At 38.5% G+C, this 288,358-nt stretch overlaps 1 pseudogene; it reads left to right on the top strand.

Annotated features, from left to right (window-relative positions):
- Positions 1-120,311: 120,311 nt before the first annotated feature.
- LOC149246110 (uncharacterized) lies at positions 120,312-121,685 on the top strand (annotated as a pseudogene).
- The last annotated feature ends 166,673 nt before the right edge of the window (positions 121,686-288,358 follow it).

Genomic DNA, 288,358 nt, shown 5'->3' with positions numbered 1-288,358 from the left:
CCTCTTCAAATATTATGCCAAGAGTTGTGTGCACCAAATTAAATATTACACCTCGAAAATCTGCAGTACACATAGTTCAATTAGACAGGACAAAAGTAGAGGTACTTGGAGAAATAACATCAGTTTCAATTAGGCTTTCCTCTAATCCAAAATTTTCCCAAATAATTGATATTTTAGTGGCTGATATCCCTGAATTTTATGGTTTAATCTTAAGTAGGGATTGGTCTGAAATTTTTCATGGTTATTTCACAACTGATTCTCACATGTGGTTGCCATATAATGGTAAACCAAACCAAATCAGGGTAGACCGAGAAAATTTCATGAAATATACAGTCACTGACCTTGAGGGAAGCAATGAACCTGTTTCCTTCACCAATAACATCATTGGAAATTACTCGGCTGAGTCATTTTTGGGATCCTTTAATGCTCAGAGGTCTCCCTTTCCAGATAACGCCGTAGTGTCTCAAATAGAAATTTTTTCACAAACAGATGCTTCCAAGTGTGTAAATTTACTAGATAAAATTTCAAATAATTCTTTGTTCTGGACTCTCTATTTTGATGGTTCCAAATTTGAAGATGGTGTAGGTGCAGGATGCATTTTGATCAATCCACAAGGAGAGAAAACCATGTTAGCCTACAGACTTGAATTTCAGTGCACCAATAATATCGTTGAATATGAAGCATTGATCCAAGGATTGTATAAAGCCATTGGCCTTAATGTCAAATATCTGCAAGTCTATGGTGATTCTGAAATAATTGTGAAGCAGGTAAGAAATACAATTCATTGTGTCTCTGGGCACCTTAAACATTATCAATCATTAGCCCAGAATCTGACTTCTCACTTCTCTGCTTTTAACATTTCTTCAGTTCCTAGACTGCAAAACGCAAGTGCTAACTTACTTGCTAATGTGGCATCCAAGCTTATACCCTCGGAAGATTTCAGTCTAGACAAATTTTCAATAGAGTTAATATTTAGGCCATCTATTCTCGATAATGTAACAAATTGGAGAGTATTCAATAACGATGTGGATATAGTTAATTTCCTTACATCAGAAGGGTCCTATGAGGAACAGATCATAGATGAACAAGAGCATGATCTACAAATTAAAAATGATCAGAATCAAAACCCAATCCCGAAGTCTGTAGTTAAGATGGAAGATCTCTATGATCTAAAGGATAGATTCAAGAAAGTTACTAACTCCAAAACTCAAAGTTCTACTTTGAGATTTGAAGTAGTAAACTTAGGGTCAACTGAAAAACCTCAAAATGTCAACCTAGGTCTTGGCCTATCATTAGAAGAAAGAATATCATTCATTAGGTTGTTGAAAACATACAAAAATGTCTTTTCCTGGGATTACGTAGATCTCAAAACCTATGATACCTTTGTGATTCAACATACCATACCTATGACTTCGAATGAAAAGCCAATTCAATAGAAGCTTCGCAAAATTCACCCAAACCTTGAGAGTCAAATTAAATTCGAATTGAACAAGCTTCTGAAAGCCAAAATAATCTTCCATGTTAGACACTCTAAGTGGGTATCAAATATGGTGCCTGTAAGGAAAAATAATGGTGATATTAGGATTTGTATTGATTTTAGGAACTTGAATAAAGCTTGTCAAAAAGATAACTTTCCTTTGCCTACCATGGAGCAGATATTGCAATCAGTTGCAGGTTCCAAATTAATGTCTTTTCTAGATGGATTCTCAGGATATAATCAAATTCTTGTGCATCCAGATGATAGATTAAAAACAACATTCAGGACCAAGTGGGGAACATACGCCTATTAGAAGATGCCTTTCGGACTCATTAACGTAGGTGCTACATTTCAATGTGCTATGGATATTGCTTTTAAAGGTTTGATTAATAAATCAGTTGTTATTTACTTAGATGACATCACAGTCTATTCTAAGGATAGGAACAATCATTTAAGTGACTTGAAGCACATTTTTGAAAGATGCAAGAAATATGGCATTTCCTTAAATCCCAAAAAATCTTATTTTGCTTTACCAGAAGGAAAACTCCTTGGGTTTATAGTGTCCAAAAAAGGGATTTACATTGACCCTGATAGAGTCCAAGAGATCGAAAAGATTCCTCTCCCACATAACAAAAACACTATGCAATCGTTCCTAGGCCAAATTAATTCTATAAAAGATTTGTTCTAGATTTTTCTCAGATCGTCTTACCCCTTTAGACAATGATACGAAAAAATGCAGTTTTCAAATGGGGAAAACATGAAAGGGATTCATTTGAGTTGATTAAAAAAGCCATTATTAATGCTCCTTTGCTGACAACTCCCAAATTTCTCAAACATCTTGTATTATATACTTTTTCATCTGATACATCATATGCAGCAGTTTTAACACAGCTGAACAATGAAAATATCAAGGCACCCATCTCTTTTTTCAGTTCTAATTTGCAAGGTGCCAAGTTAAATTATTCAGCGGCCGAGAAACAAGCATTTGTTGTAATTAAAACCTTGAAACATTTCAGACCTTAGTAGTACCCATACCCTGAAAGCCCATACAAAGATAGTAGTACCCTACCCTGCAGTATGACAGTTATTAATCCAAAGAGAAGTAGGGGAGAAAATAGTCAATTGGGTTACTGCGCTTCAAGAATATGATGTAGAAATCCAGCCAGCTAAATTAGTTAGGGGCCAAGGTTTTTGCAGGATGTTAACAGGAGCTTCCCAGTTGTCAGCAGAAGAAGATCAAGGTAATGAAGTGCAAATATCAGAGGTAATCCTCAATGATACACAATCACAATATGCTGATTTGAAATTTTATTTGAAGAACCCATATGCTCCTATGCATATTAATTATAAAACAAAGCACGCCTTAAGGTTGAAATCAAATTAGTATGAATTAGTCAATAATGTATTGTTTAGAAAAAATTATGATTCAGTTTTGCTAATATGCTTGGAGAAACTTGAAGTTGAAAAGGTCATGTAGGAATTACATGATGGACTAGCTGGAGGACATTTCGGAGGAAATATCACAGCTCAAAAAATCCTACATGCAGGATATTATTGGCCAATGATATTTAAGGATGCACATGAATATGCAAGAAAGTGTAAAACTTGTCAAACCATAGTCGGAAGAGAAAGGAAGCCAACATTCCCTTTGCAACCAGTAAACATCCAACAACCATTCGAACAATGGGGATTAGACATAATTGGTGAGATTGTTCCTAACTCTTCCAAACAACATAGATTCATCCTTACAGCTACTGATTATTTTACAAAATGGGTAGAAGCTATCCCCCTAAAGATAGCTAATACAGAAAGCATTACAGACTTCATTGATCAGTACATAATTACCAAGTTTGGCTTACCCTCAGCTTTAATGTTTGACAATGCATCTTACTTTTCTGGAAATGCAATGGTAGAATTTGCTTTAAAGCGAGGTTTTAAATTAAAATATCCAGCCAAATATTATCCACAAGGTAATCAATTAGCAGAATCAACAAACAAAAACCTCATCAGAATTATCAAAAGGACTATTGACCAAAATCATAGGAATTAGCACAAAGCATTGACATTTGCTCTATGGGCAGACAAAATTACACAGAAGTCCTCGATTGGTTCTTCTCCTTTTGCTTTAGTTTATGGAAAATAAGTTGTTCCTCCCACAAAAATAGCAATCCCATCTCTTGCCCTAGTGCAATTCATCGATGAAAACCCTTCTTCTTCTCTCCAAGCTAGACAATTTCAGATTCTTAAGCTTGAAGAAGAACAAGAAAAGGCCAAAGCAACCCACTTCCATCATCAACAATTAGTCAAAGCCTCTTTTGATACAACCTCTGCCAGTTAAATTTTTTTTCAAGTAGGTGATTTGGTTTTGAAATGGGACAAAGCACACGAGGAAAAAGGTAAACATACCAAATTACAAAGACTATGGCTTGGCCCTTTTCAAATCATTGAGAAAATTGGACAATCACCATTTCTTCTACAAGACTTGTTCGGTAAGAAGGATTCTTTGCCTGTTAATGGGCAAATCTTGAAAAAATACTTTTCTTAGAAGATAGCCTCTTCCAATTTTGTATCATATCGCCTTTAAGATTCTTAGGAAAATAAAGGTTAAGTAGTATTTACTTTTGGCTTTTCAAAATAAAATCTTTGATAATATTTCTGATTTTTCACTTCTGTAAGTAAAGGTTGAAAGAAATAATTAGGACATTTGAGTACCAAAGTAAACCGGATCTCTTTGGAAAAACTTGATCTTGTTAAAAAACATTTATTCTATGAATAAACTCTTATCTTTTTAGAGTATGAATGTTTTGTCATCAGTCAAGAAAAGAATCTTTAACCTAGTACGGACTTTCTACAGATGAGTATCTTAAAACTCCATCATTATCATCCAAAACTCTTAAAAGAGCCAATGATTCACCCCATCTAATAAAATTTTCCTTTTTTTTCAGAGTGTAATTCTAAATATGCAAAACTTAGAAGACAAAAAGTCTCATTACGAGCTTGTTTACCATGGTCATAGGAAAATAATTAAATTGATATTACCAATATTGCATATCAAAACAGGGTAATAGCCAATGATCTCATCGATTAGAAGACAAGGGGTCTCATCAAGAGCTAGCTTGTTCAGTTTAGTTACAACTAGTGAATGGCATTGTCATTATTAGGTTACCAAGCCTAGACGATGTCTTTTAAGAAACCTAAAAGAAAAAATTATATTAAAAAGGAAAAAGGGACAAGATCCAAGTGAGATTCAAAGCAAGTGAATATCATTTTGAAATTTGAAAATTGCTTCAGATGGGACAATGAATCATTGTTGGTTAAAAGATAACCCTGTCGAGGCTATGAACGCCTGCTGGCAGCAGAGGCTCTATCTATGATAAATGAGTAAACACCAAAAACTAATCTGTAGAAAACACCTGCTATATCACTTTAAATCTTATTATTGACTGATGTAAACATTTGTATTTTTATCATTACAAGAGTAAAGTAGTTCAATAAATAGATTGAGTAAGTGATTACGATTCTAAAGAAATGTTGTTTACTTTATAACTCATGTAATTATTATTTCTATAACTCTAATTACTTTGAAAGTTTTAGAAATTTCAGAAAACTACTCAGAGATAACTGGTTCTCCCAAGTGAATCGCCAATTGTTGTACTATGAAACAACCCCCCCATTTATGAATAAAAATAGCTAAGGTTAGAGATATAAATGGGGACCCTTTTTAAATTTTTAGTCTTAGGATAATAAAACCTAACTCTAAGAAATTGCCTTAAGAAATATTGCAAAACAACCCAAGGATGTGATCCTCATCGCAAATCGCAAATTGCGCTTTTCCATGTGATGATCATAAAACACCTTTAAAAAATTGCAATGTGCGATCAAACCTCCCGCTACGATATCTCGATCAAAAGCACCTTGTTATTTTGCAAATCGCACTTCACAAAAATCACGAGTAATTAAAATATGCCACTACGACATCCATTAACGATTTGTGAAATGCGATATTGCGACAATCGTAATCGCATTCCGCCTTATTGAGCAGGCAATGCTATATTGCATCCTTTTAAAGATTGCGATGTGTGAATAAGAGTGGTAAGCATGTGAAATAATTGCGTTTTAATATAAAAACAAACGGATTGACAGGTTAATAAATGTTTAGCAGCCCAAGGAGAGGTAATGATTTTCCAAGTTATGGGTAGTTAACATTGAGTATCTCATTTAAACCTTTCTCACGATCCAAAGTCATTTCAAAAAAGCTTTCACTATTAATTTCCTGACACCATCTGTGCTGATATATCTTTTCCATTTTAGGCAAGCTACAAAAGTCATGTCATTGAGGAAGGTGATGTTGAAATAGAAAAAAGCAGAGCATCGCTGAATCCGAGTTTATAGAGATGGCTCCTATATTCTCTGATACAGTCTGCAGCGCTGACGGAGGAGCAACAACTTGGGAGGTCATATACAATAGACTTGAGGACGAGCGTCCCAAGATTACTGTCACAAGAGAAAAAACTGACTCAACAAGACCTTCGAGACTTCAATTCAAGGATGCTGCCTGTTATTTCCTTCATAGGATAGGAGCAAGGGCTAAAATCCTCCCATACACTGATATGATCAGGTGGGTGGTCGAAAACCTCACCATTGAAGATAGGCAATTCAAGAATTCAAGAATGGAACTCATGGGGTCATTCAGAGTAGAGGACCTGAAGAAAATGTACCATATACCTGACCCTCAAGATATATATGACAAGACATACGTGGCCAACTTCACAAAGAAGAACCCAGACCCCTTCAAGCTGATTTAGGGCTAGAGAGTATTGGAGAACAAATTCAAATTTGACAAATTGGGTATGTATGCTATAGCCTCTTTGGCAAACCCCTACAACTATGCAACTGTTATGTTATGTAGATTATATGGGTTACCCAATAATTCTAAGTTTTCCATAGAATGGATTCCTCTGATTGATGCCTGCATTAATTCCCACATCATGAATTGGGCCACCATCCTATCTAATAACCTAGCCACCATCATTACTGGATATCAACAGAAGAGATCCTCCTCTCCAGAGAACCTTTCTCTGTTCTATTTTAGTGCCTACATTATGGATGCCATCTGTTTCTGCACTATATTTTCGACCATGGGTTGGAAATGGACCTTACAGGACCCCTACCCTATCCATCTCAGTCATAAGAAAATATGGGAATCTCATTATATACCTCATTTCTATAAAATACGTCATGTTGTTATTTTGCCCTTGCATCAAATAATTTTCAATAAGAAAGCCCCCAGGTTTTCCCAAGAAGCCACTACAGACCTTCTAGCTCTCGACAAATATTTTATTGAAGAACGGTTCACCTATATTAGGGTTTTTGGTAGCACAAACGACCCACATGTCCTTCCTTTGTATGTTTCTGATAAATTGTTGGCAAGGGAAATCACTCACCAGACCGTGGGAAAAGGCCTAACTAAATTTATTAAAGAAAACAAGAAGTTATTATGGCCCTCTTTTCCTATCAAGTGTGGTTCTTTTTCTTTAGAAAATTTTAATCATGTGATTAAGGAGTTAGCAAGCATGGAAGCCCTCAGGCTTCATACTTTGCCAAAAAAGAAATTTGATCCGGACTAGGTAGCATATAACATCACTACTGCAGTAAAGCTCAAGCCATACAACCATGAGGATAATTGATGCATTATTGTGTTCTTGGGAGATAATTTGATTTGTAGAAAGGAGTTGATCCATGTCATTAGTCAAATGAGCAGAACTTTGCACATATGGTACTATCATCTTGTATGATTGATTATGTTTTTGTTTAATTAGTGGCAACACTTTACTTTCATGAAGTTTATGTGAGATTAATCCTTTCTGTTAAGCGTTAATTGCACTATTGTATGATGCCTAGCCGAAATGGTTGATTTTCATTTATAACTCATCATATATGTGATATATTTTATAAATTTCTTTGACTAACTATTTAGTCAAAGAAATTATCTTTATATGTTATCATCTCTTTTTATGCGTGATTGATCTTTATTATCACATGTTAAGCAGATATCTTTGTAGATCGCATACAACATAGAAATACTCGGGTTTATATTAGAATAAGTTAGTTTAGAGATTTGCACGATAGAATAGGTCATTTAGATTATCATTATTCTATTGCAATCACTCATGAACCACTCACTCTCATCTTAAAACCCACACTGGGAAACTGGTCCCACTTTCCCAGTCAAAGCCACCAATTTAAACGGAAAAGGAGCTGTCTTAAGGTATAGACTGGGTGGTTATCCCCCATGTCAGGGAAATAGAATTTTGAGGCCGCAACACAGTCATAGAGTAGACGAAGAGTCATGAGGGTAGATGAATGATCACAAAGGGGAATGTTAAGGGTCACCCCACCCTTTACTATAAATAGAACCTCGTAACTCACTGTATTGGCTTTTGGTTAGCCATGATTCTGATAAGACTATCTTGGAGAGAGCTTGGATAGTATTGTAATGCACCTTGGCTTCTCCACTGCATGTAGCTAGTACATCTATTTGGAGGAGCAGGCGGATGTGGTTGTAACATTCCACTATTGGGGCTAGTAGGTTTACATGGATGTATTGTACGATTGGAACTTACACTTCTTTATATAATAAGAGCCAGCACGTTTTCATGCATATGTTGTTATTGTAGTTGGACTGTTCTGGTTGCTGTAGCAATGTATTGTTTTTAACTTATGTAGTTGTTTATGAACTATTTTGTATGATATTATATCAATCTTGTTGCAGATGTGTTGTTGGTTTAACCATCACTTTGGATTGTCAGCTGACCTACTTTCCAGCTTGTGATGCATCTTCGCTCGTGTGTTCCCTTCCCAGCTGAGTATTGTTACAGGTTGCCAAGGGGTGCACTCATCTCAACCCCCATGTGTTAGAACCTCTCATACACCTTCCTTGACTCACTGCAGCGGTCACACCCTTGCTACTGATAGAGTTATCTTACTTGCCTCTATGCGACATCGCGGTCAAGGCATTGCTTTACGACCCACTGCTGGGACTCCTACACCAAATGGTCTGAGGTCTAATTGGGACTTCTTACTAGGGAGATCCCCTTACATGTTGGCGGGTCTAACACTGTCAACAGGACAAAATTGCGTAGTTTCTAGAGACAATGGGTTTCGCTGAGGGAAGGATACTAGAGGAAATCATTGCACAATTTTGGATGCCAAGGGAGGCTAGGCTTTCTTCACATTGCACAGTTCCAACAGGCAAGGGAAAAACTTGAGGGTTGCAGATGCAAAGTGCACAATTCAAGAAAGTTGGATGAGGCTAGGTTGCTAGGGAAACTTCCGGATTGGCTAAGTGTGAGATCAGTGGAACTGATGTGAACAGTGATAGAACTTGACTATGATCACACACTTGAACACTTAGTGATGCATCATAGACCATCCAGAACATACTTTGCTTAATGCAAAAACCTTTGTGGTAGCTCAGGACAAGTGCGGGTTTGATGATAGTCTTTGGGAGGGTAAAGGAGACACTTGTGCAAGAGTTCATGAAATGAGTGAGAAACATGTCAATGTGATGAGAACAAACCATTCTCACAAATATTTCCCCTTGAAGCAAAACAAACTTCCCTTTGCATGACAAGCGATAATCCCCATGCCCAAAGATGACACATACCATATAAAGATAAAAGAGTGAACAACTCTTAGGATCGAAGAAGGGAGCTTGAGATCACCAACTTACCAATAAGTGACTAAGGAATGCTCGATCACATGATCCATAGTAGGCTCCAAAATTCAAGTACAGGCCAAAATTTTGGAGGGTGTTGCAGCCACTACAACACTTGACAACACACTGGTTGAATACCAGCTTATCTGTCTTGGTTCATTTTAGTGCAGGGCCTTGGTCCTTCAAGGAGTATTGATTCATCGTGTAGGTTACTTTGGCTTCCCCACTTACCCCATGGGCAGACATGGTCCCCTTTGTACCTTCTTGGTTGAACACAACATAAGATTCAACAAGATCATAGTGTTTCGAATTGGGAAGGGTAGTTTAGCTCATGCGCTTAAGATTTTTAGAGTATAGTTTTAATGTTTCTCCTCTTCCAGCAGGCCTAGACAGTACCTTGATGGAGTCACGCAGGAACAAAAGCATTGCTCCACTGCCAACAAGCCTGGGCAGTACCCCGGTGGAGTTGCCTGCTTCACATTTCTATGCAGGAAGCCTTTCTTTTCTTTTGCCTTTATTTATTTTTGAAAGATAATTGTGCATCAACACTTATTTATTTTGGGGCGGAAGAGGGATCCCAACTTATTAAGAGTAGGAGAGGTTGTTCCTTTAGAGAAGAAAATAAAGACCTCTAATTTAGATTTTCTCGTTTCGATTTTCCCCTTCTCCATTTCTACTAGTTGGATAAACTTGAAAACACCAAAACAAAAAAATTGAGTATAAGCATGAGGTTTCCAGACTGGACACAGGTTCATGGTTGGACCAAAGCTCTCCTTACAGATGGATCGTATTTTCCGTTAGAAATTCATCGGCCAAAAGATACAACCAATTACAAGGAAGCTAAACATAGGATTGACCAAATGTTGAAGTGTCACAAGACTCTTTGAAATTCAACCACATACACACTTGGAAGCCAAACAGGTCCAGGCACAACACTTATTCGTGTAATGGAACAAAAGGAAAACTCAACAAGGAAGAAAACAAAGAAAAAATAAAGAAGACACAGAACCAGGAAACAAAATCAAAAGACAAGAGAACAAAATGACTAAAGCAAACATGGTGTAGAATTAGGACAAAGAAACAAGGACATACTATGAAAAATGAGTGTAGAATGAGTGCACGAAAGGGAAAGCTAATGATGCAGCTAATCCTAATCCTAACCTAACAATTAGAAGGTCAGGGTCACGTAAAATGAAATTTCCAGTGAAGTCACCGTGATTGTTGTTGACTTGCATCCATAAAGACATGAACGATTAAAACATATATAACGTAATATGCAACATAAGATATAAAAACTTGAAAAAATTGCGCAGGAAAAGGAAGGTGTTTCCTGTGGGAGGAAAGGTGTGTCAAAACCACTACTTTCATCCAATTCACATGCTTACCTTTTCGATGAATACCATTTTTAAACAAACATCAGAAGACTCTTGCAGATATGTATTCATCTACACTGAGCTCCTTAGTAAGCGCGATGAAGGATTGAAACTTGTTGTCTACAATAGATCTTGCCAGGTAAGATTGTTCCAACCATTTAGATATAGGATCATAAAATTCATGATGATCCTCTTGAAAGCCTCACAATCTTGGGTAAGATGAATTTTCGATTCAAGAAGCGAGATCACGATGGGAATCTTGTATGGGAAAATAGATCTAAGCATTATCGGCAGTCATTCCAAGATAATGAGGACCTGCCATAACCATCAGCAAAGGCTGAAGTGCCTCACTTGCTTGACAGAAATATGAATAGAGAGATGTTGAACAATGAAGATCACAAAGTGTGAAACAACTATCATTGAACGTGCTGATGGGAAAATAATAAGTTGAATGACAGTCACCCAGGATAGGGAAATGATCAGATGAGCTAATTGAAGCATCATATTCCTAGTTTGCAGTAAATGAAGAAAAATCAATTTGAACAATCTTACGAATTCTCTAAACAATTGAACCAAGTTCCTTACGAGCCAGATATGACAGAACAACTTCTTGCAACTGGTTACCAATTGAACAAGCATCATAGTCATCAAAAGAGTTTAAAAAGGATGCTAGCACTGTAAATGCATGAAACCAGTTGAGACATGGTAGATGGAGAAGAACTTGATTCGTGTGACAACTTGTGCATTCATCATCACATAGGGAGATTTCTAGTGTGATGAGAGGACATATTTGCAATATAATATTCGCAAGAAGACTAAGGAGCTGACCATTAAGGGAAAAATTCGATAAGTATGATTCTTACGGGAAAAGATAGTCCTTGAGATGATCAACTTCACAATTCCATGACTTCATGAGAGATGGCCATTCCCAACCCGAGTTTGATGTGAGAGATTTGCATGAAGAAAAATGAACTGTAACAGATTCTTGGATTCGGTCAAAAGTAAAATATTGAAAATTCAAAAGGTCACATTCGGAATACTAAACATTTTTTATGCGGAAATCAACATCGAGTGAAACCATGCAGATAGACAGATTGTGTGAGAGAAACCAAATCTGATTTAGTTCGGGGGGCTTACCAGAGTTGTGAGATCCTGACATAACCATCAATGGAAGTTGAAGTGCCTCGACTCCCTGGTAGGTCCCAAAAATTTCCAGGGCTAGAATCAAATTTTTAAGCTTGAACTAGATCATGCATGGTTTGAGGCTGGCTGCTGTTGTTGATTTCAAAACTGATCTCTGGATGGCAGCCATCTCTGTCACAGGTTTCACCAATTTTTTCAGCTTCAACAACAATCAGATTACTCAATTGAAGAGGCTCTTCTGATAGTGCATTCAAAGATAAATGAATTGGTGGGATCTCATGAGCAAGCTAATTTGAAGAATTGTCTTCATGCAAAACCAATTATGATGAGGGGTGGTGAGAGTTTTCTATGCTTTGACTATTTTAGTTTCATCATGGACAAGCTCACCACCTTGTGTCAATCGAGGAGATAACTCATCGAATGAAGAAACAAAATAACATGGAGTATCTTCGTCGCAAGTGGATGTGTTGCGAATGGTAGGACACAAAGGATAGTGAGGTGAAGGGGAAGTTTCGGTATGAACACCTTCTTTGATTGAAACAGATTCTAGATCTAAATTAAAATCTTCATGAGGAACCGAAAGATCATACGATGTGCTTGGGCATTCCTCACAACATGTGAAAGTATTGGAATGATTACTGCCCAAGTCTAGGGGAACTTGATTGAAAGAGTTGATTGTACTCGATTTTCCATTGAGATTAGAAGATTTTGAATCGTTCAAAAATGGAAACTCATTGTTTTGACGTAGACAATTTTGAAACAAAGCGAAAAAATTGATAGTGTCCTCACCTTTCTGCTCCTTTACCCGCATAATGTGACTGCCTTGTACCTGATCACAATTTGAGCCAACAACTTGAGAATCAAGAGAATGTGAAAAACTAGATGGTGAAGTGGATTGATCAAGCAAGTCATGGTACATGGAATCATAGCCTATAGATGATAGAGGATAACAGAAATTTGGATCAGCCTTGGGATTAGAGTTGTGAATGGTGAAATCCTCTTGTAGAATGAAGGAGTGAGTCTTCATTGTAGGCTTTATGAGCCATTCTAGAATTTCCTCCATTGAAGTGAGAGAAGAATGAGAAGATGGGCTAGAGACTTGTTTTGCAGATTTCCTAGTTTTACAATCACCACAAGGAGGCACCCACATTGGAACTAAAAAAGGAGGAGGACAAGGAACAAAAGGGGTAGTAGGCTCCTCCTCTGTGATGTGAGGTGCCTCATGATTCACAAGAGTTGGGGAAGCAAAAAAATCGGGAGGTTCAGGTTCACTGTATGAAGAGGCAAGAACCAAGTGCTCAAACTCTTGTTTCAAGAAATTTTAGTTCAAATCTTCTTCCAAAATTTCATAGCAAAGGTGAAGGAATCAATCAGAAAAATTCTCAACTGATTCATTAGGCTCCATTCTTAAGAGATTGATCCTTCCACAAACATCTCAGTAGTTATAATTACCAAAGGATTGACAGATCTCTCTGAGGAAAGGACGAAGGGAATGGATGAAAGAAGGTTGCAAGGTATGACACCACTAATTAACACGACCTTCAAGGGTGAGGAAGAAAATCACGCAAGCAAACTCTTCATCATCTATTTCGTAAGATTCACAAAATTAAATAAAATCACAAATGTGCTCAGTTATGGACATTCCATCCTCACCATCAAACTTTAACTGGGAAAAGTGATCGAGAAGCTCATCGGGGAGTGAAAATTAATAAAGGGAAAAATTAGAGAAACACCCCGGGAGTACGATTTGTGTATGAGCCATTTTAGATAATAGATTCAAACCAGATGCAACAGGCTCAACTTTTCATATGGCCCTCCTTCTAGTGCCATTTTATTGACAGTGTTGGAAATCCGTCAACCAAGGGGATCTCCCCGATGTGAAGTCCCAACTAAATCGTTTGGTGTAGGAGTCCCATCTGGTATAAAGGCCCAGTTGCCATATACTTAGAGATATGCCTTGGCTCTAGATGTCAGCATGGGAGAGTCATGCAACGATATCTTCGAACATCAAGGTAAGTGTGCCTAGTGAGTGTGCAACGCAACTGTGTCAAGGTTATTTTGCTGCAAAACGGGGAATAAAAGTGAGCCTCTAAGTGAGAGGTAATAATACCACCCACAAAGAGACACACATGAAATAGGAAGGTATGTTCAACATCCAGTAGAATATTCCACGTTGGATGTGACAGTCATTAAAACCAAAGTACAGGCAAAGGTCCATCCACCATCTAGTGGAATAGTCCACAATGGATGTGACGGTCGTTATAACCAATAAGCGAGAAAGGTCTGTCTAGTATCCTACGGAGTAGGCCACAAGGATGAGACAATAGTGATAACCAATACAACACATTCCCAACAAGGTAAGCACTAAAACAATTGAAATAGTTCAACTATCTTAGTACATGTGAAACAAACATGAATTACAAATGCCCAAAGAATAGTCTGAAAAACATCCATAAGTCATGCATGGAAACATGCTGACCTAAATAGGCTTTTGTATCAAGTAAAAGTTCCAAGACATATATTTACATCATACATCACTATCCGTAGTAGTGGGATATTGGAGCCACTCCTCGCTCCTCAAAGAACTGACTAAAACTCTCTATGCTTTGTGGGAGGAGCCAAGGTGGAAGTCCTTTGCTCATACAATGAGGGAGTATATATAACCAAGGGTGATGTTTGACCCTTATGACTCTTTGACTATCCTCGTGACTATTTAGCTTCCTATGACTTTTCAAATGACATGACTCTTCATATTCATGTGTGTCCATTGGAATTCCACTTTAAATTACATTCGATTTACAATAGACATGGTTCATAATAATGATGACAAGACTTGACATGACACTTCTGACATGAACTAGATTGCTGAGGTGGAAATGTCAAGCCGTTTTTTTTGTTGAGTGATAGATGTGTTCTTGGATGCACTTATTTTCTCCTCTGCATAGCTTGATGATGCGAGGTCTTCAATGATCTTTGGTCTTGAGAGGTGGTTTCATGCATGTGTCCCCTTTGCTTGTACTCGATAAGCTTCTTTGTATGTATATCTGTAAGTGAGTCTTTTAGCATGTTCACTCCTTATCCTTCTTCATCATCTCAACTTGATCTAACAGTATACCTATTCCTGCAATTCACTCATGACGGGATGACATCAAATCCAAAAAACCCCTAGTCTAAGATGATACACTGTTATCCATGGAATGAGCCCAAGACATGTGACAGGCTGGGAAAGAGGGCGCAGTGACTACACATTGTGCAGTTTCAGGTGACAGGGAGGGACACTGGTCACTGAGACTATGCAGAGCGTAGCTTAGGCTTCGTTGAGGAACTCCTGAGCACAATCTTCACTACCAGGAAAAATTGCACAGAGGCCACTGGGAGATAAGATTGCACAGTTGAGACCATCAGTGGCTACTGCAAGATGGGACCTTAGGAGGTAGGTCTTTGCAGTTTTCAGAGGCAAGGCAGGACTGGGTAGTAGAGGGGCTGGGAGGATAGATCTGCATAGTTCTTGAGATCAGTGAATCTCGGTTGAGGGAGGACACTAGGGAGACACTTCTATGCAGTTTTGGGAGGCAAGGAAGGCTTGGTTCTCTATGCATTGCGGGGTTCCAGTAGGTAGGGAGGAAGCTTGATGACTGATCTTGCAAAATGCATAGTTTAGGTTAGGCTAGGAGAAGCTACTACGCAATTCTGGGGATGAAGGTAGTCTGTTCCACGCTAAAATTGCGTAATGCAACTACGCTGGGGGACAGTGACTATGCACTGCGCAATTCCAAGCAACAGGTTTGCATCACTAAGGGCTGAGATTGCGCAATGTGCAGTTCAGGTACGGTCCGGTGACAGAAAGTTGCAGAGTCAGGAGGATTTTCGGAAAAATGGCTAAGTGTGGGAGGCAGGTGAACTTGTGAGGAACTTGAGATTTTTATCACACACTTAACATAACTTGACGACATGAAAACATATACCATTGAAACAACAAGATAAAGCATTACCCTCTGTGAGATTGTCTAGAACAAAAAGTGACAAGTGTGACACTTGAGATATGCCTTAGGATGACCGTGACGACACTTGTGCGACAATGCTTAAAAATTTGTGTATGAGCGCGATAGGTGTTTACATAGCTAGGACAACTTGTATACACAAATAAAAACCTTCGAGGTCACCAGAAAGGTTCACAACATGACATAAAAACAAAACATGCCAAAAGACGACAATTGATCTAACAAGCGAAAGGGAGCAAGACACTTAGAGGAAACACATGGAATGGCTCTCAATGCTTGCAACCATGCATGTCAGTGAAGACAAAATGGTATGACAATGATAAGCAGTCCTTCATGCTACACGAAGAGGTGTATTTCAAAAATATGTTCTTTGTTTTCCATACCTACCCTCCAAAGGGTTCTGCATCAAGTGGAATCTTCATGCGGTCCCGATCTTCTACCATACCCTGAGTTCCTTGGTCTCCTTATCTTTCCTCCTTAGCTCCTTGAGAGTCATCTAGCATGTCATCCATCTTTGTGGCCACTGAGAGACAAAATTGTGCAGTTTAAGCAGGCAGTGACTCCTATGGGATGAGGCCCTGGGAGGACACATCTGCGCAGTTTCAAGAGGCATGGTGGACTGGGTAGCTGATATGCCTGAGGGACAAAACTGCACAATTTCTGGAGACAGTGGGTTCCAACCGAGGGAAGGACATTGGAGGAAACCACTGCATAGTTTTGGATGCTAAGGGAGGTTGGGATTTCTGCACATTACACAGTTACAATAGGCAAGGGAAAGGCTTGAGGCTTGTAGATGCAAAGTGCGCAGTTCAAGGAAGCTGGATGAGGCTAGGTTGCTAGGGAAACTCCGTAATTGGCTAAGTGTGGGATCAGTGGAACCGATGCGAACAATGACATAAATTGACTACAATCACACACTTGAACACTCAGTGATACAACATAGACCATCCAAAACATATAAAAATATACTTCGCTTAATGCAACAACCTTTGTGGAAAATTATGACAAGTGCGGGTCTGATGATAGACTTTGGGAGGATAAAGGTGACACTTATTCAAGAGTGTGTGAAATGAGTGTGAAACATGTCTATGTGATGAGAACAACCCATTCTCACAAATATTTCCCTTTGAAGCAAAACAAACTTCCCTTTGCATGACAAGCGATAATCCCCATGCCCAAAGATGACACATACTATATACAGATAAAAGCATGAACGAATCTTAGGATTGAAGAAGGGAGCTTGAGATCATCAACTTACCAATAAGTGACTAAGGAACGATCGATCAGATGACCCATTGTAGGCTCCAAAATTCAAGTATAAGCCAAAATTTTGGAGGGTGTTGCAGTCGCTACAAAAGGTACTCATGCTTTTTGGTGGATGGTTATTCCTTTATATGGACATCAACAATTTGATGATGTCTACATGATCGAGGTACAAGGTGAAAGTTCCAGGTCAGACCAGAGTTAGATGTTACTAAATGTTGAGAAACCAATAGGCTAGGAATTTAGGGTTGATTTCTCTTACTTGATAATTACTTGTGAATTCTTGTTGGCTTCTTATTCATCTTATTATGCTCTCTTCATCAAACAATTACCAAAACATAAACCAAGAAGATCACAAAAGACAATGAATGCAATATATAGGCTCCAAGACAAGGCAACACCCACAAGGGGGAAAACCCAACTAACTTCTCCTCTTATAGCATCAGTTCAAAGTGAGAAATCCAAGACCCAAAAACCAATACCAAGCCCTCCCATAAGACTCAAGTCATCCCTCCTTCAAACCTTCCACAACCAAGTCAATGATGGTCAAAGATCTTTAAATCTAGTCAAACTCTTATTTTAGGCCCCTCTAATAGTATGCAATTTCACGTGTGACAGAAATTATGGCAGAAATCTCACACATGTGGCAAAATTCTCTCTCCTTTGACTTTTTTCTTTTCTTCCTTAACTTTTCATTAGTTTTCTCTCTCTTCTTGGCACATAAATTGAAGTTGTGAGTGAGTTAATAAATGAGCTTGAGTTTCACTGTATAAATACACATCCAGGAGGTCAAATAGGTCCCTTCTAGGGCCGACTTGTCCAGGCAAGGTCGAATTGGTTTTGTGGGGACAAAACTGAATTTTTCACTCAAAGATTTTTTTTTCCTTTTTCTTCTAAGAAGTTCAAATGGAAGTTGACTCAAATACATTCTTTTGAATCAAGAATAAATTCTTTTGACTCAAGAATAAATTCTTTTTAACTCAAACAACCCTAGAAGCATGGAGAACATGGTTGACCAATGAAATAACAATAATAATAATATTTTTTTTTCTTCTTTTTGTTTTTTAATGAAATACATAATGATATAAGTATAATGATAATTATGAAGAGTGAACCTAGTTACATTTTTAACACTCCCTCTTAACTAGGGGGGTATTCATAATTACACAACATGATACAAGGATACTCTCAAAATTGAAATATTATCATAAGAAGAGTTCGAATTAATAAGAATCATCAAGCAACATCATCATAACCAACATTTTCAATTACAAAATAGTAAGGTCTTGACTGACAAGTTCTAACTCTCCACTAGATTATAACACAATGCTAGGGGGCATACATTTGGACACGACCATTGCCTCTCAATACACATACCCCATCTGGATGTTCACTAGGTATGTCCTTGCAGTACTATTCTTATCTTTGATTCCAAATCCTCAAAGAATATTGTCCCCCCTTAATATTACTCTTATCTTGGATACAATGTCCTATCCTCAAAGAGTATTGGTCCTCGAGACTACTCCTACTTTGGATTCCCAATCCTCAAGGAGTACGGTCCCAGATGCTTATCCAATCCTCCATTCTCCCTATCAATGCTTTCACTAGAATTACGATTGCTAGTCTTGTCCTAGTGCATGACACATGGATAATACATTGTCCACCATCACTCCCTCTCAACCATGGAGGAAATCCTTACTCCCTCTCAAACTAGGGAGACATAACCACAAGCCTTGGCTTATCTTAATCATTAGTTACTTGTTCTTCCAGTGGAGATATAGTTGTAGTTGTAGGGATCCTATCACAACATACTTAGCTTCAATCTTCCTGGATGTCAATATTCACATAACTCTTATCATGTCATCAAGTCAAACATCTCATGGAGACAAACTCTATCATGATGGGGTTTTTTCCTTCACCCATTTAAGAAATTATAACACTTTCCACTAACCATTAGTGGTATCTCTATTAGAAATAATATCTGTCAAACCAATCAATGTAGATCCAATTATAGCTCCATCTATCCAGCCAGGGAAAGTGAACTTCTTCTGGATCAATATCGAATCCATCATATTATCAAGTGACCAACAAACTATATCATGACTTCCTGTATCAATTTGTTTCCTTTCTTGTCTTTACATTGTACACATTTCACCTATATATTCTTTCTGGAAGTCATATCATATGCAAAACATCTTTCCTCATCACCAGAATTGCCAAATAAGTGATGCTATTATGAATTTCAAACTGTAATATTCTTCAAACCAATTCGTGCTTCTAGCTCATTCTGAAGTTGTCATTACTATCTTCCTTACGTTCTTTAAGAGACCATATCAAATGTTGATCAACATCAACATGTGTTCTACCATCTATCATTATATATCAAACAACCATATGGAAGTGTCCTGACTTTCTAGTTTAACCAAGACATATCATGCTCATGTTCCCAAGTCTATTTATGTATCCAACTCTTCCTTCAATACTTTCTAAAGATATAAATATTCCAATGAAGAGCTTTTTCTAAGATACACATACTTCTTCTTTTATGTTGACTACCTTTGAATGAACTGCTACTTTAACCCTCTTTGAAGATGGTGTCCATGAATGATGAGATTCCTTCCTTAAGATGAGATATGCTTTCATGTTGTTTCTAACTATCTTCATACCTTCAAATTTCTAGAGTGCTTTGATGTTGCTTCCATGATATACTTCTTGCCATGTTACTATGATTTTTCCATTCTTATGATTGAAACAGAATAAAAACTTCTATGACATCAACTTTGCTAATGGATCCTTATAGTCCTTCTTTGTTAAATCACTGATTCTGGATTAACATGATGCAAATGTAGTTGTTTCATGAACTTGTAAGATGCTTGATGGTCCAAATCCTTCTATCCTTGCTTTGCTAGATGTTTAGATAACAAATTTTGACAAGATGCAACTGATAATGTAGACTTTAACTCTTCCAATGCTGTATTATTATTTCCACGGTGCCATAATTTGTAAACCCAAGATTATTCTATAGATGTAACTGCAATTTCTACTCTAATTGCCATCTACTAATAAAAGATAAAAACAAACTATTTGTAGATATGGTAAAAACACAATCCTTTAATAGTAGAGGTCCTTATGATCTTCAGTCTTCAGTTTCTTCTCCAATGTGGGCTCCACTCCTTTCTTTCATTTTGGTGTTCTTCTTGTTCTTAGGATCCTTGGGATAATCCCTTTTAAAATGTCCATATTCATTTCACCTAAAGCATTGTACTTGGACATGTATCGACCTCCACGTGGTTGTTTATTATTGTTGTTGTATTTTTGATGAGGTTCAAATGTTCTAATTTTCCCAACTTCTTCTTTGATCTAGCAACAAAAGCTTGAGATTGTTCATTATTGGGTTCAGTTTCATCTTTGGCTTTCAATCTTGATTCTTCTAGAATACATATAGCCCATAACTCATCGAAGTTTGGAGTGTCTTTTCTTGAATAGATACTAGTCACAAAACGAATCCAATATGAAGATAGAGAATCAAAGTATTTGACTAAAATAGATCTAAAGAGTGGATATCATCAAATAAGAATTAGAGAAGGAGATGAATGGAAGACTGCATTTAAAACAAATAGTGGGTTGTATGAGTGGTTAATGATGCCTTTTGGACTCACTAATGCACCTAGCACATTCATGATATTGATGAATGAAGCCTTGAAGGTGTAGGTTTTAATCCTATACAGAAATTACCTGCATATGAATTATAAAACACAGAAAATAAACAATGTGAGAGCATAACACATAAAACACATATACACAGAGATTTTCCCATGGAACCCAAAACCGGGACTACCAGCTTGATTTTTCATTATGTTCCTTTCAATGTTACAATACATATCTATACATGCTGAAGCATCCAATACCATGGACCAAAAACCATCACGTCCAAAACCATGGACCGAAAACCATCGTGTCCAAATAAAACATGTGCGAAAATCGTGCACAAAACCATAGGTGGGTCCGCCCAACCTAACATAGGGTCCAAAACCAAAATTTTCCAGGGTGCTGCCCCGGACCCCATAAAGTGGGGTTACGGGTATGCTTCATACCTCATGTGACCTCCCCCCCTCTAACTCCCGGTTAAATATGTGGGCTAGTCATGGAAAGAATATAACACAACCCAACATTCTCCCACTTGTTGTTTTCTTTCCATAGGGGGCCACATCATAGATTAGTCATTTATATAGCCCTGTAACGCCCATTATTTCTCTACACCAAGAGAACTTCTCAGAGCTCACAGATTTAGTCAATGCATCTGCAGTATTCTTCAAAGTGTCCACCTTTACCAGCAAAACCTTTTTGTCTTCTATCATATCCCTCACAAAGTGATACTGAACATCAATGTGCTTTGTCTTTGAATGATATGCAGGGTTCTTTGCCAAGAAAATTGCACTTTGGCTGTCATAGTCTATCCTTATAGCTTCATGTACTAACCCCATACTTGAACACAATCTCTGCAACCAAACTGCTTCTTTGCTTGCATGAGTGGCTGCCATGTATTCTGCCTCTGTAGTTGATAGTGCCACTACATATTGTTTATTACTCATCCAACTGACTACACCTCCAAATAGGTTAAACACATACCCACTTGTAAATCTTCTCTAATCTATATCTCCAGCGCAGTCTACATCAACAAAGCCATGAATATCCAACATTCTGTCCAATCCTGATCTTCCTTGGTAGCACAAACCATAATCACTAGTGCCACACAAATACCTGAAAATCCACTTCACTGTTGTCCAATGCTCCTTCCCTGGTTTTGACATAAACCTGCTCAATACTCCCACTACATGTGCAATGTTTGGTCTAGTACAGACCATTGCATACATCAGTCTATCGACTGCCCTTTCATATGGAACACGGGACATATACTCTTCCTCTTCCTGTGTCTTGGGACACTGTTCAACAGATAACTTTACACCTACAGGAATAGGAACCTTCACCAGTTTACTATCTTGCATATTAAACCTCTGTAGTATTGTTTCAACATACTTCCTCAGGTTTAACCAGAGCTTCCTCTTTGCCCGATCTCTTTTAATTTCCATGCCCAAAATATAGTTTGCAGCACCAAGATCCTTCATGTCAAATTTGGAGGACAATTGGGTCTTCAAATCCTGGATAATTTCTTTGTCATTTCCAACCAGCAACATATCATCCACATACAAGACCAGATAAATAACACGGTCACCAATTAGTTTAAAATACACACAGTGATCTGCTTTGCTTCTGGTGAAGCAAAGTCCCCATATAAATGTATCAAATTTCTGATAGCACATCCTTGGTGACTTTTTTAACCCATACAGAGACTTCTTTAACTTACATACCAGTTCTTTCTTACCCTTCACCGCAAAGCCTTCAGGTTGATTCATGTAGATTTCTGCTTCCAAATCCCTGTGAAGAAATGCTGTCTTCACATCCATATGTTCTACCTCAAAATCAAAAGCAACAACAACAGATAAAAGTAATCTAATATAAGTTACGTTGGCAATAGGAAAAAATATATCACCGAAATCAATTCCCGGCACCTGGGAATAACCTTTTGCTACCAACCAAGCTTTGTATTTCTCCACTTTTCCTTCTGCATTTGTCTTCTTTTTGAACACCCGTTCGCTGCCATTGGGTTTCCTTCCGGTCGGCAACTCCATCAGATCCCAAGCCTCATTTTTGTGCAAAGATTCCATTTCATCAACCATGGCCTCTTTCCAGAGTTTTCCATCCTCTAAATCCATTACTTCCTTCACAGTTCTAGGATCATCATCAATAACAAACAAAGAAAAATTTGAACAGAAAGCAGATGAACTATACCTTTCTAGCTGCCTTCTTTCTCGAAGTGATCTTCTCACAGCCGGAGTTTGTGGCTCTTCATCTTCTAATTCCCCCTCTACTGTAGAGTCGGATTCTTCCTCCTTTAGCTCAAACTCTATCTTCTCAGGTTCCTTTGGTTGGACTTCATGTTTAATAACATCTTTCACCTCTCTGAACACCACATCTCAGTTGTACACAACTTTCCTTGTTGTTGGGTTCCAAAGCTTATAATCCTTTAAACCATCCTTATACCCAATAAAGATGCACTTTTCAGATTTACTATCCAACTTGGTTCATTTCTCCTTTGGAACATGTACATATGCATCACATCCAAATACCCTCAGATGTGAAAGAGAGGGTTTCTTACCAGTCCATACCTCTTGTGGAGTCTTATCCTCCAACGCTGATGAAGGAGACTTGTGACCAGGTAACATGCAGTATCCACCACCTCTGCCCAGAATTCCTGTCCTAACCTGACACCACTGAGCATGCTTCTTGCCCTTTCCATCAGCGTCTTATTCATTCTTTTTGCAACTCCATTTTGCTGAGGTGTATATGGAGTAGTCTTCTGTCGTGCTATACCACACTTCTTACAGAATTCTTCAAATTCCTTGCTGCAAAACTCTCCACCATTATCTGTCCTCAACACCTTTATCTTCTTCTCTGTCTAATTTTCTACGAGAGCCTTAAATTCTTTAAACCTGTCAAAGGCTTCAGATTTCTTCTTAAGGAAATATATCCATGTATTCCTTGAGAAATCATCTATAAATGGTACATAGTACACAGACTTACCCAGTGATGGAACCTTCACAGGTCCAAACACATCACTGTGCACAAGTTCTAATATCTGTTTCGCCCTCTTACTGCCAGAGGGGAAACTCACCCGATTCTGCTTCCCATATACATAATTTTCACAGAAATCAAAATCTAGAGAGCTATTACTCATAACTTCTACCATACCTTTACCATGAAGTATTCGAAGGCCCTTCTCTCCAATATTTCCAAGCCTTTAATTCCACAACATGGTCTTCTCTCCAGAGACCACTAGATTTTCTGCTCCACTTTCAGGAACCACAGAACTGTTGCACCCATTAATAACAATGCTACCTTGCAGCTTGTACAGAGTTCCAATTCGAACTCCCCACATCAATAGCAGTGCTCCCCGAACCATTTTGCAGGTATCCTTCTCGAACACTGTCTTTACACCTGCATCATCCAGCTTTCTTATAGAAATCAGATTTCTAGCCAATGCAGGAATATGTAGAACAGCCAGAAGTGTTCTAATCCTTCCACCTTGCAACTTCAACTTTACTTTTCTGTGACCAATGATTCTAGCCTTCCTATCATCCCCCAAGAAGACATCACCACCATCGTATTTCTCATACTTGCAAAACCACTCTCTATGGGGAGTGAAGTGAAAGGATGCACCTGAGTCAATCAACCATGCCTCATGATCTACATCTGTACTTGAAGAAGGAAAGTACACATCCCCACCTTCATCTGAGATGGTTTTCCCCTCTATAGAAGGAGCATCATCAGATCCCTTTCCTTTATCAGGAGCTTTAGATTTATAGTCTCTTTTGAAGTGCCCTTCCTTTCCACATTTCCAGCACACCACCTTTACAGGTTTTCCTGGAGATTTAGATCTCCCTCTAGATTTAGATCTCCCACTCGATTAAATATTTTTGTTTCTGTTCTGCGACCGTCCTCGTACAGACAAGGCATCACCATTCTGGCTCTCCATATTTTTCCGTCTCATCTCCTCCGTCAGCTAGGATGAGACTATTTCATCAAACTGCAAGGCAGTTGCATTGCTACCTATTGCAATAACCAGACTATCCCATGAATCTGGTAGAGAACACAACAAACTGATGCATTTATCTTCATTTGAAATTTTAATATCAACAGATGCTAATTGAATTACCACAGTATTAAATGCATTCAGATGCTTTGTCACCGAGTCTCCATCTTTCATCCTCAGGTTATACAACGTTTTCCGTAGGAACAGTTTATTCACCAGAGACTTAGATTGGTACAAAGTCCCTAACTTGTCCCACAAAGCCTTTGTCGTAGCTTCCCTTGATACATTCAGCAATACTGAATCTGAGACACACAATCGTATTGTGCTCTTTGCCTTCCGTTCCAACTTCTTCCATTCTTCATTGGACACTCTTGTTGGTTTAGTACCCGGATCTACCGTGATCCACTGATCTTTATCCACCAACAGATCCTCCATCTTGAGTTTCCACAACTCAAAACTCTTACCATTAAATTTCTCGATCTTTATCTTTCCACTGCTCGCCATCTTCTTTCACCAACAAAATCGATCTTGCAGATCTCCCACTGAACAGGGTCTACCACAGGCCCGAGAAAAACCCCTCAGCAACAAAGGCGTCCCCTTGAAGCCAAAACAACTTTGATACCAAATGTAGGTTTTAACCCTATACAAAAATTACCTGCATACGAATTCTAAAACACAGAAAATAAACAATGCGAGAGCATAACAGATAAAACACATATACACAGAGATTTTCCCCTGGATCCCAAAACCGGGACTACCAGCTTGATTTTTCATTATGTTCCTTTCAATGTATACATATTTATACATGCTGAAGCATCCAATACCATGTACCAAAAACCATCACGTCCAAAACCATGGACCAAAAACCATCGCGTCCAAAAGAACATGTGCGAAAATCATGCACAAAACCATAGGTGGGTCCACCCAACCTAACATAGGGTCCAAAACAAAATTTTCCCCATAAAGTGGGGTTACGGGTATGCCTCATACCTCATGTGATCTCCCCCCCTCTAAACCCCGATTAACTACGTGGGCTAGTCATGGAAATAATATAACACAACCCAACAAGACGAATATGTAGGCAAGTTTATTATTATTTATCTTGATGATATTCTAGTCTTTAGTAGAAGTAAAGAAGAACATCTAGAGCATCTTAAGTTGGTTCTAAGAACTCTGCAGAAAGAGAAACTATTGATCAATCTGAAGAAACGTAGTTTCATGAAGGAAGAATTAATTTACTTGGGATGTGTAGTTTCTAAAGAAGGATTGAAAATGGATCCAGAGAAAGTCCAAGCAGTTTGGAACTGGCCTATTCCAAGGAATATATTCGAGGTAAGAAGCTTTCATGGTCTTGCGAGTTTTTATAGGAAATTTATCAGAGGATTTAGTCAGATTTGTGCACCAATTCTTGAAACAATCAAGGAGACTAATCAACCATTCAAGTGGATAGAAGCAATAGACAAGAATTTTAAGTTGCTGAAGGGGAAAATCACAAAGAAACCAGTTTTGGCTTTACCTGATTTTGAAAAGGTATTTCAAGTTGAAATAGATGCTAGTGGAGTTGCAATTGGAGCAGTTTTGAGTCAGGAACAGAGACCAATAGCATACTTTAGTGAGAAACTAAATGAAGCTAAGAAGAAGTATTCTTCTTATGATAAAGAATTTTATGCTATTGTACAAGCCTTAAAGAAATGGAGACATTATTTGCTAGCAAAGGAGTTTATATTGTATTTTGACAATCATGCATTGCAGTTCATAAACAACCAGCCAAAATTGAACCAGAAACATGCCAAGTGGGTAGAGTTTTTGCAGAGCTTTACTTTTGTGATAAAGCACACAAGTGGTAAGTTGAACAAAGTTTCTGATGCTTTAAGCAGGGTAAGTTTTATTGTGCAAGAATTCAAAGTTGGTGTTGTAGGATTTGAAGAAATGGTTGAAATGTATAAAGATGATGTAGATTTCAAAGATATCTATATAGCAGTTCAAAATCCAATAGTTCATAACATAAGTTAGTGGTTAGATTATCTTATCCAAGGAAGTTTATTGTTTAAATGTAACAAGTTGTGATTTCCCAAATGTTCTATGAGGGAAAACATAATAAAGGAGAAACATAGTGGAGGATTATCTGGTCACTTTGGACAAGACAAAACCTTTGCATAGGTGAATGATTTTTACTATTGGTCAAAGATGCAGACTGATGTTAAGAGATTTGTTGAGAAGTGCAGGATATGTCAACATGCTAAAGGGAGAAGCTAGAATACAGGATTGTATCGGCCATTGCCAATACCAAACCAACCATGGGATGCAGTTAGCATGGATTTTGTTTTGGGCTTACCTAAAACTCAAAGGGGGAATGATTCTATTTATGTTGTGGTAGATAGATTTTCTAAGATGGAACATTTCATTGCATGTAAGAAGACTAGTGATGCAACACATATTGTTAATCTATTTTTTTCAGAAATTGTAAGATTACATGGATTTCCTGTAAGTATTGTGTCTGATAGAGATACAAAGTTTGTAGGGCATTTTTGGAGAACTCTTTGGAAGAAACTAGGAGCTAACCTTAGTTTCAGTTCAGCATACCATCCTCAAACAGATGGACAAACCGAGGTAGTAAACAGAAGCTTGGGGAACATATTGAGAAGTTTAGTGTATCAAAGTCCTAAACAATGGGATTTAGCACTAGCTCAGGCTGAGTTTTCTTATAATGACACTCCAAACTGAAGTACTAGAATGAGTCCATTTCATATTATTTTTGGGATGAATCCAAGAGGTGTGTATGAGCTCAGAGATTTGGGTAAATAGGATATCAGAAGTGCAAAAGGTGAAGAGTTTGCAGAGCAGATGCAGAGACTACAAGAAGATGTCAAGGTCAGATTGTAGGAAAGCAATGGAAAATACAAACAGAAAACAAATATGAGAAGAAGAGAGAAGGAATTCCAAGTGGGAGAATTAGTGATGGTGTATTTGAGAAAAGAAAGATTTCTTGCTAAGACTTACAACAAACTAAAAATGAAAAAGATAGGACCATGTAGAATTATAAGAAAGTTTTCAAGTGATGCTTATGAAATTGAATTGCCAGAAGGGATTGGGATATCACCTATCTTCAATATCGCAGATTTGTATCGATACAAGGAGATAGAGACATAGCTACAGGAGGAGACTACAGAAGATGAAGTTCAAACTTTGAACTGGGAAGAACAAATGCCAAAGACAATTAAGAAAGAGGTGGAAGCTATTTTGGAAAAAAGAGTAACCAAAAGAACCAGAGGACAGGTCTATTTTCAATATCTAGTCAAATGGAAAGGACAGCTAGTGGAGGATGCTAGCTGGTTGACAGCAGCAGAGTTATAGAAGTATGGAGTAAACCCTGAAAGTCTGAGGGATGATTCTTTTCTTCCCCAGGAGTCTGATGCAGGAGCATCTGGACTTAGCCAACAATGTGATTGTTTGTTCACATGTTGTGGTTAAAAGAGTTGAATTTCATGGCCTGAGTGGTCAAAAAGTCAGTTTTAGTAGAGAGGGTTGGACCTCTCGAAGATGAGTTTTACTTCATTATTGAAATATTTATGAAATTACATTATTTTAGACTAAGGCTAAGTTGTTAGCATATATGTGTAACAGAGCTTAAAGATAGAGATTTGACTATTAGATTGATCAAAATAGAGATCGAGTTGTTAGTGTAGTTAGAATAGAGTATGGCTCATAAAAGAAAGAAAATGCAATCGAAAAAGGAGAGCCAAGCTGAGATGATTGAGGTTTGAGTGAGAGGCAAGAGTTTGAGTATTAGAGAGGGTTTGAGATTGAGACAAAGGTCAATATATTGCTATAATTGAGATGAGAGGGCCAAGACTCTGTAACAGATATTATATTAATGAAATTGATTCAGTGTGTATTTGTAGTATTCCTAGTGTGGATTCTCGTTTACTCTGTGTATTCGCGTTCAGACAGTTAACCAGGTATTTCCTTTATTTTCATGCCTTAAATGAAAATCTCAGTGTTTAACGTATTTTCTCATAAATTGTGGTTATTTTGTGTTAAGGGTTAATTTTGCGATTAAATGCTAAAACCCTTGATTAAGCACTTTGTTAAGTATTGAGTTAATGTACGTGGTTATATCCGAAAGGCGGGTTTTAAATAGTAAAGGTGGTTATTGGGCGGACAAAGAATTGTAAGTGGTATTTCGGGGAAGTCACCCAATTCCACTAACCAAGTGACACGTAGCACTCGGTGGAGAGAGAAAACCACCTTATCGGGCGGGTATTCTTCGTGCTAGTGGTAAACCTGATATCCTTGCAAATCATCAGATCTAGTGCATGGTTGATCGACGATGGAGGATCAAAGGACTGTTTTGTTGATCAGCTTGAGTGTTGACCATTGGATTTGATAGTGAAGAGATCTACGGTGTGGATTGAAGCGATGTTTATAAAGCAAAAGTCAATGTGGGACCTATGGTTTAAATAAAAAGTGGGGATCCTTTGTGTAAAGCTAGCCACAAATAGAATTTGCTAAGAACATTGGATTGGTTCTAAAGTAACCAATATTCTATCTAAAGAAATAACCTTGTTTTCACCAATCTGCTGCGTCACATCCCATGTGAAATATCAATCCTTGTGCAGACCATTGCGTACATTAAGCTTTAAACTGCTAATTCATATGGAGCTTTAGACATGTAATCCATCTCTTCTTAGGTCTTGGGACACATCTCCTTACTTAGTTTGAAATGGCTAGCCAAAGGTGTACTAATTGGACTTCATTCTGCATATTAAATATTTCCAACACCTTTTGTATGTACTCACTCTAAGACAACATTAATTTGTGATTTTTCCTGTCTCTAGTTATTCCCATACCAAGGATTTTTTTTGCAACACCCAAAGCCTTCATTGCAAATGAATTAGGCAATTTTCCTTTGAGCACATTTATTTCCTTCATGTTAGACCCTGCAACAAGTATGTCATATACATACAATAACAATATAATATAGTTGTCATCATTTTGATTTTTAAGATAGGCATAATGGTCAGAGTGATATCTAGTATAACCTTGTTTAGACATGAACCTGTCAAATTTTAAATACCGCTGACTTGGAGATTGTTTTATGCCATACAAGCTCTTCTTCAACCTGCATACTAATTTCTCCTTACCTTTGACATCGTACCCTTGTGGCTGCTGCATATAGATCTCTTCCTCCAAATCCCGATGGAGAAAGGTTGTCTTTACATCTCACTGCTCAAGATGCAAATATTTTGTTGCCATAATACTTAAAATAGTTTTGATTGAAGTCATTTTAACACAAGGAGAAAATATTTCATCAAATTTTATACCTTTCTTCTATGCAAATCCCTTCACAACAAGTCTAACCTTGTACCTCTATTTACCTCCATCTTCTTCCTTCAACTTGTAAACTCATTTATTCTGCAATGTTGTTTTACCTACAGACAACTTGACTAAGTCCCAAGTCTAGTTATGTATCAAGGAGTCCATCTCTTCTTTCATGGTTATCTCCCTCTTCTTCTTGGTTTCTACTTTAATTGCTTCTTCATAACATTCAAGTTCACCATAATCAGTCAAAAATACATAATATAATGAAGGAGAGTATCCTTCAGGGGGTCTACTTATCCCAGTAGATATTCTAACACCAGTTTCAGGTGTTTGAGGTGCTTTTTGTTGTTGTGGTTGCTGATCATTCTGATTTTTAGGCACCTTTACTTTTTCTGTGATCTCATCAAGCACTATGTATTCTTTGTTTTCCTTCATCTAGTCCTTATATAAGGCATTTTATTGAATATGACATCTCTTCTCCTAATGATTTTTTGATTTTCATAATCATAAAAGTGATAACCAAAATCATTAACACCATATCCAATAAAGGTACATTTCTCTGATTTTACCTCAAGCTTTGTTCTATTTTCTTCGTTAATGTGGTCAAAGGCTTCACAACTGAAAGAAATGAGTAGTTTGCCTTTTTACTTATCCATTCCTCCTCTGGAATACCACCATACAAGGAACTTGAAGGCCCTTTGTTTATTAGATAAACAACAATATCTACAACATCTACCCAAAATTGTAAGGGAAATCCTGCATGCAATCTCATGCACCTTGCATGCTCCATGATTGTCCTATTCATCCTTTCTGACACACCATTTTCCCATGGTGTTCTTGGAACTGTCTTCTCTGTGTGAATTTCATGCTCTGAACAATAGTTATCAAACTCTTTGTTGCAGTATTCACCTCCATTGTCTGATCTGAGACACTTCAACTTCTTTCCTGTCTCATTCTCAACCAAAGCTTTCCATTTCTTGAAAGTATCAAATACATCATATTTATTTCGAATACAATAAATATAAGTTTTCCTAGTTGCATCATCAATAAAACTAACATAATAGCGAGAGCCACCAAGAGTTGATACCTGAGCAGGTCCCCATACATCTGTATGCACAAGCTCTAATTTTTCTCTCTTCTTTTCTTTCCCAACTATGATAAATCTGACTCTCTTTTGCTTTCCATAAACACAATTTTCACAGAAATCCAAATCAATATGCTTAAAATCGGGCAACAAATGTCTTAACTGAAGAATTTGCATCCCCTTCTCACTCATGTGCCTGAGCCTATAATGCCACAATGTTGTATCTTCTCCTGTCGAGGCTAATTCATTAACATAATTAGAAATACCATTACATAAATACAACGTACCAACATTTTCTCCTTTTTCTATTACCAAGACTCCTTTAGTGACCTTCTAGGTTTTGTCTGTGAATGTAGTTACACAACCTTCACCATGTAACTACATTGTTGAAATTATATTTTTCTTTAGATATGGAGCATGCCTTACCTCCTTCAATAGCCATTGGTTTCCATTTTGTTGCTTTATAAAAGCCTTACCCATTCCAATGATTTTACATGGTTTATCATCACCCAAATGAACCTGTTCAAAATCTCCTTGAACATAGTCATGAAAATGTTTCCTATCAGGTATGGCATGGAATGAGGCCCTTGAATCTACCACGCATACATCAATAATATTATCTAATGAAAGAATCAAAGCATCTTGCAACACATCACCTGTCACATTTGCTTCATGATTGTTCTCTTGTTGTCCATCTCCTTCTTTTCCCTTCCGAGATTTGTAGTCTTTCTTCAGGTTTCCTTTCCTCCCACATTTCCAGCACACTATCCCTGATTTGGATTTGGATATGTCTTTTCTTGACTTACTACAATTTCCTTGGCTCCTACCTCTTTCCATTTTTCTTCCCCTAGTCTCTATAGTTAGAGAAAAACCTGATGTCTCACTGGAGGTTTTCTGTTGCATTTTCTCGCTAAGGATGGCACGAACAACATCATCAAACTTTAAAGTACTAGATCCAGAGATATAGTTATTGATAACCATAACTAAGCCATTCCAAATTTTTGGCAATGAGCACAAAAATAATAGAGCCCTAACTTCATCATAAAAAATTTCCACTACAGAACTTAATTGACCGGTAATCGTGTTAAATTCATTTAAATGATTAGCAATAGATCCACCTTCTGACATCTTCATATTAAATAGACACTTCATAGGAAATACCTTATTTGAGGCCGAGGGTCTTTCATATAGTTTCACCAATGCCATCACTAAACCTTTTGTTGTCATTTCCTTTGAAATGTTAAATGCCACTGACGCTTCTAGACATTCATAGTGCCTCTCTATCGAGAATATCCCATTCAACATTTGTCATACTTGTCGGCTTCTTTGATTTTCCGCTCAATGGAAGGTACATATATTTCTGATACATATAATATTCCATCTGCATTTTCCATAGCTGGTAGTTTTGACCGTTAAATTTCTTGACCCTAAACCTACCATCTTCCACCGTTGCTCCCACTCGAACCAGGAACCCTTCTCTCTTGTGATTTTATCAGCTAAATAGACCTTCGGCTCTGATACCAGTTGTTATAAAATTATATATTACAGAGCAATGGAACACATAAAATATTGTAGAAACATAAACACAGAAATGCATAAAACAAGAGAGACATAAATATACGTGGTTCACCAAATTTGGGCTACATCCACAGAGAAATTTCCAGTCCTTTTTATATTATCCAGGAAAATGAAGAGATACAATCTACAATAGATCTAATGTAATTTCCTCTTCGCTCTCACACAATTTCACCTCTCTTTCTCGCTCAGAATAATAATACACAATCGTAATACAATTCCCTCATATAAACTGAGGGGGTGCCTTCTAGGGAAAAAAAACCGTAAATTAACATAAATTCTTCCATCATATCATCCACCTAATGAACGACCTAGATTGACTACGAAATTACAATATTTTAGAAGGAAAATTTTCATCTATTTTTAGCTTCAGGGGCATTTCCCTTGAACACTCGCTGGCTCCCAGACCCCCCAGCTGGGGCGGATTGTCCCCTCCGCACCCCCTTCGCATGGAGGGGTGTACAATCTTCTTGGGGTATATATTCGACTGAAACAAATATCTCTGAATCAGGAAGATAATTAGGCTCCACACTCAACACTATCAATGGATCAATCTTTTACAACTTTGACTTTGTCTTTACATTTATTGAATCATCACTCAATTAGAAACATATTATAATAGCAAATCTAAGCATAAGAAGATAACACACGTAAACCATGAGCATCATATAATCATAAATATGCATATGAACCATAAGAGGAGCAACACATTAATCAAGAGATCAACACATCAAAACACTGGATGTAAGGTGGAAACCCTTCCTAGAGAAAAACCACCAACTATTTTTCTCTACTTCATCTTCTTATTTTTATAAAATTTTATTGTTACATCATATCACTAGCCACCACCAATGTGCAAGCCCCAACTTGTAATCATGCAAGCAACCACTCGTTCCAGGAAACTACCTGATGAAAGGCACCACTTCCTGAATTTTGTAGGATACCACCTATTGGAAGCCACCACTCCCTCAACTATGCAGGTCAACACCTACTACAAGCCACTACCCATTGAATGCCTCACTACCTAATAGTTTTTCCAGCCACCACTGGACGCGCTATCTCTTAGAGAAAACCCTGGCTGTGGAAAAAATTCTAAGGTAACCTTGAACATCTTTGAGGTTGAAAGTTGACCCTTCAACTTGGAGAGGGATCTCTCCCTAAAACTCAACTACTCAAGGTCACTGTAGTATAAGGTTTTCAATTGATTCCTATGGCCATATTTATCAAATAATGATTGAGTTTGGTTGGACTGTATGAGAATACTACCATTGGAAATGGAGTCTAACCCAATCAGGTTTTATACGAACATGGTTTCGATGAGCAAAACACAAAAGCAGAGTAGCAGTAATTCCTTTGACACTTAAGTGATTTAGATGAAGATGAAGGAAATTAGTCTAAGGATTGAGTGAACAAAAATTATTAATGCCTGAGAAACAAAGAAACAAGAGCATAAAATATCATTCTCAATCTCACATACTCAGTTTTTCAGACATGAGGAAATATAAAACAAAGAAAAAGACAGATAGGGAATTACAACACAAGAATTTCTATAAATGCTCATGAAGACTATTTTCATTAAAATCTGCTCAAAAATACACAAGGATACTATATCTCAAATAAACACCAACCCTTTCTTCTTCTACTGTCTTCTCTTATATAGATAATACAATAACTGAAACAGGTTTGGAGCTCACAAATAATTACAATAATCCAACAATGGAAGTATAAATCTCTTAGGTACATTCATATGAAACTTTCCAAGGCTATATGCATCTAAAGATCACATTATTTTTGGAGTCATGGCTGGAGATAAGGATCAACAAGTCGAAATTGATGAGGTGGCATCCAAGTCAACAACTATCCATGAGATTTTTCCTCACGAAATCCTGAAAAATAGGGTTGAGTGATCCATTCAAAAATCCAAAACCATGATATATGTTAGAAAATGGAGAGAGTTTTTTTTAATGGGTCTGTTGTGGACGAAAACCTCTTTCGGTTTTGATTTTTTTTTTCTCATTTGTTTGGAAAGCGTGCCTGAAATTACTGTTTTGTATAAGAAAAAACAGAGTTTTAACTGTGCATTTTTACATAAATGCGTTGTTACTCCCGTTTTCAATGCATTTTTCTTTTTTTATTTTCAAATACACGATAATGTTGACACTCCCATTTTCAACACATTTTTAAATTTACTGAACTCACAAAAGCATTGATAGTCCCATTATCAGCATTGATTCCTATTTATTACAAATATTTCGCTGACACTGTAGTTGTCAGCATTAAAAAAATTCAAACTTAATTAAAGGTGATAACAGTTGGCTTCACGGGGATGTTTTCGATCATGGATGGTAGCAAGAACCCCATAGACTAGAGGCCTGATCCATTGGGCTATTTCCAGCTTCTTACCTGAAACCTGTATCCTACTCCGTGAACTTCTCTCTAACTTAGTCCAATCATCAACTGAAACTGAACCAAACCAACTGAAAACTATACTGCAATGTGAAAGCTGAAAATTGTTTATTACAATCGAATCCACACTCAAACTTTGGCTTCAACTTGAACACCAATTGCTAAAAACTAAAAATTGAAATGCCAAAATGAAAGGATGCTCTGTCTTGTGAGCTTATTTATGTACATTGTTCATATTCTAACTAGCTGACTTTATCTTTTTTCAAGTTATATGAAACTTTCAATGCAACCTATAACATTTGATTTGAAAACCAAACTCCTTGATTATAGTTGATTAAAATAAAAACTTGACAATATAATGATAACTCAGAATAAACTTGATCTTCACAGTGAAACCATGGTTGAAAATTTGAACTAAAAAAATCTTCAATATAAATGGCTACAGGATCATCAAAGTCATAGATGCCATATCTTGCTTGATCTTCAATGTATTATGTAATTTGATTATCATGGTTGAACTTTTCATGCATGTTTTCTATTTCAAATTCATAATCCAAAACAGAAAATTCCCCACTCTCAATAACAGAGGGAAGAAATATGTCTTTTCGTTGTTGTTGAGAAGAAATTCCAAAAGAATGATCTTGATATGGAAAAATTTGTTGATCCTCTAAGATTACAAGCTCTATCTGAATTTCCTTGGAATACTCTTCTAAGAAATGAATCTTTTCTTTTAAGCTACATTTGCATGACTTTAAATAAGAGGACAAAAATGTAGAAAAGAAGAAAAAATAAATAAATAAAAATTTATGCACTTCACCATCAGTATACCCATCATTCCATTCTCTAAAACCTTGAATGGAAACATGATCTACTACAAATTCTTTTTTCTCCATCCATGTTTCCAAGAAGATAACCCAAAAGCTTGTTATGGATGTTATGGACTTTGTAGATAAACATTCAATCCAATTTTTGCACTTTCCTTGGAATGAATCATAAAATAATCTCATGTATACATCTTCACACTTGACTTTAAGAAGACTAGTAAAGTCACAAAATTTGAAATATGTTTCAAAGTAAAGCTCAAATCCTCTCTACTAAATTTTGGTCCATTTCTCAGAAGATATTCATCCTTGGGTAGATGATTAGGAAAACCAGGAATAAATGTAAAATCTAAACTTGCATACCTTAAAACAATATTAGTAGCGTCTGAGTTCTTCATTAGCCTAGTGAAATAACCGTTGAATCATTTGAGCTATGAAACCTTCTGACAATGGAGTCACCATGGAAGCCTCTAACTCTAGATTCTTGAAAATGGAGTCGCCAGAGCAAACACCTTGTAGCTAAAACTGATATCCAAATATTTGTTTGCCCTCAGAGATCTTATCTTAAACAATGAAATTGTTTGGGGAAAATATGTCTTTCTCTCCGACCCTTCAACTTGGAGAGGGATATCTCCCTAAAATTCAACTACTCAAGGTCATTGTAGTATAAGGTTTTCAACTGATTCCTATGGCCATATTTATCAAATAATGATTGAGTTTGGTTGGACTGTGTGAGAATACTACCATTGGAAATGGAGTCTAACCCAATTAGGTTTTATACAAACATGGTTTCGATGAGCAAAACACAAAAGCAGAGTAGCAGTAATTCCTTTGACACTTAAGTGATTTAGATGAAGATGAAGGAAATTAGTGTAAGGATATTGAGTGAACAAAAATTATTAATGCCTGAGAAATAAAGAAACAGGAGCATAAAATATGAATCCCAATCTCACACACTCAGTTTTTCAGACATGAGGAAATATAAAACAAAGCAAAAGACAGATAGGGAAATACAACACAAGAATTTCTATAAATGCTCATGAAGACTATTTTCATTAAAATCTACTCAAAAATACATAAGGATGCTATATCTCAAATAAACACCAACCCTTTCTTCTTCTATAGTCTTCACTTATATAGATAATACAATAACTGAAACGGGTTTGTAGCTCAAAAATAATTACAATAATCCAACAATGGAAGTATAAATCTCTTAGGTACATGCATGATCCGAATTGGATCCATGAAAATTATTAGAGTTCTATGACTGTATTAAATCAGGAAAGACTTCAAAAAATTGTGAATGAAGAGCTATCAGGAAGACCTCTGGACAGTGGTAGTTTGTAGCCAGTAGGAACGACGAGGACCTCGGTCAAAGCATGCTGACCGAGGCCCATGGAGACCGCGCAGGATGCAAACTAGCAATTAGGAAGTCCGGATCAGAAAACGTAGGCTGTTCCTGATGCGCATTGCTGGGCAAAACCCCTCAAAATGGAAAGGGCCCGAGCGCTTGGTCACAAGGAAAACCTAAAAACCATGGGAAATGCGCTAAAGCAAAAGGCAGGCCTTGCGCTCCAAAACTAGTGGAATATCGGAGGCATATTGGGCAGTAAGCAGATTTGGTAGAAAACAAGCGATTCCATACATTGCACAATGCATGTCCGGCGGATGAGAGAGAAAACCGTCTCTCATCGCGGGCTAACATCTAAGCAAGTCAACCACGCGATATGAGCGAACACCATAGGATCTGGGGGCTCCAGATCTGACGGCAGAGATTGCGCTCGATGGGAAACCTGATTTGACGGGGGAATTAAGTCGCGACATATAAAAGTCTGAAGTCCGATCTGATCGCTGAGTTGGCGGATGAATCATTACAAAGAGTAACCGAAATACCGAACCGTTGAGGAAGATCTGGTGCAGTTCGTGAGAGGACAAGTGGCCACTTCCCGGTGGGACGTTGGTGATGACGCAGAGGCAGAGAACTCCAAACGAATAGTAGCAGGTGATCCGAAGGGGCGGAAGAGGAAGCGAATAGTCAAGAACAGATTGGCTTTAAGCCATGAACAGACAGAAAATAGAACAAGGAAGAATCAAAGAAGAGAACAGTGGAAAAAAAGACGAGAGAGACAGTAAAGCAAGAGGCAGAAAAGAAATAGAGAGCCGAGCTGACCTGCAGCGTAAGGCAACATCGAGCAGACAAAAGGCTTGAGAGGTTCAAGTGATCCCTATGAGGACATCTGTCGGGAATTGAGCACCACATTGGACTCATCCCATTGAAGACCAGAGAGGTCGAGACTTGGTAAGGAAAGAGTCTGTGCACTCTAGTGGCTTGGGGAATCCAAGAACCACCCTACCAAGCATTATCTGTTTCAGGAGACTCAAGTTGAGCTCCTCATTGTAAATCTCTACTTTAAAGACACAATAAAAGAAGGCCACCACTGAAAGCTGGACCAGAGACGTAGCCCTGGAGAATAGGGTGAACTCCTTATTAATGTGTTGTGTTCTTGTATTTGCTTACTGTGTTTCCCTTACTATTTTCCATTTTCCAGTGTTTGTGTATTTTGCAATTTGATTGATCTGTTGCCTAAGATAACATAGACACACACCAACACATGAGTTTGTAATACCTTCATTCATTAATTATTTAACTGAGATCACTCACGAGTGATTTTTAGATTAAGTGGTATCAGAACTCAAGGTTGTTAAGGTTAGACAAGCTTGTGTTCGGTTTAGCTGTTGAATGCTAACTAGATCAAAGCTCAAATTAGGAGAAGGAGAGTTGGTCGAAACTAATCCTGAAATTGGGAGAATCTATCCTCGGAAGACAATGTGAGAGGAAGGTTCTATGGGACCAGACCCTCAATTCATAGATAGTTTCCTAGCCATAAAGTCCATGGTAGAGGAAATGTATAGGGATTTTAGAAAACACAAAGATGAAGATTCATCAGGCTCTAAATAAGATAAAGGAGAAGATAAGTCTCAATTCCATGACCACTCAAAAGGCAAGGGGAAAGAAGAAATCTTTCTCCCACCTCCTAATAGCCTTGAACATAAAAAGAAGGCATCTTTGATTAAACTGGATGTTAAATTTGATTTACCTATATATGATGGAGAGTTGAATGCAGAAAAGCTGGACAATTGGATTAGACAAATTGATGTTTATTGCAGAGTGCAGAATATCGATTCAGACAAGATCAAGATTCAGCTGGCAAGCCTACGCCTTGGAGGAACTGCCTTGGTTTGGTGGGAAGGCAAGACCCAATCTGATATGAAAAGACATGGTAAGACTATCTCTGTCTGGAGTGAATTTGTTTCTGCAATCAAAAAGCAGTTCTATCCATTGGCCTACATGCAGAAAGCCATGATGAGCTGGCAAACTCTTTGATAGTTGAAAGGGAAAAGTGTACATGGATACACTCAAGAATTTAGAAATAGAGCATTGATTCTAGGAATCTCATTAGACTCACCTGAGACTCTGTTGAAGTACATTGGTGGTTTACACAGCTACATGAGGCACACTATCCTCATGTTTAATCCCACTAGTATAGATGAGGTATCTGTTCAAGCTACTCATCTAGAAGCTAGAGGAAAGAATGGAAGTCCAAAAGTTGGGGGATCATCCCAACCCACTGCAAGCAAGAATAAGGAGAAAAGTAAGCAGAAATGGAAAGCAAGGAAGGCTAACGCTGCACAGAAAAGCAAGGCTTCATGCAGTCACTGTAAAAAGGATGGGCATGATGATGAGCACTGTTGGATTCTGCATCTAGAGTTGAGACCTAATAATTTTGAGGGCAAGAAGAAGAAGACTTTTGTAGCTATTCATAAAGATTTGGGGTCAGACTCAGGAGATGAAACAACTATTGCAGCCATAGGTATAAGAGGTAAGAATTCTGAAGCATCTACTAGTAATTCTGCACAATCTACTATTGATGAAGAAAATGAGAGAAAAAGACATGAGCTTTTCCATATTCGAGTTATTTCCAAACATCAAAATATTGATACTTTGTTTGATAGTGGCTCACAAGTAAATTTAATTTCTGAAGCAATTGTAAATAAATTGGGATTAGTGACTACACCTCACAAGAAACCATACCCCTTAGGATGGTTGAATGATAAAGCACAACTACAAGTGACTAGACAATGCAAACTCAAGTGTTCTTTTGGGTCAGAATTTGTAGATGAGGTTGAGTTAGACATAATTCCTTTGGATATATGTGGAATTGTTTTAGGAAGTCCTTACTTGTATGACAGAAAAGCTATTTTCTATAGAGTTGAGAATAAGTATCTACTTGTTAAAGATGGAATCGAATACTTTGTAAGAGCTCATAAGCTCAAGAATAATTATACTCTCATAAACTCAGGCAGATGAAAAGAATGATAAATTCATGCAAACAATTCTTATTGACGGTTGTAAAGGAAAAGAAACCTAATAAAACCAATGTATTTGAGGGCTGTGATGCTGAACAACACGCTGATTTATAAAAGGTTGTTTCAGAGTATGATATCTTGTTTCAGGAACCTAAAGGTCTGCCACCCAAAAAGGAAATAGTGCATGATATTATTTTGTAGCAAGATGCTCCATTGCCTAACATTGGAATGTACAGGTTGTCCGCTTTAGAGAACGCAAAAATCAAGAAGCAGTTGTAGGAGTTGCTCGAGAAGGGGTTCATCAGACCTAGCACATCACCATGTGGGTCACCAATCATTTTGGTGAGAAAGAAAGATGGCTCATGGAGAATGTGCGTTGATTAACAAGCACTGAATAAGATAACAATAAAAAATCGTTATCCCCTTCCTTGCATCAATGATCTTTTAGATCAATTGAAAGAAGATGTTTATTTCTCCAAGCTAGACTTGCATAGTGGATACCATTAGGTCAGAGTTGCAGAACAAGATGCATGGAAGACTGCTTTCAAAACAAAGCAGGGATTGTATGAGTGGCTGGTTATGCCTTTTGGCTTAACTAATGCTCCTGCTACTTTCATGAGATTAATGAATGATGTACTCAGACCTTTTCTTGATGATTTTGTTATTGTGTATCTGGATGACATTATGATATTTAGCAAAACATGGGAAGAACACTTAAAGCATGTTAAGCAGACACTAGATGTTTTGAAAAGAGAAAAACTTTATGTTAAACTCTCAAAATGTGAATTTGGCAAAACATCTCTAAATTATTTGGGTCATATAGTAGGGGGTGGTGAATTGAAGATAGATCCCTCTAAAGTGGCAGTCATTGTGAACTGGCCTAAACCCAAATCTGCTACAGAAGTTAGAAGCTTCTTAGGAGCAGCACAATATTGGAGAAAGTTCATTTCTAACTTTTCCTCAATTGCAACTCCCTTACATGCTTTAACAGGATTGAACAAGGTGTTTCAGTGGGGAGGCAGACAGCAGAAAGCCTTCAACACCTTGAAAGAAAAGATTAGTACAACACCTGTACTAGCACTACCTGATCTTCAAAAACCATTTGAGATCCAAATGGATGCTAGTGACTATGCCATGGGAGCAATGTTGACACAACATAGTAAACCCATATGTTATCATTCTGAGACATTTAATTTTGCAATAGTTAACTATCCTACATATGATAAAGAATTGTACGCATTAGTACACAGTGTGAAAAAGTGGAAACATTACTTGATGGGCAAAGAGATAGTAATACATACTGATCATCTATACACTCCCAAACTAAGTTGCAGCAATCAAGACACTATAGATGGATGGGTTTTCTACAACAGTTTCATTTAGTCATCAGATATAAAAAGGGCATACATAATAAAGTTGCAGATATGTTATCTAGACCTAGTATAAATGCATTTACTATACTTAAGCATAATTCTGTGTTACATGAGAGTTACATTGAACAATATGCTCAAGATATAGACTTTAAGGATGTATATGCAACTTTAAGTCAAGGAAAACGAGTAGAAGAATTGGATTATCATGTAAAGGACTGACTCTTGTATCATTATGGGAAGTTATGAATTCCACAAACTGAAAGAGTAAAGATAATTCGAGAAGCACACACTTCTCTAATATCAGGTCACTTTGGGGTAAGTAAAATAGATGCACAACTGCAAACGTTTTGTTATTGGCCAAAAATGAACGAGACAGTTTCTAGATATGTAAGAGGGTGTACTATGTGTGTAAAAAGCAATCCCAACAATAGAAAACTAGGCTTGTACACTCCATTACCAGTTCCTTCTCATCCTTGGGAAAGTGTTTCCATGGAATTTGTTGGAGGACTGCCTAAATCTAGGAAAGGTCATGATTATCTGTATGTTTTTGTGGATAGGTTCAACAAAATGTGTATTTTTATACCTTGTAATAAACAGATTACAGCTGAACAAACTACAAAACTATTTTTTGAACATGTATGGGTTCATTTTGGATTACCCACTTCCATTGTATCTGGTTGAGACACCCAATTTGTGGGGAAGTTTTGGTCAAGTATGTGGGAACTGATGGACACCAAACTGAAGAAAAGCACAGATTTTCATCCACAAACTGATGGCCAGACAGAAGTAGTTAATAGGACAGTGATCCAGTTACTCAGGGGATATTGCAGCAAGCATCCTAAGCTTTGGGATGAACATTTATGTTATGTGCAGCATGCTTACAATAGAGCAAAACATTCTTCTACACAGAGATCTCCTTTTGAGACCTGTTTTGGTTTCACACCAAGGTCTCCTTTGGATTTTTTCTTTGGTAAAGACACCATAGTTGAGGGACACAGTGATGTGGATAGGGAAACTAGGTTCATTGAACAAATCCAAGAGATCCACCAGGCAGTACAAGAACAGCTGGAAAAGAGCCAAGCCAAATACAAGGCAAGGCATGACAAGCATCGGATGGAGCATAGTTTCCAAGTTGGTGACCAAGTCTGGCTGTAAATCATCAAAGACAAGATGCAAGGTGAATGTAAAAAGCTAAAGCCTATCAGGTATGGACCCTTCAAGATCCTTGAGAAGATTGGTGAGAATGCTTTTCACCTTGATCTACCAGCTTACATGCACATCTACTCAGTCGTAAATGCATATTGCTTGAGATTGTTTGAACCTTCACTAATTGAAGATCCCAAAGAGTAGAGTCAATTGCCTTCTATTGATGACTTGTTACCTGAATATCTTAATGAATTGCAGGAAGACACAGTTCTAGATAGGAAGGTGAGGACGATGTGCATGGGAGATGTTGAGTACCTTAGAGTTGGGCTCAAGGGTTCAAAGCCGAGTAGTGCAAAGTGGACAGAGATTGGACAAGTGAGACAATTGTACCCTCACTTAGTCGATGCTTGAAAACCAACTTTTGGTGGTCCAAAAGCTTTTTTCAGTGAGAAGGCCGTGATCTGAATTGGATCCATGAAAATTATTAGAGTTCTATGACTGTATTAAATCAGGACAAACTTCAAAAACTTGTGAACGAAGAGCTATCAGGAAGACCTCTAGACAGTGGCAGTTTGTAGCCAGCAAGGAATGACGAGGACCTCGGTCAAAGCGCGCTGACCGAGGCCCATGGAGACCGCGCAGGACACAAACTAGCAGTTAGGAAGTACAGATTAGAAAATGAAGGCCATTTCGCTTGGCAAAACCCCTTGAAATGGAAAGGCCCCGAGTGCTCGGTCACAAGGAAAAGCTGAAAACCGTGGGAAAAGCGCTAAAGCAAAAGGCGGGCCCCGCGCTCCAAAACCGGCGGAATATCGGAGGCATATTGGGCGGTAAGCAGATTTGGCAGAAAACAAGCGATTCCATACATTGCACGACATGTGTCCAGTGGATGAGAGAGAAAACTGCCTCTCATCGTGGGCTAATGTTCGAGCAAGTCAACTGCGCGATATGAGCGAACACCGTAGGATCTGGGGGCTCTAGATCTGACGGCGAAGATTGCACTCAATGGGAAACCGAATTTGATGGGTGAATTAAGCTGCGACATATAAAAGTCTGAAGTCTGATTTGACTGCTGAGTTGGTGGATGAATCATTACATAGCGTAACCGAAATACTAAACCGTTGAGGAAGAGCTGGCGTAGTTCGTGAGAGGACAAGTGGCCACTTCCCTGTGGGACGTTGGTGATGACGCAGAGGCAGGGAACTCCAAACGAATAGCAGCAGGTGATCCAAAGGGGCGGAAGAGGAAGTGAATAGTCAAGAACAGATTGGCTTTAAGCCATGAACAGACAGAAAACAGAACAAGGAAGAATCAGAGAAGAGAACAGTGGAAAAAAAGATGAGAGAGACAGTAAAGCAAGAGGCAGAAAAGAAATAGATAGTTGAGCTGACCTGCAGCGTAAGGCAAAATCAAGCAGACAGAAGGCTTGAGAGGTTCAAGTGATCCCTGTGAGGACATCTGTCAGGAATTGAGCACCACATTGGACTCATCCCATTGAAGACCAAAGAGGTCAAGACTTGGTAAGGAAAGAGTTTGTGCACTCTAGTGGCTTGGGGAATCCAAGAACCACCCTACCAAGCATTATCTATTTCAGGAGACTCAAGTTGAGCTCCTCATTGTAAAATCTCTGCTTTAAAGACACAATAAAAGAAGGCCACCACTAAAAGCTAGACTGGAGACGTAGCCCTAGAGAATAGGGTGAACTCCTTATTAATGTGTTGTGTTCTTGTGTTTGCTTACTGTGTTTCCCTTACTGTTTTCCATTTTCCAAAGTCTGTGTATTTTGCAATATGATTGATCCGTTGCCTAAGATAACATAGACACATACTAGCACATGAGTCTGTAATACCTTCATTCATTAATTATTTAACTGAGATCACTCACGAGTGATTTTTAGATCAATGCATATGAAACTTTCCAAGGCTATATGCATCTAAAGATCACATTATTTTTGGATTCATGGTTGGAGATAAGGATCAACAATTCGAAATTGATGAGGTGGCATCCAAGTCAACAACTGTCCATGAGATTTTTCCTCACGAAATCCTGAAAAATAGGGTCGAGTGATCCATTCAAAAATCCAAAACCATGATATATGTTATAAAATAGAGAGAGTTTTTTTTAATGGGTATGTTGTGGATGAAAACCTCTTTCAGTTTTGAATTTTTTTTTCTCATTTGTTTGGAAAGTGTGCCTGAAATTACTATTTTTTATAAGAAAAAACAGAGTTTTAACTGCCCATTTTTACATAAATGTGTTGTTACTCCCATTTTCAATGCATTTTTCTTTTTTTTTATTTTCGAATACATGACAACGTTGACACTCCCATTTTTAACACATTTTCAAATTTACTGAACTCACAAAAGCGTTGATAGTCTCATTATCAACATTGATTCCTATTTATTACAAATATTTCACTGACACTGTAGTTGTCAACATTAAAAAAATTCAAACATAATTAAAGGTGATAACAGTTGGCTTCATGGGGATGTTGTCGATCATGGATGGTAGCAAGAACCCCATAGACTAGAGGCCTGATCCATTGGGTTATTTCCAGCTTCTTACGTGAAACCTGTATCCTACTCCGTGAACTTCTCTCTAACTTAGTCCAATCATCAACTAAAACTGAACCAAACGAACTGAAAACTATACTGCAATCTGAACGTTGAAAATTGTTTATTACAATTGAATCCACACTCTTACTTTGGCTTCAACTTGAACACCAATCGCTGAAAACTAAAAATTGAAATGCCAAAATGAAAAGATGCTCTGTCTTGTGAGCTTATTTATGTACATTGTTCATATTCTAACTAGCTGACTTTATCTTTTTTCAAGTTATATGAAACTTCCAATGCAACCAATATAACATCTGATTTGAAAACCAGACTCCTTGATTATAGTTGATTAAAATAAAAACTTGACAATATAATGATAACTCAGAATAAACTAGAGCTTCACAGTGAAACATGGTTGAAAATTTGAACTAAAAAAATCTTCAATATAAATGGCTACAGGATCATCAAAGTCATAGATGCCATATCTTGCTTGATCTTCAATGTATTATGTAATTTGATTTGCATGGTTGAACTTTTCATGCATGTTTTCTATTTCAAATTCATAATCCAAAAGAGAAAATTCCCCATTCTCAATAACAGAGGGAAGCAATATGTCTTTTCGTTGTTGTTGAGAAGAAATTCCAAAAGAATGATCTTGATATGGAAAAATTTGTTGATCCTCTAAGATTACAAGCTCTATCTGAATTTCCTTGGAATACTCTTCTAAGAAATGAATATTTTATTTTAAGCTACATTTGCATGACTTTAAATAAGAGGACAAAAATGTAGAAAATAAGAAAAAATAAATAAATAAAAATTTATCCACTTCACCATCAGTATACCCATCATTCCATTCTCTAAAACCTAGAATGGAAACATGATCTACTACAATTTTTTTTTTTTTCCATCCATGTTTCCAAGAAGATAACCCAAAATCTTGTTATGGATGTTATGGACTTTGCAGACAAACATTCAATCCAATTTTTGCACTTTCCTTGGAATGAATCATAAAATAATCTCATGTATACATCTTCACACTTGACTTTAAGAAGACCGATAAAGTCACAAAATTTGAAATATGTTTCAAAGTAAAGTTCAAGTCCTCTCTACTAAATTTTGGTCCATTTCTTAGAAAATATTCATCTTTGGGTAGATGATTAGGAAAACTAGGAATAACTGTAAAATCTAAACTTGCATACCTTAAAACAATATTAGTAGCGTCTAAATTCTTCATTGGCCTAGTGAAATAATCGTTGAATAATTTGAGTTATGAATCCTTCTGACAATGGAGTCACCATGGAAGCCTCTAACTCTGGATTCTTGAAAATGGAGTCGCCAAAGCAAACACCTTGTAGCCAAAACTGATATCCAAATATTTGTTTTCCCTCAGAGATCTTATCTTAAACAATGAAATTATTTGGGAAAATATGTCTTTCTCTCTGACCCTTCAACGTGGAGAGGGATCTCTCCCTAAAACTCAACTACTCAAGTTCACTGGAGTAGAATGTTTGCTATTGAGTCCTATGGCTAGATTTGTCGAGGAATGATTGATTTTGATTGGACTATGTAGAATACTACCATTGGGCATGGAGCCTAACCCAATAAGGTTTTATACAAACACAATTTTGATGAGCAAAGCACAAAAGCAAGGTAGCAGTAATTCCTTTGACACTTAAGTGATTTAGAGGAAGATGAAGGAAGTTAGTGTAAGGATTAAGTGAACAAAAATTATTAATGCCTAAGAAATAAAGAAACATGAGCATAAAATATGAATCCCAATCTCACACACTTAGTTTTTCAGACATGAGGAAATATAAAACAAAGTGAAAGACAAATAGGGAAATAGAGCACAAGAATTTCTGTAAATGCTCATGAAGATTGTTTTCATTAAGATCTGCTAAAAAATACACAATGATGCTATATCTCAAATAAACACCAAAGCTTTCTTCTTCTACAGTTGTCACTTATATAGATAATACAATAACTGAAACAAGTTTGTAGCTCAAAATTCATTACAGTAATCCAACAATAGAAATATAAATCTCTTGGGTACATGCATATGAAACTTTCCAAGCCTAAATGCATCTAAAAATAATGTTGTTGCTGGAGTCATGGCTAGAGATAAGGATCATCAAGTTGAATTTGCTGAGGTGACATCCAAGTCAACAATTGTCCATAACATAGTTACCAGTCAATTGAGAACTATTACCTCAAAACGGGTACTCTAGCCCAAAAACAACAAAAAAACATGAAAAAATAGCCTGAAAACGAAAAGTGTTGATGCTAGAATAACCTTCTTTTTTTTCAGGGTGAATTTTTTACATTTTTTAAAAATGGAAGTAAAAGCCAATTTTTTTTGTGTAAAAAACATCCTAAAAATGAAAAGTGTTGACGAAGGAATAACGTCTTTTTCTTTTCGAGGTAAATTGTCAACACCTTTTAATAATGACGTTAAAGATAAAACATCATGCCTCTGAAAAGCCTTAAAATTCCAACGATAGACATGACATTAAAGATAAAATATCAAAAGTCTTAAAATTCCAACGATTTATAGGCATGGTATTAAAGATAAAATATCATGTCTCTAAAAAGCCTTTAAATTTCTAGGCAGACATTAAAGATAAAATATCACCTCTATGAAAAGCCTTAAAATTCCAACAATTTTCAGCCATGGTGCTAACATTATTTTAAAAAATGATTACCAATTAATTTATTTTAATTTTAAGTTTATCATATTAATAACAATTTATTAAATATAATGTATTTTTTATATAATGTATTGAAGTTACTGGATAGGAAACACTTCAGTTATGATGGATGAACAACTTTACAAAACAAATGAATTTATATGTGATTCTTGAGTTTTTGGTACTCTCTGCATTAAAACATTTGTTTTTTTTGGGAAATTTGTGTCAATATTTTATTTTTAAATAATTTTAAGATTGCAAATTGTTTTTTAAAAACTATATTTCATTATTGAGAAATATATATATATATATATATATATATATATAATAATTTTATTTTCATATATTTTTTCCCCTTGGAAAAATCATAATTTTCATTATTAAAGGAAAATTACATGTTGTAGATGTTGTTCGCATATGCAGTATGTGAGGTTGTGTGCCTGTCAAGTAGAGAAATACAAAAAATAAGCTCTTTGCGCAGGGAGGCTCTGCCTTCAGTAGTGTTCATATAAAGTTATCAAAAAAATACTCTACGCAAAGAGTATGTATGTCTGTAAATACAACTGGTAATATATAAACATGAAAATATTAACATAAAGCAAAAATAGGCTCCTGCTGAGCCTAAACTGTATGGTCCATGAAAGGGCGATGGTAAAACTGGTAGTGTGCTCCATCCCTCTGCTCCTGTATCAACCATGAGTCACGAGGCCTGACCGCTGCCTCCTTGGATAGCTGATCGACAAGTGAGTTGCGTTCCCTATATATATGACGACAAGAAAAGTTGTCAAATAAAGAGATGAGTCTATGGGCCTCGTCTAGGATGGGCCTCAGAGTGTAAGCATAATAGTTTGATGTTTTATTAATCCAATTGCATACAATTTTTGAGTCCCCAAATAGTTGTAGATTTCTGCAATGTTTTTCTAATGCAAATTGAATGAGATGTTTGGCAGTAATGAGCTCTGCAAAATTGTTTGTGCCCCCTCCCAACCCCATTTGGATTTGGAAGTGATGGGAATCTGAAAGATATAGGATGGCACCACCCCCACACCCTGCTTCTTGTGCAGATCCATCAAAATATGCCCATGGTTGGGAGTGGTCAATGTTTTCCAGGACAATATGCCTGGGGGAGGATTGTCATCATCTTTAGGAATGTTACTATAGTCTGCCAGAAGTCGGGTAGAGATGGAGGGCCAGTGAGGAACAATATCCTAAAAAATGAGATGGTTACGAGCAATCCAGATTTCCCAGCATATAAGGAGGGGAAGGTTCCTAGCCTTTGTCGGGGTTGCGGATGTCCACCATGTAGTCCAAGCTTCTCTGGCAGACAGGCCCCGCCATGTGCACTGGGTGGGGATGTTCGAGAGGACAGAAATCCAGAGGTCTATAGTGATAGGGCAGGTGAGGAAGAGGTGATCCACAGATTCTGAGCTGTCTTTACATAAACTACACCAAAAAGGTCCATGCTGACCTCTCTTGATAAGATTGTCTCCTGTGGGAGTCTTGTTTTTCAGAATTGACCACATGAGTAATCTGGTTCTAGGGGGCGCTTTAAGTTTCCACATGATTTTCCACCATAGTTCTATAGACTGTGGTCTATGATCGCTTGCTAAACAAAGATATCCCTCTTTGGGGGAGTACCACCCGTTTTTTGCATGCACCTAAATAATCTCATCCTCCCCTTCTACTATTCTGATGTGTGATTCAATTAAGGAAGTTGTGTAGTCCACCCAATATTGATGCCACTGTTGAGGAATGTGCACACTGCGTGCAGATTTCCAAGCCTGGTGAAGAAAGGTGGATCGATCCATATCTGCAATGTGGCTGATATGAGTGATGCCAGAGTTGGCAAGGAGGATCTTGAGTTCTTCTGGTAGCTTATGGGCATTACCACACCCAATCTATGGATCCAACCCAATGCGGACAAATGTGTCTGCTTGTATTCTCCAAGTGAGTCCATCTTGGATGAGTGGCAAAGAGTTAAGCACTGCTTTCTAGATGACTGAGATCCCTATTTTATTCCAGCTTGTCTGTCTGAGCCAATCCATCAGATTTAGGGGAGATATGTATTTAGAGGAAGCCACCATAGTCCAAAGGCTGTTTGATGTGATCAATTGCCATCCTAACTTGGCTGCCATAGAAGAGGAGAAATCTTCCAATTTTTTTATACCCCACCCTCCCCATTTCTTTGGGAGGGTAAGTAGTTCCCATTTTGCCCATGCAAAAATTCTCCCTGTTTGTTTGCCTTTCCATAGGAACCTGCAACAAAGGTTTTTTATTCTAGTAAGGATTCCTCTAGGTATCCATGCCAGGGACATCCAATACATCGGGGTGGCTTCAAGAACAACTTTGATGAGTACTAGTCTTCCGGCCCTGGAGAGATACTTATGGTACCAGATATTGAGTCTTCTTTCCAACTTTGAGATTAACCATGTCCAGTCAGCTATTTTGTAGCCATGGGGCTTCAGCCTGTAACCCAGATATCTGAGTCCGTCCTCCAACTGTAGAAGGGTGAAGGGGAACCAATGAAGAGCAAATTGGATCTCATGAGGGGTGCAACCAGTAGCTGTAATGGTGGATTTAGAATTATTGATGACCATGCCTGTAGCAGTTTGAAAAAGGGAGATGGTGTTCTGTAAGGTAGTTAAGTCCCCAATTCCACCATTGAGGAAGATCAACACATCATCCACAAAGAGTAAATGAGTTATTATGCATCTGTCAGTGATCCTGATTCCCATGAGTCTTCCCCTGCAATGCATATATTTTATAAGTCTACTAAGCCCCTCCATAACCAGCAAAAAAAGTAAGGGGGATAGGGGGCACCCTTGCCTGAGGCCTCTTTCAGAGTGAAAGAAAGGTGTTTCTGCTCCATTGACCAAGACACTAAAGGATATATTTGTAATGCAACACATGATCCATTTTATAAACTCATATGGGAACCCTAAATGAGTTAGGAGCATTCAGAGGTATAACCAACTTACCCAATCAAAGGCCTTTGAGAGGTCTACCTTTAGGATCATACCTTTAATCTTCTTCATCTGAATGGAGTGCATCACTTCTTGTGTAGTACCAACCGCTTCATGAATCTGACAATCCTGGAGGAAGGAAAATTGTTCAGAGGAGATGTGGGTGGAAAGAATGGGTCAGAGGCGGTTTGCTATGATTTTAGCAATGATTTTATAAATGCAGTTGCACAGGGAGATGGGGCGAAAGTCATCAAAGGAGGTCGGGTTGTCTGATTTGGGGATGAGGGCAATGAAAGTGGAATTGATGGCCCCATACATTCGACCAGTGGTTTGGCAGTCTTCAATGACCTTAAGTAGATCGTCTCCAAGGATGTCAAAAAAAACTATATAGAACTACACCGACAAACCATCTGGTCCACGACTCTTATTGCACTTAAACCATTTCAATGTAGCCTGTAGTTCCCTCATAGAGACTGCCCTTTTCAGCTGTATAACATTCTCTTGATCTACAAACCGAGGGAAGAGTTGAGCTACTCTTATGAATTCAACAACAGTGGCATTGGGAGGTGCCTGGTAGATCTATTTGAAGTGTGTTGTGGCCAGAGAGGCCAGTTGTTGGAAGGTATGCACAACATTCCCATGCTCATTTCTCAGTTGCCATATGGTATTGATTGCTTTTCGGCCATTTGCAAAATTGTGGAAATTTTTTGTGTCGTCATCTCCCTCCATCAACCATATTGATCTACTTTTCAATCTCCAGGATTCTTCCTGATCTTTTAGGATTTTGCCTCTCTTCAATATTAATTCAGTGAGCTTATCCTTTTGATCGCTTGAGGTGAAAACCCCTCCTTGCTCGTCCTCCAAAGCAACAATCTATAATTCAATTTCCCTTAGGGTTTGTTCTTCTTGTTCTCTCTTATTATGTTCCCAAATTTTAGATAGCCTTTTCATCTCTTTTAAGTTGTTGACAAAGCCTTCTGTTATGTTCCCACCAGCAGCAGGGGGTGGGTCTTCCAGAAGTCAATTACCAATCGAGTATAGGCGACATCCTTCAACCAAGTGGTATTGAATTTGAAAGGGGCTCTAGGTTTGCTGAGTCCTCCCCCTATGTCAAGGAATATTGACGAATGGTCAGATATACCTGTTACACAGTAATTTGTCACCATTGGTCACCGTCTCTATTACCCCTGTTTCTGTACTTTGGAGGACTCATTCCGAGACCTATGAGCAGTGACATAACCTAAAAACACTTGCATTATGTTCCCCTAAGTATGTACTTCATGTTCCCTGAAGACACCTCCTGCAAAATATCCCTGAAAAGTGCCCTTTTTCCATTAGCGCGGGTCCACAATGTACTACCCACGCCAATCAATGAGATCCTCAAAAGAGGGTGCGACCATTGGCACTCTGTCTTAGAACAACACCCGCGCCAACCAAGTTTGGTAAAGATTTTTGACAAACGCGCGCCTAGATGTTTTTTCCCTTCAAGTCATGAAGTCTTTTGAGGATAAAGCTCATCTTCTAGATGTCGAGAGTCATCATCTATCCTTGACATCTATCCATAGCGGCTTTTTGGAGATAATGCCAATCCATAATGGGTGTCCTGATGCATTGTATCTTCCTCCCCTTCTCCATCTATAAAAGTCTGTCCTCATGCATTTGACAAGCTAGTTTTTGAGTAATGCTAGTTGTGATAACGCTTGTCTTGAGTGATAGTAAGAGTCTTGAAGCATAGGGAGGTTATGCTGCCGGAAGTCTGAGAGAGAGAAGGTCTATTGCAAGACATACATAGCTGCTCGCCCAGCCAGAGGAGAGGTTCAACGTCAGAACCTTGGTTGTATCTTTCTCTGTTTATTATTCATTAATAAACGACTATCATTATGGTTCCGATCTTATTGTTCATTATGATAATGTTTGATCTATTTCCTTTCTGACTGAAATATAGTTGTATTTTAGTGGATTTTATGCTTGTATTCGCTTCGTTCTTTGCATGTGTAGGTATCCATTCGCGGAGATCGTGAGGATTGTGACCTGCCGAAGCAAGGGAACGGGAGTATCAACTCTTCTACGACATTAGCGTTGGACTCCAGGTTGGTTCTCATAATCCACTTTCAGTATGCAACTAGGAACTTGCATGGTAGCGTGAATTGATTGTTGCTAGACCCATTTTGGGCTAGTGGGATCGCCTTTGTCCGCAGAGGGGATTTACCTCTCCAACAATTTGGCGACTCCACTGGGGAGGAGCTATTTGTTGTTTGATTCATAAACCTTGGACGGAGCCTGAAGCATGGCTAGGCAACCTTTGAAACGCTATTGCTTTGCATTAGCGGAGTAGATCAACGCCACTTCAGTCAATCTTCGATTTGGTTTATGAACCAAACAACTTGGAGTTTGTCTTGCATGTTGGTTTTCTCTTGCTTGTTTGTGTAAATGAGCTTTCTGGGTCAGTTTTAAAGTTGTTATTTGCTGTCTGATCTGTCTGAGTACTGTCGACTAGACCCTGGATTGCCTAATTTATTTTTTAGGCCAGCAAACTTTGTTGGCGCGTTTTTCTACCTGACAGTCGCGCCAGTTGGCTGTTGTTGCACAACAGCAACTCGCGCCAATTCCTTAATAGCACAAGTTACAGGCTGACAGTCGCGCCAGTCCTGTGAACTTTGCCAGTGTGTTTGTTGGAAGCTTTTCAAACTCAGATTTCTGTCTTTTTACATCCTTTTCAGCTGCTGGAGTGTGTCAGAACTCTGTTTGACTGGTTTTTTACCTTTATCCTTTGGGTGTTTGCCTATTTCCATCGATTTTATATCCCAGCCCTAGAGCATCTAGTGGCTTTGTATATCGAGCCTTCTGTGGGAGTTTTGGTTCTGTGATTGTCCAGTCAACTTTTTGGTGGTTTTCCGCACTTGTCTAGTGGTTGTTAAAGCTTGTTATTCTGTGCTTCGAGCAATTCACCTCTAGCTCGTTTGGATTTTGTTTGACTTCGTTTGAGCTTAGATCACATGGTTCATTGAGGTCTTTGTAATTCTCCTTATTTTGACAGTTTATCTTAGTGTTTTAGACTTGGTTCTATTTGCATCGAGTGAACTTTGCTTGTTTATGCTTGTTAATACCTCTCGAGATTTGTTAAGTGCATTATGCCATTTAAAAAAAAAAACAAATGATCTTTTTGCATTATATTAGTTAGCATTTATTGTTATTGGCAATTAGTCACTTTTAAAAGAAAAAGAAAAAGTTTCATTTCTTGCTATTAGCTGCATTAGGATCTTTATTGATTGTTTAATGTTCATTTTGTTTGTTTGAAAATCTCAACTCTCCTGTAGTTAGCATTCATTGAACGAAATGATATAATTTTGGCATATAGTTTGCATTTAGGAAGTTTTGAGAGATCACATATGGTAGGACCTAAAAACTGAAACCTAATTGAAGATCAACTGTAAAATAAACCAAATGAATCTAACAACGCATTGGAACGTAACGCATATATTCTAGAGGTCTAGGCTAGAGACGTGTTCCGGCGTCGTTAAACCTATTCACTATTGTTTCACATTACGGTTGGGTGATTCCTCCTCTTGTGACTCGATAGTGGTCTAGCACGGACTGAGCTCCCACGTACCGTCACGTATATAAGGGAGACCCCACTAGGTTATCATCCTTTATCCACAGGAAGCCGTGTCTGCCGCCTTATAAGCCGTAATGCACTGAACATAGCATTCGGGAAGATTGACTGCCGTACGGGAAGTCCTTGGTTTTCATCTGATTGCCAAGGTGTTTAAGCAGTTTTACGGATTGTTTGGTAAACCATTTGCCTAGAGTCTCCAGAGTAGTCACTTTTGATCCTTTTCGGACTCCTTAAAAGAAAAGGTGCCAGTGAGCGTCTTGTCACTTCGTGCTCATTAAACATTCGAAGGAGACTAGAGTCATCTTTTTGTCCTTTTCTCGACTCTTAAAACATGAAAAGGTCAAGTTGTGTCTTTGCGTCTTAAAATTTATTCGGCCACGATACACATTTACCCGGTTAGATTTTGTTTGCGTTAGTTTGAGTAGGGTTTTGTCTCGTTAGATTCCCTAGGATTTTGTGAAGTTTCATCCTGGCGGAATTACCAATTTCGTCTTCTTCCGAGATACCGGTTGTGAGTGAAACTCTTCCTGTGGTTCCGAGTATACAACCGATTAGTTCTCGTGCTCCAGGCGACGAGACTTACGAGTTTCATTGGAACCCTGTTTGGGAACCTTCTGAGGACAGTGTCCCTTTTTGGGACTACACTTCTCCTCGTGTTTCAGTCCCACCTTTTTCCTCTGACATGGAGGACGTGTCCCCTACTTCGACTGATGAGTCCGTTGCGACGAGCGGTGAAATTCCCACCGCAACGGAACCTACACTTGTCAGTAGCACTCCCACTACTGCAAACCTACCACTAGGCTATAAAGCATTAAGGGATACTATGCCCTCTGGAACTCCTTTCACGGGTTCTATTTGGTCACCACTTGCTTTTCCTACCACGGAGCCTTTTACTCCACAAAGTCGCAGTACGTCTGTTACCTCAATCACAACCGCTCCAACGGTATGTGCAGCTCCTTCGACTCCTATTTTTAGTCGTCCTTCAGCTTCTTTATTCGGAGTCTTTGATCCTACGTCAAACGTCCCAGCAGAGGGGCCATACGATCGATATTTGCCGTCTCAACCGATGGTTGAGATTTCAGTTCCGTTGTCAATTGATTGGGGCTCCACCTCTTTTCATGGTGGCCAAGTATCGTCTGCGCAATCTCCAAGACAACCTCCTCAAGACCAACAAGGGCAATCCTTCCATGGAAACCCTTTTGCCTCTGGTGGTCCGTTTTTCCCCTCTTATGTTCAACCTTCTGGTAACTCAGGTCAATCTTCTGTTCAACAAGCCCAACCTGGTATCCAGCAAGGTTATCCTACTGGACAAATTGGTCAATCATATGTTAACCCAAACCAATCCAATGTCTAGTATGGTTCAATATCTGGACAAGCTGCTCAACCACATGGTTAGCCCACCGTCCAGTATAGTCAACCTTCTGGGCAAGTCGGTCAACCTCAAATCCAATCAGGCCAACCAACTGCCCAGCCCACTCAGCCATCTGGTCCGTTAGGGCAACCTTCAGTTGTGTAACAACAACTCCATTCCCAGCAGGTACAACCTTCTGGGCAGGGAGGCCAACCTCAATATCAACAAGGTTATCCTTCCGGCCAGATAGCCCAACCTACAGGACATCCTTCTGGCACTGCTCAACCTGGTTTTTTGCCCCAGGCTGGACCCCAGACCCCATCCGGTCTTCAAATGCAAGCTGGGGTTCAATCCCAACCAGTCTATCAACCTCAGCCTGTTTCTCAAACTCAGTTTGGAGTCCAGCCACCATATGGTTACCAGCAACCTCAAGGGAAACCTTTGTTTGCCCCATATCAAAATTATCAACAACTGCAGGCGAATCCTTATCAGAATTATCCGCAACCATATGGTGCTCCTGCAGGACCGTTTGGTAATCCATGGAACGCTGGGGGGCAGAACCCAAATCCCTACGGACAAAACCCTATGGGGCCAAATCCGTCCGGACCAAGCCCTTGGGGGCAACCGCCAGTTGGTTGGAACCCTGGTGCTCCATCCCATCAGCAGCCCCAGATGTCCTTTAATCCTAAATTACCTTTCTTAGCGACTTTAGAATTACCGGATGTGTCTAAATTAACCAATGATCCTATTCTCCATAACCCATATTGGCCTCTGGTTCCAACGAAAATTCCCGGTGATTGTCCAAAATTCGATGGTAAAGCTAATGAAGATCCACAAGCCCATGTCATGACTTATCACTTGTGGTGTTCATCCAATTCATGGCTTGATGATTCAATTCGGCTTCGCCTTTTTCAAAGGACTCTCACTGGCTCTGCAGCTAAGTGGTATATCGAGCTCAATCGCAGATCCTTTCAGGATTTCAACTCGTTGGCTATGGCATTTCTCACACATTTTCAGTTACCCATTCGATATGAAACGGGTACACACCTCCTCACATCCTTAAGACAAACAACGGCTACGCATATCTCTGATCATATCCATGAATGGAGACGGCGTAGACGTATGATTAAATTTTGGATTCCCGACCAGCTTCTTACCGATTGGTTTACGACTTCGTTCATTCCTCCAATAGCTCGGGACATTGCCATGGGGGCGTGTGTCACTGAAGAGCAATCTATCACGCATGCTCAGTACCTTGACTTAGTTTATTCTCAGTCAGGTACATTGTATGATTATCTGCCTGACGCCCCGAGACCAGGGACATCCAAAGCCCCGCCAACACCAACTGTTGACGGCATTATTGGTTCTGTTAATTCATCCTCGAAGAAAAATTCCGCGAACCCTGGGAAGCAAAAATCAACTGCTTCGAATGAACAGACTTCTCAGGTAACACCCATTTCGAATGTTACTTCCGAGGTCAATGCCGTCCAATCCACCACGGCAGACAAAGCCTCGAAAGGAAAGAAGAAAGGGAAAGCGAAGAATAAACCAGATCAACCTAAACAGGACTCCCCTAAACCTCCGCCCGAGGACGGTGCCAAGCGCAAACCCAAGTATCCTTGTCTTATCTGTGATGAAGATCACTATACCAAGGACTGCCCGAGGCGGTCCGAAGTTAGTCGTTTGTTGAAAGGCGCTCCCGGGACTCCTGCGGTGCTCAAAGAACCCTTTCCCTCACAACAAACTCAAAAAACTCAAATGGTGGCTGACCCTTCTCAGCCTCCCTCTTCCTTCGGTTCTCAAGTGTTTATGGCTGGAACGATACCTGTCAATATCAGTACTCGAACAAAAGATTATCCGCCATCTGCCGGGAAAGAGCCTGAGATCCCCTCTAGTGCTCCACCATTCCGTTCTGGTCCGCTCCACATTGAGAGACCTACCACTGAGACGCCTCTTCGACCCCCTCCAAAACAAGTACTCCGGAAATCTTCTTACAACCCAAATGCTTGTGCTGCACAGCACTACAATATCGTTGAGGACTTAGCGCAGACTCCATCGGCTATGTCTGCTTTAGAAGTTCTCCAGAGCTGCCCTTCTCAGAGGAAGTCCTTGCTATCCGCTATTGGTGGCATAGACCCGGCCGACTCGGATTTAATTACTTTTGACTTAGAACGCCATACGTAGAGACTGCCTCCCCAAATCGCATTCCTCATACAGGTTATTATTGATTCCAAAACAATTCATCGTATAGTCATTGATGAAGGTGCTTCAACTTGCATCATGTCTGTCGCCTGTTGGAAAGCTATTGGATCTCCTACGCTGAGCCAGTCTCCCACAACCTTGGAAGCTTTTGATGGAAGAGCATCTCGTCCTTATGGTATACTCCAATGTTTTCCCATCTCTTTGGAAGGGAAGACGGTCGAAATGGAAGTTGAAGTCGTTGATGCTACTCTTACCTACAACCTCCTTCTCGGACGTAGCTGGATCTACGCGATGAAAGTTGTAGCTTCATCTTTGTTTCGTATCATCCGTTTCCCTCATCAAGGGAAGATTATTACTGTAGACCAGCTATCATTCTTCGCTTCCTCTTCTGAAGGCAACATCCGTTTTGTGGAGCATACCTCAAAATTATCTGAGAGTCTGGGAGCCGAACTTTTCAAAGATCCCGCCCTTATGGGTGTTTTTCCGCTCCCACCTCCTAACATCGCTTCTGTTAATATGATTACTACTTTTTCTGATCCGTGGATCATTCCTCCCACCGACCTAGTAGATTCTTGGGGCGACCAGATGCCGTTGAGTCCTGCCGAACTCAACTATGTTGAAATTATTGCTGCATCGGCTCCCTCTTCTGAACTTGCTCCTTCGAGCAAGATTCTTCACTCATTCGCTCCATCCTCAGGGCTGCTATATGAGACTTCTTCGGATCCCTTAAAAGAAACATTCTCTTCCGACGAAGCCATTATTGAGACTATGTCTCTCGAGGAACTTCCTTGGCATGATTCTCACCATCGTTCCTCGTTTCTCCCGGCCCCTCAGGATATTCTCACTTGCCTTGAGCGGTTTGCTCCTTGCCTCCCATTACAAACACCTATTGAGATTTATCAGGTGTCCTCTGAAGGGAATATGGCAAACATTACACAAACCCAGCCCATCGACATCTCTGTGAAACCAGGGATTGTCGAGCATCTTCACATTGGAGTCACTTGTACTCCAGAGGAGATTCAACTTTATTCCAATCTTTTTCGCGAATTTCGTGATGTCTTCGCGTGGTCCTATGAAGAAATGCCCGGCATTGATCCTAGCATAGTGGTGCATGAGATAATCATGTACCCAGGTGCTAAGCCTGTTCGTCAACGTTTACGCCCCGTACACCCCCGAAAGGCTGCAGCTATTAAGGCCGAGGTCGAGAAGCTTCTTAAAGCCGGTTTTATTTATCCTATCCCGCTCACAGATTGGGTTTCTAATATCGTACCTGTGAATAAAAAACAGGGTACAATTCGTGTTTGTGTCGATTATCGTGATATAAATCGAGCCTGTCCTAAAGATAATTTTCCCACACCATTCATTGATCAAATTATTGACGAGTGTGCCGGAAGTGAAATGTATTCTTTTATGGACGGTTTTTCTGGCTATAACCAGATCAATATTGCTCCCGCTGATCAACACAAAACTGCCTTTATCTGTCCATGGGGCACTTTTGCCTATAAGAAGCTCCCTTTCGGTCTTAAAAATGCCGGTGCTACCTTCCAGCGTGCAATGTCCTATGCGTTCCATGACATTCGACACATTGTACAGCCTTACCTGGATGATCTCCCTGCTCATTCAGCCAAACGTCAGGACCACCCTAAACACCTTCGCGAAATCTTTCTTCGCTGTCGATACTACCGAATCAGGCTTAATCCTCACAAATGTGTCTTCTGCGTTGAATCTGGCCGACTTCTCAGGTTTGTCGTTTCCCGAGAGGGCATCCGTTTGGATCCCCTTAAAGTCGAGGCTATAGTGAATCTTCCTCCCCCTGCTTCTTTACAGCAATTGCAGAGCTTGCAGGGTAAAGCAAATTTTCTACGTCGTTTCGTTCCAAACTATGCCGAGGTGGCCAAAGGTTTTACACGATTACTAAAGCGCGATGTCCCTTTTCATTGGGATACCATTGCTCAGGAATCTTTTGAGCGTCTCAAGGGTCTCCTTGTTTCTGCTCCATTGCTTCGTCCTCCGAATTATTATCGTGACTACACTCTGTATTTGGCCGCCGCTGACACCACTATCGGCATGGTTCTTGTTCAAACTGACGATGATGACACTAAGCATGTTATCTATTATCTCAGCCGCAACCTTTTAGACACGGAAACTCGATATGCTTATGTCGAGAAGTTGGCTTTGGCCGTCGTTTGTGCTGTCCAACATTTCCGTCATTACATTCTGCTGCGTACTACTACTGTGATTTCTGATTGCAACCCCATGACGTATATTTTGTCACGCCAGTTGCTGGGGGGCAAGTACTCAAAGTGGATTGTCATCCTCCAAGAGTTTGACTTGGAATTTACTACTGCCAAGTCTAAGAAATCCCTTGTATTTGCTGAGTTAATTTGCTCTTTGCCATCTTCTTCCCCGACCTCTCACGTAGAGGATCAAATTCTGGATGAGACTTTATTTCTCATTAGCACCCTCGATCCCTGGTATGGAGATATCATTATATATCTGCAAACGTCCTCCTTTCGCCCTGGCGTGTCCAAAGACGCTCGGTGAAGGATTCGTCATCAGTCTCAACCATACCGTATCATTGGGGATACGCTATATCGCCTCGGCGCTGACTCTGTTCTCCGCCGATGTTTAACTCTCGAGGAAGCTGAGCGTGTCTTGAATGACTGCCACTCAGGTGCCTGTGGTGGTCACATGTCCGGATATGCTACTGCCCAAAAAATCCTCCGCGCTGGCTACTTTTGGCCCTCTATCTTCAAGGATTGCATTCTTGCCGTCCGCTCTTGTCATGAGTGCCAGATATACCAACGGAAGATGCGAGCGCCTCCTGCTCCATTGCACCCTGTTGTCACCGTCGGCCCTTTTGCAAAATGGGGCATTGATTATATGACCTGTAACCCTCGCTCGGCCGGGGGGCATGGGTTTATTATCGTTGCCGTCGATTACTTTACTAAATGGGTCGAGGCGATGCCTACATTAACTGAAGACGGTCACACAGCGGCGCAATTTTTATTCAACCATGTTATCTCGCGGTTCGGCGTCCCTCAAGCCATCGTTACTGATCACGGGAAGCATTTCTGTAATCATATGATGTCAGAATTAACAACCCAGCTAGGCTTGCAGCACGATAGTTCAACTCCATACTACCCTCAGTCCAATGGCCAAGTTGAAGCTATCAATAAGGTTTTGGTTACAATGCTTCAACGTACCGTTGGCATGCATAAGTCTAACTGGCATTTGATGTTGTTCCCTGCCTTGTGGGCCTACCGAACCTCTGTGAAGGATGCCACTGGTTTCACTCCATTTCAACTAGTTTATGGACTAGAGGCTACCCTTCCAATTGAATGTGAAATCCCTTCATTAAAATTGGCTATCGAGCTACTTCCCAACACTACTCCGTTAGAAGAACGCCTTCTTTACCTGGAACGGCTAGATGAGACTCGTCGCTTGGCCTCTTTGGCCATCGAAACACAAAAGAAGCGAGTCAAGACTCACTTCGATTAGATCGTACGTCCACGTTCTTTTGTTGAGGGAGATTTAGTCCTGCTCTACGATCAGGCAAAAGATAAGCTAGGAGCAGGAAAGCTCGAGTCTATGTGGCTAGGCCCTTACATTGTCAAGAAAGTTTTGTAGAAAGGGGCCTACGAGCTAATTGATTATGAAGGGAACCCTCTTGGGAAGCCCCGGAACGGGCTGTATTTGAAAAAGTACTATGCGTGATGCTGGTACATTTTATTTTGTACATACATGTACTCTAGCAAGTGTGTTGTGTGTATGTGTGTCAATTTTAAAGGCGTAACTGCCACTTATTGTGTTTTTGCTTCTTGTGCAGATGTCTGATGCACCTTATGTTGGTTTCGCTGATGGTGCCTGCCGCAGTACTCACAACTTGTCCTCTGCGGTGTGGGTGATCTATGATCCTCATGGCGAGCTGATAGATTTTCAGGGTGTGTTTTTGGGTCGTACCACTAACAATGTCGCCGAATATTGTGCTGTAATCGAGCTACTTGCTGAAGCAATTAATCTCGGCATTCGTGCATTGGTAGTGAACCTGGACTCTCAACTTGTCGTCCACCAGCTCAACGGGCAATATTCTGTCAGAGACCATCGCATTCTAAGGTTGTATTTACGTGTGAGATTGTTAGAAAGGAACTTTGATTTTATCACATATCAACATATTCCACGACAATTAAACACATTATCTGATGCATTGGCTAATCATGTATTAGATAGACAATTGCGTAATTTGTAACCAAAACATTATACAAGCAAGCACATGAAAACACAATAATAAACCATAGGCATATGTATATATATACGTGTGTGTCATAATGTTTGCGCCACGCGCATTACATAATCCAAAAAATAATACATGTCCGAATCTCATATGGCCGCAGACAATATGTCTCTCAAAAATATGCAAAAATGAAACCTAGGCGTCTAATCACGGTGATGCTCATGATAGCATGTCACCGCTCGCACCAAACGTCTCAGTAGATGATGAACGCGAGTAGGTACTCCCACTGTGTGCCTCTGGTACGCAAAGGGCACATCTGCCAATCTGGCATAGTCTGGAATCCCTCGAGTGAGTGCCTCAAGGTTCTGTACTAGTTCATCACCCGCACCACCCTCTACCCGAGGGTCGGCTGCAGGTTGTGCCCTCCGTGCTATGTGAGATAGATCAGCTGGTCGCTCTGCCCCAACATCTGCATAGATATATATAGCTATTTTCAAAGACAGACATGTATTACAAAAAAAACTTAAATACATAAAAAACATCAAAAACACAAAGAGTTCTTACCAAGCTCCTCATCCCAGTCTTCTCCCGCAGGCAATGGGAGATCTGGGTGTCTAGTAAAATCAATGCCCGTATAGGGCCAGTCCTCTATAACGATCATCTGGTGACGGAGCCATATGAAGAACTCGGGCCTCCAGGGCATCTGCTGGCCCCCTCCTCCTCTGGGCATGAGTGCTGCCCATCGAGTCAACCTCGGCTCCCATGGCACTGGATCTACCACTATACCTCCCTGAATCCGGAATATTGGCAGTCGCTCCAGGAAGAAAGATACCATGATGGATCCATACCCGAACTGTTTGTTGCCATCACGCTTACACTTCGTAAGCTGCCTCTTGATGTTTGTAGTCACTGCCGTGGCCCAGTCAAACAGTGTAGGTTGGAGACACTCGGTTGCCAGCAGTAAATGATTCTTGCTGGCCTCGTGGGGCACCTGTACCCCAGCCGTCCGTGTGATAGTGAATAGTATCACTCGTAGCACTAGGTCTGGGACTGTGATAATATCTACCTTGGCACTGTTTGATCCAAACTGTGCCCCAGGACAAACCCGTTCCATCACCTCCCCCATCTTTTCCCCGGAAGGCCTACTACCAGTCAAGATGGGTCGTGCACCTCTCCGCGATAGTCTAGTGATAAAGTAGACATCGGAAACATCTAGCTCCAATGTCTGATCTTTCAGGCGGAATACCTGATCCTCTGTGTCCCAGGCATCCATGATAAATCGTAGTAGCTCTGGTTGTGCACGCAAATAGGAGGTGAGGAAAAATTTCTTCAAGCCGCAGTCCCTCAAAGCATCCATGTAGGCTTCGTCCTCCAATGCCATGGCATCTATGGCATCATGCTCTCTTTCTCTCCATTCTACATCCATTTTGACGAATCCCTGCAACCATAAAGTCGAAAATATCATCATTAGATCACTGGTGAAACCAAAATTAAAGGAAAATTTCAAAATTAACGGTTAAATTCATGGGAAAAATAAGGTCGCGCGATTGGTGCGACTGTTTTCAAAACAGCCGCGCCAAGGTCGCGCCCCCTTTGGGTAAATAATCCCATTGGCGCGATCCCGAGCGGGAAACCCGTGCCAATGGCGCAACCCTAATTTTTGCAAATCCTCTTGCAGGGGATTCATCTGTGGATGAAAAACTAAAAAAATGGAATGAAAATGAAGCTAAGGACAAGGCCTATTACCTGCTTCAGACGGCGGCTCGATTTCTCTCCTGGATTGATCACGATCAGCAGTTGAAGTTTGCACCCAAAACCCTCCAATGGTAAACTCACAAGGTGAAAAGTAAAAAGTAAATTTGTTTTTTACCATTTCACTATTTTATAACATTTTTTGACCTAAAATGCCTTTAAAATATTATTTTTTGGGTATTTTTTGAATATCAAAGTGGGTTTTACGCTGCTTTTTGTATGATAACAGGTGTTGGTGCAACTCAAGCAATGAAATGAGCTCCTTTTTTCTACTTTTTCAAGCTCAGTAAAACATGTGAAAAGGTTACTTTAAGGTCCGCTTTCAGCTCTTTTTTGACCGTTTAAAGAAGAAAAGATTGCCGAGTTACTCCTCTTGACTCGTTAAAACGTTAATAAGGGGCGGTCGTTTTAAGTTCTTTTTGTCGACCGTTAAAACATAAAAATATTACCAGGTTTTTGTCGTTTCAGACTCGTTAATGGTTACAAAACGACGTGGTTTTGATCGCTTTTTTACTTTTTCAGGTCGAAATCACTATTTATGAAAAGTACTCGATCGTAATGGTCGGGCGGTTCCTTCAAGCATTGTTTTATACTTTTTCAGGCTCGCGAGACACAACTTTACGAAAAAGGACATCCTGGAGTTTCCTTTTTTGCTGTCTTTTCAAACTCTCTAAACATGAAAAGACGCCGAGTTCTTCCTTTGTCAGACACGTTAAAACCTGATGACATCGGATTTTGTCGAAATGATGCACCATAAGCATATGTTATCCCCATCAAACTTGTTAAAAATAATTGGGGTACTCGCCAGAAAGGGCGGGGGAAAAAAAGGAACCATAATTATCGTCGTGTCGGCAGTATGTCGCTCTTGAACATGGCACTTGTCTGCTTTCGTGTCTGGGTGGGGATATCTCATCTCATTTTTCACTTGCCTCCGTGGACTTGGGTAATCCTGTTTGACCTCTCATCTGCTCATTTCCTTGTCACCATGACCTCTGATCCATTGATGTCAAATACTGCCAATTCCACTATCGTGCCGCCGATATGTTCAAGAGAAGTTGACCTCTACAAAGAAACAACCTCCCTCTGATAGCTCACATAATCTTGATTCACAACATTATCTCTCTGTCTCGTGTCGATGATGTGGGAAACATTATGGCCCACCTTCGATCCAGGTCACTTCCTGTCGACTTCAACTCATTATCCAGGAAGCTGATCTAGAGACTCCCTTCCGGTGCCTTGGAGCTTGCATGCCTCAATGGAAGGTTCTTCGTGTTCGACGTGAGGTTTTCATCATTGGCCTCCGATCGAATGATTCTACGGGTGTTCGACGTCAGATCACTAATTCGCACGCCGTAGATTGTACCTGTAGTACCTTGAGGGCCATTGTCATTATTGGTGGTACCTCTCGCATCTGTTAACAATTTTCAATATTGACTGGTAATCAGACGATGTTGATGCATGTTCGACTTCAGCTCATATATTCGCATGCTTGAACTTGTACTTTTGTTCGGGTCAAGATGGAGCGCAAGACCCTGGATTTTGTCTATTGTAATCCAGGCGTGATTCTTGATACATGACTCATTCACTGGATGGCTGCGACCATACCTGAGTCGATTCATTGATCCTAACCAGATGGCTGCGTCCATACTATGGATCTAGATTATTATGTACTCTCTTATGGATGGCTGCGACCATACCACATATATCATGTACTTGAGCTATCAGTTGTATCTCTCAATGCAGATTCTCGGTGGTAGCTATGTGTGTTCTTGTAAAGCATTTCACCCCTCTCTCTCTCTCGGGCCTCATGCTTTAGGGGGCATCTGTTACACAGTAATTTGTCACCATTGGTCACCGTCCCTATTACCCCTGTTTCCGTACTTTGGAGGACTCATTCTGGGACCTGTGAGCAGTGACATAACCTAAAAACACTTGCATTATGTTCCCCTAAGTATGTACTTCATGTTCCCTGAAGAAACCTCCTGCAAAATATGCCTGAAAAGTGCCCTTTTTCCATTAGCGCGGGTCCACAATTTACTACCTGCGCCAATCAATGAGATCCTCAAAAGAGGGTGCGACCATTGGCGCTCTGTCTTAGAATAACACCCGCGCCAACCAAGTTTGGTAAAGATTTTTGGCAAACACGCGCCTAGATGTTTTTTCCCTTCAAGTCATGAAGTCTTTTGAGGATAAAGCTCATCTTCTAGATGTCGAGAGTCATCATCTATCCTTGACATCTATCCATAGCGGCTTTTTGGAGATAATGCCAATCCATAATGGGTGTCCTGATGCATTGTATCTTCCTCCCCTTCTCCATCTATAAAAGTCTGTCCTCATGCATTTGACAAGCTAGTTTTTGAGTAATGCTAGTTGTGATAACGCTTGTCTTGAGTGATAGTAAGAGTCTTGAAGCATAGGGAGGTTATGCTGCCGGAAGTCTGAGAGAGAGAAGGTCTATTGCAAGACATACATAGCTGCTCGCCTAGCCAGAGGAGAGGTTCAACGTCAGAACCTTGGTTGTATCTTTCTCTATTTATTATTTATTAATAAACGACTATCATTATGGTTCCGATCTTATTGTTCATTATGATAATGTTTGATCTATTTCCTTTCTGACTGAAATATAGTTGTATTTTAGTGGATTTTATGTTTGTATTCGCTTCGTTCTTTGCATGTGCAGGTATCCATTCGCGGAGATCGTGAGGATTGTGACCTGCCAAAGCAAGGGAACGGGAGTATCAACCCTTCTACGACATTAGCGTTGGACTCCAGGTTGGTTCTCATAATCCACTTTCAGTATGCAACTAGGAACTTGCATGGTAGCGTGAATTGATTGTTGCTAGACCCATTTTGGGCTAGTGGGATCGCCTCTGTCCGCAGAGGGGATTTACCTCTCCAACAATACCACCTGATCCAACCCACTATCTGAAGATCAAGCCCAAACCCAGTAATCATTCTTTGATGAGAAATCGATCAAGCCTCTTTGCGAGGATGTCCTCTCCAATCCTTTTTTTCCTCCATGTAGGTAGGATTTTTATAGAGGGGATATCAATAAAGTTGTGGTTCTCTAGGATATTTTCAAAGAATGCAGATAGGGGATCGACCTGGGCATGATGTCCCCAAGATTCCGAGAAACCCATAGAGAAGTTTAGGTCCCCTCCTAGGGTGATGTTATCTGATTGCAGGAGATTAGAGGTCAATAATTGTTCCCAGAATACATCACGGTGATGACAAGGCCCATATACATTAACCAGTATGATATTTGTGCCCAGTTTAGATGAGAAAATGTCTACCCCTATGTGTCTAATGCCTCCCCAAATGTTACACATCTTGATAGAGCGAGGGTTGTAACCCAAGGCTATGCCACCTGAATGACCATTTACATCAAGGGCTTGGAAGGACCAACTGGGGAGCATGGATTCGAGGAGGTGAGAAATAGCTTCAGCAAGGCCCAAGGTTTCTTGTAAGAAAACAACATCAATATGTTCAGTCTTAAGAAGTCTTCGCAAAGCTAGTTTTTTTTAGGGCTAGCTATCCCTCGACAGTTGAATGAGAGTAGCTTCATGGGGGGGATGAGCCCAGGGTATTCTATGCTCTAAGAACCTGGTCTATTGTAAGTTGTCACCCCGCGACAATCTCCTCCCCTGCCTGTAGCTTGGCTTTGGATAGGGAGGATGGTCGACCTCTAGGGGGTTTTTGGGGGATGGGGGAAGATACCAGACCAATACCTATGGAGTCAGGGGCTTGTGATCGGGATAGGGATCGAAGCGGGTATCTGTGGGGAAGGGAACCTTGATCAAAGTCAGAGGATGCAGATGGTTTCGCCTCCGGGAAGGATGGGGGGGTACAGGAGTAAATAGGGGGAGGGGGAAGCAGAGAGCAAGCCAGGGTAATGGGCGGTTCTGGCATGAAAGCAGAGCTCTGATGTAACCCTAATGAGACATCTATGCATTCAAATAAAAAAGTGAATTGAACAAAGTAGGGTTCAGAAGAGGACATACCCGAAGATAGCGCGGCTTCTGCAGTCTCCTTTGATCTAGTCAGTGGAGGAGAGGGTGGTCGATATGATTCTTTACCACGCTTCTTCGGAGTCTCCAAGACTAGGGAATTCTCTGTTGCTTCAGGGGTGGAGTGTTCCATTGCTGCATCCGAAGAGGTGTGTCTTGTTGGTGCCAGAGGATCCTTTGTAGGTATTTTCTTCCCCTTATTCTCGTTCCTCGCTTTACCTATCAGGGGGCAATCCTTGTAGAGGTGACCAACTTTATGGTAGTGCCTGCACCTAAATGGAACCCCCTCATAATCAAGGATCTGCATTCGCGTGAAGTTCCTCCAACGCAGAGTAATTTGTTCCTGTAGGTTTTAACCCCGTACAGAAATTACCTGCATATGAATTCTAAAACACAGAAAATAAACAATGCGAGATCATAACACATAAAACACATATACATAGAGATTCTCCCCCGGATCCCAAAACTGGGACTACCAACTTGATTTTTTATTATTTTCCTTTCAATGTTACAATACATATTTATACATGCTGAAGCATCCAATACCACGGACCGAAAACCATCGCGTCCAATACCATGGACTGAAAACCATCACGTCCAATACCATGGACTGAAAACCATCGCGTCCAAAAAACATGTGTGAAAATCATGCACAAAACCATAGGTGGGTCCGCCCAACCTAACATAGGGTCCAAAACCAAAATTTTCCAGGGCGTTGCCCTAGACCCCATAAAGTGGGGTTACGGGTGCCCTTCAAACCCCCTGTTAACTACATGGAAAGAATATAACACAACCCAACATTCTCCCACTTGTTGTTTTCTTTCCATAGGGGGCCACAAGAGAGCTTAGTCATTTTCCCAGCCCTGAAATGCCCATTGTCTCTCTACACCAAGAGAACTTCTCAGAGCTCACAGATTTTGTCAATGCATCTGTAGTATTCTTCAAAGTGTCCACCTTTACCAGCAACACCTTTTTGTCTTCTATCATATCCCTCACAAAGTGATACTGAACATCAATGTGCTTTGTCTTTGAGTGATATGCAGGGTTCTTTTCCAAGAAAATTGCACTTTGGCTATCACAGTCTATTCTTATAGCTTCTTGTACTAACCCCATGCTTGAACACAATCTCTGCAACCAAACTTCTTCCTTGCTTGCATGAGTGGCTGCCATGTATTCTACGTCTATAGTTGATAGTGCCACTACAGATTGTTTCTTACTCATCCAACTGACTGCACCTCCAAATAGGTTAAACACATACCCACTTGTAGATCTTCTCTGATCTAGATCTCCAGCCCAGTCTGCATCAACAAAGCCACGAATATCCAACACTCTGTCCAATCTTGGTCTTCCTTGGTAGCACAGACCATAATCACTAGTGCCACGCAAATACCTGAAAACCCGCTTCACTGTTGTCCAATGCTCCTTTCCTGGTTTTGACATAAACCTGCTCAATACTCCCACTACATGTGCAATGTCTGGTCTAGTACATACCATTGCATACATCAAGCTACCGACTGCACTTTCATATGGAACACGGGACATGTCCTCTTCCTCTTCTTGTGTCTTGGGACATTGTTCAGTAGATAACCTCACACCTATAGGAATAGGAACCTTCACCAGTTTACTATCCTGCATATTAAACCTCTGCAGTATTGTCTCGACATACTTCCTCTGGTTTAACTAGAGCTTCCTCTTTGCTCGATCTCTTTTAATTTCCATGCCCAAAATATAGTTTGTAGCACCAAGATCTTTCATGTCGAATTTGGAGGACAATTGGGTCTTCAAATCCTGGATAATTTCTTTGTCATTTCCAACCAACAACATATCATCCACATACAAGACCAGATAAATAACACAGTCACCATTTAATTTAAAATACACACAGTGATCTGCTTTGCTTCTGGTGAAGCCAAGTCCCCATATAAATGTATCAAATTTCTGATACCACATCCTTGGTGATTGTTTTAACCCATACAGAGACTTCTTTAACTTGTATACCAGCTCTTTCTTACCCTTCGCTGCAAAGCCTTCAGGTTTCTTCATGTAGATTTCCTATTCTAGATCCCCGTGAAGAAATGCTATCTTCACATCCATCTATTCTACCTCAAAATCAAAAGCAGCAGCAACAGATAAAAGTAATCTAATAGAAGTTACCTTGGCAACAGGAGAAAAAATATCACCAAAATCAATACCTAACACCTGGGAATAAAATTTTGCTACCAACCGAGCTTTGTATTTCTCCACTTTCCTTCTGCATTTGTCTTCTTTTTGAACACCCATTTGCTGCCAATGGGTTTCCTTCCAACCAGCAACTCCACCAGATCCCAAGCCTCATTTTTGTGCAAAGATGCCATTTCATCAACCATGGCCTCTTTCCAGAGTTTTCCATCCTCTGAATCTATTGCTTCCTTCACAGTTCTGGGATCATCATTAGTAATAGATAAAGCAAAATTTGAACAGAAAGCAAATGGACTATACCTTTCAGGCTACCTTCTTTCTTGAACTAATCTTCTCACAGTCGGAGTTTGTGGCTCTTCATCTTCTGATTCCTCCTCTGCTATAGAGTTTGATTCTTCCTCCTTTAGCTCAAACTCTATCTTCTCAGGTTCCTTTTGTTGGACTTCATGTTTAATAACATCTTTCACCTCTCTGAACACCACATCTCGGCTGTACACAACCTTTCGTGTGACTAGGTTCCAAAGCTTATAACCCTTTAAACCATCCTTATACCCAATAAAGATGCACTTTTAAGATTTACTATCCAACTTGGTTCGTTTCTCCTTTGGAATATGTACATATGCATCACATCCAAATACCCTCATTTGTGAAAGAGAGGGTTTCTTACCAGTACATACCTCTTGTGGAGTCTTATCCTCCAACGCTGATGAAGGTGACCTGTTGACCAGGTAACATGCAGTATCCACCGCCTCTGCCCAGAATTCCTGTCCTAACCCGGCACCACTGAGCATGATTCTTGCCCTTTCCATCAACGTCTTATTCATTCTTTTTGCAACTCCATTTTTCTGAGGTGTATATGGAGTAGTCTTCTGCCGTGCTATACCACACTTCTTACAGAATTCTTCAAATTCCTTACTGCAAAACTCTCCACCGTTATCTGTCCTTAGCACCTTTATCTTCTTCTCTGTCTAGTTTTCCACTAGAGCCTTAAATTCTTTAAACCTGTCAAAGACTTCAGATTTCTTCTTAAGGAAATATATCCATGTATTCCTTGAGAAGTCATCTATAAATGATACATAGTACACAGACTTACCCAGTGATGAAACCTTCACAGGTCCAAACACATTACTGTGCACAATTTCTAATATCTGTTTCGCCCTCTTACTACCAGAGGGGAAACTCACCCGATTCTGCTTCCCATATACACAATTTTCACAAAAATCAAAAATCTAGAGAGCTATTACTCATACCTTCTACCATACTTTTACCATGAAGTATCCGAAGGCCCTTTTCTCCAATATGTCCAAGCCTTTGATGCCACAGCATGGTCTTCTCTCCAAAGACCACTAGATTTTCTACTCCACTTTCAGGAACCACATAACTATTGCACCGATCAATAACAGTGCTACCTTGCAGCTTGTACAGAGTTCCAATCCGAACTCCCCACATCAATACCAGTTCTCCCCATACCATCTTGCAGGTATCCTTCTCGAACACTATTTTTACACCTGCATCATCCAGCTTGCTAACAAAAATCAGATTTCTGGCTAATGCAAGAATATGTAGAACACCTGGAAGCATTCTAACCCTTCCACCTTGCAACTTCAACTTTACTTTTCCACGACCAATGATTCTAGCCTTCCTGTCATCCCCCAAGAAGACATCACCACCATCATATTTTTGATACTCACAGAACCACTCTCTACGGGGAGTGAAGTGAAAGGATGCACCTGAGTCAATCAACCATGCCTCATGATCTACATGTGTACTTGAAGAAGCCAAGTACACAACCCCACCTTCATCTGAGGTGGTTTTCGCCTCTGCAGAAGGAGCCTCATCAGATCCCTTTCCTTTGTCAGGAGATTTAGGTTTACAGTCCGTTTTGTAGTGCCCTTCCTTTCCACATTTCCAGCACACCACCTTTACAGGTTTTCCTGGAGATTTAGATCTCCCACTCGATGACTTATTTTTGTTTCTATTCTGGGTCCGCCCTTGTATAGACAAGGCAAAACCATTTTGGATCTCCATATTTTTCCGCCTCATCTTCTCCGTTAGCAAGGATGAGACTATTTCATCAAAATGCAAGGCAGTTGCATTGCTACCTATTGTAATAACCAGACTATCCCACGAATCTGGTAGAGAACACAACAAACTGATGCACTTATCTTCATCTGAAATTTTAATATCAACAGATGCTAATTGACTTACCACAGTATTAAATGCATTCAGATGCTCTGTCACCGAGTCTCCATCTTTCATCCTCAGGTTATACAGCTTTTTCCGAAAGAACAATTTATTCACCAGAGACTTAGATTGGTACAAAGTCCCTAACTTTTCCCACAAAGCCAATGCCATAGCTTCCCCTGATACATTCAACGATACTGAATCTGAGACACATAATCATATTGTGCTCTTTGCCTTTCGATCCAACTTCTTCCATTCTTCATCGGACACTCCCGTTGGTTTAGTACCCAGATCTACCGCGATCCACTGGTCTTTATCCACCAACAGATCCTCTATCTTGAGTTTCCACAACTCAAAACTCTGACCTTTAATTCTCGATCTCTATCTTTCCACTGCTCGCCATCTTCTTTCACCACCAGAATCGATCTCGCAGATCTCCCACTGAACAGGGTCTACCACAGGCCCAAGCGAAACCCCTCAGCAACAAAGTCATCCCCTTGAAGCCAAAATAGCTCTGATGCCAAATATAGGTTTTAAACCCATACAGCAATTACCTGCATACGAATTCTAAAACATAGAAAATAAACAATGCGAGATCATAACACATAAAACACATATACATAGAGATTTTCCCCTGGATCCCAAAATCGGGACTACCAGCTTGATTTTTCATTATTTTCCTTTCAATGTTACAATACATATTTATACATGCTGAAGCATCCAATACCATGGACTAAAAACTATCGGGTCCAATACCATGGATCGAAAACCATCGCGTCCAATACCATGGACTGAAAACCATCGTGTCCAAAAAACATGTGTGAAAATCATGCACAAAACCATAGGTGGGTCTACCCAACCTAACATAGGGTCCAAAACCAAAATTTTCTGGGGCGCTGCCCTGGACCCCATAAAGTGGTGTTACGGGTACCCTTCAAACCCCCTGTTAACTACGTGGAAAGAATATAACACAACCCAACAGTTCCTGTAACCCTTCTCTGATGTCCAAATGGACTAATATCCTCGCGTATGCCATGATTCCAGTGGAGAGGCATGATTTTCCATATTCCAGATAGGTGCCTAGAGAGTTCCCTATCCGTTTGAAAATGTCCTTAGACCAGAATTGTAGCGGCACGCCGGGAAGGCAAACCCATAGAGGCCTAGTGCCTAATTGTTCCCTCTCTAGATCAAAGAGGGGGTTCCATCTCCTCATCAACACAGGGGCCTGTTTAATATGCCAGAAGGATGAAAATACCCAATTTGTATGCTCGACCTGAGCGAATCGCAACGCAAACCAAGCACGAACAAAATTTTGAACAAAAGGTAGTTTGGCCAGGTGTTGTGCCCATACTTCTGTAGCCCATTGTTTTAACCACGTCGATGTGCAGTTCTTGCCCCAAACCCTTCCAGCCATGTAATGCCCCACTTAAATCTTATCCTGCAAATTTTGTTAATGTTTACATTATATGCAAATATTGAGGAATATTGGTCTAATATAAAATTCATGATTTCCATTATTCAAATTCCCCACTTACCTTCTCAAATTGAATATTAGGTAGGATATGGTCTCCTTCCATTATTTCAAATAATATATGTATTCATCTCACATTCCCCAATGTACCCTCACATTTACTTGGGAGAAGACATGGTCCTCTCCAACTCATTATCAATATATATATTCATTTCACATTCCCCAATGTACCCTCACATTTACTATGGTGAAGACATGGTCCTCTCCATGTAATTACATCTCACACTCCCCAATGTACCCTCACATTTACTTGGGAGAAGACATGGTCCTATCCAACTCATTATCAATATATATATTCATTTCACATTCCCCAATGTACCCTCACATTTACTAGGGTGAAGCAATGGTCCTCTCCATGTAATTACATCTCACATTCCCCAATGTACCCTCACATTTACTTGGGAGAAGACATAGTCCTCTCCATTTAATTATCAATATATATATTCATCTCACATTCCCAAATGTACTTTTCATATTTACTTGGGAGAAGACATGGTCCTTTCCCATTAAATTCCCAATTTTATATTCATGTCACATTTCCAAATGTACTCCCAACTTTACTTGGGAGAAGAGAAGTCAACTGTAAGGATGGATGAGAAGTTAATGACATTAATGAGAGGTGGTTGAGATGGAGAAGGGAAGGAGGGTATAAAAAGGGAAGGGGGAAGGGAGAAAGGGGGATGTGGGGTCTTGCTTATGATTGTGGGGTTGGTTGTGATTGTTTGGACTTGTTGTGTTTTTGGAGACCTTAGGAACCTATGGAGGTTTCTTGGGTTGTTGAGAGGAGGGAAGTATTGTTATCTTGGTCTGGATCTTTCATCTTGGACACACACACTACATCTAGTTGGACTTGGGCTCGGAGGGCTAGGGAACCTGTGGAGGTTTCATGGGCTATGGATTATTTCCTAGTTGGCTGGGAGGTAAATCCAGTTGGGTCCATCAAGAGGAGCGTTCAGCAGGAGCAGTAGGACAAAGGTATCTCCATCAGCCACCGATACAGGTATTCCTCCATAGACTACTCTTGTAAAGTTTATTAGAATGAAATATTCACCTTAATTTATGCTGATTAGAATGTAAATGATAAAATTTTATTTGTTTAAAAGCCGTGTAAGTAAGTTATCACCTCTTATCGCATTTAATTTCAGAAGAAATTAGATCTGTTAGCAGACCCTAGGGGAGGTCTCTTACACATGGTATCAGAGCTTTGGTTCAAAATCTGGACCCAAAGCCCACTAAACCCCAAAGACCGCTAGAAGTAGGGCTTGAACCTCCGACCTTGTAGCTGTTAAGCTGTTGTAGTTAACAGCCTTTACCCATCAGCATCGCCACCATGGCCTTCTTTTCAACACATAGTGCTATCAATTTGACTGCACAAGTTATGATGGCTGTGAGAAATTCGCGTTGCCTTACTCAAAACGACTTCAAAAAAAAAACTTAGCGCAGGGATCAACTCGGCCCACAAATTAGAATCTCTTTCTAGATTTTATGGATTGGTCGGATAATGGCCTGTCCTGAAACTCGATCTTTCAAATGAAAATCTCGATCTCCTTCGAAAACTAATCAATTTGGCCTTTTACGATTCAATTCCTCGTTCAACTCACCACAGTTAATAGCTACTACAGTGACATGATTCCACTCTTGGCTTTCAATCAACGCGACCCTGGTGAACACGAGTATTCAGTAGTTTGATCAGCAATATGAACTCAACATGGCTTTAATGCTCAATTTTAGTTCTCGATTTAGTGCCACATCGACTTTTACGCTGATCCGATCAAGTCCTTACGCATGCACTTATTTCACACACCCAATTTATCACTGCTAGCTATCAGCGATACATCTGTACAACAGTCTCTGGATGCCATAAACGACCATGATCTAATGCGACCACTATTTCCTTCAGCTCCGACTCTGTGTAGGTCGGTTCATGCCCAGCTTCTGATCACACGATCCAGGGGAATCAATGCAGCCCATCAAATATGCCTGCAGCTTCATGTACTCTCTGATATGTTATGTTGACTCACCATACTGTGATGCACTAGCACTGAAACCGTACTCCAAAAGAGCCCTCGGGTTTCTCATAGGAGGTTCCCCATATCTAGATGGTTCCTCTCGTGGAATATGAACATTTTGATCTGAAAACATTGTCATAATCACGACCACAAGTATCATGATTAAAAGGTCAAGCCCAAGCAAGAGTAAGATCAATATTTGAAAGGTTTGTTGATAATTTTGCGTGGTCTACTTCTTCATTAAGATCAGTCATATCACTGGCCCTAGCAAGGAAAAATATCACCTCTGTTCTAGGCTTCAAAGACCGAGCTCCTTGTTAAATTCTGGAAAGTCTTGGATCTTATTAAAGGAAAACGAAGACTTTTGAGGGGCATACAAACCCTAACCTAAAAGATCAAAGGGCTGATTCAATAAGCCCTCACAAGGCCGAGTTTATTGTTCAGAAAATCACAGTCCTGGGCTCCTTATACAGAAATATTTTAGAAGGTTTGATTTGAAAAGGTCTTGAGGTTCAACACGATCCAACTCTTCAGATGATGGCAACATAATCTGGAATCCACACTACTTCGTTGTCTCTATAGGTCTATTCTATCCTGTCTACACTCTGTTTCTCTCGGATGCTTTATATCTGCTCTCGATCCCCATAATGGACTTCTACATGATGAAAAGTCTCTCACTTCTGGTATGGTCTGATCATAATGTCAAGTCTTTGCATCCTTTTTATAGCCAAATTACATTAACATATCCTCTGTGTAATATATACCGTATTTGCGTTATAATTTTTGAGCTATAGTCTCACTTCACATAAGTATCTTCTGCGCATAGCCTTAGGCTCTGTTATATACATTTATTTCACTACAATATGTGATGGTTGATCTCTACTCTTTACATATATTCTCGGCATCCATATCTCAGTAATTGGTACAGTCTCAGGCACATCAATATGATGGTTTACTCTACAGTTCATAATTCGATTTTGATGCTCTGTATTATGAAACTTGCTCTCTAAGTTACTTACTGTGATACTCACTCTCTGGTGTGGCTCAATAACATTGTTGCAACAGTTCGATAAATGGAAGTGTCATACTATTGCTTAAAAGGATCTGGTCTCAAATCTCACTCTTTTAGAGATGAATCCATCAAATTCCAGGCTGTGTTATTATATGGAACATCTATAAAGAATATCACTCTGAAGAAGACCGAGTATCATCTATTAGACAGTTCATATGCCTGCGGCCCTCTTGATGAGGCTGTAGTTGAAGCGTTGAATTTCCAAATTACGATAAGGATTAGCCCTTCATCAAGACAGACTTCTGAAGTAGTCCAAGCCATGAAGGAGTTAATATAGTCAAACACAGAATCTACCCTGTGAAGGCAGCCAATCTGAGATTCAAAGCCTTCCAGCCTTTCTTGTAATCTCAACACTTCTGGCCTCTTGGCATTAGGGCTGGCCCCAACCTAAGCAGCTCTGCCTAGCTGGGAAAAAAAAAAGAGTAGGGCAGTGAATCATTGTGCTCCATTTGCACTCTTGGATCACAAACTTTTTGGAACGTGCTCCAGAAATAAGGGTTTATGTACCTCTATAAATCCAACAATTAGATGGGCCCATAACTTTGACATTCTCGGCCCTACCACACACGCAAGAGGAGCTTCATGAAACTGCATTGCATCAACACCATTTATCTACTCAATTAATTTCTCATGGAGTTCTTCGAGCCTCAATGCAAGGTGAAAATATATGCATCTTCCATTAATATTTCTTGATCCATCCTTGATGCCATATCTTGCCACTTCTGCTAGGCTCACTAGAGCCTCCACAAGAAATTGCTGCCACTATATGTCATTTCTACAGGCTGAGCACTCCCCCTTATAATCTACCTTAATCAATTCATTGGACCTCTTCCAGAAAGGGGAGATATTCATGATATTGGTACAACCCCATCAAACATTACATGCATCATACCATTGTCAAAGTCTCGAAAGAATGAGACTGGTGGAACAGGTCTGACTTTCCAGGACCTTATGGAAAATACTTGCTCAATCTATTCAATATCATAACTACACCCTAGGGCAAATGTACAGGCTAGAGGGTTATCAACACGGGAAATATATATAAACTCAGCACCTTCAAATATTTTTGTTTTCTGCTCAATTACAATACCTGCCTCTACTAGATTTAAGCAACATATTCAACAATATTTTCTTCAGTAAAAGATTTGGGTTGTCCCTAATGCAAGAGCAGTTTTGAAATAAATAGCTAATTCCATATCCTTCTTTCCTAATTTTGACCGTAAGCCTGAAATAAGTTGCAAGTCTTCAATCAGTTTGTTTTCATAGACTTGGTTAACCAACTGGCATTCGGTTTCTTGTTGCCATTGCTGTTCCAACAACTTTTCCTCCAACTGTTCTAAGTTTAGTTTATATTCTCTCAACCTTTCAGCCAGACTATCATTGGTTGTCTGAAGCTTTGTTATCCTTGGCATATTATCTGTTATTGTAGCTCTTTCTTCCTTTAATTCCTCCTTCATTTTAGAGCATTGAATTTCCATTGTTGCCTTCAGGGTACTAAGATTGTTTTCTATCTCTGCCTCAATTACATGATTGCTGGATATTTGGGCCTGCAATCTCTCACACTCTAACCCTAGGCAATCAAGCTTAGTAGCCAATGAATCTATATGTCCATTCTTAAAATCCAAGTCCTGCCTAAACTGTGACATTTGATACCCGACCTTATTCGTTTCATTGGCAGTGTCCTAGATTATCTAATTGTTAGGGAGTAATTTTATCTTTTTCTAAAATGTGGGTTGTTTCCAAGAACAACAATGCACTTTCTGTTCTTGAGTATGGTGACCAGATATGCTTGGTTTCAGTATGTAAGATGTATAGGAGGGCACGTAGTAAGTGCTCACAATTGATGTCAATGATTGTTATTGTTTCGGAATTGGCAGTTGTGTGGACATGTGGCTGTTCTTTGTCTAGAAAGATGGTTCTGTTATACTTGTAAAAGGAGTTTCATATCATACCTTCATATAATTGGTTTGATGATCCAGTGTCGATAGCACTTTTACTGAAGGGATAGGGACTGACAATGCATTAGCCACAGATCTGTTCATGAATTTTGTTGAACTCTGAGAAGCCTCATTTTGATTGTCAGTGTTGGAGAAATCATTAGGGTATTTGTGGAGCAATTCTTTGTTCAACGTCGCATCCCTAACAATCCATCTATTATTATGAGCTGCATGAGAACTTGTGCTTCTATGAGATAAACTAGCAGATGAAGAAAATTGAGAGCTTGAATGATTCTGGAAATCATACTCTCCTTTGCTATTGATAACATTTTCAAAACAAGAAACTGCACCATTACCTTCAGCCATAGGTTCCAATTAAGTTAGGTATTCCCTCTAGCGATTGATCGAGCTTCAAAAACTATTTGAGATGTACGAGCCTTGTAAAGGAACTCCATTGGCAGAGGTTTTGAGCTTTTAGCCCATGGTCGTGCATCAAGGGAATTTTAGCAATGCCAAATTTGTTAATGTTTTAAATTTTTTTTTTAGATAATTGAGTTTCATAGCGTTTGAAATCAATTAGCATTTTGCTATATTTTGGCACAATGAGGATAAATGAGCAGTTTATACCTATAAGCTTTATCTGGCACATGACCAATTTAGTAAGGGCTTAAGAGTGTTTAGAAGAGGCTATAAATATTTATTTCTGGCGATTTGTTGCTTCAGTGTTTTAATTTTGTCACCTCTTTTTGTAAACTCAGCTAGAAAAAAATCAAAGTAATATTTTTTTTTATTATTATTATCAATATTAATTATTTATTAGGCGTTAAGATAGGAAGTAATGTTCCTTTAATATTAATGTTAATCATTTTATAAAAATAAATAAATAAATAAATTAATTAAAAATAGATATATATATATATATATATATGTATATATATATATATATCTATATATCTATATATATATATATAGAGAGAGAGAGAGAGAGAGAGAGAGAGAGAGAGAGAGAGAGAGAGAGAGCTATTAGATATAAGGATTTTCATGAAGCCATTATGTAGAACCGAACCTTACATCATATAAAAATTGGAACGGCAATGTCATGCCCATGTTTTTTTTTGTTGTTGTTTGTTTGTTTGTTCATATTAGCCTATATCAACTCAATTAAGATAAAATGGAAATGAAACATAGAAAACATTTATGTACAAGGATATATATATATATATATATATATATATATATATATATATATATATATATATATATATATATATATATATATATATATATATATTGAGCTATTAAATATAAGGATTTTCATGAAGCCATTATGTAGAACCGAACCTTACATCATATAAAAATTGGAACCGCAATGTCATGCCCATGTTTTTTTTTTGTTGTTTGTTTGTTTGTTCATATTAGCCTATATCAACTCAATTAAGATAAAATGGAAATGAAACATAGAAAACATTTATGTATAAGGCATGTATATCAAATATTAGATAAATATTATGGACAAATTAGATCATAACATCCACAACTTCACGCAACAAGGTTATACATGGCAACAAGTCACATTGCGGTATAAATGGTTCATTGTTCTTATCAAAAGATTTGGCTTGAAAATAGTGAGTCATAGGTGAGCTATAGTGATCACTTACATAGTGGCATAACTTGAATTGATCTATTGCTTAGGGTTCTCTATGGACTATCTAGAATGTGGAAGAAAATGCTAGGAATAGTGCTAATAAGTCTTAGATATCGTGCAGATTTTGAACAAATCAAAATGGTGAGGACGTGAAGGAACCAAGGGCCTAGAGAGTCTTCACAAGGACCTCCTTCAAATAACCCATTACCTTCACCAGAATTGACTCTCATCCTGTGTTCCCTAGAAGCAATTAATGAAACCTTAAGAGGGCACCAAACAAATGAAATGGAAGGGGAACACCCTTCATCAGGGTTAGGGAACCCCGAGGGATCTAGAGATTATGATAGGAGACCTCCAGTTGAGGACATTACTAGGGAGCTCCAGAAGATCAAACTCCCAAAATTTGCAGGAGGTTGTGCTAGTGAGCATGCAAAAGCCTGGTCAAAGGGGATGGGAAGGTGTTTAACACTAAGGGATTACAATTCCAATTATAAAGCCAAAATAGCAATATTCCAACTCAAAGATAGTGCTATGAATTGGTGGGGTAACTTGGAGCGTCAACTACACCTCACTCCAGACACAGTTACTTGGGAATTATTTGAGGAGAGGTTCAGGAAGAAGTACTTGCCAGTGTATTATGAAGAACAGCAGGTAGAAGCCTTCCATACCCTGATATAGGGACGTTGTACTATAGAAGAATATGAAATTCGATTTATGGAATTGGTCAAGTATGTCTCCTACATGGATATTGACTAGCGCCAAGTGGATCGTTTTATGTATGGATTGAGACCTAAGATTAGGGCAATGGTGCAGATGTGGAAACCATCCTCAGTTGCAGAAGCTATAGAATAGGCTCGTTATGTCAAAGAACACCTAGACTTAAAGGGTGAAGGCAGAGCCATCTTTCCATGTCAAACAGGGTTTATGGGGAAGGCCCCTCGTACCTTCCCAAGGGGAGGAAGTCGGAGGCCACCACCATATGGAAACAGGGTTATACCTAGAACACCGACAATAGGGATTTCAATGGTTTCTAGTGCAGCTTCACCCACAGCTTCAAGGGCGCGTACAAATCAAAGTCATATGCGAGGAGCAACAAGTAGGGGCAGGGGTTCCAGGGGAAGAAACTCTTTCCAAAGAACTCCACAACATTTAGTTCAAGGTCCACCACACATCACTTGTTGGGGATGTGGAGGACCTCATTACCAGCGGGACTGCCCTGAGTTTCGAACCGGTAACAACAGAAGAGAGGGAAAAGAACCAATGGGGAGAGCAGGTAGCCACCACCGAATCTATGCAGCAGTTGACAATCAGCAAGTTGAACACCAGTCTGCCGTGGTAGAAACCTCAGGTATGATAAACAAAGTAAAAGTTAAAATTTTGTTTGACTCTAGTGCTACAGATAGTTTCATTTCACTAGTTGCATTAGAAAAATGTGGGTTGGCAGCCTATGAGCATGATGACTTTAAACAAGTTGAGATGGCTTCTAGAATAAAACAAGCAGTAGGGCCTAGTGTTGACCAATGTCAGGTAAACCTTGGGGTGTGTATGACTAAGTTGAAGGCATACGTCACAACATTGGGGACGTATGATGTAATTATTGGAATGGACTGGCTAGAAGCTCATCGAGCTTTGGTAGACTGTTTCAAGAAGAAGGTGATCTGTTTAGATGATGAAGGTAGGCCAATTGAGATTTGTGGAATCAAGAGGGGAGTATCCCTATGATTCATATCCATGATGAAGGCAAAACGTTGTCTCAGACAAGGTTGCAAACTATATTTGGTCAAGACTGTAAGTGACCAGAAAGGACCTTCCCTGGATCAACATCCAGTTTTGGCAGAATTCAAGGATGTTTTTCCAGAGGAATTGCCTGGATTACCTCCTGTAAGAGAGATTGATTTCACCATTGATCTAAAACCAGGTGCAGAACCAATATCTAAGACACCCTATAGGATGACAACTCTGGAGCTTTGTAAGTTGCAGATTTAGTTAAAGAAGCTCTTAGACTTGGGATTGATCAGACCTAGTATTTCCCCTTGGGGTGCACCAGTAATTTTTGTCCAGAAGAAGGATGGTTCCTTGCGGCTATGCATAGATTATAGAGACTTAAACAGAGCCACGATAAAGAATAGGCACCCAATACCTCGAATATATGACTTATTTGATCAAATGAAGGGGGCAACGGTCTTCTCAAAAATCGATCTACGATCTGGGTACCACCAATTGAGGATAAAGGAGGAAGACATCTCAAAAACTGCATTTCGAACTTGGTTTGGGCACTATGAGTTCGTAGTTGTTCCATTCGGTTTAACCAATGCACCAGCAATATTCATGAGCCTCATGAATGGTGTGTTCAGGAAGTATTTGGACCAATTCATGCAAGTCTTCCTTGATGACATTCTTATATATTCCAAGAATGAAAAGGAGCATGAAAAGCACCTAAGGGTAGTATTGACTTGTTTAAGGGAAAATCAATTATATGGGAAATTGTCAATGTGTTCCTTCTTTCAAAAGAAATTCGATTACCTTGGGCACATCATTTCAGGAGAAGGGATTTCAGTTGATCTGGAAAAGGTGAAGGACATAATGGATTAGCCAGTACCAAAAAATTCCCATGAGGTACGTAGTTTTATGGGGCTAGCTGGGTATTATCGCAGGTTTGTGGAAGGGTTTTCAAGGATTGCAAAAACCATCACCACATTACAGCGAAAAGGGGCTAGGTATGAATGGACAAATGAATGTGACATTGCATTCACAGAGCTGAAGAGGTTACCAACTAGTGCACTGATCCTTCAAGTACCAAACATGAGAAAAGACTTCAATATCTGCACCAATGCTTTGGCGCAAGGATTGGGTGCAGTATTGATGCAAGAAGGCGGGGTAATAGCTTATGCTTCTAGAAAATTGAAGAAGCATGAAGAGTTATATGCTACCCACGACTTATAATTGGCAGCAGTAATGTTAGCCTTGAAGTTATGGAGACACTACCTCATTGGGAGAAGATTTGAGTTAAGAACGGATCATCAAAGCTTGAAACATCTCTTCACTCAAAGGGATTTGAATGCCAGACAAAGGTGATGGAGCGAATTCATGAGTGAGTATGATTTTGAAATCTCATACATCAAGGGAAAGGAGAACATAGTGGTGGATGCACTAAGCAGGAGGCCACAAACCTTCTCCCTAGTAGCCTTAAAGGTAAATTTAAGGGAGCAGATATTGGAGAAAATCTTTGAAGATAGTTGGTATCTAAAAGTCATCTCAGCTATCCAGAATGGGAAACAGATAGAACCAAAGTTTGAAGGATATGTCCTTGAACCAGATGGGCTATTGAGATTCCAAGGGAGAATGTACGTACCTAAGGAAGGGGGTATAAGAGAAACCATCCTCGGAGAGTCTCATAAAGCACTCTATTGTGCACATCCTGGGGTAAAGAAGATGTACGCAGACACAAGGAAACTCTTCTTTTGGGCAGGTATGAAGCATGACATAGTCTAGTTTGTCACCAAATGTCTTGAATGTCAGCGAGTGAAGGTTGATCATCGCCATCCAGTAGGACTCCTACAACCTCATGACATCCCTACATCTAAATGGGAAGTAATTTCCATGGATTTTGTGGTGGGTTTGCCACTCACTTCCCAGAGGCACAATGTTATATTGGTTATAGTTGATAAATTGACCAAAAGTGCCCATTTCATCCCAGTAAGGGACACTTACGATGTTACGGATGTGGCGTGAGTGTTTGTTAATGAAGTTATCCGACTGCATGGATTGCCCACAAAGATCATTTCTGATAGAGACTACCGATTTACTTGGACAAGTTTGTAGTCAGCTCTAGGAACTCAGTTAAATCTAAGCACTGCATATCATCCAGAAACAAATGGGCAGACTGAAAGAGTAAATCAGGTTCTGGAGGACATGCTTAGGATGTACGTCATGGATAATCAGACTCAATGGGAAAGGTACTTACCATTGGTAGAGTTTGGCTATAATAACATTTGTCACAGTTCGATTGGGATGCCTCCTTATCAAGCTCTATATGGAAGGCCTCGCAGAACGCCATTGAGTTGGGAAAAGTTGGAGGACCGAGAGATAGTTGGCCTAGAATTAGTTCAAGAAATGGAGGAATAGGTAAAGCAGGTTCGGCAAAGGTTAAAGGAAGCTTAGGATAGACAGAAGATTTATGCTGATTCACATAGGATTGATCGCAATTATGAAGTAGGGGACCAAGTTTTTATTCGTATCCGATCCAACAAAAGCACCATCCAGTTTGGGAAGGGGACGAAATTGTCACCTCGGTTCATAGGACCTTTTAGGATCAAAGAGAAGATTGGACCAATTGCCTATTGTCTTGCACTGTTGCCCCATTTGCATAAAACTCATGATGTTTTTCATGTATCTGTTTTACGACATTATGTTTCTGATGAATCTCAAAAACTGGATTGGCAGGACTTGCAGGTCTCAGACATGGGAACCGTCATGGTAGAACCATTACGCATATTGGACCATAGGGTTCAACAACTAAGATGTCGCACAGTGGACCAAGTTAAGGTCCAGTGGGACAAGTATAGCCCAGGATCTGCTACCTGGGAGGATGCAAAGATTATGCGTCGTGACTACCCCTCACTTTTTGAGAATCTGTGATGCCTATTTTGACTCAGATAGCTACCTATGTTAAGATTCTATTTCTATGTTATTTATTTATGAACATTATGTAATATTGATGCATTTGGTTTGACACATAAAACTACTCATATGACTCAGTTGATAAATTTGATATTGATGATAGAAATGGTTGATGTATGGACTACATGTATGACTCACTTAGTGATGGATTATCTAGTGCGTAACTTATCAGAATTATTTTGGTTCATATATAGCTCAAGTGGATATGATTTATTTAAATGAATGACTTAGTGAGAATTCCCAGATTGACACATGGATACTAGACTTAATAATGTGATGATTATATGTCTTGTTGTTATATAAATGCATGAATGAGAGCTAACCCACAGGGGAAAAAGAACTATATGATAGCCAAGAGGGAAGGACGAGACATCTCATGAGGAAGGTATAATGTACATTATTTTACTACATTTGGTATCTACTTGATATGCACTCTTATGACACGAGTAAAATGAAAATGATAGGTGGCAAGACGACCTGACTGGATTATTCGATGACAAGTCCAACCAGCTCTATAGTGTGGTCCGTATTAGGGTATTGACCCTAGTCTTGTAGGAGGGGTGGAGGAATTTCCCACCGTGTATCCTCCGAAACCTGGAATCGTGGGAGAGAAGTGGTGCACACGCTCCCCTAGACGTGTGATGACGATTACCAGTTGCCTGATGGGGAAGTTAGGTCGATGTATTTGACGCTTCCACCATGTCGGTTTTATCAGTGGTTAGTATGACCATTGCCACTGATAAAGCAACAGAGGATGGATAGGGTGGGAACAGAAGTAGGTCAGGATGGATAGGAGGATATAGATCAGTTGGAGACTCTTGATGGGAAGTAATGTCATTGTCTGACTTATCAAATTTTATTGCTATAACTCTCTCTGGTTTGCTATGCTTTCAAACTCCTTGCATCTTTTCATTCTAACTTCGGGATGAAGTTTTCTGAAGGAGGGGTGTATGTAATGCCCCACTTAAATCTTATCCTGCAAATTTTGTTAATGTTTACATTATCTGAAAATATTGAGAAATATTGGTCTAATATAAAATTCATGATTTCCATTATTCAAATTCCCCACTTACCTTCTCAAATTGAATATTAGGTAGGATATGGTCTCCTTCCATTATTTCAAATAATATATGTATTCATCTCACATTCCCCAATGTACCCTCACATTTACTTGGGAGAAGACATGGTCCTCTCCAACTCATTATCAATATATATATTCATTTCACATTCCCCAATGTACCCTCACATTTACTAGGGTGAAGACATGGTCCTCTCCATGTAATTACATCTCACATTCCCCAATGTACCCTCACATTTACTTGGGAGAAGACATGGTCCTCTCCAACTCATTATCAATATATATATTCATTTCACATTCCCCAATGTACCCTCACATTTACTAGGGTGAAGACATGGTCCTCTCCATGTAATTACATCTCACATTCCCCAATGTACCCTCACATTTACTTGGGAGAAGACATAGTCCTCTCCATTTAATTATCAATATATATATTCATCTCACATTCCCAAATGTACTTTTCAGATTTACTTGGGAGAAGACATGGTCATTTCCCATTAAATTCCCAATTTTATATTCATGTCACATTTCCAAATGTACTCCCAGCTTTACTTGGGAGAAGAGAAGTCAACTGTAAGGATGGATGAGAAGTTAATGACATTAATGAGAGGTGGTTGAGATGGAGAAGGGAAGGAGGGTATAAAAAGGGAAGGGGGAAGGGAGAAAGGGGGATGTGGGGTCTTGCTTATGATTGTGGGGTTGGTTGTGATTTTTTGGACTTGTTGTGTTTTTGGAGACCTTAGGAACCTGTGGAGGTTTCTTGGGTTGTTGAGAGGAGGGAAGTATTGTTATCTTGGTCTGGATCTTTCATCTTGGACACACACACTACATCTGGTTGGACTTGGGCTTGGAGGGCTAGGGAACCTGTGGAGGTTTCCTGGGCTAGGGATTATTTCCTAGTTGGCTGGGAGGTAAATCCAGTTGGGTCTGTCAAGAGGAGTGTTTAGTAGGAGTAGCAGGACAAAGGTATCTCCATCAGCCACTGGTACAGGTATTCCTCCATAGACTACTCTTGTAAAGTTTATTAGAATGAAATATTCACCTTAATTTATGCTGATTAGAATGTAAATAATAAAATTTATATGTTTAAAAGCCGTGTAAGTAAGTAAGTTATCGCCTCTTATCGCACTTAATTTCAGAAGAAATTAGATCTGTTAGCATACCCTAGGGGAGGTCTCTTACAAACCAAAACTCGTTCGGTAGTGTCCATGGTTTCACCCCACTGTATGTCTTCTCCCAAACTGATGATAACGTCTTGTGCCCTTGATTTTACACACTTCTGCCTTTTTCCCAGCCTATGGTCCACGTTGGTGGCGTCCTCCTATGTTCCACTACGAGGAGGGTTTGTAGGGTTAGGGTTAGGGGAGTTCAGTCCAGGCCCAGAGGGGAAGGCGTCCAAAAGAGGAGGGATATTCGTGAAGCTGCTTGAGAGGGGGAAATATATCGGGGCCGAGTGAGGGAGACCTTGGGTGGAAAGCGGAGGCTCGCCGAGTGAAGAAGTTGAGGGGAAATGGGATCCAGCGAATGGAAGAAAGGGTGGATAGCCCGAAGAGAAAGCAGTGAGGTCTGGGCCTATGCAGCGGGCCACAAATTGAAGGGAGGTCGGTGATGGAGGAGGTGTAGCGAAAGGCGGCCAGGAGGGGGGAGCCACAGGTAGGGTGATAACCGAACAGGAGGGCCTCGAGATCGAGGGAAGGGGAGAAATAACCTCTATCAATTCTCTGTTGAAAGGAAAAAACCCATCCGTGCTTGAGTGTGGGGTAGTCCATATGGAGGCACCCTTGAGAGTGTCTTCCGAATAATCAACTATTTCTGAGTCCATAACTGCTCCGGGTGTTACGTGCAAGTTATTGTTGTAAGTGGAGAAACCATCGTTGTAGGAGAGACCAAGTGCAACAAAAGGAAGATGGTGAGGGCACGACGTGGTCACGAGGGAATATGCTCGAGGCTGCAAATGGGAAACGAGAGGAGCTCAGAAATGACGTTCGAAAGGTATGACCACAGATGGATGACAATGCTAAGCTAGGTCGTGGAGAAGGGAGCTCCAGAGGTCCGCTGACAAACGCTAGCTCGTGTCGGGGTTAGGTCGTGACGAATTTCTCATCTCCTACTAAGCTTTATTTCATATATAATAATAATAATAATAATAATAATAATAATAATTTAATATTAAAATTAAATTTCGTTTGAATTTAATTAATTTTAAACTAATAAACATATTAAAGATTATGCAAAAAAAAAAATTGTCATTTCCAAAATCCTATCGACCGCTAAGGAAGTACACCATCAACAAAAAATTGTTCTCCTAGACTTATTACTTCTACATATTTTTAATTGTGACATATATATCCAATAAAATATATTGAGAATATGAAAACATTGAAAAAATTAAAACTAAAACAAACCACAAAAAAAATAAAAAAAATAATAAAAAGTAAATAAAAATATATATTTTAACATAAAAAAATAAAAAAACATGACCCAAAAAAATACAATATAAAAAATATATAAAACAAAAAAACATAAAAAAATGTGAAAAAAAAGCAACAAAATTAACTTATAAATTATCAAAACTACAAAAAGAGCATAATTTAAGAAAAGAATTTAAAAAATAGACCAAAAAAAAAAGGAACATCTAAAATAAATAAATAATATTGATGACATAAATTTAAAAAATAAAAAATAAAAAGTAAAAAAACAAAAAAAACAATTAAAAAAAAAAAAATAGTAATGAAGAAATAAAAAAAATAAATTAAAATTATATATAAAAAACATTAAAAATATTGAAAATAATAATTAAAAACATTGAAATAAAAGACATTAAAGCAATCTTTTTTAATAGAAAAAACAAAAAAAATACAAAACATATTAAAAAAAACAAATTAAAATCTAATAAAAAAATTAAAACTATCAATTGAAAAAACACAATAAAAAATAAATAAAATAAACAATAAATAAACAAATTCATTTAAAATAAACATTTAAAAAATAAAAAAAAATGAATTTGGCCTTCCTCGCTGGACGATTTTTTTTTAAAATAAAAATAAATAATAAACCCATAGAAAAGAAATTAATAAACTAATTATACTTGACCATGAGTGCCACAAAAGGGCCTTACACCTTATAATTGATGGCATGGAAGAACAAAACAATGAAGACACATTAGAAATAGTTAAAGAACAATTAAAGACAAAATCTCAATTTCAAACAACTTATCTCACTCAAGAAATAAGGATAGGAAAGATACTTGAACATAAAGATAGACTAATCCGTGTCAATGTCAGTTGTAATGACCATAAATTAGATATACTTAGGAAATCCCCAAGCCTAAAACAAACGAGAATCTTTATAAGTGAAGATCTCATTCCAGAAGACCAAGTTGTACTTTGGGAAGAAGTTCAAAAGTTCAAGGAGTCAAGAAAAGTAGGGAAATGGGCAATCATAAGGAATAGGAAAGCTATTATTAGAGATAGACTCCAAAACACAAGTAATAAATAAGGAATAACATCACTCTAGATCCTCTTTTGCCATTGCCGTGGTTTTCCATGGTGTAAAGGTCCTATGTTAAGTTGGATCCCAAGTTATATTGATATTATTTTAGTTGAAACTTGGGAGCATGACGAATCTAGGGTCCCTCGCCTTGACATATTCACTCTTTGGTTAGCGTGGAATAATAAATCATTTGTAATGGTATCAACAAGTGGCCTCTCTCTAGTCATAAGGCCTGTTTCCATGGGCTAGGCAACGACGTCGTGGATTATGCGATTTCTGACACCCATGTCCTCAACCATATTACAAAAATTGAGCTACTTAACGGGTATGAGCCCGACTCTGACCACATACTTTTGTCTTTATCCCTTAATCTTGTTATGCATACCACCCACATGCAAGAGATCAGTGAAAGAAAAAGACACATTCACTTCGATAGAAGTAATGTCAACCTTTTCTTAAGAGATTTAGAAAGGGACTTAGGCTCCCTGACTTATAATAACAACATTGATCAAATCTATTACTATTTTACTACTACCCTTTCCACTACCATTAGGAAGTTCTCTAATGAGACATCATATAAGCAGAATAATAGAACTTCCAATCCTTGGTATGGCAAAGACTGTGAAATTTCCAGGAAAGTGATCAAAGAAGACCGTAATGAAATCATTAAGCTCCAGAATATAAGTATATACAAAGCTCTAATTAAGAGGAAGAAGAGGTCATACATTAATAAGAGACAATAACATCTTCTCCACCTTTCGAAAGTTGCGCCCAATTTTTTTATTATGGAATGTGCTTGTTCGTAAAACTAAAGATAATCATTTTATCCCCTTAGAAAGTTAGGATAACTATCTTAATAAGTTGTATGACTCTCCAGACACCGTGAGCACCCTCTTAAACACTCCTATTAAGGAAGATATATTTTCTCTAGAAGGTGTTGAGTTTGGGATTAATAAGCTTGCTAACGGGAAAGCTAAAGATATTGAAGGATACCAAGCTAAGATCTTTAAACTAGGAAGATCCATCCTCATTCCTCATCTCCAAAAGTTTCTTAATTTGGTTGTAAAGCATGGCTTCCCTAAGCTTTAGACGCAAAGCCTTATTGTGTTTATCTTTAAAGATAGGGAAAAAAGCGTTCCCTCTAACTACAGGACCATTATGATTAGCCACATCCTAGCCAAGCTTTATGGGCTCATTTTAGAAAAGAAGCTTAGCCTTTGGCTTGAGAACCAGGGTAAAAGGGCTAAAGGGAAAGCTGGTTTTAGGAGACAACACTCGACTATCGACCACCTTGTCACTCTCAGGATCATTGTAGAGGAATGTCGCAATAGTAAAATTGATCTCTTCTGTTGTTTTGTGGACTTTAGAAAAACTTTTGACACTGTCCCTTGAGATAAACTCTGGGAGAGACTTGAAGAGATCATAGTTCCTCCTAAACTGAGGATTGTTGTTATCCGCCTTTACGAGACTATCATTGCCAAGCTTAAGACCAACAAAGGGTGGTCTAAGATATTAAATGCAATATCAGGGTTAAGAAAGGGTGTCCCCTATCCCCTACCCTTTTTGGTATTTACATCAATAAGCTAGAGTGTTTGGAAACTGCGGGTTGCAAGGGCACCGAGCTCGCTGGCATAATCATTACTCTTCTCCTTTATGCTGATGATATCATTCTTCTTGCAAAAATCCATGATGATCTAGACAAGCAACTTAAGACTCTTCATGTCTACTGCTCCAAGATGGGTATGATAATTAATACCGACAAGACTAAAGTCATGATCATTAAATCCAAAAAGATCACCCATGGTAGTTTCATCTATGATAACCATTGTCTAGAGCAGGTTTCTTCTTATAAATATTTGGGTATTGACTTTCCTCATCAACTCAACTAGAATTATAGCATCGAGAAAAGAATTATTGGAGGTTGGAAAGCTTATTATGAGCTTGAAAATAATTGTAAGTCGGTCGATATTTACATTTGGAGTAAAAAAAGGAGCCCCTTTGAGAATCTCGTCACCCCTGTTGTCTTATACGGATGTGAAGTTTGGGTTGCAGTCTATCTAGAGAGTCGTGGAGAAATATCGAGATGATCCAAAAGCTATTCATAACCTATAACCTTCAGATCATGGGAAATGCTCCTTATCCTATCCTCTTGATTGAAGTGGGTCTATCCCCCATTGAAAGTATGACTATGTTTAGATATATGATGTATAAGAAGAAGCTTTACAACATGGATTCCAAGCGGCTCCCAAAAATAGCTTCTAACTTTAGTCAAAACCCCCACCTACGCCTCAAACGAGGGTGGCATAAGGATGCCTAGTCTTGGCTCAACCTTTGGGGGATTAAGGAGGAGATCATCATGGGAAGCAAGGATAGTATCAAAGATACTATTACCTCCAATTTTAAGGACAAGATGTGGGATGGTAAGGAGTTGGAGGGTAAAAGGAAGCTAAGATACTATAAGGAGGTGATCAACCCCACCCTTGATAACTAGAATTATCTCTCTATGTTGACCAACACTAAGAAGAAAATGAACATCGCTAGGATAAGAACTAATTCTCATGAGCTTCGAAGTGAGACCGAGTGGTGGTCTACTCCCAAGACTCCCTGGGATGATAGAATCTATCAGATTTGTGATACTAAGAAGGTGGAAGATGAAAAACACTTCCTTTTAGACTGCCCAACTCTTGCCCACATCCGCTCTCAATTCCCTATCATCAACGACACCTCCAATCTTCTTGACTTATTAAGCCAACCCAACTGTAGTGATCTTGGAGTGCTTCTTTCCCTCCTCCTTGATCACATAAACAATATTTTGAAGAATGACAAGCAAACTCTTTTTTTTTTAGGTCCAATAGACCACATTAGTCTTAATGGACGTTAATCATCATCATCATCATCAATTATTTTTTATTTTGTATTTTAATTTTTTTTATTTATTTTAATTTTTTGTATTTTAATTTTAATTTTTAAATTTTAATTATTTAAAAAAAATATTTCAATAATTTCTTTATTTTATTATTATTTTTTAATTATGTTGTTTTTATTTTTATTTTTAACTTTAAAAAAATGGTTTTGATGTTTTTTTGGTTAATTTTTTTCTTTTCTTTAAATTATGGGCTTTTTTGAAATTATTTGCTCATTTATTTATTTATATTTTATATTTTTTGTTTAATTTTTTTGTTTTTACAAGTAAATTTATTTATTTATTTTTTTACATTATTTTGGTTTTTTTATATATTTTTATATTTGATTTTTTTGTCATTTTTCTTTTACCAATCTAAAAATCACCAACATTTAAAAAAATATATCCACACTTAATACATTAGAAAATTTAAAGTGTAAAAAATAAGCCCTCTAAACAAAAGGGGTTGATGTTGCATCAACACTTTTCAAAATCAAGATGAAAATCACTAACATTTAAAAAAAATGTTCATACTTGATACATAAAAATTTAAAGCGTAAAAAATGCCCTAAAAGAAAATGTGTTGATGATGCATCAACACTTTTCAAAATTAGCATGAAAATCACTAACATTTAAAAAAAATGTTCATACTTGATACATAAGAAAATTTAAAGTGCCAAAAATATGCTAAAAAAAAGTGTATTATGAATCACCACTTTTCAAAATCGGGTGATTTTTTGCTACCTCAAAAAAACGGGTACTAGGTAATTTTCTCATTTGATTGGTAACAATGTTCCATGATCTTTTTCCTCACGAAATCCTGAAAAAGAAAATCCAAAACCATGGTATCTCATAGAAAACCGAGAGAGGTGTTTTTAAATGGATCTGTTGTGGACAAAAACCTCTTTCAGTTTTGAAAAAACCGTTCTCATTTGTTTGGAAAGCATGCCCAAAATTATTGTGTTGTATAAGAAAAAATAGAGTTTTAACTTACCATTTTTACAGAAATGCGTTGCTACTCCCGTTGTCAGCGCATTTTCCTTTTTTTATTTTCAAACACACAATAACGCTGAAACTCTCATTGTCAGCACATTTTTAAATTTGTTGAACTCACAAAAGTGCTGATAGCCCCATTATCAACATTGTTTCATGTTTATTACAAATATTTCGCTGACACTGTAATTGTCAACATTAAAAATTTCAAACTTAAATAAATGTGATAACAAGATGAAAGCCACTACTCCCAAGTTCTCAAGAAACAAACTAAAATAAGCCACAACTCCTTGATTCAGCATGCCACTACATGTCGATAAGGCCCTAACCTTCAAGCTCTTATGGACCTCTTTTCATACATTTTCAAACTAGGATCCATCTGCATCAACATATACACTTGTATTTCATTCTATTTTCACAGTGGACCCACACTAAACTTTATGCTCATCAATTGAATACAACCATTTCTAAACCCTCGCAGTCAATCTCCATCACTCTCATCTCATCCATCACTTAACAAACACCACATCAGACTATATCTCTACTCATGCATCAACATCACATCAAAACTCACTCTTATCACCCCAGCTAGCACACAACCATGCTCTATCTACTCAAGATAAAAACCTAACTATAAAATAAACCTCTCAGCAACATACATCTCACAAACACTCTCACTTTGTATACAATATGCTAACACTAATGACATAACCCCAACAACATCTCTGCATACAAATGACACTACATAGACAACCAACCCACTCTAAAAACTACAACATATGATCAATACACCAATATTAATAGGCACTTTGCCATACACAATACATCGAAACTACAACCAAATAAGACACAACAAATATATCATTCTCTATTATTTCACTTTACTCCATATGCACAAAATCTATGCGCACAATCATACTCTTCCTTATCTACCAACATTACAATGCTCAACATATGCACTTTTTGATTTCTATTATCACACTCCTATACCACGACTGATCTTCTATAGGTATCCTCTGAGCTATGTGCATAGGTCACTTGATCTTATTTCAACACAGGTACACACTCCTACAGTCCAACCACAATCGCACAACATTCCTTTAATGTTTTGTCCATACTTTGTTCTTTTATCACTATATCCGTGCATTGGCTTTGAATCAACGATCTCTACACTGAAACAATATCTCTGAAATCCATATTCTTCCCATACATCATAACACACGAGTTATTCTATTCCTTTGGCTCAATTCATGCTCTATCTAACCTCTACCAAAACTCAATACAAGAGATCTTTAATCTTGGAGCTCAACAAACAAATCAAACCTCTTGCTAAACTTGATCAAGCATTAAACTCAATCCATATTGGCATACCAAATCAATGCCACCATTGCCATAACCATCAATTAATCCATTCAAACCTTAGAGATTTAATCAACATTGTCCATCTCTTCTCTAGATGACCAATTCAACGAAGACATTGTAGACCAGGCCAAGCAAATCCAAAAGTAACCAAACCTTGGGAATTGTTTTTGGTTTAGAGCCCATGGTATCTTTTTGCACATATAGGAAAGTGTCTCTTGCATAGCACTACAAGCATGTGACAAGTTTCACTGGCACACAATGAGCAAACCACAACACTACCTTAGTTTTGATTTAGTCTAGTAATCCTTGGAAAGCTCAAGCTTCTTTACCCAGATCTATTGCGAATTTCTTCTAGCCTTCTTCAACACTTTTATAACATCTGTACAACCTATGCAACACTTCTTGTCATCACATAATCCCATCATGCTCGTTGACATCAATGTTGACACAATTGGCTCCATGATCGACATCAATGCCAACTCCATGCTGCCAACGCTTTTTCCCTTCCATTGCTTGGGAAATGGAAATTATCTTTATATCATGGTTATTTCTAGAATTACAATGTTTTATCTAGTATCTACATCAACAAACTACTATAAAATGTCTGTTATGACAATTTCCGAATGTGGTCATTAAATGTTTTCCACAGGAAATATCAATTTTCATGAAGTAGCATATATTCCAAATGAAATTATTTATATGTATAATTTCCCTTTACTTCTTTGGTTCCATAGGTAGCAAGTTTAGCTCACTAATTGAAATTAAGCATATCCATTCACACTCTCAACTTAGCAATTTTGTGACAACTCTCCCATTCTTAGAAATTACTCACCATTTTGATGTCCAAAAAAATTATTTCCTTGGGTGATCTAACTGAATGAGATCCTCTTGTCTTGGGGTCCAATATCACTTCAGTAGCCTTATTCCTAGGCTCTTTGCTTCTCAACTAGGGGATTCACCATATCTATCTAAGAAAGCATTACAAGGAATACTTTGAAGTCTTCCTCTATGCCATAATTTGTAGCCATCATCCATCCACCCTTGATAGTTACATCGCACTGCTTGTATCACTTGCAAATAGTTCCCATTATATTTATCATGAAAAGTTCAATAAAAAAAAAAAAAAAAAATTCCAAAATTTCTTCATATTGATGCTAAATCACATAGAAAAGAGACTCTTATCGTAAATTTTGGCTCTTTACAGGGGATAACATTCCCATCCTTCATCCTGGGCTCACATTCCATGCCATTTGCAAGGCATTCTACATGTAATCTACATTTTCATTCAACTAAACAATGTTAGTCTCTGGCATAAAATCCATGCAACATATCATTTATATCAATTATTGAATTGGTTTCAAGAACCATCACATAGTTAATGATTAAATCATGTTCAAATATTTGATTGTTGTCCATCAAGGTAACTCATATAGATTTCTAAGATTTATATCAAATCGTATGTGCATTGGTATCTCTCTTCCTTAACCATACCCTTCTTAGGCATTCATAACACATGAATTTATTGATATCATTAACTTACAACTCAACGCTAAAGGAATGCTTACCCATTCCTTCAATTTACTTGTTGTTGTAGTATGGTTGATTTCCATACTTTCATGGTTTCCATTACTATGCATGCTCAACTAATGATTTACTTCAAGGCTCTTTTGTTGTTTGGAGGAACTTCCTTTCCTCAAGTTCCATCTCCAATAAGGGAAATTTTAATTTGTGATTCCCAAGAATAGTTTGCATCCTTCTATGACGCACAATTTTCATTCACACATTAGTTGCTAGTCAAATTAATTCCACACGTGTTTTAGCACTTCTAATAAGAAACTAATTTAAATTGTTGACATGTACAATCATTCAACAATAATTTAGCATATATTAACAATAATTCAACATGCTCAAGGTGAAGGTACTTCACCATTCAACCTCTTTCAGAAGAAGGGCATAACAATCCAATTTCTTCTTATAATAGCCCAAGGGTCCATCTGCCTTGAACTCTTGTGCATACAAGATGTTTCAATATTAGGTATACTAAGATCATTATCCCTTTTGACATCACTTATGCAAGCATTCTTAGGATTTTATAATTTATACATTCCAATTCTTTTTATTCTCAACAAAATATCAGTAGGAAGAAAGTAAAGGGTTTTCCTTTTCTAAATTTTATTTGCATAGCTTGAATTTCATAACATTCTTCATTATTTCTTCAATAGTGGCTATCAACTAGGTTGATCATCTCTCTTGGATTCAGCTCCCCATTCTCCATAAAAGAGGAACTTCACAAAAATCAATTAAAATCTAACATATTAGTACCATGCAGTCATATTTAAATCAATGATTCAAATCTACCCTAAAAAAGTGAGAATACATAACTATTATGTTAATCTTTTGTAGCTATGTATCGTCAACCTAAGCTTTATGGTATTCCATTCACATGAAATGATATCAACATGTACCCTTCCTTAGTTGTAATGTCAAGTAGCCCTGAGATAATCTCAGTTTCATGAGTTTGTACCAACTCTAGTTGTTTCAATTGCTTACAAATATACTTCAAATGCATAATCACAACACATGCATTTGCATTATGAATTCAACCTGACATTCAAACAGTACCTCAATCATGACCTTTAAAATTCTTCCACACTACCAGCACCTTTCTCATTATTCATTTGCATTCATGAAATGTGAAAACAAACTACCTTATGAAAACTTAGAGCCATTCAATGGCATGTCTCATAAGTACAACATGTTGTCCTATTTCATATGAAAATAACCAGCAATGACTCATTCAAGCCAAGTATCATGGAATGATTAGTTGACCATTAACATCACCCTAAGCATAGTTAATTCTATCTCCTAATACATTCATATCATTGATGCTATTAAATTGTGTACTAAGGAAATTATTTTCTAATTTCCTATTAATATTTTGAGCATACTAGAGCATACCTATTGGTTGCTAGTAGTTATTGGATGCTACTCGATCAACTATGATGTGGACAACCAACAAATGATGTGGAAATCCACAACCAAAATAATGTTTTACTTTAATAAATTAATCGCACGACAATAAGAGTATGCACGTGGATACCTTATTGAGGGTCCCGCTCACCTGACCAATCTCTACCATTGATTTCGTGTGCTTAGATCCAACGGATGTCGCGCTATATCGTGCGATAACTAGCACGATAGATATCGGGTCGAGAGCATGCGAGATAGGTGGTTTCTTCATGCTACGTGTCAACCCCTTAGGTTAATTGCGTGATTTGGAAAAATACCATTTACCATTTTCTTTCCACGCAATATACCACTTACTACTTTGGGATACTACCCACGTTCCCAATACAGAACTTTGAAGGGAATACTTTTATAACAAAAAAGGGTTTAGCACTTAATATTGAAATAAAACCCTTAATACTAATTAATTGCGATTATCAATAAAATACATAAATGAAAGAATAATACCTAGTTGGGTCTAAACACAAATACACAGATGTAAAGAAACTTCTGCACCAGAATAATACGTAACCCCACACCTAAATCAATTATTCAATCAAATACGAATTATAGAGTCTTGGCCCTCTCGGCTCGATTACATCAATTTGTCTAACCTCTACTTCTTTCACTTCTCAAACCCTATTTTGTTCCTCACGCTCTCTTCTATCCTTACATTTTTCCTCTTTTATGGATCAAATCCTATTCTAACTGCATCGACAACTCAATCTCTATTTTTATCAGTTCAATAATTTAATTCCCTATTCTCAAGATTTGGTACACACCTATCCTAACAACCTATCACCTATTCTAAAAATAATACAATGATTACAATAATTGAAGTAGAGATAAATTCGAGAGGTCCAACCCTCTCTCCTAAGAATTGATTTGACCACAAAGGTCAATGAAATTCACTTCATGTTAGCCACAACATGTGAACATACAATCACATTGTTGGCTAAGTCCAGATGCTCCTGCATTAGACTCCTGGGGAAGAAAAGAATCATTCATCAAACTTTCAGGATTTACTCCATACTTTTGTAATTCTGCTGTTGTTAACCAACTGACATCCTCCATTGGTTGTCCCTTCCATTTGCCTAGATACTGAAAATAAACCTGTCCTCTGGTTCTTTTGGATACTCTTTTCTCCAGAACAGCTTCCACGTCTTTCTCGACTATCTTTTGCATTTGTTATTCCCAATTTAAAGTCTGAACTTCATCTTGTGCAGGTTCATCTTGTAGTTTTGACTCTATCTCTTTATATGGATACAAATCTGCAACATTGAAGATAGGTGATATTCTAACCCCTTCTGGCAATTCAATTTCATAAGCATTGGTTGAAAACTTCCTCACAATTCTACACGGTCCTATCTTTTTCATTTTTAGTTTATTATAAGTCCCAACAGGAAATCTTTCTTTCCCCAAGTACACCATCACTAGATCACCCACTTGGAATTATTTTTCTCTCCTCCTCATATCAACTCTTTGTTTGTATTTTCCACTACTTTCCTGCAATCTATCTTTGACATCTTCCTGTAGTCTCCGCATCTACTATGCAAACTCTTCAGCCTTTGCACTTCTTGTCTCCTATTTGCCCAAATTTCTAACCTCATACACCCCTCTTGGATTTATCCCAAAAACAATCTGGAATGGGCTCATCACAGTAATCCGGTTTGGAGTATCATTATAAGAAAACTTAGCCTAAGAAAGTGCTAAATCCCATTGTTTAGGATTTTTATACACTAAGCTCCTCAACATGTTTTCCAGGCTTCTGTTTACTACTTCGGTTTGCCCATCTGTTTGAAGATGATATGCTGAACTGAAACTAAGATTGGAACCTAGTTTCTTCCAAAGAGTTCTCCAGAAATGCCCAACAAACTTTGTATCCCTATTAGACACAATACTTATAGGCAATCCATGTAACCTTACAACTTATGAAAAAACAGATTAGCAATATGTGTTGCATCACTAGTCTTTTTACATGCAATGAAATGTGCCATTTTATAAAATCTATCTACCACAACATAAATGAAATCATTTCCTCTTTGAGTTTTAGGTAATCCCAAAACAAAATCCATACTAACTGCATCCCATGGTTGGTCTGGTATTGGTAATGGCTGATATAATCCTGTATTTTGGCTTCTCCCCTTAGCATGCTGATAGATCCTGCACTTCTCAACAAATCTCTTAACATTAGTTTGCATCTTTGGCCAATAGTAAAAAGAATTTACCTAAGAAAAGGTTTTGTCTTGTCCAAAGTGTCCAGATAACCCTCCATTGTGTTTCTTCTTGATTATATTTTCCCTCATAGAACATTTGGGAATACACAGTTTGTTACTTTTGAACAGTGAACCTCCTTGGATAAGATAATCCAACCATTGGCTTCTATTATGAACTGCTAGATTTTGTACAACTGCATAAATATCTTTGAATTCTACATCATCTTTATACATATCAACCATTTCTTCAAATCCTACAACACCAACTCTTAATTCTTGCACAATGAAATTTACCCTACTCAAAGAAGCAACAACTTTTTTTAACTTACCACTTGTATGTTTAATCACAAAAGTAAAACTCTGCAAAAACTCTACCCAATTGGCATGCTTCTGGTTCAATTTTGGCTGGTTATTTATGAACTGTAATGCATGATTATCAAAATACAATACAAACTCCTTTGGTAGCAAATAATGTCTCCATTTTTTTAAAGCTTGCACAATAGCATAAAATTCTTTGTCATAAGAGGAATATTTCTTCTTATCTTCATTTAGTTTCTCGCTAAAGTATGCTATTGGTCTCTTTTCCTAACTTAAAACTACTCCAATTGCAACTCCACTAGCATCAGTTTCAACTTGGAAAACTTTCCTAAAACCGAGCAAAGCTAAAACTGGTTTTTTTGTAATTTTCTTCTTCAGCAACTTAAAATTTTGGTCTGCTGCTTTTGTCCACTTGAATTTCTGATTAGTCTCTTTGATTGTTTCAATAATTGGTGCACAAATTTGACTGAAACTTCTGATAAATTTTCTATAGAAACTTGCAAGACCATGGAAGATTCTTACCTCAAATATGTTTCTTGGAGTTGACCAGTTCCAAATTGCTTGGACTTTCTTTGGATCCATTTTTAGACCTTCTTTAGAAACTACAAACCCCAAATAGATTAACTCTTCTTTCATAAAAATACATTTCTTCAGATTTATTAGCAGTTTCTCTTTCTGCAAAGTTTTCAGAACCAACTTAAGATGCTCCAGATGTTCCTCTTTGCTTCGACTGAAAACTAAAATATCATTAAGGTAAACAATGAAAAATTTGTCTGCATATTACTTCAAGACTTCATTCATCAATCTCATGAATGTGCTGGGTGCATTAGTGAGTCCAAAATGCATCACTAACCACTCATACAACCCCCTGTTTATTTTAAATGCAGTCTTCCAATCATCTCCTTCTCTAATCCTTATTTGATGATATCCACTCTTCAGATCTATTTTAGTAAAATACTTTGACCCACTTAAACAATCCATCAAATCATCCATGCATGGTAAAGGAAATCTGTACCTAATAGTAATCTTGTTTATGGCTCTGGAATCAGTACACATGTGCCATTCACCACCTTTCTTTGGATTGAGTACTGTTGGTACATCACATGGACTAAGGCTTTCTCTGATTAATCCCTTATCCATGAATTCCTGCACTTGTCTCCCAACTTCTGAATTTTCTTGAGGAGTTAATCTGTATGCTTCTTTATTTGGAAAACTTGCTCCAGGTATTAAATCAATGTGATGACTAATGCTCCTGATTGGTGGTAATGCATTTGGAAACTCATCCACAATAATATCAGCAAAATCATTCAATAGAGTTTTGATTTCTTCAGATAAATCATCTAAGTTTGTGGAAGTCAAAATTACCTTAGGTCTCCTTATGACAACAAAATGTATCTTTTCATCCTTCTTAACCTCTTGCAACAATTCTTTCCCACTTATCGACATAACACTATTTCAAGGTGCTGCCTTGCCTGCTTCATCCTTCAATGGTAGCAGTGTGTGTGTTTATTTCCATCATTCTCTAGAGTGTAAGTGTTTCTTCTCCCATCATGCATAGCTTTCCGATCAAACTACCAAGGTCTTCCTAGCAATATATGGAATACATCCATTGGCATTACATCACATAATATCACATCCTTATAAGTACCAATCTGGATCTCTACCTTGCATTGTTCTGTCACAATAAGCTGATGTCCTTTTTGCAACCACAATACTTTGTAAGGAGTAGGGTGTACTATTTTCACTAATCCTAACTTCTCCACCATTTATGTAGAAACAAGGTTATCAATGCTTCCACTGTCAATTATCACTTTACAACCTTTTCCTTTGGACTTGCATGTAGTTCTGAATAGATTCTTTCTCTGGGCTAGTTCTCCTGCCTCTTTTTCTGCTTTAAGAAATACCCTTTTCAACAAGGGTTCTCCTACTTCAGGTGATTCTTCCTTACTTTCAATTTGAGGATTTTCTTCCTTTGCCTCAGCCACATTCACATTCCGTTGATTTGTTGCTTTATTATGAGGACAGTCCCATGATCCATGTCCCCATTCCCTGCATGTGTAACACCGAATTTCTCTCCCTCGGCCTCTTCCTCTGGGTGCAAATCTCCCTCTACCAAAGTCTCCTCTTTGTGGCGGTCTACTACTTGAACCTCCTGCTTCACCCTGAGGGTGTTGGAATCGTGATCTGGTAGTTCCTCTACCTCTTGCTGGACTTTTTCCTCTATTCCTCTGACTTTTCTTCCTTAACATCTTCTCCTCTGCCTTCAAAGTTACTTGATAGGCATCTTCAATTGTCTTCAGACTCAACAAACTGATTTCATCCTGTATGTCATATCTCAAGCCATTGATGTATCTGGCTACCTTTTCTACATCATCCTCTACATGTCTTGCTCTAATTCTCATCTTATAAAATTCTTTCATATATTCTTTGGCATTCATTCCTTTTTGCCTCAAATTTTGTAACTGTCTGAAAAGATTTAGCTGATAATCTTTTGGCATGAATTTACCTTTCAATCTACTCACCATTTTGTCCCATTGTTTGTTCTTGGGCTTCCCCTTTCTCTCTCTAGATGTTTGTAGTTCGTCCCACTAGATAGTTGCATGACCCTTCAATCTGGTAACTGCAAATTTCACCTTCATTTTATCATCAATCTCCTCATAGTTGAAATACTTGTCTAATGAATTGATCTAGTCCATCAACTCTTCTAAATTGACTTTCCCGTCATACAAAGGTATTTCCGCCTTTGGTCTTCCATTTACTTTGGCTAACATTTTGAGAACTTTGGTAGCTTTGCTTTCATCCTATTCTTCTTCTTAAGAAGATTCCTCTGTAGCATTGGCATCTCCTTCATCAGATGCTCTCCTTTGGGCAGTTTCCATTGTCTCCATCCTTGTACACAGGTTTCGAATCTCTTCTAGCAAAACTGCATTGGCTATAGGTCTCCCACGACCTATGCCAGCTCCTTTCCTAGGTGGCATGTTTGTTGTAGCAGAACTTAATCCTTGGGCTCTGATACCAAATGATGTGGACAACTGACAAATGATGTGGCAATCCACAACCAAAATAATGTTTTACTTGAATAAATGAATTGCACGTCAATCAGAGTATGCGCGTGGATACCTTACTGAGGGTCCCGCTCACCTGATCAATTTTTGCCATTGATTTTGTGTGCCTAGATCCAACGGATGTCACACTATATCGTGTGATAACTAGCACGATAGATATCGGGTCGAGCTCAGGCGAGATAGGTGGTTTCTCCATGCTACATGTCAACCCCTTAGGTTAATCGCGCGATTTGGAAAAATATTGTTTACCATTTTCTTTCCACGCGATACACCACTCACTGCTTTGGGATACTGCCCACATTCCCAATATAGAACTTTGAAGGGAATACTTTTATACAAAAAATGGTTTAGCGCTTAATCTTGAAATAAAACCCTTAATACTAATTAACTGTGATTATCAATAAAATGCATAAATGAAAGAATAATACCTAGTTAGGGTCTAAACACGAATACGCAGATGTAAAGAAACTTCTGCACCAAAATAATACGTAACCCCACACTTAAATCAATTATTCAATCAAATAGGAATTACAGAGTCTTGGCCCTCTCAGCTCGATTACATCAATTTGTCTGACCTCTTCTTCTTTCACTTCTCAAACCCTATTTTGTTCCTCACGCTCTCTTCTATCCTTACATTTTTCCTCTTTTATGGATCAAATCCTATTCTAACTAAATCGACAACTCAATCTCTATTTTTATCAGTTCAATCATTTAAATCCCTATTCTCAAGCTTTGGTACACACCTATCCTAACAACCTATCGCCTATTCTAAAAATAATACAATGATTACAACAATTGAAGTAGAGATAAATTCGAGAGGTCCAACCCTCTCTACTAAGAATTGATTTGACCACTTAGGTCAATGAAATTCACTTCATGTTAGCCACAACATGTGAATATACAATCACATTGTTGGCTAAGTCCAGATGCTCCTACATCAAACTAGTACCTCAAGGAGGTTTCTTACATCCCCCTTCACCAACCTCTTGATTAGTAATTTAGTATCCATAATATTGCCTTCCCAAGACTCTATGCAACATCCTCATCAACTTTTCTAACCACATAGTCAATCTATTCCTAGTTACTTTTTTATCAATATGTGGTTAGTCATCACATATTGCTTTTTTCAGTAGACTACTTTGAGTCTTTATTCATGATATATGCATTATTAATCATCATTTTCATGCACCATGGAATATCTATGTGCATTTAACATTTCACTATTCTCATGCCTATTATTTCCTATGCAATCTAGCAACTCAATCCCTTTCCATCTCATCATGCCTATGCTCATATTCATCAACATATTACAACCCTGTTTGATCCAGGAGGATCCGTCAATCCAATTGCACAAGTGTTCAAAGTGTCGTCATCAGTATTCATTGTCGTCAGTGACATAGATTCATCGTTCGAGTTGTCATTGCAAAGATAGCTGGATGCAACGATATGCGTGGGTTGTCGTCATGGAAGAGGATCGATATCGTCATTTGTCAATGATTGGCATGGGTTTATTGTCATTATGTGACGAATTTCATGAATGTTTCATTGTGACAAAATTGTACATATGTGTTTTTAAAATAAATCCTAATCTAGTATTAATATTATGCTACCCTAAGCCTAAGTTCTACAAACCCTAATCTTATGCTAAAATAACATTCCCTTAGTTCTAAAGCCATGTATCAAAACTATTCCTAATATCAAAACAAATCCTAAATCCTAAACCTATTCAACCTAAACTCCTAACCTTAAAACTATTGCCATATAACTCTCGGCCTTTGTAAAACATTAAAAACATTACAAATTAAATACACAGTCCCCTAACCGCAGAGTTAACCGTGGCGGGACTGTGTCATGTGAGCGGGCAAAGGAGTTGGTAGCGGGGGTTAGCCCTAACCGCTAGCCTAAACCACGTCGAAGGTCTCGACATGTGAACAACGTTGAAAATCCACCGGGGTTAGCAGTTAACCGCAACCAATTGATTACCACCTTAAACGCAGCGGAACAACGGAGTTAACATGTGAGCAACCAGGGGTAACCGTCGGGGTTGGAGTCTGGCAGTTACCGTGTCATTGCCACAACCATCGGAGGATTGCATATTCACATTACACAGTCAATGCGAGGCTACCAGAACTATCAATCGGGACTGCCAGAAGAAAGCGCGGAGGTGGCAGTCAGCGACCTAGTCACATGGCAACCGACTGTTTAGCGCGCCGATTGTTAACTGCCAGCGGTTCAGGGGGAAGACCAAAGTCATTTTTGGGTTTTAAAATGTATTTTTGGCATGAAATTAATTCCATGACCATGACATTAACCCTAAGGTGGCAAATTGTCACTAGACCGAACTTTTAACCGATCCTGAAGCAACAAAATGCATCTACAAACCAGCTAAAGTGGTTTCAATGTATCCACAGGCCTTTAAAAGGTGGATTTGTCCATTGAAAGACAGGAGAGTGGTTTTTAGCTTTTGTATGCAGGTTCTGAAGGGATAGAGGCAATTTTGTTTTTAGTGTTTCAAGAGCATCGGGAGTAAGATTTGGAAACCAGCAGTAGCATTGGAAAGTTGGTTCAGAGGGCTATCTGATGACAGAGGTCATAATTTCCTGTGTGCAAGTTTAGTCTACCTAATTCACTATGTAATCGACACCTTCTTCTCATTCCTAATAAAAACGGTCGCCCATCTTGAAAGTGGACCTGGAGACGTAGTCCATTAGGGATGAGCTCCGTAATCAATCTTGTTATTTGGTATATCTATGTTTTCACTATTTACACTTCTATTTTGCATCTTAATTATGGTTTATCAGCTGTCGTAAAGTGTTCTGCTCCAGCAGTTTTCCTCAATTTCCGCACTTTCAGTTAACATTCAATTCTTAGATGGCTAATCACTTCTACATCAGTTTTTAGTATATGGTCATATCAGATCATATAATTTGGTATCAGAGCAGGTTGCGTTTGTAGAATGTGCCATTGAATGTTAACCAGGTCTAAGTCGCAACGAGGAGAAGGAATCCTTGAGCAGATCGATCCAGAGATTGGAAAGCAACGAGTCATTCAGAAATCGACCATGTCAGGACCTGATGCAGGTGAAAACACTGAGACTAAGATGAGTGAAGAATAGTTTCAGCAGGCATTCTTAACTATGCAACAGATGTTGGGAGAATTGTACGAAGACAAGAAGGCGAGAGATGCTTCTTCTTCAAAGGCATCGAAGAAGGACAAAGGTAAAGGGAAGGCTGACAAACCTCCTTCACCTCCATCATCTCCATCATCCTCTTATTCTTCTTCTTCTTCTTCCAGTGCAGAATATGAAACGGAAAAGAAACCTAAGAAAACATCTCTTTTGAAACTTTATGTTAAATTTGAGTTACTTTTTTATGATGGAAAAATGAATCCTAAAAAGCTAGATAATTGGATAAATCAGTTAGAAGTGTATTGTCGCATTCAGAACATTTCTAAAGATAAAGCTAAAATTCAGTTAGCTACACTTAGAATGGGGGAACAACTTTAATCCGGTGGGAAAGAAAAACTCAAATAGATGTAAAGCATAAACGAAAAGTCATCACTTCATGTTCTAAGTTTTTGAAAGCTCTTAGGAAAAAATTCTACCCTTTAGGATACATGCAGCAAGTTGTTTTTGATTGGTAGCATCTAAGGCAAAGTAAAGGGCAGAGTGTTCAGGAGTTTACTCAGGAGTTCAGAAAGAAAGCATTGGTGCTTGGTATTTCATTGGATACATGTGAAACTTTGTTAAAATACATTGACAGTTTACATTCATATTTGCAACATACTTTATTGATGTTTAATCCTGATGATTTTGATGAGGTATGTGTTTAGGCCATACATATTGAATCAGGTGGTATACCATTCAAGTTGTCATCTCAGCCATCCAAAGAGTTGGAAACCAGAGATTCCAGTGATAGTAATGGGAAGAACATTTCGAAGAGAAAGAAATCAGCGATCGTTCAGAAGGAAAGACCTACTTGTTCTCATTGCTAGAGAATCGGTCATGATGAATCGAAGGGCTGGAAAATTCATCCAGAACTTAACCCCAAAAAGTTCCTTAAGGCAGAGGATGAAAAGAAGGCCATTGTAGCAGTCCAGCAAGATCTAGGTTCAGATTCAGGTGATGAAAGGAGGATAACCGCCATGGTTACAACAGGTAAAACTTCTGATACTAGTTCAAGTTCGAAAACTAATGTATCTTCTTCAAACATAAATCCTCCACATGAGGATAAAAGAGTTGAACTCTTCCACATAAGGATAACTTCTAAGCATATGAAGATTGACACAATGTTTGATAGTGGATCGCAAGAAAATTTAATATTTGAACATATAGTTATTCAATTGAGATTGGAAACACATAATCATCCAAGACCATACCCATTAGGTTGGATTAATAAATCAACTCAGATACATGTCACAATGCAGTGTCGGTTAAAATTTTCAATTACATCTAAGTACATTGATGAAGTGGAGTTCGATGTGGTCCCAATAGACATATGTGGAGTGGTCTTAGGAAGTCCTCATCTTTATGATAGAGATGCAGTGTTTTTCAAAAGAGAAAATAAATATCACCTAAAGAAAGAAGGGGTTGAATTTATTGTTAGGGTACATAAAGTCAAATAAAACTTGGATTTAATTGTTACAAATCAAGTTAAGAATTAATAAGTTCAAGTAAATATGTACTCATATTTATTAACAACATAAGGATGATTGTTCGAGATGCGAGATTCAGTTTATAGATCAATTGGTCAAGGTGGTTAATTCTTTTCCAAGAAATCTTATTCATGAATAGGATAAGTAACATGGGATACATTTAATGTCCTATGAACATCTTCTTAAAGACAGAATGAATTTCAATTCATTCATTCAGCTGAATTCTAGAAGCTATCATCATCAATAGTGTATTGCAGGGAATGGTACATGTGAGTTTAAGGAGAAACTTGTTTCAGATGGTATGTTTATTTTTAGTTTCAAGGGTGCAGGTCAGCATTGGGGAAAGTCAGTGTTACATTTCTTTGGTATTGCATCATCATTTCATGCTTTAAAAAGTAATGAAGCCTCTTTTCAAGTGGAGAGGAAGTCTATAAGTTTTCATGAGAATGAATTTTCGAAAGCAGATCTAAATTTTCCTTATCATGATTTGAAAACTAATGCATTAAGTGAAAGTGTTAGTCAATGGAAATATTAGTTAATAGACGAAGAAATAGTGATTCAAGTAAATCAACAATTACTTAGATACTTTCAAAATCAAACTAAGTTGCAGCAGTCTTTACATCACAGTTGGATGAGTTCTGTGCAGCAAGTTCACTTAGTAATCAGTCAACAGGAAAGTAAATCAAGTCAAGTAATTGATATGAAGTCAAAATAAAAGGAGTCTTTGAATATTTCAGTTATTCTGGAAAGTAGATTGTTAATACCCATCAGATGTATTGAACAAAGTTCTACAAATACTATTTTCAAAGATGTTTTTGAATCACTAACTCACGATTCTTTGTGGAAATAATACAATTGCCATGTTGATAACAGGTTATTTTCCCATCGTCGCAAGTTGTTCATACTGCGGATGGAAGAAACAGGTCACCAAATCAAAAGGTATCATGGTCAGCATCATTAGGGTCATCACATGTAGGTGATTGATCGAATGCATTGGTACATCATCAGGTCAAGGTGGAAAGGGAGGGAGTTCTACCCTCATTGAATAATTTATTAGTCAAACTTTTGTGGTCCAAAAGCTTTCAAGTGGAGAGGAATGATCCAGGAGGATCTGTCGATCAAATTGCACAAGTGTTCAAAGTGTTGTCATCAGTATTCAGTGTCGTTGTCGCCTCAATTCATGGGTGTCATTTAGATCGAAAGTGTTGGTTATGATTAGGTTGTTTAGGTAATGTTTGTAGTTTTTCATGGTGTTCAGTTGATGTGGTGTTGTACCTGGCTGTCGACTTATGTTCATCGACAGTTCCACCAGGTTTGGTCGATGACACATGTTTTGTCGTTCGACTTTGCGGGTTTTATATGTCGACATCAATGTCGTTAGTGGCATAGATTCATCGTCCAAGTTTTCATTGCAAAGATAGTTGGAGTCAACGATGTGCGTGGGTTTTCATCATGGTAGAGGATCGATATCATCATTTGTCGATGATCAACATGGGTTTATTGTCATCATGTGATGAATTTCGCGAACGTCGCATTGTGAAAAAATTGTACATATGGGTTTTTAAAATAAATCCTAATCTATGTATTAATCCTATGCTACCCTAAGCCTAAGTTCTAAAAACCCTAATCTTATGCTAAAACACCATTCCCTAAGTTCTAAAGCCATGTATCAAAACTATTCCTAAGATCAAAACAATTCCTAAATCCTAAACCTATTCAACCTAAAGTCCTAACCTTAAAACTATTTCCATATAACTCTCGGCCTTTGTAAAACATTAAAAACATTACAAATTAAATACACAGTCCCCTAACCGCAGAGTTAACCGTGGTAGGACCGTGTCATGTGAGCGGGCAGAGGAGTTGGTAGCGGGGGTTAGCCCTAACTACCAGCCTAAACCACGTCGGAGGTCTCGACATGTGAACAACGTTGAAAAGCCACCAGGGTTAGCAGTTAAATGCAGCCAGTTGACCGGCACCCTAACTGCAACGGAACGACGGAGTTAACATGTGAGCAACCAAGGGTAACCGTCAGGGTTGGACTCTGGCAGTTACTGCGCCGTTGCTGCAACTGCCGAAGGAAAGTGTGTTCACATTACACAGTCACCGCGAGGCTACCCGAACTGTCAACCGAAACCGCCAGAAGAAACCACGCAGGTGGCATTCAACGACCTAGTCACATGGCAACCAACTATTAAGTGCACCGATTGTTAACCACCAGCGGTTCGGGGGGAAGACCAAAATCATTTTTGGTTTTTAAAATGTATTTTTGGCATGAAATTAATTCCATAAACATGACATTAACTCTAAGGTGTAAAATTGTCACTAGACCGAACTTTTAACCGATCGTAAAGAAACAAAATGCATATACAAACTAGCTAAAGTGGTTTCAATGTATCCACATGCCTTTAAAAGGCGGATTTGTCCATTGAAAGACATGAGAGTGGTTTCCAGCTTTTGTATGGAGGTTCTGAAGGGATAGAGGTGATTTTGTTTTTAGTGTTTCAGGAGTCGGATATGGAAACCGTAAGTAGTGTTGGAAAGCTGGTTCAGAGGGCTATCTGGTGATAGAGGTCATAATGGCTTGTGTGCAAGTTCAGTATGCCTAATTCACAGTGTAATAGACACCTTCTTCTCATTCCTAATAAAAATGGTTGCCCATCTTGAAAGCAGATCAAGAGACGTAGTCCATCAGGGACGAACTCCGTAATCAATCTTGTTGTCTGGTATATCTATGTTTTTGTTGTTTACACTTCTATTTTGCATCTTAATTATGGTTTATCAGCTATTGTAAAGTGTTCTGCTCCGGTAGTTTTCCTAGATTTCCACACTTTCAGTTAACATTTAATTCTTAGATGGCTAATCACTTCTACATCAGTTTTTAGTATATAGTCATATCAGATCATATAATTTGGCATCAGAGTAGGTTGCGTTTGTAGAATGTGCCATTGAATGTTAACCAGGTCTAAGTCGTAACAAGGAGAAGGAATCCTTAAACAGATCGATCTAGAGACTAGAAAGTGATGATTCGTTCATAAATCAACCATGTCAGGACCTGATGCAGGTGAAAACACTCAGACTAAGATGAGTGAAGAACAGTTTCAACAGGCATTCTTGACTATGTAGCAGATGTTGGGAGAATTGTATGAAGACAAGAAGGCGAGAGATGCTTGTTCTTCAAAGGAATCGAAGAAGGACAAAGGTAAAGGGATGGCTGACAAACCTCCTTCACCTCCATCATCTCCATCATCCTCTTCTTCTTCTTCTTCTTCTAGTGCAGAATCTGAAACGGAAAAGCTAGATAACTGGATAAAGCAGTTAGAAGTGTATTGTTGCATTCAGAACATTTCTAAAGATAAAACTAAAATTTAGTTAGCTACACTTAGAATGGGGGGAACAACTTTAATCTGGTGGGAAAGCAAAACTTAGATAGATGTAAAGTGTAAAGGAAAAGTCATCTCTTCATGGTCTAAGTTTTTGAAAGCTCTTAGGAAACAATTCTATCCTTTAGGATACATGCAGCAAGTTGTTATTGATTGGCAGCATCTGAGGCAAGGTAAAGGGTAGAGTGTTCAAGAGTTTACTCAGGAGTTTAGAAAGAAAGAATTGGTGCTTGGTATTTCATTGGATACACGTGAAACTTTGTTAAAATACATCGACAATTTACATTCATATTTGCAACATACTTTATTGATGTTTAATCCTAATGATTTTGATGAGGTGTGTGTTCAGGCCATACATATTGAATCAGGTGGCAGACCATTCAAGTTGTCATCTCAGTCATCCAAAGAGTTGGAAACCAGAGATTCCAATGATAGTAAGGGGAAGAACATTTCGAAGAGAAAGAAATCAACGATCGTTCAGAAGGAAAGACCTACTTGTTCTCATTGCCAGAGAATCGGTCATGATGAATTGAAGTGCTGGAAACTTCATCCAGAACTTAAGCCCAAAAAGTTCCTTAAGGAAAAGGATGAAAAGAAGGCCATTGCAATAGTCCAACAGGATCTAGGTTCAGATTCAGGTGATGAAAGGAGGATAACCACCATGGTTACGACAGGTAAAACTTCTGATACTAGTTCAAGTTCGAAAACTAATGTATCTTCTTCAAACATAAATCCTCCACATGAGGATAAAAGAGTTGAACTCTTCCACATAAGGATAACTTCTTAGCATATGAAGATTGACACAATGTTTGACAATGTATCACAAGCAAATTTAATATCTGAACATATAGTTAATCAATTGGGATTGGAAACACAGAATCATCCAACACCATACCCATTAGGTTGGATTAATAAATCAACTCAGATACATGTCACAAAGTAGTGTCAGTTAAAATTTGCAATTACAACTAAGTACATTGATGTAGTGGAGTTAGATGTGGTCCCAGTAGACATATGTGGAGTGGTCTTAGAAAGTCCTTATCTTTATGATAGAGATGCAGTGTTTTTCAGAAGAGAAAATAAATATCACCTAAAGAAAGAAGGGGTTGAATTTATTGTTAGGGCACATAAAGTCAAATCAAACTTGGATTTGATTGTTACAAATCAAGTTAAGTAGTTAATAAGTTCAATTAAATATGTACTCATGTTTATTAAGGAACAACAAAAGGATGATTGTTCGAGATGCGAGATTCAGTTTATAGATCAATTGGTCAAGGTGGTTAATTCTTTTCCAAGAAATCTTATTCATGAACAGGATAAGCAACATGAGATACATTTAATGTCCTATGTACATATTCTTAAAGACATAATGAATTTCAATTCATTAATTCAACTGAATTCTAGAAGTTATCATCATCAAAAGTGTTTTGCAGGGAATGGTACATGTGAGTCTAAGCAGAAACTTGTTTCAGATGGTATGTTTATTTTCAGTTTCAGGGGTGCATGTCAATATTGGGGAAAGTCAGTGTTACATTTCTTTGGTATTGCATCATCATTTCATGCTTTAAAAAGTAATGAAGCCTCTTTTCAAGTGGAGAGGAAGTCTATAAGTTTTCATGACAAAGCATTTTCGAAAGCAGATCTAAAGTTTCCTTATCATGATTTGAAAACTAATGCATTAAGTGAAAGTGTTAGTCAATGGAAATATCAGTTAATAGACGAAGAAATAGTGATTCAAGTAAATCAACAATTACTTAGATACTTTCAAAATCAAACTAAGTTGCAATAGTCTTTACATCACAGTTGGATGAGTTATGTGCAGCAAGTTCACTTAGTAATCAGTCAACAGGAAAGTAAATCAAGTCAAGTAATTGATAAGAAGTAAAAATCAAAGGACTCTTTGAATATTTCAGTTATTCCAGAAAGTAGATTGTTAATAGCCATCAGATGTATTGAACGAAGTTCCACAAATACTATTTTCAAAGATGTTCTTGAATCACTAACTCATAATTCTTTGTGGAAAGAATACAATTTCCATGTTGATAACAGGTTGTTTGCGCAAAATCGCAAGTTGTTCATACTGTGGACGGAAGAAATAGGTCACCGAATCAAAAGGTATCATGGTTAGCATCATCAGGGTCATCACGTGCATGTGATTGATCGAATGCATTGGTACATCGTCAGGTCAAGGTGGAAAGAGAGGGAGTTCTACCCTCATCAACTAATTGATTAGTAAAAATTTTGTGCTCCAAAAGCTTTCAAGTGGAGAAGAATGATCCAAGAGGATCCGTCGATCCAATTGCACAAGTGTTCAAAGTGTTATCATCAGTATTCAGTGTCGTCATCGCCTCAGTTCATGGGTGTCGTTTAGATCGCCAGTGTTGGTTATGATTAGGTTGTTCAGGTACTGTTTGTAGTTTTTCATGGTGTTCAGTTGATGTGGTGTTGTACCTAGATGTTGACTTATGTTCATTGACAGTTCTGCCAGGTTTGGTCGACGACACATGTTTTGTCATTCGACTTTGTAGGTTTGATGTGTCGACATCAGTGTCGTCAATGGCATAGATTCATCGTCCAAGTTGTCGTTGCAAAGATAGCTGGAGTCAACAATGTGTGTGGGTTGTCGTCATGGCAGAGGATCGATATTGTCATTTTTCGATGATCGGCATGGGTTTATTGTCATTATGTGACAAATTTTACGAATGTCGCATTGTGACAGAATTGTACATATGGGTTTTTAAAATAAATCCTAATCTATGTATTAATCCTATGCTCCCCTAAGTCTAAGTTCTAAAAACCCTAATCTTATGCTAAAACACCATTCCCTAAGTTCTAAAGCCATGTATCAAAACTATTCCTAAGATCAAAACAAATCCTAAATCCTAAACCTATTCAACCTAAAGTCCTAACATTAAAAGTATTTCCATATAACTCTCAGCCTTTGTAAAACATTAAAAACATTACAAATTAAATATGCAGTCCCCTAACCGTAGAGTTAACCGCAACGGGACCGTGTCATGTGAGTGGGCAAAGGAGTTGGTTGTGGGGGTTAGCCCTAACCGCTAGCCTAAACCATGTCGGAGGTCTCGACATGTGAACAACATTGAAAAGTCACCGGGGTTAGCAGTTAACCGCAGCTAGTTGACCACCACCCTAACCGCAGCAGAACGATGGAGTTAACATGTGAGCAACCAGGGGTAACCGTCGAGGTTGGAGTCTAGAAGTTACTGCGCCATTGCCATAACCGCTGAAGGAAAGCGTGTTCACATTACACAGTCACCGCAAGGCTACCGGAACTGTCAACCGGGACCGTCAGAAGAAACCGCACAGGTGGCAATCAGCGACCTAGTCACATGGCAACTGACTATTCAGCGTGCCGATTGTTAAACACTAGTGATTCGGGGGGAAGATGAAAGTCATTTTTGGGTTTTAAAATGTATTTTTGGCATGAAATTAATTCCATGACCATGACATTAACCCTAAGGTGGAAAATTGTCACTAGACCAAACTTTTAACCGATCCTGAAGCAACAAAATGCATCTACAAACTAGCTAAAGTGGTTTCAATGTATCCACAGGACTTTAAAAGGCGGATTTGTCCATTGAAATACAGGAGAGTGGTTTCTGGCTTTTGTATGCAAGTTCTAAAGGGATAGAGGCGCTTTTGTTTTTAGTGTTTCGGGAGCATCGGGAGTCGGATTTGGAAACCGACAGTAGCGTTGGAAAGCTAGTTCAGAGGGCTATTTGATGAAAAGGGTCATAATTTCCTGTGTGCAAGTTCAGTCTGCCTAATTCACTGTGTAATCGACACCTTCTTCTCATTCCTAATAAAAACGGTCGGCCATCTTGAAAGCGGACCCGAAGACATAGTCCATCAGGGATGAACTCTGTAATCAATCTTGTTGTCTGGTATATCTGTGTTTTTACTGTTTACACTTCTGTTTTGCATCTTAATTATGGTTTATCAGCTGTCGTAAAGTGTTTTTCTCCAATAGTTTTCCTCGATTTCCACACTTTCAGTTAACATTCAATTCTTAGATGGCTAATCACTTCTACATCAGTTTTTAGTATATGGTCATATCAGATCACTGTTAGAATTTAATAAATTATTAAAATAGAAAGAAATAAGTTTAGATATCCCCCCTCATAATCATGGTTGTATTGCTTGGCCATGTGCTTATGTAGTTATCATTAATTGATCTACCCAAAGAATAACTAGTCAACATCATCAATATGTCCTATTTCACAACCTTGGAAATTAGCATTCTAGTGAATACCTTCTTTTATAACATGTCTTCTTAGCCCATCCAAGTATAGTGTTGAAAATTTGCTTATATTACACTATAGCAGAATGATACCTCTACAAGCCACTCTAATACTATTTTGTATTTAAGACCACCCTATAGCATATCTCTACTTTCATCCTTGTTGTACATGTTTAGCCCTCCAGGCCTGATGTTTTAGTTCAGCTTTGAATCCACTTCATATTAGAGTTCTAATTTCATTTATGATAATTATATACCTTAAGAGCCCATTTAATTCAAGTGCTCAACCTTTCCTATAATTTTATTTATGTGGTGTACATCTAACCCATTCAATTCCAATGTTTGAACCACATCTCTAATACCGCTCTATACCAAAACTTCCCAATTTTATTTTTGTGGTATATCTATGGCCCACTAAAGTCTAATTTTTGAACCATAGCTCTGGCACCACTCTGTAATAGACCTAACCCCTTAAAACTTAATTAAGGATGCATGGTGTAACTAGACCTAACATTAAAGGCTTGTTATGAAGATGGGGTTATCAAATTCTCTCCTTCTTCCTTAAACTCAAATTACAATTTTGATACCACCATCTTCTTCTTCTCATCAAAATATTACCAAACATATAAATTCCATCTCATTTCAAGCTCTCAACACAAAGTAATGCACATTTAAATTTTTACCCCTTGGGTGCCACATCAACATCCACACGAGCCACATGGTTAGCACATGGTATTCCTTTGACCACACATCACTATTGTACTGGTCAATGTCCACTACCTATTTTTCATTACCAGAGCCTCGCCATATTGGGATTTTTACAAGCCATGCACTTTCCAACCTTTAATGTGTTCTAATACAACAAGATATTGGTGGTGGGTATGCTGATATGGTGACATCCTAAAAACAATGATACTTCAGTTTGTTGATAGGCCATTATGTTGGAATTCCCAATACATTGATATCTTGATACAATATACCAGGTATCAGGGATTTTCCATATCTAAAATTTCTTGCAAGTTCTCGATATATCAATATGCCAGTATATAACTCAATGTGCCACCTTGTTTCTCTAACACCTAATAAAACTCCTGAAGGCACAGAGGTCTCCAAGACTCTCATTCCTTCCAAGGAAAACTTTCCCATGGGTTAGCATTCTAAATAGTTATACATACAAGCTACTAAGTGATCCATTTGGCATGGAAAAGAAAAAACATATTCACTCCCAGGACACCTAAACTCTTCTTCAAACTTTCCACCAACTCAAGAGTTCTTTAGAGAAATCTTCAAAACTAATCATTATTTGTTCTAAGAAGAATCTATCCACTGGAGTATACCTTATCAAGGTGTCTTCTCTTTCTTTTGGGTCCCACCATCAATAGGAAATTCTAATCCTTATGGCAACATAGAGATCCTTTGTCCAATCTAAAGATAACCAACTTACTAATTCAAACATATAGGGAGCTCCTCACACCCAACTAGTCATCAATCTTATCTATGAGATGGAGGTGTTAGCTTCTCATATATACTCAACCACATTTCCTATTTGGTCAAAGGTATGTAATACCTAGGTACATAAACAACAACCAAGTATATAGGTATATCTATGATATCCCCTTCAATCCTGTCGTAAGAGCCCATATAGGTTCACAAGTAAGAATATTAACATTATAAACCTAAAATAGTCCTTAAAATCAAAACTACCCTCTCATCTAGGCATCATTATAAATTTACCAATTCATAACATAAACAAGCAACACACAAGTTGTGATAGGAAGTCATGAAGAAAACTCATAGAAGTATTTCAACAACATATATTCTATTTATTTTCTCAAGACTACATTATAGAATTAAGGTCCGTGAGGGACACTTATTTTATTTGATAAAATACAACTTGCAATTGATAAAGGGAAATTCATGGTCAACCCCACCATAGGTTCAGTTGGATTACTTTCCTTCTTGCAGTTGGCCACCACCAAGCCAGAGCAGGAAGCCATGAAGGATTTTTTTCTCAGCAGTATAGGATGAAGTCATAAAGGCCACTCTCCCTCATCCAATTAAATCAGACAAATAAGAATCATCCATAATGTTTTACTTTTCATTCATAAAAGAGCCTCCTCTCACCTCTCTTCTTATCTCCCAAAGAAAGAATATGCCTTTTGTTCTCTATCTTTCCTTTGTGTTTCATACTTTCTCTCATCACATACTCCATGATTTTTTTCTCTCCCATGAGTAAGTGTCAATCTTTCTCCCACAAGAACAACTTCTCTTATGAGAGTCTTTTCTCTTGCCATGAGAGAATGTTTTCCTTTCACCACCCCTCCGATAATGTTGTCTGCCATGGGTTTCTCCCTTTATTGGTTTCCTATCAAATCTTCCCATGTTGGATATATACATATCTTCTAATTAGAATCTAGAAGCATTCTCAGAGATATATTTCCCATATTTTTGAGAATTTCTGGTACTATTGTCCACTCCTCTCATAACTGCTGGCAGTTATTGCCACACCTTCCCTCAAAATATTTTCTTGGGAAAGATTGAAAGTATTAAGCCTTAGGAACATTTGGCTCATCAAATAATCTATTTTCAACTACTATTCCACCAATTACCCTTTCCTGGCTTCCCTCCTCATGACTTTGCATGGTTTGCATCATATCGAGGCTTGATTTCTTCATTAGTTGGTATTTAAATTATAATTACAATTATTTTGGGTCTCTTTCTCATTTACATTTACATGCCTATACAAGGATCAATCACATAATTAATTACAATGACAAAACTTGGGGATTATAAAAAGGGATGTTACATAATGGTTGAGGATGAAATTCACATTTGAGGTTGGGTGGTGAAAAGATGCATTTTTTGGAACCTCCAATTACACTTGTAATCACTGACAAACTCATCCAACTTTCAAGAAGTGAAAAATGTTATATTTCTAAGATTTAATCATAAACTCACTTGAAACACTAAAAGAAATGCATTGAAAAATATAAACATTAAGATGACATTAATACAAGGTTACAGATAAGTGAAAAGTAATTAGAATTCGAGGAAACGAATGTGAAAAAATAGTACTTTGAGGACTCAACATTATTTTTAATATTGATTTTCCCATCCATTTTTAGATTTTTGACTAATTCATTAATATTTCTGTTATCATTGAAAATTCTGTTGCCAAAATTGCTCAGACTAGCTTAAGGACAAAGTGTTTTCGCAGCGCATAAATCCTTTAGCAGTTTCGCAGCGTAACCTGTTTTAGTGATTTCGTAGCGAAAAATACCGACTTTGCACTAACTGCGCTACGAAATGGGGAATTCGTGCTGATCCATAGCACATCTCACACCAGCTGTCATATTTTCTGCAAGAATTTACGGGAATAGCATGTGTAAGGTCTTACATGTCGGTCTTGACACGTGCAGGCTCTGTTGGCATCAAAGGGGATAGCGGTAATATTAATTATTATGAAGTCGAATGGAAGTCAAGGTTGCCTTTGTCTGCATATGTTTTGACGGGGATCATTCTCAGGAAGCAGCTTTTGTGATGACATTGAAGGCCCTTTCTCAGTCAGTCTCCTCTATTATAATGGAAATTTAATAGAGCAGGAGGATCTGAAGGAGGGCAGACACTATGCTGTCTGGGAAAATCTTTTCAAGAAGCCGTGTTATCTATTTACTTTGGTTGCTGGCCAAGTAGTCAGTAGAAATGATACATTCATTACACGATAAGGACGCCAAGTTTCACTTCGCATTTGGACTCCTGCAGATGATATATCAAAGACTGCTCATGCCATGTATTCCCTTAAGGCGGCCATGAAATGGGATGAGGATGTCTTTGGTTTGGAATATGACCTTGATCTATTCAACATCGTGGTAGTACCTGATTTTAACATAGGAACGATGGAGAACAAGAGCCTTAATATATTTAATTCAAGGTTTGTTTTGGCATCCCCACAAACTGCAACGGATGCAGACTATGCTGCTATCTTGGGTGTTATTGGTCATGAGTATTTCCACAACTGGACTGGTAATAGGGTAACATGCCGGGATTGGTTTCAATTAAGTTTAAAGGAAGGACTTACAGTTTTCAGAGATCAGGAATTCCTCCTACACCAGGCCCAACTTTTCTTCTTTGCCATTCGTTCCTATTATTTTGGGAAAGGGGTTGAGGGTTCATTCTCCTGGGTTCCACCTGCTACTCCGAGACCCTCAATTCCCGCAATTCCAAATACAGTGATACGTCCGGGGATTGGCAGATCCACAGTTGAAGAAGAGCAAGAGAAGAAGGCAAGTTGGGAAAAATGTTTTGGCGGATGACTGGTTTCTCGCCCCCTTCAGCGGTGGATTCAATTTTGGACAAAGAAACATGTACAGTTGAAGACCTCTTTGCCGAGGAGGAAATTATTCAAGAGTGCAAGACTATCAACAATCGCCTTATTAATTTTCTTCGAGGCAAGGAACAAATGCAACAAATGCTATGTTACATTGTACAAGAGCCACCAGATGGTGCAGAAAGTAAGCGAGCTTTCAGGTTTCCATTTATAGCGTGTGAGATATTCTCTTGTGAAATTGACATTATTCTCAAGACACTGGTTGAAGAGGAAGAGTTAATGAATTTACTGTTTTCCTTCTTGGAATCTGACCGACTCTATAGAACCTTGCTGGTTGGATACTTTAGCAAGGTTGTAATCTGCTTGTTGTTAAGGAAGACGGTAGCCACCATTCGTTATATTCAAGCACATCAAGAGATACTGGCTAAATTGGTGAATTTGATTGGTATTCCATCGATCATGGAGGTATTGATCAGGCTAGTTGGAGCTGACAATCATATGTATGCATATCATGTTGATGCTTTGCAATGGTTAGCTTATACTAACTTGCTAGAAATGCTTGTAGATGCATTGAGCTCAACGAATTGTGCTGCAGTACATCAAAATGCAGCAGAAACACTTTGTGCTATAACTCATCTTGCTCCATCTGCACTGGCCTTGAAGCTTTCCAGCCCAAGCTTTGTGGAACGACTTTTTTGTAATGCCTTAGAGAACCCATAGTCGAAATCTACATTAGTGCATTCGTTGTCCGTATGCATTTCATTGTTGGACCCAAAAAGATCAGCATTGGGAGCAGCTGGTTCAGCATGGGGAAATCATATCATTGAGCCAGTTATAACTCCAAATCCTGAGACAGTGGATGGCATGCTACACGACCTTGGTAAACTGCTAGAGCTGTTGAATGTGTCTTCTGATGCAAATGTTCTGCCTACCACATATGGAGAATTAAGACCTCCTTTCGGAATGCATCGTTTAAAGATAGTGGAATTCATTGCAGTCTTGTTGAAGAGTGGGAGTGAAGATTCTTGGCAGGAGTTGGTTCGTTTGGGTGCTCTTCAGACAGTTATCAAACTTTTTTTTCAAGTACCCCTTCAACAATAGTCTGCATCATTATGTGGAGTGTATCATAAGCTCATGCTTAGAAAGCAACAGTACTACTGTTATTGATCACCTGTTCCAAGAGTGTGATTTGTTAGGGAAACTTCTGGTAGCAGATGAAAAGCCCTTAGTTATTGATGATCCCAGCAAGCCAATAGCACCTACATGTGGGAAATTACCTCCGAGGACAGGAAATATGGGAACTTGACACACAGATGCAAACAACAAGAAGCAGAGTTACAACAGACAGCAAAGCAAGCACAAGAGGCTATGTCTTTGGCTGCTGCAGAATCTCGCAAATGTAAAGTTGCAAAGGAGGCAAATTTAATAATGCAGAAAAGCCTGAGGGGAAGGATTTTCGAATTGGACAGCCCATATATGATGATTGGTATATGCTGCTTTTCAATATTATTTTGACATCACTGCCAGTCATATCTTTGGGGGTTTTTGAGTAAGAGGTTTCATCTGAAGTATGTTTGCAGTTCCCTGTTCTCTATCAGCAGGGCCCAAGGAATATATTTTTAAACTGGTACCGTGTACTTGGATGGTTGGCAAACCATGAGATTATTTATGATATTTGTTAACAACCACTTCAGTTTCCTCTGCTAAATGTTTCAAGTACATTTCAGGAATTTCAGAAAGTGGAGGACTATTTATCTATGGTGGAACAGTAACCTTCTGAGATAATGCAGGATGCAGTGATTCCATCCATGAGTGCATTGGTAAAGCCAGAGTTTCTAAGGCACCAAGACAAAGATGTCAGGCTCATTGTTGTTACTTGCATTAGTGAGAATCACACTGAAAACGTATCTGCTTCAATGCAAACAATTAGGAGTTCGGTTTGAATGAAAGAAAGACTGTGTTTTTGAAATTACACAGCAGTTTCGTAGCGCGCTACGAAACTGCTGTAGGTGTTGTTTTTTAACGCAGACAAACAGTTTGATAGGATGATCAGAAATTTTCAAAGGAAACATCTGAGGGACATTTAGGAGACCAAATGAAGATAGCATAGCCATTCAAATGATGACAGGTGTACCTTTGTAAAAGTGAAATGTTTTGGCTCAAGTTAAAGTTTTGATTATAAAGGCACTTTATTACTGGTCATTAGGGTTTGGAAGGAGTTGCATACGAGGAGACTTGGCTTGCACACCTGTCTATCAATGAAGCCTCCAACACATCTGGAAACATGATGGTGCTCTACATTTTTGGGATATTAAAGAGATGGAGACATGCTGCTGCATTTTCGAATAAGTGGTGGAAGACTGGAACCGGAAAAACAGGGGTTTTCTCCTAACATCACTGAACCATCAAAGCATTCAGCATCCAAAGCTAGTATGGGACATTGAATCCTTTTTTCAGCCATCTCGGCCAAGCTAAAAGGAGACAGGTGTCAAAGAACAAGAAAGAATCATTCTACGAGGAGGATAGAATTAGAGTTATAGTTAAATTAGGACTCTTTAAAATTCCAGTTTAGCACTTATTGTATTTAATGAGTTAGTTCAATAGTGGATAGGGGTAATTAGTGGCAGTCATCGAGCTCCCCTCATGACTGGAGGAGGAAGCTCAAAGTAGTTAAAGTTATGTTTCTATATATAGTTGAAACTTTTATGTAATGAGGGTTGGATTTTTGAGAAAACAGAGTATTGTTTTGGCTTATGTAAAAACTCAGTTTCAGTAATACAATTTGCTGCTTGTCTTCTCAGGATTCATACAGTGTTTCAATGCTCAAGATATGTGGTTTTGCTTTATCCTTAATGTTTTTACAGTTGTATAAATACACAATCACTCAGAATTCACTTTGTTGCTCTGATTTCCTGTGTGTATTTGTAAGCTGAGGTTTCTATGAGTTGTGTTTTGAGTATTTAAACATCACATGCCCTGACTTCTATGTATGAGTAGTGTTATAGTTTACTAAAGGATGATTAACTCCATAAGCCCAATGGAAGTCTTTGTAATGTCTGTCCAGCCAACATATTTGTTAAATTCACTTTGCAAGAGTTAGCCATCTCATCAATAATTAAAATCAATAACCTTTTGAGAGAGCCCTCTCAGGCTAAGGAGGCTAAGCCTTAGTCAAAAGATTGGTCTGAAACAGTTACACAGAGTCTACCTGGTCAGCAGCCTTCCAGTGCTTGATTTTGTGATAACAATTTCTATGTGTAATTACTCTTTCCCCTTCTCCTAGATTCATTACTTAGCCATTTTTACTTAGTTATTTAACTTTTACTTGGCCTTTTTGTTATTCATGCAAGTTATTTCACCCACTTGTCTCCCACACACCTTCACTTAGCCCTACTTGTTTCACACATACCTTCACTTACTCATTTTTGTCCATACAAGTTTTAGGTTGTTATTTTCACTAGGTTCATACACCCACTTGTCCTATTTCACAACCTTGGAAATTAGCATTCTAATGAATACCATCTTTTATAACATGTCTTCTTGGCCCATCCAAGTATAGTGTTGAAAATTTTCTTATATTACACTATAGTAGAATGATACCTCTACAAGACACTCTAATACTATTTTGTAGTTAATACCACCCTATAGCATATCTCTACTTTCATCCTTGTTGTACATTTCTAGCCCTCCAGGCCTAGTGTTTTAGTTCAACTTTGACTCCACTTCATATTAGAGTTCTAATTTCATTTATGATAATTATATACCTTAAGATCCCATTTAATTCAAGTGCTAAACCTTTCCTATAATTTTATTTATGTAGTGTACATCTAGCCCATTCAATTCCAATGTTTGAACCACATCTCTAATACCGCTCTATACCAAAACTTCCCAATTTTATTTTTGTGGTATATTTATGGCCCACTAAAGTCTAATTTTTGAACCATAGCTTTGACACCACTTTGTAATAGACCTAACCCCTTAAAACTTAATTAAGGATGCATGGTGTAACTATACCTAACATTAAAGGCTTGTTATGAAGATGGGGTTATCAAATTCTCTTCTTCTTCCTTAAACTCAAATTACAATTTTGATACCACCATCTTCTTCTTCTCATCAAAATGTTTCCAAACATATAAATTCCATCTCATTTCGAGCTCTCAACATAAAGTAATGCACATTTAAATTTTTATCCCTTCTGTGCCACATCAACATCCACACGAGCCACATGGTTAGCACATGGTATTCCTTTGACCACACATCACTATTGTACTTGTCAATGTCCACTACCTATTTGTCATTACCAGAGCCTCAACATATTGGGATTTTTACAAGCCATGCACTTTCCGACCTTTAATGTTCTAATGCGCCAAGATATTGGTGGCTGGTATGCTGATATGGTGACATCCTGAAAACAATGATACTTCCGTTTTTTGATTGGCCATTATTTTGGCATGCCCAATACATTGATATCTTGATACAATATATCATGTATCAGGGATTATCCATATCTAAATATCCTTGCAAGTTTTCGATATATCGACAGGCCAATAAATAACTCAATGTGCCACCTTGTTTCTCTAACACCTAATAAAACTCCTGAAGGCACAGAGGTCTCCAAGACTCTCATTCCTTCCAAGGAAAACTTCCCCATGGGTTAGCATTCCAAATAGTTATACATCCAAGCTACTAAGTGCTCCTTTTGGCATGGAAAAGAAAAAACTTATTCACTCCCAGGACACTTAAACTCTTCTTTAGATTTTCCACCAACTCAAGAGTTCTTTAGAGAACTCTTCAAAACTAATCATTATATGTTCTAAGAAGAATCTATCCACTGGAGTATACCTTTTTAATCAAGGTGTCTTCTCTTTCTTTTGGGTCCCACCATCAACAGGAAATTCTAATCCTCATAGCAACATAGAGATCCTTTGTCCTATCTAAAGATAACCAACTTACTAATTCAAACTTATAGGGAGCTCCTCACACCCAACTAGTCATCAATCTTATCTATGAGATGGAGGTGTTAGCTTCTCATATATACTCATCCACATTTCCTATCTGGTCAAATGTATGTAATACCTAGGTACATAACCAACAACTAGGTATATAGGTATATCTATGATATCCCCTTCAATCTTGTCGTAAGATCCCATATAGGTTCACAAGTAAGAATATTAACATTATAAACCTAAAATAGTCCTTAAAATCAAATCTACCCTTTCATCTAGGCATCATTATAAATTTACCAATTCATAACATAAACAAGCAACACACAAGTTGTGATAGGAATTCATTAAGAAAACTCATAGAAGTATTTCAACAACATATATTCTATTTATTTTCTCAATACTACATTATAGAATTAAGGTCCCTAAGGGACACTTATTTTATTTGATAAAATACAACTTGCAATTGATAAAGGGAAATCCATGGTCGACCCCACCGTAGGTTCAGTTGGATTACTTTCCTTCTTGCAGTTGGCCACCCCCAAGCCAGACCAAGAATCCATGAAGGATTTTTTTCTCAGCAGTATAGGGTGAAGTCATAAAGGCCACTCTCCCTCATCCAATTAAATCAGACAAATACGAATCATCCATAAGGTTTTACTTCTCATTCATAAAAGAGCCTCCTCTCACCTCTCTTCTTATCTCCCAAAGAAAGAATATGCCTTTTGTTCTCTATCTTTCCTTTGTGTTTCACACTTTCTCTCATCACATCCTCCATGATTTTTTTCTCTCCCATGAGTAAGTGTCATTCTTTCTCCCCAAAGAACAACTTCTCTTGTGAGAGTCTTTTCTCTTGCCATGAGAGAATGTTTTCCTTTCACCACCCCTCTGATAATGTTGTCTGCCTTGGGTTTCTCCAGTTATTGGTTTCCTATCAAATCTTCCCATGTTGGATATATACATGTCTTCTAGTCAGAATCTAGAAGCATTCTCAGAGATACATTTCCCATATGTTTAAGAAGTTCTAGTACTATTTTCCACTCCTCTCATAACTGCTGGCAGTTATTGCCACACCTTCCCTCAAAATATTTTGTTGGGTCCCTATAATACTAGTGATTACCCCATTACTATTGTAGTTATACCCATTATTTATATTGTTGTGCCCCTATTACCCCATATTGTTATTTATGTGCCCCATAGAATCCCTCTATTGTTATTTTTTTGGCTTTATATTATTATTGTTAGGTCGGCTGGATTATATTGTGACTCCATAGACTCCTATATATAGAAAGGAGGTTTTGTCATTTGTATCATCCAAGAATTGTTCATTTATGTAATGTAAAGGAGGTTGCCCCCTCAAAGAGGCTGAATTCTAAGGCGTTGATCTATCTTTTCTATCTTTTCTTGAGCTGGTTTCATAACATTTGGTATCAGAGCTTTGGATTCTAGGGTTTCGCTGCTCCAAACAGGTCATCGTGGAATTTTCGCTATAACTATTTTTCTGTGACGTTTCAAAGTCACAAAAAAAACCCATTTGAGAAGAAATCACGCTGAACCTTGGGTCCAAATTTCAGAGCTTTTCACGTGATATTTGCGGAGATATGATCTGAGGAAGTTGGTCTTTTTGCAGACTCCTGAATTACATTCAAAACAGGTGACCTGGGGAAAATCGTCATAACTTTCTCTCTGGGGATCGGATTGAAATTTCGTAAGAAGGTACAGAAAGAGGATGGACTGTAGTTTCTTGTATACGAGGTTCAGATCCAAAGGTTGAAACAGTGACTCGTGGCACGTCGTACAAGTTCGCTCTACTGAACTAGTCTAAAAGCAAGTCACTGTGGGAGATTTCACATAACTCTTCCTTGGAGAATCCAATTTGAGTCAGACTTGTGGCATTGGAAAGAGGACACAAAGGGCTACTACAGATTAAAAATTCAGAACTAGATGATTGGAAAGTACAGAGATACATCAGAGGCAATATCGAGCTCCTACAAAGTGAAAAAAGGTGTGTAGATTTTCTTAAATTTTTGCTTAAGCTTGGTTTGAAAATTTATTTTGAAGGAATTCAAAGGGCATAGTAGAGCATTATTATCGGTAACTGATGCCCCGAGGAAAGAAAATGCAAACACCTAGTAAGGAACCTGAAAGCTCTAGCATGACTCATGAAGAAGAGGAAGAAATGCAACATGATATATCAAAATTACAAGACCAAGTGCAACAACTGTCCCTTGCACAAAAAGGAACAAAATCTAAGATGGATGGTTTAAAGAAAGATGTAGAAGCTAAGATGGATGGTTTAAAGAAAGGTGTAGAAGCTAAGATGGATTTTTTAAAGAAAGGCGTAGAAGCTAAGATGATTGACGTGGAAGCTAAGATGGATGATTTGAAGATAGATTTGAAGACAGACATGGACGAATTGAAGATAAATATGAATAAGTTGCTACAAGAAATGGTCACTAATGGTGAAAGGGTACTAAAGGAAACTCATGATGAGAACAAAAGAAATGTTAATCATGATTCCATAGACGCTAATGTTGGATCGAAGAATCACCATATTCCAAAAATCGATATGAGGAAGTTTGATGGCAAGGATCCCGCCACATGGATATTACAGATGGAGCAATTCTTCGATCTCAATAATGTGCAAAACACACAAAAGGTACGTATGGCAACTGTATATTTGGAACCAAATCAGTTTGTATGGTATCAATGGCTTTGTTCTCGTAAACAATTTATCACTTGGGCAATTTTTACGGAAGAATTGATAGCACATTATGAGGATACAAAAAGCAACACTTTTTTTAGCCAATTGATAAGTCTCAAACAAAAGGGTTCAATAATGGAGCACATTGAGGAGTTCCAAAAATTGAACATAAGGGTAAAAGATATTCCAGAGGAGCATAGGATTGATGTGTTCATAGGGTCTTTAAAGGATAATATCCAACATGATGTCCGCCTTTGGGAACCTGATTCATTAGAGAAGGCATTCAGGTTAGCAAGAAAAATGGAAAGCAAAATTATGGCAACTAGGAAGCATACCACTCACAACTATAAAGACGGAAGTGTTGTTGCCCCTAGTCTTCCACAACCTACAAGGTTGACACCACAACAATTGGAAGAAAAAAGAGCAAAAGGGCTTTGTTACAATTGTGATAGCAAATACACAAAAGGTCATAAGTGTGCTGAGAAGAAATTATTCTACATAGATTGTGAAGAGGAAGAAGAAAAGGAGCAAGAATGGTCAAAAGAAGAGAATATACTCCAGGAACAAAGCCTAGATGAAGAACAAATAAATCCGACCATATCTTGTAATGCATTGGCGGGAATTACCACTCCTCAAACCATCAAGATAGAAGGACAAATCAAGAAGAAAAAGGTAATAGTGTTGATTGATTCAGGAAGCACCCACAATTTTATTCATTGTAGGGTAGCAAAAGAATTGAATTGCTTCCTATATCCAGCACCAGAGTGTCAAGTGATGATTGCAAATGGAGGAACAATAAATTGCTCTGGAAAGTGCCATAATATCAAGCTATCCATGGGAGAATATGTATTGACTAGCCCAATGCTTTCCATTCCAATGGGAGGTGCTGATGTTGTACTAGGAGTCCAATGGCTACAATCCTTGGGTACAATAGCTTTTAATTTTCAAGAACTTTTCATCAAATTTTCTACGGAAGGAAAGGAAGTTGAATTAAGGGGTATTGCAGGGAAACCAGGAAAGATAATCAGCTCTAATGGCATGACAAAGCTTCTAAAAAAGGAGCAAAGAGGTGTAATTGCACAATTATGTTCGCTAGATGTTTCCACATTGGAATCATCTATTTCTCCAGATCTCCAAAAAGTCCTGGACAATCATTCCAAGGTATTTGAGACTCCCAAAGGTCTCCCACCTATGCGTGATCATGATCATGCTATTCATCTGATTCCAGGAAGTGTTCCTCCAAACATCAGGCCGTACAGATATCCCTATGTCCAAAAAAGTGAAATTGAACGTATGGTTGCAGAAATGCTAGAGGCTGGTATAATTCAACCGAGTCAAAGTTCTTTCTCAGCTCCAGTAGTATTGGTGCACAAGAAGGATGGATCATGGCGCATGTGTCCGGATTATAGGGAGCTCAACAAGCTCACTATTAAAGATAAGTTCCCCATTCCTGTCATTGATGAATTACTGGATGAATTGCATGGATCAATTTACTTCACCAAGTTGGATCTTCGTTCGGGATATCATCAAATCAGAATGAAGATTGAAGACATTCCGAAAACGGCATTTAGAACTCATGAGGGTCATTATGAATTTTTGGTCATGCCTTTTGGCCTTACCAATGCACCTTCAACATTTCAAGGTTTGATGAATTCAATTTTCAAACCATTCCTTAGAAAATTTGTGTTAGTATTTTTTGATGATATACTAATCTACAACAAGTCTTGGAAGGATCATGTTGAACATGTTGACAGGGTGCTACAACTATTGGAGGAGAAACAATTATATGCAAAAAGATCCAAATGTTTCTTTGGAGTCCAGGAGGTGGAATATTTGGGTCATATTGTATCTCATGAAGGAGTTAAGGTAGACCCTAGCAAAATTAAAGCCATTAAGGAATGGAAAATCCCCACATCCATAAAGCATCTGCGAGGATTTCTTGGGTTGACAGGGTATTATCGCAAGTTTGTTAAGAATTATGGGAGAATAGCAGCACCTCTAACAACATTATTGAAGAAAGATTCATTTTCATGGACTCCGGAAGCAACAAAGGCCTTTGAACATCTTAAAGAGGCAATGTGCCAAGCACCGGTCTTAGCTACACCGGACTTCACAAAAACCTTTATTGTGGAATGTGATGCTTCAGGAAATGGAATTGGTGTTGTTCTAATGCAAGATGAAAGACCCATTGCTTTTGAAAGTCGTCCAATCAAGGGAAAGTTTTTAAGCAAAGCTATTTATGAGAAGGAAATGTTGGCAATACTCCATGCACTTAAGAAATGGCGACCCTACCTAATGGGAAGACACTTCAAGGTAAAAACGGATCATGATAGCCTTAAATACTTTTTAGAACAAAGATTATCCTCTGAAGAGCAACAAAAGTGGGTCACAAAGATGTTGGGTTATGACTTTGAAATCATCTACAAAAAAGGGAAGCAAAATGTGGTGGCAGATGCACTCTCAAGAAAGGATGAGGATGTGGAAGCATTGTTGTGTGCCATTTCTATTATCCAACCAGATTGGATAAACGAAGCAAGGAAGGAATGGAAGAATGACGAAGAAGTGTGGGCACTTATTCGAAAGCTACAACAAGATTCCAGTACTTCTGATACATTTAGCTGGAAAAATGATTCGTTATGGTACAAAGATCGCTTATACCTCTGTAAGAATTCCCAGCTAAAACAAAAGATTCTTATGGAATTGCACACTTCTCCCTTAGGAGGGCACTCAGGATTTTTAAAAACTTACCACAGGGTTAAGAAGGAATTTTTTTGGGATGGCCTTAAATCAGATATTCAAAAGTTTGTGGCGGAATGTTTGGTTTGCCAACAAAATAAAGTTGAAACAATTAAGACACCAGGTCTATTACAACCTTTATCCATTCCAAGCCAACGTTGGGAGGAGGTTTCAATGGATTTTATCACAGGTTTACCCAAGTCTGAGGGAAAGAGTGTCATCATGGTGGTAGTTGACAGACTTACCAAGTATGCACACTTTTGTGCATTATCACATCCATTTAAAGCCAGTACAATTTCTACTGCATTTATGGAAACAGTTCAAAAGCTACATGGAAACCCAAAGATTATTGTAAGTGACAGAGATCCCATTTTCACTGGAAATTTTTGGACAGAATTATTTTCTTGTCTTGGTACTCAGTTAGCTCATAGCTCATCTTATCATCCTCAATCTGATGGGCAAACTGAGATAGTAAACAAATGTTTGGAAGGATATCTTCGTTGCTTTGTATCTGATAAACAGACACAATGGGTCAAATGGTTGCCTCTGGCTGAATGGTGGTATAACACTTCCTTCCATACAACAACAAAAATGACCCCATTTATGGCACTTTATGGGTATCAACCACCATCCATCACATCATATTTAAGAGAAAATTCTAAGGTTCAGGCAGTGGAACATCACATCGAACATCAACAACAAGTCCTCCAACTCTTAAAGGATAACCTCGTGTTGGCACAAAATAGAATGAAACAACAGGCAGATCAACATCGCAGTGAAAGAAGTTTTGATGTAGGTGATTGGGTATTCCTACGGCTACAACCATATAAGAAAATGTCCCTAAAGCAAGCTAAGAAGGATAATAAATTATCACCAAAGTATTATGGTCCGTACAAGGTGTTGCAAAAGATTGGTACTATGGCATACAAATTGGAGCTTCCTGCAGCTTCTCGATTGCACCCAGTTTTCCATGTTTCATGTTTAAAGAAGGTTATAGGCGACAAGCTCCCAATTCAAACAATATTGCCAGAACTTGACGAGGAAGGAAAAATTATATTGGAACCGGAAGCAGTCACAGAAACAAGAACTCGACAGCTACGAAATCGATCAATTTCAGAGTATCTTATCAAGTGGAAGAACTTATCCACTGAAGATTCCACATGGGAGGATGAGAATTTTATGCAGAAGTATCCAGAACTACTCAAGCGTTGAGGACAACACTTTTTTGAAGGAGAGGGGCATGTTGGGTCCCTATAATACTAGTGATTACCCCATTACTATTGTAGTTATACCCCTTATTTATATTGTTGTGCCCCTATTACCCCCATATTGTTATTTCTGTGCCCCATAGAATCCCTCTATTGTTATTTTTGTGGCTTTATATTATTATTGTTACGTCGGCTGGATTATATTGTGACTCCATAGACTCCTATATATTTGAAAGGAGGTTTTGTCATTTGTATCATCCAAGAATGGTTCATTTATGTAATGTAAAGGAGGTTGCCCCCTCGAAGAGGCTGAATTCTAAGGCGTTGATCTATCTTTTCTATCTTTTCTTGAGCTGGTTTCATAACATATTTTCTTGGGAAAGATTGAAAATATTAAGACTTAGGAACATTTGGCTCCTCCAATAATCTATTTTCAACTACTATTCCACCAATTCCCTTTCCTGGCTTCCCTCCTCATGACTTCACATGGTTTGCATCATATCGAGGCTTGATTTCTTCATTAGCTGGTATTTAAATTATATTACAATTATTTTGGGTCTCTTTCTCATTTATGTTTACATGTTTATACAAGGATCAATCACATAATTAATTACAATGACAAAACTTGGGGATTATAAAAAGGGATGTCACATAATGGTTGAGGATGAAATTCACATTTGAGGTTGGGTGGTGAAAAGATGCATTGTTGGAACCTCCAATTACACTTGTAACCACTGCCAAACTCATCCAACTTTCAAGAAATTAAAAATGTTATTTTTCTAATATTTAATCATAAACTCACTTGAAACACTAAAAATAAATGCATTGAAAAATATAAGCATTAAGATGACATTAATACAAGGTTACAGATAAGTGAAAAATCATTAGAATTCAAGGAAAGGGATGTGAAAAAATTGTACTTTGAGGACTCGACATTAGTTTTAATATTGATTTTCCCACCCATTTTTAGAATTTCCACTAATTCATTAATATTTCTATGTGTAATTACTCTTTCCCCTTCTCCTAGATTCATTACTTAGCCATTTTTACTTAGTTATTTAACTTTTACTTGGCCTTTTTGTTATTCATGCAAGTTTTTTCACCCACTTGTCTCCCACACACCTTCACTTAGCCCCACTTGTTTCACACATACCTTCACTTACTCATTTTTGTCCATACAAGTTTTAGGTTGTTATTTTCACTAGGTTCATACACCCACTTGTCCTATTTCACAACCTTGGAAATTAGCATTCTAATGAATACCATCTTTTATAACATGTCTTCTTGGCCCATCCAAGTATAGTGTTGAAAATTTTCTTATATTACACTATAGTAGAATGATACCTCTACAAGACACTCTAATACTATTTTGTAGTTAATACCACCCTATAGCATATCTCTACTTTCATCCTTGTTGTACATTTCTAGCCCTCCAGGCCTAGTGTTTTATTTCAGCTTTGACTCCACTTCATATTAGAGTTCTAATTTCATTTATGATAATTATATACCTTAAGATCCCATTTAATTCAAGTGCTAAACCTTTCCTATAATTTTATTTATGTAGTGTACATCTAGCCCATTCAATTCCAATGTTTGAACCACATCTCTAATACCGCTCTATACCAAAACTTCCCAATTTTATTTTTGTGGTATATCTATGGCCCACTAAAGTCTAATTTTTGAACCATAGCTCTGACGCCACTCTACAATAGACCTAACCCCTTAAAACTTAATTAAGGATGCATGGTGTAACTGGACCTAACATTCAAGGCTTGTTATGAAGATGGGGTTATCAAATTCTCTCCTTCTTCCTTAAACACAAATTACAATTTTGATACCACCATCTTCTTCTTCTCATCAAAATCTTTCCAAACATATAAATTCCATCTCATTTTGAGCTCTCGACACAAAGTAATGCACATTTAAATTTTTACCCCTTCGGTGCCACATCAACATCCACATGAGCCACATGGTTAGCACATGGTACTCCTTTGGCCACACATCACTATTGTATTGGTCAATCTCCACTACCTATTTGTCATTACCAGAGCCTCGCCATATTGGGATTTTTACAAGACATGCACTTTCCAACCTTTAATGTTTTAATACGCCAAGATATTGGTGTTTGGTATGCTGATATGGCGACATCTTGAAAATAATGATACTTCAGTTTGTTGATAGGCCATTATGTTGGCATGCCCAATACATTGATATCTTGATACAATATACCAGGTATCAGGGATTTTCCATTTCTAAAATTCCTTGCAAGTTCTCAATATATCGATAGGCCAGTATATAACTCAATGTGCCACCTTGTTTCTCTAACACCTAATAAAACTCCTGAAGGCACATAGGTCTCCAAGACTCTCATTCCTTCCAAGGAAAACTTCCCCATGGGTTAGCATTCCAAATAGTTATACATCCAAGCTACTAAGTGTTCCTTTTGGCATGGAAAAGAAAAAACTTATTCACTCCCAGGACACTTAAACTCTTCTTTAGATTTTCCACCAACTCAAGAGTTCTTTAGAGAACTCTTCAAAACTAATCATTATATGTTCTAAGAAGAATCTATCCACTGGAGTATACCTTTTTAATCAAGGTGTCTTCTCTTTCTTTTGGGTCCCACCATCAACAGGAAATTCTAATCCTCATAGAAACATAGAGATCCATTGTCCTATCTAAAGATAACCAACTTACTAATTCAAACTTATAGGGAGCTCCTCACACCCAACTAGTCATCAATCTTATCTATGAGATGGAGGTGTCAGCTTCTCATATATACTCATCCACATTTCCTATTTGGTCAAATGTATGTAATACCTAGGTACATAACCAACAACTAGGTATATAGGTATATCTATGATATCCCCTTCAATCTTGTCGTAAGAGCCCATATTGGTTCACAAGTAAGAATATTAACATTATAAACCTAAAATAGTCCTTAAAATCAAATCTACCCTTTCATCTAGGCATCATTATAAATTTACCAATTCATAACATAAACAAGCAACACACAAGTTGTGATAGGAATTCATTAAGAAAACTCATAGAATTATTTCAACAACATATATTCTATTTATTTTCTCAAGACTACATTATAGAATTAAGGTCCCTAGGGACACTTATTTTATTTGATAAAATACAACTTGCAATTGATAAAGGGAAATCCATGGTCGACCCCACCATAGGTTCAGTTGGATTACTTTCCTTCTTGCAGTTGGCCACCCCCAAGCCAGACCAAGAAGCCATGAAGGATTTTTTTCTCAGCAGTATAGGGTGAAGTCATAAAGGCCACTCTCCCTCATCCAATTAAATCAGACAAATAAGAATCATCCATAAGGTTTTACTTCTCATTCATAAAAGAGCCTCCTCTCACCCCTCTTCTTATCTCCCAAAGAAAGAATATGCCTTTTGTTCTCTATCTTTCCTTTGTGTTTCACACTTTCTCTCATCACATCCTCCTGTTGGAAATAATACTGAGAGGGGGGGTGAATTAGTATTATCAGATCAATAAAACTTTTTCAATACTCAGAAACATATACGCTACTTCAGTTAAGTGAACCAGCGTGTACAAGCTACTGTGTCTAAAGCAACCAGCGTATAACCAGAAATCTTATGATTCAGTTAGTTTATCTTCAGTAAATGCATCAGGACATTATTAACCATAATAAAGGTAAACAGATGCAGTATAACAGAACAGATCGTCACACAAAAGCCACACACATGAACACCATGATATAAGGTGGAAACCCAATGTGGGTGAAAACCACCTGCTGCAAGTCGTCTCTATCTTTCTTTAATAAGAAACTTCAGTTTACAATCTTTTGTACTGGTGTAGCCTTATACCAGTACGCAGGCTACAACCTGCAGAAGGCTACAACCTTCTCTCGTTTTCCAAACTCTCCTGGAAGGGAGCTCCAACCCCCTTTGCTCTTGTACTAGCTAAGATACTAGTACGTAGGTGCTGCCCTACAATCTTCTTTCCTTCAGGTACCACTTTTCATCAATTTTCAGACTGGATACTCCTGAAGCACAACATTACAATCTGAAGACCACGATTCATTCACAAATCATTGAAGCACAAAACAACCAATACTAGCATCATCAATCTTTGAATCACTGAACCACTGAAACCCTGTCAACACCCAGTCACCAGAACACAGAGCAGACTACAGAACCTCTGCAATAACAGTCAGACCCAACTGCAACCCCAAAAATTAAGCTTCAAAAGATATACGCTACTTCAATGAAACCAACCCGCGTATACACGCGCTTTTACCAAAGACAACCTGCGTACAGATCTAAAAATAATTTCTCATATCTTGTAGCTGTACCAGACATCAGTCATACTTCAGAACATAACATTGCGTCAGTATGCAGATCTAAAAATATGCGTAATCAACCATATACCGATAATTAATTTCAAACCATTTGATCCTGATCTATCCTTAGATCTAGTATTCCATCAACCGGTGTGATCTCTCCTTAGCTTAGATCAAGCAACCTAGAACCTGCATACGAGATCTCTTTCTTTATCAGATATTCAAGACTTTTTCAGTGCAATTTCCTAATGATATTTCTTCTCCTTATATAGCCTTAGGCCCTTCACAATACCACAGTCCAAAACCATAGTAACACAATACCATCAACTTCAAAACTCGGGATCAACACGACTGTCGAGATACCTTGGTCCAAAACCATAGGCTCAAGTACCGAGGACTAACTACCACGGACCAAAGGGAAGCTTCTCGACATGTACGCTCTTTTCTGTTCATGAAACTGCGTGTATACGCGACTTCGTATATAGCGAGACTGCGTATCCGCGACTTAGTATATAGCGTACCAGCATGTATACGCAACTTGGGCTTAATGAACCTGCGTATATGAAATTTCTCTTCATTCTTGTAGTCTGGACTGAGATCTGTCATCAAAGAGAGTTGCCATCAAGGACAACACCTGTACCGTAGCGCCACACCTGTGCCAAAATGCCAACAATCTCCCCCTTTGGACTTGATGGCAACCCCAAGATCCTTAGAATCATTCTCCCCCTTTGTCATCAAGGGCAAAGGGCTGTGCTCTCCCTGAGAACATGCTGATATCTCTGCTCTGTTGTGCTGAACATGCTCCCCCTGACTATAGGCAAGATCTGCAAAAGATGATCTTCAAAAAGAACCAAGACTTATACATCATAAAGGACCTTCCTATCACCAAAAGACTCAATACATACATCCATACTCCCAACCAAGAGGGGATACATCAGAAATTTACATATACCAACCAATTACATTACATCATTCATCCCAGGCATAGTGGGGAAACCATCATAGGCCGTTACATGACCTTGACATCATAAAAGAGATATCACAAAAGAGATACATGACATAGAGACGAAAAAATCTAGACCAAGACTTATGAAAGTCACCAGCAGCATCTGATAATCATCTTTTAGATCAACAACCAAGATTTCCTTCTGTGCTCCTTCTCCTGAAACCAACAACAGTTGTGAACTAGGACCAAAAGCATCTAAATGCCAACAATGCTTTATTAGACTTTAAGCTGCTCCCCCTGAAACTGTGCCTGAAGGACTCTGTCATACCCATCTCAGACCTTCTCCAACCAGAATCTGCCCTTGCTGTTCAGAACTCCATACACGCGACTTCACCTGCATAAATCAGCGTATGTACGCGGATATCCCTTATACAACACGCGTACACCAACTTTTCTTTAGAAAGGACAAGCTTCAACAGTAGGATGAAGCATCAACTACTCCCAGATTTTGTCTGAGATATTCAAAAGTCTCCCTGGGCAGTGGTTTTGTGAGAATATCAGCAACTTGTTCTTTAGAAGAAACATACTCCAACTTGACCTTTTGTTCAAGCACTTGTTCCTGGAGGAAGTGATACTTGATTGGTATGTGCTTGGTCTTTGAATGCATGAATGGATTCTTTGAAATGTTGATTGCACTTGTATTATCACATAAGATAGAGACAGGTGGAGTGCAAGTGATTTGAAAATCCTGCAAGGTCTTCATCATCCAAATAAGTTGTGTGCAACAAGATGCCGCAGCCACATATTCTGCTTCAGCTGTAGATAAAGCAATCGAACTCTGTTTCTTGTTGAACCAAGATACTAATCTGGAACCCATGAAGAATGCACCACCACTTGTGCTTTTCCTGTCATCCACACTTCCGGCCCAATCTGCATCTGTGTAAGCATGAAGAGTGAGATCTGTATCTCTAGGATACCATAGGCCATAGTTTTGAGTCCCTTGAAGATACTTGAAGATTCTTTTGACTGCCTGAAGATGAGTTTCCTTTGGGTTGGCTTGAAATCTTCCAACAATTCCTACTGCATGCATAATGTCTGGTCGGGTACCTGTCAAGTAAAGCAAACTCCCAATAATGGATCTATAAGTTGGTTGATGAACTACTGCTGATTTATCATTTGTACTGAGGCTGCATCCTGTAACCATGGGGGTACATACTGGCTTTGAATCTTCCATGCCATACTTCTTCAAGATCTGCTTGAGGTACTTGGTTTGAGACAAGAAAATACCTCCTTCATTTTGTTGGATTTGCAATCCAAGAAAGTATGTCAATTCTCCAAGTAATGACATTTCAAATTCTTTCTACATAACCAAGGCAAAGTTTTGACTCATAGCCTCTTCATTGCTGCCAAAGATAATATCATCTACATACACAACAAGTATTAGCAATTTGTTATTTTCAACTTTCATATAGAGATTGCTATCTGCTGATCCTTTTGAAAAACCTTGTTGGTGAAGATATTTGTCCAACCGATAGTACCAAGCCCTTGGAGCTTGTTTGAGACCATAGAGAGCCTTTTTCAATCTGCATACAAGGTTTGGATCATTCCCAAGAATGAAACCATCTGGCTGCTCAATATATACTTCTTCTTCTAAGTCTCCATTCAGAAAGGCTGATTTCACGTCCATTTGAAATACCTTGAAGTTTTGAAAGCTTGAGAGAGCAAGGAACATTCAGATGGCCTCAAGTCTTGCAACAGGAGCAAAGGTCTCTTCAAAATCTATTCCTTCTTGTTGCGCATACCCTTTACAAACAAGTCTGGCCTTGTTTCTAATTACTTCTCCATTTTCATTCAATTTATTTTTGAAGACCCATTTTGTCCCTATGACATTCTTATCTTTTGGTCTAGGAACCAATTCCCAAGTGTTGTTCTTTTTGATCTGCTCAAGTTCTTCATCCATTGCTTTGACCCAACATTCATCTTTGCATGCCTCTTTCACATTTTGTGGTTCAGTGGAAGAGAGTAATGCCAAATAGCTTGAAGCTTCTGCAATTGTTCTTCTTGTTTGTACTCCTGCTTCTTTCTGCCCCACAATCTGAGATTCTGGATGATTCTTCTGAACATATCTGGATGGAGTCTTCTCTTCTATTCTTGTCTGCTCCTCTGGTTCTTCTTGAGGTTCTTCTTCTTCTTGAGGTTCTTCTTCATCATTCTGTCTTTGAGGGTAGCCTTCACCTTCTTCGATGTCTTCATGATGAACTTGCCTAGGAATGTATCCCTTCTCATCAACCACAACATCAATGCTGTCGACGATTTTGCCAAGTCTTTTATTGTAGCACTTGTATGCTTTGCTATGTGGAGAATAACCAAGAAGAATGCCTTCATCTGCTCTTGGTTCAAGTTTGCCAAGTTGCTCATCAGTATTCTTAATATAACATTTGCTCCCAAAGATTTTGAAGTGCTTCACCGAAGGAGTCTTACCACACCAAAGCTCATGAGGAGTTTGAGTGTTGTTTACTCGGACATTTGTTTTGTTGAGAATAATAACCGCAGCATGTGCAGCTTCACCCCAGAAAGTTGCGGGAGTACCTGATTCATCAAGCATAGCACGAGCCATTTGTTGGACTGTTCTGTTCATTCTTTCCACAACTCCATTTCGCTGAGGAGTTCTAGCTGTAGAGAATTCTCTTCTTATCCCATGTTCTTCACAGAAATCGAAAAATTAATTTGAGGTAAACTCCCCACCTCTGTCAGATCTGAGGCACTTAATTTTGTGTCCTGATTCATTTTTAGCCAAAGCTTTGAAGGATTTGAATTTTTCGAATGCTTCATCTTTGTGCTTCATAAGTCCTAACCAGACAAACCTAGAGAAATCATCAATGAATAATATCAAATATTCTTCTCCTCGAGGTGTTCTTTTTCTGAATGGGCCACATGTATCTGTATGTACTAGCTCAAGAGGCATGCTAGCTGATCCTTCCTTCTCAGGAAAATTAGTTCTGGTTTGCTTTCCAAACTGACATGATTTGCATATGGTGTTGTCTGGAATTTTGATATCTGGAAGATCACGAACTGCCTGATATTTGCATGCTTTCCTTATTTGTGGAAAGCTTAGATGCCCCAACCTCCGATGCCATAGCCAGTGTTCATCATTCTTGCTTAAATAGCATTGCTGTTGTCTTTCTTCAAATATGTATAGATTATTTGGAGTCCTTCTTCCTTTGATCACTGTTTCACCTGTATCAAGATCACGAACACAACATCCATTTGATCTAAATATTACCTCTGTTCCTTGATCGCACATCTGACTAACACTCAGAAGATTATGCTTCAATCCATCAACATACAAAACATTTCCAGCTTTGACCTTCTCTTTCAACGGAGCAACGCCTTTTCCTTTTATGGCTGTAGAGATATCGTTTCCAAAAGAAACTTTCTTTCCCTTTTCTAATGCGGTATATGATTCAAGTTTTTCTTTGTCCCCTGTCATATGCTTCGAACATCCGCTGTCAATGTACCATAGACTTTCTTGACCTTCTGCATAAAAGGCTATCCCACATCTTTCTGGTTGCCGTTCCTTTATTCTCCATGTTCTGACATTTGAGGTTTGTTCCTTCTGAGTTGTCTTCCAGAACCTACTCCTGCATTCAGAGTCTTCATGACCAAAGTTATTACAAATAGAGCATTCAACTTCATTTTCAAGAACCGAAAAGTTGTTATAAGTCCTTTTCATGGTTCCAGTCATACTTCTTTGCTTTTGAGCTTCTCTAGTCATGATTGTCTTGTAGGCAACACATTGAGCTGCTTTGTGACCGAAGTTATGGCAAGAAAAACATTGGCCATTAAAGAAATTTCTCCGATAATCAGATCTATCATCCAACCGATTGTAGCTTCTATTGACATCCATTCTTGGGGCAAATTGGGAAGATTTTACCTGTGGCTGATTGTAGCTTCTGTTTGTCCTTAAGGCAGCTTGTCCCTGAATTTCTTGATAGTCTTTATTTGTTCTTGAGGTAAACTGTCCCTGACTCACCTGATGACTTTTATTTGGTCTTTGCTCGCTCCTCCTTGCTGCATCAAGATAACTTTAAGAGGTAGAAGCTTGAGATGTTTCTCCATTATATCCCAGACCTGTCTTGATCAGAGGAGAACGCTGCACATTGATAATCTCATCCAAGGTTTCAGATCCTTTAACAAATTTAAGATTAATCGCTTTTGTTTTCTCAATCTCCTTTCTAAGACAAACAATCTCACATTCCAATTTTTCAAGATGTTTTTCCTTTTCTGCCGGTTGACATTGTAGAGAATCAATAATAGCACTTTTCTCTTCTAAGCAAACTTTGAGATTATTCATTTGTTCATAAAAGCCTTCTACATCTATAACATCCATGTAGTCATCATCTTCAAAAGCCATTAAAAGTTTACATCTATAACCCTGTTCATCTTCGTCACTATTTGAAAGACCATCACTATCTTCATGAGTGTAATAGCTTTTCTTCTTTTCATTCTGTTTCTTGTTCCATTTAACAAGTTCCTTTCCCTTGTCATTCTTATCTTTGTGAGGACATTTGGCAGCATAATGACCTACTCTTCCACAAGCAAAGCATTTAAAAGGTAACTTACCTCTGAACCTTCCGGAACCCCTTTGAAGATTTCTGACAAAATTTGATTCTTCTTCTTCATCTTCTGGCACGTGACTTGCTTCATAATAATCTTCTTTGCCTGAAGCCTTGAAAGCAGCTTCTCTTCTGTCTGATGGACCTCCTTTTCTCATTTCATAAGCAGTTAGAATTCCGTGAAGCTGAGATATAGTAAGAATTCGTAGATTTTCTTTTTCTTCTATTGCAGACACTTTAGATTCAAATTTGGGGGACAATGATCTTAGAACCTTTTCAACCACAATAGCCTCTTTTATTTCTTCACCCAAGTTTTTCATGCAATTAACAATCTCATCTACCCTAAGGAAATAGTTAGCCACACTTTCATCATTATACATTCTGAGAGTCTCATACTTAATCCTGAGAGTTTGAAGTTTAGCACGCTTTACCTGTTCGTCTCCTTCATAGCTCGTGACAATTTTGTCCCATATTTCTTTTGCGGATTTATAGTGCATTACCTTCATGAATTCCGATTGGGATATACATCCTAATAGAGTACTGACTGCTTTCGCATTTGTTTCATACTTCTTTTTCTCGGCTGGATCTGTAGGAGTAGCTGAAGGAAAAGTGTAGCCTGTCTCTACAATGTCCCAAACTTCTGTACCAAGAGATTGAAGATAGGCAGTAACTCTTACCTTCCAATAATTGAAGTTTGTCCCATCAAAAACCGGTGGCCTGATTGATGCTTCTCTCTTGTAGTTGCTCATGATGAACGATCTACCTTCAAGCGATCAAGCTTCTTTGAAGGACCTGCTCTAATACCAATTGTTGGAAATAATACTGAGAGGGGGGGTGAATTAGTATTATCAGATCAATAAGACTTTTTCAATACTCAGAAACATATACGCTACTTCAGTTAAGTGAACCAGCGTGTACACGCTACTGTGTCTAAAGCAACCAGCGTATAACTAGAAATCTTATGATTCAGTTAGTTTATCTTCAGTAAAAGCATCAGGACATTATTAACCATAATAAAGGTAAACAGATGCATTATAACAGAACAGATTGTCACACAAAAGCCACACACATGAACACCATGATATAAGGTGGAAACCCAATGTGGGTGAAAACCACCTGCTGCAAGTCGTCTCTATCTTTGTTTCATAAGAAACTTCAGTTTACAATATTTTGTACTGGTGCAGCCTTATACCAGTACGTAGGCTACAACCTGCAGAAGGCTACAACCTTCTCTCATTTTCCAAACTCTCCTGGAAGGGAGCTCCAACCCCCTTTGCTCTTGTACTAGCTAAGATACTAGTACGTAGGTGCTGCCCTACAATCTTCTTTCCTTCAGGTACCACATTTCATCAATTTTCAGACTGGATACTCCTGAAGCACAACATTACAATCTGAAGACCACGATTCATTCACAAATCATTGAAGCACAAAACGACCAATACTAGCATCATCAATCTTTGAATCACTGAACCACTGAAACCCTGTCAACACCCAGTCACCAGAACACAGAGCAGACTACAGAACCTCTGCAATAACAGTCAGACCCAACTGCAACCCCAAAAATTAAGCTTCAAAAGATATACGCTACTTCAATGAAACCAACCCGCATATACACGCGCTTTTACCAAAGACAACCTGCGTACAGATCTAAAACTAATTTCTCATATCTTACAGCTGTACCGGACATCAGTCATACTTCAGAACATAACATTGCGTCAGTATGCAGATCTAAAAATATGCGTAATCAACCATATACCGATAATTAATTTCAAACCATTTGATCCCGATCTGTCCTTAGATCTAGTCTTCCATCAACCGGTGTGATCTCTCCTTAGCTTAGATCAAGCAACCCAGAACCTGCATACGAGATCTCTTTCTTTATCAGATATTCAAGACTTTTTCAGTGAAATTTCCTAAAGATCTTTCTTCTCCTTATATAGCCTTAGGCCCTTCACAATACCACGGTCCAAAACCATAGTAACACAATACCATCAACTTCAAAACTCGGGATCAACACGACTGTCGAGATACCTTGGTCCAAAACCATAGGCTCAAGTACCGAGGACTAACTACCACGGACCAAAGGGAAGCTTCTCGACATGTACGCTCTTTTCTGTTCATGAAACTGCGTGTATACACGACTTCGTATATAGCGAGATTGCGTATCCGCGACTTAGTATATAGCGTACCAGCGTGTATACGCAACTTGGGCTTAATGAACCTGCATATATGAAATTTCTCTTCATTCTTGTAGTCTGGACTGAGATCTGTCATCAAAGAGAGTTGCCATCAAGGACAACACCTGTACCGTAGCGCCACACCTGTGCCAAAATGCCAACACCTCCATGATTTTTTTCTCTCCCATGAGTAAGTGTCATTCTTTCTCCCCAAAGAACAACTTCTCTTGTGAGAGTCTTTTCTCTTGCCATAAGAGAATGTTTTCCTTTCACCACCCCTTCGATAATGTTGTTTGCCTTGGGTTTCTCCCGTTATTGGTTTCCTATCAAATCTTCCCATGTTGGATATATACATGTCTTCTAGTTAGAATCTAGAAGCATTCTCAGAGATACATTTCCCATATGTTTAAGAAGTTCTAGTACTATTTTCCACTCCTCTCATAACTGCTGGCAGTTATTGCCACACCTTCCCTCAAAATATTTTCTTGGGAAAGATTGAAAATATTAAGCCTTAGGAACATTTGGCTCCTCCAATAATCTATTTTCAACTACTATTCCACCAATTCCCTTTCCTGGCTTCCCTCCTCATGACCTCACATGGTTTGCATCATATCGAGGCTTGATTTCTTCATTAGATGGTATTTAAATTATATTACAATTATTTTGCGTCTCTTTCTCATTTATGTTTACATGTTTATACAAGGATCAATCACATAATTAATTACAATGACAAAACTTGGGGATTATAAAAAGGGATGTCACATAATTGTTGAGGATGAAATTCACATTTGAGGTTGGGTGGTGAAAAGATGCATTGTTGGAACCTCCAATTACACTTGTAACCACTGCCAAACTCATCCAACTTTCAAGAAATTAAAAATGTTATTTTTCTAATATTTAATCATAAACTCACTTGAAACACTAAAAATAAATGCATTGAAAAATATAAGCATTAAGATGACATTAATACAAGGTTACAGATAAGTGAAAAATCATTAGAATTCAAGGAAAGGGATGTGAAAAAATGGTACTTTGAGGACTCGACATTATTTTTAATATTGATTTTCCCATCCATTTTTAGAATTTTGACTAATTCATTAATATTTCTATGTGTAATTACTCTTTCCCCTTCTCCTAGATTCATTACTTAGCCATTTTTACTTAGTTATTTAACTTTTACTTGGCCTTTTTGTTATTCATGCAAGTTTTTTCACCCACTTGTCTCCCACACACCTTCACTTAGCTCCACTTGTTTCACACATACCTTCACTTACTCATTTTTACCCATACAGGTCTTAGGTTGTTATTTTCACTAGGTTCATCCACCCACTTATCCTATTTCACAACCCTGGAAATTAGCATTCCAATGAATAGCTTCTTTTATAACATGCCTTCTTGGCACATCCAAGTATAGTGTTGAAAATTTTCTTATATTACACTATAGTAGAATGATACCTTTACCAGCCACTCTAATGCTATTTTGTAGTTAATACCACCCTATAGCATATCTCTACTTTCATCCTTGTTGTACATCTCTTGCCCTCCAAGCCTAGTGTTTTAGTTCAGCTTTGACTCCACTTCATATTAGATTTCTAATTTCATCTATGTTAATTATATACCTTAAGATCCCATTTAATTCAAGTGCTAAACCTTTCCTATAATTTTATTTATGTGGTGTACATCTAGCCCATTCAATTCCAATGTTTGAACCACATCTCTAATACCGCTCTATACCAAAACTTCCCAATTTTATTTTTGTGGTATATCTATGGCCCACGAAAGTCTAATTTTTGAACCATAGCTCTGACACCACTCTACAATAGACCTAACCCCTTAAAACTTAATTAAGGATGCATGGTGTAACTGGACCTAACATTCAAGGCTTGTTATGAAGATGGGGTTATCAAATTCTCTCCTTCTTCCTTAAACACAAATTACAATTTTGATACCACCATCTTCTTCTTCTCATCAAAATATTTCCAAACATATAAATTCCATCTCATTTTGAGCTCTCGACACAAAGTAATGCACATTTAAATTTTTGCCCCTTCGGTGCCACATCAACATCCACATGAGCCACATGGTTAGCACATGGTACTCCTTTGGCCACACATCACTATTGTATTGGTCAATCTCCACTACCTATTTGTCATTACCAGAGCCTCGCCATATTGGGATTTTTACAAGACATGCACTTTCCAACCTTTAATGTTTTAATACGCCAAGATATTGGTGTTTGGTATGCTGATATGGCGACATCTTGAAAACAATGATACTTCAGTTTGTTGATAGGCCATTATGTTGGCATGCCCAATACATTGATATCTTGATACAATATACCAGATATCAGGGATTTTCCATTTCTAAAATTCCTTGCAAGTTCTCAATTTATCGATAGGCCAATATATAACTCAATGTTCCACCTTGTTTCTCTAACACCTAATAAAACTCCTGAAGGCACATAGGTCTCCAAGACTCTCATTCCTTCCAAGGAAAACTTCCCCATGGGTTAGCATTCCAAATAGTTATACATCCAAGCTACTAAGTGCTCCATTTGGCATGGAAAAGAAAAAGCATATTCACTCTCAGGACACTTAAACTCCTCTTTATACTTTCCACCAACTCAAGAGTTCTTTAGAGAACTCTTCAAAACTAATCATCATATGTTCTAAGAAGAATCTATCCACTGGAGTATACCCTTTTAATCAAGGTGTCTTCTCTTTCTTTTGGGTCCCACCATCAACACGAAATCCTAATCCTCATATCAATATAAAGATCCTTTGTCCTATCTAAAGATAACCAACTTACTAATTCAAACTTATAGGGAGCTCCTCACACCCAACTAGTCATCAATCTTAGCTATTAGATGGAGGTGTTAGCTTCTCCTATATACTTAGCCACATTTCCTATCTAGTCAAAGGTATGTAACACCTAGGTACATAAACAACAACCAGGTATATAGGTATATCTATGATATCCCCTTCAATCCTGTCGTAAGAGCCCATATAGGTTCACAAGTAAGAATATTAACATTATAAACCTAAAATAGTCCTTAAAATCAAATCTACCCTCTCATCTAGGCATCATTATATATTTACCAATTCATAACATAAACAAGCAACACACAAGTTGTGATAGGAATTCATTAAGAAAACTCATAGAAGTATTTCAACAACATATATTCTATTTATTTTCTCAAGACTACATTATAGAATTAAGGTCCTTGAGGGACACTTATTTTGTTTGATAAAATACAACTTGCAATTTATAAAGGGAAATCCATGGTTGACCCCACAATAGGTTCAGTTGGATTACTTTCATTCTTGCAGTTGGCCACCCCCAAGCTAGACCAGGAAGCCATGAAGAAATCTTTTCTCAGCAGTATAGGGTGAAGTCATAAAGGCCACTCTCCCTCATCCAATTAAATCAGACAAATAAGAATCATCCATAAGGTTTTACTTCTCATTCATAAAAGAGCCTCCTCTCACCTCTCTTCTTATCTCCCAAAGAAAGAATATGCCTTTTGTTCTCTATCTTTCCTTTGTGTTTCACACTTTCTCTCATCACATCCTCCATGATTTTTTTCTCTCCCATGAGTAAGCTTCATTCTTTCCCCCAAAGGACAACTTCTTTTGTGAGAGTCTTTTCTCTTGCCATGAGAGAATGTTTTCCTTTCACCACCCCTCCGATAATGTTGTTTGCCTTGGGTTTCTCCCTTTATTGGTTTCCTATCAAATCTTCCCATGTTGGATATATACATATCTTCTAGTTAGAATCTAGAAGCATTCTCAAAGAAACATTTCCCATTTGTTTTAGAATTTCTGGTACTATTGTCCACTCCTCTCATAACTGCTAGCAGTTATTGCCACACCTTCCCTCAAAATATTTTCTTGGGAAAGATTGAAAATATTAAGCCTTAGGAACATTTGGCTCATCCAATAATCTATTTTCAACTACTATTCCACCAACTTCCCTTTCCTGGTTTCTCTCCTCATGACTTCACATGGTTTGCATCATATCGAGGCTTCATTTCTTCATTAGCTGGTATTTAAATTATAATTACAATTATTTTTGGTATATTTCTCATTTACGTTTACATGCCTATAGATGGATCATTCACATAATTAATTACAATGACAAAACTTGGTGATTATAAAAAGGGATGTTACATAATGGTTGAGGATGAAATTCACATTTGAGGTTGGGTGGTGAAAAGATGCATTGTTGGAACCTCCAATTACTCTTGTTATTACTGCCAAACTCATCCAACTTTCAAGAAGTGAAAAACTCTATTTTTCTAAGATTCAATCATAAACTCACTTGAAACACTAAAATCAATGCATTGAAAAATATAAACATTAGGATGACATTAATACAAGGTTACAGATAAGTGAAAAATAATTAGAATTCAAGGAAATGGATGTGAAAAAATGGTACTTTGAGGACTCAACATTATTTTTAATATTGATTTTCCCATCCATTTTTAGAATTTTGACTAATTCATTAATATTTCTATGTGTAATTACTCTTTCCCCTTCTCCAAGATTCATTACTTAGCCATTTTTACTTAGTTATTTAACTTTTACTTGGCCTTTTTGTTATTCATGCAAGTTGCTTCACCCACTTGTCTCCCACACACCTTCACTTAGCCCCAGTTGTTTCACACATACCTTCACTTACTCATTTTTACCCATACAAGTTTTAGGTTATTATTTTCACTAGGTTCATCCACCCATTTTCACTAGGTTCTGGGTTTTGTCTTGTTTCCTACATACATTCACTTAGCCCCATTTGTTTCCCACATACCTTCAATTAGTCATTGTTTCCCACGTACCTTAACTTAGTCATTTTTACCAATACAGGTTGTGGGTTGTTCTTTTCACTAGGTTCATCCACCCACTTATTTCCCACATACCATCATTTAGTAATTTTTACCCATACATGTTGTAGGTTGTTCTTTTCATTAGGTTCATCCACCCACTTGTTTCCCACATACCATCACTTAGTAATTTTTACCCATGTAGGTTGTGGGTTTTGTGGGTTTTGTGGGTTTCCCTTTTAACTATGTTCATCCACCCACTTGTTTTCGACACATATTTACTTAGTCAATGTTACCCATGTAGGTTGTGGGTTTTGTGTGTTGTTATTTTCACTAGGTTAACCCACTAGAATATTTTTATGCATTCACATATCCTAATTTTTTTCCCATTTTTCTTTGGCACACCTCCCAATAGCACATGGTAGTATCTTTGGGTGACACTTGGAAGGTATCGATTTGACATGGATGATTGGGTAGTGACAAGGCATGATGATTGTGCATTGATGTCAGGACCACAAGCTAACATTACAGACAATCTATGTGAGGATCCATGGATCTTTCTACTTCATACACATATAATATGGAGAGCCTATGTCCTTATAAAAATTATTCTCTCCCACAATGCATGTGGGACAAATAGGCAAAAATTATAAATCAAAGGCCAAGATTCACGTGGAGAAAATCCAGTGATGAGTCACTAACTTTTGGAGTCCATAACTTGAGTTCTTGATGTCCAAATTAGGAAAGTGAGAGCTCGTTGAAAAACTAAAGATGTCAGGAACAACATGGAGATGGTTTATGTGGCTGAAATTGCATCTATAATTCCAACAACAACAAAAAATTAAATCCATTACCATTTTTAACTTGGAAACAAATTACTTTCAGAAATGACTAATTTAAAGTAATATTTGAATGTTTAAAGTGGGTCCTTATTTGGGCAATGAATATCAAAGTTTATATTTACCAAAGGGACATATTCCAGTTAGCATAAAGGCGGAAAACCACAACCGTAAAGTAGTTCTAAAAATATGAAGAAAGGATTATAAAAAAAGGTGAAGAATATTAAGAGAGAGAACCCCCTTCTAGCATAGTAAGTAAAGTAACATCCTAGTTAAGTCTCTTGACATATCCTTTTCAATTAGTAATCTAGCCTTTCATTTCAAAGTCATTTTGCATGATAGGAGCCGATTTTTGACTATTTTCCTCTTTTCTCTTCCATGTATTTTCATTTACATAATCATGGAAGCTTAATTCAAACTATTTTGGAGAAATGCATTTAAATGTTATGAACATTATGAACTCTAAGTTCATAGCTAATGTGATCTTTTGACTTTGATTTTTAAGCTTAAGATTATTTGTGTAACTAATTTCATTCTTATGAATTATTATGTTAAGTTCTTTGTAAATATGGTTTACTTCTTGTCATATTGCTCAATGACATGGTGTATTTTACTTATTGCTATGTTGGAAGTCAATCTTCTCAAAACCTTTTCTTTACTCTTTAAAAGTGTTATGATTTAAATGTTATGTTGTGAATATCATTGCTAATACGATTTCCATGAGAAGATTCATTTTTTAGTTTTCACATGTGAATCCTATAGATAAAATATTGATCCAAGTGGATATCAATGGCCACCCACCTATTTCACTAGCTCACAACATAATTTTCTTATTTTGGTTATTTTCTATTTTTGGTAGTTTCATAGGCCCTAGAATTCTGGAGTAGTTTTATGGCCCTAAATGACATTTTTAGGGAAAAACAAATTCAACTATTGTTGATAGATATAAATTGTACTTCTTTGATAGACCTTTCCAACGAGCTATTGTGTGCACCATATGGAGATCATATGCCAAAGACGCGACCCCTAGAAGTTGACATTCCAACTTACCATATCGAGGCCGATAAGCCTTTTGCGCTTCTTCTCATAGGGTTAGGTTTCTAAATGTTTAAGGTTCCTCATTGCTTCTTGATGATAAAAAATTCCTCTAAGCTTCAATGTAGCGAGGCACCTAGGTGTCGCATATCTTATCATATATAAGCTACCATCATTTGAGCTAGTATGCATTCATTTCGCATGTATGTCGTTCAACAATTTCCATTTATTAATTGAGGTAAAGTTTCACTGTATCTCTATGATTTGGTTATAAATTTGTATTCATTCCATTCCCTTCATAAATTCAGATCAATGGTATTAGAGAGGCCTTCTCTTTCTTTGTTTTCTATGCATGTCCCCAACGAGGGTAGGGTAGAAGGAGTTGGGACTCGAACTACTTGAGCCCTTGCAAGGATGTCCTCATTGACCTTGACGACCTCCCATGGTGGAACAAGTGAAAGATGATATAACAAGAGACCATATCAAACTATTGCTTGAAGAATCCCTCAAGTGACAAAGAAATGAGTTGATCGATATTTTTTTCCCAGGTCCTTCAGTAAAGACCAATAAACGACACATCTCCATCAAGTGGCTATTTTGGAGGCGTAACTGCCTTTAAGATACAAGCTAATTTTATATTCTTATATTTGAAGGTCATATAGATGAAAATGCTCTAAATAAATGGTTAAATCTGCTGGAAGGATATTTTTCAGTCCATAAATATTCCAATAGAGAAAAGATTAACTTCGCATGCCTTAAGCCCACCTCCCATGTCAAGGACATATGGGAAACTTACTATGACAAAAGTTCCATGGAGGAATTCACATTATTTTAGTGACAATCACTTGGGACTATTTTAGGGATGTTGTTAAGGAACAATATTATCTTGTTGAAAGCTACAAAGAACAGTACATGAGACAGACCACACTATTGTAGGAAAGGGACCAAGCAGTGCCAAAGTTCACAAACATCTTTCATACATTGCATAGCAAGATAAGTATCAAGGTATTTGAGTGACATCTAGTGCTCAAGTACCATGGCTATCTACACAGATACACCCAGATATAAATGGATTTCTTAGACATCTCCTTGCTTGGCGTAAGATATCGATATTTTGTTAAAATTGAAAAAAAAAAAAAAAAAAAAAAACAGAAGAAATGAGACTTTGGATTTGTAAATATTTCACAACAGATGCAGGGCAAAGGCATTCCCAAACCACAGAACTAGGAAAAATCTAGGGTGGAACACCTAAGACAACCCATCAAAGCTGCAACTAAAGAATGGTAATGGGAGGGCGAAGAAAGACATAGGAAAGTGGTGCAGTTTACATGTTACATATTGTTTATATTTTAAATCTGTTGTCCATAAGGTGTTATGTCGTTGACTTAATAGTTCAAAAAAATATTTAAAGGAAAAGTAAATAGAAAATTTGATTCTCATGAATGCATTAAACGTTTTTACCCTGCTCCCTCTCAATTTAGGCAAGTGTCCAACATTTTGTTTAATTGGTAGACCAAAGTGGCCAATAGTGGGGTGCCACGTGGTGCCTGGTGATTGGGCCATGTGGCACCTATGGATTGGTCCACCTCAATGCATAGTCAACCTCCCTATCCTTCTACATCATCCTCCACTAGGATGCCACATCATGCCACATGGTGTGCCTAGTGGGTGCCACATATAACCTATTTATGGTGTCACATGGCCTATTCTAGTGGTGCCACGTGGCACTACCAATACCCCCCTTTTTTGCCTATTTTCCATAAACTTTAGATAAACATAACTTTATCAAACAAACTCAGTTTGAGGTGTCATTTGCATTGTTGGAATCATCTCGACAAGATCTATGACTTTGTGTTGATTTTGTTGAGATTTGAGGACTTCAAATTTTAATCCTTTTTGGATCCTCTTGGATCATCATTTCACATTTCTTCCGCACACTTCCATCTTGCACAAACTACAAATTTTCAATTTTCACGTTATTTGACATAAATATTTTCCCATTCCACAAGAACGTTTCCATGAAATGTCACATAAAATCAATCAAACCTCTGCGCTACAGATTAACACATGTTAAAAAATTAATTAAGGGTTAATATTACAATTAACAAAATCTCCCTTGCTTGAAAATGTAAGCCTTTTCAGTATTTATTGAGTGAATCGATATGTAATCAAGACACAGTTTGAGTGCTTAATAGCACTTACTTTGAACCATTGTGTAATGATTACTGATTGTAAATGTACAAAAAGTCATTGAAACTACAAACTCAGTTTAATTAAAAACTGCAAAACATTAATTTTTTAATTATTTAACACACATATTTTCCTATTCTGCAACAACGTTTTGAGAAAATTAATTAAGGCTTTAATCTTATGATTAAAAAAAATTCCCTTACTAGTAAACGTCAGAGAGAATCAACACATAATCAGGACATCATTTGATTGCTTAGTAGAAATACTCTAAAACATTACGTAATGATTATTGTTGTGTATACAAATCAAAATTGTCGCAACCAATATCCATCGCAACAAGTAAAAATGTGACATGACACATACAAAAAGTCGTCTTCGAATATTTCCTTAGTCATTCTTACCAATAACTACCAAAAGAGGCATGAACTATGCTATTGTGCAACTTTCACTCTTCTTTATATAAAATTTATGCTTTGTGTTTTATTGTTTGGGTATGTTTTATTATTAATAATTATATTTTATTAAATTTATAATATGAATTTTAATTTGATAAAATAAAAATTAAGTTATAAATTTTTGTAGTACAAAAAATGGATAGAGTTTACATGCTTGGAGGTACTTAGTGTTCTAGAATCTATGATTTACCGACATTATCCTAGATCTTTTCTTCAGTTGATGTTAGCAGAATTGCATGAAAGAGCACGTAAAAACCATATATGCAAACACTTAAAGAAGATGAAACATAAAGAAGACCATAAAAACAATGCACACAAAAGTTTGATAACATAGTTCATCCAGTGTGGACTACGTCTCCAGGCTCATGAATCCATGAACCACTTCATTCTCTTATTTAAAGTTGCTCTCCTTTACAAAGGGTTGAATTCCCACATCATCAAGTGGCAGTAGAATCCCATGACAAGGGCATCATAGAAGATATGTTATCATACACAATACCGAGCATTGATTCTCAAAAGCAAGTGGCCATGTCTCTCCTACAAAGAGACAATCTCTTCTGAATGTGGTGATCTCTCATAAGCTTGTAGCATAAACTAGACTCTCTCACATGAAGTCACAACATGTCCTCTTGAATCCACTGTTCACATTCAAATCATAATCATCATCGACATACTAGTCTCACAATTCTAAGACCAGTGGTTGTAAACATGACTACTTTATAATGAAGTGTCAAAATGACCTTTTCTAAGCACTGCACCACCTCAGTTTGCATGAAAAGGATCAAAATGTAAATTCCATGCAATGATTCAGATCTTACTGCCTTACTGTAGCATACAAATATCACTAGAACCTGCAACATACATTCATCTCTTCGCAACATCCAAAAGAGAGACAAAAACCATAAATGCATAAATCTTACATTGTTTTTTGTGCCAAGGTGACCACAGTGTTGCTCAAAACATGGCTAAAACATCACCAACATGTTACTCTCATAATTTTGTGAATTTTGACTTTAAACTTGACCACCTACTGAGGAGTATAACCTTCCCTCATGAAGCATGCCACATAATCGCTGTAAAATGTGAGCTCCAACCAATATCATTTTTCTACTCAAAATGCAACATAATCCATACCAGAAGCACCATCTTGGAATTCTATAGCTTTAGAGTATAAACATGACCACCTTTTAACATGTGCAAGGCTGTCTCAAACTTTGTGCCAAGCAATTACTGCAAAACACATGTTTCTACCATGACCCCTGAGATTCATTACTCAAATGAAAAAAAGAATGCACATTTTTTATCCTTGTGAAATTTTGAGTAAAATCAGTATAAACTTGTTATGGTTCTAACACTATCAATTTTGGGCTCCTCAAGAATCTTTAAGATGCCGAAGAATCTTTTTGGAATATTCCCTTAGAATATTCTCTAGAGTATTCTAGTAGAATATGCTAAGAATATTACCATATTGGGATTCATGCCAGTGTTGGGCCACGTCCCCTTCGTTCTCTATGCCCTTCACTTCGTCAGTTATGCCCATGGTTCCCCCATTATCCGAAGGAGTTAAGGTTTAAATAAACTAGTTTGGGCGAAGAAAACAAAGATAGTCATTGGCTCATTGGTTGGCAATGATAATTTAAGTTTTTGACAGTTGGGAGAGGTCCTATTCTAAAATACCACCACCTTCTCTTTAATATATATTGTTGAGATTCATTTAGACTACACACACACACACATATATATATGGTATTTATTCAACCCATATCTATAATGTATAGAAAGACCCTCATAACAAACCATGCAAGACAAAAAGGAGGTTTCACACTTCAAGGCCATTTGGGCCAGTTGATGGTGCCATGTAGCGCCACCTCACTGGTCCACGTGGTTTCCAACCATTGGCCAATGCCACATTGCCTGCACACTCATCATGACATGTCAGTGGCAACTAACTACCACATGTTGACTCCTTGGTGACTCCTTTCTTTTCCATGTCATCATGATTTCGGTTCCACTTGTTAATTGTACCTGCTCACTGGGCTACCATGTGTTATCTGAGCATTGTGTCATCATGACATGTCAACGCCAACTCACTGTCACATGTTGACTCCTTTCTTTACCACGTTATCATGATGTGGGTCCCACTTACTAACTTTACCTTCTCACTGGGCTACCACATGTTATCCATATGGCACACCACGTGGCAGAAGGTTGAATTTGACTTTGACTTTTTGCCTAGTTTAACTGAAATTTTGACTGAGTATAACTTTCACATACAAACTTGGATTGAGGCGCCATTTGCATTGTTAGAAAGCTTGCAATGATCTCTTTGATTTAGCCTTAGTTTCACTATGATATAAGGAATTTTACTTTTGGGCCATTAGGGATCCACCTCGATCTCTTAGCCAGCCAATTATAAGATTGATCAAGAAGCAAAAGAGGTTGGTTGTCACAAAAATGTAATAGGTAGGACAATCTACCCTTGTGAGGGAAACTAGATGACCTCCTGGATAGTTTAGAGCATGGTAAAAACATGAAAACAACGAAAGGGAAGAAATCTCAAAATTACTTGAGTTGCATTGGTAGCTTAAGCAATGCCAATACTTTTTGGGGTTCTCCTCACCATGATTGAGCTCAGGAGGATCTTCTCATTTCACTAGCATTGGTATGTAGTATCATTTTTCATCGAGAAGAGGGTGCTCAGTTGGTGAAGGGTGCCCAATTGGTGGATGGACATTGCTAACAAAGGGTGCCCAGTTGGCAGTTGGTGCACTACTGGTGGAAGATATGCGATGCTACCTTGACTTCTAGTTTCTTCTCCCTTGATACCATATTCCAATATCCATAGTAATCTTCTCCATGTTGTTGCATTTTTGCTGAGGCATGGACAAGGATTGGTCCTCAGTGCTTTACAAAAGGCTTCCAATAGGTTTTGGTATCTTGCGAGGTAGAATCCACAAGGATCTGAGAAGAGGAGTTGTCTACAAATGAGGAATTATGATATATTTGAAGCCCTAGAGCATTAACAATAGTTCTGAGTGTTGCTTAGGCATGGCATATGTGAAATTTGAAGTCCTGAATGCAACCCTCCAATACAAAGGTGGAATTTTCCTGATCTAGGAGGTGGTGATCCAATGTTGTTTTGATTTGGGCTGACCCAGGTTCGATCTATACTGCACACCAAAAAAACCTTAATCACTGGCCCTTTCGGCAACAACCTGCAAGTAGATCGCAGTCTCACCCAAAGTGACTATGGGCAGATGCAGAACTAGGTTTTTGCAGCCTTGAGGGATGTGGAAATGTGGTATTTTATGTTTTCTTATTTCTAACATTCATAAATTACTTCACCACATTCATTTAACCACTTAAACATATCATATAAAGCCATAAATCATCATTGTACTGAAATAAAGTGCAACTGTAAGAAATTGCTATGCTACAACAGATAATAAGCAAATATACACATGAAGACACCAAATTACTGTGGTTCACCCAAATGTGGGGCTACATCTGAAATAATTGTTGCTAACATAATGATTCTTTGTACAATAAATAGTTCTTGACCTACGCACTAAACTGTAGGTTGTTTGCGCAATCAACTGCAGAGCCTTGCCTTCTTTTCCCAAACAACAGATCACAAAAATTCAACCATAACACAAATATGGATCACAAATGATTTTATTCTTATTATTTGACCCTATATATACTATTATATGGAAGGGTACATCATTACAATACCATGGATTCCCTAATACAAGCAGTTATGGTCCCAAAACCCATTGATCTTTTACATTATTACAAAAACAAGGGGATTCGCCCTATACTAAAGCCCTTATACCACGCGGTATATTCAAACTACTCCATTGTGTGCTCCACTTCACACTTTGTTGCACACTCCGCTCCACAAAATGCAGAGTATTTTCCAAAAACTAGGCCAAGTTGGGTTGCGCCCAATAGGCCCCCAACACTCACATGTGACTCATCTTGAGTCACTCAACTTCTTTGCCTCTGATTTTTTCTGCAATATTGTTGTAGGTATTGTTGAACTGCTTGGTCCCTCTCCTGGATAATAAGTTCGAGTTTCTGCTGTAGCAAAGCCCGCTCCCTTTCTACCTAAATGTTCAGTTGCAAGGTGTGTTGTTTGCGCAGCTTCAACTCCTCTATTATTTCCAAGTGCGGCTTATGTAATCTATGGAATTATACTGCTACGATGTTCATGTTGACATTCCTCCATTCTTTAGCCTATTGTTGAACCTTAGTAGAGTCAAACTGTAGGGCTCCGGCAGGTATCGATGCTAACCGTGCTGCAAGTGTAGGCTCTATTTTCCTTTCTTCTCCAATATTCTCCATGACCTATGTTGGTTGTCTAACTATTTGTGCCAATATTTTTAGTTTTACAATCCACTCTTCAACACATGTTAAAAGTGTGATGTAGTGATATTCTAACTTGCTCCATGATTTTGTCGTTGCTTCCTGTATCTTGTCCCCAATTTGGTCTAAGTCCCCTTCAGTGAGGACCACCAGTTTTATACCCTTTATCTTATCTGCTTTCTGCTTCTTTTTGGTTCTTGAGGCAACTTCGGCACCTGCCTTCCTATTTTCTATGATAGTGGGGTCTGTCTCTGTCTTTTCCAACCCTTTATTCTGCTCATTTCCTCCAGCAGGATCATGGTGACCCTTGTCATGTTGCTTTTCTTCCTCTGATTCATGCTCATCCTAGTCCCTATCCTTTCCACTTGCTTCTCCAATTTGTGATGTGTCTTCCTCTATCACATTATCTTCTTCTTGTGTTTCTAGCACAGTCATCCATTTTGTAGGCCACCGTTGTACCTGCACTAAGAGATCGCCTTTTATTACTAACTATGATAGGGGATGCCATTTCTTCTTTGTGTACCTGCAAGCCTACATATATACTTTGTGGAAATCGGCCTTAAATTTTGCAACAATGCTATAATGCTCATATAAGCTCAGTGAAAGGCGAGGATGCTGGTTTACTAACATATGTAAGTCCATATTATATAATACGAAAAACATTATGTTCTCCATTGCTCGTGACAATTGAGTGGTATACCATAGCGAGGCATACCGTGCAACTTCACAAACATCTAAAGCTACCAGAGGGAACTGCAATCCTATGACCCTCTCCATGCCTGCATTACAATTATCAATATCAACCATGCATAATGGAATGTTGTAGCTTTCGCTTGGACTTCGTGGAAATCATCCAGAAATTCTTTGCAAAGGTATTTAGCTGAGTTGTACTGAACCCCATTGGCGCACTGCGCAACTAATGAAACTACTGCTGCAAGGACTTCATTAGCCCGACACTTTCTCATGATCTTCCCAGCCAATATGTGTGTTGTGAAGCGAACCCCTTGGTCACTGATTGAGTTTATGTCATATCCTCGGTTCCCTTTTGTGAGCCCCAACTTCTTCTTCATGCTTTTGGCTATGGCACAGTCCTAATCTTTTCCAACAAATTCTTTTGCGGGTTTCTTCCCTTGATATGGTAGTCTCGTGATTCTCTAGATCAACATTGGGTCTATAGGGATCCTCTTCCCCATCCATAGGCATCCATCATGCACTAGCACGAGCAGCTGTCGCACACAAGCCGTGCTCCCCGGACTTCTACCGAAGTGCAACACATTTAACATGTTCATCAATCCTAACTATGCCAATCCATTCACCCATTGTTGTGGCTCTAACCTCGTCACACCACTCTCTAGGTAGTTTACTTGTTTCAAATATCGGTCTGGTGCAAACTGTGGGTATTTATTTCTATTATTGAAGTCGTAGTTTGTGAACTTTAGCTGTGGTATTTTTCCAAGTGATTCCCCATTAAATGGTACTGACTGTAGAAATAGGGCTTTAAAGACGCCTGAACACGTCTCTAGCCTAGACCTTCAAATGCACCTTAAGTTAATTGAATATATTTTAAAGGTTTATCTTGTAATTAAGTCTCATTTTTTAGGCCCTATCGATGTCACCTAAAAACTCTTAAGTGCGGCTATATGAGACAAAACCCTTTCAATTCAATGAATGCTTGCACTAATTGAGAGAAGAGAAAATAATCAATGCAACAAACAAGCAACTGAAAGTGAGATGACTCTTCACTACTTCACTTTTCAAAGCAAGATAATGAAAATTATTTCCACTTCCTACTCCTCCTATCAAATGCACTTCAACTAGTCCTTTTAACAGTAAAAGAAGTTCATTTCATTTCAAGTGATCATGATGATGTAATTCTAGCTTTCAATGATGCTACTCAATGCAACATATCAATTAAACAAACTAGAATGGTGTATTTTCTTCAATGGAATGCTAGAATGAATCTTTCACATAAACATTTCAATGAACATTTCAAACAACCTGTTGATGCCTCGAAAATCGCTACAACAACATCGGGGATAACCACCCGGTTCGGACCTTAGTACAACTCCTTTTCTGTTTGGAATAGTGGCTCCAACTGGGGATAATGGGACCAGTTTCCCAAAAGTAGATAAACGGGATGAATGGATGATTTATAAAACTAAGCTAGCGATGGGTGAATAACTAAATCTATTGACAAGAATAAAAGAACTATAACCTATCCCGGGAATCTATTGAGCTTTAGAGTGTAGCGTTTGATGGTCTATGTCTAAAGACAGGCATATAGATGACTCCATTTGTCAGACATAGATGTTAATTCATTCAAGATTGTTGTGCATAAATAGTTAAGCAGAGCGATTAAAGCGATATTACCACACTCATCATTTATATTATCGACATATACATGATTAAAAGGAAAGCATTTCATAAAACATCCAATAGTGGAAGAAATATAGATCTGCTGTTACAGCGCATGCATATAATCAACAATAGCAAGGATAATCAAATAACGATTCACATAACAGGAATGGATTCAGACATAGATAAAAATACCATATGAGCTGCTTTGACACTCCCGATATCAATCGCTACTTGTAATTCTTCCTTCAACGCAGAAACATTTCCATACAAAGACAATAGTGCACAATCGCATAAAAAGCTTCCTTATCGAATTAAGAATAACTGGTCCAGTTTCATAAAAGAATATGACTGAAGCACAATAGTGCAAACTTCAGTCTTTTAGTCTGGTACAAAACTTTACGACCCTTTCCAAAACAATGAAAGGGTCTATAAATACTAAATTAATCTAAATATCTATTAAACTGAAATCCTACTAAATTGGTATCAATAAATCTTGATCCTATTTCCCTCAGCGATCTGGCAATCGGTGGCATGATTCATCAAGTAGGCTGCTTGCCTTTAAATCTGAGCTGACTTATCGCAAGCATTGGCTCTACTTCAGGAGGTTTGTTGAGGCGCGAACTGAGCTGGGCGGCATAGGTGGCATCCTGAATATCGGGAATTATATATCCGATTGCATCTGTTAAACACTTAAGGGCGGCTCGCTGTGTGTGCGGCTTAATCAGGAAAAGCCAATATGCATCGAAGGTTAAACTGTTAACCCCGGCGATTAATCTCCCCTTTTCCTCTAAAACAGGATAACATGATTGCTCCAACATGTTTGTTGTTGTCATCTTTCCTGGTGTACATTGGGAAATCATATTTGCTAAGTAGAGAGTGTTATTAACTAGATCAACTAGATTGCTGGAAGTTGATTTACATCTTGAAGCCGCCCTCTCCGCTTTCATTACCTGAGTGTGCCATTCTGTGAAGAGTATATCTTTATGTGTTTCTAGGATCCTGGGCAAATTTGTTGCTTTCCCTTGATCAGAATCTTGCCAGTCAAGATATGCGGTTATGATCTCTTCGGCTTGGTCTAACTCATTCCTGGCCTTCTCTACCTGCTGATTTATGGATGTCGTTAGCTCACACAATGGCTCTGCCTGAGTGATTTGTTGACACAGAAGCCTAATCTGGGATATTAATGCAGTGTTTATTTGCACTGCTTCTGCTCTGAATTCATCCACTTGTGGAGCGCCCTTTATTATTTCGAGCTGCGATGACAATTGAGCGATTTGCTCATCTTTTGTTTTCATCATTTGCTCGTTTGCTGCCCTCAATTGTGCCAATGCCTCCGATAATTCCTTTTGTTTCTGGATCGCACTTTGGTCGATCCTTTGCTTTTCTGCCTGCAATTGCTGAGTCAATTGACTGTTCACTTGCTGTTGTGTCAACAATTGCTGCTCTGCCTGTTCTGCCTTCTGCTTTGTCTCAGCCAACTCTGTCTGTAATGCGAAAATTTCTTGGTCCTTAGTTTTCAGTAGAAGACTTACCTCCGATGCCTTATCGATTGTTGCTGCCGAATAGGCTCCTGCATACTGCGATAGTTTTGTCAGGTCATCGGAGGGGTCGAATTCCTCCTTCCAAACCACGCTGCCCGTAACAGTTTGTTCTGGGAAAAGGGAAGGTTGATCAATCCTCCTTCTTTTCCTTTGTCGTTTTACCACTGCTTTATGCCTCGGGCTGTAGAAAACATCCAGGGGAGGAATATCTTCTACCTGAAGAATGATTTGGTCGGAGGGGTCCTTTGGTATTACTTCAACATCCTTAGAAATGGGTGGGCCGCTGGTTCCACTTAGAACCTGAGGTGAAGTGATGTCCTGTGTGTCGTTTGGCTTGGAAGTGTCTGTATCCTTGGAACATTCCAACCCACTGATGATGGAATCAAACTGTTTCCATTCCTGGATCAATATAGGGTCAACATGAGCATCACTGGTGGTTTGTTTTTCCTTTTCAGCTTGAGATTCCTTGCGTGCTTGTTCCTGCGCTTTCTTCTGCTGTTCTTCTTGTTCCTTCTTTTGTCTTTCCTCTTGCTCTTTTATTTGCTGTTCCTCTATCTCTTTCCTTTGTCTTTCCTCTTGCGCTCTCTGCTGCTTTTCTTCCTGTTCTTTCCTCTGCCTTTCCTCCTGTTCCTTTTTATGATCTTTTGTTATAACAGGAGGTTCCCTTGACTGTCGCTGACCAGGCTCGCTTGATGATGTCGCTGGGGTTGTTGCTAATAAATCTAGAGGCAGAGTTTGCAACCTCTGTTCTCTAAGTTTATTAAATTCAGTCAACCCTTCATCCTTATACTTTGCTAGGGCGAATTGTCTAACCTGACTTATTGACTCGGCTGAGGAGAACAGGTCATCGAAGATATCTTCCTTATGATCAAATCTTGTCAGTTTGGCCTGTTCAAGTGCATTATAGGCAACTTTCTTTGGATCATAGTGCCTATTTGGGATAGTCGCCAGAGTTAAGGATTGAATTTTCGTGGCTTCCTTTTCTGCATGTTTGAGATCATGCAGAGTATAGACACCACATCTCAAGGGAAAAGAGGGCCAGCCCCAGGGAAAATTTTAAGAACCCCCCCTAAATTTATAAATATAATAAATGGGCAAATCTCCATGGTATATAGGAAAAATGGAAGGCGATTTTATCAATAATATAATATGTATATATAATTTTTGGTGAATCTCTCACCACGCATGGCGAATATTTTACTCAATTATAAAATCTTGTAATATCTTGGCAAGTCTTTCACTACATAATAAAACTTTGTATGGATCTAAGACTATAGAATTTCCCCTTTAAATAGTCTATGCTCACATGAATACCATGGTATTACCATGGGTCAATACCATGGGTTATCATAAACCTGGAGCTTAAAAATTACTATTAGTAATTTATAAAAATTAATAAAATTAATAGTTGATTTTTATTTTAACCAAGCTAAAATGTTTAACCTACATTAAATTACAACATCCATTTTTACTCTTGACCAAGCCCCAAGAGGATCAAATATTTTTTCACTCTATGCTAGTTTGCATATCACGATATTTGATACCTCTCGGGGGTTAGTAGATCCAGAGTAAAGATGGATCTATGCTGGTTTAATTTCCCCATTTAAATAGGCTACATTCCAGGTGAATACCATGGGTCAATACCATGTGCCATTTTGGTGAATACCATGGGTCAATACCATGTGCCATTTTTATTTTTATTAATTCTAATATGAGGGTTAATAATGGTTTTTTGCATGGTATTAATAACAATCTAGTCCATGGTATTTGTCCCATAGTATTTTTCCCATAGGTTTCACCTAAATATAACCCATTTTTTGAGTGTTTGTAAATATAAGGTGACTTATGGAGTAAATATAAAAAAATGTTTTATTTGTTTACCATACCTCTCGTTTATTTATATTTTTATTAATTTACCATACCTCTATTACAAATATGGTATTTGGCCCATAGGATTCACTTAAATAAAACCTCTTTCTTGAGCTTCATAAATAGAATGAGGGTTATGGACTAAATATAAAAAGAGGTTTTATTTATTTACCATATGTCTAGTTTATTTATATTTTTATTTATTTACCATACCTTTTGAGTAAGTATAAAAAGACGTTTTATTTATTTACCATACCTCCACTTTACTTATATTTTTATTTGTTTACACCAGGTGACTTATGGAGTAAATATAAAAAATGTTTTATTTATTTACCATACCTCTCATTTTTTATATTTTTATTAATTTACCATACCTCTTTTATAAATATGGTATTTGGCCCATAGGATTCACTTAAATAAAACCTATTCTTGAAAATGGGCGAATGGAAGGTTGTAACTCCTAATTTCAAGGGCTAAATTTACCTTTTTTACCCTCTCCCTTAAAATAAGGTGGGCTATTTGAGGTGATTTGTAAAAATGTACTATGATACAAAATATTCGCCCACTAAAAATTTAAAACCCCTTAATTTCGCCAAAGGGCGAACATTCGCCCCTAAAATTATCCTTGGCCAGCCCCTCTTCTTTTCTTTCTTGAGAGTCTGTGTAACACTCTCAGCCGTAATCTGATAAGCGATTTCTCTTGCTAGCAATTTATCTGGTATGTACAAAGGGAGAACATGTGGGTTGGCTTGGCTGCCGAAAACTCTTATGTAGGTAAATCTCTCCTCTCCAAACCAACTCCCTACCGATGTTAAATCAAACGAAGCTTGGTAGGAAATCTTGGGAATGGGTTTATCAAAAATAGAATAATAAATAGGCACCATAAAGCCATTACAGACTTGGTACAAATGTTGCTTGTAAGAAGACTTCCACAATTTTTGGTGATATATATGAATGGGCGAGGGGTCTTGTGCAGTCCACCTCCAGCCGAGTACGGGGAATTCAGAGTTAAAACAGAGGGTATCTAGAATATAGGCACTGTAGTAAAATGGGGGAATTACCCTTTCAGAAATACGGGTCTTGCTTCTAAACTCAAGCACAGCCTGTGCTAATTTGTCAGAAAGAATAGTGGCCCAATCCATAATTATACTGTTTACTGCCGCTTCCATTAGAGGAACCATTTCTATGGTAAAATTAGCAGAGTCATGCAATCCCCATAATCTACACATCATTATTCCCGCATAGCAATAAGGAGAAGCCAGAGAATCAACCGAGTACTTACCGGAAGATTCGTGTTTGTGTTTGGCTGGATTTTGTCTCCAATCCCGGATGGGTTCGGATTCAACTTCATTATCGCTTGCAAACTTCTCCAGGAACGCCTTGTTATATATCTTCTCTGGCTCGGGCAAATGATACATTTTCCTTAGATCATCTGCCTTGAATGATCCGAAAATCCTCCCATCTCTGGTGCTGAAAGTTCTGTCCAAGATTGGGATTTCTTCAATCGCCCATCGCACAACGTCTGTGTATGGGAGAATTTTCTCCCTGGCCGCTATTCTGTGAAGGAAAGAGTCGGCTAAATCCTTGAGAGTACTCTCAGACTTCCGAAGTAAATCCACACTAGCTTCTGTTACTGTCTTTACTGGTCCTTCGGCTTCAATTAGGTTGTATGTGCCTTGCCAAGTAACTCTGGTGAGACCCGTACATGTAGTATCAGATATCAAGCCCTTCTTTTTGTCCACGGCAGCTTGTCCTGCAGCTGGTGTAGCGGAAGTGCCCGTGGTCTTCTTGGATTTCTTCCCCATCTTGCTTGAGCTTCCTTCTATGGATGAATTCTGCACAGCGGCGAAAATAACGTAACACAGAGATATGCTAATGAAAATCCAATATGGGAACGATATATTAATCAAAGTGTGCTGAGAGATTAACTCTTAAAAATGGCTGCGGATACAATCCATGGGAAGATCTTACTGTTACATTAAATGACCGTTTAAGACCTGTCACCCCTTAAATGCTCATTACACCATTATTCGGCCGAATGGCCCGCTTAAGCGTGCTATGGATATTTTGGCGGTTGAGTGCAGGTGATTGATTATTTAAGAGATCAAACTTTAAATACGAATGGATCATAATATCCCTCCATTTAACGGCTTTTTCGAAATCCGCGCTATATCGCAATCGGGCATCGGGAACACTTTAAATCTTTATGTCGACAATTTTGAAACGCCGATCGCCGATAGCGAAATCGCATCGCATCGGAATGAAGGGGTATGACAATGTGCATAGATAGTGTCTCGCCGATTGCCTATTGCCGATTGCCGATATCGCATCGCATCGGGGGTAGAATCTGGGCGCCTTATTATTATACATGGGATATTGCCGATTGCCGATTGCGAAATCGCATCGGACCGGGGTGAATGACTTAAGGTGCTTAGCCTGCATATAAAGTATCGCCGATAGCTTATCGCCGATTGCGCATCGCATCGAGGCTTATGTCATGGGGGCGTTTTAAAATGTGTATAGAGTATTGCCAATAGCCGATTGCAAAATCGCATTGGCGGGATCCCATATGTCACTTATTTGTGTTTTCTATGTCATTGCGATATCTGATCTTGCGATCGCTTTATCGCAATGATAAAAGATTGTTATATTTGATTCAATATGGGTTTTTCAAAAGGTTTTATATAATGCCTTCATTTGGTTTGCGGACCTTTTACAAATAATGCAATATTGATACCAATTGACTTCTAAAGGGACCCATTTCATATAATAATTTTGTAAATATAAATGATATGAAATGGGGGGTTGTTGTAGGGCACAACACAACCAAACATCAATCATATGCACAACATGATAAAAAAGAACTCCTTTCAAACCAATATGCAAATATTCAACCGAAACAAATTGAGCAATGTAATCTGTGCTCAGAAAAGAGACGTTCAACAATAGAAGAGAAAATGAAACTTTTTGAATTGAAAACAAAGCAATATAGATGCAAGGACTAAAAAAATGAAATGCATGAAGCAACAAATCAACAACTTGACTTGATGAGTAGATCAGCAAATGAATGGACAATGACCTAGATGCCCTAGGGACACAAACCATCCAAAAACTCAAAAAATCAAGTAATGCAATCTCAAACCAATCAAGAAAACAAATCAAGCTAACAAAGCATTCTAGCCAGGGAGAATAAAGGCAAACAAGCCAAGAAATAGAATCTATGAGGACAAGACACACTGGTAATGATTTAAGAGAAACCCTAATTTTAACCTACAGGAGCCAGTGCAACTGTCTAACAAGCAACAAGCGCCACAAGGGGCTATGTCGCAACTGTTCAAGAGGAACTCGCGCTAGTCAACACTATTGTTAGAAAATTAACAACACTAATCGAGGGATTCAAAGAAAAAAGAAAAATTTCCACAAACCAAAACCAGACCTGTCACTCTAAATTCAAGAATCAAAGCAATAGATACATAAAGTACAAATTACGAAAGAGAAAGAGTGAAACAAGAAAAGTCGTCACAAACCATGAAATGAAAATCAATCCAAAGATAGGGATGGCTCCCCAGTATGGTCGCCAATTTGTGGGGTAGGAAGATTCTCTCTGTGGATAGAGACAAAACCTCTAACTCAGGAGAGGGTCTAGCCACAAAAAAGACAATCTGACATAAGTTTCCTAGATTGAGAATGGATAAGATCCTACCTCTTGTATCGCTAATCCTTGTTTGATGAAGTCATTATGTCTTTGCTCCAGCAATCATCTCCTTAATGTCAATCAAACACCTGAAAAAAATAGACAAGAAACCAAAGCACACATGATAGCATACAATAGATTGAACCTACCTAAGAGGCTAAAGAGTCTTAAGCTACCAATTAGCATATGAAATTGATATAGGAAACAAAATATCAATTGTATTATTATGACAAAAAGGAAAGTACAACCTTCGCCTTAGCGTTGCAGGTTTCCTTCGACGTGTTCGAGTTCCATCACTACTGTTAGAATCTCATGATTCACCCTCAAACAATGGAATTTCAAGGATTCTTCCTCTTTTCTATAAACCAAACAAACTACAAACTTATTATCCCTTTACAAGCACAAACTAGAAGGCTAAAGCTATCAAGAGTTGTTTTGACTATCAAGATTTTCCAGATTATTCCAGCCCTTTCATTAGCTAGCTGAGCTTGGAAAAGGATAAGTTTATATAGCTTGAGAGATGGGACATGGATCCTCTTATTATGGGAGAGGTCTTATCCCTTTTGGTTTGTTCCATTTTAATAGGTGAAAGGATCCCAAACAGTCTCTCTCGGCTCTATCTCGACTAACCATTTACCAAACTTTTGTTCATGAAGCTTCTAGACCTCGAAGCTTCGACTCCATTTTTAAAAACTTTCCAAAAGAGGATTGGCGCAGGTCATGAATGGATTACCAGCACTGACCAACACTAGGCTCTACAAAACAGCACAAGGAAGAAACTCAGGGATAGCACTAGCCTTGAAAACTGAGTTTGAAGGAATATTCTCTGTAAATGATGTAAGGGAGAAACGTTATGCAAATGAAGAGGGATGTAAAGACACATGTGGTTCACTGTAGAGGTCCTCCAGGATTGAGGAATGGGGAGTACATGTACAAATTCTCATTGTATATTAACCTGATTATGCAATATACTAAAGTAAAATACTTAATCTACTTCTACAATCAAACTTGTGGAAGCTTAATTGATTTGAGCAAGATCAAACAGAACACATATAACAGAGAAGAATAATCAATCACACATGAAACACAAAATAATACTCTGGGGAAAGCCTCAGCTAAAAACCCCGCTATCTGTATTATCATACAAGTGGAAATATCTTAAGATTACACAAAGCTTTAGCTATCACAGCTATCCAGCTCTTAGTACAATCCCACTCACTGCTCATAGACAGACTAGACAACTCATATGCCTTTCCCTCTACCCTCCAAGCCTCCTATTTCCTTGAACTGTTTTCCCTGGGTGTTTGAGCTATAACCTTGTGTGACACTGATCTCACACACTGCTCCAACACACTGTAAAAATGTGCAAATCTCAAGGAATGGATTCCTTCTGCATGCAAGAGATTTTCTTATAGGAAAATTCTAGCAATTGATAGTACATTGTCCCTGCCTTTAATCTCAACTGGGTCTTTGTCTGAAGTGACATGCATGAGTTATTTATGAGAGAATATTCAGTTATCTGGAGTACACTAGTTTCATGCATGCATGCATTAACTGACTGAACTCACAATTTGTTCCTCCAATTGTTTGGAACTAATTTAACTGGACTTAACTTAGTTAACTGAGCTAACTAATTACAACTCAAATACAACTCGTCCTTATCTCCTTAATTAAGGGATAACTGTTGCATGACTTCACAAAGACTTCATGTTTGAATTTCTCCAACTAATTAACTCAAGATGAATTAATTAATTATTTTTCAAACAGCTGGTGAGACTAAATTCGAATTTTAATTCTCAATTTTAATTCAAGGACAAATTAAAATTGGAATATTCTTGTTTCCACATTTCAACAGTATAGGGACAGTGACAAAATGCTCTGTAATATCCTATACAGCTTCAACCTGCTACCATTTACTCTTCCTTGAATCAATTCTCCATTTAACTTCGCTAATTGAACTACGCCTCCATCAGTAATATGCTTGATAATGTATGGGCCCAACCAATGCATCTTGAATTTTCCTGGAAATTTTACAAACTTACTGTCATAGAGGAGAACAAGGTCTCCTACTTGGAACTTCTTCTACTTAATATGTTTGTCATGCTAGGCCTTTTCTCTTGCTTTATGTACCCGCTGATGGAATCCTGTTATAAATTTGTCTTCCTCCAAAGAAATCAACTGCAACATTCTTTCCTTCAATATGTCAGGGTCTGTCTTATCTGTAAAAGCTGCAATCCTTGAGCTAGGGATGATGTACTCCATGGTCATCACAACTTATTTCCCATAAACTAATCTGAAGGGTGTCTCGTTTGTCAACTTTTTGCATGTGGTCCTATAAGCCCATAAAACTGCTAGAATTATAAGGTCCCAATCATCTCTATTCACATTGCATACCTTAATAAGTGTTTTTTCCAAAATCATATTAAATGCTTCTACTATTCCATTGGCCCGAGGATGATAAGGAGTACTCTTCTAATGATAAACTTAGAACTCCTCAATTAATGCTTCAATAGTCTTATTTAAGAAGTGTGAACCTTGGTCACTCTTCAAAACCTTTGGACATCCAAATCTAGACAATATATACTAAAAAATAAACTTCACAATAGTCTATGTGCTGTAGTCCCTTATTGGTTGTGCTTCGGCCCATCTTGTCAAGTAACCAGTTGTTGTAATTATGTACCTTACACCAATCCTCTTTCCAGGTGGGTTGATGGGTTCAACAAAATTAATAGCCCACTTATCAAAGGCTTGCAATGTAACTTGTGGTACCAATGGAATCTCATCTCTTCTTGAAGGTTTTCCTGTTCTTTGACACATATCACATGCTCTGCAATACTCCTTTGCATCTTTATGTAGTGTAGGCCACCACAATCCTACTATCAAAATCTTCTACGCAGTAGCTTTTCCTGCATAGTGTCCACCAGCTACGCCACCATGAGCTTCTGCTAGAATCATCTGTCTTTCATGTTCAAGAACATATATGCGCAATATTTCATCTGGTCCCATCTTATATAATTGTCTTGCAATTAATGAAAAGTCATTTGCCTTAACCACTAATTCCTTCTTTTTCTATGTAGTATACTCTGAAGGAGACATCTCTGTGGTCAAAAAATGAATGATATATGCAAAATAGTCATCTGCAACTCTGATTGCAAATAATTGTGCATCAGGGAGATTATCCTCTATGCTGGTTGGTTCTTCCCCTGTTTCCTATCTTGACAGATGGTGAGGTCATGCATTTAGTCTCCCTAGTTTAACAACGATCTCAAATTCATATTCCTGGAATAACAGTAACCATATGAAAATATTTCCTCCTAATACATGCTTATTACCCAAATAATTCAATGCATAATGGTCTGTAAACATTTTAAAATGTGATCTGAGTAAATAGTGTCTAAACTTCTACAAAGCATATACCATAGCCATTCCATCCCTTTCTGTAGTGGTGTAATTTTTTTTTGCTTTAGATAACTTTCTATTTGCAAATGCTATAGGATGATCAATCTCTAATACACCAAGTTGTGCCAGTACTACTCCCAAAGCTACACAAGAGGCATCCACATGGACATGGAATTCCTTATTCCAATAAGGGAATACTAGTATAGGTGCATTTATCATTTTTTCTTTCAATATGTTGAGGCTCTTCTGACATTATTCGTTCCACTAAAAAGTTACATCCTTTTTCAATAATTTCTCCATAGGCGTAGTGATCTGCGCATAACCCTTGATAAATTTCCTGTAATATCCAGTATGTCCCAATGTAGTGCAAATTTGTCTTATTGTCTTAGGTAAAGACAAGTTTAAAATGATAGCAATATTAGCAGGGTCCACCATTAGTCCTTGTTTAGAAATGATATGTCCCAAAAATATGCCACAAGGTACACAAAATATACACTTCTTTAGGTTCAAAGAGATCTGATATTGTCTACATGTGTCAAGCATAAGTCTTAAACTTCCAACATGTTTGCTTAACAATCCAAATATTGTCCAATCATCAAAGTATACCTCTAAAAACTTATGGATATATTCCTTAAAATATGCAACCACCACCCTAGAAAATATAGCAGGGGAATTTTTCAATCCAAAAGGCATTACGGTGTATTGATATGAGCCCCATTTTGTAGCAAATGTGGTCTTGTGCCAATCTTCAGGTGCAATCCTAATCTGATGATAACCTGAAAATCCATCTGTAAATGATTAAGCTTCCTAACCTCATACATTTTCTAGCACTTCATCTATGAAAGGGGTAGGGAAGGGATCATGTAAACCTGTATCATTCAACTTCCTCAGATCAACACAGATCCTAATTTCTCCTTGAGTCTTCTTCTCTTGCACCACCATAGGACTCACCCATTCTGATTCTTCTACTAGTTCAATAATTCTTGTTGCTATCATCTTATCAAGCTCTATCTTTACTTTCTCCTTATACTTCAGGTTCAGCCTGTAAGGTCTTTGTTTGAATGGCTTCACATCAAGCTTAAGGGGAATCTTCATGACTCCTAGATCTCCTATTATACCCTTCATCTCTGAAAACTTGGTGGGAAACAGTTCTTGGTATTCATGAAGTAACTCTGTAACTTTACTGACTGTCTCTTCATCCCAATAGTCTCTTATTGTTGCAAACTTAGGTTCCTTCTTTGATCCTATGTTCACCTTCTTGGTCTTCAGTGGCTTTGTTATATCTGGTATTTCTGGCTCAGGTCCAGTTACTTCACGATATCCTTCTGATTCTGCTATGTCGATGTTGCGAGGATCTTCTTCTTCATATGTAGTAAGGTTATAGCATTCCAGTGCATTTTCTATCTGCGCAACCCAATTAGGTTGTTGCCATGTTAGTGGGGTTACATTCTCAAAAATATTCTTCTTAACTATCTAAAGGGCCAAATCTATGTATGGGAAATCATCCTCAAAGTTGAATGTTAATATGAAGCCATCAACCATGTCTACCTAGTTTACTGTACCATGTCAAAGCTCTATTTCTAGGTACCAGTTCTTAGGGATTGCCTCTAATGTATGAATGAATCCATGTACCCATTCTTGTTGTGGAATCTCCTTCCATGTTGTAATGCATAGCTAGATATGCTTCCTAGGATTAGTTTCACCATCATATTTTATCTCTATCTCTATATCTATCTGTCCAAACCTTATCCACATCAATATTCGGCATTCCTACCAACCTCCTATATTCTTCTTATGTGCATTCCACCATCTAGCAGGGGTATCTTTCAGGGCTATATCCAAGGCTGACAACCTTTGGTTTTCTAGAAATTGCTCTTCATAATCATCAAGAAAAGTATTTACATCACCTAAACCATCATAAGAAGGTAGGTTACATACCTCAAATGTTATACAATGAATTGATTTGGTAATTATTCTTGCACAATGCCTTGTGGATACTTCATGCAACCTATTCTTCCATGTTTCCAATTCTTCTTCTGAGTCAGAGGTACAAGAACTATCATGCTCCCAACTCAACCTGCCTTATTCAATAGAGTTAATCCAATCTTGTTCCTTCACGGTCAATTGATAGATATCGTCTATGTTAGCTGCGCAGTATCCTTCTTTGACTGGTTCTGTATATCTTACTCCTTATGATGGATCTAAGGGAACAATTATTCTCATATTATTTCCTTCAAATATCCTTTGTCCCTTCTTCAAATTAATTATAGCCATATTGTCAAATTCACAATCAATTCCAAGCAATGCAGGATAAGGGTTACTATCATTGATGATCTCTATTACTTCAAAATCAGCAGTAGTGTGAACTCCTTCAATATTCACTGTGACACCTGGTAGTCTTCCCAAAGGAAAGGAATTTTGTTGATTTTCCATCCTTAACTAAATAAGTGACCACTATAGCTTTGGCTTACCTATTAATTTCCATGTCTACTTCGTCAAGGCATTAGCGGCAGATCCCAAATCCAGGATAACATGATCCATCTCATATACTCCTATCTGCGCACTAAGCCTCATCTCTCTTCCAATTCTTTTTTGTCAATGCAAATTATTGACTGTGCGTATCTCACTTTGCAGTGTTTCTTTAGATGCACAGGGATATATCAACTCTTGAAGCCCTTCTACAACCTTTTGATCTCTGAATAATTTCATACAGGTCTACAGAAAAGACTTTAAAATACCTGCTTGATTTGTTGAATCCTAATTTTGTGTTGAAGCTTGATCCTATGTTAGAGGTCGGTCCTGTGTCAAAGTTGACGACATGTCACAGTTATTTTTCTGATCGGGATTTGGTTGTGCACTAGATGTCGAAGCTCCAACATCCATAAAACTTCACTTTTCTTCCATAAATACTTCTTTTTCTTTTTGAATATCAAAAATGGGAACTTTCTCAACATTTTTTCTAACCCATGTACTTTCAAATTCTTTCTTCTCATCTGCTTTATCACTTCCAGTCGCAGCTCCACTTCTAGTGACAATACTAATTCAAGGTTTGTCGATCCTCCTTTCAGCAATCATCATTTGAATATTCTGTGTCGGTTGCTGATTTATTTTTTCTTACATATTTTCCATAAGTATAGGGCATTCTTCAATTACATGGTCAAAGGATTTACAGTACTTACATGTCATTGTAGGGTTCTGACAATATCTCGCAAAATGACCTGCCTGGCCACAGTTATAGAAAATGATTTGTCCATGTCCTTGACCAGCTCCAGCACCTCAACCTCTTCCTTGGTAGCCTCCTCGACCACTATGTTGTCCACTGCCTTCATGTCCATGTTCTTCTGCTTGCATTCTATAAGTGTTAGCACCGCACTCCATCATTAGTTCATAAGCTCAACAATTATTCTCATCATGTCCTACTGATTTATAGAATTTGTAGTATAGATTCCTTGGAGTCTGCACATATTTCTATAAGTAACAACCTTTTGAGCGATGTTGGCCTCTGGTCTTACATATCTCGCACCATAGGATGGATCCTGTATTTAAGGGATTTGGTGCCCCACTAGCCATGTAATCCCCAAAGATAAGAGATTGTTCTTTAGAATGGCCCTCCGATCTACACTTTATACGCCATACTTCTTCTCTGACTTCTTTTCTTTTCTTAATATCTGGTATCTACAGGGTTAAGTTCGCCCATTGACTCTGAATATGTTGCATACCTACATTAGTATCTCCTGTAGGCAAAGCTTCCAACTTCATCGCAATCTGTAGAGCTTCATCTTGACTTGTTATCTTTTGTTGTTTCAATGGTAATATGATATGCGGTAACAGTGCAACTATAAACCATTCTTGATGTTGTTTCTAAGCTATGTCAAAGCTCACTTGATCCAAAAATACCTTAAATATTTGATCAAATTTCCAAACAGACTCAGTAGGTTTCTTTCTAATTTCTTTCAACTCAGTGATGCACTGCACACAAACTTCAGCTTCTTAAATTCTCTTATCAGCGCTGCTTTAATATCTACAAATGTTCTGATCTGATTATTTGAATACTTCATATACCATGTCAATTATCTATCTCAGAACGTCGTAATGAGTTGCACTTTCTTTATATTTTCATTGTTGATATGCTTCACAGTCCATAAAACTTCACATAAAAACCAAAATTGTTTTGGATCCTCCGATCTAGTTCCCTTGAAAACAAGAAGCTTAATATCATCAGCCATATTTCTTCTTGGAGGGGGAGGTGAATGAGTAAGGGGAGGGGGATTGGGAATAGGGGGAGTAGGGGGAGAAGGAGGAGGGGAGAGCCAAAAACACCCTGGCTATCATTGGATTTTGGCTTCTGCGAACTCTCAAGCTAGGAAGGTAAATACTGCAAAGTTACTTGAGGTTTATCAGGGTGGCTATATTCTCTTTCACTTTCAAATTCACTCAAAATAGGACTATACTCAGTCTCTTCAAAGGTCTTCAGGTCTTGTCCATGAGATCTCTTTCTGGTATCTACTCTATATCTCTTTCCATTTCACATTGTTCCAATATCTTTCTCAGATTTATTGCATTTTCTTCCAAACATAAGTAAACCAGCAATTTGACTGCATCCGTAAAACTACTTTTTCACACAAAAGCATCTTAATCCAAAGTTTCAAATACTTCAAATACTTACCTCACGATCCTTTGAAGAATCATTGTTCCGCTTTTTTGTAGGACATAGTCGAGTCTACTGCGAACTCAGTAGTGAATCCTCCCAAGATGTTATCAATCGTTAGGTCCCTATACTATTAGTGTATACCCTTATTGCTATTAGTACAACCCCCTTATTATATTGTTGTGCCCATGTAGTCCCCATATTGTTATTACTGTGCCCCATAGAAGCCCACTATTGTTATTATTGTGCGCTTACATTATTAATGTTATGTCGTCTCTGATTATATTATGACCCCTTAGACTCCTATATATAGGAGGTCTTGTCATTTGTATGATCCAAGAATCGTTCATTTGTGTAATGTAAAGGAGGTTTCCCCCTCAAAGAGGCTTATTTCTAAGGCGTTGATCTATCTTTTCTATATTTTTGTGAGCTGGTTTCATAACATTTGGTATTAGAGCTTTGGATTCTGGGGTTTTGCTGCTCCAAATAGGCCATTGTGGAATGTTCTTTATAACATTTTCGCTGCAAAGTTTCAGAAGCTAAAAAAAAAACCATTTTAGAAGAAATAGGTCTGAACCTCCTGTCCGAATTTCAGATCTTGTCTCGATATAATTTCGGAGATATGATCTGAGGAAGTTAGGGTTTTTGCAAGCTCCAAAATTTCATCTCAAACAGGTCATTGTGGAATTTTAGCTATAATGTTTTTTCTACGAAGGGTTAGACTCTGAAATTAAAACCCATTTGAGCCGAAACCTTGTTGAAGCTCAGGTCTGAATTTCAAATCTTTTTTTGCTATATGTTCGGAGATATACTTTGAGGAAGTTAGGGTTGTGGTAGAATCCTGAATTACATTCTAAACAGGTGACCTTGGGAAAACCATCATAACTTTCATTTTGAGCATCACATTGAAATTTCGTAAGAAGTTACAGAAAGAGGACAAACTGTAGTTTTATGTATATAGTTTTTAGATCCGAAGGTTGAAACAGTGACACGTGGCACGTCGTACAAGTTTGCTCTACTGAAGCATTATATAATCAGGTCATCTTAGGAGATAGGGAATAACTCTTTGTTGGAGAATCCAATTTTGATAAGACTAGTGGCATTGGAAAGAGGACTTGGAGGACTACCATAGGAAGCAATTTCAGATCTTGGAGAGCTGAAATTACAGAGATACAGCAGATTCAATATCAAGCTCTTACAAAATGAAAAAAGAGGAAGAAATGCAACATGATATATCAAAATTACGAGACCAAGTGCAACAAAATTCACTCTCACAAAAGGTAACAGAAGCTAAGATGGATGGTTTAAAGAAAGGTGTGGAAGATAAAATGGAGGGTTTAAAGAAATACATGGAAGCTAAGATGAATGTCGTGGAAGCTAAGATGGATGGTTTGGAAGCTAAGATGGAAGGAAAAATGGATGATTTGAAGACAGATTTGACAAAGTTGCTACAAGAAATGTTTACGAACAGAGAAAAGGTAGTAAAGGAAACTCATGATGAGAACAAAATAAATGTTAATCATGATTTCATAGACTCTAACGTTGGATTGAAGACCCACCATGTTCCAAAGACCGATATGAGGAAGTTTGATGGCAAGGATCCCAGAACATGGATACTACATATGGAGCAATTTTTCGATCTCCATAATGTGCAAAGCATAGAAAAAGTACATATCGCAACTTTATATTTGGAACCAAATCAGTTTGTATGGTATCAATGGCTTTGCTCTCATAAACAAATTGTCACTTGGGCAATTTTTACAGAAGAAATGATAGCACATTATGAGGATACAAAAAGAAACACCTTTTTTAGCTAATTGATAAATCTCAAACAAAAGGGTTCAATGATGGAGCACATTGAGGACTTCCAAAAATTGAACATAAGGGTAGCAGATATTCCAGAGGATCATAGGATTGATGTGTTCATAGGGACTTTAAAGGATAACATCCAATATGACGTTCGCGTTTGGAACCTAATTAATTGGAGAAGGCATTCAAGTTGGCAAGAAAATGGAAACCAAAATAATGGCAACAAGGAAGTCTACCACTCACAACTATGGAAATGTTGTTTCCCCTAGCCTTTCACAACCTACAAGGTTGACACCACAACAATTGGAAGAAAAAATAGAAAAAGGGATTTGTTACAGTTGTGATATAAAATACACTAAAGGTCATAAGTGTTCTGAGAAGAAATTAATTTACATAGATTGTGAAGAGGAGGAAGACAAGGAACAAGAAACGTCAAAAGAATAGGATATACATCAGGAACAAACCCTATAGAAATAAGAAATGAATCTAACCATATCTTGTAATGCATCTGCTGGAATTACCACTCCTCAAACTATCAAGATAGAAGGACATATCAAGAAGAAAAAGGTAATAGTGTTCATTGATTCGGGCAGTACCCATAATTTTATTGATTGTAAGATAACCAAGGAATTGAATTTCTTCCTATATCCAACACCAAAATGTCAAGTGATGGTTGCAAGTGGAGGAGCCATAAATTTCTCTGGAAAGTGCCATAATATCAAGCTATCCATGGGAGAATATGTATTGAATAGCCCAATTCTTTCCATTCCAATGGGTGGTGTTGATGTTGTACTAGGAGTCCAATGGCTACAATCCTTGGGTACAATAGCTTTTAATTTTCAAGAATTTTTCATGAAATTTTCTTTGGAAGGAAAGGAAGTTGAATTAAGGGGTATCAGAGGGAAACTGAGAAAGATAATAAGTTCTAATCGAATGACAAAGCTTCTAAAGAAAGAACAAATAGGCGTGATTGCACAATTATGTTCTCTATAGGTTCCCACATTGAAATCATCTATTTCTCCAGATCTCCAAAAAGTCTTGGACAATCATTCCAAGGCATTTGAGACTCCCAAAGGCCTCCCACCTATTCGTGATCATGTTCATGCTATTCATTTGATACCAGGAACTGTTCCTCCAAAAATCAGGCCTTACAGATATCCATATGCCCAAAGGAGTGAAATTGAACGTATGGTTGCAAAAATACTAGAGGTTGGTATAATTATCCAACAAAATTCAATAAATGAAGCAAGGGATGAATAGAAGAATGGCGAACCAGGGTGGGAACTCATTCAAAAGTCGCAGAAGATCCCAGTTCAAACAATATTTCCAGAACTTGACAAGGAAGGAAAAATCATATTGGAACCTGAAGCAGTCACAAAACCGAGAAATCAAAAGCTACGAAATTGATCAATTTCATAGTATCTCATCAAGTGGAAGAACTTACCTGCTGAAGATTCTACATGGATGGATGATAACTTTATACAAAAGAATCCAGAACTACTCAAGCATTGAGGACAACACTTTTTGAAGGAGAGGGGCATGTTAGGTCCCTATACTACTAGTGTAACCCCTTATTATTATTAGTACAACCCCCTTATTATATTGTTGTGCCCATGTAGTCCCCATATTTTTATTATTGTGCCCTATAGAAGCCCACTATTGTTATTATTGTGCCCTTACATTAGTATTGTTATGTCGGCTCTGATTATATTATGACCCCTTAGACTCCTATATATAGAAAGGAGGTCTTGTCATTTGTATGATCCAAGAATTGTTCATTTGTGTAATGTAAAGGATGTTGCCCCCTCAAAGAGGCTTATTTATAAGGCGTTGATCTATCTTTTCTATCTTTTTGTGAGCTGGTTTCATAACATCAATCCAGAAATTAACAGCCTTTGAAATCATATTATTAGTGCTTTTGAGTCACTGTATTACTTCAAGATTCAACACCGTAGGTTCTCCACCTTTAAAATAGTTCTTTCTTTAGGTCAACCTTGACATCCACTCGTATAACTCAACAAGAAATGATACAAAGAAAATCTCATATTGATCTGTAAAAATATACTTTTGTAACCAAGCTTTAAATGTCAGATGAGGGTTTTTGTTCTCTTGATCTGCAAATTCTCACTCGTTTAGTTCTATCCAGTCTTGAATCTCTTTCTTCGACGGGTGCCATATCCACATATCCCTTAAAAAATCTTGATCCCGACAATGGAACCATTTTTTGGTTTGATTTAGGCTGACCCAGGTTCGATCTACACTGCACACCAATAAAACCCTTAACCACCGGCCCTTTCTGCAATGACCTGCAAGTAGATCACAATCTCACTCGAAGTGACTATGGGTGGATGCATAACCAGGTCTCTGCAGCCTTGAGGGATGTGGAGATGTGGTATTTTTATGTTTTCTTATTCCTAACATTCATAAATTACTTCGCCGCATTCATTTAACCACTTAAACATATCATATAAAGCCATAAATCATCATTGTGCTTAAATAAAGTGCAACTGTAATAAACTGCTACGCTACAACAAATAATAAGAAAATATACACATGAAGACACCAAATTACCGTGGTTCAACCCAATGTGGGGCTACGTCCACAAGAAATGTTGCTAATATAATGATTCTTTGTACAACAAACAATTCTTGACCTACGCACTAAGCTGCAGGTCATCTGCGCACTCAGCTACAAAATCAGGCCTCTGCACACTCACTTGCAGAGCCTTGCCTTCTTTTCCCAAACAACAAATCACAAAAGTTCAACCATAACACAGATCTAGATCACACCTGATTTTCTTCTTATTATTTGACCCTATATATAATATTACATCGAAGGGTACATCATTACAATACCATGGTCCAAATACCATGGATTCCCTAATACAAGCAGATATGGTCCCAAAACCCATTGATCTTTTAAATTATTACAAAAATAAGTGCCTTGCCCTATCTCGAAGCCCTTATACCGCACAGTTTATTCAAACTGCTCCGCTACGCGATCCACTTTGCACTCCGTTGCGCGCTCCACTATGTGCTCCGCTCCACAAAACGTGGAGTCTTTGCCAAAAACTAGGCCAAGTTGGGTTGCGCCCAACACCCAATAGATTGCAAAGATACCACATGTTGTTGCGAATGATACCCAACTCCTAGGCCTCCAAGACTAGAACTAAGCACTAGTAGTGACTAGGGATGTTATCATCAAATTGATCAATGCCCTCGCTATGCCAGGTAGGGAGAGGTGCTCTTCCTCTGCCTGTACTTTCCCTACAGGGTCTGTCACACTCTCTCATTGTAGCAACTGTGTAGGGAAACTATAACCAACTCCTTTGTCTACTGTTACATTTAGTTTCTTTCTTCCAATGCTTTTGCCTTATACTTCCCATGCTTTCAACCTTCTTAACATTCTTCATAGGTATGCCATTACTACGATCAAGTGGACGTGTGTAATAATACCTAATGATCCATAAATTCTAGGTCAAGAGGAGCATTCCACCAACGCAACTCCTTGAAATGTGGATAGATGAGAGGGTAGGCCAAAGATGTTTCCATTTCCTTAAAGTGATTTCTTTGGACACATTAATCATACCCTATAACTTATGGACACTCGGATCTAGGGTCTTAAATCTCATTGGGAAATCTATTTGCACAAAGAAACCTAGGGGTATATTTGGGGGGGGTTAAGGAGCAACTTTGCACATGAAAGAGGTTCTTCTACCTCTTTGTTGGCTAGGAAATTAGCTAGAGACTTTGCCTTATTCTTGACATGAGAGAAGATGATTACTTCCTATATTCCATAAATTTCCATGGATATTCCCCTAGACAGTTCATCACAACATATCTAATAATATTATATTAAAAATCTGAGATTCTACACTATTACAATTTTATTTAATTTCTAGATCTGTAAAATTAACTGTAATTAGTGCATGCATGTTAAAGTAAATCAAGCTGAAAAGTAGAGAATGACAAAATAAGCTCACACACACATAATACACAAGATATGCTCTCTGGGAAACCATTTTGGGATAAAACCTAGCTGGAAGTTGAGGCCGCTTCGCTCTCTTTCTCTGTCTGGAAATATGGTTGCAGATACAAAGATATAATGTCTATGGCCCATGGGCTACTACAGTGCACAAATCCTCTCTGTGTGCTCTACCTCCTATCTCTCCTATTTATCTTTGCTCAACTATGGAACAAAATTCTCTCAAAAGAATGGAATTCCTCTTGCTCCTAGTGACCCGGTTATAACACAGCCTGATAGCCTACTAGTGGTTAAGTTTGACTACATCAAAGGTCAACTTCTTAGTGGCATAATGTTTGCATACGGACTCTGATTAACGCGATACTTGTGTCGTTGGAAAGATATCTATGTGTAGAATAGCATGAAAAGGTGATACACTTATGTGGAAAAGTTTTACCTCCCAAAAATTCATTTATTGCCTCAGAATTCTCTCGAAAGTTTTCAGACCCCATTTCGCCAAACTGGGTCCCGCTGGTAAAAACATTCCCATGACCTAATTCCTCCACTTTTTCCACTCCAAATGCATCGAGATGGATGAAAAAAATTATAATGATCTAATTTAGATCACACATCCCCATTTTGGGAGGCTTTTTGTCCCCAAAATATTTTACTGAATGAGGTGAGGAAATTTTTCCTCCACCTTCTCTTTGGTGTACCATTTAGATTTTGTTGGAAGTTGTCCCTTAAAACCAATCTTCCAATGGTCTTGTTGCCCTTGTCTTGTAGTTTTGGACCTCTTCTGCAAAAATGTATCTTCTGTCAACTCTGCCTGAGCGTCTGGTGCCAAATCCTCCACAGAAGGTAGGACCTGTTCCTCTTCCTGATCTAGCATGGAAGGCTCATAGAGTTTCAAATTCTCTAAATTTACAACTAAGTAAATGCGCATATATGGTGGTAAAATGAGTTTATCACCCACCTTTTCTAGTATATCAAAGGGACCATACCTTAGAGCCTTTATTTTCTTATCAGGCCCCTGCAGCCTCTCCTTGTTCAACTGTAGCCATACTCTGTCTCCCACCTTGAATGATTTCTTTGTTTTGTGTTGATCATGCCTGGCCTTATACTTCACCTGTGACTTCTGCAGTGTTTCCTGTACCTGTAGATGGATTTTCCTGATCTTCTCTATAAATTTTTCAGCCCTCAAAGCATCTCCTGTAATGTCTTCCTTCACTCCTCCTTGTTTCACATATGCAATATCCAAAGGTGAAGGTGGAAAATATCCAAAACAAGTTTCAAATGGGTACTTTCCTGTAAAAGTGTGGATTGATATGTTATAAGAATGTTTTATATATACCAGATTTTCATCCTAGGTTTTCAGATGCTTTTGGTTGTAACCCCTCAGAAGCTGCACCAAAGTCATGTTGACTACTTTTGTCTGCCCATCTGTCTATGGATGGAATGTTGTAGATATCTTGAACTTCATGTTCATCTTCTCCCACAATGTAGTCCAGAATCCACTGACAAATCTTGTATCACTGTCTAAAATGATGGTCCTTGGTATCCCAAAGTGTACCCAGACTTGTCCAAAGAAAAAGTTTTCTTCTTCTTGTCCGTTGATGGTCTTTTTACATGGCATCAGAATACACATCTTGTTGAACCTGTCAACTACCACGAACAAGTAATCATTTCCCTTCCTTCTTTTCGGTAAACCTCCCACAAAGTCCATGGAAATTCTTTCCCAAGGATGAGTAGGTACAGGTAAGGGATGATACAGACCTTGTTTCCTATTGCTAGGCTTGCTGGTACAACAAAGCATGCGTCCTCTTATGAACCTAACTACTTGTTCTTGCATCTTGGGCCAATACGCATACCTCTGCAAGTTAGCCACGGTCTTCCATACACCAAAGTGCCCTGGAACCTTCGAGGTGTGAGCCTCTCTAATCAGCTACAAACGCTCACCTTTAGGAACACATAGCTTATCCAGCCTATAGAGTAACCCATTTTGGAGACGGTAGTAAACAGTGTTATCGCCATCGTGCACATGACTCTAACTCTGCAACTATTGATACACCTCCTTGAAGTCCTCATGTTTTGAATATTCCTCTCTATATTCATCATGGGTGAATGGATCCATGTGCATAAGAGTCCCCAAAGATGTAATCTTTGATGTGGGTGGCCTTGAAAGCATATCAGCCAACTTGTTTATGATTCCCTTCTTATACTTGATCACCAAATGAAACTGTTGTAAAAACCCCATCCACTTGCAATGCCTGGTCTATTGTACCTTATTCTAGGCCTACAATTACTGTAACGGTTGGCGATCCGTGTGGATTATTGTCTCCTTTCCCATCAGATAGTGCTTCCACTTCTTCACAGCTTGCACCATGCCATAGAGCTCCTTATCATAGGTAGGGTAGTTAAGAACTGCCCCATGAAATACTTCAGAATGGTAGAAAATGGGCCTTCCTCCTTGCATCAAGACAACTCCCATAGCATACCCACTCACATCTATATCCACTTCAAAGGGTTGTTGCAAGTTTGGTAATGCTAGAACTAGTTCTTCACTGATCTTCTTCTTTAACTCATTGAAAGCCTTTTTTTTCCCTTTTCCCCACAGGAAACTCTTGCCACTTGTTGTTATGGCGTAGAGTGGTGTTGCTACTGCTAAAAATCAGGCTATGAATTTCCTCAGGTACTTTTTTGCTCCAATGAAACTACTAACCTCAGTAACATTAGTAGGCACCGACCATTTCATGATGGCCTCCATCTTGGAAGGATCTATCTTCAATTCTCCTCCATCAATCACATATCCCAAATACACCAACGACTATTGCGCAAAATCACACTTCTTGAGATTTGCTAGCAGCTGGTGCTTCTTCAATGTTTCTAGCACCTGTGTCAAATGTGAAATATTCTCCTCCCAGGTAGCACTATATACCAATATATCATTCAAATAGAAAATCACAAATGAATCTATAAAAGGGCGCAGTACATTATTCATTAATCTCACAAATGTAGCTGGTGCATTACATAGGCCAAAATGCATAACTAACCACTCATACAAACTTTGCCTGGTTTTGAAGGTGGTCTTCCATGTATCTTCTTCTTTGACTCGAACCTGGTGATATCCAAACTTCAAGTCCAGCTTGGTGAAATACTTTGCTTGTTGCAACTGATCTAGCAGGTCATCTATCCTGAGCAGGCGGTATCTATTCTTGAGCGTGATTTTATTCAACACCCTGTAATCTATACACATCCACCAAGTCCCATCCTTCTTTGGCACAATGATGATAGGTGACCCACATGGTGATGTACTCAGTCGAATGACACCCTGTTCCAACAACTATTGCAACTGTTTCTTCACCTCACTTGCTTCTATAACAGACTGCTTGTACAACCCAATATTTGGCAATGGGGAGTCTGGAAATAGCTGGATCTCGTGCTCCACTTCTCTCTTAGGGGGTAGCCCTTTAGGATCTCGGAACACGTCCTTGTATGCATGTAACAACTCCTCCAATTATTATTTTTATTTCTTAGTACACCCCTCTAGGGATGCCTTGCCTCTTATTGACTCATCTACAAACTGATTTTCTCTTAAAAACAATAAAACATACTTCTTGCTGGAACTGATCAATTTCTTGGCTTGGTTGGCACTTACCAATGAAATTTTCGACTTGCCTTTGTGTGCATTGATGATGAATTATTTTCCATCGTGATGAGCTAGCACTGGTTAGCTCTCCTCATGAATATTGCATCACGCATGTACATGTTGTAGAATTTCCTGCAAATTCTCTACAAATCTACCTCTGAGATCTAAGTAGAAAATCTGAGTGTAGATTAACTTGATAATGCAATATACCAAAGCAAACTACTATAATCTACTTCTACTATCATACTTGCGGAAGCTTAAAGATCGAGCTGAATCAGAGTTGAACACATATAACCATAAGAAGAAGAATCAATACACATGAAACATAAAAAATACTCAGGGGAAAGCCTCAACTAAAAACCCCACTATCTGTATTATCATACAAGGTGGAAATACATCAGAATGATACAAAGCCTTAGCTCTCACAGCTAGCCAGCTCTCGGTACAATCCTCCTAGATGCTCACAGGTAAACAAAGCTTCTCACAAGCCTTCTCCTCTGCTCTCCAAGCTCCTATTATCTTGCGCAGTTACCTCTAGGATGATCTCCTTCACCCAGTGTAACACTGCTCTCACACACTACTCTAACACACTATCAGAACTGCGCAATCCTCAAGGAAACTTACCTTCACTGCATGCATGAGTTTCCTTTATAGGAAAACACATGCAACTAATAATACATTGTCCTTGACTTTAATCTCAACTAGGCTTTCTCAGAATAGACATGCATGAGTTTCAGATGAGGGAATCTTCAGTTATCTGGAGTACATTGGTTGAGTGCATGCATGCATCCACTGACTCATAACTCACAATTAGTTCCTCAAACAGTTTGGAACTAATTTAACTGGACTTAACTCAGTAAACTAAGCTAACTAATTACAACTCAAATATAACTCAATCTTATCTCCTTAATTAAGGGATAATCTCCTTAATTTAAGGGATAACTATTACATGAATTCAGAAAGACTTCTAACTTGAATTTCTCCAACTAATTAATCCATAATGAATTAATTAATTATTTCCAAGCAGCTAGTGAGAGTAAATTCGATTTTACTTCACAATTTTAATTCAAGGACAAATTAAAATTGGAATTTCTGGATTCTATTTTTATCATTTCTTGTTGCTATTTTCAACACTCCCTCTCAACAAGAAAGGAATTCAACTCGATCCCGGTCCTGAACCTTTGGAATGTTCTGCATGCAAAACTTCTCTCTAGTGTTGTTGCTCTAGCAACTTCAGAAACAAAAAAAACATCCAACCTAAATAAGTATGATGCATTTGTTATCAAAGTCTCTAACTTCTATTGCCTCTGTCAACTGAAAACTTTGCACTTCGGCTGATTCTGCCTTTTTGCACTGTTGTCAATCCTTCTCTACACTCTTCAGTATCTGATTGCTCTAGCCTCTGTCACTTTGATCTCTGACTGCATCAATCCCACTAATTCCTCCCACTGCTATATACTTTGGGCTCCCGTAGCAAGGTACAATCCATGAGATAAAACCTCTCAATGGACCCTGCCCAATTTTAGCCTTCATGGGACTATCACTTCACATCGCCCCACCTCACACCTGGAGGTATGGCTTCATGTGATCCCTCTTCCCACTTCTCCAATTGTGGCTCCCCCACAATTTTCTGAGACTTCTTCTGGGACTGCATGTTGAGAGGTAATTTACTCTCCCTCTCAACCACCAAGTCTCTAAAATTTTCCTTGCTCCTCAAGGTTTTGCATGCATCTTGAACCTCAATATCATAGAGGTTCTTAACTCGTGAACCGATCTGTTTCACATGTCTCATGGTGATGTGTCTAAGGAAAACCTTTCCCTTACAGAAGACAACATCGTATCCTTTGTCCTCCAACATCACGACCGATACCAAGTTCTTCTTCAGTCCAAGCACATACTTCACATCTGTCAAGGTGATAGGAGGTCCATGCTCCCTCTGAAAAGCAACTGTGCCCACTCCTGAAACACTATACTTCTCGTCGTCACCCATCTCTATGCGCATCTTGAGGTCTTTCTCCTCCAAGGTACTGAAGAAACTTTTATCGCCGGTCATGTGGAATGAGGCCCCACTATCAAGATACTAAACACAACCCATCATCGATGACACCATGCATGAGATGAGGGTAAAGTCCATTTTGAACTGAGAGGCTAATGCCTCACCTTCCGATCCTTCCGAGGATCCCTTCTTGGACTTCTTCGATGGGCAATTAGTCGCATAATGACCCATCTCGTTTTTTTTTTTTTTAAGTATGATATGAATTTGATTTTCACCTGCAACCCCGAAATTCAAACTTCAAATTCTCTTCTTCGTATACTGTTCACTGCTCTGATAAACTTAGCTCTGATAAACCTGGCTCCGATACCATGTAGAATTTCCTGCAAATTCTCTACAAATCTACCTCTGAGATCTATGTATAAAACCTGAGTGTAGATTAACTCGATAATGCAATATACCAAGGCAAAATACTATAATCTACTTCTACTATCAAACTTGTGGAAGCTTACAGATCGAGCCGAATCAGAGTTGAACACATATAACCATAAGAATAAGAATCAATACACGTGAAACATAGAAAATACTCAGGGGAAAGCCTCAGCTAAAAACCCCATTATCTATATTATCAGACAAGGTGGAAATACATCAAAATTATACAAATCCCTAGCTCTCACAGCTAACTAGCTCTCGGTACAATCCTCCTGGATGCTCACAGGCAAAAAAATCCTCTCACAAGCCTTCTCCTCTACCCTCCAAGCTCCTATTTCCTTGTGCAGTTACCTCTGGGATGATCTCCTTCACCCAGTGTAACACTGCTCTAACACACTGTCAGAACTGCGCAATCCTCAAGGAACCTTACCTTGACTGCATGCATGAGTTTCCTTTATAGGAAAACACATGCAACTAATAGTCCATTGTCCTTGACTTTAATCTCAACTGAGACATTCTCAGAATAGACATGCATGAGTTTCTGATGAGGGAATCTTCAGTTATCTGGAGTACACTGGTTGAGTGCATGCATGCATCAACTGACTCATAACTCACAATTAGTTCCTCAAACAGTTTGGAACTAATTTAACTGGACTTAACTTAGTAAACTGAGCTAACTAATTACAACTCAAATATAACTCAATCTTATCTCCTTAATTAAGGGATAATCTCCTTAATTTAAGGGATAACTGTTGCATGACTTCAGAAATACTTCTAACTTGAATTTCTCCAACTAATTAATCCATAATGAATTAATTAATTATTTCCAAGTAGCTAGTGAGACTAAATTCGATTTTAATTCACAATTTTAATTCAAGGACAAATTAAAATTGGAATTTCTAGATTCTATTTTTATCATTTCTTGTTGCTATTTTCAACACTCCCTCTCAACAAGAAAGGAATTCAACTCAATCCCGATCCTAAACCTTTGGAATGTTCTGCATGCAACACTTCTCTCTAGTGTTGTTGCTCCAGCAACTTCAAAAACAAAAAAAACATCCAACCTAAATAAGTATGATGCATCTGTCATCAAATTCTCTGACTTCTATTGCCTTTGTCAACTGAAAACTTTGCACTTCGTCTGACTCTGCCTTTCTGCACTATTGTCAATCCTTCTCTACACTCTTCAGTATCTGACTGCTCTAGCCTCTGTCACTTTGATCTCTGACTGCATCAATCCCACTAATTCCTCTCACTACTATGTTCTTTGGGCTCTCGTAGCAAGGTACGATCCATGAGATAAAACCTCTCAATGGACCCTACCCAATTTCAACCTTCATGGGACTATCACTTCACATTGCCCCACCTCACACCTGGAGGTATGGCTACATGTGAACCCGCTACCCACTTCTCCAATTGTGGCTCCTCCACAATTGTATGAGACTTCTTCTGGGACTGCATGTTGAGAGGTAATTTACTCTCCCTCTCAACCACCAAGTCTCCAACATTTGCCTTACTCCTCAAGGCTTTGCATGCATCTTGAACCTCAAGAGCATACATGTTCTTAACTCGTGAATCGATCTGTTTCACCTATCTTGTGGTGATGTGTCTAAGGAAAACCTTTCCCTTACAGAAGACAACATCGTAGCCTTTGTCCTCCAAAATCGCAACCGATACCAAGTTCTTCTTCAGTCCAGGGACATACTTCACATCTGTCAAGGCGATAGGAGGTCCATGCTCCCTCTAAAAAGCAACTGTGCCCACTCCTGAAACACTATACTTCCCATCGTCACCGATCTTTATGTGCATCTAGAGTTCTTTCTCCTCCAAGGTACTGAAGAAACTTTTATCGTCGGTCATGTGGAATGAGGCTCCACTGTCAAGATACCAAACACAACCCATCATCGATGACACCATGCATGTGGTGAGGGTAAAGTCCATTTCTAACTGAGAGGCTAATGCCTTACCTTTCGATCCTTCCGAGGATCCCTTCTTGGACTTCTTCGATGGCAATTAGTTGCATAATGACCCATCTCGTTTTTTTGTTTTGTTCCTTTTTTAAGTATGATATGAATTTGATTTGCACCTGCAACCCCAAACTTCAAACTTCGAAATCTCTTCTCCGTATACTATTCACAGCTCCGATAAACTTAGCTCCAATAAACCTGGCTCCGATACCATGCAGAATTTCCTCTATAGATCAGCTAGCTCTGATACCATGTAGAATTTCCTGCAAATTCTCTACAAATCTACCTCTAGGACCATGTAGAAAATATGATTGTAGATTAACTCGATAATGCAATATACCAAAGCAAAATACTATAATCTACTTCTACTATCAAACTTGTGGAAGCTTAAAGATCGAGTTGAATCAGAGCTGAACACATATAACCATAAGAAGAAGAATCAATACACATGAAACATAGAAAATACTCAGGGGAAAGCCTCAGCTAAAAACCCCACTATCTGTATTATCATACAAGGTGGAAATACATCAGAATTATACAAAGCCTTAGCTCTCACAGCTAGCCAGCTCTCAGTACAATCCTCCTGGATGCTCACAGGCAAACAAAGCTTCTCACAAGCCTTCTCCTTTGCCCTCCAAGCTCCTATTTCCTTGCGTAGTTACCTCTGGGATGATCTCCTTCACCCAGTGTAACACTGCTCTCACACACTACTCTAACACATTGTCAAAACTGCGCAATCCTCAAGGAACCTTACCTTGACTGCATGCATGAGTTTCCTTTATAGTAAAACACATGCAACTGATAGTACACTGTCCTTGACTTTAATCTCAGCTGGGTCTTTCTCAGAATAGACATGCATGAGTTCTGATGAGGGAATCTTCAGTTATCAGGAGTACACTAGTTGAGTGTATGCATGCATCAACTAACACATAACTCACAATTAGTTCCTCAAACAGTTTGGAACTAATTTAACTGGACTTAACTCAGTAAAGTGAGCTAACTAATTACAAATCAAATATAATTCAATCTTATCTCCTTAATTAAGGGATAATCTCCTTAATTTAAGGGATAACTGTTGCATGACTTCAGAAAGACTTCTAATTTGAATTTCTCCAACTAATTAATCCATAATGAATTAATTAATTATTTCCAAGCAGCTGATGAGACTAAATTCGATTTTAATTCACAATTTTAATTCAAGGACAAATTAAAATTGGAATTTCTGGATTCTATTTTTATCATTTCTTGTTGTTATTTTCAACATGACTATAGTCATATTTTCTACATGGTCTTAGAGCGAGATTTGTAGAGAATCTACAGAATTTCTACATGGTATCAGAGCTAGCTGATACATAGATAAATTTCTACATGGTATCAGAGCCTAGTTTATTAGAGTTGTGAACAGTATACAGAGGAGAATTCGAAGTTTGAAGTTCGGGGTTGCAGGTGCAAATCAAATTCTTATCATACTTCAAGGTTGGCCAATGGCGTTCTATGGCTTGAGACTCGAGTATGCCTTGGAAGGCAACTTGAATTACATAGCATGGAAAGATCGCATGGAGGCTGTATTAGAAAACAATAAGTTGAAGGATTTCATTGATGAAAAAATCCCAAAGCCAGGTTCAACTAATGCACAAGAGTTGGCTGAGTGGAAGAAGTGTGTGGCGAGGGCGAGATGGATCATCCTTGAGGGAGTTCGAGACCATATTGTCTCGAGTCTCCATGGGAAGGATACTCCATATTCAATGTGGAAGACATTGAAGGACCTCTACTAGAACAGTAGCGACCAGAGGAAATTGGAGCTCAAGGATAAGCTTCGAAGAATCAAGATGGAGAATGACGATACTATTTCCACATATCTGAACAAGCTCTCCACCTGCAGAGATGAGCTTGGAAGTATGGGAATAACTATTGTCCATGATTATATGGTGAGCCTCGCTCTCCTTGGCCTTCCAAAGAGCTAGAATAGCTATCAGGACTCTGTGAATGGAAGGGAGAAACTGCCGGATTGGGAACGACTGTGGTCGAATCTCATGCAGGAGGAGATCAGGAGGAGAACACGAGATGGTTCTTCATCCAAGGATGATGATGAAGAAAATCTAGCCTTAGGAAGTAAGGCAAGGAAAGGGAAGGGGAAGGCGTCCCATTCCGAATCGAATTCTTCTCATGGAGGGAAGAAGGGTGACAAGTCTAAAGTGAGATTCTTTAATTGTCACGAGATGGGACATTATGTGACTAATTTCCCATCGAAGAAGTCCAAGAAGGGATCCTCGGAAGGATCAGAAAGTGAGGCATTAGCCACTCAGTTCAAAATGGACTTCACCCTCATTGCATGCATGGTGTCATCGATGATGGGTTGTGGTTGGTATCTTGATAATGGATCCTCATTCCACATGACCAGCGATAAAAGTTTATTCAGTGCCTTGGAGGAGAAAGACCTCAAGATGCACATAGATATGGGTAACAATGGAATGTATAGTGTTTCAGGAGTGGTTACGGTTTCTTTTCAAAGGGAGCATGGAGTTCCTATCACCTTGACAGATGTGAAGTATGTGACTAGACTGAAGAACTTGGTATCGGTCACTGATCTAGGTGGATATTGGTGGCCACCTACCAATTCCACTTGGACCCCCACCATTGCTTCTTTTAGTTTTTCAGTTTCCTTAATTGTAGCACAGTTTACTATTTTTAGCAGTTTTTCGGGTCCTAAACTTCTGGAGCCGTTTTGAGGCCGTAAACGAAATTTTTTTGGAAATCTACTGCCAGCGATTTTGTGGCTAAAGACATCTTTTTCGTTGTAGTCCTCAAAGAGATCTTTCCAATGGGTTATCATGTGCATCAAACGGAGATAATATGACCAAGTCACGACCATGGGAAGTTGGTTGTCCAACTCACCCCAATGGAGCCCATAAACTCCTGGTGTTACATCTCCTCGGGTTAGGGTTTTGGTTGTTTAGGGTTTGCTCTTATTGTTCAATAATAAAAAGGTCCTTGAGCCTCATTGTAAGGCAATTCAGAGGCATGTAGCCACCACATCTCTTCTCAGAGATAAGTTACCATCGCCCTAGTTGGTTTATTTCCATTTCTATTTGTAAGCATATTTCAGTATTTTACATTAATGAAATGAAGTATTATTTTCACTGCATCTCTATGTTTATGGTTATCTATGTAATTTGTTGCGTTCCCGTTTAAATCCGGATCAATGGTATCAGAGTGGTCTACTTTTTTTCTCTTTTTTTCTTTGCATGTCCCCAACGAGGTCGGGATATAAGGAGTTAGGGCTTGGACTGGTCGAACCTTTACAAGACCAGCCTCGCAAATCCCGACGGCCTCCCATGGCGGATGAAAAGAAAGACGAGGGGGCAGGAGATCCTATCAAAATCTTGCTCGAAAAATCCCTCGAGCGACAAAGGAATGCGATGATGGACAATTTTTCCCAGATCCTTCAGCGGCTACCTAGGGGCGACGCATTGGCTTCCAACAACCACTCTGGAAATGCCACACTGTTTAAGGTACAAGTTAATTTTGAAATCCCCATATTCAAGGGTCAGATAGACATATATGTTGTTGATAAATGGTTAAATCTGCTAGAGAGTATTTTTTTGTTCATGATTTTTCCAGTCGGGAAAAGATTATTTTCGCTCTTCTCAAAGCAACCCCCCACGTCAAGGACTGGTGGGAAACCTACTGCAAGCAGAAGGATGAAAGTACAGACTCACTATTTTCAGTCGCACCCACTTGGAACTCATTCCGGGATGCCATCAAGGAGCAGTACTACCCTGTCGGAAGCTATGAGGATCAATACATAAAGTGGACCACGCTGCGGCAGGGAAGGGACCAAGACGTGCTGGAGTTTACCAATATTTTCCATACCCTTCGCACAAAGTTGGGTATCAAGGATTCAAAGCAGCATTTGGTACTCAAATACCACGATTGCCTACACAAGTACATCCAGGAAGAAATAGAATTCCTAAACATCTCCTCGCTCAGCACAGCATACCGATATGCCATCAAGGTCGAGCAAAATTTTAAATAGAATAAGAGAGACTTTCAATCTGTGAATCCGAAGCAAGGGAAAGGTGCCCCCAAACTACAGAAAAAAGGAAAAAGCCAAGGCAGGGCAGCCTAAGACAACCCGCCAAAGTTGCAAGCAAAAAAAAACGTCACGAAGCCAAAAAAGGACACGGGAAAGTGGTGTGAGTTCCATAAGAGCTCCACTCACAACACAAGTGAGTGTCAGGCCAAGCAGTCACTAGTGGCCGAGCTAAAGGTTTCAAAATCAGATGCATGTTCCAACTCTGAGGCAGAACTCGACAAGGGGAATGACAAAGGGAAGTAGATTATCGATGCGGAGCCCAACGCTGTCGTTGCCACCACGATCATCCAGAAGGAGGAACCCGAAGATCCAGAGGAGGAGAAGCGTCTCTTCCACTCCTAGATGTGGGTAAAGGGCTCCCCGCTACAGTTCATTGTCGACAGTGGGAGCCAAAAGAACCTCATTTCGGCAGAGGTCATGAAGCAGCTAGGCTTACCGACCACAGCACATCCACAATTGTACACCATCGGGTGGCTTCACCAAGTATGGTATCTTCGTGTGATCCAGTAGTGTCGCCTTACATTCAACATCAAGCCCTTCACGAATGAGGTACTGTGTGACATTGCTCCCCTTGAATTTTGTGATGTCTTATTAGGACAACCATACTTGTGGAAGCGACATGCTGTGTATGAATCAAGGCCCCGTGCTGTTATTGTTACTTTGGGAAATAAGTTGTACAGGATACCAAAGATACCACCGCCTACCACCATCTCTTTAGTTACTACAAAAAATGCAGTAAGCTCATTTCCAAAACCAGGAAATTTGTTTTCCTGATGATACAGCCTCAAGGAAAGAAGAAGACGGTGGCCATGACCTCCAGACAGGGCCCCTCTGCACGACAACTACAGATGGACAAGGTCGTGGAGGAGTACGAGGACATCTTCACCTCCCCTGTAGGGGTTCCTCTGCACTGTCAGGTCAAGCACTACATCAATCTAACCCCAGGTGCGTCGCTACCCAATGGACCAATCTATTGGTGCTCCATATTGGAGAATGATGAAATCAAGAGGCAGATTCAGGAGCTGCTACAAAAAGGTCACATCTGTTTGAGTTCATCGCCCTATGGGAGCCCAATCGTGTTGGTACAAAAGAAGGATGGGACTTGGAGACTCTGTATTGACTATCGGGTGCTAAACAAGATCACTGTCCATAATAGGTACCCGATCCCACGGATTGATGACCTCCTGGACCAACTGAAGGAGGAAAAATATTTCAGCAAGATCGATTTGAAGTCAAGATATCACCAGGTACCAATCGCACCCTCCAATGTGTCTAAGACTGCCTTCAAAGCAAAGGAGGGCCTTTTCGAATGGTTGGTTATACCTTTCGGATTGATGAATGCTCCTACAACCTTCATGAGGCTAATGGATGACATCTCGCAGCCATTTACCAACTCATTTGTAGTGGTATACTTGGATGACATCCTGATCTTCAGCCAGAGTTGGGAAGATCACCTCCACCACATCCAACAGGTTCTCCAAACACTGTGGCAACACAAGTTATGTGCCAATTTGGAGAAATGCACTTTTGGCATGACCCAGGTTTAATATCTGGGATACATTATTGATGCAAAAGGGGTGCATGTGGATCCAACCAAGATCCAAGACATTTGGGATTGGCCATCTCCAACCACTCTAACAGAGCTCCGTAGCTTTCTAGGTCTTGCCAACTTCTACTACAGGTTCGTGTTGGGATTTTCTCATATCACTTGGCCCTTGAGTCAAGTCACCAAGGGAGGAGCAAAAGAAAAATTATTTTGGTTTGAATCTCAACACAGGCATCCAGTGGCATATCACAATGAGACACTTTCAGACATAGTCCGGAAGTATCCCACTTATGACAAAGAGATGTATTCCATTGTGCAGGCTTGTTGACAATGGAAGCATTACATTTTGGGGAAGGAAATGGTCATCCACGCAAACCACCAACCCCTGCAATTCATACAGACCCAAGGGAAATTGCAGAATGATCACCATCAGAAGTGGTCCAAATAACTACAACAGTTCCATTTGAATATCAAGTATAAGAAGGGCAGCACCAATAATGTTGCATATTTCCTTAGTTGACCACCAATCATGGCATTAACCATTGTGCTTAACTCTTGTGGGCATGAGACTTCTGATTGGACACTTCTCTACAAAAGCGACCCAGAATTCGGCAATGCATACCAGACACTCTTGGAGGGTCAGCATGTTCCAGATTTTCACCTCTAGGATGCCCTGTTATGCCACCTGGGTCACCTTTGTGTTCATTCAAGTGAGCTTTCCAAGATGATTTGGGAAGCACACTACAGCCAGGCTGCTGGGCATTTCGAGGTCGAGAAAATGGTGGCAGTATTGCAGAAGTATTTCTATTGGCCGAATCTTCGACACGATGTCAGGAAGTACATTAGATCATGCACTGCCTGCGTCATTGCCAAACTGACTGCTATGGGGTAAAATGCACCATGTATGGAGAATGAAAACTACCCTCAAAGGCCTTCTCGGGACCTTCGACAAACTGTAAGATTATCTACAGATGCTACCAAGTTATACACATGTTCATCTATCAATATCAATTAACAAAGTATGGAAAGAGGATTACCTCAAGTCTCCTTCTAGATTTGTTTGGAGATCTCAAAGCATCCAAGAAGAACTCCTTCAAAGCCGACTCCAAATCAATTCCTGCACAAAGGAAAGGCAAACACAATCACCGCATACAACCTTGAAAACCAATATATGAATGCACAATGAACATCTATTTACATACAACTAAACTACTCATCTAAACAAGTATCGAATGAACAACTTAATGAACAAGGTTATTGACACCATGGAGTAGGGAACACAACTGCAGTTATGTATTAATAACGGAAGAGTGATTACAACCATCTGTTGTATCAGTGTTCCTTTGCCCCTTCCGCTTCTCTGTCTCTCTCTCTTCTAGCTCACTTCTTCAAGTATGTGACAGTTCACAACAACTTAGTAGGTTATCCTTTCAAATGCTCTGACCCCTTTCACAATGACCCTCTCATTGCTTATATAGCAATCAAGTTAGGGTTTCCAAGTTCCTCATAGAGTTCATTAGGGAAAAAGCAATGAACTTGCCCTGCTTTTCAGCTCTTTCCCATTTGTCTCCTTTTCTCATATTAGAATTTCTCCAAATAGGTTATTTTTGGATGTTTCCTTGCTTTTCCTGAGTAAATTTAGGGACAAATATCTAGATATTTGTGAGTCAATTCATTGGTTTGACCCACTGAAATTCCCTTAGTTTCACTAACGTTGCCCCTGGTCTAGCAACTTGAGTTAGTAGGGTCGCTAATGCACCCTTAGGCTTGGTAACAAGATTTATAAAGCAGGTTTTCAGTGTGCAACCAGCGTTAGTGTGGAATCAAGGCTTGCAATTGTGGTCTTTGCTTCAGTCATCATGTCTTTTACCTATGAGTTGATGAGGAGGTCATTTTGTTGTATAATAGATGCCCCCTAAAGTATGTGATCAGAGGCAGAGATGATGGCCGAAATACTTTACTGAAACTATAATTTTTCCTGTCAAAATGTAGAGAGAGAGAGAGAAGCTTCGGGCGGCAAGGGAAACTTGATACAACACATATATATAAAACTGCTAAAATCATGTCTTGAGTCGAGCATTCCCATGCTCAGTAGCTATGTCAGAGTAATTTTCTCCAAAGAGATATGATGATGCTGGCCACCGATAAGCACAATGCGGATCCAGTGTCATAATAGAATCATCTTGAAACAGCTGTCTCCAAAAAACAATATCCACAGCTTGGGAGAGGAAACAAGGTTGAATGATGCAAGCCTCTACCCAAGGTCTTGATTTCTGCTTCACCGAACAGCATAGATCGATACATGCAAATATATGCATTGACGTCGAACATGCATGAAATCATCTGATTACCAGCCAATAATGGAGACAATTAACAGATGCGAAGAAGGCCACCGATAATGGTGATGGTCTCCAAGATGCACAATGCAATCTAACAAGTGTGAAAGATGTCTTTGTCATCGAACACTCGTAGAATCGCTTAATCAGGAGCCAATAATGAGAACCCCTAACCAAGCACAAGGCAACTTGCCACTAATGTCTGCAAGTACCAAGGCACTGAATATGTTTCTAGGTTATCTTCCTAGATAGAGTGTTGAAGTCGATAGGAAGAAACTTGTCGAAAGGTAGGCAATAATGTGTCCTACATCAATCGACACGAAACGGAACAAGAATGATTTTGTTTTTTGAGGAATCTTTTGAGCATTTGCGTCTAAAAAATGAAGGGCATGATGAAAGAATATGTTTGATCGATTGATGGAGGAAATGAATGGGTAACCCTTGAACAATAGAAGGCATGACAACGGTTTTAACCAGACAGCACTAGACTCATGAACACTACAGAGTGTTAGGATACAAAGACGCAATTACATCAGGGTATATAGACTAAAACTCATAGGATGGTAGGGTTCATATTGAGAGGCCATCAAAAGGAGGTTTATTTGAGGGAGTGCCATGTTCAAGGGAACGACTACTGCCAAACCACGCTTTCAAATACGGAATACAGTTGTATTGTCCACTTTCCCCGTCTGATTAATTTTATGAGTCTAGACGGGTAAACTCATCGATCTTTTCATATTTAAAGAGTCTGAAAAGGACTGCAAAAAGAGTGACTCTTTGCCCTATCTAATTAGTTTAATGAGTCCAGAGAGGCAAACTCATTGATTTTTTCATTTTTAAGAGTCTGAAAAGTATCGTAAAAAGAATGACTCTATATCTTCTCTGTGTAATTTAAAGAGTTTAGACTAGACAACTCAGTGGTCTTTTCATATTTAGAGAGTCTGAAAAGATCGTAAAGAGAGACTCCATGGTGGTCCCTTTATCATAGTTGTTAACCGGGTGCGACAAAAGGTTAATAGTATACCCAGATCGATTACTTTTCCGTTAGTTAATCTATTGAACCCAGATAAAGAGAAACCTATTTTCAATAGATGTCGACCTCATTTTGTTACGAGTACGAGGTGACAGACTAAACTCGTTTTTCGTCATGAATTTTTAATGAGTCACACGACGACAAACTCAATACCTTCATCAAAATTTTTAATGAGTCAAATGAAGAAAACTCAGGGTATATTTTTCAATTTCGTGAACGAGAAAAAGAGGGAAAAGAACGACTCATCCCTTCTTCATAGTTTTAATGAGCTCGAAGGAGTGGAAAGACTCAGGGATTTTTCAATTTAAGAGTGAGAAACGGCCCCAAAAAGGAAAGTGCTCTTGTTGCTGCCGTATATTTTTAACGAGCCCGGTAACAAAAACTCAGGAATTTTCAGTTTAACGAAAAAGGAAAGTACCTAAAAGAATGCTTGGATCTTTTTATAAAGTTTAATGAGCCTAAAGCCAAAGCTCGGGATTTTTTCAGTTTAAAGAGTGAGAAAAAAGCGCCTAAAAAGAATGCTCCCTTGGTCTTTTTCAGTTTAATGAGCTGGAAAAAGATCAAAAAAGAGTTGCTCAGAGCATCGTTGTATATGTTGAACGAGCGCAATGATGAAAACTCGAAGATGTTTCTTATTTTTTAAAGAGCAATAAAATATCACAAAAAGTGCTCTAACCATCGTCGCATAGATTTAACGAGCTCAACGATGAAAACTCAGAGATGTTTATATTTTTTAAAGAGCAATAAAATATCTCAAAAAGTGCTCTAACCATCACCGCATAGATTTAACGAGCTCAACGATGAAAACTCGAAGATGTTTATATTTTTTAAAGAGCAATAAAATATCTCAAAAAGTGCTCTATTGAGAATTGCATGCAGCTTTTACTGCTTTTCATTCCTGAAGGTGCTTTCATCAAAAAGTGGTAAAAAGTATAAAAAAGGCAGCAACTCCTATCATATGGGTTCATGCATGATAAAAAATCATGGAGAATGGACTACTTCCTCTTTAATGATTTTAGAAAATCATGTCTCCAAACATAATATAAGGAAATGCTTTGAGCTTTCACATGCATCATTTTCACTATTTGAGATTTTGTGAGAGCATTCTGGAGCTAAAGAGGAGCAGATTTTCCGTGGACCATTGCAGGAGATCCGGGCAACCATTCGACGTGCCATCAGTCCCAAGTGAAAGCTAAAACCTTTCTCTATGCATTACTGAACCTTTCTTGACAGTTTTATGGGTGGAATTTTGCAGATCTGAGGTGCCCTAAAGCCCTATTTGCACACTAACGCCCTCCAGATGGCCAGTAGGGAGCATTAAACACTCTGTACGAGCCACTGGAGGGCGTTAATCCTCCTTGTGCAGCACTGGGGGTAGCGTTAGAGCTAAAGGGCACAGTGAAAACCCTCATGCATGGATTCCTTAAGTGTTTTTGCCCCATTTTAACTATTTTTAGGGTTATTTTGTGCAGGTTTCAGGCCGAAATGACTCACCTATGGAGAGAACGGGCCCATGATAACGAGGAATTGTTGATGTGAAACGATCCAGCATGCATACTTGCATTGCGCCGCTGTGGTTTACTGAAGTATGCAAAGCTGGAGCTGATGAAAGGGCAGGAGGATTTACTGAGATGGATTATCTAGCACTGGGATGAACACGAGCAAGTGTTTAGGATTGGAGATCAGGTGCTGGCTATCGACCGTGATGACATATATTTTTTGACTAGTTTTTCGTGTCGTGGGGCATAGGCAAACCTCACTGGTGGTAGGCCAGATCCACGATCTACCTCAGAGCTGGTGCAATCCTACTGCATCCCTGAGAGTGGACTAGTCAGCAACAGAGTCCCCATAGAGAGGATAAGATCCCGGTCTATGAGGGCAGTTTTATGGTTGATTGTGTGATTGGTGGGGTCAAAGAGTCCCCATGTTGCGACAAAGGCCCAACTGTTGCTTGCAGTTGACTGTGTCCAACCACAGATGTTCAACTGGTGTGAAGCAGTGCTTCGCCAGTTGAAGGCAGAATTAACAGCATGCAAGACTCATACCCAACACAGTTTTGGGTACAGTACTATCATAGTCTCATTCTTCCTTGAGAGGGTACTTGTTATGCACCCAAGGATGAGCTTAGGTCCCCTTGATCTGAGGGAGCCAAGGCAGGGTCGTTGGTCATCACTCGATCCTCGCACAAGAGGAGGACCGATCCGGCATTTCTTCGACGAAGATTTCTTCCAGTGGCTTCGTAGCCAAATTGTGATTATTGATGACTATGCCTATGAGGGCATGGACTTTACTGGCAACCCCGACTTGATGCTACCACCCGGGACCAACTGGGGTCCTCAAGGTGAGAATAATTTTTTACAGTACTTTAAGTATTTTTTAGCTTTTGAATGTTTATGTAATGTTTTTATAGGCAAAATAAGTATTGACATGAAAATTTTATGCTTAACACAGATGTGGCGCCATTACGACCTGCAGGCGAACCTCGCCATGTGCAACAAGGAGGCCAACTACTTGCTGGAGGGGGCAATGCCGACAGTCTCCGTGAGGTTTTGAGGAACCTGGAGGGTTTGACCATGGGTGTCCCCCCCTTCCTATGAGGGAGATTCCTGCTCATATGTAGCGGCACACAGTTGGTGTACCTGAGCGTTTTCTTGTTCCTCTTTGGAGGGTAGCTAGAGCAGTTTTAGCATTTCTGGAGCAATAGGATCTTTTTAGCAGGTGTTTTGGCGTAGCCACATGAGTGTTTGTAGTTGGGATTTTATAGCCATTTTGTACTTAAAACATCCAAGTTTTGGAATATTTTGATGTAAAAGACTGGATGTCGATCTATATATATATACAGACATTTTTGGTATTTTGGTGGTGTAAATGTGTTTTTAAATGTTTTTTGTAACAAATTTTTAACTCAGTAAATGTTTTACTTTTCATGCATGCTTCTATAAAGAATGAGACAAATGCCAATCTAATACATAGTTAGCTAATGAATTAGCAACTGTATTTAATTCTCGAGGAACATGTTCATATGTGATTATTTCAAATCGACGTTCCAAGAGTCGCACCCTTAGATAATGATGTAACAAGGTTGGATTACAAATGTGATAACGGTTAGTCAATTGCATAACGACTAGCTGGGAGTCTAACCTGACCACCAGATTGGAGATGTCCCTTGACGACGCTTCCGTGAGAAGTGAAACGACGGACATGTACTTGGTAATATTGTTGGTGGCAGTACCAAGAAAGACCCCCCCGGAGCAAAATAGTTCCAACTTGGGTGTGTAAATGACCCAAGCAGTTGATGTAATGTGCCATGTGTGACAACTGGCACCATTCGCATATCCTACATATGCTAAAGGTAACGACGACATCTGCATTGCGAGAAGAATGCATGAGACAAGTACTCCACTAAATAACAAAACAATCCAATCACACCAAAAAGGGAAGCAAAACTTATGAATACATAAAATTACAAAGCATATGCCCAGTGCAATACTAGGCATAATACTTTTTCAGATAGAGCCCATATCTGGGCTCCTTGAGTGGGACTCCTTCCTGGTCCTACAGTTCATATGCCCCCATGGGGAGGACTTTCGTTACGACATAGGGACCTAGCCTTTTGGGTTGAAGCGTGCATGCCTCCAAGAGGTCATCTTTTGGATGATAGAGCAACACAAGGTCGCCCTCTTGGTAAGGAGGAAACTTAAGCTCTTTTGCAAATAGGGATTGTACCTGGCACTTGTGAGCCTCAAGTGCCAAGTCGGCATCTTGACGGGTTTTATCCATCTGTTTAAGGTATAGTAAGCGTTCTTCTTTGGCCATAGTGCTGGGCATGGGTTCAACGGCTATTTCCAGGGAAGGGATCTGATACTCAATGGGTTTGTCATCGTCGTAAAACTGGATCTCATGCACGATAGTAGACGGATTAATGTCGGGCATTTCCTCATGAGACCCACTGAATACATCATGGAATTCCTGAAATAGGCAGGTGGAGCTCACAATTTCCTCAGGATTGCAATCCGCTCTCATCTGGATGTTTTCCACAATGCCTGTCTTGACAGAAATATCGATGGGCAATGATCTGGAAGTGTCACCCATGTTTCCTTCCACATCCAAAGTTTGGATGGTCGTGTATGGAGAGGAAATGATTTCTGGTGTGTTAGGGGATAGGATTTGGAGAGGTATCATGTCTGAATCAGATATCAAAACATGATGGTGCCAATCCTCCCAATGTTGCTCTCCAAAACTCATGATTTCCTAAACAGCTTCATCCATAGGAAGGAGTTGATTGAATGGATCTAAAGGAGGAGTGGTTATGGGAAGGGCAGTGGTACTGTCGGCAGTAACCAACATGACCGAAGATGCGGATGTGGATTGAATGGCTTGGTAGGCCAATTCAACTGGTGACAATGACATCTGGTCTCCAAATGTGTCAAGGTCGGAAGGAGCCGGCAGGATCCATGGATCAGTCAGTTCATGAGGAATAGATGAAAGCATGTTGACCATCTGTGAAACCTTGGGTGGCTGAAGAGGAAAAAATCCCATGAGGGAAGAAGCCTTCAGTAGACCAGTACCTAAACTGACATAACAGTCAGTTCCACCTCCTACTAGGGGTACGGAGCCACTTGGTAATGGTGAATAATCGGGGGTGAAAAAAGACAACTGATCTACTATAATAACCTTTCCATCCAATGGAAATAGGATGATGCGAAAGACAGTAGATACAACAACCATCATGGCATATGTCCAATTGCAACCCAGCAAGAGATTATAGTCGAGTTTCTTGTCTACGACTTCTATGTCCACCATTACGGTTTTCCCATACAAAGTGATGGGGAAACTGGCTAGGTATCCTTTTGGGATAAAGGTGTGGCCATCGAAAGCTTTAAGGGAGTTCGATGATGGGGATAGGGTTGGGGAACCCAGGGTGAGCCAACATGAAGCCGACATGACGCAGGTAGAAGCACCTTCGTCGATGATAGTTTTGTGTATACCTTTACCTTTCGAAGTGATATGCACCTGGAATGCAAGCTGGTGAGAAAGGGGAGGTTTACACTTGTCCATGTCGAAAATAGCAAGCATGGAATCCATTGGGTCAATACCTCCAATAGCCGAAAGCAAATCTTTCCATTGCGTCAGGCATGTTTGTAATACTTCGAGCGCCGACATAGTCGATGGCACTTGCGCCAAATCCTCTACAATGTTGTAGTGTTGGGCGGCATGTGCAGATGTATTGTGCATTGTGCGTCGAAGTGCCCCTTTTGGGGGTCAAATTACAAGGTCCTCAACTGGCCTTTTGATATGCAAATCGTTAGGCGGCGGTGGGTTTTGACCTGAGGATGGTTCTGCTGCAGAAGCAACAAGAGCTCCATATGATTTGGCTCTTGTGGCGAGTTCTACTGTTTCAAATGTGTAAACGGTAGAAGATCCTTCACCAGCCGAAGGATGTTGCGAACCATCGTTGCCCCCTTACGGGGGTTGCAGTTGGTTTGCAATAAGATTTTGTTGCTGTTGAGTGGGAAAAGGATTTCTAAGGACAGTGGGAGCCTTACCAGAATCCCTTTTGGCAAGGTATTTTGTGCATTCTTGAAGCCACAGACAATGCCAAGTTGTGTGGTCTTCAGCACAGAGTTTGCATGGATATCTGGTGGTTTTATCTTTTTCCTCATCAGTAGGCGTAGCGGCCTTCTGTTTTAGGTTGGGCTGCTTTGGTGACTGCTCTTCAGAAGGAGCAGTATTTTTCTTATTCTTCTTGTTCTTGCCACTGGATTTTTGTGTAGACTGCACAGAGTTTATCGCAGTGGTAGGAAGAGCAGTCGTATTGGTAGAGGGGTCCACTGCCAGCTTGGCAATGTGACCACTGAGTTGTTTTACAGCAGCCCTAGAGGTTGCGCCGACAATCCCATCGGCGTGCACTCTAGGGTGCTGAGTGGTGGAAGCATTGGGGTTACCAAGAGCATTGGGGATTATGTCATAAAGAGTGCCAGACTATGAATATATCAGATCTAAGTGCTAGGCACGATGTATGGATTGGTCTTCTGTGACCGCACCACCTAGAGCAACATCTCTAGCGATTTGCGGGAGTAAGGACTTGCAGAACCAATCCATTAAGAGAAAGTCTGGGATGGGAGCTTTTACTAACCTCCGCCTACATCTCCATTCATGAATATGATCAGAGATGTGGGTGGCAGTATCCTGACGAAATGAAGTGAGGAGCTCTATCCCAATCTCATAGCAGATAGGTAACTGGAAGTGCTTTAGGAATTCCATCGCTAAAGTGTCATTCTTTACTGACGCACGTGGTAACTCAATATACCATTTCGTTGCGTTGCCAGTGAGGGTGCGGGGAAAAAGATGTAACCGAACACTATCATCCACCATAGAGTTTGAAACACACCAGAGATGGTAGGTTGTGATATGGGTGCTCGGATCCTCCCCTTGTTTTCCATCAAACTTTGGGATGTCCATTGGTATTTTATGTGGGGTCGGCGGCCATTGTAAGTTGTGATAGATGGGGTCGTTTGTCAACTTGTATAAGTCGGGTATATCCAACATTGCTAAGAAGGGCAGACAGTTAGGTGCCCCTGACTCGGACCATGGTGATGATGAATGACTTGAGGAGCTTTGCACTCCTCTCATCATTTGGTTCCCCATATTATACATGGGTTGCATGGTGTAGCAGTTGCTTTGAGGTATGGTGTTGTAGAGTGGATTTCCATGAGGATTTTGATACTGGGGTATGGAATTGCCCCTAGTATAAGTGGTGCCCCATTGAATCATTTGAAGATGTGAGTAGGGTGGCCCCATGGACTGGTTGGGAACCCCTTGAGGATTCCCGCCCGACATAGAACTAACCATTTGTCCTTGATTGACAAAAGGAACACTCATGTCAATTAGTGACTGCCCATGCATGCCTAAGAACGGAGGGGGAACTATTACGTTCCCTACCAACATGTGCATATTGGGAACCCCCCCAGGTATATGAATCTGGGGGTTTGAACTATACATTGGCGGTCGACCATGTTGTTGGTAAACGGGAACCACACCCATAGTGCCACATTGAGTGTTATAGGGAGCACTGTATGTGGCACTTGTCGAAGGTATACAGTTTGGCACCATAGGGGTGGAACCTGGCATCTGCTGGGTTCCACTCATAGAGGGTGTTATGTGAGTGGTTGAAACTGGGACAAACAGGATAGCAGGATTTGACATTACCGGTGTTGTGATGACTATCGACTGGGGGAGTGGTGAATGACCAAAAGTGTCCCTAAAGTTCCACAACCCATTAGTCATTGACTGGATAGATGGAAATGTTCCAACTACCAAAGCAGGAAATACAGGTACCACGGGAGCCAAGACAGGGTCCAATGGATTCATGAGTGGAGGCTTAAAGGGGGGACGAAATCCCTCAGTAAAGAAATCCTCCGGCAAACTTGAATCGTCGGTTGTCCAAACAGATCCTGTGTGAGATCTAGGAGACTGATCCCCCGAAGATGGGGAATCCGGTTCAGTGGAACTCGGCGGATCTTCCACAATGAGTGGAGGAAGTCCTAACAATCGTCTGGAGTGACAACGAGGGCCGGATGTAGCCACGGTGACCGTTAATTTTTATCAATAAATTTTATCGTGATATTCTTTAAAGTCTCAAATGATAGCACTCAGGTACCTAAAGAATATAAAAAATACACTAAATGGATCAATCAGCAAACAGAGGAAAATTACCTCATCTGATAAGCACTGATCATCGAAGATGAAAGCCAGTATCTCAATGAATAACAAAGAAGGATGGCAAAATGTACGGTTACGGTTACTCTAGAGCTTCGCTTGAACCTCAGGTTAAGGGAGCAAGTACTCTCGTGAAGACGAGCACCCTCCCAAAAACTGAAGACAAAGTAGATCCGTCCATGTTAGGTACCAGGATAGCCCATCCCCGTCACCTTATGTAAGTCCCTATAAGTTTGGCCACTAGAGATACCTCAGATCACAGACACCATCGGGGGGGACATAGTCGTAGATAGCACGCTATGTGGGCAGGATACCTGAGTCCCCAACTCAGTTCCGAAATCCCCGAAGGGACCCCCAATACACAGAATGCCCAAAGGATTTGTAAGAGAAGGTGAGCTACCTTCAATTACAGTCCAATGTTGTCTCATATTTCGCTCCACTTTTACTGGAGTGGTCCCGGTAGTATGAGTGCAGAAGGAATTTTTCGCTCGTTAACGACACTAGTTTGGTTTTCGACCTTGGGCAGTTCACTCACATGCTTATCCCAAGATCCTAGCCTAGCTAATGTTGGTTTGCTCAAAAGAGTAACTGATTGATTTTAATGTAAATTTTATGTGTACTTGATTATTGTCTTCGGTAGGGGTGTTGACGTATGAAATATGGTGAGACTCTTGACTCAATAAATCATGCAAAAACAATGCTCTAAAAAGAAATTTCAATTTGATGCATACAAGTTGTATTCTACATATTCATATTTTTCACATATTCATAGTTTTGTCTATGCATCTATAGTCTTTCAACACATGCATAACCAAAAGATTCTTTTCCAATATTTCCTAACAACTACTTGAAACCAAAATGAAGCAACTCACAACTATTTAAACAGAAGGATGAATACAAATTGTCAGTCTTTCTTTCAGAAAAAATGTTTTTAAGAGAGAAAAACCAAAACTTTTTTCCTAAAAATAAATTTCTAGGACACCAATTTTGCTGACATAATACAGTTACAGATCTTATTTCAGCCCATGAGAAGATTTTCCATCCCTTTTGGTCCACAGATACTACTGAAAATCAAGGCAATGGGAGACTAACGCTCTGTAACAGTGGCTACAGAGAGTTAGTAGGCCCACTAACGCTCCCTGTACACATGCACAATGCTTTATAAAGCTCTATGTAGCCTGCTAACCTGCGTTAGTGTGGGAAATCTATCAAAAAGAGGGTTTCCAAGATCATTTTTTGAGATGAATGTATACTAGTAGGATTGTTATAGACATTTTTGTGCCTTACAGCTATAAGCATGAAATGTCCATAAACCAAGGGATCCGAAGTCCCTAAAAGTGTTGTTCCAGCTCCTAAAGAAACAAGGTCAACAAATTACAGCTTCTCCCAGAAGTTCTCCACCAGAAACTGCTCAGAACTAGTCAAATCAGGATCATTTCAGCTGCTCCACTAGCTAACTGCGTTGCAAAGCACCCAAATACACTAGCTAGGTGCATTGCAACGCACTTGAATGCACTACCAGGGTGCGTTGAGCGGGAAATGACAAGTGGCAGAGTCATTCCACGAGGTGGAGAGACAATGGAAGCTTCCAGAATCTTCTCCAATGACACTTGCCTCACTGAATTCGACCAGTGATGAGTAAGAGGCTCTCAGTCTCCAAGTGGAAGCAAGAACTGACAGAGAGAGGCCACTAATCAATTCACAAGCTGACTCATCCTCTTTGCATACATCTATATATGGATCCCTCACCAAGAGATCCAGAGGCTGGAATTTGGTACATTGCAGAGAATTGCTGTGGGTTTTGAGATAGATATCAGAGTATTGGGTGATTTATGCTTTGTTGGAGGTGAAGAGGGGATTCTATGCTGGGAGGTTGATGCTGGATCAGGAATCATCGGTTGTAACTCCTCCTGGATCTTCTTGTTTTATCAATAAAACTATTTGAGTTTCTCCTACATGCTTGTATATCATTGATGTTTGTTATATTTGTATGTTTAGCTTAAATCTGATCCTAAGCTTTTTATGAACATAAATCCATGTCTTTGTGTAGTTTCCTTCTTCTGTGATCTTGCAGGAACTTGGTGACGCTGGGCAAGTAAGGGAGCAGGTAGCTGGAAGCTGTCAAAGAGAAGAGAGATTGGATCAAAGGACTAGCGCAAGACACAGGTTGGTTCATCCTATTCCTATTCGTTTATAGTTCATAAAGGAGAATACAAGAGTAATTTTCCCTGTTTGTTTCTGAGGTCACTGTCACAACTCAGTGGGATAGGGTCGTTCTGAATAGACACTTTTCCCGATAACAAAATGGCGACTCCACTGGGGAATCGTGTCTAGTTAGTTTGTTTGTGTTTCTCTTGATTGTTTGTTTCATAAACTTAGAAGTAGCGAATCGAACTGCATTTGCCATTTACAAATGCAAAGTAGACATCTGCTACTTCAATCCATTCACTGGATCTGTTTATGATCTGAACAGCTGATTCACAAATGATCTGATTACCCTTTGTGATAGCTCTTAAACCTCTTTTAAATCAACCCTCTGATTGTGCATTACTGATTGCTTTTACTCGGCCAAAAACCATAGATTAAACTGCAAACCGTGACCCAGAACCCGGATAGAATTCTCGTTTCTGCCCCAGCGCAGGTGCTGTGAAGAGTTCCTGCATTTCAGCGCAGTTCCCGAGAGGGAAACCTGCGTTGCAATCCAGTTTCTCTGTGTACCAGGTGCGTTGATCAGCTTAGCCCTGTGCAGCTGAGGTTCTTTGCTCATTTTTTCCAGTTTTGCCTCTGATTTTTGCAGCCTGTGATTAGTGTGTGTGTCTGTTTAAAAGCCCCTTTTTCTTTGCCTTAATTCCGCCTCAGTTGTATAAAAGAAACTATATTTGTTTTTGTGTGTTTGTTACGTCATTTACAGTTTCCCATTGCAAAAGTAGACTAGTCATACTGTCGTCCTTGGATTTAAATCTATCGTAAGTGTCGATTTTGATCTTAGGAGAAAGTTTATTTGCTATTGACAGTCGATTATGCTTTTACTTTTGCCTTTGGCTTGAATTTGTGAATTTCTAGTGTCGAAACAAGTGTTTACTTCAAAATCATAAAGTGTCATAATCGTCTCTACCTTTTGATTTCGAAAAGAAGCTTGTTTGTGTTTTTCACTTGAAAGCGAATTCAAATTTGTACAACAACTTTCTTTTTAGGCATCAATATTAAGAAAGTGAAAAACAAATACATGCACATGTGCATTTGCATATTGACAGTCTGTTTGGCTTGATTTAGGAAAAGTGCATTTACAGTGTGCTCTTTGCTCTTTGAGAAAAGATTGTGTCTTTCTTTTCCCCTTGTAGCTAGGATTTTCATTGCTGAAAAGAGATAAAAGCTTGCTTATCATCTTTAGATTGCATTTTAGGAATTACATCTACATCTCGTGGTGAACCCAAAAGGAAAACTTCATAAGAAAGATCAACCTAAAATAAATTCAATGAACTTAACAACGCTTTGTAACTTAACGCACAACATTTAGAGGTCTAGGCTAGAGACGTATTCCGGTGTCGTAAAGCCTGGTAACTGTTGTCCTCACTGATGGTTGGGTGATTCCTCCACTTTGAGACGATAAGTGCCAGTACGGACTTGTGCTCCCACGTACCGTCGAGTATATATTGGGAGACCCCTATAGGCATAAAACCTTTATCCATAGGAAGCCGTGTCGGCCGCCCTACTGATCGCAATGCACCGAACACAGCATTCGGGAAGATTGACTGCCGTACCATAAAAAGTATTCTGCAGTTTTGCGATTGGTTTGGTACTCCCTCTACCTAGATCTCCAGAGTAGTCCCTTTCATTCCTTTTCAGACTCCTTAACGAAAAAGGTCCATCTCAGCACTTGTCACTTCAGGCTCATTAAAAATCGAAGGAGACTAGAGTCATCCTTTGTTTTTTCTCGACCCTTTAAAACTGAAAAAACAAGTTGTGTCAAAGCGTGTTAAAATTTATTTTAAACGGAATTTTCATACCCTTTTCCTACGTTGATCTTTAGGTTGAGAAAATGGAGCCTACCAACCAAGGAATTCCCCTTGGTGGAAATCCTAGTCCCTTCTCCTCTTGGGGAGATGTTGGTGCGCCCCATATGGCCACATTGTCGCTTCCAGGACTGACAATTGGCTTGCCAGTATGGCTCTTCTCAACCAATGTCGTTCAGAACACCACTATTCCTGAACAATCGAATCAGCAATTAGACGAGTCGAGAGTTACCCACCAGCCTTCTACTTCCTCTAATTCTTCCTCTCCTCCTTCCTCTTCGCTTGACGGGACTGGTAAAGCTAAAAGCCAAGTTCCTAAGGAGAAGAAGGAAAAGAAGAAGAAAGAGAAAAAGAAGAAGGAGCCAAAGGCGAATGGAGGAAAACGAGCGTCATCTAACGAAAATCCACACACAGCACCGACCAGGCCTAAATCGCCATGTGTCATTTGCAGAGGAGACCACTTTCACAGAGATTGTCCTTGCATCCCCCAGATACTAAGGGACTAGTCTCCTCGTTTGCACAATCCAGTGTCATCAACCTCTGGAGATCATGTTGAAAGCACACCGTCAACTAGTGAAAGTGAAGCCCCAGGACAAAAAGGGAAAGCTAGATTTCCTTGTAAACTGTGCGAAGGCGACCATGCCCTCCACCGTTGTCCCTTCTTAGACGAGGCTAAAAGATTTTTGGATGATCATCCGGTTTCACCATTACGACTTCCTCCTGGATATAAAAAACTCTTGCCGAGTCCGTCACTAGTTGAGAACCCAGCTGGCCCACTCAAGTGGTCGGATGAAGCATCTATCATTGAAGATAAACCAACTGAATCCATAACAGACGAAAGTCAAAAGGTCGAGGCGGCAGTTGACCCGGTCTTGCCTTTAGAGGTTTTATCTTCGGATGATGCAGTCACTGAAGAGAACAAGGATGACACCGTCCAAATTCTCTTCATCAACACAGACTCCGACGAACACGGGGGCAATCCACCCGTTCCTTTACCACAGGAAGGAAGTTCATCAGAGCCATACCCGGCCATCTACTCGGTCCCACCTCCAAGCAACCTAGTTGTCTCCTTCGACTGGAATCAACTAGGCAGACCCCGTTTGCCAGCAAGCATACCATTCCGAATTATCATTCAAATATATAGAATGGCCATGGCTGGTACCATCATAGATGAGGGGGCTTCTGTGAGTATCCTTTCCTCTATTTCTTGGAAAGCGCTTGGTTCGCCATCGCTGTTTCCTGAAATGAGAAATCTGACAGGCTTTGATAAAGGAACCAGTCGACCTTTAGGGATCCTTCCCGATGTGCCCATAACATTGAGAGGGAAGACAGTTCGCATGAACGTCATGGTCGTTCAAGGACCCTTGGATTATAACCTACTCCTTGGACAAGACTATATTTATTGCATGGGAGCCATTGTCTCCTCACTCTTTCGAGTAATGTGTTTTCCGCACGAAGGAAGAGTGGTCAAGCTCGTGGACCAGCTTTCATTTCCCGGATCACGCATAGCAAATAGTCATATACCATCCCTAAATGGTCTCTTCACACAAGAAATGTCTCAATCCCCAGTCCGTCCTCCCGATGAGCGCGAGTAATTTGGAGGGATATGACTGAAACCCAGGGGGCATGCGTCCTGGTCTGCTTCGGCAGGAAAACTTCGGGTATAGGATAGATTTCCGCGGGAGAATATGACTAGTCTGTACCCCGTCCGTCGGTGGAAGAGGGGTTATTCTAGAATAAGATTCTCTTGTCAAAGTTATGTGAGTTGGCGGACGTCGTCACTCACCTTTGTTTATCTCGGTAGACATCGCCAAAGAAGTGTTTTGTTTGCTGTGTGAATAGAACAATCTTTGGGTAACCTGTAAGAGGTAGGCCTCTCTCGGTAAAACAAATGTTTTGGCGGACTAAAGTAGGGGTAACTTTGAAACTCTATTTTATACCTGGGGGCATGCAAACCTTTTGGCATGCAAGCGAGGGGCGGCTATTTATTTTTTTTAATTTTTAGGACCTCTAACCCTTTAAACTCGTAGGACTAGTCGTCACCAAACTTGCATAAAGAAAGGATGTGGGGCAAAAATCTAAAAGTTGCCGTTTTTATATGAGACATTCTTATCATATGACTGGATTAATCGAGCAGTTTTAGCACATAGTTCAAGCTCGTTAAAAAATAAACATAAGACCGAGCAAATGTTTCCACCCACGTTTAAGCTCGTTAAAAAATGAACTATCCCCCGGTAAATAACCACCGTGAATGTAGTACTTCAGCCATTAAAGCCTTGGTCGTGTTTGCACCGTCACCTCCACTTTTCCATTGGCCGATCATTCACCTCCATTTGATTGTTTACCCATTTTGAGGAACAGCTGCGAAGAGTGATTTCACTAGCCATCCTTGTGACACTGCCGTGATTGGAAAATTCCAAACCTTACCTGGAATCAGCTGCTACCCATTTTATCACTCGTTCCTCAAAAGACGAGTCTTCTTTAAGCTCTTTTCATCTGACTCGTAAAATATGAAAAGATTGCCAAGTTTTGGCCTTCCAGCTCGTTAAAGCGACCGGAAGTGCTATCCCTCCTCTAGATTTTAATCTTTTTGGACCTGAGGGATTATTGCACAAAAAGATCGAGCGCTTGTTTTGTTCGGCTCGTTAAAACTATCGAAAACTCATCCCTTCTGTATTGTTTTATACTTTTTCGGATTTAAGGGATTAGATGACGAAAAAGGAATCTTGGAGTTACCTTTACGTACCTTTTTAGACTCTCTAAAAGTGAAAAGGACCGAGTTATCTTTGTCGTTAGACTCGTTAAAAAGATTAATAGCGACAAACTTGTCTTTAGGCGAGAACGAGTTTCACTATCGCTAGGCTCGTTAAAACATAGCGATGGGTTTGCCCAAAGGGAAAATTATAGAACAAGCATATGTTATCCTCCTCAAGCTTGACAAAAATAAAGAGGTACTAGTCAGCAATGACTGGGGAAAAATTGGGAAGAAAACTCAAAGAAACTTTATTGGTAGCAAGTCGCTCTTGAACATGACACTTCCACTCCGTGCCTGAGTCGGGTTGGGTTGTTTCATTCACCGGTCACATCACCATGGTCACGCCATACCATCCACATTTGGGGTAAATGCTACCAATCCATCACATAAGTGTCGCCGACATGTTCAAGAGAAGTCATCCAGAGAAGTCACCCGTGTCCCATCCACTACCATACATTATACTTCATTCTTTCATGACCGCCACCCTGAACCATATATCATCAGATCGTTTTCACCTCCATCAAAATCATTTGCTCTGTTCTGTGTCATTGATGTGGGATTCATTAAGGCCCTCCTTTGACGGATCGCTTCTTGTCGACATCAGCTCATTATCCAAGAAGTTGATCTAGGAACAACCCCTTCAGTACTTTGAAGCTTGCATGCCTCAATGGCAAGTTTCTCACTTCCGACGACAGGTATACATCAATGACCTTCGACCGAAAGATTTTGCGTGGTGTTCGACGCCAAGTCCTTTATTCACACCACGTGAATTGTACTGCAGTACCTTGAGGGTCATTATCATTATCGGTGATTCCTCTCGCGCTTGTTAATAGTGTACATCATTGACTGGTAATCAAGCGATGTCTTTCCATGTTCGACTTCAAAACATTTCTCACATGGATCGACTTGTACTTCGAGTGAAGATCGGACGTGATTGAAGACCCCAGATCTAGTTTCCTCCATCCAGGCTGCGATATATATTCAGTAAAAATAAAGACATTGAAATGTACAGCATTGCAGCACAGATAATCATCCTACCAAAAGGATGATGACTTCATCAGAATCATCAGTCTACCATCAGACGATTGTCTGTCCTATGTACATGAAAATGAATTTATAAAGCTGAGCATGGGAATGCCCGCCTCAGCTAGATCATGAAAACAGTATGAAGATAATGTATTGTATTGTATCTTATTACAGGTCTCCTCCCAGCATTGGAAGAACTTCGGATCCTCCTAATAAAGCATTTCACCCGATAAACGGCCTCATACTTTAGGGGGCAACTGTTATAGACATTTTTGTGCCTTACAGCTATAAGCATGAAATGTCCATAAACCAAGGGATCCTATGTCCCTAAAAGTGTTGTTCCAACTCCTAAAGAAACAAGGTCAACAAATTACAGCTTCTCCCAGAAGTTCTCCACCAGAAACTGCTCAGAACTAGTCAAATCAGGATCATTTCAGCTGCTCCACTAGCTAACTGCGTTGCAAAGCACCCAAATACACTGGCTAGGTGCGTTGCAACGCACTTGAATGCACTACTAGGGTGCGTTGAGCGGGAAATGACAAGTGGCAGAGTCATTCCACGAGGTGGAGAGACAATGGAAGCTTCCAGAATCTTCTCCAATGACACTTGCCTCACTGAATTCGACCAGTGATGAGTAAGAGGCTCTCAGTCTCCAAGTGGAAGCAAGAACTGACAGAGAGAGGCCACTAATCAATTCATGAGCTGACTCATCCTCTTTGCATACATCTATATATGGATCCCTCACCAAGAGATCCAGAGGCTGGAATTTGGTACATTGCAAAGAATTACTGTTGGTTTTGAGATAGATATCAGAGTATTGGGTGATTTATGCTTTGTTGGAGGTGAAGAGGGGATTCTATGCTGGGAGGTTGATGCTGGATCAGGAATCATCGGTTGTAACTCCTCCTGGATCTTCTTGTTTTATCAATAAAACTATTTGAGTTTCTCCTACATGCTTGTATATCATTGATGTTTGTTATATTTGTATGTTTAACTTAAATCTAATCCTAAGCTTTTTATGAACATAAATCCATGTCTTTGTGTAGTTTCCTTCTTCTATGATCTTGCAGGAACTTGGTGACGCTGGGCAAGTAAGGGAGCAGGTAGCTGGAAGCTGTCAAAGAGAAGAGAGATTGGATCAAAGGACTAGCGCAAGACACAGGTTGGTTCATCCTAATCCTCTTCATTTATAGTTCATAAAGGAGAATACAAGAGTAGTTTTCCTTGTTTTTTTCTGAGGTCACTGTCACAACTCAGTGGGATAGGGTCATTTTGAATAGACACTTTTCCCGATAACAAGGATGCAGCAAGATATTTGGTGGATTAGAAAAAGGATTGCTGAAGAATAGGGAGCTCTTGGAAGGAAGAGAGAACAGAGAAGAGTTTGGGTAAACCGGGAACAAGATGTATGGTCCCCAGTGGAGTTTCCAATTATGCTATGGGGTAAAATGTACGGTGTATGGAGAATGAAAACTACCCTCAAAGGCCTTCCCAGGACCTTCGACAAACTGTAATATTATCTACAGATGCTACCAAGTTATACACATGTTCATCTATCAATATCAATTAACAAAGTATGGAAAGAGGATTACCTCAAGTCTCCTTCTAGATTTGTTTGGAGATCTCAATGCAGCCAAGAAGAACTCCTTCAAAGCCGACTCCAAATCAATTCCTGCACAAAGGAAAGGCAAACACAATCACTGCATACAACCTTGAAAACCAATACATGAATGCACAATGAACATCTATTTGCATACAACTAAACTACTCATCTAAATAAGTATCGAATGAACAACTTAATGAACAAGGTTATTGACACCATGGAGTAGGGAACACAACTGCAGTTTTGTATTAATAACAGAAGAGTGATTACAACCATCTGTTGTATCAGTCTTCCTTTGCCCCTTCCGCTTCTCTCTCTCTCTCTTCTAGATCACTTCATCAAGTATGTGACAGTTCACAACAGCTTAGTAGGCTATCCTTTCAAATGCTTTGACCCCTTTCATAATGACCCTCTCATTGCTTATATAGCAATCAAGTTAGGGTTGCCAAGTTCCTCATAGAGTTCATTAGGGAAAAAGCAATGAACTTGCCATGCTTTTCAGCTCTTTCCCATTTGCCTCCTTTTCTCAGGTTAGAATTTCTCCAAATAGGTTATTTTTGGATGTTTCCTTGCTTTTCTTGAGTAAATTTAGGGACAAATATCCAGATATTTGTGAGTCAATTCATTGGTTTGACCCACTGAACTTCCCTTAGTTTCACTAACGCTGCCCCTGGTCTAACAACTTGAGTTAGTAGGGTCACTAATGCACCTTTAGGCTTGGTAACAAGATTTATAAAGTAGGTTTTCAGTGTGCAACCAATGTTAGTGTGGAATCAAGGCTTGCAATTGTGGTCTTTGCTTCAGTCATCATGTCTTTTACCTCTGAGTTGATGAGGAGGTCATTTTGTTGTATAACACCGACCATTAAGAGGCAAGCCCTCTATACCCTGCTGCCTACCCCTTGTCGACCTTAGGAATCCATCTCCATGGATTACATGTGAGGCCTTCCTTCCACTAAGCATGGAAATGACTGTGTTTTTATGGTCCTCGACAGGTTCTCGAAGATGGCCATTATGGCGGCCTGCAAGAAGAATATCACAACCAAAGCCACTACTAAACTCTTCTTTGAATGAGTGTGGGTACACTTTGGGATCCCATAGTCTATCATCTCAGATTGGGACAGCAGTTTCCTCAGTACATTTTGGTCCAGTCTCTGGTCGATGCTGGACACCAAACTCACTAAGTCCACAGCCTTCCATCCTCAAACTAATGGCTAGACAGAGGTTTTCAACAGGATGATCGTACACATTCTGCACATGTACAACTCAAAGCATCCACGCACATGGGATGAGAGCCTCTGCTATTTTTAGCACAGCTACAACTGGGCTCTGCACAGCTCAACTGGCCACAACCCTTTTCAGGTGGGCTTGGGATTCCAGCCACTATGTCCCATTGATGTGGCCATGCCATTTGCAGCTACTCACGCAGATTCGACTCATGTCCAGTTCGAAATAGATAAGGAAAACAGCTTCATTGAGCACATCCAACATATTCACCAGTAGGTCCATGACATTATGGAGAAATCAAATGCCAAGTACAAGCAATGACATGATCAACATCGGGTGCCACACAAGTTTCAGGTGGGCGACAAAGTCTGGTTGCATTTGCAAAAGGAATGCCTTACCAGAGCCTATTGGAAACTCAAACCACTCCGATATGGTCCTTACACCATTACCAAGGCTGTGGGAGACAATGCATTAAGATCAGCATTCCCCCATTCCTTGGCCTGCACCCAGTGTTCAATGTGGACCGCCTTCGGCCATACTTTCCACCATTACTAGACACATCCGATATTGCAGAACAACTCACACCCACAGAGTTAAATCTAGATTGCATGGAACAAGCTGCAACTGATCAGATCACGGACACACAGATCAAGCACACTCGCCAACAGAATATCCAACTATATCGAGTTGTCAAAGCAGGCCAACTCCTTCACCAGGGCAAGTGGATCACCACGGACCAAGTTTAGCAGAAGTTTCCTCATCTCATGGAGGAAATCAATGCAATGGGGACCATTGCTTCCTAAGGGGGGAGGAATGATCTAGGTGGATATTGGTGGCCACCCGCCAATTCCACTTGGACCCCCACCATTGCTTCTTTCAATTTTTCAGTTTCCTTAATTGTAGCACAGTTTACTATTTTTAGCAGTTTTTCGGGTCCTAAACTTCTGGAGCCGTTTTTAGGCCCTAAACAACGTTTTCTTGGAAATCTACCGCTAGCGATTTTGTCTCTAAAGTTGCCTTTTCCGTCGTAGTCCTCGAAGGGATCTTTCCAATGGGTTATCATGCGTGTCAAACGTAGATAATATGACCAAGTCACGACCCCGGGTAGGTGGTTGTCCAACTCACCCCAACGGGGCCCATAAACTCTTGGTGTTACATCTCCTTGGGTTAGGGTTTTGGTTGTTTAGGGTTTGCTCTTATTGTTCAATAAGAAAAAGGCCCTTGAGCCTCATTATAAGGTAGTTCAAAGGCATGTAGCCTGTTGGGTACCAAATTGGGCCATCTTTCTGCCTATTTCATTACCCTTTTTGATATTTTTGCACTCATTTACCCATGTTGTTATGTTAAATTTACAAGGTAAATTCCCTCTTTACTGTCCTATTGGTATATTTTAATTAATGAAGTAAAATGCATGGAGTCTATCTATTTATGGTACTAAACTATGTGTTTGACCGCAGCATGAGAACAGGAACCCTCAACTCAGCGTATTGCAACAGAACTGGCAATGACCGATTAGTAGGAGGTCACACAGCTCGGAGAACAGATGCCCTGAACTATTCTTGGGCCGTCCTACTATCTCAGGCATCTAATGCTGATACCGTTCCAACCAATGTATATCTTTGTATCTGCAGTTGCTATGTTTTCGGGAGAACTGTTAATCTCCCTCGCTGTGTATAAAACGCGGGTTGATCCTGCGAATGGGGGTTCACCCACCAGCATTGTAAACTTTTGTTACAGATTAATAAAAGATCAGAGAGCTAGGCCCGCTCTTCTAATCAGGTGTTGCGTCTTTGTGTGTGTGTGATTTATTAGTTTGTGTTGTTGTTACAGTTCTTTATTGTTTATGATTATTTCTGTAGTTCTGTAAATGGTTAATCTTGCATTTATGTTTTGAATCTTAAACCACGAACCCTTGGTTGGGAAAGATCACGTGTCTGCCCCTGCATATACCTTGTGCGTTGCCTTGAAAGGATACGCACCCGGATTGATAAGATTAATGTCGGAATCAGGTAGATAATCACCCCTACTTGGACACCAACATTTTGGCACTGTTGCCGGGGAGGCTAACAAGGTGCAAACAACGATCTGGACCGGCCAGAGGGTCAATCTCTTGTCCTAGGGAGAGAATGAGTTTTCTCACTCTGCTTCAGGTCCTGAGCATAGGTACTCTTTCTGTTTGTTTATTCTTTTTGTTTTTTTCTGATTATTTTGGGCCATTCTCTTGTCCTGGGGAGGGAGGAGTCCTTTGACGCCCTGCTCCAGGCCTTGAGCTAGAATTATTTTTCTTTCTTAATCTGTGTGTGCTTTCTTTTTGAGGGAAAACCCTAGTTTTACCCTGGGGAGGGACAATTTTTTTACCCTGCTTCAGATCTGGAATATTAGGGTTTCCCGTGGTGTTTGATTGTTGTTGGTTCTTGTTCCTGGGGAGGGAGGAGTCTTTTGACGCCCTGCTCCAGGCTTGAAACCCTAGATTTTTGTTATAGCTGCCTTTCTTTTCCTTGAGTTCCTTCATCCTGGGGAAGGAACGGTCTTTTGACACCTTACTCCAGGGTCGAAGCATTGTAGGTTCATACAGAAACCCCCCATCAATCCAACTTTTGTATGAACAGAGAACCCAATAAAAGGGGCAGAGGGAGAGCCCCAAGGAGGGGAAGACCAGACCTAGGAAGAAAAACCTATATACAAGAGATCATAGCAAAGGCTGAATCCAAAGCATCCTCTCGCATAGCTGTGATACCAGGAGCAAGAAGGGTGAAATCAGAAGGACAATCAGTGGAACAGCTGGTATCGGCTGTGGCATTCTATGGTGACTCAACACAGTAGGTCCCTCTGACCGTGGAGGAAGCATCTAGCAGTGGACCTGATTCAAAGAATCTTGAGCTGGTGTTAGTAGAGGAGGAAGTTGCAAGCAGAGCATCGATAGAATCATACCATTCTAGTAAAGGAAAGGGAGTTGCAGCTGAAGGATCAAGCCATCAGACCACAGGAGAAAGAGTCGAGGAGATATTTACATCACCAAGAGACTGGGGAAGTGTCACCAAAGTAGCTCAAATCTTGTTAATAAAGAATCGTCAACCACCCTTTGTAGAGCTTGTTGAGATCCCCAGTGATTATTGGAAAATATTCATGGCTCCTACCAACTCCACCATCGATTTTCCCATTGGAGATCTGGGAACCGGTGCACCTATGAAGCCTATTCCATTGGCAGCCTTACCAACTTTCCATGGACTTATCTCTAAAGACCCCGACACATTTCTATTCGAGTTTGATATAGTATGCCGGGGGTATGACTACACAACGAATGCCCAGAAGCTGAAAATTTTCCCTTCCACTTTAAAAGGGATGGCTCTGCAATGGTTCATGGGCCTTGGAGGAAAATCCATTTCTACATGGGAAGATATGCAAATGGCTTTCTTGGAGAAATACCAGGATTACTGTAAATCCCGGAACATCAAGGAGGAACTCTTCAAGTTTGCATAGCAAAAAGATGAAAGCTTGGAAGATTGTGTGGAGAGGTTCAACTACACCTTACAGAGGTCAGGACATTCTGACCTGGATAAGGAAATATTAAAGATTATCCTCCTTCGATCTCTTCGAGAAGACTTGATGGAACTATTGAACATTGTGGGGAAGGGAGATATCTCTAAGGAGAAGTTCGAAGATATTTGTAAATTATGTATCCAGTGCTCAAGGGGGCTTGCGAGAAACAAGCAGGGGGTCCATTCAGTAAAGGGGTCTGGCGGGGGTGTTACAAAAGCAGAAATTGGGAATTTGCTAGATAACCTGAGAACATATATCCTCAGCACCCTGTCAGCGCAGATGGACACTCTGCAAGTAAAACAAAAGCAGCTAGAGCTGGATAGGACTATGGCAGTGTTTTGTCCGAAATGCAGGAAGAAACATCCGGAGAGGGAATGTCCACTGAATTCCATAGAGGAATGTGCGATCTGTGAGCTCAACCATGCGACCAACTCATGCCCTTCCTTACCAGGCTTGAAAGCAGTGTTTCAAGGAACGGGGGAGGACACAGAGCAATTGTATCTCATGGGATCGAGGAAGCCATGGCAGCCCCAACCTCTGATGGGAAATCAAGGTATGTACCTGGATCCATCTCAGTATTTTAACAATTGTAATATGAATCCCCAGACCATGCCTTATCCTCCCATGTGGCCACAATACCAGTACCCACCTTGGCAGCAGTGGAACCCCCAAGCTAGTATGAGCTCCCCATGGGCTCCAACCTGGCGAGGATCTGCTCCTGGTCAGTTTCCTCAACAGATGCCACCGCAGATGCCCCAGAAATAGCTTCAATTGCCCTCCAATGTGCCTCCTAGTAACCAGCCTGCCCGTCCACAGCTCCCAATGCAGCCTAACCCTAACCCTAACAATAAGGGAGCTCATCAAGCTGATGTTCTTAACCTACCTTCATATAGTATCTCCACTGCAGAGCTGTATGAAATGAACCTGTGATCAGGTTGGACAGTTAACGTCCAACCTCCTCCAGTTATCATTGAACAGCTTGATAGTGAAGGTAGGGAGGCAGAGCCAGTCAGTGAAGAGCCAAAGCAAATCGATCGAACCCAGATGCCTCCTGTCAAACAGCATCATTCTGAACCACCTTACCCAGAGAGATTAATCATGAGCAAACCAGGTCCTCAATCTGAATTTGATTTATTAGGAGAGTTGCAAAACTTATTTGTTAAAATTCCCTTGCTACAAGCCATGAAGGATGTGCCAATCTATGCGAAAACTCTTAGGGAATATTGTTCAAAGAAACCTGCCAAGAAAATTAAAGATCCCCTCACTATACATGTTATGGGAAAGTTGTCGGATTTTATGATGGGAAAATCAATGCTGGTGAAATATGGAGATCCGGGGAACCCAATCTTGACAGTACAGATTAATGGGGTAGAGATTCCAAATGTGTTAGTAGACCTGGGAGCTGCCATCAATGTCATCACCACTGAAACCATGCACGTCCTAGGACTTCGTAATCTAAAGCATACACCTACAGTCCTGGAATTAGCAGACAGATCTACAGTCAAACCTGTAGGGAAGCTGGAGGATGTGACAATTTCAGTAGACTCATGGCATTACCCAATAGACTTCCTGGTATTACATACACAATCTTCAGTGGGTGGTCATCCCCTAATTCTGGGTAGGCCATGGCTAGCCACTGCAGACGCTTACATTGGGTGCCGCTCAGGGAATATGGTCATTTCTAACGGGCATAACACTAAGAATTTAGTGTTATATCCACCGGCAGAACCAAATTCACCTATAAAACCAACAGGCAGTAAGAAGGTTGTATCTGCAGTAGAGGATGGAACGGAAGATGAAGAAGTACGACCTGTCCTTACTATTGGACAGGCCCTACAATTGAAAGCAGGATCAGAAGATGATGTGATCACTTCTTTCATGGATGATCCCCATTCCGTTTCGGAATCAAACCGGCAGATCTTAGAATCCATCCTGAGCTGTGAGACTCAGGAAGGTATGGAAATAGCGGAAGGATTAGAGGAAACACCTGCTGATGCACCCCATAAAAGTATACAAGTGGAATTGGAACCTGGGAGAACCTTGAACATTAATCTGAACCTGTCAGAATCTCAGAAGGAGCAGCTTATAGACGTTCTACGGAAACATAAGGAGGCCTTCGCCTGGGATTATGCAGATATGAAGGGAATCCCGGCTAACTTATGCACCCATCACATATACATCAAGGAGGATTGTTGTCCTATAAGGCAACCTCAGAGGAGGATGAACCTGACGTTGAAGAACATGGTAAAAGAAGAACTTCAGAAGTTACTGGATGTGGGTTTCATCTACCCAATCTCAGACAGCCAATGGGTCTCACCACTGGTAATGGTCCCCAAAAATAATGGAAAATGGCGGATCTGCATAGATTATCGAGAGTTGAACAAGGCGACGCAGAAAGACCACTTCCCCTTGCCGTTTATTGATCAAGTGTTGGACACATTGGCTGGTAAGAAGTATTTCTCTTTTCTGGATGGGTTTAGTGGATATAACCAGATCCAGATTGCTCTTGAGGACTAGGACAAGACCACGTTCACATGCCCCTGGGGGACATTTGCATACCAGGTCCTTCCTTTTAGCCTGTGTAATGCTCCCGCAACATTCGAGAGGGAAATCCTAGGAATATTCACTGACTTGATAAATGACAGTGTTGATATCTATATGGATGACTTTACTCCATATGGGGACTTGTTCATGGCAGGATTGAAAAATCTGGAAAAAGTTCTCGCAAGATGTATACAAGCACGCGTCTCTCTGAGTACAGTGAAATGTCACATGATGATGGAAGAGGAATCGTCCTGGGACATTTACTATCAGCTGAAGGAATCAGAATGGATCCAGCAAAGATATAGGTAATTCTACACTTTCCAACACCTAAAACGGTCACACAGGTACGTAGTTTCATTGGTTGTGCTAGTTATTATAGACGTTTCATAGAAAATTTTGCAAAAGTAGCACACCCACTGTTTCAATTACTAACGAAAGATTCAGAATTTGTGTGGACTAAAGACTGTGATGCAGCGTTTACAAGAATTAAAGAGTTAGTTTACAGTGCTCCGATCCTTAGAGGACCTAACTGGGCCTTACCATTCCACATTCATACGGATGCCTCTTAAACAGCAATTGGTGCAATGTTGGGACAAGAAGAGGACAAAGTACCTTACGCAGTCTACTATGTTAGTAAAAATTTGGCCCCTGCTGAATTAAACTACACAGTGACTGAGAAGGAATTTCTTGCTGTCGTTTATGCCATCAACAAGTTCCGGCACTACATTACTGGGTATCCTACTTTTGTGCACACTGATCATGCGGCCATCAGGTATTTAATGAACAAACCTGTTACCCCTGGTCGAATTACAAGGTGGTTGTTACTACTACAGGAATTTGATATCACTATAGTAGACAAACCAGGTAAAGACAATGTGGTCGCAAACTTTTTATCTAGGATAGAATGTGATGGTAAGGAAACACCAATTGAAGATGATTTTTCGGATGAACATCTTTTTGCAGTTTCTTCTAACACTCCGTGGTATGCAGATATTGCTAACTATTTGGCTACAGGTAAAGTGCCTCATCACCTATCCTATAAGGAGCAAAGGAAGATCATCCACCACAATACCAGATATTCATGGATGGCAAGATATCTCTTCCATACGGGAGTGGATCAGCAGATTCGGCATTGTGTAGCAGGAGATGATATTTTCGAAGTATTAAAAGCTGCACACGGCGGACCCTGTGGGGGACACTTTGCAGACAAAAGAACAGGTCATAAAGTACTGCAAATGGGGTATTATTGGCCCTCCATCTTCCGTGACGCTCGGGATTATGTGCGGAGGTGTGATAGCTGTCAACGGATGGGACAACCTGGGAAAGCAGATGAGATGCCCCTACAGCCCCAGATAGTCCTCGAACCATTTGAGAAATGGGCCATCGATTTCGTTGGTCCCTTCAACCCACCTTCGCATCAGAAGGCTTACATCTTGGTCTGCACCGATTATGTAACTAAATGGGTGGAAGCCAGGGCGGTCACGAGAGCAACAGAGCAAGTGGTGGCAGACTTCCTTTTTGAAGAAATTTTTGCCAGGTACGAGACTCCAAGAGAGATTGTATCAGACGGTGGATCATAGTTTACTTCCCATATGATAGAAAAGCTAATGCAGAAATATGGGGTCAAGCATAGAGTGACAACCCCCTATCATCCCCAAGCGAATGGACAGGTAGAAAGCACAAATAAGGTATTGGAAAATATCTTGACAAAGACAGTAGCAAGCCATCGCCGGGATTGGGCACAGAAACTCCCAGAAGCTCTATGGGCATATAGAATGACATGGCGGAATACAACAAGGTTTTCTCCATATGAATTAGTCTATGGAAAATCCCCCTTGTTTCCAGTGGAATTTGAGATTAGTACACTCAGAACAGCTCTGGAAGTAGGCCTAGATTTATCAGAAGCCCAGAAACACTAACTGGAATAGCTGAATGAGTTGGACGAAATTCGAGCAGTGGTTGTCCAAAGAACTACTACTGTTCAACAGCAGAGAATGAAATGGCACGATAAATTCATCAAAACCAAGGTGTTTCAGGTGGGGGACTGGGCATTATTGTATGACTCCAGATTTAAGGATTTCAAAGGCAAGCTCTGCACTCACTAGATGGGTCCATATCAAGTGGACACAGTGTTCGACAATGGAACGGTTAGATTAAGCACAATAGATGAAAACCATACTTCGTTCCTAGTGAATGGACATCGTCTTAAATTATATCACCATCCAGCCTCTAAAGATGCTTTTGTTAAAAATATTTCTGCTTCATCTGATCTAATGGTAATTAGAAAACAAGACACCCTCACTTTGCTCTAAATATATATATATATATATATATATATATATATATATATATATATATATATATATATATATATATATATATATATATATAGATATAGATATATATATATTGTTGGTTTATCTTTTGCAGGAACAACGAAGAAATATGGCGAGGAGAAATGTTACACTGTAGCTGCTGTTAGTCCATAACTGTTGTTACACTGTAGCTGTTGTTACTCCATAACTGTTGTTACACCGTAGCTGCTGTTACTCTGCAACTGCCGTTACACCGTAGCTGCCGTTACTCCGCAACTACTGTTACACTGTAGCTGTTGTTACTCTGTAACTGCTGTTACATTGTAGCTGTTGTTACTCCATAACTGTTGTTATACCATAGCTATTGTTACTCCGCAACTATTGTTACACCGTAGCTGCCATTACTCCACAATTGTCGTTACACCATAGCTACCGTTACTCCGCAACTGTCGTTACACCGTAGCTGCTGTTACTCCATAACTGTTGTTACATCGTAGTTGTTATTACTCCATAACTGCTATTACACCGTAGCTGCTATCACTCCGTAATTGTTGTTACACTATAGCTGTTGTTACTCCATAACTGTTGTTACACCGTAGCTGTTGTTACTCTACAATTGCCATTACACCGTAGCTGTTGTTACTCCACAACTATCGTTACACCGCAGCTGTCGTTACTTTGAAACTGCAGTTACACCGTAGCTGCTGTTACTCCGCAACTGCCATTACACCGTAGCTGTTGTTACTCTGTATCTACTGTTACACCATAACTGTTGTTACTCCACATCTGTTGTTACACCATAATTGTTGTTACTCTGTAACTGCTGTAATTGTTGTTACTCACTATTGCTGCTACTCACTGTTCCGCTACTTCATAGCAGTTGTTACTCACTGTTGTTGTTACTCACTATTGTCGTTACTCACTGTGCTGCCACTCAAGTTGCTGCTACACGCTGTGTTGTCACTCCGTCAGGTAAGTCCGCAGGTACGTCTCTATCGTTTTATGGATTTAATTAAATATTCCAAAAAGGACAAATAAACATGCCAAGGATGGCCATCATTAAAGTTGGGGGGGGGGGTGGGGAACCATCATAGGAAATGACAGCGTACCATGAAAAGCATTTAGTGCACATAATCCCGCTCAACCAAATATGATGATTGCGGTACGCCATAATCATATTTTTAAAAAACATGGGGATGCGGATTTGTATGCACCAGGTCATATCAGTCATCCTCCCCACGCGTCGCATTTAATTTTCAAAATACACTTTAGTACCACCTTAACCTGCCATGAGATCCGAGTGTACCAGTACTAGATTTTCCATTACTCCCATACGTACCAGTACTGATTGTCCCATCTTTCCCAAATCAGCCATGACATTATTTCAACCTCTAATGGTTTGGAGACCTGTCACTCTCCCCTGTCAACCAACTACAGTCGACGTGTTGTTTCCGCCTTCACAACGATGGGTGGCCAATCAATTCGCCATGAACCTGAGAGCACAAGGGCAGTTCGGAGTAATCGAGAGGTATGGTAGGTCTTTCAGAATGCTGGATGGGATGCGTACTTCGACAGGTTGAGGGGGTTTAATGAGGAATTGACAGTGGAATTCGCACTGAACTTGGGGGAAGAAGGCTCGCGGGTTCGCGGAGTGGTGATCCCCGTAACAGAAGAAAGCATTGCAGAAGTTACAGGGCTTCCGCAAGTTGGGGAGCGATGGTTTGTGAGAAGGACCACCCTTCCAGAATTCCTCGAGGCCTTCCTTCAAGCTGAAGAGAGTATAGAACAAAAGGGCAAGGGGTATGATAGAAATTCGCTATCATATCCATGGGGAGAAGTAGCAGAATTTGTCATCAAATATATGACATGCGAGGGCAGATACTCCACAATCTTCAGATATCACCTCCGCATATTAGCTCACCTGCGATTTCCGTAGGCAGAGGCTTTCTCCATGAATGTGCCTTACTTCCTGCTAAGGAGCCTTCATCTGATGGCACATTTGGCTCAGGGGGCTCGACAGGCACTGGTGGTCATCACTCATCATGGATTAGTGCGGCTACTGATAATGAATGCCATTGGACAGATTCCGATTCCGTGGGAGGTGTTTCAGGACTCCACAGAGGAACAGATAACAGCTGTTATGGCCGCTAGGGCAGAAGAATCTGAAGCCATGGAAGAGGATCCTATCGAAGATGACTATGTCGATCAGGAGGAACCAGAGGAAATGGAGATGGAAACAGAGGAATTGGGGGATGAGGTAGCTCCCCAAGACCAAGCAGAAAACATGGAGACAATGGCAGACATAGGGGCTGATGCAGAAAGGCCTGCTAGTACCATGAATGAGGTTGTACCACAAGAACCAGCTTCACCTGTGGAACTAGCAGAACAAGAGGACACTACGACAGTCACGGGAGCAAATCCACAGCAGGCCAGTGTGTGCGAAGCAGTTGATATGGTGACCGAAGGAACCCCATAGGGATCCCCTGCTACCATGGAAATAATAGAGGAAGGACGAAGACAAGAAGGGCCCAAAGTTGAGGAAACTGTGGGACCCGTCGAGGGAGCAGTAGAAGAGCTAAGGCGCGAGATTGACACTGTCCCACAAGAACCAGTGTCAACTTCAGGGCCAATTGTAGAAGATGCACCCCAGTCCCCTTTCTCTGCCTCGATTCCAAGAGGAGCGAGGGTGACTCGTTCCCCTCGACGGGGAGAAAAAGAAGATTTTGTAATCCCGGTGGCTCTAAATTTGTTACAGAGACCACAAACTTATAGAGTGGAAGCCACTCAGGTGACGGATGCCCTGGAGCAAGAAATGAGAAAAGAAAGTCTGGAAGCTGAAGGACCAGGAGGAATTTCAGCAGACATAGTAGCGGGAGAATGTCTCGCCAACACATCGCCAGTTTCAGTGCATGTGCATGAAGAGGAGATCACTGTTGGCGAAGAGGAGGGACCAAGTGAAATGGTCTCGACGATTGAGCTAACGATACAACCAGGCAAGGGGACTATTGAGCACGAAGAGCAAGCAGGGAAGGAAAATCCCCCAGACAAAGCAGCAGAAGATGTTTCGAGGGATTTGCCTCTGGTTGAAGAAATATTATTCAAGCAAGAGTGGATAGAGCTGTGCGAACAGCGAAGGCTTCCGATGAAATAAAAGTATCAGCGACAGTTCAAGGAAACGATGCGGCTCAAAATGGAAGTGAGGAAGCTGAGAAAGAAGGTGAATAAAATGAAGAAACAATTAAAGAAGCACAAACGACAAGCCAGAAAGGCCAAAACTATCCAGATTGACGCAGACACCCAAGCAGACCAGATAGTCATGACCTCTGTCGACATTCAAACAGACCTGACCCAATTATTTGAAGATCGGGAGTATGCCCTAAGAGTTGAAATTCAGTCCTAGAAGTCTATTGTGGCTCAATATAAAAACGAAATCAGAAGGACTGAGGAAAGGGCCTCCACAACAATTTTTGGATATGTGGAGCATATGGATGTGATGAGGTTACGACAGGCAAAACAACAACTCAAGATAGAACAACTGGAGAAGAAAGCGGCAGAGCTGAAGGCTGACAAGGAGCAGATGTTCAAGCTGGTGCAAGAGGTTATGGCATGTCGTCCCCCTGCTTCTTGTTATTCCTTATTTTTGCATGAACGTTTCCTTTTATTCTGCATGGAAAGTATTAAGAATGAGGTCAGCTATGAGATGGAGGACGGTGTGCAATTCCTCTGGATTTTGAGGAGTCACGATGTACCCACACAACATCTGATGTGTGAATTGTACTTGCACGGGTACTTACTGCGGCTGGACAGAGATTTCAACCCGGTCCTGTATGTGGGGGACATTCATTTGAGGACCCTCACCTCTACACTTTTAACCATATTCATTGGTAGAAGGCTAGTCACACTTTTGAATCCAATCAAGTTACCAAGCCATTCATGGTAAGAGGGGAGCCTGAGAGGTCAGACACAATGTTCAATAAGCACAGGACCTTTCTAGTGATTGGGGAGAACAAAGATAGAATGGCGAGGACACAAAAATGGTGTCTTGATCTTTGTGTCAATCAACTCACCACATTTTAGAAAGAGGCCCTTAGTTGCTGTCAGAGGAGATGGATGATGTCACCAACAGCCGTTCGGGAAAGAGAACCTTTTGGGGCACCAAATTTTGCACGTGTACTTAATAGGGTGCCCAGGTATGTGGCATGTGTCCAGACATGTGGGTCCCGGTGGATGGGGCTCCGGTTTCAGTTCCCTGTTCTCTGGTTGCCTACTGATGAATATACTCCAGCCTATGATGTCCCGATGGATTGGTGGAAGGAAGTTGTCCTCTCGGACGGATTTAAAGTTCCAGGGACAAAAATGGCCACGGAGTATGATCTTGCCCAACTTCATCTAACATACAATCTACAGAACCCAGATTTGCAAAAGCGGAGGACTGCATGAGGACATGCAGTAGGCTGGTTGGGGGGAGATGTTGGGTACCAAATCGGGCCATCTTTCTGCCTATTTCCATTACCCTTTTTGATATTTTTGCACTCATTTACCCATGTTGTTATGTTAAATTTACAAGGTAAATTCCCCCTTTTACTGTCCTATTGGTATATTTTAATTAATGAAGTAAAACGCATGGAGTCTATCTATTTGTGGTACTAAACTATGTGTTTGACCGCAGCATGAGAACAGGAACCCTCAACACAGTGTATTGCAACAGAACTAGCAACGGCCAATCAGCAAGAGGTCGCACAGCTCGGAGAAAAGATGCCCTGAATTATTCTTGGGCCGTCCTACTATCTCAGGCATATGATGTTGATACCATTCCAACCAATGTATATCATTGTATCTGCAATTGCTATGTTTTGGGGAGAACTATTAATCTCCCTCGCTGTGTATAAAACGCAGGTTGATCCTGTGAATGGGGGTTCACCCACTAGCATTGTAAACTTCTGTTACCGATTAATAAAAGATCATCCATTTTTCTGTTCTAATTCTTTGTGTGGCTAACGTAGCCCTAATCAGAGAGTTGGGCCCACTCTTCTGATCAGGTGTTGCGTCTTCATGTGTGTGTGATTTATTAGTTTGTGTTGTTTTTACAGTTCTTTGTTGTTTATGGTTATTTCTGCAGTTCTGTGAATGGTTAATCTTGCATTTATGTTTTGAATCTTAAACCACTAACCCTTGGTTGGGAAAGATCACGCGTCTAGCCCTGCATATACCTTGCGTGTTGCCTTGAAAGGATACGCACCAAGATTGATAATATTAATGTCGGAATCAGGTAAATAATCACCCCTACTTGGACACCAATATAGCCGCCACATCTCTTCTCAGAGATAAGCTACCATCGCCCTAGTTGGTTTATTTCCATTTCTGTTTATAAGCATATTTCAGTATTTTACGTTAATGAAATGAAGTATTATTTTTGTTGCATCTTTGTGTTTATGGTTATCTCTGTATTTTGTTGCGTTCCTATTTAAATCCGGATCAATCGCGATGTTGGAGGACAAAGGCTATGATGTTGTCTTCAGTAAGGGAAAGGTTTTCCTTAGACACATCACCACAAGATAGGTGAAACAGACTGGTTCACGAGTCAAGAACCTGTATGCTCTTGAGGTTCAAGATGCATGCAAAGCCTTGAGGAGCAAGGCAAATGTTAGAGACTTGGTGGTTGAGAGGGAGAGTAAATTACCTCTCAATATGCAGTCCCAGAAGAAGTCTCAAACAATTGTGGAGGAGCCACAATTAGAGTCAACAGAGGGATCACATGTAGCCATACCTCCAGGTGTGAGGTGGGGCGATGTGAAGTGATAGTCCCATGAAGGCTAAAATTGGGCAGGGTCCATTGAGAGGTTTTATCTCATGGATCGTACCTTGCTACGAGAGCCCAAAGTACATAGTAGCAGGAGGAATCAATGGGATTGATGCAGTCAGAGATCAAAGTGACAGAGGCTAGAGTAGTCAGATACTGAAGAGCGCAGAGAAGGATTGACAACAGTGTAGAAAGGTTGAGTCAGCAAAAGCGCAAAGTTTTCAGTTGACAGAGGCAATAACAGTCAAAGACTTTGATGACAGATGCATCATATTGATTCAGGTTGGATGTTTTTTTTGTTTCTGAAGTTGTTGGAGCAAAAACACTAGAGCGAAGTGCTGCATGCAAAACATTTCAAAGGTTCAGGATCGGGATTAAGTTGAATTCCTTTCTTGTTGAGAGGGAGTGTTGAAAATAGCAACAATAAATGATAAAAATAGAATCCAAAATATTCCAATTTTAATTTGTCCTTGAATTAAAATCGAATTTAGTCTCACCAGCTGCTTGGAAATAATTAATTAATTCATTATGGATTAATTAGTTGGAGAAATTCAAGTTAGAAGTATTTCTGATGTCATGCAACAGTTATCCCTTAAATTAAGGAGATTATCTCTTAATTAAGGAGATAAGATTGAGTTATATTTGAGTTGTAATTAGTTAGCTCAGTTTACTGAGTTAAATCCAGTTAAATTAGTTTCAAACTATTTGAGGAACTAATTGTGAGTTATCAGTCAGTTGATGCATGCATGCACTCAACCAGTGTACTCCAGATAATTGAAGATTCTAAGAAGGGTTTTGGCGTAAATCACATGTAGAAAGCATTTGTCGACACGTTTCGAACCAACCAGTGCGTTCATTGTCAGGACAAGTTGAAGAGTCAGATCATGGTTGCATATTAAATAGGGAGAGCAGATCTTCCAAATGGCTAGGTATGACCATCAATGGCTAGATTATATAATATTATTATAATGTAAATCATGGGTTAATAAGTCAAAAGGTAATAACTAACAGTAATAATAAATAATATAATATTATAATCATAGTAAATAATTTTCTTCTTAATAATTAATTCAATATTTTAATATATTATATATTTGTATTTTATTCTATTTTATTTTATTTATATATTTCTATTTAGTTATTGAAATTAATTAATTTAATTCTTTTTAATTAATTTATTTATTTAATATCCAATAGGGATAAGATATACTCAATCTAGGTAAGGTAAAGGGGGTGTTTTATAATAATATCGATTTAATATAACCAATAATTGAATGGAATTAATAAATTATTATTGAATATTAGTTAAAAAAAATTGAATTTATTAAGGTAAGGGTAAAAGCTTAATATCAAAATTATTAGTAAAGTCATCTAATGGATCTAGGGATGTTAGTACAAGCCAAGATTGATAATATTAAGATATTAATGTTATGGTATTAGTAATAAAAATATTAGAACGAGAGACAAATTCTAAATTCAAGAAGGTCAAGAACAGGACAATTAATAAAATAAATTAACCACAGGAGAAACCCTAGGAGGATAGAAATTTCAAGGCTCAATGGAGAAGGATACAAGATAATACGGGGAAATACGGGGAAACCTAGAAAGCTAGAAAAGGTCAAAAAAGGGAGGTGGGGGGGGGAGGGAAAGGCATGACTAGGAAGAAAGGGCAGGGATCCAGCAACTACTGATCTTCCAGCCATCATCTCTATTGAGATTGTTTGGCCTTCTTTCAATTTCAATAGCTTCCCTGAATTTACGGTGATGGAACTACTCAACCTTGGCAATAACCTTGGCCTCTTCAATACAAACATGATGCTTGGTCTTTTCCGCATGCTCTACTAATGTTGAAGACTTGGTTCTCCCATGCCTTAGGTCAGCTGCATGTTCGTTGATCCTTTGATGGATAGAGCGCCCTGTTTCCCCGATATAGGGGGTCCCACAAGAACAAGGAATCATGTAGACACCCTTCATGTCCTTAGGGTCAACAGGATCCTTCACCGATCGAAGGGATTTATGAATGGTGTTGAGGGGCCTAAAGGTTGAGGGAATATTATACTTCTTAAGAATCCGAGCAATCTTGTCTGTGGTTCCCTGGACATAGGGAAGATGGACACCTAGGAGATGTTCTTTAGGTTCTTTTTTAATTCGGTGATTAAAAAAGAACCTAAAGAGCATCTCCTAGGTGTCCATCTTCCCTATGTCCAGGGAACCACAAACAAGATTGCTCGGATTCTTAAGAAGTATAATATTCCCTCAACCTTTAGGCCCCTCAACACCATTCGTAAATCCCTCCGATCGGTGAAGGATCCTATTGACCCTAAGGACATGAAGGGTGTCTACATGATTCCTTGTTCTTGTGGGACCCCCTATATCGGGGAAACAGGGTGCTCTATCCATCAAAGGATCAACGAACATGCAACTGACCTAAGGCATGGGAGAACCAAGTCTTCAGCATTAGCAGAGCATGCGGAAAATACCAAGCATCATGTTTGTATTGAAGAGGCCAAGGTTGCGCAGTTCCATCACCGTAAATTCAGGGAAGCTATTGAAATTGAAAGAAGGCCAAACAATCTCAATAGAGATGATGGCTGGAAGATCAGTAGTTTCTGGATCCCTGCCCTTTCTTCCTATTCATGCCTTTCCCTTCCCCCCCCTCCCCCCAACTTTTTTGACCTTTCCTAGCTTTCTAGTTTTCCCCGTTTTTCCCCATATTATCTCGTATCCTTCTCCATTGAGCCTTGAATTTTCTATCCTCCTAGGGTTTATCCTGTGGTTAATTTATTTTATTAATTGTCCTGTTCTTGACCACCTTGAATTTAGAATTTGACTCTCGTTCTAATATTTTTATTACTGATACCATAACATTAATATCTTAATATTATCAATCCTGGCTTGTACTAACATCCCTAGATCCATTAGATGGCTTTACTAATAATTTTGATATTAATCTTTTACCCTTACCTTAATAAATCGAAATTTTTTTAACTAATATTCAATAATAATTTATTAATTCCATTCGATTATTGGTTATATTAAATCAATATTATTATAAAACACCCCCTTTACTTTACCTAGATTAAGTATATCTTATCCCTATTGGATATTAAATAAATAAATAAGAATTAAATTAATTAATTTTAATAACTAAATAGAAATATATAAATAAAATAAAATAGAATAAAATACAAATATATAATATATTAAAATATTGAATTAATTATTAAGAAGAAAATTATTTACTATGATTATAATATTATATATTATTTATTACAACTGTTAGTTATTACCTTTTGACTTATTAACCCATGATTAACATTATAATAATATTATATAATCTAGCCGTTTTTATATAGTCGTTGATGGTCATACCTAGCCATTTGGAAGATCTGCTCTCCCTATTTAATATGCAGCCATGATCTGACTCTTCAACTTGTGCTGACAATGAACCGCACTGGTTGGTTCAAAACGCGTCAACAAATGTTTTCTACATTTGATTTACACCGAAACCATTCTTAAAACTGTTATGGATCACAGAAGCCTCAATTCAACAATTGAAGATTCCCTCATCAGAAACTCATGCATGTCTATTCTAAGAAAGATCCAGCTAAGCTAAATGTCAAGGACAGTGTACTATCAGTTGCATGTGTTTCCCTATAATGGAAACTCATGCATGCAATCAAGGTAAGGTTCCTTGAGGATTGCGAAGTTCTAACAGTGTGTTAGGGCAGTGTGTGTGAGCAGTGTTCCACTAGGTGAAGGAGATCATCGCAGAGGAACTACGCAAGGAAATAGGAGCTTGGAGGGCAGAGGAGAAGGCTTGTGAGAAGATTTGGTTTCCTATGAGCATCCAGGAGGATTGTAATAAGAGTTGGCTAGCTGTGAGAGCTAAATCTTTGTATAATTCTAATGTATTTCCACCTTGTATGATAATACAGATAGTGGGGTTTTTAGTTGAGGCTTTCCCCTGAGTATTTTATGTGTTTCATGTGCATTGATTCTTCTTCTTCTGGTTATATGTGTTCAGCTCTGATTTAGCTCGATCTTTAAGCTTCCTCAAGTTTGATAGTAGAAGTAGATTATAGTATTTTGTTTTGGTATATTGCATTATCGGGTTAATCTACAGTCAGATTTTCTACATGGTCTTAGAGCGAGATTTGTAGAGAATCTGTAGAATTTCTATAGATAGTACACTATCCTTGACTTTAATCTATCTTAGACTTCTTCTGGTCATGTGGAATGACTCCACATACATCAAGGGGAACCACATCCAGATCTACTTCATCAATAAAATCAGCACTGATAGCAAATCTAATTTTACAATGTTTTGTTACCTTCACCTCTACATCCTTATGTACCCATCCCAGTGGATATGGGTTTGGATGATCATGAACTTCCATCCCCAACTTCTTGACTAGATTTGCTGTGATGAGATTTGACTACGATCCTGAGTCAAACAGAGCATCAATCTTCATCTTCTTGTCGTGTATCTTTACATAGAAGAGTTTGGTCATTTATTTCTCTTCCTGTTGCTGAAGGCTACTCAGATTCACCTCCTTTTGTACTGATGTACAGACGATCTTCTCATCCACGTCTGAGTTTCTTTCAACTTGGTTGCTCGAATCAATGGCCATGAGATTCTTCTTCTTATTATCTTTCTTCTTGCTCTTTGGATTTAGCTCTGGACGTAACTTCCAACACTTCTCCTCTGTATGGCCATCAATGTTGCAGTGGTTGCTAGGGTCTTTACACTGGTGTTTTGTGATTGGTGTCTTACTATCTTTTCCCCCTTTTTGATTCTTCTTCCCATCCTTAAAAGCATCTTGTTGCTCATTTTGGTTTGATCCACTTGATTGCGTTATTTTCAAGCCTATGTTCTCCAAGTATTGTGCCTGTACACAAGCCTCATCCACCATTTTGGGCTTGAACAACATCACTTACTCACGCAGATGGAAGTGCATACACCCCAAATACTTGAGGAGTAAATCTGGGCTGTTTGGAGAGATACCCAACATTATAGCCATCTTTCTAAATTCTGTGGTGTACTCCTGCACGCTTTGACCTGGATTTTTCCTAAAGTAATGCCACCAGATCCATTGATCTTCCACGTACCCAATGGGATAAAACTGTCACTTAATGAGGGTTGTGAAATCCTCCCACTTAGTCACTCGAGGTTCTCCCTCCAACCTCAGGGTTTCTGTGTGGCTCTCCCACCAAGTCAGTGCATGGCCCTCCAATTTCAGTCGCACGAATGAGATCTCTTGCCCTTCCTCGATCTGATGGACACTGAAATAAACTTCCAATTCTTGCAACTATTGTTTTAGCTTCAGAGCATCAATCTCACTGTGGTATCGCTTGATGTCAACTTTTGCTTCCAGTTTAAATCGGGATTGTTTCATGACACTCGAACTAGGTTGATCTTTTCCAGGTTCTTTCTTAAACTGGTTATCTGCATCTTCCCAATCTCCTGATCCCCCTTCTGATTTGTCCTCTGCATTCAAACCCCCTTCTTCTCCAAATATCCCCAACTTATTACTTAGTGCCGCCATGATGAGGTTGACATCGCGGTTTATATATGCGACTTGTTCTTCAAGCCGCGAAAACCTCACCTCTACAAGATCACAAGGTTTGTTTACAAATTCGTCAACCATAATTAGGGTTTTATGATTTTCGGCCTCACAGATATAGATCCCTGTAATCTCCACAAAATACCCAATGAAACCTGGCTCTGATACCAAATGATCCGTAAATTGTCGTAGATATTCCACTGGATAATTCGTTACAACAAATCTGATAATATTATATTAAAATTTTGAGATTCTACACTATTAGAGTTTTATTTAATTTCTAGATCTTTAAAATTAACTATAATTAGTGCATGCATGTAAAATTAAATAAAGAAGAAAAGTAGAGAACAAAAAAATAAGCTCACACACACATAATACACAAGATATTCTCTCTAGGAAAACCTTTCGGGAGAAAACCCAGCTGGAAGGTGAGGCTTCGCTCTCTTTCTCTGTTTGGAAATATGGCAATAGATACAAAGAAGTAATGTTTGTGGCCCGTGCACTGCTACAGTGTACAGATCCTCTATGTGTGCTCTACCTCCTATCTCTCGTGGCTATCTTTTCTCAACTATGGAATAAAATGCTCTCAAAAGAATGGAATCTCTTCCTCCTAGTGGCCTGGTTATAACACATCCCGATAGCCTACTAGTGGTTAAGATTGACTACATCAACTCTTAAATAGAGTTACAAAATAGACTCTTCTAGATTCGTTTACATCAGAAAAACGTGGCTAACCCCTTTTCCATGAATAATGGGGGCTGACGCGACATCCTCCCGAACTATAGGTGTGAAAATAGGAAGGTCAACTTCTGAGTGGCATAACGTTTGCATATGGACTCCGATTGACGTGATTCTTGCACCGTTGGAAATATCTCTATATGTAGAATAGCATGAAAAGGTGCTATGCTTGTTTAAAAAAGTTTTACCCCCAAAAAATGTCGTTTGGTTCCTCAAAACGTTCCTGGAAGGTTTCAGACCCCGTTTCGCCAAACTGGGTCCTGCCGATAAAAACGATCTCGTGAGCTTATTCCTCCACTTTTTCCACTCCAAATGCATCGAGATGGATGAAAAAAAATATAATGATCCAATTCGGATCATCCCGTAGAGCTATAATTTGGGAAAGATGTTGCATGCTTTGATCTAATCTTCGTCCAAAGGAGCTCTTCACTGAGGAAGAACTTGATTGAAGTTTTTTTGTTGCTTGGACTATCAATTGAGAGTCTCCTTCTACAGCATGACGGTGAAGGATTATGTGTCAGAAAATAAGGATGCCTTGGGTTAAGGCTTCCAGTTCTGCAACATTGTTTCTATCATGGCCAATGTAGCCTTTGTAGATGCATATTATTTCTCCTTTGTAGTTCTGTATGACTCCCCCTATTCTGGATTCACCTGGGTTGCCTTTTAGGCTCCATCGAAATTCAATTTGAAGTGGTGAAATGGAGGTGGAGCCCAAACTTTTGGGCTTGTTTCTTTGGGATTTAAGCGTATATATCCTATTGGAAAAGGATATTGATTGAATTGCTACCAATCGAGGATTGCCTTTTCCTAAGGGAGACAAGGAAGATCCTTTTCATCCCAATTGGTGAAAAACAAGGTTTCTTCAAAATGCTTATGAAGAAGGATCCAAATTCTATTTAGAGGTTTGTTTTTGTCATTGAAGATACACTTATTTCATTATTTCGAAATAGCCCACACCAGTAGCCATAGGGTTAGCCTCCACAATTTGTTGAGAAGTTGTCTTTGAAAGGGGATTTTGGGCCATGTTTTGAGGGTTTGGACAACATCTTAGTAGACACTATTGGTTCTATAGAAACCTATTATTATTTTGCACCAAATACTGTGAGATAACCCACAAGTGCCCAACATGTGATCCATGGTTTCATGTTGTTTGCATAGGAATCACCATGATGGCCCTTCATATCCTTTTTTATTTAGATTCTCCCATGTTAAGATTTTATGTCTAGAGAGAAGCCAGAGGAAGGCTCTTACCTTTAGCGATAATTCTGAAGACTAGATTTCCTTCCAAAAGGGATAAGGGTTTGTCTGAGGAGGTTGCCATGATATGATTTTAGGCTTCCCTGAATGTGAAGGCTCTTACAGTTCAATATCCCCATCATAGGATGTTTAATCCCAATTTTATTTTTATTACTTTTTTATTGATTTCTTTCCATAGGCATTAAGCATATTCTCTACTGCCCTCTCCTTGCTAAGTGTTTGGGTGAAACCAGGGTTAAGTGGGTGCAGAGTCAACCTCAGTCCAATAGTGAAAAACTTGAGTTCTACCCTCCCACTGAGTATTAGCTTGAATTGTGGGGAGTTGATAATTACAAGTCATACTAGGCATTTGTTGCCAAGAATCATCCCAAAACCTTGCAAATTAACTATCCCTGATTTCCCAAAGTAGTAAGATTCAGCTATGGCTTTGTTGGAGCTTGCCATATTCCAAATAAGAGAGCCTCGTGGAGTGGAGGAAATGCAAATGAGATTCTGCTTTTCCTGAGCCTGTGCATATTTCATGTGCCATAGGTACACCTAGTGTCAAGTGGAGTATTTGATCCATTGCCACCATATTTTAACACCTAGAACTATGTTGGATATTTTAGGGTCTTGTAGACCCAAGCCCTCCTCCTCCTTTGTCAGATATAAAGTCTCCCATTTAATAAGAGGCCATTTTTTCTTGAGATGATTTCCTCACCATAGGAAGGTTCTTTGAAGAGATATGATGCTTTTCAATACCCACTTGAGCACTCCAAAAATAAAAAAAAGGGTAGATGGGTAAGGATTGGAGCACCAAAGTAATGAGGACAAGGCGACTAAGGCGAAAAATCTACTTGTCTAGATGATAATTTGTGTTTATCAAGGATATCTCTCTAGGAGGAGTGTTTGATGGTTGAGTTGGTAAGGGGAGCTCCTATATATTTAGAAAGGGAGGTTAGAGACCGATAATCCTAGGACTGTTATATTTATTTGAGTGATCTAGGGTGTGTTGAAGAAGAATACCAAGGACTGTTCCATGTTGATTGTAGTTCCTAGTAGTTAATAATAAAATTTTCTAAGTAGCTTTAAATATTTTAAAGTGTAAGCTTATTTTAAGTATAATATTTTAAGAAAAGATTTGTATTTTGAGAGATGTGAGAGGTCCTTCTTTACATAATAGATTTGAAACTAAGATGGAATTATATTGATTATTCGTTGAATTATGGATTTAAAATTTATTCTTTGAATCTTATTGTTTGGATATATTTTTATTATTAATAATTTATTTATTTATTGTATTTTTAATATGAATCTTTGGTATTCGAATAATACTAGTGCAACCATATAAATTAAATGGCTGGTAAACAATGATAGGCATCAAACACTTACCTCACGATACATCTCACATTATCAAGCTTTAAAAAATTCATAAAAAGATAATTAAATTATAAATTTACTTTAAATTATTATTATTATTTTGTAAATAAACTTATTTTACATAATCATTAAAGAAATTTTGAGGTCTAAAATAGACCTCCTAAGGAATATTATAAAAGAATAGTGAAAGTAATAAAATAAGATTATATTACATAATCAAATTTTAGAGGGGAAAAAATCTACTTTTTAATCTTATGTTTTCAAATTATCTCCCTCCTATTTTACTCAAATTTCGAGCAGGAGAAATTGTTGGATGAGGAATTTAATTCCTCATCCAAGGAGTACCTATTTTGCATACTTTCTATGGACCTTACCACATGAAAAATGAAAAATACATGAAAAAACATGATTACAATCACATTTTCAATGTATTTCTCATTTTTCGTATATCAAGGTCCATCGAAAGTATGCAACATGGGTTCTCCTTGGATGTGGAACTAAATTCTACATCCAACGAGTGTTGATGCTCGAAATACGAGTAAAACCATAGGGAGACAAACAATTGCAAATTATGCAAAATTGTGGCATCCAAACCTTTAGCTTCCTAGTCCAACAATTACCAAGGGTGGAGTAGTATTGTTTCACAAACACTCTACAATGCTTTTTCCTAGATTACCCCCCCTTCTAATGATCGACCATTAAAAATGCAATTGTTATTCTCCTTCCATATACATGGTAAATCCATCTTAACTCTAAATTTATTATATGTTGAGAGATATCAAATCACTCAATATTACGAAAAATTGAGAAAATGTTTGCACTTATAAGGATTCAACCCTACATAATAGATTCAAATTAAAAATTGATCTAATCACATTTATTTTGGTATTATGTTTCTCATATTTCAATTATATTATAGTCCATATTATTTTCACCTTTGGTATATTAATATGAATATTTTCATAGAGTAATTTCTTAAATCTGCTATCACACAAAAATATGCATTGAAACTTTGTCATATATTATTAAAATCTCATTTGATTAAAATTAATGAACTAAATTATTTTTTAATATATAGTTGAAATCAATGTACTGAATCATCTTATAATGTATTGCTATTTTATTTATAGTTGATATTAAAAAATTGTGATTAATATTGATTTTTTCCTTTTAAAGATCACATGTTAATTCCACGTTTTCAACAACAACAAAAATTACATCATGTAAATGTTTTAACAATAAGAAGTTTTTTTATTTTCAAGTATTTTATGTTTGTATGAGTATGTATTTTATATAAATTTGATATTAACATATTCATTTAAAATGGGTATTGAAATATTTTATTTATATTGTTTGTAAGGTTTTGAACCAATAACCTTTTGACAAAGAATATTTTAATAGTGTGTATGTGTGTGCGCGTGCACACACACATATCAATAAGATTTCCATTAAATTTGTGCTCAATCACCGCAAAATACACAAGAAATTAGTACAACATATTTTCACGCACATAATCCTTCAGGGGACAAATAAGTGGTTCCAAAATTTCTAACTAGAGACCTACAACTGTAAATGACCGACACACATGAATTCTGCAAAATTGGCCTAAAATAAGACAAAAGGGGGGAATTCTTCTACCGAGGGCCTGTTTAGATCAAGGTTCATACTAGCAGGAGAGCGACAAAGTGTTGAACTTGTAGAGCTTTGAATTTATTTGGTATCCAACTGCATTTGCAATTTAGTTAGTTGCCTATGTAGAGCATCAATTTCATCCTCCTAATGATTGACTTTTTCCTTAAGTATATGGAATTCATCCATGATAACGATGAGAGTGTTCATTTGTTGGTGGGCTGATCCAAGTGGATGGCCACCAATATCCACCTAAATCAGTGGATATTGGTGGCCATCTGCCTGGATCATGGGCTTTCCAATGCAAGTCCATATTTTGAAGATGTGGGTCTGTGAATTGTTGTGGTCAATCATGACAAGATCTACTACCATGAACAATTGTTTGAGTTTCCTTCTAGGACATGATTATACAGACATGAGACAGGTGAGTGCAAGGACCAAAGTTGAGAAACAAGGAGAGGCTATAAGGCCAACATCCGAGAGAATTCTAGAGGAAGTAGAGAGAGGTGGCTTAATATCATAAAGAAGAGAAGGCAGAGAGCCAAAGAGCTCATGGCAATGCCTGCACAAAAAATAAAGGAGAGAGAGCCATGGAGATTTCGAGTACTGGTAACAAGGTTTTAGAGACCTACAGGTAATAGAGAGGAAATCCAAATAGAAGATTAAGGAGTACCTGTGAGCATGAGGAGAGCTAAGTTTCCCAAACAAACTCCCACAGTAGTATACCTAGAAGCCAATTGTGTTACCACAGTTAGAACACCAAAAAATTATAACTTCCTACACCAATATAGAAATCCACTATGCACCGGAGTTGCCATGAACAAGTTTGGGGAGAATTATGTCTACTAGTGCCAACTGAGTGATCCACGATTGGCTAGAGAAACCAAGTTCACTTGTCATGAGATGGGATGAAGGGGAGTTTGGCTTCTAAAGCTAATGAAGGGACCCCAGATTTAATTGTGTTACACAAATCACCCCGCTGTGGAACAATGTGAACACCATTCTTCACCAAATGTAGATATAACGAGACAATTGACTTGAATAACTCCTAGAGCACACTAGATAACACAGTCCGTTTCCAGAATAGTCACCCAACATAGAGGGGAATTCACTCGATCCCATTGCAGACTACGCCACTATGGAGGATGATTGCAAAACGACCAGATGCATCCCATGAATTTAAGCCCAGGACCAAAGAATTCACACATAACGTTAATCGATTCACCATTAAGGTCCATAATAACCCACCTCCTTGGATCCACCAAAGTTTCAATTGCAAGATTTGCTTATTGGTTGCAGTATTGACCTGTCGCAAGTCTTAACACATGCAAAAATATCAGGAGGCTCATCGCATGGCGTGCATGCTTACAACCAACCATGTCACCCCATTTGAAATGCCAACCATTTGATCCATAAACTATATAGTTGATGCTAGTATGCAAGAGGAAGGGGATTTGGAAAGAGAATTTCTTATTGCTCAATTCATTTTTTGAAAGGGTTTGCCAAGCAACTCTAATAAACTTCATAGATGTTAAGAATGGAGAGGATATAGTCAAAGGATGTTCCACAATTCGAATGAGACATTGATGTCACTTTTGCCTATTTTTAAAAGGAACACAATATTCAATTGTTTATCAACTGCAATATTTTGATATCTTAGGATAAGAAAAAAGTTCTTAAGGTGAAAATGTTTTGAGACATCAGTAATTTTGTGAAGAAGTTGTTTAAGTTGATTGTCCTTTGGGAAATAACCTCTATAAAAATTTTGAATGGTGAGGAAAGAGTCCCCTAATACTATAATTTTGGTGATTTCCATCTCTTTGGCCAAATTTAGCCCCAACATGAAGCCATACATTTCAGCCAGATTATTGGTTTGCTTAACTAACTCCAAAAATACTTGAACATCTCTAAAAATACTCAAACACTCGTCTTTTTTAGAAATTAAACATAACCCTTTTCACTTATTTTAATAATATATTTAATCACTACCTATTTTATGCTTATAAATATAAATATATATATATATATATATATATATAAATAAATTACATTATCTTTTATAATGTATATCATATAACAAACACTTCACCGCATGTTAAAAAAATATGATATTTGAACTTTATATTTTCATAACTTATCAATTTGTTATGAGATATCTTTTCGTCTTTTTGAATATATTATAATTTTGAAACCTGAACATGTATTTTTGAAATTTAATTCATTTCAAGTTTCTGATGAATAATAATAATTTGATTAAGGGAAAGGAAGTTAGTAATTTTCATTTTTAATTTTAATTTCATGATATATGGGTTTAAAGTTGTTTGATTAGAAAATGATAGCTGAGAATGATAATTTGATTTAAAAATTTTCTATATATAAATTACATGGGTTATTAAATGATTTTATGGATTTAAAATTATATTTTTAATATTTTTTATTTATTTATTTCATATTAAAATTAAAAAAATGTATTTATAAAATTTAATAATCAAATTTTTTGTTTAGTTAGAATTTGTTTTCTTTGGATCTAATAAAATATGTTAATGGTCCAAGACTTAAAAGTATTTAGCAAGAGCGAAGAGTTGCCCCTTTATAGACTATCAATTAAATAATTCTAGATGACATAGTTTCCTTGAAAACAATAATTTAATATTGATAAATCAGATTGTATTCCTCATTCATAAATAACAATTAATAATAATTATCCTCAATACTAATTTGACAACTAAATTATAATAAAATTTTCACTAATTAAAAAATTTAACCATCAAATCTAAATACAATTAAAACAAAAAGCAAACTTTTATTTACACTTTTATTTAAAAGTGTCACGAGGAAAAAAAAAAGTAATCTTCAAAAACAACATCAATCAAAGAGGTAAACTTAAAAAATGTTGAGATTTTCTGTTTTATTAAATTTGGGAAAAATCTCATGTATGTGACAACAATAGGATTAGTTGCTATATTAGCTCCAGTATTTTTTGAGGAGTTAATGCATCCTATATTTGTTGTGAGGGAATTTATGATTCAGTTTTATGCTCCAGCTATATAGAAATGTAATCCTGTAGAGGATTGTAAGAGTGTGTAGAGAAAGTAGAGAAAATAGGGGAGAGCTGAGAGCATGTGTGAATTATTAGATTTGTTGTAATCTCCTTTGAATAATAAGATTGTCGATGCCTCTGTTCTGGTGGACGTAGCCCAGATTGGTTGGGTGAACCATGTTAAATCTCTGTGTTATGGTTTTGTGAGGTTATTGTATGTGCTGTGTATGTTTATATTTATTTCAGCTGCGCTTTGTTTAGTCTAACAAGTGGTATCAGAGCGGCACAGCGGAGCGTGGAGGGCCCATAACCTACAAGTCTCTGGTTGTGGAGCTGGTGCGTGTGACAGATCGGTTGAAGGTGGAGTTTCGGCGATTGGCGCAGTTTTAACAGAGACAGTCATGCCATTTTCTGGCAATAAACGGGCTGGCACATTTTATTTTGGAACAGACGTGGCAATTGGCGCGGAGCTGAGTCTGATACTCGCGCGCGGAGCTGAGTCTGATACTCGCGCCAGAGCTCCAATATTCCGATTGGCACGGAATTGATGGGATTAAGCGCGCCAATTTTGCGACACTTACACCGATTTTGCTCTGGCGTGGTTGATCAGCTGTCAGAGGAGCGCCAGGCAGTGGATTGTGTTTTAGGTGCGGGTTTTTTCGCTGTCAAGGAGCGCTCGACAGTTTTCCCCTCTGGTAAACCTGCAATTTTTGTTTTTCTTTTCAAATTGCGTTTACATGGTACAATAGAGGCATTTTTTATTTGGAATTGGAGATTTTTTTTATTCAACATGGAAAAAACTCAAAGCGCTCGTTTTGAGATCGAGAAGTTCAATGGCAAAAATAACTTCGAGATCTGGAAAGTGAAGATGCATGATCTGCTTGTGCAACAAGGCGTGGCGAAGGCGCTGTTGGGAAGATCCAAACAGCCTTACCCCATGACAGATGATGAATGGAATGAATTGGATGGAAGAGCTCTGAGCGATATTCGATTGTGTTTGGTGGATGATGTTTTGTTTAATATCGTGTCGGAGAAAACATCTGCTGGTTTGTGGACGAAGCTTGAGAAGCTGTACATGACAAAATCCTTGACCAATAGGATTCTTCTGAAGCGACAATTGTACAGTCTGTGTATGAAGGAAGGTACAACTATTACTGATCATTTGAATGTCTTTAATACTCTCATGGTGCAATTAGAAAGTATAGAAGTAAAATTTGAATCAGAAGATAAAGCTATAACTTTATTGTGCTCGTTGCCCGAGTCATGGGATCATTTTGTTACTTCTATCAGTCTAAGTATATCAGAAACCCTTGAATTTGATGATATTGTTGGAGCTTTGTTGTCCGAAGAGACAAGGAAGAGGTCAAATGCCGACACCTCTACATCAGAAGCAATGATGGCTAGAGGTCGTTTGAGAGAAAGACGCTCTGGTAAGCACAGCGACTCACGATCAAAATCGAAAGGGAAGAAGAGTAAGGTAAAGTGCTGGTTTTGTGGCAAATCAGGACATTTGAAGAAGGACTGTTGGAAGAGACAGCAAGCATCCAAAGAAGACTCTTCGACAACGAAGCAAGAAGCAAACACGACAGATACAGGTTCGGCATCTGGTTCAGGTATGAGTGATGAAGTGTTATCAGTTAATTTGTCAAATCATGATCAACATTGGCTGTTAGATTCTGGTGCATCAAACCACATGTGTATTCATAGAGAATGGTTTAAGACGTATAGATCAATTAATGATGGAGTCGTGTACATGGGTAATGATGTCACATGTAATATTGTGGGAATAGGGAGTATACAGCTGCAAATGTTTGATGGGACAACCAAAATGTTAACTGATGTAAGACATGTACCAGATTTAAGGAAAAATCTAATTTCACTAGGAGCACTTGACACAAATGGATATAAAACTATAATTCAAGGTGGAGTAATGAAAATTTACAAAGGTATTTTACTAGTAATGAAAGCTAAGAAGGTAGGAAATCTATTTCAGTTAGAAGGAAGAATAGGGTCAGATCATGTGTCTATGGTGTCTGAACATGACAGTAGTTCCATTCGCTTATGGCATCAAAGGTTGGGCCATATGAGCGAAAGAGGGTTAAAAATTTTGGCTGATCGCAAGTTACTTCCTAATCTAAAGTCTGGAAAGTTAGATTTTTGTAAACATTGTCTGTTTGGAAAACAAAGTAAGCAAAAGTTTAAAATAGGCAAACATACTAGTAAAGGAATACTTGATTATATCCATTTAGATGTTTGAGGTCCAACCCCTACAACTTCATATGGTGGTTCGTCATATTTTGTATCATTTATTGATGATTTTTCTAGGAAAGTGTGGGTCTACATGTTGAAAAGGAAGTCTGATGTTTTTACAATTTTCAAGCAGTTTAGAGCATTGGTAGAAAACATCACTGGTAGAACTATAAAATGTTTAAGAACTGACAATGGTGGTGAGTTTACTTCCAAGGAGTTTGAAAACTATTGCAAGGATGCAGGGATCGAGAGACATAAGACCACTGTTTATACTCCTCAGCAAAATGGAGTTGCTGAATGCATGAATAGGACTCTTTTAGAGAGAGCAAGGAGTATGCTGAGTAACGCCAGTTTGCAGAAGGAATTGTGGACAGAAGCGGTGGCTACAGCTTGTTATGTGATAAATCGATCACCATCCACAGTGATAGGTTGCAAGATTCCTCAAGAGGTATGGAAAGGTCACCCTTGTGATTATTCTAAACTCAGAGTGTTTGGTTGTGATGCATATGCTCTAGTGCCTAAACATCAGCGAACTAAATTAGATCCAAAGTCAAAAAGGTATATCTTTGTTGGATATGGTGATGGAACAAAGGGATATAGATTGTGGGATCCTACTACCCGCAAGATCATCATCAACAGAGATGTAAAGTTTAATGAATCCTCTCTTGTACAGTTAGATGTAGATAATAGATTGAAACAGGATGATGTATCTGATTTTCAGCACATTCAGTTTGAAAGCACTTCTAATGATAGTCATGATGACCATAGTTCAGATACTAGTCATGAACAGGTTTCAGAATCAGATCATGAACAGGGTTCAGATGTAGATCATGAACAGGTCTCAGATGCTGATCATGAAGAAGTTCCTACAGATGGTAGTCAGCCAATTGTGGAAGCACCAGAAACATCCTTAAGGAGGTCTACAAGAATCAAACGCCCTCCTAAAAGGTATGATGATTATGTTACTTCAGTTGCTTTAACCGCTAACAATGATGAACCTTTGTGTTATCAGGAAGCTGTAGAAGGTTCAAAAAGTGAAAAGTGGAAAGAAGCTATGAAGGACGAGATGATGGCATTACACAAGAATGGCACATGGGATCTGGTTGAACTTCCGAAAGACAGGAAAACTGTGGGATGTAAATGGGTTTTCAAGTTGAAACGGGGTGTGAATGATACTGAGGACAGGTACAAAGCGAGGCTGGTCGCAAAAGGTTTTTCTCAAAAAGCAGGCATTGACTTTCATGAGATTTTTTCACCAGTTGTTAAAATAGTTTCAATTAGAATTGTGTTAGCATTAGTCGCTTTGCTTGATTTAGAATTGCAGCAACTAGATGTTAAGACTGCATTTTTACATGGAGACTTAGATGAGGAAATTTATATGGAACAACCGGAAGGGTTTGTTCAGCATCGCAATAAGAAATTTGTCTGCAGGCTCAAGAAATCATTGTATGGCCTGAAGCAGTCGCCTCGGCAATGGTACAAGAAGTTTGATTCTTTCATGTTGAGTCAGAAATATATAAGAAGTGAATATGATCATTGTGTTTATTTTAAGCAATTAAATGATGGCATGTTCATTATCTTAGTGTTATATGTTGACGATATGCTTTTAGCAAGCAAAAGCATAGTGGAGATCAACAGGTTAAAGGCTCAGATGGCAAGGACATTTGATATGAAAGATCTGGGAGCAGCAAGACAGATTTTGGGCATGGAGATTTTCAGAGATAGGAGCAATGGTAAGCTGTGGCTATCACAACAGAAGTATATTGAGAAAATACTCTTGAGGTTTGGTATGAACAATGTGAAGCCTGTGTCAGTCCCTTTAGCTTCCCATTTTAAGCTTTCTTCCAGTTTATGTCCTAATACAGATGAAGAAAAGGAATATATGTCTCGAATTCCGTATGCCAATGTAGTAGGATGTTTGATGTATGCGATGGTTTGTACTCGACCAGATATTTCACATGCAGTTGGGGTTGTCAGCAGGTATATGGCAAATCCAGGTAAAGAACACTGGTCAGCAGTGAAATGGGTGCTTTGGTATTTGAGAGGCACAAGTGATTATTGTATCACTTATAATAAAAGTAGTGAATTTGTTTGTGGATATGTTGATTCCGATTTTGCAGGTGATTTGGATAAGAGAAGGTCAACTTCAGGGTATGTCTTTACTCTTGCAGGTGGAGCTATTAGCTAGATGTCAAAGTTACAGAATATTGTTGCTTTATCCACTACTGAAGCAGAATACATAGCTGCTTCACATGATTGCAAAGAAGCAGTTTGGTTGAAAGGTTTGATTGGTGAGTTTGGGAGGTTACAAGACAACATCAAGTTATTTTGTGATAGTCAAAGTGCAATTCACTTGGCTAAGAATCTAGCCTATCATAGTAAATCAAAGCATATACCAATCAAGTACCATTTTGTAAGACAGGTTATCACTGAAAGGGGTGTTTCTCTTGAAAAGGTGCATACGAAGGAAAACTGTGCAAACATGTTCACGAAACTAGTTTTGTTAGAGAAGTTGCGTTGGTGTCTGGCTTCTCTTGGCTTGCAGAAAAGATAAAAATAATAAATGAACAAGGCATCAGGCTAATTGTTGTCAAGGTGGAGATTGTTGAGATTTTCTGTTTTATTAAATTTGGGAAAAATCTCATGTATGTGACAACAATAGGATTAGTTGCTATATTAGCTCCAGTATTTTTTGAGGAGGAGTTAATGCATCCTATATTTGTTGTGAGGGAATTTATGATTCAGTTTTATGCTCCAGCTATATAGAAATGTAATCCCGTAGAGGATTGTAAGAGTGTGTAGAGAAAGTAGAGAAAATAGGGGAGAGCTGAGAGTATGTGTGAATTATTAGATTTGTTGTAATCTCCTTTGAATAATAAGATTGCCAATGCCTCTATTCTGGTGGACGTAGCCCAGATTGGTTGGGTGAACCACGTTAAATCTTTGTGTTATGGTTTTGTGTGGTTTTTGTATGTGCTGTGTAGGTTTATATTTATTTCAGCTGCGCTTTGTTTAGTTTAACAAAAAAATGTTTTGAACTCTTTCCAGAAAGTATATACGTCATGTCCATGCACATGGCACATCATCAATCCGACAAACTATCCATAACACCTAGGCATAGATGAAGAGTAGAGTGAACACATGGAAATCTGATCGTTATAGGCAGCACGTGATTTCTCATTTCCAATTAACTCCCAAGACGTGCTTCGGTCCAATAAGAATGTTTCCCGCCAAATGCCACGCATCCAATCTCGCGAGTCGCATGCCTCGGCAACACTCCGCCGAATTTAGTGGTAGTCACGACTCACGACATTGAGAAATTTAGTGACAGTTAGTGAAAAAAGTGGGTAACCAATAGATATAAGTTTTAGTTTAATAAATTGTTTTTCGCTTTGAAAGTTGTGGAAATTCTAGCTATATTTTGAAAAAATTTGGCAGGGATTTTTGTAAATCCAAGTAAAAATTGTCAAATTCCATAATTTTAGGTGCCCTTCAAAGTTTTAGAGGGTGGTGAATCTATTTCCACTATCAAAAACATAATTCAAACACTGCTTTTATAAGATTTTTTGAATTTTTTTTAAAACACAAGTCAAACACTGTGTTTACAAGATTACGGTTACATTTGACTGTCTTGCACGACTTTTACAGAGGACCATATTTTTTCACGATATTCTTTGTAGTTAATTTTAATCAAAATTTGATAGAGATTTTAATAACTTGAGTTTAAATAATTTAATCATAATTCTAGTGTCTAGAGTTTTTCAAGGTGTTGAATCCAATTATGTATTCAAAAATGTATTTTAAACCATAGTTACCAAGTTCCGCTGTATCTACCAAAATAATTCCAATACGATAATAGTTTGTCTATTTTCACACGGTACGAAATTTTTGATTAAAAATAAAAAATAAAATGGTAAAAAACAACATGTTTCTTAAAAACCACATTTACTTCTAAATTAAAAACGTTAGAGAAATTTCCTAAAATTTTATAATTAAAAAGATTAAGAATCATAGAAGACAACAAGTTTCTTATTAAAATATTGTAGAAAAAAAAATACAGAATTTAAAACATTATAATTTTTTGTTTTTTAAAGTAGTAATTTTAGAAAACAGTGAGTTTCTTATTAATACATTGTAGAGAAGAAGACAAAGTTTTATATTTAAAAGTTAAAAAAAATTGAGACATACACTTATTCTTGAATAAATTTCTTGGTATGTGGAAATTATTTTAAGCCTATTTTAATATGTAATATATTATTGGTTAAATTGAACTCTAGAATTCATTTTTTTGTAACTAGTATTATTAAATTTTATTTTCTTGTTTTTCCAATTTATAATATTAATAAATTTGATGCAATTTTTCTTTTATTATTTTGGATAATCTTAAATAGTTAATGTTGGACATAAGTAAACAAAAATTGTGACAGAAAAATTTAATGGATTTTTTTTGAAGTTTTGAATCGAATTATAGTTTAATTCAAATTTTCAAATTTTTAAAAAATATAAAATATGTTAAAATTTGTAAGATGTATATTCTAGTATTTTTGCAGTATAGAATTTTACACAATCTAGTTTTTTCCTTAATCGAATTTAATTCGTATCAAATTAGAATTTGGTAACTATGTTTTAAACAACAAAAAATCTTGAAATTGTATTGCTGGATTTTGGTGATTTAAATGAAAAAAACTATTTCATATATAAGTTAGACTATGGCTATACAATACTATAAGACCATTAATACGGGCAATATATGTCACTGAAAAGCAAATACATTATCTTGTGCGCATATCCTTTTGGTGTGCTCTACCTCCTATCTCTTATGGCTATCTTTGCTCAACTATGGAACAAAATGCTCTCGAAAGAATTGAATGCATCTTCCTCCTAGTGGCCCGGTTATAACACAGCCCGATAGCCTACTAGTGGTTAAGTTTGACTACATCAACTCTTAACTAAAGTTACAAAATAGACTCTTCTAGAGTCGTTTACATCACGAACACGTGGCTAACCCCTTTTCCATGAATAATGGGGGCTGACGCGACATCCTCCCAAACTATAGGTGTGAAAACGAGAAGGTCAACTTCTGAGTGGCATAACATTTGCATACAGACTCTAATTGACGCGATTCTTATGCCGTTGGAAATATCTCAGTATGTAGAATGGAATGAAAAGGTGCTACGCTTATGTAGAAAAATTTTACCCCAAAAAATGTCGTTTGGTTCCTCAAAATGTTCTCAGAAGGTTTTAGACCTTGCTTCGCCAAACTAGGTCCCACTGGTAAAAATGATCTCGTGAGCTTATTCCTCCACTTTTTCCACTCCAAATGCATCGAGATGGATGAAAAACAATATAATGATCCAATTAGGATCATCATATAGAGCTAGAATTTGGGAAAGATTTTGCATGTTTTGATCTAATCTCCATCCAAAGGAGCTCTTCATTGAGGCAGTACTTGATTGAAGCTTTTTTGTTGCTCGGACTATGAATTGAGAGTCTCCTTCTACAACATGATGTTGAATGATTATGTGTTGGGAAATAAGGATGCCTTGGGTTAAGGTTTCCAGTTCTGAAACATTGTTGCTATCATGACCAATGTAGCCTTTATAGATGCATATTATTTATCCTTTGTGGTTCAGTATGGCTCCCCCTATTCTGGATTCACCTCGGTTGCCTTTTAGGCTCCATTAAAATTCAATTTGAAGTGGTGAAATGGAGATGGAGCCCATACTTTTGGGCTTGTTGCTTTGGGATTTAAGTGTATATATCCTATTGGAAAAGGATCTTGATTGAATTCCCACCAGTCGAGGATGGCCTTTTCCTAAGGGAGACAAGGAATATCCTTTTCATCCCAATTGGTTAAAAACAAGGTTTCTTCAATATGCTTATGAAGAAGGATCCAAATTATATTTAGAGGTTTGTTTTTGTCATTGAAGATACACTGATTTCATTATTTTGAAATATCCCACACCAGTAGCCATAGGGTTAGCCTCCACAATTTGTTGAGAAGTTTTCTTTGAAAGGGGATTTTGGGCTATGTTTTGAGGGTTTGGACAACATCTCAGTAGACACTATTGGTTCTATAGAAACTTATTATTTTGCACCAAAGACTGTGAGAGAACTCACAAGTGCCCAACATGTGATCCATGGTTTCCTGTTGTTGTTTGCATAGGAAGCACCATGATGACCCTTCATATCCTTTTTTATTTAGATTCTCCCATGCTAAGACTCTGTGTCTAGAGAGAAGCCGAAGGAAGGTTCTTACCTTTAGCGATAATTCTGAAGACTAGAGTTCCTTCCAAAAGGGATAAGGGTTTGTCTGCGGAGGTTGCCATGATGTGATGTAGGCTTCCTTGAATGTGAAGGCTCCTACAATTCAATATCCCCATCATAGGATGTTTAATCCCTATTTTATTTTTATTTCTTTTTTATTGATTTCTTTCCTATGCATTAAGCATATTCTCTACTGCCCTCTCCTTGCTAAGCGTCTGGGTGAAACCAGGGTTAGGTGGGTGTAGAGTCAACCTCAGTCCAATAGTGAAAAACTTGAGTTCTCCTCTCCCGCTGAGTATTAGCTTGAATTGTGGGGAGTTGATAATTACAAGTAAGACTAGGCATTTGTTGCCAAGAATCCTCCCAAAACCTTACAAATTAACTATCCCGGATTTCCCAAAGTAGTAAGATTGAACTATGGCTTTGTTGGAGCTTGTCATATTCCAAATAAGAGAGCCCCGTGGAGTGGAGGAAATGCAAACCAGATTCTGCTTTTCCTCAGCCTATGCACATTTCATGTGCCATAGGTACACCTAGTGTTAAGTGGAGTATTTGATCCATCTCCACCATATTTTAGCACCTAGAACTCTGTTGGATATTTTAGGGTCTTGTAGACCCAAGCCCTCCTCCTCCTTTGTCAGACATAAAGTCTCCCATTTAATAAGAGGCCATATTTTCTTGAGATGATTTTCTCACCAAAGGAAGGTTCTTTTAAGAGATATGATGCTTTTCAATACCCAATTGGGCACTGCAAAAATAAATAAAAAAAAGGTAGATGGATGAGGATTGGAGCACCAAACTAATGAGGACAAGGCGACGAACATTGTTAAGAGACTGAAACATCTACTTGTCTAGATGATAATTTGAGTTTATCAAGGATATCTCTCTAGGAGGAGTGATTGATGGCTGAGTTGGTAAGGGGGGCTCCTATATATTTAGAAGGGAGGTTAGAGACCGATAATCCTAGGATTGCTATATTTCTTTGAGTGATCTGGGGTGTGTTGAAGAAGAATACCAAGGACTTTTCCACGTTGATTGTAGTTCCTAGTAGTTAATAATATAATTTTCTAACTATATGTAAATTTATTTTAATTTAAAATTTATGATAAGTTAAGTAGCTTTAAATATTTCAAATTGTAAGCTTATTTTAAGTATAATATTTTAAGAAAAGATTTGTATTTTGAGAGATGTGAGAGGTCCTTCTTTACATAATAGATTTGAAGCTAAGATAGATTTATATTGATTATTCTTTGAGTTATGGATTTAAAATTTATTCTTTGAATCTTATTGTTTGGATATATTTTTATTATTAATATTTTATTTATTTATTGTATTTTTAATATGAATATTTGGTATTAGAATAATACTAGTGCAACCATATAAATTAAATGGTTGGTAAACAATGATATGCATCAAAGACTTACTTCATGACACATCTCACATTATCAAGATTAAAAAATTTCATAAAAAATAATTAAATTATAAATTTACTTTAAATTATTATTACTATTTTGTAAATAAACTTATTTTACATAATCATTAAAGAAATTTTGAGGTCTAAAATGGACCTCCTAAGGAATATTATAAAAGAATAGTGAAAAAAATAAAATAAGATTATATTACATAATCAAATTTTAGAGTGGAAAAAAACTACTTTTTAATCTCATAGTTTCAACTTATCTCCCTCCGATTTTACTCAAATTTCGAGCAAGAGCAACTGTTGGATGAGGAATTTAATTCCTCATCCAAGGAGTACCTATTTTGCATACTTTCGATGGACCTTACTACATGAAAAATGAAAAATACATGAAAAAACATGATTACAATCACATTTTCCATGTATTTCTCATTTTTCGTATATCAAGGTCCATCGAAAGTATGCAACATGGGTTCTCCTTGGATGTGGAACTAAATTCTACATCCAACGAGTGTTGATGCTCGAAATTCGAGTAAAACCATAGGGAGACAAACAATTGTAAATTATGCAAAATTGTGGCATCCAAACCTTTAGCTTCCTAGTCCAAAAACCAAGGGTGGAGTAGTATTGTTTCACTGACACTCCACAATGTTTTTTCCTAGATTACCCCCATTCTAATGATCGACCATTAAAAATGCAATTATTATTCTCCTTCCATATACATGGTAAATCCATCTTAACTCTAAATTTATTATATGTTGAGAGACATCAAATCACTCAATATTATGAAAATTTGAGAAAATGTTTGCACTTATAAGGATTCAACCCTACATAATAGATTCAAATTTAAAAATTGATCTAATCACATTTATTTTGGTATTATGTTTCTCATATTTCAATTATATTATAGTCCATATTATTTTCACCTTTGGTATATTAATATGAATATTTTCATAGAGTAATTTCTTACATGTGCTATCACACAAAAATATGCACTTAAAATTTTGTCATATATAATTAAAATTGAAATTATTTGATTAAAATTAATGAATTAAATTAATTTTTAAAATATATTTGAAATCAAATCATCTTATAATGTATTGTTATTTTACTTATAGTTTATATTGAAATATTTTAATTATAATTAATATTGATTTTTTTCCTTTTAAAGATCACATGTTAATTCCACATTTTCAACAACAACAAAATTACATCATGTAAATGTTTTAACAATAAGAAGTTTTTTTATTTTCAAGTATTTTGTGTATGTATGAGTATGTATTTTATATAAATTTGATATTAACATGTCCATTTAAAATGGGTATTGAAATATTTTATTTATATTGTTTATAAGGTTTTGAACCAATAACCTTTTTACAAAGACTATTTTAATAGTCACACACACACACACATCAGTAAGATTTCTATTAAATTTGTGCTCAGTCACCGCAAAATACACAAGAAATTAGTACAATACATTTTCATGCACATAATCCTTCAAAGGAGGACAAATAAGTGGTTCCAAAATTTCTAACTAGAGACCTACAACTGTAAATGACCGACACACATGAATTCTACAAAATTTGGCCTAACAAAAAGACAAAAGGGGGGAAGTCTTCTACCAGGGGCCTATTTAGATCAAGCTACATACTATTAGGAGAGCAAGAAAGTGTTGAACTTGTAGAGCTCTGAATTTATTTGGTATCCAACTGCATTTAAAATTTAGTTAGTTACCTATGTAGAGCATCAATTTCATCCTCCTAACGATTGACTTTTTCCTGAAGTATACGGAATTCATCCATGATAACGATGAGAGTGTTCATTTTTTGGTGGGCTGATCCAGGCGAATGGCCACCAATATCCACATGGATCAGTGGATATTGGTGGCCATCTGCCTGGATCATGGGATTTCCAATGCAAGTCCATATTTTGAAGATGTGAGTCTATGAATTGCTGTAGTCAATCATGACAAGAGCTACTACCACGAACAACTGTTTGATTTTCCTTCTAGGACATATTATATAGACATTAGACAGGTGAGTGCAAAGACCAAAGTTGAGAAACAAGGAGAGGCTATAAGGCCAACATCCAAGAGAATTCTAAAGGAAGTAGAGAGAGGTGGCTTGATATCACAAAGAAGAAAAGGCAGAGAGCTAAAGAGCTCATGGCAATGACTGCACAAGAAACAAAGGAGAGAGAGCCATGGAGATTTCCAGTACCGGTAACAAGGTTTTAGAGACCTACAGGTAATAGAGAGAAAATCCAAATAGAAGATTAAGGAGTACCTGTGAGCATGAGGAGAGCTAAGTTTCCGAAGGAAACTCCCATCATAGTATACCTAGAAGCCAATCGCGTTACCATGACTAGAACACCAAAAAATTATAACTTTCTACACCAATATAGAGTTCCACTGTGCACCGAGTTGCCATGAACAAGTTTGGGGAGAATTATGTCTACCAGTGCCAACTGAGTGATCCACGATTGGCTAGAGAAACCAATTGCACTTTTCATGAGATGGGATGAAGGGAAGTTTGGCTTATGAAGCTAATGAAGAGACCCCAGATTTAATTGTGTTGCACAAATCACCCCCCTGTGGAATAATGTGAACACCATTCTCCACCAAATGTAGATATAACAAGACAATTAACTTGAATAACTCCTATAGCACACCAGATAACACAATTGGCTTCCAGAATAGTCACCCAACATAGAGGGGAATTCATTCGATCCCATTGCAAACTGTGCCACTATGGAGGATGATTGCGAAACAACCAGATGCATCCCATGAATTTAAGCCCAGGACCAAAGAATTCACACATAACGTTAATCGATTCACCATTAAGGTCTATAATAACCCACCTCCTTAGATCCACCAAAGTTTCAAATTCAATATTTGCTTGTTGGTTGCAGTATTGTCCTGTCGCAAGACTTAACACATGCGAAAATATCGGGAGGTTCATTGCATGGCCTGCATACTTACAACCAACCATGCCACCCCATTTGAAATGCCAACCATTTGATCCATAAACTATATAGTTGATGCTAGTATGCAGGAGGAAGGGGATTTGGAAAGAGAATTTCTTATTGCTCAATTCAATTTTTGAAAGGGTTTGCCAAGCAACTCTAATAAACTTCATAGATGTTAAGAATGGAGAGGATATAGTCAAAGGATGTTCCACAATCCGAATGAGACATTGATGTCAGTTTGGCCTATTTTAAAAGGCACACAATATTCACTTGTTTACCAACTGCAATATTTTGACATCTTAGGATAAAAAAAAAAGTTCTTAAGGTGAAAATGTTTCGAGACATAGTGATTTTGTGAAGAAGTTGTTTAAGTTGATTTTCCTTTGGGAAATAATCTCTATAAAAATTCTGAATGGTGAGAAGAGAGTCCTCTAATACTATAATTTTGGTGATTTCCATCTCTTTGGCCAAGTTTAGCCCCAACATGAGGCCATACATTTCAGCCAGATTATTGGTCTCCTTAACTAGCTCCAAAAATACTTAAGCACTTGTTTTCCTTCTAAATTTAAAATAACCCTTTTCACTTATTTTAATAATATATTTAATCACTACCTATTTTATATGTATATATATAACTTTACATAAAACCTAAAAATTAAATTACATTATCTTTTATAACATATAACATATATCATATAACCAACACTTCACCGCATGTTAAAAAAAAAATGATATTTGAACTTTATATTTTCATAACTTATCAGTTTGTTATGAGATATGTTTTCATCTTTTTGAATATATTATAATTTTGAAACGTGAACATGTATTTTTGAAATTTAATTCATTTCAAGTTTCTGATGCATAATAATAATTTGATTAAGAGAAAGGAAGTTAGTAATTTTCATTTTTAATTTTAATTTCATGATATATTACTTCAAAGTTGTTTATTAGAAAATGATAGCTGATAATGATAATTTGATTTTAAATACATTATAATTTTATTTTTTATTTATTTTTTTATTTTATATAAATCATATAGTTATTAAATGATTTTATTGATTTAAAATTATATTTTTAATATTTTTTATTTATTTATTTCATATTAAAATTAAAAATATATATATTTATAAAATTTAATAATTAAATTTTTTATTTAGCTAAGAATTTGTTTTCCTTAAATTTAATGAAACATATTTAAGCAGTAAACCGTTTTCTCTGAAAAATACATCCCTAAATGCCACCTTGTACCATTCATCATCATGAGATCTGTTATTAAACGATTAAAGCATTCTTAGCCATCAGATGATGTCATAACCATCTCTCTGACTTGATGGATGATCTTCCATGACTAACGGTCTCGTAGTTAATTAATCGACATGGTGTACTTGCTATGAAACTACCTTAACTGTTTCTTCCCTTCTCAAAACACTAATGCAATCAATCTTCATCCTATACGTCTTGAAACTCTCATCGATTTACCATTCTCTGTATCTGTCCACTGATGCGTTTGCTTCATTCCCTCCACTGAAATATATTTTGCATAAACCCTTTTAGTTCATTTAATATATCGTCTGCTTATATAAACGTGATTACAGGGACCAGCACTGGGAAAAAATGCTGAAATTTTGTTATAGAGTAACAAATTTTACTTTAAACGATAACAATATACCATAATAATCACATCACTCACAGAACATCACTCACAAAACTTTCTATTTTTAGAAAACAATAACTAGAATTCTCTAATTTTATTATAAAATAAAAAATCTTACCTTTAACTACGCCAATGTTCTATAATAATTACAGTACTTACAGAACTTTCTATTTTTTAAAAACAGTAACTTAGTTCTCTAATTTTATTATAAAGTAATACAATCATATCCCTTACATGTTCTTAGAAAAGTGTAACTGAAATATTCTTAGACAACAATAACTCTAGTACATATTAGAAAACAATAACTTGAGTTCTGTTCACCTCGATCACACCATATTTAATTTTAATGAAATCAGAACTAAAAAGAGACTCCAGTGGGAATTATAACATGGTTAAGAATTTAATTTAATTAAAAAAAATATACATGAAAAACATGCTATAATTAATTTGAGTAAATCTCATTTTTTTAAACTATTTAAGTGAAAAATTATATGCATTAAAGATTAATGGATTATAATAAGAAATTATAATAGAATGAGAATTCCATTTCATTTATATAAAGTTTAAAGTTTAGCGTATTATTAATACATAATAGTAATAAAGTGTTTAAATCAATATATTTTAAAAGATATCTTAATCATACATTTTATCAATAATTCATGAAAAACATGTTATAATTAATTTGAGTAAATTCCCTTAACTATTTAAGTGAAAAATAATGTGTATTAAAGATTAATGGATTATAATAAGAAATTATAATAGAATGAGAATTCCATTTGATTTATATAATGTTTAAGTGTATCAATACATAGTAGTAATAAAAGATTTAAATCAATATATTTTAAAAGATATCTTAACTGTACATTTTATCAATAATTTATTTTCATTGTAATTTTATTATTATTAATATTATTTATATTACGAAATTTTTAATAAATAATAATATAAATATAAAATATTTTTATAATTATTATTAGTATTCATTTCCATTAAACATGTAGTTACATGTTTTTTTTAACTTTTGATTAGCACTGGTTATCCATAATGTTACAAATAATAGGCTTTTAACTTATGTGTGAAATGTAAGGATTGATGTGATATATTATTTGATTTTTTTTTTAATATAGATTTTGATATAATTGGTTACTAAATAAATTTATTTTAAAGTTAATATATATATTTTGTAGATTAATATTCATAATGATTTCTGATTTGACAAAAGGCAATGTGTTTTAGAGGCACATCTCATCAATGATAATTTGAATAGACAATAGGTCAAATATAGACTCTATCTCTTGTTCATTTGAATTTGCACCTATAAAATACCAATTCTTGCACATATAGATGTTATAGGGAGAATATGTAAAGTTACTAACTTCTCTTTTTTGTTGGTGACATTCTACTGATTATGAAATCCTAATTTAGGTGCAAATGCTGCATATGTGTGGAATATGCCCATGTATGATACGAAAAGTACAAGTGCTCACTTTGTTGTTGGCAAGAACTTTTGTTCAAGAACCTTTGCTCACTAAAGTAGAATCTATAGTATTTTAAAGTTAATATAGATATTTTGTAGATAAATATTCATAATGATTTGTGATTTGACAAAAGGCAAGGTGTTTTAGAGGCACATCTTATCAATGATAATTTGAATAGACAATGGGTCAAATATAGACTCTATATCTTATTCATTTTAATGTGCACCTATGAAATACCAATTCTTGCACATATAGATGTTATAGGGAGAATATGTAAAGTTGCTAACTTCTCTTTTTTGTTGGTGACATTTTACTATTTATGAAATCCTAATTTAGGGGAAAATGCTTCATATGTGTGGAATATGCCCATGTATAATACAAAAAGTATCTAGTGCTGGCTTTGTTGTTGGCAAGAACCTTTGCTCAAGAACATTTTCTCAGTGAAGTAGAATCAATAGTTAGAAACAATGTTTTTCACAAGATGAACCTAGAAACCACTTTTGATGATTTGTCATTGAAACTTCTAGATTTTTATTGTATTCCAATTGAATTTGGTTGTGTTATTCATATTGGTAATCTAGGTTTTGTAGATTAGAATAAACGAGAGCAGTTGATAGCCTTTTTCTTGTAGATTGAATATTCTTTAGCTCTAGTTAAATTGTTCTCACAAATATTTGAAGCGGACATTCTACCCATTATCAATATTGTATGATAATAGTCTACTAGGCTCAAATCAACCATGTATTATGAGATTACATCTAGTTTTTAAGCAACAAAATTGAACTCTGAACTCAACTTATTTCTAAAAACATTTAGGGGGTATGATAGAGCCATATTTTCCTTTATGTCAGAGTAACCTTTCTCATGATTCATCCATTCTTTCTCATGATTCATCCATTCCTAATATTTTATTGCTACCCATTCAAATCAACCATGTATTATGAGATTACATCTAGTTTTTTAAGCAACAAAACTGAACTCAACTTATTTGTGAAAACATTTAGGTGTTATGGTAGAGCCATATTTTCCTTTATTTCGGAGTAGTCTTTCTCATGATTCATCCATTCCTAATATTGTATTGCTACCCATTCCTAATATTGTATTGTTATTTCTCTATTGTGAGAGGATTGGACCTAGGCATTCAACTTACTCAATATCATGATACACTACCTCTTTGTTGACTATTAGGTGTGTTGTAACCAGATCTACCTTCCTATTCTCTAAACCTATGTAGGAGTTTCATAAAGCAACGTGTAAAGTGATTATGTAGTGCATACGAAAAACAAAGAGACATGGTGTGACAAACTAATCCATGTTGAATCATCACATAGATACCTATGAAATTTTTTTCCACAATAGTAAATATATCCTAAAAGTAATTAACAATGAATCAAACAATTTGCAGACTCTAAAATCGTTCATTGATTTTCCATGAGTAACATTAATCTACAAGACCGCAAAATTTTGATCAAGTGAGCCGATTCAAAATTGAAAAATGGTTAGAAATGACTAGGAGAGGATCAAGAAATATGCACCAAACCTTTGTGGAATGAAACAAGCTCAACATCAAATGCACACTTCAAATCCTTTTACCACTTTTTGGGAATAAAGTATACTTTCTAAGGCATAAAAATCATTTTGCACTTATTTATAGGCCCCTACCTAGTCAAATACATAGCCAACTCTGGCAGAATATCAGGTTAGATAAAAGAAATGGTCATAAATGACTAGGAGAGGATCAAGAAATATGCACCAAACCTTCGTGGAATGAAACAAGCTCAACATCAAATGCACACTTCACATCCTTTTACCACTTTTTGGGAATAAAGTATACTTTCTAAGGCATAAAAATCATTTTGCACTTATTTATAGGCCCTACCTAGTCAAATATATAGCCAACTCTGGAAAAATATCAGGTTAGATAAAAGAAAGTTCATGGCTGCTACCATAAGAGTTCACCATGGTACCTTTGAATAGTGAATTAAACTTATGTCATCTAAAAGAATTATTTAATCGATGCTCAACAAAAGGTCCACTTCTCTCATATCAAACAGTGTAAAGTTGCTGTGTTAGTGACTAGCTTTATTGATAAATTTATTTTGTAGCTTTGCTTTAAACTAGCTCATCCAATGGTAAATTTTGAATTTGTCATTTTTGAAAAAAGCTTTGAATAAAGCTCTTGTGTCACAATCCAAATGCCTAAAAGAAGTTAAGAAAATACAACCAAAGGAAAATCCAATCACCTTAAGAGCAAAGGTTCTTGCCAACAACAAAGCGAGCACTCGGTACTTTTTGTATTTTTTTGTATTATTCATGGGCATATTCCACACATATGAAGCATTTTCCCCTAAATTAGGATTTCATAAATAGTAGGATGTCACCAACAAAAAAGAGAAGTTAGCAACTTTACATATTCTCCCCATAACATCTATATTTGCAAGAATTGGTATTTTATAGGTGCACATTAGCTCTAATTAAATTGTTCTCACAAATATTTGAAGTGGACATTCTACCCATTATCAATATGGTATGATAACAGTCTACTAGGCTCAAATCAACCATGTATTATGAGATTACATCTAATTTTTTAAGCAACAAAACTGAACTCTGAACTCAACTTATTTCTGAAAACATTTAGGGGGCATGGTAGAGCCATATTAACTTATTTCTGAAAACATTTAGGGGGTATGGTAGAGCCATATTTTCCTTTATGTCACGATAACCTTTCTCATGATTCATCCATTCTTTCTCATGATTCATCCATTCCTAATATTGTATTTCTACCCATTCAAATCAACCATGTATTATGAGATTACATCTAGTTTTTCAAGCAACAAAATTGAACTCAACTTATTTGTGAAAACATTTAGGGGGTATGGTAGAGCCATATTTTCCTTTATTTCAGAGTAACCTTTCTCATGATTCATCCATTCCTAATATTGTATAGCTATTTCTCTATTGTGAAAGGATTGGACCTAGGCATTCAACTTACTCAATATCATGATACACTACCTATTTGTTGACTATTAGGCGTGTTGTAACCAGATCTACCTTCCTATTCTCTAAACCTATGTAGGAGTTTCATAAAGCAACATGTAAAGTGATTCTGTAGTGCATGCGAAAAACAAAGAGACATGGTGTGACAAACTAACATGGTGTGAATCATCACATAGATACCTATGAAATTTTTTTCCACAATAGTATATATATCCTAAAGGTAATTAACAATGAATCAAACAATTTGCAGAGTCTAAAATCGTTCATTGATTTTTCATGAGTAACATTAATCTAAAAGACCGCAAACTTTTGATCAAGTGAGTTGATTCAATATTGAAAAATGGTCAGAAATGACTAGGAGAGGATCAAGAAATATGCACCAAACCTTCGTGGAATGAAACAAGCTCAGCATCAAATGCACACTTCACATCCTTTTACCACTTTTTGGGAATAAATTCTACTTTCTAAGGCATAAAAATCATTTTGCGCTTATTTATAGGCCCCTACCTGGTCAAATACATAGCCAACTCGGGCAGAATATCAGGTTAGATAAAAGAAAGGTAACTCGGGCAGAATATCAGATTAGATAAAAGAAAGTTCATGGCTGCTACAATAAGAGTTCACCATGGTACCTTTGAATACTGAATTAAACTTGCTATGTCATCTAAAAGAATTATTTAATCAAGGCTCAACAAAAAATCCACTTCTCTCATATCAAACAGTGTAAAGTTGCTATGTTAGTGACTAGCTTTATTGATAAATTTATTTTGTAGCTTTGCTTCAAACTAGCTCATCTAATGGTAAATTTTGAATTTGTCATTTTTGAAAAAAGCTTTGAATAAAGCTCTTGTGTCACAATCCAAAGCCTAAAAGAAGTTAAAAAAGACAACGAAAGGAAAATCCAATCACGTCAAGAGCAAGTGGTAAATGGTCGTAAGCTTTTGATCAAGTGAGACAATTCAATATTGACAAAGAGCATATTTTTGATCAAATATTTGCTATTGGAATTTATAGAATCTGTAAATTTGGCATAATGTAAGTGATTTCTCTTTATCTTCTAGCTTTGAATGCCATTTTGTTTACTAGTTTTTATTTTTAATGATCTTCTATTTGTTATGTTTCTTCTTGATTTTATTTCTTTTGCAACATATGGTGCAATTGCTAGTAATAGCTCAAGACTTAAAGGTATCTAGTAAGAGTGAAGAGTTGTCCCTTTATGAACTACCAATTAGATAATTTTAGATGACATAATTTCCTTGAATAACATTAATTTAACATTGATAAATCAGCTTGCATTCCTCATTAATGAATAACAATTAACAATAACTATCCTCAATACTAATTTGACAACTAAATTATGATAAAATTTCTCACTAAATAAAAAACTTAACCATCACATCTAAATACAAGTGAAACAAAAAAGTAAACTTTTAAATAAAAGTCACGAGTAAAAAAGTAATCTTAACAAAAAAACATCACTCAAAGAGGTAAACTTAAAAAAATGTTTTGAACTCTTTCCAGAAAGTATATACGTCATGTCCATGCACATGGCACATCATCAATCCCACAAACTATCCATGACACCTAGGCATACACGAAGAGTAGAGTGAACACGTGGAAATCTCATCGTTATGGGCAGCACATGATTTCTCGTTTCCAATTAACTCCCACGCTACAACACGTGCTTCGGTCCAATAAGAACGTTTCCCGCCAAATGCCACGCATCCAATCTTGCGAGTCGCATGCCTCGACAACACTGTTAGAGGCAAAGGTGTGCAACAGATAAATAAACAATATACAAAGCAAATAAATCATGCACAGAAGACAGCAGATTAATGTGGTTCACCCAACCAATCTGGGCTACGTCCACCAAACATAGGCATCGACAATTCTTTATTATGAAACAAGAGATTACAAAATAATATTTTCCTCACAAACTCTCACCCCACTACAAAACAATCTGTTTGGATACCTGTTTTATAGCTAAGAGAATCTAACTGCCTCATAAATCCTCTCACATCAAATATAGGATGCATTAACTCTCTCCCAACAACCTGGAGCTAATCTAACAACAAATTCCTATTGTTGTCACACATTAGAGATTTTTGCCTATTTTGTGAAACAGAAAATCTCAACAATCTCCACCTTGACAACAATTAGCCTGATACCCTGTTTGTTTATTATTTTTATCTTTTCTGCAAGCCAAGAGAAGCCAAACACCAACGTAGCTTCTCTAACAAAACTGGTTTCGTGAACATGTCTGCACAATTCTCCTTTGTATGCACCTTTTCAAGAGAGACTCCCCTTTTAGTGATAACCTGTCTTACAAAATGGTACTTGATCGGTATATGCTTTGATTTACTATGATAGGCCGGATTCTTAGCCAAATGTATTGCACTTTGACTGTCACAAAATAACTTGATGTTGTCCTGCAGCCTACCAAACTCACCAAACAAACCTTTCAACCAAACCGCTTCTTTGCAAGCATGAGAAGCAGCAATGTATTCTGCTTCAGTAGTGGATAAAGCAACAATGTTCTGCAACTTAGACATCCAACTAATTGCTCCACCTGCAAGAGTAAAGACATACCCTGATGTTGACCTTCTCTTATCCAAATCACCTGCAAAATCAGAATCAACATACCTGCAAACAAATTCACTACTCTTATTGTAAGTGATACAATAACTACTTGTGCCTCTCAAATACCGAAGCACCCATTTCACTGCTGACCAGTGTTCTTTACCTAGATTTGCCATATACCTGCTGACAACCCCAACTGCATGTGAAATATCTGGTCGTGTACACACCATCGCATACATTAAACACCCTACTACATTAGCATATGGAATTCGAGACATAAATTCCTTTTCTTCATCTGAATTAGGACATAAACTCGAAGAAAGCTTGAAATGGGAAGCGAAAGGGACTGACACAGGCTTCACATTATTCATACCAAACCTCAAAAGTATTTTCTCAATATACTTTTGTTGTGATAGCCATAGCTTACCATTGCTCCTGTCTCTGAAAATCTCCATGCCCAAAATCTGTCTTGCTGCTCCCAGATCTTTCATATCAAATGTCCTTGCCATCTGAGCCTTCAACCTGTTGATTTCTTCTATGCTTTTGCTTGCTAAAAGCATATCGTCAACATACAATACCAAGATAATGAATATGCCATTATTTAACTGTTTAAAATAAACACAATGATCATATTCACTTCTAACATATTTCTGACTCAACATGAAAGAATCAAACTTCTTATACCACTGCCGAGGCGACTGCTTCAGGCCATATAATGACTTCTTGAGCTTGCAGACAAATTTCTCATTGCGATGCTGAACAAACCCTTCTGGTTGTTCCATATAAATTTCCTCATCTAAGTCTCCATGTAGAAATGCAATCTTAACATCTAATTGTTGTAACTCTAAATCAAGCAAAGCCACTAATGCTAACACAATTCTAATTGAAAGAATTTTAACCATTGGTGAAAAAATCTCATGAAAGTCAATGTTGGCTTTCTGAGAAAACCCTTTTGCAACCAGCCTCGCTTTGTACCTGTCTTCCGTATCATTCACACCCCGTTTTAGCTTGAAAACCCATTTACACCCTACAGTTTTCCTGTCTTTCAGAAGCTCAACCAGATCCCATGTGCCATTCTTACCTAAGGCCATCATTTCGTCCTTCATGGCTGCTTTCCACTTGTCACTTTTTGAACATTCTATTGCTTCCTGATAGCACAGAGGTTCATCATCATTAGCGGTAAATGCAACAGAAATGACATAATCATCATACCTTCTCAGTGGCCGTTTGATTCTTGTCAACCTCCTTAAGGATGTTTCTGGCGCTTCCTCGATTTGCTGACTACCATCTGTAGGAACTTCTTGACGATCAGTATCTGAGACCTGTTCATGATCTATACCTGTTATCACCCCAAGAAACTCACCTAGGTTGTAAATCAGTGATGCTCAGGAACATTAAAAATTCAACAGCTTTGTTGGATAAAGTGATGGATAAATGGAAGATGTGCAGCACCTTTAAGCCAGATAACCACTCCTACTATGATTTACCCCAGACATGGGTGAAGACCCCCAGACTACAAGGCTTTCAACCACCAACTGCTCACAGCTTAAAGTTAAGGTGATGATGGAGAAGACTGATTGCACCAGCAGATGCACAGAGCTCTGCGATGGTCAGCTGCAATCAGTTAGAGGATCAGCACGACTATTATTCAATAGGCAGTGAGGATGACAGCTCTCTGCTATTTGAACAATAGCAACCTGCAAACAAGTTTCAATAAACTACTAAATTTTAACATAGAGGTGGGATGACAACCCCTCCGATGCCAAAAATTCACAGCACATCAAATAAATGCAAGCAGGCGCAGTCTAGAACAAGAAGAAGAAGTGGAAAATGAGCAGGTGATAGCAAAAGAAGCTTGTATTAATAGAAATCAAGACCAGAAGCTGCAGGTCTCATAGTATTTACAGTCTCCAGAAGTTAAAAGGCTACAATAAGCTCTCATTCATCAAACACTCATCAATCCATTACATCTCTGTTCTGGGTATATATACAATTGGTTTACAAGATTGCTCTTCTAAGTTATGCGTGGAGGAGCCCATAAATGGTCACCAACCGCATTTACATTTTGAAATGGGCCTCTGATACATATCTGGCTGTGTTTAAATGGATTTGACCCTCTCTGGTGCTTTGCTGTCCTCCTTGGAGCAGGTGGCGTGTAATATGGACGAAGTCCATGACTAATAATTGCTGCTATCTGCCCAAGGCATGTCCTCTTTCCATGCGGCCATGTTGTGAATTAATTGCAGTCGCGTATAGTAGCCGGTTGATCCTCTTTTCCTTGAAATTTGAGAAATACATAAAAAACGCGCCCAATATCAATGAAAATGGCCTCCGTGCGGGCTTGAAAGTTTATAAAATGGAGTGCTGAATGATATCGGGTTCGGTCCATCGCATCGGCACATAACTAATGGTAAAGGCCCGCCCTTTTGAAAGCGCTCATGCGATATCGGCGACCGCTGCGGATCCGATAAAATATAAAATGCAGCGCTGTATAGCTGTCGGGTCCGGCCCATCGGCGATTGCATCTGCCCCTTTGATAATGCTGATAGCGATACACCGATGCGATATCGGCGGTCGCCCATCGGCATTCCATTATGTTGCTACCACTGCCATCCTGCCGATGCGATTTGCCGACGCGATATAAACCGCCAATCTGCCTCCTCCAATTTCGACCCGCCGTTCGATCTGAACCGCTTATCGGCCGGATTGAACGACTGTCGCTCATTTGAACTGCTAGGACTGCAATTTGGAACTTTGCCTGATTTGGAGTGTTTTTAGGCCTTCCGATAGATCATTTCCGCCTTCCCCAGGGCTTTCCTTTGCGATAGCCTTGATCGGTGGAGGGCCATTAACCAAACTTTGAAGATCTGAACAGCATGCATGAGTCCTTTTGGGCGCAATCAAGCAAAACAAGCCTGTCTCCGACCATATGGAATCCTTGTTTAGTAGCAGAGCTAACACTGGCTCCTTCTGGGGATGAGATCCTCCCTGTGAGGTCTCAAGAACCTGCAGATCAATGCCTTTCCAGCAGCAAGCAAATTAGCCAAAATTCCTAGTGTTCCATTGGGCATGGAGTCTATTACAGCTACACTAAAACCGATAAAAGCAGAATATTTACAACTTTTAAGGCCAAAAGACCTTAAATCACATAATTTTTTAGAAACCGCCCATTAACTGGGCCATCAAAGACTGGTTCTCCTCCTTTACCCTTCAATATGAAGGTATTGTTCCCTTGAATCTGTGAAATGATGAAAGGACCTGTCCAGAGAGCATCAAACTTCCCATGATTGCCTTTCTTTTCTTTAAAAGCATCCCATTTCATGACCAAATCCCCGACCTGGAAATTGTTTCTTTTTGTCTTCTTGTCAAAGGCTTCCTTGACCTTCTGTTGATGTGCTGTAGCCTTTTCAATCAGCTGCTCTCTGATCTGGTATAGTTCTGTTAAATCAGTGATTCTATTGGCCATATCATCTTCTTCATTATGTGTTGTTTGGAGCAGCTTTGCCACGGGGAGGGTAAGTTGAATTGGAAAAATAACATCAGTACCATATACCAGCTTGAAGGGAGAGCAACCTGTGGATCTTTTGATAGTCACTCTGTCTGCCCAGAGTGCATATTTGAGCTTGGCATACCAATTCTTCTTATTTTCCTCTAACAGCTTCTTTATAATCCTGATCAGACTTTTATTAGAGGATTCTGCTAGACCATTTCCTTGGGGGTAATAGGGGGTGGAATGCACAAGTTTAATGCCCATTGAATCACACATTTCCACCAATTGTTTTGCCTTGAAGGCTGTTGCATTATCTGTTATAAGCTTATGTGGGCAACCAAATCTGCTGAAAATGTTTTCTGATAAAAATTTCATTACCACATTATGATCAGCCTTCCTTGTTGGGATTGCTTCAATCCATTTTGTAAAATAATCAGTGGCGACTAATATCCACCTGTGCTGGCTACTGGAATGTGGGTTGATTTCACCAATGAAATCCAAGCCCCACTGCTGAAAAGGTCCTTTCGCAATGATTGGCTTTAGGGGCAGGGATTTCAGCTGCTGCTTACCTTCAAATCTCTGGCACCTGTCACAAGATTTAACAAAAGCAAATACATCAGAAAATAGAGAGGGCCAATAGTACCCGACTCTGAGAATCTTTTGGGCTGTTGTCCTCCAATAATGATGTCCTCCACACATGCTGTCATGGAACTGCTGCATAACTTCTACTGACTGTTGTTTATCCAGGCATCTTAAAAGCACTCCAGATGGATCCCTCCAATAAAGCAAGCTACCATTGATGCAATATTTCGTTGCCTTGAGCTTTAACGTTCTTGCTTGACTTTGAGAAAATTCTGAAGGAACTTCTAGCTTTAGCAGGAAATTAATTATTGCAGCATACCAGCTACATGAGGCTAGGTTCTTGGCCACTGACTGTCCTTTCTGCATTTCGGATGTTTCATGTTCTTCTATTTGGCCAATTTCTGCTATATTGAACAAGAAATCAATGTCCAAAGACCTGCAATTTTCTTCAGCCAACAGCTTAGCAAGCCCCTGACCTCTTACCAGCTTGGTGGGTTTCAACTCTATGTTGAATTCTATTATTTTTGCAATCCACTTCGCTCTTCTTCCATCGGCATCAGGCTGCGTTAAAACATCCTTTATTGCGGCAGAAGGGACATATGCAACTATTTTGGAATGCAATATGTATACTCTGAAAGCCTTTAAAGATTTGATAAGCGCATAAGCCTGCTTTTCAATAATATCATACCTTAGTTCAGCATCCCTCAGATTTTTGCTGAAAAAGGCAATTGGATGCTCTTGACCTGCTTCATCTTGCTGCAACAGGACAGCTGCAATGGTATCCTTGGAGGCAAATGAAAACAGGTGAAACTCCTTGCTATAATCAGGGCTTATTAAAGTGGGAGCTTCCACAATAGCCATCTTAATGGACTCAAAAGATTTTCTGGCCGCATCAGTCCACTTCACCTCTGCTCCCTTTTTCAACATAGAGGTTATGTGCTTGACCAGCTCTGAAAAATTTGGGATGAACCTCCGTACAAAGTTAATTTTGCCAAGAAAAGACTGTATATCTTTCTTTGATCGTGGAAGAGTCAAGGCCTGAATTGCTTTTACCCTTTCTGGGTCAATCTGAACACCTGCAGCAAACACTACATGCCCCAACAGTTTGCCTTCTTCTAAAGCGAAATGGGACTTTTTGGGATTGAGTGAAATTCCAAACTTCCTGCACTTTGAAAACACCTTTCTTAAATGTTGTAAATGATCATGGTGGCTGCCAGAATAAACAGTTATGTCATCAAGATAAATCAACACGAATTTATCCTTTTCACCCACAAAAGCAATATCCATAGCGCGTTGAAAGGTGGCTCCAGCATTCATTAGCCCAAACGGCATTTTTGCATACATGAACGTGCCCCAAGGAGTGGTAAATGCTGTCTTTTCTTGATCGTCTGGATGCACAGTGATTTGATTGAAGCCTGAAAACCCATCTATGAAAGACATCACTTTGGCACCTGAGACCTGCTGCAACAAATGCTCCATTTTGGGCAAGGGATAATTATCTTTTTTGGAGCACTTATTTAGATTCCTGAAATCAACACACAGTCTGATTTCTCCATTCTTCTTCCTCACAACAACCAGATTGGCCACCCATTTAGAATATCTGAGAGGCACTATAATTTTGGCCGCCAACAACTTCTTAATTTCTTTCTCGACCAGAGGAAGGAGCATAGGGTTCATTGGCCTCAGCTTCTGTTTGAAAGGAATAGTGCCTTTTTCAAGCGGAATTTTATGCTGTATTATACTCCTGTCATAGGTTTTCAGATCACTGTACTCCCAAGCGAACACATCAGCAAATTGCCTCATTAATTTGCAATATTCAGCATTCTGATCAGCAAATAGCTTAGTGGACAAATTTATGAATTTGGGCTGACCTGGACCTCCTATATCATGCTTGCAGACTTGAGACTGATCTTCTTTTTGGGCAGCTCTGTAAGGCACATCATTGTGGTCAAACAATTTCTCCAGAGGAATTAGACCCTTAGGAATATGGTTACTAGGAAGCTGGACTATGCTATTCTTGCCAATTTTATTTCTAAGCTGGGACTTGGGATCTTCTAACAAAGCATCATCGTTCTGGTCAATTTGCATTTCAGAGAACTCATCAATGACTTGAAGGAACCTACTTAACTCATCATCATCATCAAAAACTTTCCAATGGTGGACATTATCAGGCACAGAGGGTCTATACTTTATTTGTACCTCATAAACTAGTTTGGGAGGCAATGGAGGGATGAATAAACTAGCAGAGACAACAAGGGAATCAGCAAGCTGATTTTGGGCTCTAGGAATATATGAAATACAGAAAAAATCAAAGAACTCTTTGACTCTCCATACCTCATCTCTATAAGCTTTCAGCCTTGGGTGCTTTGCTTGGAACGTTCTGTTTACTTGCTGAATTATCAGATCAGCATCTCCAAAAACCTTCAGATTTTTTATTCCTCTATCTTTGGCTTCATAAAGGCCCAGCAACAGTGCTTCATATTCTGCTACGTTGTTTGTCACCTGAAAAACCAGCTTTAGAGATAACTGAGCTGTTTCTTGCTGTGGAGACACTAGCACCACCCCTGCTCCTGCAGTCTCCTTGGTACATGCTCCATCAAAAAACATTTCCCAAATCTGACCACCCATGTCATGTTCAGCCTGAGCTGCCGGTTTCCGGATATGCAATGCAGCCTTCTGAGATTCTTCTATTTGGAGGATGCAAGCTCCAAAATCAGTGTCCACTGCATATATGGGATGGTTTGTAGGATTCTTCTCATCACTAATAACATATGCCAGCTGTGCTTCTCTATATAACCTCCTGCTTTCTCCTCCAAACACTGGGACAGTTGCATAAGACAGATCATTTTGTAATGTCCCTCCTAGTCTCTTAATCCACCCTCTAGACAACAGCATACCAAACTTAGGAGGAACATCAGCCACCACTATATCCATCATCATACTTTTCATGGGCAGCTGGGTTAAGGTAATAGCCAGATCCTTAATTAATCCAAGGCATTTTACCTTCCTTGAATCAAACGAGAATAAATCATGATAAGGTTTAGTGATATCAAGGCCTAACCCTTCCATGACGGTTTTTGGCATTAGATTGTGGCTGGCCCCTGTGTCTAGCAGGCAATTGTGGAGGATTTTATCATGGATAGTTAATGAAACATAAAAAGATGGAGAAGTATCATCTGCGGGTTCAATCATAGGGCTAAGCACAATAGCAGGTTTGTCGTCTTGCAAATTGACAGAGTCAATGGAGGGTTGGTTAGGCTCTAGCTCGAGGGCTTTAAAGATGGTCTTCCTAAACAATTCACTCTTCACCAACTCAGCAATAGGCACAACTATTTTCAATTTCTGAATTTCTGACTCAAAACTAAAAGAAGAGGATACTTTATCAGCAGTTTTTACCTCTTGAACTGGAGCTCTGAGGGTGACAGGATCAGCTGCTGGTCTTCTTTGCCTGCTATTTTGTGGCACTGTTCGAGCAGCTGCTTCTTGCGCAGTATTTTCTTTGACATTCTTTGCATTGGATCTTAGATTATATCTTTGCTGCTGTTCATCAGATTGCAGAACAGCACCACTGTCCCACCTCTGGCTGTTTTGCCCTTGCAGCAATGACTCTTCATACTCGGCCAATGTTAAAAATGCAGCATTCCCTTTATCCTCCAAGCAGTGAATTTCGTCCTCGTCTTCTTCGGATCGTTCACCCTCCATGACTGCATTCTGAAAGGGAGCTTTTACTTTATGATCTTCTCTTGCTTCTTCACCCCTTTGCATAATCTGCAGCTGTTCATTTGCTTTTCTGAAGGGGTTTGGATTTCTTGGGACAAATGTGTTTTGCTGCCTTGTTTTGCCTAAGGTCTGATCAACCTTTAACTTAGAAATTTCAGTAGCCAATGACTCTATCATTTTGGTCATTTTGTCTAACTTAGGCTCGGAAGTTGATGCAGTGGAAGAAGAAGCCTCAGCTCTAGGCCTTCTTTTGTCACCTTGACTCTTTAACTTTTCTGCTGCCATAATATTTGATTCCACCTCCAAGGCTGCCTCTTGCATATCACCCAGCGTAACACATCGTCTTTCTCTCAACAATAAGCAAAAGTCAGAATCAAAAGCATTGGCATATGTGAGTTTGGCAGCAGTAGGGGTAGGCTTTACCTCAGCTGGTATTTTAATATACATTCTATTAAATCTTTTATTGAAGTCAGGCAAAGACTCACCCTTTTCTCTTTTCAAGTTTCCAAACTCTGTATGATAATACAGCAAGTCCTTCTTATCTCCCCATTGCTTCAAAAATGCTTCATCTAATGCTTCTATATCTGTTATAGATCTCTGGGGTAGTTCTCTAAACCACTTCCTAGCCTCTCCATCAAGACTTTGGACAAAAACTCTCATCCATACATCGTTCTCACTTATGTCTAAATTATCAGCATAACTATAAAAAGCTTCAAGATGTTCTTCTGCTGTAACTCCTTCTGTTCCAGTAAATTTGGGCATATATTTTTTATATTCTCCTGTAGGCATGGCATTTAAAGGTGTAGGCAATATCAAAGGTCCATATCTAGCAGCAACAATCCTTTCAATCCTAGTAGGTGCTTGCTGTCCTGCCATGTTTGGAATATGCGGAAGAATACTAACAGATGGAGCAGTAGAAGATAATGTAATGGATGGGAAAGATATTGGGATGTTTTGGACAGTATGGGAAACTTTCTTCGGACTCAGCTTCAAAGGGGAATTAAATGGAGAAGGAGCTTTATGAGTCTCTGTAGGTATTTCTTCCTTAACAGTACTAGGCTCTAAATCTTCAAGCTGTGTATCTTCAACTAAAAACTCCTCATACAGAGACAAATTAGATTTCTTGGGCTTACCTGATCCTGATGCTCCTTTCTGCGATGTTTTCTTCGAGTTAACTATCTTTTCAGGGTCAGGCACTGGAACAGCTGAAGACTTCTGCGGATTTCTTCTAGTATGCCTCACAAACTGCGCCAGAACTTCAATGTGGAGTCGCCAAAGGATGGCCTTCCTCCAGTGGAGTCGCTAGACAGATGATTACAACCAAAATCTGTGTTCAAACCTTGTCTGTCATCAAAGTTTGAAACTATGTCATCTCCCAGGGAAGTTGAGCTTCGATTCTCCTCTCCCCGGCAACGGCGCCAATTTATGTTATCACCCCAAAAAACTCACCTAGGTTGTAAATCAGTGATGCTCAAGAACATTAAAAATTCAACAGCTTTGTTGGATAAAGTGATGGATAAATGGAAGATGTGCAGCACCTTTAAGCCAGATAACCACTCCTACTATGATTTACCCCAGACATGGGTGAAGACCCCCAGACTACAAGGCTTTCAACCACCAACTGCTCACAGCTTAAAGTTAAGGTGATGATGGAGAAGACTGATTGCACCAGCAGATGCACAGAGCTCTGCGATGGCCAGCTGCAATCAGTTAGAGGATCAGCACGACTATTATTCAATAGGCAGTGAGGATGACAGCTCTCTGCTATTTGAACAATAGCAACCTGCAAACAAGTTTCAATAAACTACTAAATTTTAACATAGAGGTGGGATGACAGCCCCTCCGATGCCAAAAATTCACAGCACATCAAATAAATGCAAGCAGGCGCAGTCTAGAACAAGAAGAAGAAGTGGAAAATGAGCAGGTGATAGCAAAAGAAGCTTGTATTAATAGAAATCAAGACCAGAAGCTGCAGGTCTCATAGTATTTACAGTCTCCAGAAGTTAAAAGGCTACAATAATCTCTCATTCATCAAACACTCATCAATCCATTACATCTCTGTTCTGGGTATATATACAATTGGTTTACAAGATTGCTCTTCTAAGTTATGCGTGGAGGAGCCCATAAATGGTCACCAACCGCATTTACATTTTGAAATGGGCCTCTGATACATATCTGGCTGTGTTTAAATGGATTTGACCCTCTCTGGTGCTCTGCTGTCCTCCTTGGAGCAGGTGGCGTGTAATATGGACGAAGTCCATGACTAATAATTGTTGCTATCTGCCCAAGGCATGTCCTCTTTCCATGCGGCCATGTTGTGAATTAATTGCAGTCGCGTATAGTAGCCGGTCGATCCTCTGTTCCTTGAAATTTGAGAAATACACAGAAAACGCGCCCAATATCAATGAAAATGGCCTCCGCGCGGGCTTGAAAGTTTATAAAATGGAGTGCTGAATGATATCGGGTTCGGCCCATCGCATCGGCACATAACTAATGGTAAAGGCCCGCCCTTTTGAAAGCGCCGATGCGATATCGGCGACCGCTGCGGATCCGATAAAATATAAAATGCAGCGTTTTATAGCTGTCGGGTCCGGCCCATCGGCGATTGCATCTGCCCCTTTGATAATGCTGATAGCGATACACCGATGCGATATCGGCAGTCGCCCATCGGCATTCCATTATGTTGCTACCACTGCCATCCTGCCGATGCGATTTGCCAACGCGATATAAACCGCCAATCTGCCTCCTCCAATTTCGACCCGTCGTTCGATCTGAACCGCTTATCGGCCGAATTGAACGACTGTCGCTCATTTGAACTGCTAGGACTGCAATTTGGAACTTTGCCTGATTTGGAGTGTTTTTAGGCCTTCCGATAGATCATTTCCGCCTTCCCCAGGGCTTTCCTTTGCGATAGCCTTGATCGGTGGAGGGCCATTAACCAAACTTTGAAGATCTGAACAGCATGCATGAGTCCTTTTGGGCGCAATCAAGCAAAACAAGCCTATCTCCGACCATATGGAATCCTTGTTTAGTAGTAGAGCTAACAATACCTGAACCCTGTTCATGTTCTGATTCTGAAACCTGTTCATGACTAGTATCTGAACTATGGTCATCATGACTATCATTAGAAATGCTATCAAACTGAATGTGCTGAAAGTCAGATACATCATCCTGTTTCAATCTACTATCTACATCTAACTGTACAAGAGAGGATTCATTAAACTTTACATCTCTGTTGATGATGATTTTACGGGTAGTAGGATCCCACAATCTATATCCCTTTGTTCCAACACCATACCCAACAAAGATATACCTTTTAGACTTTGGATCTAATTTAGTTCGCTGATGTTTAGGCACTAGAGCATATGCATCACAACCAAACACTCTGAGTTTAGAATAGTCACAAGGGTGTCCTTTCCATACCTCTTGAGGAATCTTGCAGCCTATCGCCGTCGATGGAGATCGGTTTATCACATAACAAGTTGTTGCCACCGCTTCCGTCCACAACTCCTTTTGCAACCCAGCGTTACTCAGCATACTCCTTGCTCTCTCTAGAAGAGTCCTATTCATGCGTTCAGCAACTCCATTTTGCTGAGGAGTATAAACCGTGGTTTTATGTCTCTCGATCCCTGCATCCTTACAATAGCTGTCAAACTCCTTGGAAGTAAACTCACCACCATTGTCAGTTCTTAAACATTTTATTGTTCTACCAGTGTTGTTTTCTACCAATGCTCTAAACTGCTTGAAAACTGAAAAAACATCAGACTTCCTTTTCAACATGTAGACCCACACTTTCCTAGAAAAGTCATCAATAAACGATACAAAATAAGACGAGCCACCATATGAGGTTGTAGGGGCTGGTCCCCAAACATCTGAATGGATATAATCAAGTATGCCTTTACTAGTATGTTTGCCTGTTTTAAATTTTTGCTTACTTTGTTTTCCAAACAGACAATGCTTACAGAAATCTAACTTTCCAGACTTTAGATTTGGAAGTAACTTGCGATCACCCAAAATTTTTAACCCTCTTTCACTCATATGCCCCAATCTTTGATGCCATAAGTGAATGGAACTACTGTCATGTTCAGACACCGTAGACACATAATCTGACCCTGTACTTCCTTCTAACTGAAATAGATTTCCTACCTTCTTAGCTTTCATAACTAGTAAAATACTTTTGTAAATTTTCATTACTCCACCTTGAATTACAGTTTTATATCAATTTGAATCAAGTGCTCCTAATGAAATCAAATTTTTCCTTAAATCTGGTACATGCCTCACATCAGTTAACATTTTAGTTGTCCCATCAAACATTTGCAGTTGTATACTCCCAATCCCCACAATATTACATGTTACATCATTACCCATGTACACAACACCATCATCAATTGATTTATATGTCTTAAACCAGTCTTTATGAATACACATGTGGTTTGATGCATCGGAATCTAACAACCAATGTTTACCATGATTTGACACATTAACTGATAATACTTCATCACTCATACCTGAACCAGATGCCGAACCTGTATCTGTTGTATTTGCCTCCTTCTTCTCTGTCGAAGAATCTGCTTTATAAGTTTGTTGCTGCCGCTTCCAGCAGTCCTTCTTTAAATGCCCTCATTTGCCACAAAACCAACACTTTAGCTTACTCTTCTTCCCTTTCGACTTTGAATGTGAGTCGGTCGGCCTACTGGAGCGTCTTTCTTTCGAACGACCTCTAACCATCATAGCTTCTGATGTAGAGGTTTCTGAATGCGACCTTCTCCTTGTTTCTTCCGATAATAAGGATGCAACTACATCATCAAACTCAATAGTTTCTGATGAACTAAGACTTATAGAAGTAACAAAATGATCCCATGACTCGGGCAACGAGCACAATAAAGTAATAGCTTTATCCTTGGATTGAATTTTTACTTCTATACTTTGTAATTGCACAAGAAGAGTATTAAAAGCATTTAAACGATCAACAATCGATGTACCTTCCTTCATTCGCAAACTGTACAACTGTCGCTTCAAGAGAATCCTATTAGTTAAGGATTTGGTCATGTACAGTTTTTCCAGTTTCGTCCACAAACCAGCAGCTGTTGTCTCCGACACGATATTAAACAGGACATTGTCAGCCAGACACAGTCGAATAGCACTTATTGCTCTTTCATCCATCTCGGCCCACTCATTATCTATGATGTTGTAAGGCTGTTTGGATTTGCCCAACAACGCCTTTTTCACACCATGTCGGACAAGCAAATCGTACATCTTCACCTTCCAGATCTCGAAGTTATTTTTGCCATTAAACTTCTCAATTTCAAACCGGGCACTCTGAGTTTTCGCCATCTTGTATCAACCAAAAAACAATAATCTCCAAATCCAACTATTAAATACCAGAAATTAATATATAAAAAACTGCCTATGCCTTATATTACACTGCCTTTGCTTTTAAAAACAAAAAACTTTCTGCCCTTTGTACTTCACAGAAAATCTCAACATCTCTGGCCCGCTATGTGACCAAATCCAAACTTTTAATAAAAAAATTAAAAGTAGATACGTTGTTGTATCTGCAGCAGACAAGGGACGCCACTACAACAACGTGATTGAGGCAAGGCTGATAACGTTGCAGAGCTTGTGCTATGGGATACGGGCAATCTTGCCCTACGTGATAAAAAAAAAAGGAAATTCTGTGTGGATACGGGCTCCCCGCAGTCAGTGACCACCATTCACATCATATCAATTCAATCCCCTCCCAAACAATGAATAACAAAGTAGAAAAAATCCACTTGCTATCTCAGAAAATCCGGTTCGTCGCAGAAAATACATCAACCTCCTCGACTTTAAATTACAATAAGAAGCGTATAAACGGAAAGATTTGAATTGATATCCACTAAACGATACATGAAACTGTAGTACTCTTTAATCAACTTAACACAATCATGTCCTTACACTCTTTATGCGGCCAGCTGCCATTACGCAGGTCCACACATCAGCTGAACAAGCAGTTCTGGAAACAACGACCTCCACGCAGGTTCTCGGGTCTGTTGGCCGATTCACCTCCACGCATCCGGCACCAACGCTGTTTTACCTCCACGCAGCAATGTTCAACGCTCAGCCACGATCACGCCAATCCACCGTATACGCAGGTACATTCAGCAATCAATGGATTATACGCACCAACATTTCAACGCATTAACACGCACCAGCACTCCGGGACTGATACAAAACAACCTCCTCCGCTGCGCCACGCCTCCAACATTGCTCTGATACCATTTGTTAGAGGCAAAGGTGTGCAGCAGATAAATAAACAATATACACAGCAAATAAATCATGCACAGAAGACAGCAGATTAACGTGGTTCACCCAACCAATCTGGGCTACGTCCACCAAACATAGGCATCGGCAATTCTTTATTATCAAACAGGAGATTACAAAATAATATTTTCCTCACAAACTCTCACCCCACTACAAAACAATCCGTATGGATACCTGTTTTATAGCTAAGAGAATCTAACTACCTCATAAATCCTCTCACATCAAATATAGGATGCATTAACTCTCTCCCAACAACCTGGAGCTAATCTAGCAACAAATTCCTATTGTTGTCACACATTAGAGATTTTTGCCTATTTTGTGAAACAGAAAATCTCAACAAACACTCCGCCGAATTTAGTGGTAGTCATGACTCAGAGAAATTTAGTGACAGTTATTACACTTAGTGAAAAAAAAGTGGGTAACCAATATATATAGCCGTAGTTTAACAAGATTGTTTTTTGCTTTGGAAGTTGTGGAAATTTTGATTATGTTTTAAAAAAATTTGACAGGGATTTTTGTACCTTTAGGTAAAAGTTGTCAAATTTCTTAATTTTAGGTGCTTTGGAAGTTTTTGAGGGTGGTGAATCCGTTTCCACCATCAAAAACATGATTCAAACACTGCCTTTGCAAGAATTTTTGAATTTTTTTTAAAACATGATTCAAAAACTGCCTTTACAAGATTCCAGCTACCTTTGGTACCTTTGGTTGTCCGACACTACTCCTATATAATGGGTGTAGTTAATTTACGGAGGACTATATTTTTTCAAGATATTTTTTGTAGTTAATTTTAATCAAAATTTGATAGAGATTTTAAAAACTTGGGTAGTGTCTGGAGTTTTTCAAGATGTTGAATCTATTTATGTATTCAAAAATGTATTTTAAACCATAGTTACCAAGTTCAGCCGTATCCACCAAAATAATTCCAATACGATTTGGTATCGACAAAAATAATTCCAATACAATTAGGTACATGTAATACTTCGTCCAGTTTCACAGATACGATTTTTTTGATTAAAAAAAATTAAAATTGTAAAAAACAAGAAGTTTCTTATTAAAATATTATAGAAAAGAAAAAAAATATAGAATTTAAAACATTATATATATATATATATATATATATATATATATATATATATATATATATATATATTAAAATGTAGTAGTTTTAGAAAACAGTGAGTTTCTTATTAATATATTGTAGAGAAGAAGACAAAGTTTTATATTTAAAAGTGAAAAAAAAAAAACAAACTAGAGATACACTTATTTTTGAATAAATCTGTATCTGGTAGACACGGTGATTGACACATAAATTTCTTGGTATGTGGAAATTTTAAGTTTATTTTAATATGCAATATTTATTGGTTAAAGTGAACTCTAGAATTCATTTTTTTTAATCAGTATTATTAAATTTTATTTTCTTGTTTTTCCAATTTATAATACTAATAAATTTGATGTATTTTTTCTTTTATTATTTTGGATCATCTTAAATAGTTAATATTTTTAAGTATGGAATAGAATTCTAGTTTAATTCAAATTTTCAAATTTTTTAAAAATATCAAATATGTTAAAATTTGTAAAATGTATATTCTAGTATTTTTGCCTTATAAAATTTTACACAATCCAGTTTTTTCCTTAATTTGAATTCGTATCAAATTAAAATTTGGTAGCTATATTTTAAACAACAAAAAATCTTAAAATTGTATACTGGGTTTTGATCAATTTAATTGAAAAAAACTATTTTATCTATGAGTCAGACTATTTTTTTTTTCAGAAGAAAAAAACATCATAGCTTTATATTAAGGGTATATAAAGATCTTGAGTACATAAACTCAGAATGACTGATATGGCTTGGATGCCCAGACCTCATCATAATGATGCAAAACAATTCCCATACCGGCAAACTAATGCCTATCATCATTTGCAGATAAACCCGGTTCAGAAGAGCATATGAGAAAGACTATACATCTCCCGGATTAATAGAGATGTGACCAAAACTTTACAGGCAGTACCAAAAAGGAAAAATCCATCAAATACAAATAGGAAGAGAGCAGTTACGCCCTGCCTACTGAAAGAGGAACCATAATCAAAAAGAGCAAGTGACAATCAGGAGGCAGAGTCCGCTTGCAGATCTCAACCCACGGCATCAAATGAGTAACATATTTTTGCAGTAAGTTGTTAATGATAGGACTCATGACAGGCCAGGATACGCTGGAAAATAGCCTGGAGAGGCTCCTTAGAGTCTTGGAAAGTGTGCGCATTCCTCCAGTTCCATAGATGCCAGCAGGTGATAATGAACAGCGATCTCCGAGGGGGGGATTGTCCACTCCACCAAAGAAAGCCTTCCTGAACAGAAGAGAAACAGATGTGAGGGAAAACATAATATGTAGACAAATCATACCAGATTGTGAGGGACGTTGGGCATTGAAAGAACATGTGTAGGTTTTTTTCCGAAGCTTTCAGGCACATCGAGCATCTGCTTGGACCGTGCCAACATCTTCTTTGCAATGTCTCCCATGTAAGGTTTTTGTTCCAAAATAACAACCAGGAGAAAATAACCATCTTCATCGAAGATGCAGCTTTCCAAAAACAAGTAGGAAAAAAAGGATGAGGATTCCCAGAAACAACAGAAATCATGTCATCATATATGTTCTTGACGCTGACAGGTTTATGGATGGACCATACCAAACTATCATAAGTGCCTGTTCTGGAAACCCCCAAGCAGATAAGTCTCTCCTTTGCCGACAGCCATAGAGGAAGCATCTGTCGAGGAAGATGAAGCTCCTCCCCTTCCTTCCAAATCGGAGAGGCACCAGACCATCCCTTGATCAGCTTGTCCCACGTAAAGATCCCCAGCCTATGAAACTCATGTAGCAGTGGATGAGGGATTGTGAACCCCCTGCCAGATAAAATGGAGTCGAAAGCAATAAAAATATTAGATCCAGAATATAGAGTCCAGCAAAATTTTTCCATGAAAAATGGGTGAACTTTTCGTAGGCTTTTCCATATCAACGAGCCATTTCTGGTTCCCAGGGTCCGCTTTCTGTACCAAAAATCTACAGATTTTCCCTTCAGATATTTTGTCTTTATAAGTCTACTCCACGGCCCATCCCCAAATATTCCTCTGTAGAGAGATTTGCAGAGAAGTGCGTTTCCAAAGGAACGGATGTTTTTCAAGCCCCATCCACCCATACATTTTGGAACAGAGATGGAAGCTATCTTAACTAGATGGATTTTACTCTGATATGCATGACCTCCCCAAAGAAAGTTAGCAATCAACCTGTTCATCTGCTTAATAATACTGCTGGGAAGATAGAAAATGTGAGCCCAGTAGACTGATAGTTGACAGAGGACTGACTGTGCTAATATAAGTCTGCCGGCAAGTGAGAGGAATTTGTATTCCCATCGAGCAATCTTCTTGTAGAACCTGTCCAGTAGCCATTGCCAATCCCTGATAGTATGTCCTTTAGCCTTTAAAGAGAAACCCAGGTATTTGAATCTGTGCTGAAGTGAATATGGAGCTATACCCAACAAGTCTGAAATCCATTTAACAATATCCAACTTCACATCATTATGGAACAAGAAGGATTTATCCTGGTTGGCTATACAATACTATAAAACCATTAATACAAGCAATATATGTTACTATAAAACCATTAATACGAGCAATATATGTTACTGAAAAACAAATACATTATCACTTATATTAATCACCTATAACATTATATATATTGGTTGCAAAAAAATTCTTCCTCGACCTCGAATTCTCGGCAAGAAGATGTACGTTAGTTGTTTTTTCTTTTAAATTTATAATTACGGCAGGGTGGTGCTAACGCTAGAGACGAAAGAATTTAATAATCCAAAAATGATGGCCCAGCGTTGGATGCTCTCTCTGTACTTAGCGGCCGGTTGACTGCCCCACAAAATTGGCAATCTAATTAGTCTGCTCGGAGTTCCACGACCCTCGTAGCAGACAGATTTGGTCACAATATGTTTCCAGGTTCCCAAGTGGGCCTCGCCAAATGCAGAGGCAACAACATTTTCTCTTCTAGGACTCCCCAGAAAATGACGTCGTGGACAAATGAATAAGACGCAACAAATGGTCGAAATGTGAAGTCATAATGAAGGTGTATAAAGTTGTTCAATCTCTTTTATAGTTAATCTTTTCTCAATAATCTGCTTGACCTTTAAGCTCTCACACTCGGCTCTTCCATTTGGTTTAAATCATTTTGTCATAAATAAACTATACATACAACATTGTTATTATCTATGATAGCTAGATAATTATAGCGATATATTTCTCTGCCTAAATTATAGCGGAGATATGACATGACCATGTAAAATTGATAAATGATGAGCTAATATTCATGCCGTTTTAGTGGATACCCACCACTGACAAAAGAAGAGTTGATTATTAAAGAAATACACGATCTTCAACACAATGCATTATACTCGTAAATATTATTCAAACAGGCGGCACTTTTGCGGGTTAAATTTTGGGGCCCAACACACCAAGGCAGCACGCTTGAGCCAAAGTTTTTTTTAAATCTAGGATAATTGGTAACTGGTGAGAGTTATCCTGAACAGACCTAGGATCAAATGTAATTCGCTGCCACTATAAACCTAGGCTATGTGCAACCGCCGACCCAGGATCAAATGTAACTGGCTGCCACTATAAACCTAGGCTATGTGCAACCACCGACCCAGGATCAAATGTAACTGGCTGCCACTATAAACCTAGGCTATGTGCAACCGCTTGCAAGCCGCACAATAGCAGGAAACTTATGCCCCAACAAGAGCCGAGACAGGCTATGTGCAACCGCCGACCCAGGATCAAATGTAACTGGCTGCCACTATAAACCTAGGCTATGTGCAACTGCCAACCCAGGTTCAAATGTAACTGGCTGCCACTATAAACCTAGGCTATGTGCAATCGCTTACAAGCCGCACAATAGCAGGAAACTTATGCCCCAACAAGAGCCGAGACGTCCGCTATGGGGTCGCCTACTCTTCTAGCCAAGACACAACAGGGCATATATATACTCAATGAGATTTGAACCCTCATCTCGTAGGTTTTACCCAACAAAACTTGCCGTTAAACCCCATATCACTGTATGCTCGAGCGTTTACCCAAGCTGCCCAGGGTAGGGCAGTTTCGCTAGCAGAAGTTTAGGATAAGGTTTCTAAGCGGTAAGGGGCATAGTCTTCGGATTCCCCATGGAAAGCGGTGGGTCCTTAGTGGGGTGTTGTGTGTGGATGGATCTTAGTTATTATTATGCCCAACTAGTGGGTGACTTATCTTCCTTGGCGTGCGGTGGGTCCTTAGTGGGGTGTTGTGTGTGGATGGATCTTAGTTATTATTATGCCCAACTAGTGGGTGACTTATCTTCCTTGGCGTGTGGGGACACATAGGATCGCCGAGTTAAATGGATTGACATCTTCTTGTTTGTGGACGTGGGGGGTGTGGACATTTTGGACAACACCGTTGATTGTTGTGTGTCCCATTACATGGTGTGATTAGTGTAGTGGTACATTACATATAAAACCTTTGATCACAACTTGTGTTCTCATTGATTTCATAGTGTTGGACATTTTGAAGGCGAGGGGAAAGCATGATGTGTATGTCTCCCTCAATTTCATATTGTAATGTAAAGTGGAAATGCATCTCAATGAAAAGCTATATTCTTCCAAAACAAAATGATTTTCCATGAAGGGTTCATGGAAGTTCTGGTAATGACATTTGTCACCATTCAAAATAATAATTTTTTTCTTTCCATTTATCTCCTTTTCGTTGACCCATAATAATTTTTATGTTTTTTGGTTGACCCATAAAGTTACTTTTTAATCTAAAGATTTTATAAAGATTAGGTTTCGGGTGATATGTCAGATTATGTTTCCGAAGACATGTTTTTTCATTATGTGGCTTGCATGATTAAACAAGCATATGAAATTGAGATTCCTTTTAAGCATTTAATTAATAGGAAATCATTTCAAATGGATAATTTTGAATATCATGACTATATATTCAATGAATGGGAAAGTAAATGAAAAAGGCAACCATGATGGTTTTTTTTATGGGTTATAAATAATTAATTAAGGATTTTGACCATCTATAATAAAAATAAAGAAATAGTGATATTTGAAAATAAATTTATATTTAATTAAATATAAATTAGAATTTTAGGTTTATTAAATAAGAAAAAAATGATGGGTTATTATTTAGTTTATTTATAGAATTTAATTAATAGCTAAAAATTATTAGATCAAATGAGATTGATTGTACACATTATACCAGAGAAAACAATTTGCTGGTAAAAATAACCATTATTCATAAAAAAAAATCTTGGTTTGGATTCCACATCTTGTTAATGTGAACTATATGTCACTATTTTTATTAGTGTGACATGGAGACATATTTGTGTATCTGAAACTATTATGTTCAAGATTGGAGTGAGATCAAAATATATATATATATATATATATATATAATTAAAAAAAGAATAAAAAATAAAAAAAAAAAGAAAGATTTATAATAATTTGAGGAACTATGTGAGAAATTTCATGTATAAAGAAATTGTCCTAGAATATAAAATATGCTTGATAGTCTTTAATCAATAAACCAATGAATGAATGAGAAAATACACTAATAATATAATGAGTTACGTCAATTTGGATAGTAAGAAAATTGAAGTCTTTCTTTCTATTTTAGTAACTGAGACATTTAGGAAATTTGAGTCCTTTGCAAATGCATTAAGTATAAGTGCAACCCAATAGCATATACAAATGTGTATGAAAAATACCTTGGAGTAATAAATCTATACGAATGTGTAGGCGTTGGACAAAATATCACAATAAAAGGAGGTGGAGGGGCCAGGGTGGTGAATCAATGTGTGACCAATTTTACCATTTCATAACTTTACATAATCAATCAATCATAATATAATGAACCATAAGAATAAGTAACATATCAATATGTAAAACAATGCACCATAAAACTATCAACACATCAATAACACATCAGGAAGCCATCACATCAAGGAGACACATGTTTTTACATGGAAACACTTACGAGAGAAAACCACAAACCCTTCTTCTTCTTTATCTTCAATTCATTACATAGTTTTGTAGGTTTCAACCTACTAGAGGAAACCACCCCCAAGATATGCAAGCTGCCACTTGCGATAGGATACAACCTGATTGAGCCACAAAACTCGAAAGTATGCAAACAATTGCTCATTGTAGCTTATAACCTGATTGAGGTACTGACCTTGATGATGAGTGGGCTCCGACCTGCTTTAGGCTCCAACCTGATTGAGGCTACAACTTCAGTGGAGGCACCAACCTCCTTCTTCACCTCCTTGTGGACTTCTTCTCAAAATATTTCACACTGGATCTGCTATCATCATCTATAGTTGCTAATCATCGAGTCATAAGTAAATTTATAACTAACCCATAACCTACAATCACTATCACTATCATCACTCTCACAATCTAGAACCACTGTCAAGGCAATCACTGCCACTACAATTGATGCCACATGTTGCAAATATTGTTATCACTACAAAGATAGTCATATCAATCACTGTCACTAGCTTTCATGCTACTACCGATACTCTGCTCCAACTCGTTCATCAATCTGGTCACACAAACCCTGCCGATCAATTTTATTATGCTTTAATTTTTGTTACATTAAATTATCAAACCCGAGTTTATAAACTTACGAAGTACATGGAAAAATATATGAAAAGATTCAGTTTCTAAATCTATCAAATATATATTGACATGAATTCTATTATATAAAAGTGAGTAAATTGACATGAAAGAAAATTTTAATCTAAAAAAGCAATGCAAATCTAACCTAGGAAAGCGATAGAAGTCTTAATCTAGGAAAGAAATGAAAATCTAATCTAGGAAAGTGATAGAAATATAATATATGAAAGCAATAGAAATATTAATCTAGGGAAGCAATGGAAATTTAATCTATGAAAGCATGGAAATTTAATCTATGAAAGCATGTAAACTTAATCTATAAAAGTATGGAATCTTAATCTATCAAAGCATTCAAAATTTAGTCTATAAAATCGATTGAAATCTACAACTATAAACAAGAAATAAAAGAGTGTACATGCTTGGAAAAGGGGGCCCTCCAATGCTCAAAAAACGCACTAAAAGTTGAAAATTAGAACATGGTGAATGCATGAAGATGGGTTACACCTTTGGGCCAAATGTAGTGATGAAATTTCAAAATTTTACTCTTTTTTCGAATTTAGACCCTCAAAATTCATATAATCATTGTGAATTTTGATTCAAAGTAAAAAGGAAATTTGTGGATAATTGTGTTGTTGTCCTAATGATATTTTTTGCAAAAAAAAATTGTGTCGTATAATATGTCAATTTTCCATTAAATGAAATGTTTTTCCTTGCATATTTTTGCACAACTTAAGCGGTATGTGTC

Source organism: Pinus tabuliformis, chromosome 7, assembly GCF_031772625.1.
Source record: "Pinus tabuliformis cultivar Carrire ecotype Pingquan chromosome 7, CPIR1, whole genome shotgun sequence".
Taxonomy (NCBI): domain Eukaryota; kingdom Viridiplantae; phylum Streptophyta; class Pinopsida; order Pinales; family Pinaceae; genus Pinus; species Pinus tabuliformis.
This window is presented reverse-complemented; position numbering and strand designations above follow the sequence as displayed.